Genomic DNA, 218,227 nt, shown 5'->3' on the forward strand with positions numbered 1-218,227 from the left:
CAATCTCTGAGTTTAAGGCAAAGCTGGTCTACACAATGAGTCCCAGGACAACATAGAACTTAGGGTTTCTTTCCTATATCCATTTTGTCTGTCATACTTTCTAACCTTGGGAGATGACCTGGGGACTGAATAAATGTCCATTCTAGGTTCCCTTCTTAGGATCAGGCCCACCTTATAGGTGAGGGCATTTTTTTTTTTTTTTTTAGTAAGTCAAGATGGCTGGAGTCTTGGTTCTAGACTGAAATAGGAGCTTGAGGATCTTCAGGTGAGGTGTACTGGGTTTTAGGGGAAACTATAGGCCTTGGCACTGTTGGCTACTCACAGGAACTTCTTGAAGGGCACCAGATAGTTTCAGGGACTCAGAGCCACACAGACACATGATGATAGTGACCAGGCAGAAGGCAGCTAAAGGATCTGACTAAAGCCTACAGAACAGCGTGTGTGCATATACGAGCACGTGTGTGCAAGTATGTGTAGGGGCGTGGCACCAGGAGGATATATTCTTTTTTTTAGGAGGATGCATTTTTATCCCTGAAACAAGCTCAATTACCCAAGAGAGCTGTGTGCCAGCCTGTAGCGCCCTCTAGTGCCATGCTGAGCATAGCTTTGTATGGTAATCTGGACGCCCTTTTCAAGTCCAGGGCTCTTGTTAGATCTAGGGAAAGCTAGCACCAAGGGGTTGGTCCACAGGGACAGGAGTGGTCCTGAGAGAGTCAGGGGCCAGGTCAGGCTGCTGCACCACCAGGGTTTCCTGGGCGGCCACTGCATAGGGAGGATATAGTATGTGTGGCTCTATGTCATCAAACACCTGCTGCTGTCTAGTCTTCTCTGGAGGACTCTGCTCCACTGCCTTGCCTTTTCAACATGGTTGGTAATGATGGTGGATGGTTTCTTGGCCTGCTTTGGCTAGTACCAGGAACAGGCTGGCTCCCAGGACACTCCTGTTTACTGCCACTGGCCTGTGGCTGGCTATTATTCTGGGTTGGGGTAGATCCTAGTGTTCAGAGGACCAGCAACAAGAATTATCTTCTGAGTAGGAGAGATGACTCAGTGATCTATTTAGAGTACTTGCTGCTTTTGGAGAGGACCTGGCTTTATTCCCAGCACCCACATAATGGTCACAACTATCCATAACTCCAGTTTTAGGGGCTATCACCTTCTGGACTGTGGGCACTGGACATACACATGTTACACATGCATACTTTCAGGCCAAACAGATAAAAAAGAGAATTATCTTCCCAAGAAGGGAAGAAACCAGTTGTGTGTCAAGTGTCCTGTTCTTTCAGTGAAACTCGGGCACACAAAGCTTTCCTCAAGAGTGACTTAGGGACAGGGCTTGAGTTTATTGTGTAAGTCTACCTCATCCGAACATTAGCTTTGTTCTCAATACAGCAAGTGGGCGTGCTGTGCTCTTTTTTTTTTTTTTTTTTTTAAGATTTATTTATTTATTATATGTAAGTACACTGTAGCTGTCTTCAGACGCACCAGAAGAGGGCATCAGATCTCATTACAAGTGGTTGTGAGCCACCATGTGGTTGCTGGGATTTGAACTTCGGACCTTCGGAAGAGCAGTCGGGTGCTCTTACCCACTGAGCCATCTCACCAGCCCCCGTGCTGTGCCCTTTAAATGGCTGTCCTTCCTCACCAACAAGCAGTTCCTACCCTTGCCCTGAGACTTGTACTTCTTGAGCCTGGGGACGAATGTGACCTCAATCAAGCATTCTAGAAGGCACCAAGAATGGCTCCAGGAGGCCACACACTACATTCTGGTGTCCTGGGCTGGGCAGCAGTCACTGATGAGCTCAGAAGGGGATACTGTGACTTTATCCTAACACCCAGACCCCCCTCCCAGCTAAGGTCCCAAAGCAAGTACCATGGCGGGACCTGGGGAATTGCTCCCACCAGGCACACTGTCCTCCTCAAGTCCCATGGCTGGATCCTGTCTCTGGACTGAATAGTAGATGTTGTGTGGGCATAGACCACATTTCCCTGGGATTCCTCAGCCAAGGTCCTAGCTCCTGTCCACCCCGCACAGCTCCTAAGGAAAGGTTCGGCCCTGAGGTGATGTTCTGTGGTTGTCTGAGCGCTGGCAGGCCAAGAGAGCCTGGTTAGGTGTGGGAACACCCAACCTGGACACACCACTGTACAGCAGACAAGTCATCAGTGGCACTTTATTCAGTCAGTTCTTACATCAAGGTGTTTAGAAAACATCATGCTGCCTGCTAGCCCCGCAGGGCCCTGGGTTAGCCTAGGGTCTAAGAAGTCCTTCCTTGTCAGCTTCTATAAAACAGGGCTGTAGCACAGGATGGGGGTACATGGGCTTCCTCAGATAGGTCCCACAGGTCATGAGCCTGGAACCAAGGCTTGAGCCCCCAAATGCGAGCTGGCACTCACCTAGGGGCTGAGGGGAGAGTCAAGACCCACTAAAATCCGAAAACACACCTGGTGACCACAGCACAATCATTAGAGCTCAAGGTGGTCTGAGTTTCCACTCAATGTCTTGAATAGATTGCTCAGGGCTCAGAAGTATCACTTTGCGCTGTTACATGAACATGGGAGATGTCTACACATGATCTAGCTGGAGGCACTGGGACCCCTGGAAGACAGAAGAGGGTATAGAACTTGCTCCCCTACCATGGTACTAGGAGGCGCAGCCTAAGACCATGAGAATGGCTTTTAAGAACTGTATGGTACCCTTCACATTTGAGATGTTAATAGGCCAAAAGGAGCCTGGAATTTAGGTGCCAGCTCTCCAGATCCTGGTGGGAAGGTGGTTCAGAGTGGAGAGAGGAAACGCCAGGCTCCTGGGTTGAACCCTTAATTTAACAGGTGCAGACATGTCAGCTCCTGAACGTACACCCTGGGCAAGTGCTGAGGTACAGGACAGAATGACAGTTGAAATACAGCCAGCTTTCAAATGCTCAGTCTGAGTACAGGTCTCAGTCCTGGATCCTCCATTTCTTTTTTTTAAGGGGGTGGTGGTGGTGGTAGTGGTTTGAGACAGGGTTTCTCTGTGTAGCCCTGCTTGTCCACCTGCCTTTGCCTTCCAAGTGCTGGGATTAAAGGCGCACACTGCTATCACTGCCTGGTGGATCTGCTATTTCTAACCCTGACCCAGGTCAGTTAAGCAAACAGATGTGAGGACAACTCCAAAAACCAAGGGAAGCATCCACTGGCAGACCTAGCACGTGTGTTTGCTAAGGTCCTGCAGTGAGGTGATGGCGTGACCTGCAAGGACAGAGTCCAGAGTGGAGGGTAGAGGTACAGTAGGGAATTCCTGAGGCAGCAGCAGACAGTACAGGCCACTGACAGTACCCAGTAATACACTAAAGGATGAAGACGATGGGCAGACACAGGACAGCTCCAGACTGCTGGTCATAGGAGATACCCTCTACTGTGGGGACACACCTGGCAACCATAATCTTGTCCTCGTAGGGACACCAGGATTCAGATTTAACCACGGAGCCACTAGGCTCCTTCTGCTGTTACTATGCACAGGTTTACATGCAAGAATCACCTTATTCCTGCTTAGCATAATGTTTCCTTTAACAGTTAAGAAAGAAGTTTCAAGAAACTGAGAATGTCCCATTCTGCTCACTGCTTCTCTGTACATGTTCCAGATCCTGTCTGGAGTCAAGGATTTTTTTTCCCCTGGACAGGGACTTGCTAAGTAGCCTAAGCTGAACTTAAGATCTTCCTCCCGTTGCGCTCCAAGGATGGGGTTACAATGTGAAGGTGGTGGTGAGGCCACAGGACACCCAGCCCTGGCCTGTCCATGGAGCCATTTCCAAATGAGAAAGGCAAAGAGCTCTAGACTGTCCACTTAGAGGGGTGCCAGTGAACTGTTGGCGGGCAGGGAACACCATTCTGAAAGCTTTGTGGCATCACAGTACAACTTCCTCACTTCTTGGTGGCTGGAGCACAGCCATGAACATTTGTGCTAAAGAAGCTGGAGCCTTGAGCCTACAACATACAGAGATTCCCTTGTGAAGCCCCATCTTGCACATTGCCCTGTGGGTTAGGACTTGAATTTTCTGTTACAAGCCACACAAAGCCTCAGGTATATTCAAGTTGCAGATGTCAGTTCTATCCCCAAGGCCTGCTCAGCAATGTGAATGCCCAACAGAAAAGATTTCATTTTCAAAGGCTTCTTCAATGTATGTCACCCACTATTTAGGAATTACTCATGAATTAGGCAGACGGTCATGTATGAAAAGTCAGTACTAGTCAGTTAAAGAATTATTAAGTGGTGACCAATGGTGAACTCAAGAGAGCGCTAGTCAACATGTCTCGGAATCCATACAGGATACAGACACTGCTGTCAGGGACCTGCAGTTATGACAACTGTGAAGGCGTGAGCAGACACATCTATGTACATGGGCAATCGGGAATCTCAATCCCTTGGACTGACGGCAGTGTCCTCAGAGCAGAGTGGCCTGCATCTGTGTTATCTAACTCCTAGCCCAAGGCCTATGAGGACACATAGCAGACACATGCTCTGGGCTCCACACAGGTGCTGAGGTCCAGCTGGTTCTCCCTCGCCTCTCACAGGCTGGAGGCTCGCTCAGATCCTGATCCAGGAAGGACACATACAGAGAAATGCCTTCCTACTGAGCCTGGCCAGAGCCATGTCTGAAGCTAGGGATCAGTGTAGGGCTATGATCCTATTGGCAGCTGTACCTTAACCCAAGGCTTAGGGCCGTTCAGTACCACACCAGAGCATGAGTCCACAGAGCCACCCTCTCCGGCTCCAGCCAGACTGAATCTTCGTGGAATGATGAAAATTAAAAATTGCTTCATTATGGAAGTTTCTGATTTATTCCAGACAAAATATTAGATTTGCCACTAAGAATCACCTCAAAGCAATCACTCTTGTGTGTCATGCCCCTGTGGCTGGCACGGCATGATGAAGGCAGACCTGTGGGCCAGAAGCTGGCAGCTCTAATTCTTCACTTCTGCGGCCTCTTTCTCAGCCTTCTCCTTGGCCTTCTCTTTCTCTTCTATCTTTTCTTCTTTCTCTAGTGTGGCCACAATTTCAGCTACCTGGGTGGTAGAGATCTGAACATCTTCTTTGTTCACCAAGTCGATTACCTACACACAGAGGAGGGAGACTTAGGAGGGGCTCCACCACCGCAGTCACCTGCTGTCCCTCAACAGCTCCGGGAGACTCCCCCTCTGAGCCATCCTCTAGGTTGGACACTTGCCATTTTACTGCATGCTATGGGTATCTGGTTCTTTCTGCTGCTCAGACCTCCAAGAGTTATAGACTTCACAGCGAGGGTGCGGCACCAGTTCCCATAGCACATGCATGTTTGATAGTGCCTGTTTTAAAATGGAACTAAAGGAAATTAACCTATAGTTCTGGCTATATAAAGAAAAATCACAAGCTGGCCAGGTGTACTGAGAACCAAGATGACAGTGGCAAACTTTTTTCCCTCAAGACCATAACATATAATTTCAGTAGGTTCATGACAGTTTGCAGGCTGGAGCCCAGGCTTCCCTTAGAGGCTGGATCTGGACTCAGGTCTTCTCGGCTGACATCCCTGGAGCTTAGCTACTATTCCTACTAACTCTACCTACTCAGTATCTTTCAGGCAGCCCCAAAGGGATCCTGGCAGAGGTGTTGACCCTGTTCCTCAGATCCAATAGGGATGCAAGGTCCCACAGTACATGTGGAAAGATTCCAAGGCGGCATGCAGGGGCATTTTCTTATCTCACCGGTATGTCTGGAACTTTAGTAACTTAATTCCAGCGTGATTTCAAATGAGAGCAAAGGGCTAAGACACTTGGGCTTGCAAACTTGACTTCCCAACAGTCTTCCTTTTGAAAGGATTTGTTGATTTTTACTATGTACATTGTTGTTTTGCCCCTTGGCGTGTCTGTGAAGGTGTCAGATCCTCTGCACCTATAGTTACAGACTGTTGTGAGCTGCTCTGTGGGGGTAGGAATTGAACCTTATTCCTTTGGAAGAGCAGCTAGTACCTGTAACCAATGACTAAGCCATTTCCCCAGGCCCTTCCTGATCGCCGTACAGCTCTGAATAAGCAGCCCCCCCACAAACCCCTGGGCCCTAGAACAGGAAAGCAGCCGGGCTGGCCTGGCGCAGCCGCACTGACTCACCTTGACAAGGTCATCGATGTTGATATTGCCGTCCTTATTATCATCCAGGGCTGAGGTCAAACTGATGAGCTTGTGCTCTGGAATGTGCTTGATTTGCTTCATGGCGCTGATGAGCTCAGTGATGCTGATGACACTCTCCCTGGGGAGTGCAATCTGCATGTGACATTGGCCAGGTACCTGCTCTCATGCCTTACCCACAGCTCTTTCCATAAGGTCTGACACTGGAGCCATGCATGAACTGGAAATATCAGCATGACTTCTCCCACAGTGAGATCCTAAGCCGCTTTCCCTTCAAGATGCAAGGCTAGCATGGGCGCTTACAGAAAGCATCCTTGGATGCTGGGGAGGTTGCTTAGTGGCTGTCAGTGTTCTACTATGTGAGGACCTGAGTTCAAATCCTCAGAACCCATGTAAAAACCTGGTAGTGATCACACATGTGTCTATTACCACAGTGCTATTGGGTGGGGGCAGGCATAGGAAGATCATGGGCTTGAAGGCTGACGGCCTCCATGTACACATAAGCATGTATACCAGCACACACACACACTTATAACATAGCACATATGCAAATACCACACTCACACACATGCTCATGCATACCACACACACACACACACACACACACACACACACACACACCTGAAAAAAGTTTTGAGGCTGGAGAAATGGCTCAATCGTAAAAAGCAATTATTGTACCTGCAGAGGCTTGAGTTCAGTTCCCAGAACCCATGTTGGGTGGCTCACAGTTGTCTATAATTCCAGCTCTAGGGGATCTGACACTTTCTTTTGGCCTCCATGGGCACCACACACATGTGCATCTCCCCACAGTGGGGAGCACCACGTCTTCCAGTCTGTCAGCAACCAATTCCAGGACTTAGAGTAGAAGCCACGCTGTAGCCATCTGCCTCACTGTGGAGTCTATGGTCAGGACACTGTTTGCTGGTGTCTGCTCAGGAAGGCAGACTGTCCACAATGGTGTTATACCAGGGTTAGAAAAGTGGGGAAGCAGCTGGGCAGTGGTGGCCAGCACTTGGGAGGCAGAGGCAAGCAGATTTCTGAATTCGAGGCCAGCCTGGTCTACAGAGTGAGTTCCAGGACAGCCAGGGCCACACAGAGAAAAGTGATGAATCAGGAGAAGGCCTGACAGTTTGAAGAACCAGGAACCAAGTTCAAAAAGCTCAAAAGGATGGGAATTCAGGGAAGAGGCAGGTCTGATCTACCTAGGTAAAACAAGCATGGAGATACAGAAACTGAGCTGTGAAGGGAGGAAAAATGAGAGCAGAGATCTCTTGTAATCCTGGCTGCCCCTGGCCCTAAGTGAGGTGGGCAGGTAGAGGTCAAGGAGATACACTTTGGGACTAGAGGCCCACTCACCCTGTTGGAGTGCTCTGGCTGGGGCCCAGCTTGCCATCCTGTTGAGTGGTCTCCAGCTGTGTGATCAGGCCATCGATCTGCCCGATCATCTGCTGCACTCGCTTTGACAGCCTCTTGCTCGCTGCAGATTCTTCTATGTACTTCTCCTCACCCGTCTTTGAAAGTTCCTTCTTGATCTCCTGTAAGTCCTAATTTAAAAAGTTTACCCCCCAAAAGAGGGAGGGCTCTACATTAATTTGAACTTAAACATTAAGTCGTTAATTTGAACTGGGACGGGGCTCAGTGGTACAAGGTACTATGCACCAGGTCCTGTGCTTGACCCCCAGCTCCACAAAACAGAAAGCAACCAAACAGAAGAATTAAATTCAGCCTCAGGAACTGCAGAGTCTTATTTCTCTCATGCAAACTTATTCTTTTTTGTTGTTGTTTGTTTGTTTGTTTTTCGAGACAGGGTTTCTCTGTGTAGCCCTGGCTGTCCTGGAACTCACTTTGTAGATCAGGCTGGCCTCCAACTCAGAAATCCGCCTGCCTCTGCCTCCCGAGTGCTGGGATTAAAGGAGTGTGCCACCACTGCCCGGCACAAACTTATTCTTATTAATTTATTTTTGTAAGTTCAAACTTTTAAAATCTATTCTGAATTTCAACTTCCTTTGTAGTTAGCAATGAATAAATACAAAGGCTCAAGGATGCCTAAGCACTGCCTTCTTTATATGGGTCAGAGGTCACAGGGCTAAAAGCAGGGTGAGGAGCAGAGGGAATAAGGCACTGCCTTGTCTGGTGAAAAATGTGGTTTCTGGTGGACAAGTCACATAACCAGAGGAGACTACCACAGGGAAGAGGAGAGATAGAAATTGATTTTTACCAACAATCTCTAAATCATTACTTTTCAAGTAGAGTGGGGATAATGGTATTGTTACCTCAGAGTAGAAAACAGTGAATGTTGGGGCTGAGGATGTAGTTAGTGGAATAGCACTTATCTAGCATTATGAAAGAAAGAAAAGGAGGGAGGCAAAGAAGGAAGGGAGGGACAACCACTAGATTAAAAAAGAAGTAACATGGAGAGCTCTGAATGAAAGCATGATTTCAAGCATTAAGTGACTAAGTGACTAAGTGTTCCCATGACCCCTGGTTTCTGACCGCTATCTCTATCTACTTACACCCTGTTCCGTGTAGGCCAGGGCAGCTGATTAGGCTGGTTACCTACAATGGTGCATATCCACCCACCTCACTGTAGTCCTGGACGTCCTCTTTGAGCAGCTCCAGCTCCTCCTTCTCCTTGGTCAGGGACTTCTTCTGCTCCTGCAGCTTGGAGCAGGCGTCACTGAGGATGTCAATCTCCTCCTTGGTAATCTCTTCACCCTGGAGAGAAACGAGGACGTGGATAAACCTAAGTCCAGGGAACAATAGCTTCCGCTCTTCTCTAAATGCTGAAAGCCTTTCTGTTCATACCACACAGGCAAGCGCTTGAGGACAGCCCTGAGCTATGCTGGCTATTCCCAAATGCTTCTTTATATTCCCCAGGATTCCATTCCCAGGCGAGATTGGCCTGCCTTTTGCTCTCTCGGACAGCCTTTGTTTTCTAGAACGTTACAGGAGACGGATTACCAGCTCTGCTACTTTTTATCAAATCACCTATTTTGATGTCTAATCTGGACAGCAACACCATAATGGCCTTCCCCTTCTTAGTGGCTTCTAGTAACTAGAATGACAGCTGCTATGAATGTCTGTGAATAGGTGTAGAGCAGCTGATGCTAGGGTAGAAGTTTGCTACTTTAGAGAACCATTAAAGTGGTTTCCAAAGTGACCCAGGCCCTCCACATCCTCACCAACCCTGGATGAAGGGCCTTTAATGCTCAGGAGGCACAGAAAAGCAGATTATCTGAGTCTGAAGCCAGCCTGATCTACAGAGCAAGTTCCAGGACAACCAGAGCTCCACAAAGACACCCTGTTTTTTTTGTTTGTTTGTTTGTTTGTTTGTTTGTTTGTTTGTTTTTTCCCCTGAGATAGGGTTTCTCTGTATATCCCTGGCTGTCCTGGAACTCACTGTGTAAACCAGGCTGGCCTAGAACTCAGAAATCCGCCTGCCTCTGCCTCCCAAGTGCTGGGATTAAAGGCGTGCGCCACCAGTGCCCAGCTGCTATCTTACATTTTTAAAAGATTGTTTATGAGTATGTACATAGGTGTATTTTGCCTATATGTATATCTATGTACCACATGTCTGCCTTGTTCCTGAGGAGGCTAGAGAAGGGGGCATTGGTTCCCCTGGACTGGAGTTACAGACAGTTGTGAGCTGCCTGAATCAAATCTGGGTCATATGGAAAAACAGGCAGTGCTCCTCGTGCCCTGGTCATGCAGCTCACCTTCAGACCTTCCAGTACAGGTGCCGTATCCGTCAGGACCTCTGAGGGCAGGATCACATCATCCACTGGAGGCTGAGGCTCAGGCCCTGGCCTCCCAGGGAGAGTGGCTTCCGCTACTTCTGGCTGGATGTCCTTCTGAAATGCAAGCAGTACCACACTGTCACCTTGGTCACCTGGCTTTGGTTCCACACTCAGCATGTCGCCCTGACAGGTCACACTTGGAATACTCTGCAGTGATCGGGAGAATGACTGATCACTATCCAGCAGCAGTAATTTCCTCCACCCACGATGAGCCAGCCACCTGAGGCCACCTCAACAGATTCAGTCTGAGCCTGTTGCTCCACCTCAGGGACTGAGTCTAGGTGAAGCGATGCACATGAATAACCTAGGCTTGAACTCCAAGCTCCAGTGACATTACAGCTTCCTGCAGCTTCTGAGACCACAGAAGCCAAGAGTGAACACAGTCATGGGGAGTCAGCAACTGGCAGGAAAACAACCCTGAGGTGGGTCCCTTGGTGATTCCTGCTTGGTTGCTAAGTTCGCCCCTCCTATGCCAATGGTGACCAGAGAGTTAGAAGTCACATCATGTCTTCTACTGCACTGTCCCTGAGAGCTATGACTCTACAGCTAAGCACTCCTGTGCCCTTGAACCACTCTGACCCCGGCAGAGAAAGACGGTATAGGTCTGAGAGCCACATACATAGCTACAAGACAGGCTCTAAGGAATTTGGCTGGGACAGCTTTGGCTCCCACAGAGTGTCTGTCTGTCAGTGCAGGCTGCTTACCACAGCCTCAGAGGCTCTCTTTAGTTCTTCCAGGTGTTCTTGCTGGATGGCGGCCTCTTCCTGCAGTGTGGCCTCCAGCTTCGCCTTGTTGTCTACCTTTTCGCCCTCCACCTCGGCCACTTTCACCTGGGCCTCCTTTGCCTTCAGAGGAAAGGAGAAAGAAGGTAACTGTACTGAGCCTGAGGTGCCAGATCTGAAGTTCCCTTACCTCTCTCTGAGCAATGTTACCACCCAGACTTCATACAGAACAAGAGTACACAATGGCATGCTACCGCCCGCGTTTAGAGGTTTTAAGGCTTCGAAGGGTAAGGTTCCCCACCCATAGGGGACTGTATGAGTTAAAGCATAAGAGAAAAATAAAATATAATGCATCAGTTCAGATACGCCACCTTGGAACTGCTATGCCTGAGATTGTACTAGATAGGAGGCTGGGCAAGGAGACAAACCAGGGCGCTGATGAAGAGGCTGATGAAGCTGATGATCCAAGGGCTCCTGGATGAGCTCCCACAGCTGTGGAGGTGAGGGGCTCATCCCAAGCCCACAGAGATAAGGAGTCAAAAGGGTCTTCTGACAATACATACCACAATTTCTGGAAGGGTCTGCAAGGTGGACTTCAGCTGGTCAGCAGGTGAGAGGGTGTCTGGGAGGTACATGGCCCGGGACAGTATGAGCAATGATGTGGGGATCTCGTGATGCAGGTGCAAGTCCAGCCACTGGAAGGAAAGCGCAGTTACTGGGCATGCTGTCCTTGCCTGACCCACAGCCCCAGCACCTCTCCTGCAAGGTGATGGATGCCCACCTGTTTCCTTCTGTGGCTCTGTTTAGTTGAGAGATACAAAGTCTGGGTGCCACAAGCAAACATGACTGGAGCAAATCGGTTCAATAAGTCACTAAAAGGCATTTCCCAAAGATGGTATTTCAAAAATATCTTCCAAGGGCTGGAAAGAGCACTTGCTGCTTCTGCAGAGGACCTGCGTTCAGTTCCTAACATTCCCATGGCCACTCACAACTCTTTCTAACTCCAGTTATGGGGGACCTAACACCCTCTTCTGGTCTCCATAGGCACTTGCATGCATGAGGTATGCATTCAAATACCCATACATAAAATAAACATTAAAAATATACCCAATATATATAAAGTATACACATGCATGCCCGTCAGTAAACTGAATAACTGATCATCAGCTCCAGGTACCTTGAGAATGGTTAGTGTGCTTTGAGCTTAAACACAGGCTGGTACACTGACTGGCCCAGGGATGGTGGTGTTTACCTGTAATCCCTGCCCTAGCTGAGGCAGGAGGATCACACAATCTATGGCAACCTAGGCACTTAAAAAATAAAAACAGGCCTAGAGTATGATACACACATTCATTATATGGTACCTATTACTATTTGTAACTTATTCGTTTACTTTACATCTATTTATTTGGAAGGGGGTGGCAGCACATGCCACAGAGACACATGAGCTGAGTCAGGGAGAGACGTCTGGGAGTCGCTCTTCCCTTCTATTACATGGGTTCTGGGATGGAGCTCAGGCTGTCAAACGTGGAGCACCTTTACTCCTGGAGCTATCTTAGTGGCCCAGGTGTTTAGACAGAAATAAAAATAACTTTAGAAATGCTGAAGCAGGAGGATACCCAGACATCTGAGGCCGGCCTGGGGCATATAGTATGAGACCTTTCCTAGAAAAATGTTCCCACTTTCTTTTTTGAGTTTTGGAGGGCAGGCTTACACCTTTGATCTCAGCACTTGAGAAGGAAGGGGCAGAGGTGAGTGAATCTATGTGAATTCAAGACCAGTTTAGTCCATACAGCAAGTTTTAGGACAGCCACGGCTACAGAGTAAGACCTGGTTTCATACAACAAAGAAACAAAATTTTTAGAGGGCAGAGGCTGTAGCTCAATGGCAAAGTGTTGCCCTAGCATATGTGTAGCCTTTGGCTGAACCTCCAACACTATGTAAAAACAAGCTGAAGGCTGATGAGATCGTCTAGCAAGTAGAGCCATCCCACCCCCAACCCCACGACACGGCAGGGTTTCTCTGTGTAGCTCTGGCTGCCCTGGAACTCACTATGTAGACCAGACTGGCTTTTAATTGAGAGACCAGCCTGCTTCTGCCTCCTAAGTGCTGGGATTAAAGGCAAAACCACACCTGGCTTGATACATTTGTTTGTTTGCAGACTATAACTTGAGATTGACGTCTAGATCCCAAAGGTGGAATGAGAGAACAGATTTCTGCAGTTGTCCTCTGACTTCCACATGAGAACAGAAAATGAGTTCACACTTATGTGCAGGTCTACATGAGCTCATGCCTATCAGGGTGCTTCACTGACACCAAGACAATCTCTCAAGTGGACAGAAAAGGCTGTTATGTTTTGTTCACACACAGGGCACTAGATGAGAAACAGCTCAGCTGTTAAGAGCACTTGTTCTGGTAGAGGACCTAGGTTCTGTTCCCTGCACCCACGTGGATGGTTACCATTGTCTATAACTCTGGTTCCAGGGGACCCAACACCTTCTCTTAACTTCCAAGGGTATGAGAACGCATGTGATGCATAATCATAGATGCAGGCAAAACAGTCATACACATAAGAATAATAAATAGTGCAAGAAGATCCACCTAACCCTCGAGAGACTTGAGGCCCCACGGAGTGGGAAGGTCTGGTGAGGGTAGGGGTGGGAGGATGGGGACATCCTCTTGGGCCGGGGAGCAGTTGGGGGATGAAGTCTGGACTATAAAAAAGGATTAAAGAGTGAATGAATGAATAAATAAATAAATCCAAGTCTGAGAATAAAGTAACTTTGAACCTTTGATATATATATATATATATATATATATATATATATGTGTGTGTGTGTGTATGTATATATATATATGTGTATGTATGTATATATATATATGTATGTATGTATATATATATATATATATATATATATATATATATATATATAAAAGGAGCCAAGTATGATGACACTTCTTTAATCCTAGCACTCAGGAGGCAGAGGCAGGCGGATCTTTGAGTTCGAGGCCAGCCTAATCTACAGATGGGAGTTCCAGGACAGCTAAGTCTACACAGAGAAACCTCATCTTGAAAACCAAAATAAGAAGAAATACTAAGGATGTGTGAAAAGGCTGAACAGCAGCAGCGTGAAGGCAGAAGCAAAGATGACCACAACCTTGGATTCCCAATTCACCAATAAGCACAGCCTTGGTGTGTGGCGAGAATCCATATGGTGAAGAAGCCTTTGGAAGACAAATGGTAAGAAAGGTCTGCAGAAATATGTTAAGTGGAGGGTGGGTACAGTACACAGGACAGTGGGTACCCACTCATCTTACACATGTGGACAGAACACGGGACAGTTGGGTATCTGATTTAGGAGGAAGACCAGGCTCATGGGTCATATCAATTAAGCCTTCTGATGTGAAGGATGACGGGCTGTAAATGCTACCTACTGCCACAGACATGCAAGGGGCTGCTGCATGAGGAACCTCAAGCTGAGGTCGAGTGCAGTGTCACATACCAAGCACCCACTCAGAGAAGGCCAGGCACAGGGGAGCTGAGAAGGTGCATGCAATGTGGCCTGAAACTTGATTTTTAGTTGTAGAAGGTCTTACATTTCTGATTGTTGCTGGTCGGTAAAGGTGCACCCCTTTAATTCCAGCACTCAGGAAGAAGAGCCAGGTGGACCCCTGAGGTCAAGCCCAGCCTGGTGTACAGAGCAAAGAGCAAGTTCCAGGACAGCCAGGACTACAAAGAGAAACCTTGTCTCAAAAACAAAAACAAAAGAAAAAACCAAAACAGAACAAAATCTTGTTTTCTTGCTTTTGATTACTTTGCCTTCACATCTGGAGTGCCAGGATTACAGATGTGTACAACCATGCTAATATGGCACTAGAGATCCAACCCAGGGCCTGTGCATGTTAAGCAGGTAGTATCTCAACTCACCTATTTCTTTCACTGTTTGTTTGTTCTGCAACACAGTCTTACTCTAAAGCTTAGGCCAGCCTCAAACTCTGATCCTTCTGTCTTAAAATGTGCCACACATTCAGGCTTCTGTGTGTGTGTACACTCTCTACACTGAGCAAGGATGGAATTCTGGGCATTTGTGCCAGATATGCATTTACTTGGGTCATACCCCAACTTCAGAGGCTTTTCTAGTTTGAAGACCACCCCAACCCACACCAAGCCAAAACAACAACAACAACAACAACAACAACAACAACAACAACAACAAGCAAGCAAGCCTGTGCTGGTCTGGAGCAAAGGTAGATGATTCCCAATAGAAGAAGAAGCTATGCACCTGCCCCAGCCAGCCATGGAGGCCACATACCTGTTTCAGCTGGCCCTTCAGACGGTCTTCTGTGACACCGAGAGCTCTCATGCCCCGTGCTCGACATGCTGCCTGCAATTCTTTTACAGTCAGACTGTCCACCCCTTCCTCAGAAATCAGCTGGAAGAGAAAGTAAGCCAATTATTGCTTTGCAAGATCATTCCAGATCTATGACACTGATGTTAACACAACTGGGGGAAAACTATTAAATTAGAAACCATTTTCCTGGGGCTGGAGAGATGGCTCATCAGTTAAGAGCACTTGTTGCTCTTGCAGAGGCCCTGGATTTGGTTCTCAGCACCCCACGGTAGCTCACAACCATCTGTAACTACAGTTCCAGGTCTGATGCCTCTTCTGACCTCCATGGGCACCAGGCACTAGTGTGGTGAACATGTAGGCAAAACACTCATATACATACAATTTTAAAAATGAAGGAGGAGAAGGTGGCAGAGGAGGAGGAAGAGGAGAAGCAGCAGCAGCCATTTTTCTGATATGTTTTGTTGAGGTATTAGGCTGAGGTATAGCTCAGTGCCTTGAGACTTAAGGGTCTATCCCTGGCACCCCTCCCCCCTCCAAAAAAAAAAAAAAAAAAGACAAAATAGTGCCACCAGAGCAGGTTCTGAGTCTCAAGTGACTTGAGACATCCAGAAAAGAAAAGGGCCCTGAAAACACACCGTGACTAGACTTAACCCCAGGCTGTCAGACATGCCACCTCTATGTATGCACCTCCTAGAGAAGATGCCAGGGGAGACCTGCTTCCTCCCGTGCTAGAACTCTGTCCTGCCAGCAGAACCAGCCCAGCACTGCCTGCTCAGGACCTGCCACAGAATGCTCAGTGTAGTGACAATCCAGGAATTTTGGTTTCTTTAAGAAAACACAGAAATATTATAAGAATGTTTTTATTTTAATCCCAGGTGTGGGGTATATGGCTGCTTCAGTTTGTCCACAGCAGCTGACTCTGACTTGCCTTGTGCTAGAGCAGGGGAGTGATTTTGCCAGCTGCAGATAGTTTCTGCAATTGTGTGACATTTGGAATTCTGAGGACTTTTCAGAGAGTATATAAATGTTAGGGCCCCAAGAGGTGCAGGGATGTTTGTTAGTCATGGTTTGTTAAGTAGTGGTGTGCAAAGGAGAAACAACAAGAAGAAACTAGATATTCTTCTCTTTTTTTTTTAATAGTACAGAATAGAGTTTATTCAGGGCATAGGGAGGGGAGTTAAGAGCATAGTAGAGAAAGGCAGAGAGAGAGGGGGAGAGAGGGGGGGAGAGAGAGAGAGAGAAGGAAGAAGAGGAGGAGGGAGAGAGAGGAAGAAGAGGAGGAGGAGGAAGAGAAGGAGATGAGAAGTAGAGACAGGCCATGAGGATGTGGAGAGGGGGGAAGGGACAAGAGGACAGAGAGGGGGCAGGAAAGCAGAGCAAGAACAAGAGAGGAGCAAGAGAGAGTAAGAGAGAAATTGGATATTCTGATGGTGAAGATCAAACTAGTCCCAAGGAACTTGATGCCCCTAATCAGCAGAAAGTAGTCTAATCATATCATTCTCTTTCCAATCTCTGACTTTGTACTCAGAGATCTCTTTCCTTTCCTTGCTACCCCTTTTTCTCTCCCACCTAGTGTTAAGAGGTTGAAAGGGTGGAAGAAAAGGGGTGGAGAAGGGTGGAAGAAAGAAGAACCGGCTAAGTAGCAAGAGATGGTTGCAGTTCACTGCCCACAATGTTGAGCGAGAGAGGCCTGATGCCCTGACGACACCTTGGCCTCATACTCAGAGGTGTTGTTCTGTCTCTGGTTACACAGGTCATTGTGACTCTGATTTGAAACACAGGAGACCTAGAGACCCAGAGGAAGCAATAGGCTGAGAGAGAAGCGAGGTACACACTGGGGTGCTACCTTGTGCTTGTCAACTCCTCAGCCTGCCACACCTATAATTGTAAATCTGTGCTATTGACTGCACCACTGCTCCATTTTTGAACTAAATTTTCTAAGATATTCAGACACATCCATACATAGGCAGGACAGAGCCATATTCCCCTGAATGAGGATCCCTTAGCTGCCTTTTGTATACACTGAGACTTGTTAAAGAATGTCACACATGTGGAAACACACAGAAATCACATAGTAAGAGCTCTGGAGTTCCCAAGGACACATCTGGCTGCTGTGGTCATCTAAGGTGGCTCTTGACGGATGGGCAACCCCCCCAGGCTGGGTGGATCATCCTGCTCACCTGTTTTCCCAGTAAGACGGGGGGGAGGGGCATTTCCAGTTTATTTACTATGCAATAGCTTTCTTGCCTGTTTCCCTCTGGCCTCTACAGCACTGTGTGGGAATATAGTGCACACTTATTACAGTTTACATAGTGGAGCAATTGCGCAGACGCTCAACTTCCTTTGCCTTCTCCCATTCCTGATCTGGTCATTTCATCTATCTCTTTTCTCTTCTCTTAGAGAACCACGTCACAAGTGCAGCACACCTCCCGCTTACTAGAAAGTAGTAATGAAGGCTTGTAGTGGGTTGGTCTGATGATGCTTGTTTTCAAATGTTAAATACTGGCTCTCAACAGCTGCTTGACCTCAATGGTGACAAGCAGATCCTCACAGGACACTATGTAAACCTTGCAGGGAAAGCAGCAAGTGACAAGGGACATAATGGCTGGAAAGTAAGTTAGAATAGCTCCTGCCCAATCTAGGCTATGGCTTGTATCTTTTTTACGGGATAGATAGAATGGTTAATTTACAAAGGCTGGTCACACTCACTCAAAGTTCCTCTATCTGTCTCTTTCCGATGCTCCAAAGTCTCATCTTGTACTGTATAATCATTTTGTGTGGAAAACTCCTTTGGCATTTGTATGTGTGTACAGTGTTGTACGTACATGTGTACATTTGCTTGTACTGTGTTTCTTTGGGGACCCGAGTCTCATCAGTTAGCTAGGCTGCCTGGCCAATAAGCTTCAGGGAGCCACTTGTCTCTACCTGCACCAGTGCTGGGCTTACAGGCACACACCACTGTGCCAAACTTTTTGCATGAATTCTGGGGATCCGATGCAGGTCTTCGTGCCTGTATGGCAGGTACTTTACCAACTAAGCAGTCTCCCTTGTCTCTGGCCATTCTTTAAGGAATCTGTGACAATTCTTGTGCTCTTTTACTTGGGAATGTCTTGGTTGTTCCTTATTCCTTTTTTTAATGTTTTATTGTTTTGTCTGAGACAGGGTTTCTCTGTGTAGCCCTGGCTGTCCTGGAACTCACTCTGTAGATCAGGCTGGCCTTAAACTCAAGAGATCTACCTGCCTCTGCCTCCCGAGTGCTGGGATTAAAGGCGTGCACCACCACAGCCCAGCATTGGCTGGAGACAGAAGCCAGTAGGGAAAAGTTACCCAGCTTCTCCAGGCTCCTTGGTTTCTTCGAGGAAACCACTGTTCCTGTGTTCTCGTCCTCCAGGGACACAGCTTTCTCGCTGCTCTGCACACTGTGTGGTGTTTGTTAGTCTGGCTTGGAGAATCTTAGCAAGAATTTCTTCAGATGTATCCAGTTGAAGGTTCATTCCCCTCTTTTTTTATCTTTTTCTTTTCTCCATTCATTTTCTCTCTCCTTCTCTTTCTTTTGAGACAGGGTTTCTGTGTAGTTCTGTCTGTATTTTTTTGTTTGTTTGTTTGTTTTGGTTTTTCGAGACAGGATTTCTCTGTATAGCCCTGGCTGTCCTGGAACTCACTTTGTAGACCAGGCTGGCCTCAAACTCAGAAATCCACCTGCCTCTGCCTCCTGAGTGCTGGGATTAAAGGCGTGCGCCACCATGCCCGACTAGTTCTGTCTGTCTTGGAACTCACTTTGCAGACTAGGCTGGTCTCCAACTTAAGAGTTCCGACTGCCTCTGCCTCCTGAGCATTGTGATAAACAAAGGCGTGCATCACCACTGCCCAGCTTACTCTGACTCTTACTGTCACAAATGCATTTGTGACATTATGAATTATAAATGAATTTGGGGAGCTTGGGGTCATTACTTCTTCCAGGTTCTTTGGTCCTGGCCACCCGTTTCTCCATTCCTTTGGATCCTTTTAACATAAACATTGGACACTGTGCTGCGAACAGACTGTGGTGCTACTCAGTGTTCACTGGCTTCTACCTGCCACTGTCAGAGGCAGCTCCTGTCCACTGTCCCACCCTCTTACTGCTGCTGCACCTACTGCCAGGCCTCTGGTGTGGCTTGAGCAGATGTTCACTTAGTTCAGTTGTAAAGTGTGTTTAAACATCCATATAACGGCTGCTTCAAGGTTTCTATCAGAAGCTTGGGCAGTGATGTGCTGTGGTTATAGAAATCTGAGTTTAATGTTGGCTTGAACAGCAAAGCTAGACTACTACCTTAAAACAAAGAACAAAATCTCTCTAGTTTCCCTACCTATCTCTCAGTACTGGCCTCTCTCTGCTCATTGCCTTTCTCAACCTATGGACCTCCTCCTGGTTCTAGGTTTGACAAGTGGTTTTTCTTCCTTTTTAACTTTAAAACATATTTATTTTATGTGTATGAGTGTTTTGCCTGCATATGTATGTATACTACATGTGTGCCTGGTGCCTAAAGAGGTCAGAAGAGGGTACTGAAAATCTGGAGATTTTCACATGACTTTAATCCCGGCAGGCAGAGGCAGGTGAATTGCTATGTTTGAGGCCAATCTGGTCTACAGAGCAAATTCTAGGACAGCCAGGACTACACAGAGAAAGCCTGTCTCAAAAAACCAAAAAAGGAAAACAAACAAAAAAAGAAAGAAAGGAAGGAAAGAAGGAAAGAAGGAAGGAAGGAAGGAAGCAAGCAAGCAAGCAAAGCTAAGCTCCTGACACGGGAGCTACATATGCTTGTGACCCACCATGTGACTGCTGGGAACCAAACACACATTCATTGTAAAGACAGCATGTGACTTACTGGTAGAATCATCTCTCTGCCCTTTCAGGTGAATTTTCAATCAAGTCTAGACACATGGATACACAGCAGAAGAATCTGGATGGAATTCTATTTTTAGCCTCACTGGCTTCCTCTGACACTGCTGGGTTGGGGTACCACTTTTACAGATGCTGGGGTGGGGTGGGTACCACTTCTTTTACAGATGCTATAGATACGATTTTGCAGCTAACAGACATAGTCGCTCTGGTACCTGGTTTCCTCAACCAAATACAAACCTTGACCTCTCTGTTTCACATCCTACAGTCAAAACCATCCCCTGGCTGCTTCTCCACAGGGAACAAAGGCACAGCACCAGTTAGTTTCTTGTGCTCTCTATCCCACTCCTCATTGAGGTTCCTTGTGGTCCAGCTGCTATATATCAAAGGTGTCTCTCCACACTGCTCCTTGGTGTGTTAAGGGATGAATTTTAAGACAAGTGAGGACACAGACTCCTCACTTTGCATTGGCTGACTCCCTAAGGTAAACACTCGTCCAGCAGGACTACAGGGTTGTCTGTACTCCCTGCCCCACTTCTGCTGACACCCTGGCTGCCAGGGCATAAAGTCCTCATTATTGTTACTGTTTCCCACACAGTTCCCAGTGACACCATAGGACCCCTGCTGCTCCCACCTGACACTTGTCCCTTACTACCTGCTGAGGACAGAAGTCAGCTCTTTGTCAGCTCCCTGACACCTTCCCAGAGTAAGGCCATCCTGGCAAGGGTGGAGGTAGCTAACCCTTGGGCTTGCTCACTCAGTGAGTTCTTCCTGAAAGAAGAATCTTGGCCATTACACTCAGTTCCTGTATTTCAGAAAAATAAAATAAGCAAGCAAGCAAAACCAAGAAGGTCAGCAAAGACAAAGACCCCAGATGCCCCAACCTATGACACTGAATGTGAACTATGATTAATATGTTAGGGAAAGAAAAATAGGGCCAGGTGTGATAATACATCTTTAATATTGGCACCTGAGAGGGAGAGGCAGGTAGATCTCTGTGAATTAAAGGCCAGCGTGGTCTACATAGTGAGTTTTGAGGTCAGCCTGGTATACAGAGAGAGTTCCAATACAGCCAGGGCTAAGTAAAGAGCCTTTGCCTGCCTTAAGATAGATAGACAGAGAGACAGATGGGGAGGGAGATATATGAGATGCCCATGCCTGTGTGCATACACACAGACACACTAAATAAATAAATGTTTAAAAAATTGTTTTAAAAGAGTTAAATGCAGCCGGGTATGGTGGAGCATGCCTTTAATCCCAGCACTTGGGAGGCAGAGGCAGGCGAGTTTCTGAGTTCGAGGCCAGCCTGGTCTACAGAGTGAGTTCCAGGACAGCCAGGGCTACACAGAAAAACTTGTCTCGAAAAAAAAAAAAAAAAAACAAAAAAACAAAAAAAAAAAAAAACCAAACAAACAAAAAAAGATTTAAACAAAACAAAACAAAAAAAACAAAAAAAAAAAAAAAGATTTAAATGCTAATCTTGACTACCTAGTGAACTGGCGGTTAGCCTGGGTTACAGAGACTCCTCAAAGCACGCTGGCTTGGAAGTCAGTCATGGTGTAATTATGGGTTTGACTGCTGTACTGAGCAAGATGGAGGAACAATCAAGGATGAGTCCTGACATCTTCCTTGGGCTTCCAGATGCATGTGAACCCACTCAAACATTCACCTTTCCCAGACACATGCAAACAAACATACACATTAATACTATACACACGCATGAAAAATGGAAGACGAAAAAAATGTAAAAAAGAAAAGTGAGTGGGGCTGGAGAGGCATCTCAGCAGGCCTGAGTTCCATCACCCCAGTTCCCAAGACACGCCCCCCTCCGATCTCTGGGGGCACCAGGCACACACATGGTACACATAGACATATGCAGACAAAATATTTACACATATAAAATACAACTTAAAAAAAAAGGAAACCCTTTCTCCTCGTTGGGCGTCTGAAGGCAAGATGGGTCACCAGCAGCTCTACTGGAGTCACCCACGGAAGTTCGGCCAGGGTTCCCGCTCTTGCCGTGTCTGCTCCAACCGCCATGGTCTGATCCGCAAATACAGGCTGAACATGTGCCGCCAGTGCTTCCGGCAGTACGCGAAGGACATAGGCTTCATTAAGTTGGACTAAGCAACCTTGAATGGATTCGACTGACTACTACCAAGTGGAACCGATCATGCTAGTATTTGTACACAAAGAATAAAAATGTGAAGAACTTTAAAAAAAAAAAAAAAAAAAAGGAAACGAGGGCTGAGGATATGTTGGGAGCCGCCCCCACATTCGCCGTCACAAGATGGCGCTGACATCCTGTGTTCTAAGTGGTAAACAAATAATCTGCGCATGTGCCAAGGGTATTTTACGACTACTTGTACTCTGCCTTTCCCGTGAACGTCAGCTCGGCCATGGGCTGCAGCCAATCAGGGAGTGATGCGTCCTAGGCGAAATATAACGCTCCTAAAAAAGGGGACGGGTTTTCCGCCATTCTCTCTCGCTGGCATCTCTCTGGCTCTGCGCGCCCTGCGCTCTCTCGCTGCCTAAAGATGTAAACAATAGAGCGCGCTCTGCGCTTTGGCGCGCCGGAGCTCTGGCTCCTAAAGATTATAGAAGGGGCTTTCGCTTTTGGGGCTGGGGGTTTTGCGCTCCTAGCTCCTGAAGATGTAAGCAATAAAGTTTTGCCGCAGAAGATTCTGGTCTGTTGTGTTCTTCCTGGCCGGGCGTGAGAACGCTATTAAGAAGGATAAAACTCAGGAGTCTGGGTGCTTACATAGCAGGGGAGGCTATGGATTCTCCCAAGGGGGGAAACAAACAAAACAAACAGAACAAAACTGAGGTCTGATGGTTTATGCTTGTAATCCGAGCAATCAAGAGTGTAGGGCAGGAGGATTGCCAAAAATGTGAGGCTAGCCTGGGTCATTTAGTGAGTTTTAGGCTAGCCTGAGCTATGTAAGAAAAAGGAATGACAAGAAAATGTAAAAGAAAAATGAGGGGGGCTGGTGAGATGGCTCAGTGTGTAAGAGCACCCGGCTGCTCTTCCGAAGGTCCAGAGTTCAAATCCCAGCAACCACATGGTGGCTCACAACCATCTATAACAAGATCTGACGCCCTCTTCTGGAGTGTCTGAAGACAGCTACAGTGTACTTACATATAATAAATAAATAAATCTTAAAAAAAAAAAAAGAAAAAAGAAAAATGAGAAGACTGAGCATTGTAGACTGAAAAGGTAACCAAGACACATGGGCAAGACACAAAGACAGTGTCAACCTCACAGTGGCCAGAACAGTGCCCTACAATAGGGGAGGCTTCTGGCCCACCTCACCTTATCATCAGCCTTTATGGACCTCAGGCGCATGGTGAGCTGGAAACGCAGGAAGTTGTTGGTGCCAATGGACTGAAGCTCCAGCAGCTTGCACAGTGCTACCAGCTGAGGCCTCGTGAGGTTATCCAGGGTCAGTTCATCCTCAAACAGTTTGGAAAAACGCATGATTTCCTCATTGCTGGGTCTCTCCCCTGTCTCCCGGATCTGCAGAAGTAATCCCAAGTATTACTCAGCATGCATTCTCCTGTCCCCACAGCTAACCTCTGGTCCCAGCTGGACGGAAGCAAGAGCGAGCAGACGCAGCTCTAGACCACCTACTGCTCTCCGAGCTCTCCCAGGAGCTGTCAGCCTCAGGCAGCTAAGCCTGGGCTGCACCATTATACAGAGGATCAGTACCCGCAGCACCATCCAGGCTGCAGTCTCCCAGGAGCCTGGGCGTGCCAGCTGTGGGACCAGCTCTGCTGTTTTCTTTCCATCAGGGCTGTGGGGCAGTGACCCAAGATCTCATGCCACAACCCCATTTCTCAGTGGCAGGAAGAGGCCACCTTTGTATATACCTATAGCTCCCGTGAGAGGGAATGAGCACAGGGAGTAGGCAGTTAGCTTAAGTTCTGTTCTAGGGGCTTGAGTCTGCTAAGGAGGAGGAGGAAAAGGAGGAAGAGGAGGAGGAAGAAAAGAAAAAAAAGAGGAGAAGGAGGAAGAGGAGGAGGGAAAGGAAGAGGAAGGAGGGAGGAGCAGCAGTAGCAGTTGTGGTGGTGGTGGCAGCGGCGGTAGCAGCGGCAGAAGGAAGGAAGAGGGAAGAAAAGACTCATAGTGCTTGACATTTGAATCATCATGTGACACGGGGAGTACTGCACCTTCTGGAAAAATGCAGAGAAATCTTTGGTGGCATTCCCTTTGGCTGCCTTGTTCTTCAGGGCCATTTCCTCTATGGTGTCCTGGAGAAACTTGGCCAGCTCCAGCTTCACCCTCAGCTCCTTCTTCAGCCTTTCCTCCTGTGAGAGCAAAGTGAAGGTTATACTCTAGTCCTACTCGGACCCTCTGCACGCCACCACTACCTGTCTCTACCATACAAAGTAGGTTCAAAGCCTGCTCAGACTGCTGCTCACTGCAAGAAAAGTCTCCCACATGCCATACCCTTCAAGGAACAAAATCTAAGTAAGATATACTCAAATATTTCTCAAATGGTTCATGTGAATCCCTAGCCCTACCTCAATAGCAGAAGTTGGTAAACTTGTTCCATCAGGGGCCATACAGTGAGGCTTTGGGACCTCTGGGGTCATTTGGTCTGATCAATCACTCGACTCAGCTGGTGCTTCATAAAAGAACCAGTGACACATATGAAACAGTGTGTGGAGGTCTGGATAGAATTTTAGACTCATTTTCTATTTGGTGTGTGTATGTGTATGTTGACTTACATGAGTGTGGACACTGGGTGTGATCAGAGGATACCTTGGTCCTTACCATCTACCTGTTTGAGACAGGGTTTCTTCTTTGTTGCTTGTGACTAGCTGGCACCCCATCTTTTGGGAACTGTCCTGTCTCTACCTTACATTTTGTCATAGGAGCACTGAGGTTAGCGGTGCACTACCCTGCTTGGTTTCTACATGGCTGCAGAGATTTAAGTTTAAGACCTTGTGCTTTCCTGCAAGTATCTCTTTACTTGCTTTGCTATGTCCCCAGTCCTCAGACTAGACTCATTCAAGTGTACTCAAAGTCCCTGTGCCCTTCCTTACCTTGATAGACTGGGTCTCAAATGTAGAGGGCAGCATGTTGGGGAAGAGCTTCACAACTACAGGCAGCAGGAATTCCATGAAGGGCACCACCACGAACACCAGGAAGGGCACTAGACGGAAGAGGTCCGCACAAATCCGGAGAAACTGCAAAGATGTGGGTTCATGAGCAGTGACAGAGCAGGCAGAGGTATTTCTCCCACCCTCACTACAAACTGAGCAACATGGTGAGGTGACTCGAGAGCTCTTGGCAGATACTTCAGAAACCTATTTCTCTCTTAGAATCCAAACTGCATGCCAATGGCCTTCAATAAAAGGGATAGGTACTAACTTACAGGTCACCAGATACACAGAGCATGAAATAAACAAAACAGGCTCAAAAGAAGACAATTTAGATAAGATAACAATCTTCGAAAGATGTCTTGGACCACCCCCTACAAGTAGGGGGCCTGTGAAGTCCTTCAAATGAGTTTATAATTTTCCATAGTGGAGTCTATTACAGGCCATGGTCTAGACAATTTCTTAGATGCTCTAACATCTTAGAAAGTACTCGCTTATTTTTAATGGTTCCAATCTCTATGTATAATTTTATTTTGATTTATTTATGTGTATGAATGTTTTGCTTGTAGGTAGGTAGGTAGGTAGGTAGGCACAGCATGTGTGGCCTGGTTCACAGAGAGGTCAAAAGAGGGTGTCTAAGAGGAGTTAGAGATGGTTGTGAGATTGAATACAGGTCCTCTGCAAGATCATCAAGTGTTCTAAACCACTGAGACATCTCTCCAGCCCCATGGTCTCAGTCATCCTTAGTTGCAACTTTTTACTGGGTTTTCTGGCCCAAGTGCAAGTTTTTCAAGTTTTTTGCTCTTGAACCTCATTATAAATCTGGTAAAAACATCTAGGAATAAACTATTCCACATCCTGACTATGTTTTTCTTGAAATTTCCACTGCAAAAATTAGTCTATAAACTTTAAACTCAAGCTCCCACAGTTTGAAGACACAGATGAAATCTAGACAAGTTCTTTGCCAGAATAGAACATGAATGGCCTCTAGCCCAATTCTCAATCAAGTCCTGTTTCCAACTGAAAATTAATGTTGGTGGCATGCATGTGTGTGCCATGGCCCACAATTGACATTAGGTGTCATTCGTTCATTATTGCTCTCCATCTAATGTTTGAAGAGACCATCTCTGAACCTGGAGCTTGATGTTTCAGCTGTGCTGGCTAACCAGTGGTCCCAAATCCTGCCTGTCTCCACAACCCCAGAGTTTATAGATATGTGCCACCAAGTCCAGCTTTAATGCAGGTGCCAGGAATCTGAACTCCGCCTCATGCTTTACAGCAAATACTTTAGCCCCTGACTAACTACATGATCTTTACTGGCCATATTTCTGTCAGAATTTTGGTCTTCTGAGCTCCTGACAGAATCACTCACTAAGCTCTGTACAAATTATTCCTTATACCATCCCAAAGGCTTAAGAACTGCAGGGTCAGGGTTAATGATGCATGCCCCTGTTTCTGGTATCAACATTCTGTATTAACACATTTTCTTATAACTGACTAAAACACCTGAGAGAACAATTCAGCCAAAGGAAGAATTTATCTTTGCTCATGGTCTCAGAAGTTTCCACCCATCATGGTACCCATGTATTGGCAGAGCAAAGAAGCTCACATCAGGGTAGCCAGGAGGCAACAACAAGGAAGCAGAGAAAGACAGAGTCACAAGGGCAGTGACTCCAGTGATTTATCTCATTTCCTCCACCTAGGGTTAGAGTGCATTAGATTACAGCCCTGACAATCTAATCATTTCTCAATGACTTGACTTTTGTGGGCTCTTGCACACATGTGGTATATATAATACACATAAAAAACATGCATTGTTTCCTTTTTTCTATGATTTATTTTTACTTTATGTACATTGGTGTTTTGACTGTACATTGGTCTGTGTGAGGTGTCAGATCCCCTGAAAATGGAGTTCCTTACAATTGTGAGCTGTCATGTGCTTCTGGAAATTGAACCTGGGTCCTTTGGTAGAGCAGCCAGTGCTCTTAACTGCTGAGCTATCTCGCCAGCCCCAAAAAACATATATTTTAATTAAAAGAATAAAATTTCGCTGGACAGTGGTGGCGCACACCTTTAATCCCAGAACTTGGGAGGCAGAGGCAGGCTGATTTCTGAGTTCGAGGCCAGCCTGGTCTACAGAGTGAGTTCCAGGACAGCAAGGGCTACACAGAGAAACCCTGTCTCGAAAAAAAAAAAAAAAAAAAAACACAAATGAAGGAGAAGAATAAATTTGGGTTGGGGAGCCAGGCATAATGATGGTATGGCATTTGGGAGGGACAAACAAGAGGACTTTGAATTCAAAACCAGCCTGGGTTACACAGTGGGAGTAACGGTGCAGCCTTTTGTCCTGGCTTGAGAGACAGAGACGGGTGGATCCAGATGGATCACTATGAGGTCAAGGCCATTCTGGCCTATATATCAAGTTCCAGGACAGCATTGGCTACATAGTAAAACCCCGTCTAAGGGGATAAAAAGGTAAACAGGGGGAGCAAGATGGCTTACTGATTATGAATACTTGCTGCTCTTGCAGAGGACGCAGGTTCAATTCCCAGCATCCACATGGCAACTTACAACTATCTGTACTTCCAGTCTTAAGAGATCTGATGTCCTCCTCTGGGCTCTGAGGATACAGGCATGCACATACACACATACATACAGGCAAAGCACTCATACACATAAAACAAAAAGAAGTTTTCTAAACACACACACATATTTGATATTGTTAAAAAATGTGACCCTAGTACATCAGTGTCTAGATGGACTTCAATGCAAAAGCAAATCAAGAAGCTAGCTTTCTTTTTTCTTTCTCGGTGTGTGCCAGGAAAGAGCCCAAGGCCTCTTGTATATACATTAAACACGTGCTTTACCACTAACATACTCAGCCCACTGAGCTAGCTCTTTACTGGCGTGCAAAGTGCCGGTGGACAAGTGACATAGAGCTGTAAGGACTGAGAAACCAGAGCCATGTACATACATATATATGATCACACAGCTATTGATGTGTGTGTGTGTATATGGGAAAATGTTCGTGTGAGTGCAGGCTTCTAGAGAGGCCAGCAGTAGGTACAGGGATCCCCAAGGTAGAAGTTACAGGTGGTTGAGAGACAACTGCCTGATACCAGTGCTGGGAGCTGAACTTAGGTTCTCTGCAAGAACAAATCCTCTTCCCTGTAAGTCATTTCTCCAGCTTCAAATAGGGAGTAGGATAGGGGCACCATCCAAATTTTCATACCCAGAAGAGTAGAGGTCTCATACCCTTGTAGGAGCGCTGGTATGTCTTAAGCTCCCACGGGGATGGCTTACCATGCTCATGAGAACTTGGTGACAGCATCTCCCCTACTTCAAAAACACACACAACACAGATACAATAAATGCCCACGTGTGTTATGGCATCAACCACTTCTAGTTTCCTTCTTTTTTCATTTGTTTGTTTATTTTTTGTTTATTGCATCTCACTATGTAGCCCTTCATGGCCTGGAACTCATTATGTAGACCAGGCTGGCCTTGAAGTCACAGAGAGCCTCCTGTCCCTGCCTCCCAACTACTGAGATTAAAGTTGTGTGCACTACCACACCTGGACTACCACTTCCAATCTATGCAGGTTCAGCAGGCATCTGCAAGTGCTGACCAGGCTATAATAAATACACAAGCATGGGCCCACTGCCCATGAAGGGGCCTCAGCCTGCCCAATGCAAAGGTATCACCAGGTGAGAGAGCAGGTTTCTGAACAGCACAAAAGCACACCAGGATCTAACACGGGGCAGCTGGGCTGAGAAAGTAAGGTCAGGCCAAGGCTGGACCACATGGTCAGACTGCCGCTCAGAGGTTGCCTTTGTCTGGGAAGAGGACCGCCAGTATACATCTTACTTCTTTAAAAGGACAGCTGTTCCTGGGGTGCAGTTGGTGGCCCCTCTGCCCACAATGCATGGCAAGAAGGGTAGGAAGTATGAACCACTTGGACCTGGGCTCTGTTTGAGAGTCTGGGTGACTCCTAAGCACCCTGGAAGAACACAGGTTCTGAGGGCGGCCACAGCTTGAGCCTGAGCACCTGCAAAGGTTGTCCATTCTGCTGAGTTGACAGCAGCAGAGGCTTCCCAGAGACATACAAGAGTGGGTTGGGGAGGACCAGCGCTTGTTCTGAACGTGCGTTCTGACTGCACACAGAAAACCAGCAGGAGCACAGTGAGCAGTGAGCGTGGCGGGGAGTGGGGGTGGGGCGGGGGCAGAAGCCCAGGCTGGGTGGGCATAGGTACTGTAAGGACATCAGCTGTAGATGGGCTTTCTGTGTCCTACAAGGGGAGGCAATGCTACCTGGGCCAGATGCCTTGTGATGTTCTACCCTAGGGATAAAGAGTCGCCTGCCTGAGTGGCATACAAATGCTAAATAAGCCCCCAAAGGGCCTGGGATTCAGGACACAGCTAGTGTTCCTCACAAAGTAGTGGCACCCACAGGGTACAAGTTAAGGTCGTGGACCAGGAAAAGAATATCAGTGGGAAAGCTGGAAAACTGAATCAAGTCTGGATATTAGCCAAGTAGAAAGCTAAGCCATGACCATTATGAAACATGAGGGGACTGAGGTGGAGGGTCCAAGCACAGCACTGTCACTTGCTAAGAGTTCTCTATGGATCTAAAGTTATCTTGTTGGAGTGATGTATTTTTACACTGTGTAAAGATGTGTCTCTGTCCTTCCTTGCCTGCCTAAGGCACCTTCTGAATGATTAAAATAAAAACTCTACCTACAGTAGAAGGCAGAATAGTAAGGTGGGACTTCCAGACAGAGGGAAGAATACTGAGAAGGAGCCAGGTGCGGGAGATTCAGCCAGCCAGACACGGAGGAAGAAGCAGGCCAGGAAGGAAGGAGGCAGTTAACTAGCCATGTGGCAGGACTTAAATTAGTATAAAGGGGATAATTGAGTTATGAACAGGTGGGTAACAATGCCTAGCTATAAGGTCAAAAGCTTATAAATAGTCTCCGTGGGAACTGAGGTAGGCATAAAGGTCCACGGTTACATTTGAAAGTAAAAGATTTATTTAAAAATCAAACTAAAGCCCACAAAATAAGTTAGGGAAATCCCCAAGAGCTAGAAACAAAGAGCAGACACAGACCCCCACCTAGGCGTGATCCTACACAGCCCCACGGGTCTCCCAGCACCCAGAGAGAAACGTACAGCACGGAGAAGATGGCTTACCACCGACTTCACCCAGGGTTCCCAGAGTTAAGATTCCTTTGAAAGTAGTACAGAATCACTAAGCAGGGCTGAGATGTAGCACAGTAGGTAGAGTGGTTGCCTGGTGACTGAGAATGGCCCTATAGGCTCAGATATTTGAATGCTTAGTCGCCAGAGGGTGGCACTACTTTCTCAAGATTAGGAGGTGTGCCCTCGTTATAGGAAGTGTGTCACTGGGCTTCGAGGTTCCAAAAGCCAAAGCCAGGCCCAGTCTGTCTGTCTGTCTGTCTGTCTGTCTCTCTCTCTCTCTCTCTCTCTCTCTTTCTATCTTCTTGCAGTCTGTGGATCTGGACATAGAGTCTGCATACCACTGTGCACCCCGCCATGATGATAATGGACTAAGCCTCTGAAACTGTAAGCCAGCCCCAACTGAATGTTTCCTTTTATAAAAGCTGTCTCTTTACAGCAGCAGAATACCAACTAAGACACATGAGTTCAATCCACCCTGGCACTGTATAAGCCAAGCATGGTGGCACAGGTGTATAATCACTTGGAAGGTGGAAGCAAGATCAGAAGTTTAAGGTCAACATAAGCTACATAGTGAGTTTGAGGCTCCCTGAGTTACAGGAGACCATGTCTTAAAAAAAAAAGAAAAAGAAAAAGACAAACAAAAACCATACGGAATCACATACATGCACACAAGTCACTCACCATGGGCAAAGTCCACAATAAAGAATGAACCCATCTCCCACGAATATTAGAAAATAGAAATTCTCATTTTAGGAGTGAAAGATATTCAGAAATGTTAAATACTTAAAAGGAAGAACTAAAAACTAAAAAACAAAACAAAACAAAAAGGACAAAGATCCTACCAAGAAAAAAAAACTGATGGTAACAAGCCAACACACACACACACACACACACACACACCACACACACACACACAGCACTTCTAGAAGTAAAATCCCATGCACACAACAGCCCAGTTGTCGGCTAGGACACTATTTCAGCTGACAGCAGACAGAAAGCAATAGCACTGGGTTACCTAGGTAACCTGAGATCCTTGAGTTCTAGGCTCCTAGGTGGCCAGGACACAGGCACAGCCACCACGTATTTGGTTTAAGACTCCCCTACCCCGACCCCTACTTTTTTAGGATTTATTTTTATTTTCTGTGTATAAATGTTTTACCTGAATGTATGTAAGGGTACTACATGTGTGCCTGGTTTGCAAGGCCCAAAGAAGGTATGGGATTCCCTGAAACTGGTATCACACAGTATAGTTGTAAGCCACTATCTAAGTGCTGGGAATTGAATACAGGTCCTCTGAAAAAACAGCAAGTGTTTTTAATGACTGAGCCATATCTCTAGTCTCAGGAAGGGTCTTTTCATAGCTAAAGGACAGAAGGAATTACATACCAGACCCACAGAGCCAAAGAAATAACTTTAAGAAACTTCTGCAGAGGGACACAGTGTCTCCGAAAAGAAACTAGAGGCAGAAACAGAGACGCCAAAGCTGCAGGAAATCACCAACGGAGGAGACAGTGTGTCAGCACTGGCATGACAACTCACTTGTAGCATGAGCTAGGCTTATGTTTCTATAAACTTCCACTGACGTTTTATCCAGAGGAGTAGAGCATAACCTGCAGCAGATCAAAGGAGCAGGGTGTGTCCCATACCTGCCTGCGCTCCCGGCGGGTCAGCGTATGGCCATTGAGGATGCGCCAGAGCATCCGGGCAGCGATCTTGGTGTCGATCCAGAGCAGGCGGAAGCCATGGTAGTAGTGCCTCAGCTCATCCAGTACCTTCTGCCCGAGGGATTTCCTCACCACCACCTGCGCGGGCGGGCTGTACACGGGGCCGCCCTCCTCCAGCTTCTTATTCTTGTCTTTTAAGGACTTAAGGGACTTCTCTATCACAGAGTCCTCTCCTAGCGGAGATGATGAGTGCCAGCCGCGCACAGGAAGGTACTGAGGTCCCGTAACCACCAGCCTTGCAGAGGCAGGTGTCCATGTTGTTCTTGCTGCGGTGCCCTGGCACTCAGGCCTCTGAGTCCAACAGCTGAGGGGCTCACCTTTGAAGCAGAGGTACACAGGGTGGGCTGGAGTACAGCAACGAGACAGAACACTCCTTGAAAAGGAAAAAAACACAAAAGCAGCAATGAGAAATTTCCACCTATCTGACCACTCAGCACCAAACATCAACCTATACTTCATGGTGGATCGAAGTATGTAAGTACCTGCTTTCTTGGAGGGAGCCTTTGGGAGGGCTTCATGTGAAGCTAGGACCTGAGCCTCATTGGCCTAACTCATAAGTCCCCCAAGACACACATCAGTAGTGTGACATGTACACACAGCAGAGCTTGACCAGACTCTACCTAACCCCTGGCACGGGACGTAGGGTTTGAGGATATGGGGTACAGAGTCAAGAGTCTGTTCAGTTTGGATATTCTCTCTCAACAAGTGACTCTTGGTTGACAGAAGGCACTAGAGTAAAAGGGAAATCCCAAAGAAGAGTCCAGGGCCCATCCCTTACCTGTCTCTAGCATGACGCCCCACCTCTGTCCACTTCTCCCTTAGTATACTCTTTGAGGAACGTACCTATCCAACACCTGCCACAGAGGGATGAGAGGCACATATGTCATCAGGCCTACACCTCTTCACCAGAATGAAGGCTACATAATGGCCCTAAAAAAGGTGAGGCCACAGCCAGAAGCTGTTAGCTAAGAACCTTAGACTTCTCTGTCCACACTGGATCAGGCTCACAGGGCTGCCTGGAACCCAAGTAGTGCCCACTCACAGCGTGATGACAAATAAGACCAACTGCAGAGGAGATAGTGCCTAGCTAGCCCGGAGCTGAGAGTTATACCGCAAGGCCTTTTCCAGAGCCCACACGGAGCCACGGTCAGCACTGAGCTTACCATTTGACATAAACAACCGATCTGTACAGTCCTCCTCAAGGTCTGAAATGTACATTAGCAACCTCTCCCTACCAGTGATTAACAGTTCCATCTCTAGGCGGCCACAAACTCCAAATTTACTCTAGAGATCTGTGGTGGGTTCCCACAACCCCCTTTCTCTGCCTCTAGCACTTGGCTAGATTCCCGTGTGAGGACTGGAGCTCTGAAGTAGATTGTCCATAGTAGGCTTAAAAGCTGCAGCTCTGGGCTGTGAAATGGTTCAGTGAATAAATATGACTGCTGCCAAGCCTGACGACCTGAGTTAGACCCCTGGGACCCACAGGTAAGAGAAAACCAATTCCTGTAAGTAAACGTCCTCTATTTCTATCCTGGTGCCATGACATGCACCTCTGCTACACACAATAAACACCCTGGGCTACAGAGCAATTCAGTGAGCCAGTATTGACTTAGTAAAATCCATGTCTCAAGCAACAACACCACATACACACACACACACACACACACACACACACACAAAATGTTGGCCCACTTGCTATAACTGCAATAATGTCATAACTCAGGAGCTTCCTCTGTAATCTCATATTAAAATACACCTACCACAAAGGGAGCCAAAAGTGGTGGCCCTGTCAAGGCAATGGGAAGCATGGTATGACTTTCCAGAGCTACAGTCCCCTCATAGGCAGGCTCATGTAAGATCAGTGATATGCATGGCCTCAGCTCAGTGTGTGGTGTCCAGTGAAAGCTGGCAAAGAGCACCATCAGCCCACAAAGAATCCAAGCATGGGACTCACTGGGGTCCAAAGCTCCAGCTGCAAGCTCAGCTCTGGTGCCATCATTGGTTACAGCACTCCCCAAACCCCAACTTTGTACTCTGTCACAGACCATAAGCCCACACTGATCTTACAGCAAGCAGAGAAGAGTGGTACAGACATGTCTGTGGACGAGTGAAGACAACAAGAAAGTGTCTGTGAGCATGTAAGCCAGTCCTCTTAATCTGTCTCCCTGGGGTCCTGTAAAGTGCTGTCAATCTCTTTCCAATTCCCACCCGCTCCATAGCTCCACACCTCTGCATTTCCCTGGCTCTGCAATCTTGAGGCTGTGAAGAGACCCCTGAATCAACTCTTTCCTGAACCACAGTGTTACATCACTCAGGGTGAGGCCACATGGAACAAGACAGAGTCCAATCAGCTCCAGAGTGCCACGCAGCTACTTACCAACAGAGAGATGCAGGCCCTACTTCCTACCTTACCTTGCTTGGCCTCACCTCCAAATACAGGGGAAGACAGCTCTGCACATGGGACAAGTACATCATCAGACTTAAACATCAATTTCCCATCCTCAGTGAGGAAGAGTGTGGCTTCCACAGAAGGCTTGATGTCTGCAGGTGTACGGACCAACAAGCCAAGGCAAAGACACATACATATACAAAGATGAAGCAGGCAACACAGCACTCTGGGTAACGGCTGGGTCAAGATCTTGCTCTTAAAGTCAGAGTTTGTTGTTGTTGTTGTTGAAGGGTGAGTCCATCCTTCCATCTCGTGGCTCTCAGGTGTCAAACTCAGGTCAACAGGCTTGGGATCAGGCCTGCACCACTGAGCCACCATCACTGTCGCCTCAGACAGGCTCCTAACTATTGTTATTAACGCGTAATGTTTTGCCATTTCAAACAGTAGCAAGTCACAGGATAAGGTTTTTTTGTTTGTCTGGCAGTCCTAAGAACAGAACCCAGGCCTCCCACGTGCTAGGGCAAGTGCTAAACACTAAGCTCCACCCCAGGCCAAAGGATATAATAATATTCTTACACTTTCTACTGATCCAGAACTAATGTTGGTGCTGCTGGTGTTCAACTAGCACTAGTGCAGGGGCTGGACCACGGGCCCAGCTTCCATTGTCCCTCTCCAACTTCCTCTGGTTTTTACCTTTCTCATTTTAAAATCACCTGCCAAATGGAGTGAAACAGCACCAATCAAACGCAATATTTCAACAAGAAATAGACTGCTGGAGCTGGCAAGATGGCTTAGTGGGTAAGGATGGTTGTCATCGAGTCTCATGCTTAGTTCAATCCCCCAGAGGTCCACACAGTAGAGGAGAGAACTGACTTCTACAGTTTGTCCTTGATCTCCACATATGCACCATAGCATAGGTTCACCCATATACATGTTCCTGCCCCCCAAAATAAGTAAATAAGTAAGTAAGTAAGTAAATGTTAAGAAAAGAGAGAGAGACATACACATTGACACTGGGCAGGGTGGTTGACCACTAACACAAAGCACCCATCCACATATATTACAAAGCTGGGAATCTTAGCAAGGGTGATAGTTTATATAAGGGTCCTGAGCCTTTGTCCTGCCCAGCTTCAATGTCCAGCCTTTGTGTAGGATCAGGAAGACTAAGGAGTATTTACAAAGGATGAGCTTGTATGATCCTTACGCTATCAGCTACATATTCTCAGCTATCTGGCAGGCAAGAACAGGAATAGGGCACACGGACTGACATACATATACACACTTGCATACACACACACACACACATACACACACACACAGACACACATACACGGGTGGTGTGGAAGGGGAGGACACGGATACCTCTTCTGCTGTCAAGTGTTTCTAACTCTAATAAACATTATACAAACGTCAGAGGTATGCCCACAGGCCATTCCCACAAGAACAACTTCCTTGAGCCACTCCAGAGCCTCTAAACACAGGCTACCCCTAGAAAGGCACAAAGCAAGCTAGCAGCCACATGAGAGGCCTAGACAGAAAGGACACCAACCAGGATAAGCCACTCTGTTCTTCAGGAAGTGATGTTAAGAGTCAAGTCATCCTCAGCACAAAGGAAGAACAACAGAGTAGTAATTTTAACAGAGTAAATTTCCAAAATCAAGACCTGATTCCAGAAGTGCAGACAAGTCTACTTAGAGACTTGGTTATACCACATCAGACTACACTTGCTTCCTGGCTGAGGAACTAGATGACACATAAAAAACAGTAAAGTGCCTGGTTCCAGCTCATGACATGAGACTCTGAGCTTAGACGTCATTATATGCTGGGCTTATGCTCTGCAGGGATGCCCTTAGCATGGTATAATTTCCCAGAGCAAATTTTGCCACTGTGAGCACTAAATGTAGAGTAGGCTAGATGGCTCAGCAGACACAGGCACTTGCTAGCTAGCCAGCCTAATGACTTAATTCACCCCTGAGATCTGCATGGCAGAAGGAAAGATCCATTACACCAAGTTGTCCTCTGGCCTCCACGCCTACATTATAATGTATACACACACACACACACACACACACACACACACACACACACACACACATACACTGAAGAACCAAATACTGGAAGCTGGCAAGAAGGCTCAAGGTAAAGGTGATTGCTACTAAACCTGGAGACCATAGTTCAATCCCCGGGACCTATAAGGTGGAAGAAAAGAATCAACTCCCAAAAGTTGTTCTTTGACTGGAAATACACATGATGGTACATGCACACTCATACACATAGATACTCTGTATGTATATAAATATAAACATGTAGACAGACAGACAGCCAGCATGGTGGTGCACTCCTTTAATTGTAGCACACAGGAGGCAGAGGAGGGTGAATCTCTAAATTTGAGGCCAGCCTGGTTTACATAGTGAGTTCTAAGATAGCCTGGGCTACAAAGAAGAGACCTGTCTCAAAAACAAAACAAATAAATAAACAAACAAACAAACAAACAAACACACACAATGAATTGATACCAATGTGTACCTTCCCATTACAAGTCACCTCCAGGACTCAAGATTTCTTTCTTTTTAAAAAACAACAAGGGTTTTTAAAAAAACCCTTCTGAGGGTTCTGTGAGTTAGACTCAGGAATCCTTTTAAGATTTATTTATGTGCAATATTTTGCTTGCATGTTTATGTATCATGTGCATGTTAGGTGGCCACAGAAGACAAGGGAGGGCACTGGACCCTATGAAATGAAGTTGGTTGTGTGGGAATGGAACCTGGGCTCTCTGTAAGAATAGCAATATTCATAGCCAATGAACCATCTCTGTAACTCCAAGATTCAAGAATTCCTGCACGGGTTAGAGAGGTGGCTCAGTCGGTGAAGCGCTTGCCTGAGAAGCTGGGTTTGGATCCTCGGCACCGGTGTCAAAGCTGGGTACAGTGGTGTGCACCTGCAATCCCACTCCAGGGGAGAGAGGGACAAGGCAGACCACTAGTGCTCACTGGCCGGCCGGCCTAGCACAGTCAGTAAACTCCACATCCACTGAGAGCATGGTCAAGGAAGACAGTCCATGGTACCTTCCTTCCACCTTAGACCATGGCCAAGGTCATCCATAACTTTTTGGAGAAGGCACCGTTGATGGTGGCCGCTGCCGTGACTGACTCGAAGCCTTGACTGGCCACATTTTGGCACTACGCCGAGGTTGAGCTGGTTCCCAGCAACCCCTGGTGAAATCCCTACAGCTATTCAGAGCGTGAAAAAAATACCTCAAAGTGCTAAAACTGGTAACTTCAAACACCTTACAGTTAAGGAAGCTGTGCTGAATGGTTTGGTGGCCACTGAGGTATGGATGTAGTTTTATCTCAGAGAGACCACAAGCAAACGTGGCATTGTTGGCTATGATGTCTGGAGACCAATCTTTAATTTCTGATTTGAGTTCTTACTTGAATGCACTTGGATCATGTGTAACAGGACTACTATCTGAATAAAATACTAGCTGTTGGAAAAAAAAAGACAGTCCATGTTATCCTGTGCCTTCCACATGCACATACTAGCACCCACATACAAGTGCTTACTCAAGTGCATTACAATATGCATACACACAAAGATTTCTTACACTGCGTAGCTAAAATGAAAGATTCTGCTGCTCATCCATAAGTGCTGCTTTAAAATATGTAAGCTGCTCAACAGAACTTCATAGTTATTAGCTTTTAAAGCAAAGGTCCAAAATAGTTAAAAGAAAAAAGTTAAAGCTGGGCATGGTGGGACTGGGAGGCAGAGTGGAGTTTGGGATTAGCCTGGATCACATCATGAGATGTCTCACACCAAACAAGGCCTGGGATGGAGAACACCCGCCTGGCAGGACAAGGACCTGGTTTTGATTCCCAGCACAGAAAAGAATTTTTTTAAATGAATAAAGCACAGTTCTTTACATTCTAATATGAATCTTAAAAATCTTAAATGCCAAAAAGGTACTTGACAGGTGTAACATATATTCTTTTTTGTTTTGTTTTGGAGACAGGGTTTCTCTGTATAGCCCTGGCTGTCCTGGAACTCACTTTGTAGACCAGGCTGGCCTTGAACTCAGAAATCTGCCTTGCCTCTGCCTCCCAAGTGCTGGGATTAAAGGCATGCACCACCACCGCCCGGCGTAGCATATATTCTTAATGAGAACACTTTAAAGTAAGAATGAGCAGCTGGGTAGATAAAGAAAGCCCATGACGAGGTCTGCTAAGATGGCCTGAGGTGGCTGTGCTGTATGCCTGGCTGAAGCTGGCCTGAGGCAGAGCTTCCTGCTGAAGCAGGCCCTGAAATTACAGAGTCACAGGCACTGGGACTGGTACTGCTGGTGCCAACAAGATTGCAGCCATAACCTGAACTTGTGCTACCAAGTGAGCTGAGCAGCAAGCAAACACAGTGATGTGAAGTGGCCGAACTAAACTATTACCATAGACTGGCAGGAGCAAGAGCTTGGCAGGACGGTGGAAAAGGAGAGTGAGGGCAGACCACACCTGGGAGCTGCCTTAGAGGCCAAGGTCGGGACCTAACAAATGATGCTTTTTCCGAAAGAGAAGGGAAAAGGATTTTTTGGGGGGAAAAGGGGTAGTGGGGGGAAACAGGATCTGACTAATAGGTCTGGCTGGCCTAGAACTCATAAAGATCTGCCTGCTTCTGCTGGAACTAAAGACATGTGCTACCAGCCTGACTACCATCACTATTCTAACCAAAAATCTTGGAGATGAGGAAATAGGATCAAGGGCCAACCTTCTGTTTAAAACAAAACAAAACAAAAAACAAAATGAAACGTTACTCTTGGGGCTGAGGATGTGCTTGTAGGTAGAGTGCACATCTAACAAGCCCAGGGTCTTAGGTCCTAGTCCCAACTCCACAAAACAAAACAGAAAGCTGCCAATCTCCAGTGGTTTGGTAGGTTTCATGACATTTCCATTTCTTTCAGACTGGAAGCATGGTCTGGCAAATGGTGCACTTCAGGGCTAGCCGTACAAATTGCCTGCAACAAGGGATAATAACACTAGGCCACTTCAGTCATAAACCACAGGACCTGCAACCCACACCTCTGCGGACTTATGCAGGGAAACTGAGTCCACAGAGCACCCACAGATCTGCATTTGGTGTTGGCACTTTGTAAAACTAGACTCTGAAAACAAAACAAACCAACCCAACCAACCAGACCATGTAGACAACAAAAAATCCACCAAAAACAAAACCCAGAGACTCCATACCAAATCCAATTCAACTTCTCCCAAACCCCAAAGCCTCACCAGCTCACCAGGAAGAGCCAAGGAAGCGAAGCTAGGTGTGGTGGTGCATGTCTTTAATCCCAGCATTCAGGAGGCAGAAGCTAAGGCAAATGCAGGCAGATCTCTGTGAGTTCAAGGCCAGCCTTTATGTATATGAATACACTGTAGCTGTCTTCAGACATACTAGAAGAGAGCATTGGATCCCATTACAAATGATTGTGGTTGCTGGGAATTGAACTCAGGACCTCTGAAAGAGCAGTCAGTGCTCTTAACCACTGAGCCACCTCTCCAACCCCCTGACTTGTCTTTAAATTAAGGAAGTAAATCTGTATCAAGAAGCAGCACTACTTATGATGCAGAGCCAAGTAATTACTTACAGCTCTAAGTGAACACAAAACCTCCAGAGACCACAAACTGGAGAGACAGGGAAGTGCACAGAAAGTAACACTGGTTTCCTGTTCTCCAGAGACAGGGACCAGGATATGGAAGCAGGAGGAGATGAACATACTTCAGTAATCTGAGCGGATAGCAAAGGGTATCTCCTGACCCTACCCTTTTGGTTAAGACTGAGGTAGAGGGCCGAGGTAGAGACTCAGGGTGCAGGACACAGTCCAAGAAGCACAGCAACTCTAGTGGAAGTCCAAGACTACATACAACAGGGAGTGTGGGAGCCATTTTTCTTCAAGAAGCTCCATGACACTGGCCTTGCAATGCCACCAAAGCTTCATTTGAGATGCTGTCACCATCTCCTGTGGGCTAAATACACCATACTTATTATGCATCAAGAGTGGGGAAAGGAGTATGCTGTGAACATCCCTGAGGCAGGTACCCTTGAAAGAGCATAGTATTCAAGGGAAGGTCTGCCTGGTCACGGACAGAGTCTCAACAATCGTGATGCTGCCACAAACAGCTGAAAAGGATTAGGCAAGAGGCTATGGAAAGTCAATAAAGACGATAGGTACGTGAGCATGGGAGATTAGTCACTGTGAATAGACAAAACTATAGTGATGATGACTACACCAAACCCAGCTACATATGTGACGATGTCAGGCAGGATGTGTTGAAGTACACCTGTAAACCCAGTAACTGGAAGGCTAAGCAGGAGGGTTGTCAAAAATTCAAGGCCAGTCTAAGCTACAGATTCTATATATGGTGACTCTGTTTCACAAAACAAAACAAAACAAAAAAACAAAAAAAACCAATAAGACAAATAAAATAAAATAAAAATAAATAAATAAAAAACCAAAAGTATACCAACATGCCAGTAACTGCTACTGGCGTTATAAGTACTAACTCTCCTAAAACTGGCCAACATTATATGGTTATAACCATCAAAATAAATAGATGGGGATTTAAAAGAAACAAAACCAAGAAATAAGGAGGAAGAAGCTGTCAGTTCCCTGACAAAGTCCAGGTGCACAGCCTGCAGCCTCCAGCACACATGGACAGTGACATATTCAGTCATGGGGTACACAGCCTGCAGCCTCCAGCACACATGGACAGTGACATATTCAGTCATGGGCTTACTTACTCACGGCTCGTCAACCCCAGGGTCCTGGTACAGCTGAGACAAGCTCGATCCCTCAGACTACCTACAACAAAAACAAAGAAAAGGTAAGCAAACAGGTGTCAAACAGGCATCTCTGAAGATTTGAATGGAACCCCAATGGGAGGTTTTTGGGAGACTGTTGTGAATGACGGTGGGCTTCAGAGCATGGCGGGACAGAGCATTTAATCGCCCCAGTTTGGGAAATGGGTCTCAGGCTGAGCCACAGGGAGGAGCACTACAGGGGAGCACTGAGGAAGGTGGGCTCTCCCAACGCGGGGCCCTTTCCAGCTACAGTTGCTGGCAGGCAGGGGGAAGGGCACACTGACTCCTAACAAACAGTCCTACAGACCAAACCTCAATTCCAAAGGACAAGAACTGAGAACTAGCAAGTGCTAAGAAGCCTTTACAGGGCAAGCAAGATGGCTCAGTAGATAAAAGCACTTGCCACCAAGACCACAGAGTTCATGATCAGGGCCCACATGGTAGGGGAAATAACTCCCAACAAGTTGTCTTCTGACCTCCACAAGCTTGCCATGGCATATCCAGGCAGGCAGGCAGGCAGGCAGGCAGGCAGGCAGGCAGGCAGACACACACACACACACACACACACACACACACACACACACACACTAAATATAACTAAAGCAAAACTTTAAAAGAGGCCATGCCTGGAAAACACTAGGAATGAAATATACTCTCAGTGCTTTCCCTAATCCACTCTAATTCTCCTAAGACATGAAGTTGAGAGTCTATTCACAACATTGCTATGTGAGGCAGGAAGGAAGCAGAGCACAGGCTTCCAGCACAGTGGGGACCAGAGGTCCCATTCTCAAAGGGGCCACATGGCCTGTGTTGATTTCAGGCAATAGCAGGGGCCAACAAGGCAGTAGGTAACACGCTGCCCCAATCCTCCATGCAATGGGAGTAGCACTAAAGACGTTCATTTACCATTTTATGTCAGGAGGGAACTCTTCTGGCTCTATGGAAAAAAGGTCACATTTAGGGTCTGGTAGCACTGGGGCTAAACTCTGGTTGTTCCCTCACCACCATAAGCAATTGATATTGACTACATGGGTTTTTTTGTTTGTTTGTTTTTTGTTTTAAATATAAAATCATCTGTTTTTAAATTTTACTTCACATTTATTTATTGCATATATACTCGTTCAGAGGTCAGAGGACAGCTCTCAAGATTTGGTTCTCTCCTTCCACCACATGGGTCCTAGGATTTTTCAGGTCAAAAAAACAAGAACCCAGCCTCTAGCTGGCCCTCAGCTACATTCTTACAAGAATAAGCATCAACTGTTACATTTAAAGTACACAAACCTTTCCAGATTCTTCTTAATTCAAAGAGGCCTACAATTTCCTCTCTGCCCCTTCCAATCCTAGTTTTATAGGATTTGGCTCAGAATCATCCCCACAGCACACAGAAGACAGCCTGGGTAGATCTTATTCTGATGTTTCTGTCCTACCAGCTCCCTTCCTGGGTCCCCACCCCCACCCTCCCAACCAAATCTGAAGGCTGTTCCTGCTCCACTATTGATGCCATCCAGGGTGATAGGCTCACAGGTATTCCACTATAGCTGCTCAGACTGCCTGCAGTTCTGCTCTCTGCTCAGCAGTTAAAAGTACTTGCTGCTCTTGCAGAGGACTTGGGTTCAGTTCCCAATGCTCATACTGGCTGGTTCCTATTTGCCTGTACTCCAATACCTCCATGGGCACCTGCACACATAGAGAACACGTTCCCACATAAACACACAAGAATGCCTACATTTTTAAAATCTAAAATAAAATAATAAATTTGAAGGGTTAAAATACTCTTGGTTTTGATAATTTGCTAGAACAATTCACAGGACCCAGCAAAGTCAGTTTATCACAAAGGACACAAGTGAGTAGTCAGAGGAGACATGGGATATGACCAGGAGAGACCTGAACAAGGCAGGTTCTTTTTGCAGTATTCTTTCCTCGGGCCCACTGACCACTCTCTACTCCCCGCCTCTCTGGAGGCCCCACTTCTCTTCTCAGGCAGGTAGAAAGAGCTCCTTATGAGTAACAAACCCATTGATATCTATCACTCCCAAAGCTTTAGGAGTGTCAGACCCAGGGAGAAAGACTAAACGTCTTTGCCTAATTTTCTGATTTACTCCTGGCTTCCAGGAGACCTTTACTTCTTCCCAAGCAATGTCCTTCCCCTGGCATTCATGCAAAGCCTCCAGGTCGAGTGCACCTCGCAGCTGTCAAAAGCTGCAGGAACTTGTCTCACTCCAAGCCAGTCCTCTTTTGCCTACCTGAGCCTTGACTAGTCCTAACAGGTTTACAATATGGCATGGTAGCCTCTAGACTGGATGCTCTCCCACACACCCCAGGATCATTCAATCCCGCTTCCACATACCAAGTGTCTTCCTCTCACCAAGAACAGCACAGAAAGGGGAAAGGAAAGGATCTTCAGGGTGGACACTTGGCAAGCACACTTCCGCTGGGGAACCAGGTCAACTCAACATCAACAAGAGTAGCTGTGGGGCCTTGGCTTCATGAGATGAGCAAGGCACACTTAAAACCTCTCCAGGAACCCATCAGCAGAACACCAAAAGAGAAATCTTACAACACACCTGACCTAAGCACTCCTCAAAACTGTCAAGGTCATGGAAAGCAAACATAACCTGAGAAACGGTTACAACTTGAAGAGCCAAAAGGACAAATGTAATGTGGTGCCATGGAAAAATATAACGAGAAAATCAGAATAAAGTATGTCACACAAAAGTGAAGAAGAAGGTAAGTACTCAAGAATAAAGAACACTTTGATACAAAGTTGGCCTCAATTTATCCTCTAAGACTAAAAAGTCAGGATGTCCATCCTGTGCCTGTTGGCTCTGGGCACATCATTACAGGGAGAGCAGGGGCTTGCTACCCAGTAATGCTCTATTGTTCCACATCTAACCAGCTGACAGGAGTCTAACCACTGTCAGGGAAGCAGCATTTTTGTTCCAAGGGAACTGGGTTAACTAAAGAAAACATTCTTGTGCCTGGAATAATAACACACACACACAATATCAACTAATTTGAAAGCCATAAACATGCCAGAGAAATAAGAAAAGGCAGAAGTACATTATGGTATCCTGAACAAGTCAACAGGTAGACAGCGCTTATAGCAGAGACAGCTTGAAAAACCACACCAAACCCAGGGACACTCTGCTCTTTCCACGCATCCTAACTGGTTTTGCTGTTTGTTTTTAAGACTGGATCTTGTGCCCTGCCTGGCCTGAAATTTTAAATGGTCTGGAGTTCAGAGATTCACATGCCTCTGTTTCCAGGGTGCTGGGGGTAAAGGTGTGTGCCCCCATGCCTGGCTCCACACCATACCCGACTCTCCAATACTGTTAAGGTGACAAGAACTGTACTTCTACCAAGAAACCATAAGGTCTTGGGTCCCACTCTCACAGGCTGTTTCAACCTTACAAATAGGACACATATAAGTTTCCTTGGAAAGCACGGTCATCAGCCACCCCACCCCAGGGAGTGGCCCACTAAGCTGGCATCAACCACAACCCAATCTCCTTGTCCCAGAGTTCTGGCTTCCAAGCCTGAACTGGCCAAAGGGCAGGACAGGGCTCGATTCATCTTCGAGGGGAGCGGCAGGGAAGCCACGGCCCTAAGGAACTTTCTCAGCGCCTCGGTCGGCAGCAGTGACCTGCGGCGACCTGGGCAACTAAGGTCACAGGAAGCTGTCCAGCACAAGCGGCTCAGAGCGGCCCGGTGCTTGTCATTGCCGCGCTGCCTCGGGGCACGGAAGGGGGCGTCCCGCGCTGGCTCCCGGTCGCCCACAACAGGTCGTTTGCGCAGCACCAGCTTACCCCGCGGGGAGGCGGCCCGAGGTGGCGCGAGGCGGGCAGGCCCCCGGCCCCGGCAGCTCCTGAGCAAGATGGACGCCATGCGCCCGCCGCGGCGGCGTTCTATAGCTGCCTCAGCTTCCTCGGCGGATCTTGGCCGTCCCGGCGCCTGGGCCCAGCCCGCGCGGACGGTTGACGGCAGAGGTTGGCTCCGGCAGCAAGCGCTCAGCTCAAGGACCCGGCATCCGCAGCGGCCATGTCCCGGCACAAACGTCCGTAGGCGCGGGGCGGAACAGGCCTGGCCGGCACGGCTCCCATTGGCCCTGCGGCACCCGCCCTGGCCAGGTGAGGGGCGAGCCCGCCCAACAGACTACAAGGCCCAGCGTGCATCCGGGAGGCTTGCCTCTCCCGACTACAAGTCCCAGCGTGCGCCGAGTCTTGGGTTTTCTTGATGAGCTCAGATCTATCTGGAGTTCCTCTTGCATCTTAGCAGTGCCTAGCTTCTGATTTGGGGCTGCGGGCACAGAGGCGGCAAAAGAACTGGCATCTATTTTCATAACTACTAAGCCCTATATTATACTAGCCCATAGCAGATGGCTCATGGGACTTTAAGGAAGGGTGGTGGGTAGGGAACATAACTCTGCGAGGCTGTTAATTGGTCCCACCTCCTTGCTTCGCGTCAGGACGAGCAACCTTAGTAGTGGGCTGCACTCCTGGCAGGTCCCCTCTATGGTAGCTCACAGCCACCCCTGCCCACTCCAAAATAGACCTGGCAGCATCCTCTTCTTTAAAGGGTGGTGGCTGGAATGGCAGGCTTCAGGATTGTGGAAACCCAGGACTATACACACTCTGGTGCTCCAGAGCAGCCACCCTCTCCACAGATCTGTATCCCGACCCAGGGACACCAGACCGTTCCTGGAGACTTCCCTCACTGCTTTCCACCTCCTGCCTTTGTGGAATGCCTTTTCCGTTCCTTCTACGTTCCTGTGGGAGTGAACTCAGAATAGTAGGTGAAGATCTTCAGTATGAGGTTAATGCATTTTTTTTTTTTCTGATGAACAGGTGCTCAAGTCCTAATTCCAGCTGGCTCCCAGCGAGGACGCTTCACTAGTATCCCAGCACAGCCCATTGGGAAGAAGTAACCTATCTGGTCATTTTCTGAATCAGAACCTAAAAGCTGGGCCAGTGTAGGCCAGAATCCCTATCTCAGGACTCAGGTGGCAGAGAATCTCCTAAGACGTTTGGAACCTCTCTTGTGCACACGGTAATGTACATTGTGGGCATCAGATACAGAATTAAGTCAAGTGTAGGGATTCCCTGAAAGGGCTGATGACCTAAACCAAAGAACTGAAGTTTCTTAGCCAAGCTGAGAAACTTCCACCAATAAGAACACTTGCCTGACCAAAGAGGAGGAGGAGGAGGAAAGCAAAGCCAAGCCAAAGTAGTAATGACAACTGAGGAATACCGAATGGCTGAGAAGCACCTAAAGAAATGTTCAACATCCTTAATCATCAGGGAAATGCAAATCAAAACAACCCTGAGATTCCACCTTACACCAGTCAGAATGGATAAGATCAAAACCTCAGGTGACAGCAGATGCTGGTGAGGGTGTGGAGAAAGAGGAACACTCCTCCATTGCTGGTGGAATTGCAAGTTTGTACAACCACTCTGGAAATCAGTTTGGCAGTTCCTCAGAAAATTGGACATAGTACTACCTGAGGACCCAGCTATACCACTCCTGGTCATATACCCAGAAGATGATCCAACATGCAATAAGGACACATGCTCCACTATGTTCATAGCAGCCTTATTTATAATAGCCAGGAGCTGGAAAGAACCCAGATGTTCTCAACAGAGGAATGGATACAGAAAATGTGGTACATTTACACAATGGAGTACTACTCAGCTATTAAAAACAATGAATTCACCGGGCACTGGTGGTGCACGCCTTTAATCCCATCATTTGGGAGGCAGAGGCAGGCAGATTTCTGAGTTCCAGGTCAACCAGGGCTACACAGAGAAACCGCCTCAAAAAAACAAAAAAACAAAAACAAAAAACCAACCAACCAACCAAACAAACAAACAAAAACTCCAAAACAATGAATTCGTGAAATTCTTAGGCAAATGGATAGAACTAGAAAATATCATCCTGAGTGAGGTAACCAAATTGAAAAAGAACACACATGATATGCAGTTGCTGATAAGTGGATATTAGCCCAAAAGCTCCAAATAACCAGGATATAATTCACAGATCACATGAAGCTCAATAAGAAGGAAGACCAAAGTATGGGTGTTTCAGTCCTTCTTAGAAGGAGAACAAAATACTCATAGGAGCAAATATGGAGATGAAAGTGTTGAGCAGAGACTGAAGGAAAGGCCACCCAGAAACTGTCTCACCTGGGGATTCATCCCATACACAGTTACCAAATCCAAACACTATTGTGGATGCCAAGAAGTGCATGCTGAAAGGAGCCTGATATGGCTGTTTCCTGAGAGACCCTGCCAGAGCCTTACAAATACAGAGGCAGATGTTCACAGCCAACCATTGGATGGAGCACAGGGTCCCCAATAGAGGAGTTAGAGAAGGGACTGAAGGAGTTGAAGGGGTTTGCAAGGAAGAACAACAATATCAACCAACCAGACCCCCACCCCAGAACTCCCAGGGACTAAGCCATCAACAGAGGAGTACACATGGCTCTAGCTGAATATGTAGCAGAGGATGGCCTTGTCATGCATCAATGGGAGGAGAGGTCCTTGGTCCTAGGAAGGCTTTATAGATGCCCCAGTATAGGGGAATGAAAGACAGGGAGGTGGAGGCGGATGGGTGGGTAGAGGAACACCCTCATAGAAGCAGGAGGAGGGAGGATAGGATAGGGGGTTTCCAGGAGGGAGGTGTACTGGCTAGTTTTGTGTCAACTTGACACAGCTGGAGTTATCACAGAGAAAGGAGCTTCAGTTGAGGAAATGCCTCCATAAGATCCAACTAACTGTAAGGCATTTTCTCAATTAGTGGTCAAGGGGGAAAGGCCCCTTGTGGGTGGGACCATCTCTGGGCTGGTAGTCTTGGGTTGTATAAGAGAGCAGGCTGAGCAAGCCAGAGGAAGCAAGCCAGTAAAGAACATCCCTCCATGGCCTCTGCATCAGCTCTTGATTTCTGACCTGCTTGAGTTCCAGACCTGACTTCCTTGGTGATGAACAGCAGTATGGAAGTGTAAGCTGAATAAACCCTTTCCTCCCCAACTTGTTTCTTGGTCATGATGTTTGTGCAGGAATAGAAACCCTGATTAAGACAAATTGGTACCAGCATGGTGGGGTATTCCTGTGACAACCTGACCATGTTTTGGGGAGGACTGTGGAAGGACTTTGGAACTTTGGGCTTGAAGATCCATTCGTTGTTAAGAGCTCTGTCAGATATTGTGTAGGAGCTTGGAAGATAATGGTGAAAACAGTGCAGAAGATGGAGGTCTGGCTTGTGAAATTTCAGAGGGAAAATTAAAGAGACTTTTCAGGGCCATTGCTGTTTTGATTGTGAAGATTCTGTAGTTCTGGTTAGCTGGGGCTGAAGAATCAGCTGTGATTAACAAGATACCAGAACTACAAAAGCAAAAACTTTGCATTACTGGGACTATTGATGCTGGTTAGCTGGAGCTAAGAAATTAGCGGTGATTAAGAAGAGACCAGCATCATTGAGGTGATATCTTCTGGGAAGTGGTTTTTTGAGAGCACAGAGGCTGTGTTCCAGAGATAGCCAAGGTTGTACCTTGTGCTGTGGCTGGACTTGGTAATGTGTAAGAGTCACCCAGGTTTGAAGGCATGAAGGGGTCACGCAGAGCACCTGAGGTTTGGCACTGTGAGAGGCCATGGAAGGCCATTGGTGAAGGTGCAGCCTCAGTTGCAATTGACGGCCCAGGACTGAAGGGGTCATGCAGTGTTTTGGAGATGCCAGTACCCTGAGATGACCACCAAGAGCAGCAGCAGCAGTGGAATACAGGCATCTGGAGCCTAGAGGACGACACGTGTGCTACAAAGAGCATGGCTGGAGAAGTGACCCAAGCCCTTGGAGGGGCCCAGAAGATCGTGAGTTGGATCCCAGACATTGGATGGTTGGAGATTGATTTTTGCTTTTGATTGTGACTGTGCCCTGATATTTTCCTTCTTGAAGGAAGAAACTATTTTAGTGGAGCCCACAGTTAAGAAACTTTTAATTGTAAATAGTTTGGATTTTAAAAGAGATGGGTATTTTAAAGAGATTGAAATTTTAAGAATATGTAAAGACTGTGGGACATTTAAAGTTATTTAGACCTTGGGGATGAATAAGAATGTAAGGGTTGAGGCTTACTAGTGATGTGTTTGTGTGTCAAGTTGACAAGGGGTCAATTGTACTGGCTAGTTTTGTGTCAACTTGACACAGCTGGAGTTATCACAGAGAAAGGAGCTTCAGTTGAGGAAATGCCTCCATGAGATCCAACTGTAAGGCATTTTCTCAATTAGTGATCAAGGGGGAAAGGCCCCTTGTGGGTGGGACCATCTTCTGGGCTGGTAGTCTTGGGTTGTATAAGAGAGCAGACTGAACAAGCCAGAGGAAGCAAGCCAGTAAAGAACATCCCTCCATGGCCTCTGCATCAGCTCTTGATTTCTGACCTGCTTGAGTTCCAGACCTGACTTCCTTGGTGATGAACAGCAGTATGGAAGTGTAAGCTGAATAAACCCTTTCCTCCCCAACTTGTTTCTTGGTCATGATGTTTGTGCAGGAATAGAAACCCTGACTAAGACAGGAGGGAAGCCAGGAAACGGGATAACATTTGAAATGTAAATAAAGAAAATATCCAATAAAAAAAGTAGTAATGAGAACAGGTTGGGGTGAACTTCCTTACATTGTATTATCGTGTGTGTCTGTATTTTCAATTGTTGATTCTGTACCAGCAGAGAGCTAAGTGCTGGTAGGATTCTGGTATTGTAATTTCTTTTCTATGGCCCATCACTGGGTTTACTTTTGTAAATGTTTGCTCTTCCTTACCTGGCTATAGGCAATCTAAGAGATGTATTAGGTATTGTCTCACTGCGGACTGGTTGTAATAAAGATCTGATGGCCAGTAGCTGGGACAGGAAGTATGAGAATGGGACTTCTGGGCACAGAGAGTGATGCAAGGGAGGATGAGGCAGAGTATAAAGTGGGCACAGAGGCAGATAGAGATGGACTATAACAGAGGAGGGAGGGAATGAACTAGCCATGTGGTCTGTTACAGGTTAGAATAGTCAGATTAAGTTTAAATGGTAACTGGAAGACTGCCCTAGCAAAAGGCCTAAGCTTTAAAATATATTAGTGCCAAGGACCAGCCTCAGCTTGGAGAGGGGTTCTGGGAAAGGTATGTCTGGGAGCAGTGAAACAAATGACTCGAAGTTAAATTGTTGGGAATTGGTTCTAATGCTTTGTCTTATTTTGGCTCCCAAAAAACTATGCTTCCAGACCTGAGGGTCCTGCCCCCCAGCTGGCTTTGATTGATAATAAAGAATTGCCATACAGCCATTGCCTGGGCAGGGAGAAAGGGGCCAGATTTTTAGATATTGTAGGCAAGAGACCTAGAGAGAGGGAAGTGGAAGAAGAGCCATGACAGAGAAGCAGAAAGATGATCTGGGAAAGTGGCCCAAGGGGCCACTCCCCATTGAGTCTGGGTTAGCAGAGATGAAATGTTGATTTAGCAGGTTGACTAAGGAAAGTTGGAGTGGATAATGTATGTTAGCCACCAAGAGATTTAGAAATGCCCAGTCATTGAGCTATTCAAGACATAAAAATTAGCTGGTGTGTGTGTGTGTGTGTGTGTGTGTGTGTGTGTGTGTGTGTGTGTCAGTGAATCCAGAGAGCTCTTGGCAGGTGCAGTGCGCACTTGTGACCCACCTGGAGTCAAAGTGGTTTAATTAATTCACTGCTACATTAAATCGGGGTTGAAGCTGGTGACCTATGCTCTGCTTGAGACAGCGTTCCAGCCTGCTTTCTATCTGTTCTGCTTTCTCTCTCTCTCTCTCTCTCTCTCTCTCTCTCTCTCTCTCTCTCTCTCTCTCTCACACACACACACACACACACACACACACATCTGCTTTCTCTTTATGTTCTGCTCAAGACTGTTCTCCAACCAGTTCTCAGGATAGCTCATCTCTTGCAGATCTAGAGCTCAGGTCTTTTTTTTTTATTTTACATATCAATCCAGGTATTTACTTCAGGTTTGCTTTTGATTATCCTATGAATCAGCATCCTGTGACTCCCCAACGAAGTGTAAATTTAAGGGTTCTTTGGAAAGTCAGTTGGAAGGTGTTTCCTGGGACAAACACATGTAGGAGTGTTTTCCTGAAGTAGACACAGATGAAAGCCTAAGGCAGACTCGTTAAGGAACTTTTTTGCTGAAGCAGACACAGGAGAGAGGATGTTCTGCTAAAGCAAGCACGTGAAAGGACACGTGATGAAGGATTCTTCACTAATGACACACATATATTGGTCCTCCTTACATTGTGTAGTTGAGCTGCATTTGTCGGGACTCCATAGAGAGAAATGCACCAAAAAACTTCTGGTGGTGTACAGCAGTTTCTTGCCACAGAATCAGACTGATTGACACAGTGATGTCAGCTGAGACAGATGCACTTGCTAAAGCAAGACACATGGAGGACACGTGATATTTGGAGAGTATAAAAATGACTCAACATACAGTGTGTGTGTGTGGGGGGGGTTGGCTTACTTATAGAGCTAGCTGTGCAATGCTTGTGGGTCTCATTTCTTCCTCGATCTTCACTTCTCTGAGAGAGGCACAGCTGAGAACTTCTCCTGGTGTTCCTGCTGGTCCCTCCTGCTGACTCGTGGGGAGGCTGAGCCCTGGCTGTCTCTGCTAGGCAGTGCCACTGCTGTTGATTTGTGTTTGCTATTCAGACTTTACTGAACTGAAATCATGGTGTATCCGTGAAGTGTTTGCGAGTGGATGGAGCTGATGCTGCTGTCCCGTGAACTGCTGATTTCCTGACAACACAGATGGGACTTGCTCTAAAGAACCTTTCTAAACAGGTCCACTTCCCCCTGTATCCTCTCCACTACCTCTGGTGGGTGGTAGACCAAGGAAAGGCCAAGAAACTGCAGCACACCACCAGAAGTTTTTTGATGCATTTCTCTCTATGGAGTCCCCACAAATGGAGCTCAACTATGCAGTGTAAGATGGACCAATACATGCGTGCCATTAGTGAAGAATCCTTCATCATATGTCCTTTCATGTGCTTGCTTTAGCTGACATCCTCTCTCCTGTGTCTGCTTCAGTGAAAAGTTCCTTAACAAGTCTGCCTCAGTCTTTTACACTCGTGTCCAGTTCAGCTAAACACTCCTTCATGTGTTTGTCCCAGCAAAACACCATCCAACACAACTTTCCAAAGAACCCTTAAGTTTCTATTTCAGACGTGGACCGTTTGGATTCAAAGGTGGCTTGTATTTTAGTTACTTTGCCTTCTATTCAGTCTCCCATAGGCCTTTTATGCAGAAAGTAGATTGTCTTTCAGAATGGATATTTTCAGCACACAGAATTAAAAAAAAATTAAAGTCCTATGTAGTTTCCAAATTGATTCTGAAAGGAAAAATGACACTTATTAGCAGGGATAGACCTAGCAGAAATCATGGTATCTTTTACTAGTGCTGAAATTGCTTCATTATGGCAGAAAATGAAAACTGGCAAAGAGTTTGCAGTCATTTTTTGGAGAGATTAACAACAAATATCCCAAAAGTAAGAGACCTAAGTTTATAAAAAGAACTAATTTGTATTCTCCCTCATATAGTAAAAGGAATACCACTTTCTAGAGTCTCTACATTCTAAACGGATGCAAATGAAACAGGAAAGTCAGGTTATAAATCAGGAAAAATAAGTAAAGTGGCTCAGTTCCCTTATGATTCAGTTAAAAAATTAGAGCTATATGCCATTCTTATGGTATTATTAGATTTTCCTTAATCTCTTAATATAGTTACTGGCTTTCAATATGCAGAATGAGTTATTGTAGGCAAAAATTTTTTGCAGCCTACTTTTAATAAGCGTTCAACCTCTCCTTTAGCCTACCACTCAGCAGACTGAGTGTAAGAGAAAATTTATTAGAATATGGGGGAGGTGGACCTGTTCAGCAATAGTTCTTTGGGGGCCAGGTTGATCTCCTTTTGCAGGATTTCAGTCCCATAGCAAACACCACATATGACTCAAGAGCTGCAGACCAGTCCTCTAGGCAGGAAGATAGCACACACGACCTGGCAGTTGCAATTCAATCCTGAAGGAACTGTAGGCTGAACAGGCCTGAGTTGAGGCCGCAGAAGCAGCAAACTGCTGCCAGAACCTCACAAACAGTTCTTGGGCAAACTTCTTTCAATGGCAGTGTTACCAGAAGTTGAGCTCAATGACACTATGTAAGGCAAACTAATACATGTGTGTCATTAGTGAAGAATAGCGGGCCGGAGCAAACCAAACCAGTGCTCGGTGCTCATCTCCCACTGTCTGCGGGGTCATATTTGCACTCTTTCATCACAGGTCCTTCCATGTGTTTGCTATATCAAAGCATCCTTTCAGCTGTGTCTGCTTTAGACAGACTAACTAGCTTTCATAACTAACATAACTAACTTTCCAAAGAAACTAGAAATTTCCACTTCAGCTTGTTTTACATATTAAAACCACTGAATTTATTCCAGATGATTCAGAATTATCTTCACTATTTATTCAACAACAAGTAATCAGAAATAGAAATCACTCATTGTATATAACACATTGGTCCTCTAGGCCCTGTAGCACAAGATAATGATGAAATTAATCAGTTATTTGTAACTTTAATTTTTTCAAATCCTATTTTTAATGATGGTTCTTAAACACTTTAACCTTCCTTGTAACCTACCATCCACCAGAGGTAGCAGAAAAGAAAGGACATGGTGGCGGGGTAGGGGGCAGTGGACCTGTTACAAAGGGTCATTGGAGCAACTCCCATCTGTGTTGTCTGGAAATCAGCAGTTCAGTTCACAACTTAGCAGTGGCAACTCCATTCACTCACAAATACTTCACAGATACACCAGCAGTCCAGTTTGGAAGAGTCACGTTAGCAACAGTGGTGACACAACCTAGCAGAGACAGCCAAGCCTCAGCCTTGGCTCAAGTCAGCAGCAGGAACCAGCAGAAACACACCAGGAGTTCTCAGCTATGCAGCTCTCAGGGAAGTGAAGATCAATGACGATCAAGGAGACCCACAGGCATTGCACAGCTAGTTCTATAAGGAAGCCTAGCTCAGCCACCATCACTGTCTGTTGAGTCCTATTTATACCCTCCAAACATCACGTTTCCTCCATGGGTCTTGCCTCAGCACAGCTCTTGGCTCAGGCATCAGTCCAAGTCTGTAGAAAGGGCAAGAAACTGCAGCACACCACCAGAAGGTTCTTGGTGTATTTCTCTCTATTGGCATCCTGACAAATGCAGCTCAACTACACAATGTAGGACAGACCAATACATACGTGTCATTAGCAAAGAATCTTTCATCACCTGTCCTTTCACATGCTTGCTTTTTGCAGAACATCTTTTTTCCTGTGTCTGCTTCAGCAAAATGTTCCTTCACAACTCTGCCTTAGCCTTTCACACCTGTACCTACTTAATGAAACATTCCTTTGAGTGTTTGCCCCAGCAAAACCCCATCCAACCGACCTTCCCAAGAACCCTTAAGTTTCCACTTCAGCTTGAACAAAAAATGCGCTAGAAGCCTCAGGATTTTATATATAAAAAAACTATGTTAACAGAAAAGGTTTAAAGAAAGATTTTTATATCAATTGGCAACAAGCTAAGTAAATTATAAGAAAATGCCCTATTTGTTCTTTTATAACCAAACTCTAATAGATGGAGAAAGTATCCCAAAAGTACACAAAGAAATTTGGCAAATGGATGTGTTTCATTTTTACAGACTTTAGAAAATTCAAGTATGTGCGTAGGGGAGGTGCTGATTCCCTAATTGGTTCTTGATTGTGTCAGTAAAGAAGGCCTGGAGGCAGTTGCTGGATGGAAGGGACAGGTCGGACTTCTGGGTCCCAGGAGAGAAAAAGAGAGACATAGGGAAAGAGCAGGGACTTTTCAGCCAGGCTTTGGAAGGAGAAACATAGTACAACCAAGTAAGATCTTGGGGAAGTTAGAACTGGCTGCCTCCACCACTGGCAGAGGCTGGCTGACATAAACTAGCTGATAAGTTTAGGGCAGGAGATTCTGTTCCTAGCAATTGTGCTACCTGGCAAGTTCTAAAGTAATAAAGCTGTCTAAGTGTTTTTTGTTTTTGGTTTTTTTGTTTGTTTGTTTGTTTTGTTTTTTCAAGACAGGATTTCTCTGTGTAGCCATGGCTGTCCTGGAACTCACTTTGTAGACCAGGCTGGCCTCGAACTCAGAAATCCACCTGCCTCTGCCTCCCAAGTGCTGGGATTAAAGGCGTGAGCCACCACGCCCGGCTTTCTGTCTAAGTGTTTTTCATCTGCAGAGCAAAGGTGGGCAGAGAAAGCGAGAAGCTGGGGTGGTAGCTGGTGGCTTGACAAAGCTACGAGAGTTTGTGGGGTGGTTGCGACTGATCCTGGGCTAAGAAGTATGGAGCAAAGGGAACCAGGAGAGGTTAGAGCGCTGACCTAGCTCCCAGAAAAGGCAATAGCGTGTTTTTAAAAATTACACACAACATATGTGCACGATATTATAGACACATTCAGGATTTCAACAGGCCACTGCTTTAAGTTCTTAAAAGGCTAATTCTGTAATTACACATTTATTAGCAGTTATAGCTATTATGGGAATACCTGTAAAAATTAAGTCTGACAATGCTTCAGCATGTGCCTCTAATAAAATAAAACAGTTTTTTGCATATTTCCTAATAAAGCATCTTACAGATATATGGCACAATCCTACAGGACAAGCAGTTATAGGGTGATCTAATCATACTTCAAAAGAGATGCCTAATAAACAGAAAGGACTGACAAAGATGCCCACAGGTAGATTACATAATATTTGATCAACTTGAAAATTTTTAGATGCTAATGAGCAAAAACCAACAGCTGCTGGGGACATTGGATTGTGGGAAAAAACTGCTGAAGTAAACCATCCTATTTATTTTAAGGATATCTTAGCTTTAGGATGGAAGGAAGGAAGGAAGGAAGGAAGGAAGGAAGGAAGGAAGGAAATGTGTTGCATTGGGGGAGAAGTATAGATCTTGTTTTAACAGGAAATAAAAAGTTATGGATTCATTCAAAATTGATGAAGATCAGATTTTACTGGGGAGATCTCCTGAAACTCTTGGCTACAGAAATGAAGAAAGACACTAAGAGAACAAAACAGGTAACACAAACGCCGGTCCTTCTACATGGGAACAGCTCTGACACTGGTTGAGACATGTCTGTATAGCCAATAAATCTTTGTACAGAATCCTCAGGAATTATTACATGGCATCCTTCTATATCACATGCATGGAATTTATATTATAGTTATCTATACAGTCCAAATGGATGTATAAACATCAACACCTTTCAACTGCACAAAGAACAGAGAATTATTTTTAGCTGAATTGTTCACGCTGCACATTTCATACATGTGTTAATGCAAAAATATATATCACTTTGAAGGTTTATATGATTACAGACCAAAAGAACCAGACACCAAAGAAGACAAGATAGGTAGCCCAGATGATCCAGCCGCACAGACTACAACAATGGCTGTTTCCTCAAGAATCTGAATCTAGAACAACTTCAAAATGACGAGCTAAGATGGTCCAAACTCCCAGACTGTTCCAGCTAGGACTCCAGTTACTCCCTGTACTTTCCCATCACAGCTACTGGACAGCTGTGGGAAGCCACATGTGCTGTTGCAGGGTGGCGCTGGCTACTGCTGGCCACCACGCATACATAGGCAGTAAAGTTTTTTTGCCAAGATAAGGTTTTGAGAACTAACCAAAATTAACCAATCAGATGAGAGACAAGTTAACCAATCAGATGAGAGACAAGTTAACCAATCAGATAAGAGACAAGTTAACCAATCAGATGTAGGCATGCAAATGAGGTGGTAAGCATAACCCAAGCACAACCAATCCGGGTGTGAGACATGCCTCTCCTAGGCCTATATAAGCAGCACCATTTCTGGGCTTGGGGTCTCTTCGCCTCTGCAATCAAGCTCTCCCAATAAACATGTGCAGAAGGATCCTGTTGCAGCGTCGTTCTTGCTGGCGAGTCAGGCGCCCGCAAGAGACAGCAAATGTTACAGCTAGCTTTCCTAAGATGTGTCCAAAATCTCAACTTTCTTAGGGACCCCAAAAGAGAATGTTGCCCCTAGACAGCAGGAAGCAAATTCAAATGTTGGGTGGGTGGCTTTGGTTTTTGGGTGGGCTGAATGTTTGTCATTGTTTAAAGGAAACTGGTTGGGTTACCAGTTGTTAATGGTCTTGGTCAGGGAGGAAACAAACCAAAGGGGGCTGGATTCAGAGATTTCTTTCTTTTTCTTTCCTCTATTCTTTTTTCTCTCCTATCTAATGTTATGTGAAAAGTGGGGTAAAGTGATAAGAGAAAAAAAGGGGATATAAGAATAATAGGATAAAAGGGTGGCTTACTGAATCTATTTTTAAACTAAAAAAATCAACAAGCCAAATATTTCTACATTGATATGGCATTTTGTATGTTGATATACATTTAAAATTATTTTTGTTACAACACTGTGTGTGTTTCAACTCTTGTTCAAGGTGTTGTACCTATGCAAATCATTTTAAAATGTAATATGAGCTGGGCGTGGTGGGGCACACCTTTAATCCCAGCACTCGGGAGACAGAGGCAGGCAGGAATTCAAGGCCAGACCGGTTTACAGAGTGAGTTCCAGGACAGCCAGGGCTACACAGAAAAACCCTGTCTCAAACAAACAAACAAACAAACAAACAAACAAACAAAAAGCAATGTGAAGTTCTAGTCCTTGAAGGTGACTATTATAAACTGTTTAGGGTAAGTTAAAAATGCATGTTGGTAGTGAGTCAATCAAACTTATGGTCCTGTTAGGTAATAGTTTAGTTAATTACAAAACAAGTAGTTTTTAGCCTTCTGTAGATGTTGTCAGATTTAAGCAGATAATGAAGAGCTAGAAACAAGCAATCTTTGCTTATTCAGCTATACATAGATAGATGGTCTTTTAAAACTTCAGAGATCTACAGAATATGGCATTTAAAGATGTTTTATTTATAAAAGGCTTTTTTGACAGTGAGACATGTCAGCTCCTGTCAGCACCTCTGTTCCACTTCAAAGAAGATGATGATCTGCGAAGAACCTTCATATGGAGTTTGTGTCTATGTGTCAGGCTAGCACTGACCAAGAAACTGCTTTGCCTCAATTAATGACAGCATGCTGTCAAAACTGGACATGCAGGGCATGGAAGAAGTCAACTGCCAAGCTTTACAAGGACAAGGTAGGCAAATCCTTCATAATTCCTGCTTCACAGAAAAGTTTGTTAGATATTCTGGCCCAGAAGGCTGAAGATGATGCTCCACTGTTGCAGAGAAAACTTTGAGGACTATTCAGGCAGGCAGCTGTTTCAATCATTTCAATAGTTTTGGAAGCTGCCTGCTCTGCAGTTCCTATTTTCTCAGGTATATTTATTTCTTTTCAGGTCTGATGATGTTGAAGACAAGATAGTTAAAGTCTAGCTATTAATTAATTTTAATTTAATTTAATTAATAAAAATTAAGCTTAAGTTGTGTCTGAGGGTTTTACTGCTGTGACGAGACACCATGACTAATGCAAATCTTATAAGCCCAATATTTAATTGGGGCTGGCTTATAGATTCAGAGGTTCAGTCTATTATTATCAAAGTGAGAGCATGGCAATGCCCAGGCAGATGTTGCAGGAGGAGCTGAGAGTTCAACATCTTGTTCCAAAGACAATCAGGAGAAGAATGTCTTCTATGTGACCAGGAGGAGGATCTCATTGCCCACTCCCACAGTGACACACCTCTAACAAGGCCACACCTCCAAATATTGCCACTCCCTGGGCCAAGCATATTCAAACCACCACATTCAACTCTCTGGGCACTATAGGCTTGTTCAAAAAGTCTATGGGAGGCATACCTAGCCATAGCATAATAAAAAGTACATTTATTCCCACTTCCAAAGTCCCCATAGTCTATAGCAGTCTCAACAATGTTAAAAGTCCAAAGTGCAAAGTCTCTTCTGAGATTCATCCAATCACTTAACTGTAATCCCCAAAGCAAAACAAGAAACCAGCTGGGCAAACTCTAAACTCTGTATCTCCATGTCTGATGTCAAAGCAGTCTTCAGGTCTCCAACTCCTTTTTTGTCTTTGTTGAGTGCAACAAACTTTTCTCCTGGGCTTGTTCCACTCCCTGTTAGCAGCTTTCTTCGACAGGTATCCCGTGGCTCTGGCATCTTTAACATCTTGGGGTCTCTAAGTCAACCTCAACTTAAGGTTTTTTATTCTATACATGATCTTCTGAGCTTCTCTTAACGGCCTGAGTCACAGAGCTTGGCCCTCTGTAGCACTCTAGGCTCCAGTTGACTCCACTCCACTGGTGCTGCTGTTCTTAGTGTTCATCACATGATACTAGCATCTCTAATTCACTGGAGTCTTCTACTGCAACTAGTCTATTGCATCACCAATAGACTCTCATAGACTCTCTTCATGATGCCAAACTTCAACTTCTTTACATGAAGTCCTGGGCCATCAACTGCAACTGAGGCTGCACCTTCATCAAAGGCCTTCACTGGCCTCTCATAGTGCCAAGCCTCAGCTGCTTTCCATGATCCCTTCATACCTTCAAAATCAGTACCAGTTGGGTGATTCTTGCACATTACCGAGTCCTGCTGCAGCACAAGGTACAACCTTGACTATCTCTGGAACACAGCTTCTTTGTGATCCCAGAAAACACTTTCCAGAAGATTTCACTTGAGGATACAGGTCTTTTCATTACCACTTATTTCTTAGCTCCAACTTACTGGCATCAATTGTCCCAGTAGTCCCTTCTATTATGGACTCTAAGGCCAGAGCCATATGGCCAAAGCTGCAGATGCTTGCTGGGGCTGAAACATAATCCCCCTTATTCTATTGCCTGCTTTCTGTTTTCCAACTCCTCCACTGCCTAAGCTTGGCTGTTATGGAACTTACTCTGTAGATTGACCTTAAACTCAGATCTGCATGGTTCTGTCTCCTAAGTTGTGGGATTAAAGGAATGTACCACCATCCCTGGATTTAAGCTTTTCTTTACCTAGAATTTTCTGTTACAGACTGACCTTGAACTCAGAAACATACTTGGATTTGTCTCCTAGGATTAAATGTTGTGTACCTGTGTACTACCATGCCTGGGCCTAAGTTTTTCATGGCCACTATTCCTCAAGATCTAGATCAAAGGCTTGTGTCTTCCAGACTCAGGATAAAGATTATGATCATTTTTGGATTGTAGTTAATTCCAGATTAAAAATCCAAACTATTTCTTGTTTAACTGCAAACACAATAAGTTTAGCTGGGTGGGATCTTGCCCTGAGATCACTACTTCCTTAATCTCTTTATCTCCTTGAACAGAGATTCAGCCCCATCTTTGTGCCCCCTTATTACTTGAACCATACATTTTGTAGTTTTTCTTTTTAAGCTTGCTATGCTTGATAAGAATGCTCTTCATGAGAGCAAACCAAGGGGCAAAGTCTATGCTGCACTTTTCTGAGACTTACTTTGTCAATGCAATTAATCTGATTCTCTTCACCTTAGACTTAGCCTCATGCAGACTCTTCAGAAAAGGGCAAAAAGCAACTACATCTTCACGAAAATATCAAAAAAAAAAAAATCTCTAGGCCTCATACTAAAATTCTTTTCCACTGAAACCGGTAGAGCCAGGCTTCCACAGTTCAAATCACTGTCAGCAACAAAGTATTCCATATTCCTACTAGGATAACCCATTAAACCCTAACTTAAAGCATTCTACTGCTTCCTAAATTCAAAGTCCCCAAATCCACATTCCTCCAAACAAAAACATGGTCAGGCCTATCAAAACAATACCCCACTCCTGGTACCAACTTCCGTCTTAGGGTTTTACTGATATGAACAGATATCATGATCAAGGTAACTCTTATAAGGACAACATTTAATTGGTGTGGCTTACAGGTTCAGGTGGGAGTGTAGCAGTGCCCAGGTCAGCATGGCACAGGAGGAGCTGAGAGTTCAATATTTTGTTCTGAAGGCAAACAAGAGAAGATTGTCTCCATGTGGTTAGGAGGAGGGTCTCATTGTTTATAGTGACACACTTCCTCTGACAAGGCCACACCTACTCCAACAAGGTCACACCTCCTAGTGCCACTCCCTGGGTCAAGTATAGTCAAACCACAAAATTGTTTAAAAAAATGTTCTTTGCTTTAAGGCCTAAAAAGATATTTTTTAGGTTGTTAAATGCAAGTTATAATAGAAAGTGATTTAAGTACAGAGCTGTGAACGCACCAAGTTAGGATAGATTTCAGTATTTTCTCCAAGGTTGCCCAATACAAATGGATTGGACATTGTGAATGTAATTTTATGTGATAGGTTTTATAATTGTTATTATATGTATTATTAATGTAAGAGAAAGAGCCTTTATTGAACTAAAAGAGGGAATGTTGTGGGATGGCTTTGTGCACTGTGTATTCAGATGCTGATTACTGTGTCTAGGGATCTGGTTGCAGTCTGGATGTTGGCATTGTCTTTATTATTGGAACATCTTCTGTTTTAATGTTGTGTAAAAATTAATTTCCATCACCTCTGATTGAGTAATAAAGAGCTTATCAGCCAATAGGTTGGCAGGAGAGGAGGAGTGGGACTTCTGATCAGTGAGAGGGTCTCTGGTAGGGACCAGAAAGAGAGAGAATTCACCAGATGAGTTACCATGAACAGGTTACCAAGGGAGTCACCATGAGGACACTAATGGAACAGGAACAGCCAGGACAAAAGTAAGTTGGAAATTAGTGAGACACATGGCTGTAGATTTAGACAGGTTAGAATAGGGTTAGAATAGATGAGAACCCTACTGAGCTATAGTACAAGAAGCTTTTAAAATAAATATACCAGGTCTCCATGTCTTTATTTGGGAGCTAGACTGGACATAGAAAAGCCAGAATCAGTTCTCTTTCCTGTCTTGCAAGACGGTAGGTGAAAAGGCAGAGAAGCCTGATACAAAAGAGAAGGAAACTGTAGCCAAGAAGTCTGACGTTACTGCTGCTGCCTCTGGTCCCCCAGCTGCTGGTGCCCAGATCACTAGCATAGCCAAAAAGAGTAACCCTAAGGATAAAAAGTCCAGGAAGGGCTGGGCAGCAATGGCACATGCCTTTAATCCCAACACTTGGGAGGCAGAGGCAGGTGGATTTCTGAGTTCGAGGCCAGCCTGGTCTACAAAGTGAGTTCCAGGACAGCCAGGGCTACACAGAGAAACCCTATCTCAAAAAACAAACAAACAAAAGGTTTTGAAAAAAACCTACGCCTACAGCCTACTACAGTGATTTAAAAGATAGCCCTTGAATAACAAGATAAAGATTTGCTTTAACCCTTCCTACATTTAGCCATGAAAATCCAACTAAAAAATTGAAAGGTTCTTGCCACATGGAATGTTAAACATCCCCACCTTGTGTCAGTATTTTGTATAACTGTCATTAGAAACAATTCATACACAGTTTTCTGAATCTATAACTTATCATTATATGGATGATATCTTGCTGGCTGATTCTGATACAGATACTTAGGAAAAAGATGGAGTAAAGAGAATTTTGGCTTGTTGAGGATTACAAATTGCTTTTGAAAAAATACAAAGAGGAGATTCTATTAATTATCTAGGATATAGTTTAGGTTCACACACACAAAAAATCCAGTCACAGTCACAAAAGGTACAGATCAAAAAAGATCAATTACAAACTCTTAATGATTTTCAAAAATTCTTGGTAGATACTAATTGACTACAGTCCATAATTGGGTTAACTACTCAAGAGTTAAGTAATTTATTTCAAACTTTACAAGGTGATTTGGAATTAAATAGTCCAAGAAAATTATCAGCTGAAACTGAAAAATTGCCTCTGGTAGGAAAGAGATTACAGAATGTACATGTGGATAGCTTGAACCCTAAGCTTGATTGTATTATGATTATTTTGCATTCTACTCATTCTCTCACAGGAATTTTTATGCATAGAGAAGATTATATCTTAGAATGGATATTTTAGCACACAAACAGTAAAAAATTAAATGCTTATATAGAAAAGGTTTCTGAGGTAGAAACTCCTGGTTTCTTTGGGAAGTCAATTAGGTCAAATGATGTTTTGCTGGGTACACAGGTGGAAGGTATGTTTTGCTAAGGCAGACATGTAAAAGGATGCATGATGAGTATAAGGAGTAGAGATGACTCCACAGACAGTGGGAGCTCGAGCACTGGCTCACTTTGCTGTACCTTGTAATTCTTCACTGATGACATGAATATATTGGTTCACTTTATGTTTGGCCTTGCTGAGCTTCACTTATGGTGACGTCATAGAGAGATACTTGTCACTGAACTTCTTTTGAGGTTCCCATGGCTTCTTGCAGCTTCTGTGGAGGACTCGGGCTGGTTGGTGAGCCTCAATGTTTCTTCTGGATTGAATTGCTCTTGCTGATTCATATGTGGTGCCTGCTGAATGACTGGGACTGCAGCTGCTGGTTCATATGTGGTTTCTGCTAAGTGAACTGGTCTGTAGCTGCTGATTTGTGTTTGGTGTTTGCTAGTGGACTGGACTGAAAACACACAGAATTGGAATCACCTCCAAGAGCTATTTCTGAACAGGTCCAGTTCTCCCATATCCTGATAACCTTTCTCTCCCACTGCCTCTGGCGGAGCCAGAGAGGAGACTGAATGCCTATTAAAGTAGGTTGAGAAAATTTATACCTACAGGTTTCTGATTTAATTATGAAAGGAAGAATAAGACACTGTCAGTTTGCACGAATAGTTCCAACAAAGATTTTATTGCTTTTTACTTATGTTGGAAATGATCTTTTTGTACAGTGTTTCAAGATGTGTTTCTCTCCATCCTTGCCTGCCTGAGGCATCATCTATTTGGTTAAAATAGTAAGCCTATGGCCTATAGCAATAGGCAGAATAGTAAGGTGGAAGTTTGGCAAAGAGAGAGGAACTCTGGGAAAAAGAGGAGTACCTGAAATTTGTCACCCAGACTCGGAGGAAGTCAGAAATATGAAACTGTGATGAGGTAACAAACCAGCCATTTTGCAGAACTTAAATTAGTATAATGGTGTAATTGAGTTATGAGCAAGTGGTAGGCAATCCTACCATAATGCCAAAAGCACTGTAAATAAATATAAGCCTTGGTGTCATTATTCTGAAACTGGGGTGGGCATAGAAAGGCCCACATGTTGACATCCAAAAGACAGCTCAGAATTCTAGTCAGACAAAAGATTCAGGTATTAGAAAATGTACCAGGTGGAAGGTGGTTTTCCAGTGAACGAGCAGCAGAAAAGGAGCAGAAGACAGAGAAGACCTCTAGAGGCCTAATGCTTGGCTTCTTTAAGAAACCCCTGGTGAGAGAAAAGTTAGCTATTCTATTGGAGTCTCAGGGAAAAGTAGTAACAGCTTCTCCCAAGTGCTGCGTAGCTCCAGAGAAGGGTTGGAGCATGTGCTTGAGAGATCTAGATGGCCAGGGTACCACTAGCCAGGCCCCATGGATGCACGAGAGTACTTAAACTGCAAGCTCGGGGTGGGAGTGGGGTGCATAAGGTGCAGCAGTTGGCCAAAGCTGACTGCACTTTGAGGGAGACTGTGCCTCTGCCCAAATCTGGGACAGCAGAGCGGCTGAAGTCAATTTGTGCCACTCCAGCAAGAAGGGCTAGACAGAGCCAAGTGGGCAAAACCAGAGCCAGTGCTGTGTGCTAGCTGAGCCACAAAAATCCCTGCATATGTACAGAAGGCAGCATTTTGGAGAAGCTTGTCAGGGTAGAAGGCCTGCCAGGAAAAGTATACAAAGAAACCAAAACCAAAACCAACAAACAAGCAGTAAGCACATGGCAATAAGCACAAGGCAGGAACAGAAGTCAGATCACAGATGAACCTCTGATCAAGTGTAGTAACTGGCAAGCCCCAAAACTGAGAGTTTAAGCGTAGATATAGAGATAAATATCAAGTTTGGAAGTGGTAAGAGAAGTAAAATAAAGTCTCCAATGAAAGGAGTGAGAAAGAGAAATAAGTCTCAAAAGGATGTGGGAAAAAGAGAAACAAAACAAAGCCTCCAAAGGAAGGAGAAAGAAAAATAAGTAAAAATGTTCCATAAATGTGCATAATAAAGTAGTCTCCATATAAAGGAGAAGCTTAGAAATAGTAAAAAAGAGAATATTTTCCATGTTAAAAAAAAAAAAAAGGGAAACACTGGCTCAGCAGTTAAGAGCACTGACTGCTCTTTCAGAGGTCTTGAGTTCAATTCTCAGCAACCACATGGTGGCTCACAACCATCCGTAATGGGACTGATGCCCTCTTCTGGCATGTAGATATGCATGCAGATAAAGCACTCATATACATAAAATAAATAAATAAATCTTGTTTTGTTTAAAAAAGGGAAACACTGTATAAAATGGCACTAGAACCCTATATAATTTTTGTATGATTATCAGCATACAAATAATTATATTTTTAGTAATGATTGCAATTTTATATATCCTTTTTATGAGAGATCATAATAAAACAGACCTAGGGAAGGAAAATACTAAACAATTAAATGCTAGATTGGAAGCAATAAAAAAATGTGTGGTCTAGGGATTGATCCACAAACCACACAAACACTGATTTCAGTCAGTCAGACAAGGATGGTTTATTCAACACACACCTTAATATTCATCAATCAGGACCATATCTCAGAATGTGGGGGCTGAGGCATAGTATTTAACATCTTTTTTTGTCAGCTTATAAAGGAAAAAAAAAACCCACAAAACCCACAATGAACTCATGTAGGTCCAGGAAATGCTGTCTGGTGGTCAGCTCTGACTCAAGATATTTTAGACATAACAGTTCATATTGACCCTTAACTTGATGGGTCCTATGGAAAGCTTTGTGGAGTTCCTTAATATTAACAAATCGCAGCATATGCAGAACATAATGGGGATGTGGTTAGCATGACACTGCTCTGAGTCAAGTTATTTTTCTGTCAATGACTGGTAGGCATATTCCAGCAACAATATGAAACAGCTGGCAGACATGGAACAAAATGGCTACAGCTATGCTATGTGTGTGCATGTGTGTGTGTGTCCGTCCACAACAGAAAAAAGATTGGAAAATTCTCTGATTCAGAATAAAGTATCTCCAGAGAAATCCAGTCTAAAGCCTACAGTGTCACCTTATGATGAGATTGCAGATTGGCAGCCTATTAAATTCCTAGTTAAAGAAACTTATGCTGAGTTAAGAATACAGATTCTGTTTAAGGATGCCACCTCAGAACAATGTCACACAATAAGTTATATGTTTTATTATATAGAGTTTGGAAAATTACAATATGTACTTATGTTGATACATCATACTATGGATACATACCCAAAATTCCAATGGGCTTCTGCCTTGAGTTCTAAAAAGGTTGATTCTGAGATTTCACATTTATTATAGGTGTTGGTAGCTATCTTGGAGATGCCTTTGCAGATTAAAGCTAATGATACTCCAATTTATATATCTATTAAAATACAAGTTTTTAGACAGAATGGCATAAAACCTGTTACAGATACATCTTACAATCTTATAGGTCAAACAATTGCAAAAAGACCAAATTACACATTGGAAGAGTTGTTCATTGAACAGGAGAGGGATATGGGATCTCCCAAAGATAGAGTAAATAATGCTTTAATTGACTTTGAATTTTTAAAAATGTCAGAGACAGGTAGCACAGCTGCTAAAAAGAAACAGTGGATTTTAGAAAGACCTGCTGAATTAGATGAACAAAAAAAAAATGGGATACCTTCAGAATGGAAGGCATGAAATGTGTTGTGTTGAGGGAAAGGTTTTGTCTTTGTTTCAACAGAAGATTAAAAGCTATGGATTTCTTCAAAATTGATAAAGATCAGATTTGATCGGGGAGGGGGTTACCTCTTGACAATCCTGGCTGTTGACATGAAGAAAGAAACCAAGAACAGCAACAGGACAGGTAACATGAATGCTGACCCCTGTTCATGGGAATAGCTCTGAAGCTGGCTGAGACATGAGAATATCTCTACATAGCCAACAGATCTTGTTGGCTACAGAGTCCTCAGGACTTATCATGCCATCATTTCATATAGCATGGGACCTGACTTATAAAGAAAGATGCCTTCCATGTCCAAACAAAGAGCAGAGAATCATCTTTAGCTGAATTGTGCACACCACACGTTCCATACATATGTTAATGCAAAAATGTATCTTGTAACCAGATGGGATTTTCTATGCCTGCCCTTCCTCCTGAATAATGACATGGAGATCTCTGCTAGGCTTGGTCCCAACTAGCTTGTAATTCAATTATCCAATCTATAATAATCTAGGTTCTGCCACATGGTTGGTTACCTCTCATCAGTTTCATCTGTCTGATTTCCTCCATGTCTCAGAGGTGAATCTCTGACTTCTTCCCAGAGTCCTCTCTGTCTGGAAGTCCTGCCTTACTATTCTGCCTTTTGTTATAGGCCATAAGATTTTTTTTTAAACCAACCAGAAGTGCCTTAGGCAGGCGAGGAAGAAACATATTTTCATACAGTGTATTTTCATCCTCTGGGGGCTGGAGATGGCTCAGTGGTTAAATGCTCTGACTGCTCTTCCAGAAAACTTGTGTTCAATTTCCAGCACCCACACAGCAGCTCACAACTGTCTGTAGCTCCAAGATCTGATACCTCACATAATACAGAATAAGATCAGGCAAAACTCCAATGCATATAAAATAAGACACAATTAAGTTAAATTAAAAAATCCTGACATCTCCCCCTCTTAGTCCAATAAAGGTTCTTTCTTCAATATCAACAAACTATACATAATAAAAAACAATTATGAAAACTACCAAGTAAGAATTACATTCACAGCTGGGCAGTGGTGGCGCATGCCTTTAATCCCAACACTTGGGAGGCAGAGGCAGGAGGATTTCTGAGTTCGAGGCCAGCCTGGTCTACAGAGTGAGTCAATGTACAGTTCATATATATTTGGCAATTCTAAGGTTGCCAAATATAACTTCTTAGACCTTAATTTATTTTTCTTAAACTATAAACAACTTAAGCTTAATTGTGAGACTCTAGCAGTCTGATGGTGGAGAGCAAGGGGCTAGGAAAATTCATTTTTCACTAATAGAAATGGCCTTCCTTGTAGGTGATCTTTGCTACTTTGTGGGTTCTTCCTTTTCCACCTTTTATCTCCCTATTTTCAACCCTTATTCCTAGATAGGAGAAAAAGGATAGAGGGGAGAAACCACTGAATCTAATTTCTTTCTTTTTGTTTCTTCTTTGAGCACAACTATTAACAAATGACAACCAACCTGCCTAAACAACACCCCACCCCCTGCCTCGCTTCTTGGGTCCCTAGCATTTATATACCCTCTGAAAAGTTTTCAGGATTACAAACATCATACAATCACAAAAACTATCTGCAGCTGGCAATACCACACCTCTGCCAGAGCATGAGGCAAATCATTGTCAGCTGCTGAGGATAGTCTGTAGCAACCCCATACCTTACTACTAAAACAAAAAACACTTTCTTATATTTCTGTGTTTAAAAAAAAAAAAAAGCCCAAATTCCCAAACTGCCACTTTACTCTGTCATCAGAAGTGCTGGGATTACTGGAGTAGGATACCAAAACTACAAAAGGGGAAACAATCAAACAAACAAAAACAAAAAAATCCTCTTTAACCTTTGTAACTTTGGGCTTTTCCACCTGGCCTCTTTTGTTTCTAGAAATACCAACTCTTGAGACTTAAGTATATTAATGAATAAATGCTTAGGGCATGAGTTTGGGCCTGTTCTCTGACTAGCTCATAACATGATTATCCCACTTATTCTAGTGTATGTCCTGCCATGTGGATGGTTACCTGGTCCTAAGTTTCATGCATCAGTCTTCCTCTGTGTCCAGGCAAGTCACCTAGCTCCTGACTCAAACCCAGAATTCCTCTCTTTCTCAGCCAGATGTCCCACCTTCTACCCTTGACTCAGCTCATTGGCCAATCAGCATTTTATTGACAGATGAATGCTTTTACACACTGCACAATAGATTACCTCTATAAACTTTTTTTTTTCTTTTCGAGACAGGGTTTCTCTGTGTAGCCCTGGCTGTCCTAGAACTCACTGTGTAGACCAGGCTGGCCTCGAACACAGAAATCCACCTGTCTCTGCCTTCCAAGTGCTGGGATTAAAGGCGTGCGCCACCACTGCCCGGCTCTACAAAATTAAAAAAAAAAGATTTATTTATTTATTATTATATATGTAAGTACATTGTAGCTGTCTTCAGACACACCAGAACAAGGCATCAGATCTCATTAAAGATGGTCGTGAGCCACCATGTGGTTGCTGGGATTTGAACTCAGGACCTCCGGAAGAGTAGTCAGTGGTCTTAACCACTGAGCCATCTCTCCAGCCCTAAAACTTTTTTGATTCTGTTTTGTAGAGCTTTCTTTCCTCCTCTCAATACTTCCCAAAAGCTATAACCTTCCAGTGCTTATATTGGTGGACAAACTGGGCAGGATATCCCAACAACATAGAAAGAAGGGTATTTAGGGAGGGGTATAGCTGGAGAGGGCTTGGAGATCACATTGGAGGACTTTGCAGGGTTAGGGGCTGCCATCCCTATAAATGGTATGAAACAGGTAGAGGTGGATTTGCCTAACGGCATTTGACAGGAAATGTGGGTAGAGGCACAGTGAAATAGAGGGCATATGCACATCTAGAAGAAAGATTAGCTGGGGAAAATATTAATTTTGGTTTTTGAGATGGTCTCAGGTAGCTAATTGAGGCAGTCCTTCCTGATCTTCCTGTCTTAGCCTCCTGGGTATTGGGATCTTGGGCATGTATTATCCACATGTGGTAAACAACTTTAAAATGTCCTTAACCTCTATATGCATACCATGTCACTCACGTATGCTGCTTATGTTCACATGCAAGCAGTGTGTACATACACACACTCACACATACTAAACAAACAAATGTAGCCAGGCTTGGCAGCACTCAGGAGGCAAAAATGCAGGCAAGTCTCTCTGTGAGTTCAAAGCTAACCTGGCCTACTTAGAGAGTTCTAGGACAGCTACAAAGTGAGACATTTTTTCCCCCAAGGCAAGGTTTCTCTGTGTAGTCCTGGCTGTCCTGGAACTTCCTCTGTAGACGAGAGAGGAAAGGGCTTATTGGGTTTATACTTCAACATTATAGTCCATCACTGAAGGAAGTCAGGATAGGAACTCAAACAGGGCAGGTACCTGGAGGCAGGAGCTGATCCAGAGGTCATTGAGGGATCCTGCTTACTGGCTTTCTCTCTATGCTTGCTCAGTCGGCTTTCCTATAGAACCCAGGACCATCAGCCTAGGGATGGTACCACCCACAATCAGCTAAGCCCTCCCCCATCAACCACTAAGAAAATACAGATGGGAGGGGGGAGGGGGTTTTCTTTCTTTCTTCTTCTTCTTCTTCTTCTTCTTCTTCTTCTTCTTCTTCTTCTTCTTCTTCTTCTTCTTCTTCTTCTTCTTCTTCTTCTTCTTCTTTTTCCGTTTTTTTTTCCAAGACAGGGTTTCTCTGTGTAGCCCTGGCTGTCCTGGAACTCACTTTGTAGACCAGGCTGGCCTCAAACTCAGAAATCCGCCTGCCTCTGCCTCCCGAGTGCTGGGATTAAAAGTGTGCCCCACCACTGCCTGGCTGGGAGGGGGGTTCTTTTTAATTTTTAAAATTTTATATAATATTTATGAGTGCTCTATCTACATGTACACTTGCTTGCCAAAAGAGGATATCAGAAGTCATTATAGATGGTTGTGAGCCACCATGTGGTTGCTGGGAATTGAACTCAGCTCCACTGAAAGAGCAGACAGTGCTCTTAACCACTGAGTCATCTCTCTAGCCCACGTTTTTTTTTTGTTTGTTTGTTTGTTTGTTTGTTTATTTTTTGTGGTTTTTTTTTTTTGACAAGATTTCTTGGTATAGCCCTGGCTGTCCTGGAACTCACTTTGTAGACCAGGCTGGCCTTGAACTCTGAGATCCTCCTGCTTCTGCCCCTGGAGCACTGGGATTAAGATGTGCACCTAACAAAGCCACTGACATGAAACCTAACAAGTTGAATTTGATTCCTGTGACCCACATGGTGGAATGAGAGCAGTGACTCCACAAGTTGTTCTCTGGCCTCCATAATGCATTATGGAATGTGCATACAAAGACAGACACACATTAAAAAAAAAAAAAGCAACAAGATGTCTTAGTCAGGGTTTCTATTCCTGCAGAAAACAAGAAGCAAACTGAGGAAGAAAGGATTTATTCAGCTTACACTCAAGCAAGCCAGTAAGTAACATCCTTCCATGGCCTCTGCATCAGCTCCTGCTTCCTGACCTGCTTGAGTTCCAGTCCTAACTTCCTTTGGTGATGAACAGCAGTGTGGAAGTGTAAGCTGAATAAACCCTTTCCTCCTCAACTTGCTTCTTGGTCATGATGTTTGTGCAGGAATAGAAACCCTGACTAAGACAAATTGGTACCAGCACAGTGGGGTATTCCTGTGACAACCTGACCATGTTTTGGGGAGGACTGTGGAAGGACTTTGGAACTTTGGGCCAGAAGATCCATTCAGTGTTAAGAGCTCTGTGGAATGTTGTGTAGGAGCTTGGAAGATAATGTTGAGAACAGTGCAAAGGATGGAGGCCTGGCTTGTGAAATTTCAGAGGGAAGATTAAGTACTCTTATCAGGGATGTTGCTATTTTGATTGAGAATATTCTGTGGTTTTGGTTAGCTGGGGCTGAAGAATCAGCTGTGATTAACAAGATACCAGAACTACTAAAGTAAAACCTTTGCATTACTGGGACTATTGATGCTGATTAGCGGGAACTAAGAAATTAGTGGTGATTAAGAAGAGACCAGCATCATTGAGGCGAAATCTTCTGGGAAGTGTTTTTTGAGAGCACAAAAAGCTGTGTTCCAGAGATAGCCAAGGTTGTACCTCGTGCTGCAGCAGAACTTGGTAATGTGTAAGAGTCACCCAGGTGGTACTGGTTTTGAAGGCATGAAGGGGCCATGAAGATCAGCTGAGGCTCGGCACTGTGAGAGCCCAGCGAAGGCCATTGGTGAAGGTGCAGTCTCAGTTGCAATTGGTGCAGGCTCAGGATTGAAGGGATCATGCAAAGGAATTGAGGCTTGGCACCATGAAGAGAGCCTATGAGAGGCTATTGGTGAAGCCTAGTTGCAGTGTTTTGGAAATGCCAGTACCATGAGATCACCACCAAGAACAGCAGCAGCAGTGGAGTACAGATAGCTGGAGCCTAGAAGACAAGGTATCTGCTACAAAGGGCATGGCTGGAGAAGTGACCCAAGCCCATGGAGGAGCCCAGAAGATCGTGAGTGGATCCCAGACTTTGGACAGTTAAGAGTTTGATTTTGCTTTTGATTGGGACTGTGCCCTGCTATCTTTCCCTCTTGAAGGAAGAAAGTATTTCAGTGGAGCCCACAGTTAAGAGACATTGAATTGTAAAAAGACTTTGAATTTTAAAAGAGATTAGAGATTTTAAAGGGATTAAATTTTTAATGTGTAAAAATTTGTAGAGACTGTGGGACTTTAAAAGTTATTTAAAACTTGGGAATGAATAAGTAAGTAAGAGTTGAGACATAATAGTGATATGTTGGTGTGTCAAGTTGACAAGGGGTCAATTGTACTGGCTGTTTTGTGTGTCAACTTGACACAGAGAAAGGAGTCTCCCTTGAGGAAATGCCTTCCTCTTTGAGATCCAGCTGTTAGGATCTCAATTAGTGATCAAGGGTGGGTGGTGCCTTCCCTGGGCTGGTAGAGCCCGGTTCTAATAAGAAAGCAAGCTGAGTTAGCCAGTTAGCAAGCCAGTAAGTAACATCCCTCCATGGCCTCTGTATCAGTTCCTGCTTCCTGACCTGCTTGAGTTCCAGTCCTGACTTCCTTTGGTGATGAACAGCAATAAATGGAAGTGTAAGCTTAATAAACCCTTTCCTCCCCAACTTGCTTCTTGGTCATGATGTTTTGTGCAGGAAAAAAACCTTGACTAAAACACAAGACTTCAGAATGTTTACCTATTAAAAATATCTTATATATATGCATGTTTTGATCATGCATATGTGTGTACCACTTGCATACTTTGTGCCCACAGAACTAGTAGAGGGCATTAGATCCCCTGGAAACAGAGTTCAGAATGGTTGTGCGTGGCCATGGGGTGCTGGGAACCAAACCCAGTTCTCTGTGAGAGCAGCAAGTATTCTTAATCACTAAGTCACCTCTATAGCCTTAATTTATGTATTCCCGAGACAGGTTCTTATGTGGCCAAGGCAGCCCTCAAACTTACAAGCTTTCTGCTTCAGCTCCTCGGGTGTAGTGATTCCAGGCTTGCAGCTGCAGTGTCTAGCTAGCTTCAGGCCTGGTTTTACTGCTTTGTATTGTTTTCTTATTAAGACCTTATTTCCTCTTTCTTTTGTATGCTTAAGGATTTGGTTATGTTCTTGTTTTGTGAAGGACACAGACAACTCTGAGTCGTTTTCTTGCTCTGAGAAGTGCTGATTTCCACCCTTAGCAGGCAGCTCAGTTGCCACAGTGGAGTGCCTTAAAAAAAAAAAAAAAAAAAAGTTGGGTTGATACGCTCTGTCAGATCATCTCTGTGGAAAGTCTAAGACATTTCATAAGCCTAACTTTCTGAGAGTCGTCTACAAACTGTCTCTCTTGTGGATCTTGTCAGAACTCATTTTTGATCTGTGCTGGGTATTTCAGGTAGGCTCAAGGATACTTGCCTCTAGGTATGCACATCCACAATGGGAGAGCTGCCATGTTTAGCCAGTACGATTTTTTTTTTTTTAAATGATAAGGCTAGATCTCAGGTTTCAACCTTTATTTCTTTTAGATTCCTAGCTACACTCTACATAGCCTTGGCTGACCTGGAATCATTCTATATTCCAGGATAGCCTCAACGTCATGACTACCTCTGTCTAGTACGAGGATTAAGGGCATGTGCCACCTCACCGGATTACTCCTTTTTTCTTTTAAGGTTTTTCTTTTTCTTTTTAAAGATTTATTTTTATATACATGAGTGCTCTATCTGCACATACTCCTGCATGCCAGAAGAGGGCATCAGTCAACATTACAGATGGTTGTGAGCCACCATATGGTTGTTGGGAATTGAACTTGGGACCTCTGGAAGAGCAACCAGTACTTTTAACCACTGAGCCATCTCTCTAGCCACCTCTTAAGGTTTTTCAAACAAGGTTTCTCTGTCTAACAGCTGTGGCTGTCCTGGAATTCTCTTGAACTTACGAGTTCCACATGTCTCTGCCTCCTGAGTGCTAGAACTAAAAGGTGTCCACCAACCTGCCAGGCTTACTACTCAGATTGTGACCAAGGAAACTGCAAGTCATATAGTTGTTTACTGTAGTGTCAAGACAGTAAGTTCTGGGGTAATGTGATATATAGCAATGGGCAACTAAGACTATGTGAATCTAAACAGTATTTTGCTCCAAGAAGCTATACCATTACTTGGGAAATGATTTTGGTTTCAGCCAAATTTAAGGACATTAATGATGCTTGAGCAAAGTCTTTCTAGCTTGTTAGGATTTCAATATGTGCAACCCATTTCTCAGCTGAGGACAGGGGTAGCTTCAGTTCCTCTCTGCACTGTCCCTTTCTTTCTGTGCCCTCTGTGGATTCCAGCTGCCCTTTAGCTTAGCAATGTTCCCCTCACCATCTTTTTTTTCTTTTCCTGGTGGTACTGGGGATTAAATCTAGGCCTTCATGTATAAAAGACAAGCACCTTACCACTGTGCACAACTGCAGCCCAATTCAGAAATGTCTCAGTTGCTTTCAGTGCTGAGAATCAGTGTTGGGGATCTTTCCACTCAAGGCCTCACTCATGCTAGGCAAGCTCTCTCTTGTTGAGCTATATTCTGCAGTGGAAACTTAAGGGTTCTTTGGAAAGTTGTGTTGGATGGTGTATTGCTGGGGCAAACATGGAGTGTTTTCCTGAAGTGCACACAGGTGAAAGCTGAAAGACTAAGACAGGCTTATGAAGGAATGTTTAGCTGAAGCAGACACAGGAGAAAGGATGTTCTGCTAAAGCAAGCATGTGAAAGGATACGTGATGGAATCTTTGCCAACAACAGGCATGTATTGGTCTGCCTTACATTACATAGTTGAGCTGCATTTGTCAGGACTCCAAGGAGAAACTTACCAAAAAAAACTTCTAGTGGTGTGCTGTGGCTTGCTGCAGTTTCTTGCCCCTTCTTTGGACTCAGGTTGATTGGCAGTGATGTTAGCTCAGACAGACGCATGTACTGAGGCAAGACACGTGGAAGACACATGATGTTTGGAATATGACTTGATGGACTGTGACGGAGGCTGAGCTAGGATGGCTTATAGAGCTAGCTGTGCAATGCTGTGGCTCTTGAGTCTTTGTTGATCTTCGCTTCTCTGAGAGAGGCACAGCTGAGAACTTCTGGTGTTCCTTCTGCTGACTAGAGCCGAAGGTGAGGCCTGTCTCTGTAAGGTAGTGCCACTGCTGTTGCAAACCTGACTCTACTGAACTGGACTGCTGCTGTATCAATGAAGTGTTTGTGAGTGGACTGAGCTGCCGCTGTTGACCTGTGAACTGAACTGCCAATTTCCAGACAACACAGATGGGAGTTGTTTCAAAGAACCTTCCTAAGCAGGTCCACTTCCTCTTTATCCTTTCTTTCCCACTACCTCTGGTGAATCATCTTTAAAAATAGATTTAAAAAATTAAGTTACAATTTTCTTAGCCCTTGCCTTCATGAGAGAGCACAGCTCCCTGAATGGACTTGGTCTTTCTGCTCCAAGTGGCTGGGAAAGTAAGGCTCACTCATAGAGTTAGTTCCTTGTTCTGGGCATGGCAGCTACATGGTTCCCACCTAAAAGCGTGCCACCGCTGGTCTAGGACAGGCTTCTGTGACAGCCAGCATCAAAGAACTGGTCAGAGGCTGACCAGGAATTATTGATTCTCCTTCCTCTATCTCCCAAGGTCTAGGATATAGGCAGATGCCAACACACCCAGCTCTTAAAACCCATAAGGGTACAAAGATAAGTGATGCTAAAACAGATACACTCTGAGTCAAGTTTGGTATTTAGTAAACAGTAACAGGCCAAATCTATCTAATTTTTTTCTGGGTGCTGGAGATGAAATCCAGGGCTTTACATGTGAGGCCAATGTTTACCCCTGAGATGCACCAGCCCTGGTCTTTGGGTTTTGAGAAAGGTACTCTAGAGGTACAGTGTGTTGTCATTAATAAAAAAACAGGTGAAGGAACTCTATTACCTACAAAACTTTTCAGTAAATCTAAAATTAAAAAAGCTCCTGTGGGGGCTGTCCCTGACTCTGTTGCCCGCCTATGCATCCCATTCCCTAACTAGGCCATCTTTTTTGGCCTCAGTGGGTAAGGATGTGCCTAGTTCTGCAGTGAGTTGATGTGCTGAGGTGGGGTGGGGTGATACCTAGGGGCACCTCCCATTCTCAGAGGTGAAGGGGAGGAAGCAGGGGCAGGAGCTATATGAGAGGGGACTGGGAGGGGAAGAGGGGCTTACATTGGTATATAAATTGAATAAATAAATTAATGGAAAACATGGATGCTCCTGGGCCAGCAAGATGGCACAGTGGATACAGTGTCTGCTGCTAAGACTGATGACCTAAATTCTGTCTAGGGAACTCACGGTTTACAGAGAACTGACTTCTACAAGATGTCCTTTGACCACCATATGAATTCTGTGACGCGTGTGCACACTCTTACACATGCTAAATAAATATAATTTTTATATTATTATTATTATTTTGAGGCAGGTCTCTCTCTCTATTCCTGGCTGTCCTGGAACTCAGTATGTAGACCATACTGGCCTTGAGCTCATGAAGATTCTCCATCTTTATTGTTGTTTTGAGATAATGTTTCTCTATGTAGCCTTGGCTGTCCTATAACCCAGTCACTCTGTAGACTATGAACTCACAGTGAACTGTCTACCTTTGTCTCCTGAGGGCTGGGATTAACATACCACCACTGCCTGGCTACTTTGATTATTTTCAGTTATGTTTATGTGTGTCTCTGTACCTTGAAGGCAGAGGTGTTAGGTTCTCCAGTAAGTTTCAGACAGTCGTGAGCTGCCTGACGTGGGTGTTGGGAACTGAACTTAGGTCCTCAGCAAGAGTAGTATGTGACTTAGCCACTGTGCCATCTCTCCATCCCCATAAACACATTTAAGAGAGAAGAGCTGGGTGGTGGTGATGCTTAGTCTTTAACCCCAGCACTTGAGGAACTGAGGCACGTGGATCTCTGCATTCCAGTCTAACCTGGTCTACTGAGTACGTTCCAGACCAGCCAAGGCTTCATAGTGAGACCCTGTCTTAAAAGACAAACCAAGGGCCAAGAGAGATCAATGGATAAAGGTACCTGAGCACCAGAGTTCCCGGGACCCAAATAGAAGGGATGATTGCCTCCTTCTACTTGTCCTCTGACCTCCTCCTCATGCTCGCCATAGTGTACATGCACACACACGCACACTCGCACTGAATATAATGTAATAAAATATAAAACACAACAAAAATGAAACTAACCAAACAAGAGCAACACAGGAATCTGCCCTGGATGGGGTAGGGGAGGGGCAGGCTGGGTGATCTGAATCACTATCCACAGGCCAGCCATCTCAATTTTTGGACTCAATGTTTGAAGCTACTCATTAGTCTGGAAAAATGTGGCTCACAGCACATAGATTAGGAGGGGCTTAGTTATCTTCCTTCTGCTAGTATGGATTTTAACTCCCTGTCATTTTCTTTCTTTCTTTCTTTCTTTCTTTCTTTCTTTCTTTCTTTCTTTCTTTCTTTCTTTTCTTTTGGTTTTTCGAGACAGGGTTTCTCTGTGTAGCCCTGGCTGTCCTGGAACTCACTCTGTAGACCAGGCTGGCCTGGAACTCAAAAATCTGCCTGCCTCTGCCTCAAGAAGTGCAAGCTGGGCGCGGTGGTGCACACCTTTGATCCCAGCACTTGGGAGGCTGAGGCGGCGAATTTCTGAGTTTGAGGCCAGCCTGGTCTACAAAGTGGGTTCCAGGACAGCCAGGGCTACACAGAGAAACCCTGTCTCAAACAAACAAACAAACAAACAAAAACAAACAAACAAACAAACAAAAAAAGAAGTGCTATTTTAGCATTGAACTCCATTTCTTTTTTTTTTAAATTAATTTATTTATTTTATGTAAGTACACTGTAGCTGTCTTCAGACACCCCAGAAGAGGGCATCAGATCTCATTACAGATAGTTGTGAGCCACCATGTGGTTGCTGGGATTTGAACTCAAGACCTCTAGAAGAGCAGTCACCAGCCCTGAACTCCATTTCTTAAGCAAAACAGACTGAGTGGGCAGTGCTGGTCCCAGGCCCTGCTCTGATTTGATCCTTGAGCTTGTGGCAATTCTGTGGACAGAGCAGGGGAGCTAGGCCCAGGCTCCCTTCTTTGAAGTAATCCAACACTGCAAAATCAAACAGTGAGTGGGCCGCGGGGAATGCCCACACACAGTTTGACCTGAAAGAACTGTTCTTCACTCTCTCAAAGGGTGTGGCCAGGTGATGGGTGGAGCAGACCATAAATGGTAATGCCTGAAATCGGTGGAACCCCTGTGGTGGGACCTGTGTAGGAGACTGATTCATTAGCACGGCTAGAGCTGTTCCCTTAAGGTCCCCACTTATCCTTAAGTTGTTCTTGTGGCTTGGTGGGTGTCCTCACATCTCATAGGCCTTTCTCCATTATTCCTTAACCAAACTGAAGGAGTTTGCTGCTTGGCCTGTCTGTGCCCTACACTGTTCAGGCCACGTGCTTGAGAAAAGTGAGCATACTTTGTGTGTCTGGGATGGCACATACCAGACCCTTCTTCTAGTAAGAACAGGCAGGCAAGAGTTAGAGCTTGCGGGGTGTGGCCCTTATCTGTCACCCTTTCCTCTGGGGCCTAGAGAAACAATACTGATTATGGCCACAACTCTACAGAGTCCCAACATCCTGACTAACCATGGGTTTGAATTGTGTAATTGTGTTCCTTCAAAGGTATTTTCAATAATTAACCAGGGAACCTGTCATTGTGACCTTACTTGGAAATTAAGGCCCTGGCAGATGTAGGCTACTGTAGTCATCAGAAGAAAAATCAGAATCAGGGATAGACAGACTAGAAAAGGCCGCATGAAAACACAAGCAGAGGTCATGATGTTCACAGGAGCTGCAGATTGTAGGTAACCACCAGGTAGCTGGGAAGCAGCAGGAAAGCCCCACCCAGGTTCTGGAGCTCCATCCTTACAATTGTAAACCACTAACTTTCAGTTGTGCAGTCTAAGAAACCAACAATGAGGAAACCAGCTGTCTAAATCCAAAGGTAAAACTACCTGAAGATGAACACCTAGAGCGGGGATCCAGCTAAGACTAGAAGGGTATCACAGAAGACTTTGGGGACAGGCCTGCTGGGCTTATCTGTGATCTCAGCCCTGGAATGTGTGAGCGCTAGAGGCCAGCCTAGGCTACATAGTGAGACTGTCTTCAAACAAAACAAGTGAGCAAATGAAAAGGAAGGAGGACTGCACAGGACTGGAGTTTGATTTCCAGCACCCACATGATGGTCCTCAACCATCTTAACTCTATTTCTACACAACCTCTTCTGACTTCTGCAGGTACCAGGCATGCACATGGCACAATTACATACAGGCAGGCAAAGCAGTCATATGTGTAAAATTAAAAAATAAAAATAAACAGCGAGAGAGATGGCTGAGTGGTTAAGATTGTATATAGCTCTTACAGAAGACCTCAGTTGAGTTCTCCGCACCCACAACAGGTGGCTGAGAGCAGCCCATGACTCCAGCTTTAGATGCCAGAACCTCCGGCCTCCTCTGGCACCTGCACTCTTATATAGATACCCATACGCGTACACATAAAATATTTTTTTTTCCTCAAGACAGAATTTTTCTATGTTGACAGCCTTGGGTCTCCTGGAACAAGCACTGAAGACCAGGCCGGCCTTAAACTCACAGAAACTTGCTTGTCCCTGCTTCCCAAATGTTGGGGTTGAAGGCATGTACCGCTATAACCTATTAAGAATAAAATAAATCTTTTTTTAAAAATTAGAACAAAAAGTAGTCTCTCACCTAAGAGCTGGAAGAAGGTGTAGTTTTTCTGAACGATACCCAGTGTTGGATGTTGGCTGTCTCAAGAGCTCTGATGGGTTATCACCCTAGGGAGTGTCCTTGGTGAAAGATGGGGTCTATAGCTGTTCTGGGCTGGTGGTTTGTACCTGGAAGTAACAACTGGACCCCAGTGACAGATACCTTAGGCCTCTGAGTCAGGGCTTGTGAGAAGAGGGTTCTTAACCACATCTTTGTCCTGTGTAGTTTTTATCTGATAGGGACCCTAGGTAAATAGAAAAGCCTTGCAGTGCTGCCCAAGAATCCAAGATCATTCCTAGGGAATTCCAGTGGCCTTTGCCTGGGTGGGACCTCAGCTGGAGGCCTGGGGAAGTCACTCTTGGGTTTGGAAAGCAGAATGACCGGTTCTGGGGAGTTTGGGAGTAGGAGGTCCTTCGTGGTTCTGCCTTGGTTCCGGGCCTTTCCCCAAGCCCCTCTTTGGAGACCGGGGCCACCTAGGGCATGGGAGGAGGGGCAGCCCAAGCTGCATTTCCACTTGGAAGCCCTCTTTATTTGGCCTGGGACAGAGAAAGACTGGGGTCAGAGTGCACACATCTCCATGGAAACAGCAATGAGCCTGGCCCCTAGGGGACCCTAGGCATAGTAGGGGGTCTCAGGTTTTTTTTTTTTTTTTTTTTTTTTTTTTTTTTTTTTTTTTTTTTTTTTTTGACGAAGGGGCCTGGGCCTATCTTTGGCAGCAGCTTTTACAAAGTTCCATGAGGCCTGGAGAAGCAGGCAGACAAGTGGACACATGGAGCAGCAGAAGAGCAGACTGAGCTTTTTCAGGACTCCAGGCTCCAGGCAGGAAAATACAGCTCGAATGTGGAGTCTTTAGAGAAGGGACAAGCCTTGGAGAGACCAAAGAGAAGTTAGCTGTGCTGTTGCTGTTCCACTCAGGGTCCACCTGGGATTTGAGTCCCGCCAAATTCTCTCCAAGAGAGTATCTCCTCTGATAGTCTCAGAACTCCGAGACTGCCAGAGCATCTAAACAGTGACCTATAGACTGAAAATCTTGACTTGGATGGTCTGGGAGCCTGCTGTGAGAAGTATGCAAACCTTAGTGGATGAATTGCTTTCTCCTCAGGATTCTACCTATGGAGTCCCATCCAGGCCCCTTTTCTGCCTGGGAGTACTAGAACATAATAGTCAGGAGCCCCTGGGTGAGGTTGTGTACGGAAGTGGGCTTATGAAAGCTCAGAGAGAACAGGAAGAGAACAGCGCCAAATACCATCCAGGAAAATTCAAATACACGCTCCTTACAGAACTGCAGGGTTTTCTGGAAAACAGATCTGGCATTAAGTAAGCTACATGGTATCTCACACATGCTGCAGGGATCTGAAAGGTGCTGGGGAGGGAATAAGGCAGTGGGCCTAGTGAGACAGAGAGGAGACTTATTCCCGACTGTGAGAGGAGTTTGTTCCAGGAGCACGTGGTAAGCACTGGCTAAGCATCTCAGTGTAACACACATCCTGCCTGACTCACCATAGTGTGTGGATGGAAAGTATTCTGGAGCCAGTGTGCCTTCGGCTGGCCCGATAGTATCAAGCAGTTGAGTCTGCTCCAGCTCATCTCTGCAATCCTGCCCCCAGGCCTTTCCTGGACTTAAGAGTCTCAGGGTTTCAGGCCTTCATGGACAATGCCTGGGCTTGAAGGTTTTTTTTTTTTTTTTTTCTCACCCCTTTCGATCCAAAGCACTAGACTAGGAACATTCCGAGGAATAGGGGTAGAGGTCTGTGGGCTGTGAAAAGCTAAGTGTCCTTAGTAATACAGCAAAGGGATGGGGCTGAGTCCTAGGTCAGCACCCAGAGTTGGAGTCTGGACACCACTGAACCTGACAACAGTAAGCAGTGGCAGGCACAGCGCTGACAGCAGGGAGCAGTGGGCAACAAGCAGTCAGTGGTCCGAAAGGGAGCCTGCCTCAGTCCTATGCTCCGATGCTTCTGGGGGCTGTCCTCAGGGGGCTGAGAACACTCTGTGGCTGGCTTAATCTAGAAAACTCCAGGAGATAAAGCCCAGATTTCTGGCCTCCTGAAAGGTTAGAGACTTAACTCATAAAGAGCAACTGGGACCTCCCAGGACCACCGCCCTTCTCCCGTCTCTAATCACACTTCTCCGACTCTGCGCCACGCGCACGCGCTTTCGCAAAGCACGCAAGCTACCCCCGACTCGCTGGGGCTGCGTTCTGATCCGCCCGCCGTAGCAGCTAGCGCATCTCCGGAGACTCTGCCTCCCGATGCCTTCCCAGGACACCAAGCGGTTCATCTTTGACAAGTGATTCTCCTGGGCTGTTGACAGCCCGCCCGACCGGGCGTCTCAGAACCTGGAGCGCCCAGCGAACGCTACCAGTGACGCGCGCCCCGCCCGCAGACGACTCCAAGCCGCCGTGTCCAGCTGTCCACGCAGGGAGGCGAGCAGGCTCCGGCGCGCCACGAGCTGCTCCCGCCAGCCGCTGGAGCTCGAGGCCGGGACGCTGGGCGGGGCCGCGGCCTCCCGCGCTCTTCTTCTGCCCGAGGCCGTGTGCCCGCGTCCGCGCCCACGCCGGGCTCCGGGGCCGCGCGCGGCGATTGGGCGGCGGGCGTGACGTCACCGCGCCGTGGCTCGCCGTGGTTGCGGAGCTGGCCGCCGCCCGCGCGCCGCTCGAGCAGCGGGAGCGGGAGCGGGAGGCGAGCGGAGCGGGCGCGCGCCGAGCTCCCCAACACCCGCGCTCGGGATCGCTGCCTACCACGCGCGCCCTGTCGCCCGCCGCCTGCCGCTCTCCGCGCGCGGCCCCGGCGCGGATTTGAAAAGCCCGGTCCGCGGGCGACTTGAGGCGGCAGCCAATCAGCAAAGCGCACTTTTCCCGCGGCTTCTGGGGGCGGCGGCGGCCCCGGCGGCTGCGGCGGCGGGCGGGAGGCGCGGGGGCGGGGTCGGCGCCGCGCGCGGAGAGCCTCGGCCTGGCCGCGCTGCGCCCGCCGCTGCCGCCGCCGCCGCCCCCTCCTGCCTCCCTGCCCTCCGCGGCCTCGCGTCCGCTGTCGCCGCCGCTGCCGTCGCCGGACAGCCGCTGCCGGACAGCAGCCGGAGGATGCGTTGCAGCGTAGGTCACTGGGGCCGCCGGCCAACCGCCGCGGGAACTAACCGCTGGCTGGGGAAGGGAGGCCGGGCCGGGAGGCCGGGAGATCGAGGCCCGAGGGCTGAGGGGGAGGCTTGAGGGGCTGAGGGCCGGGCGCCGGGGACAGGCCGGAGGAGGACGCGCGGCCTGAGGCGAGGGTGGAGGATCGGAAGGCTGGGAAAACGGGGCCTGAAGCGCCGGTCGGACGCGCACGGCCAGCGACGGCTAACGGGGCGGCGGGCGCGCGGCCATGTTGGGCCCGCTGGCCGGGGCTGCACCTGTGCCCGGCCGGCGGGCGGCCGCCTTTGTTCCCGCGGCGCCCGGCGGGCCGAGCAAGTCTTTGTGCGGCGCAGGGCGCGGGGCCGGGTGGCACGGTGGGAGGGGCGGCCGGGTGGACCGAGGGGCGCTTTTTGTGTGCGGAAGCGTCCGGCGTTGACACTTGGGACGCCGGCCGTTGGTCAGCGCGGCGCCGCGGTCGCCGGCCCTTGCCGGGCCTCGCAGGTGGAGACGAGGCAGGCTGGACCCGCGGACCCGCCCGGGGCTGTGGCCGCGCCTCACAGGGCGCGCTCCCTCGCCTGGGATGCAGCTCTCAGCCTAGAAGGCGCAGGGCGCGGCGAGCCGGACCGTGACGACCAAGCGGCTGGCTACTGCCTTGGTTTTAAATCTCGGCATTTAAAAGATGTTCGGTTTGAGTTTCGGTGAGAAGAAAATGGATGAGGTTGTTGCATAGGACCCGTCGCAACATTGAGCTTTTCTTCCTTCTCAGCTCAGGACGTGGTTTGACATTGACGACGAAACGGTATGAAATCGGATGGTCTGACGGGAATCATTTTCAGGTAGATAATTGGAGGGGTGTGTATTTTATAACGGACCCTGTAAAGAGACCAGCGGGAGTTCAGAATTAGGTTAGAGAAGTTCCTAAGTACTGCCAGTTTAATTCAAGACTTTGAAGGCCTTGACTTTTAAAGACATTGACTTAATTCTAAGATCGTGTGTGGATGTTAATTCTATTTTATGTATTTGAAATAAGATATCACTATAGAAAGTTAGGAAACATCTCACTTAGGAAGCTGAGACTTTTAACTGGCATATTTTCCATGTTTTAAGTTCTGGTACTTAAGTCGATGTAATACACACACACACACACACACACACACACAAATACAGAAAGTAGCATGGAGAGAGCAGGTTCTGTAAACACAGCTCTTTCTGTGTGTTCTCCCATTCCCCAGCACCCTGAGTTCAAATCATAACTGTTGGCTAGAGATGGAGAGGATTCACACTTTGTACATTCGCTTACTTTGAGTCATTTCCTTTTCTTTCCTTCCATTTTCTTCTCTGCCCAGCAGCCTTCATTTTTGGTTTGATGGCTCAAAGTGTGTGGACTTAATATTTGCTTGCCAATTTCTGTAAGCTTTTGTGAATGACTCTTACATATTCAGAACAAAAATCCTCCTCTTTTGGCCTCTGATTCTAAGAGTCAGCATATAGTGAATTTTTAAAAAAGTAATGGACAATTCTCATGTGTTCACAGATGTGATATATTCATTGTAATGTTATAAACTGGCATAACTCGAAGTTTGTAGGGACAAAGAGAAAAACAGTAAGACTACAAGTGAGAGTACTAGGTTATTTTTGTGCAACCACGCTATACAGGGCTGTTAAGCCACTGCCTGCAGAAATGTGAGGAACCAAAAGAAGACTTAAGTCAGAACTGCAGAGTGAGTCAGGCATTAGAGACCCTGTGGGTTCCTTAAGGAAGGAGTCTAGCTTTTCATCTATTCAGACATCCTTCCAAGAAGTACTCAGGCTTTAAAAAGGTTTACTCACACGGCAGAATGGGAACTAATTAGTTACTTCCTTTTTTTACAGTTTTGACAATTCAGTGTAAAACATGAATGTAGATGGAATTAGACTAAGATGTGCTGGTGAAAAGATAGGAAATGCTAGTTAAAGTGTCCAATATGAGCTGTAGGGATTGAGTTTCCTTACCAAGTAATAGCACGTGTAAAAAAAATTGTGCTAAAATGAGCCGATGAATATAATTTGAATTTATTATGCTTTTTAATTCTTTCAAATAACTTTTTTGAGTGAGTGCTTTAATTAATGATAATTGAAAACAGATTTTTTTTTTGAAACAGGGTCTTGGTAAGTTACTATGGCTGCCTAGAACTTACTGCATAGACTAGGATGGCCTTGAACTTTGAACAGTCCTCATAGTACTGAAATTTGAAGCATGAAGGGCTATGCCCAGGTATTGTGTGTATCTATTAAAGACTGAGCCCTGGACCTTGAGCATTAGGCAGGTTCTCAACTACTGAGCTACATCTTTAGTCTGATGAAGTCTTTATGTTTACATATTCCAATATTGTGTTTTATTTTCTGGCAAATTGCTCAAAGACTATAGAATACATACAATTTTATATAAGTATTTTAGTCTCCTGGCTGCACTCTTTTTCAGTATAATCAGAGTATCTCTCTCCCCAAATTTGTGGTGATCTGTCTTCACTCCAGAAGGAGTTGTTGTTGGGTCTGGGCCACTGATTATTCTACATCGCAAGCATACAGCTTTGTAATGGCTTTTTTCACCTTTTGGGTAAATTCTTGAACATGGTACTCTGTTAGTTTTGGGCACCCTGGTTTCTGCTTTTTACTTTTTCACATCAGAAGTTCAGTTAAATACTATTAAGTGGACATAGTTTAGGATAAGCAACCCATTTGCTCTTAGCATATGACCTGTTAGCCTCTCTTTAAGCCATGTTGGAAGAGAAAAGTTCCAGGAAGCTGAATATGAAAGAGAGTTGAGCTGAGGTCCCTCTTTAATCTTAGCTTGAGCTTTATTCTAGAAACCAAGCCCTGTGGTTCCTGCCTGTTTTGGAAGGCTCTTGTAGGCATGATTTTACTCAATCTTATGGCTTTCCTTTCTCTGATCTCTCCTAGCTGTGATAAACAAATGTATGTGGTAGCTGAGGGGTCAGTTTGCTAGTTTTTGCTGATGCTAAATGGAGATAGTTTTTGAAACATTGCAAGTATTCAAGTGCAACAAATAAGGAGGAGCAAGAGTCTATTGTTTCTCGTTTATTTCTCTGTATCACTAGGCTAGGCAAAATGAATTTAAGGTATAAAAGCAAAAGGAATCACTTAGGCACTAGATTACTCCCATGTTTACAAACTATCAGTATGGTTTATTAGTTTCTCTAAGAATGGTTATTTATACTGAACATTGTGGGAGAAAAAGATTTTGATGTTAGACCCAGGAGATCTAACACCCTCTTTTGGTCTCACTTTCATTCTCATTCTTTCTCTCTCTCTTTCTTTTCTTTTCTTTTCTTTTCTTTTCTTTTCTTTTCTTTTCTTTTCTTTCTCTCTCTCTCTCTCTCTCTCTCTCTCTCCCTTCCTTCCTTCCTTCCTTCCTCCCTCCCTCCCTCCCTCCCTCCCTCCCTCTCTCTCTCACACACACACATACACCTCATTTAAATAAAGTAATGAATTAATCTTAAATTTTTTAAAATTAGGATTTATGTGTGTGTGTGTGTGTGTGTGTGCGCGCGCGCGCGCATGCATGCCAGTGCCCAGTGAGGCCAGGAAAGAGCATCTGACCCTCTGGAGCTGGAGTTAGAGGTGATTATGAACCTCTCAACATGGGTTTTGGGAATCAAACTCAGGTCTACTTGAAGAGCAGCAGGCCCTCTTAACCACTATGTAATTTCTTTGGTTCCCCCATCTGTCTTTTATTTATTTGTCTGTCTGTGTGCACGAGGTCAGTAAACAGTTTTCACGACTTCTTTCACTCTGGGGTCTAGGGTTTGAATTTAGGGCACCAGGATTGCACTTTTACTTGCTTAGGCGTCTTGTCAGCCCATCTTACCTTCTTTTGTCCATGCTTCCTCTTGAGCCTTTGAGTGGTTAATTTTTATTACTCTTTCCCAGCTTATACATGCTCTGCCGTGTGTTCATGGACTCACTCTTCCTTCAGTGACGTCTTAACTTGAGCCTCATACGGGAAGCCTCTATTTTGGAAGCAACCTGTTTTGGAAGGCTCTTGTAGATAAGATTTCAGTATTTGTGACTTCCTTCATCTTTTCCTGGTCTCTATTACTATTTTAGCTATACCTCTTGCTTGCTCTAAACACTAGTCCCACTGTGCCTTAGACCACTGGAATACTGTTTGTTCTGTCTGTAGTATTCTCCAAGTGTCTGTGTGACTTGATTTTTACCTCTCAGAGATTTTTACCCATTTTACTAGTTTAAAATATTCCCTTGATCCTGTGTATGGTGTGGCTTATTCCTTTAATCCCAGCACTCAGGAGGCAGGAGTAGGATCTCTTGAGTTCCTGACCAGTCAGGCCTATTTAGTGAGTTCTAGATCAGCCAGGCCTATATGGTGAGCCCCTGTCTCAAAAAACAAACACACTTGTCTGGCATTTCATTCAGTCTTAGCATTTTCTCCATAGCTCAATGTGTTTTGCTTGTCCTTCCTGTCTCCATTGATATCTGTGTAGGTGGGGATTTGGTCTTTTAGTTTTCATCCTCAGTAACTAAAATGATATCTGAAGACTGGCAGATATGCACTGGTGATTTGAATGAACCATCATTCAGTGCTCATATGATGATGATAAAGTGATGTTGATGAAGGAGTTTGTGTGAACATACTTGAGAAAGAGGAGAGCCAAGGACTGGTGGGAGAGGTCAGTGAGGAAGCCTGCAGATCAGGACTAGGATAGAGTAGTAGATATGATAAGAGGTGGGGATAGGAAGAAAGGACAGATGCCAGAGGAAGAGCTGATGTGTATTTTTTCAAGACAAGGTTTCTCTGTGTAGCCCTGGCTGTCCTGGAACTCACTTTGTAGACCAGGCTGGCCTCCAACTCAGAAATCCGCCTGCCTCTGTCTCCCGAGTGCTGGGATTAAAGGCGTGCGCCACCACGCTCAGCTTTTTTTTTTTTAAAGTTACATTTACTTATTTGTGTGTGTGCATGTATGTGCTCATGCCTAGACTCATGCCATGGTGTGCATGTGGATGTTAGAGGACAGTTAGCAGGAATTCTCAGGAGTTCTCTTTGTCCGCTGTGTGGGCTGTTTGAATCAGACTCAGGTTGTCAGGTGGCAAGCATCATTACCTGCTGAGCTGTCATTTGGACCCCTGATGTGGTTTTTACAGGCTGGAAAGATAAAGAGGAGAGGGGCACAGATATGGTAATTACAGTATGAAAATTGGTTAATACTGGCCCCATTTTTACCTTGTAAACCAGAGGGAAGAAGGGCCTATTTTGTGACCTACCTTTGTTCTCTCTGAAAGGAAGCTTTGATGTCTTTGTTTTGCAAAGTACCCTCTATCTATCCTGGTGTTCCTTGCTACTCAGTAGAATCTCTAGGTCTAGAGGATTCCCTGTCTTCCTGTTCTGTCCTCTAGTCAATCTTTTGTTGTCCCAAGATTATATTATTATGCTGCCCACCTCATTTAAGATAATCCTGGTTTATTTCTGGAGTTTCAGTGTGGTTTAAAATTTTTTTTATTGTTTATTTGTTTTGTTAGATTTTATTTTATGTGTATGGGTGTTTCGTGTGCATGTTTGTGAGTGCATTATGTGTGTGCCCAGAGGGCATTGTGAGATCTCTGGGACTGGAGTTAGATTGTGAGCCCCATTTTGGTGCTTGAAACTGAACCTAGATCTCTGGAAGACCAGCAAGTTTCTAACTGCCGAGCCATCTCTTCAGTCCCCTGTGGTGGTTTTTGATGGTTCAGCTCTTGTCTCTGGGAAGCTTGCTTTCACTGGTGTTGCATATCTGGAACAAAAGCCCAGATATACCAACTGTACTTGTGCCAGATTTGTCATGGTATTGTGTAGGGCCTCCAGCACATTGCCCAGGTTTTCATATCGTCCTCGTTGGCTTTTCAAAGGGAGGATCCTGACTGGTGGTACCTTGGTATCTTTACTACCTAGGTGTAGAAGGGACTCAGTTAACAAATGGAGTCAGATTTGCGGTATTATTTGATACTTTCCTAAGAATGTCTATTTCACAGGATTGTGTGGGTTTAGATTTTATTTTTCAATTAGAAATAGGTTTGTATTGCTTCCTTTTTAAAGATTAGAGGTTAGTGTTGGTGTAGAGTTTTGCTCTATACAGCTTAGAAAGGGGTGTGTGTGTGTGTGTGTGTATGTATGTATGACATGTGGCTTGTGGTTGGTATGTAGGGATAAGTGTACAACTTTCAGTAGTCAGTCAGTTCTCCTACCATGTGGATCTTGGTCCTTCTACACAATTTTTGAGTTGCAAATTATTGTTATTTTTTCTTTTTTCTGTTTGAAACAGTTTATCTGTGTAGTCCTGGAGCTTTTGTCTGTAGGCCCGGCTGACCTGGAACTCAGGGATCCACCTGTTCCTGTCTCTGTGCTGTACTCCCACCTCCATGCTTTTTATTTTTTTTATTTTTTGGATTTACTTTAGTATTTTATGTTTGTGAGTGTATTGGTTGCATGTATATAGATACATCAGGGGAGTGACTGGTGCCAAGGATGTCAGAAGAGGACACTGGATAGATAGATGCCCTGGGATGGAGTTTAACATAGGTGTGAACTACATTTGGATTCTGGAATAGAATCCAAGTCCTTTGCAAGACCTCTTGACCACTGAGCCCCTCCCTCTCCAGCCCCTGTAAGTCTTCTTTATTTCATCTTAACATCACAGCAGGAAATTTCAAAGATATTAGTTAAGTAATTTGCCCTAAGTCACTATGCTTTAGGTGAAAATGATTGGGCTTTTGAAGGGCCTGGAAAATTATTGTTTTGCTGCTCAGGAAAAAATTTTAGCCTATCTGTAAGTGGGTAGAAGGGGCAAAGGCCATTACAGTTTTGTACTTACGACTCTCATTTCCTATTTATTTATTTATTTATTTATTTATTTATAGTTTTTGAAATAGTCTTGCTGTGTAACCCTGGGTGGTTTGGAACTTGGTGTGTTATAACAGGCTGACTTTCAAATTGTGATTGACTGATCTAGCTCAGGTTCCCAGGTGCTAGAATTGTAGGCATGTACCACCATAGCCAACTCTCCTGCCATTCATTTCTTATTTATTTTAATAATAATAATTTGTGTGTGCATATGAGAGCAGGTATTCTTTTTTTTTTTTTTTTTTTTTTTTTTTTTCAGTTTTTTTTCGAGACAGGGTTTCTCTGTATAGCCCTGGCTGTCCTGGAACTCACTCTGGAGACCAGGCTGGCCTCGAACTCAGAAATTCGCTTGCCTCTGCCTCCCGAGTGCTGGGATTAAAGGCGTGCGCCACCACTGCCCAGCCCTGTGCCACTTTTTTGTTGTTTTGTTTTGTTTTTCCAGGCAAGGCTTTTTTTTTTTTTTTTTAAGCTCTGCCTGTGCTTGCCTCTGTTTCCTGAGTTCTGTGATTAAAGGCAGCTGTGCTGTGCCACTTATTAATGTTGTGCCAGGAAGTGTTCATGAACCACCAAGACCACCAAGGAGCCGTTTCTGATGTAATAGCATTAGGGTCTCTTTATTTTATTGTAAGCTCAGTCTTGGGCTCTCCTCCAACCCAACCCTGATACAGCAGGAGGCGAAGGGAAGGCAGATCAGCCTCGAACCTCAGCAGGACAAGTTTTTATAGGAAAATAAAAGCCAGGGAGAGGGTGTCCAGTCTGGCAAGCATCTAATAGAATGAATGACTATAAGCCAGCAGGTAAGTGCTCTGAAGCAAGACTGTATACAATCACAAATGGTCTGAAAGTACATCTGAAACAATCAGACTAATCTTTGATTAACTGTTGTTAGGAAGTAGCTAGGCAGTAACTCTGGCCAAGGACAAGCTGTGGGGTACATGGTATATGGGTACATGGCATATGGGTGCATGGTTGCACCATGGTTCTGCTGCAGGTCAGGTTTTCGGGCTTTTTTTCTTTAAGATGGAGGCCAGTCCCAAGATGGAGTAGGTTTGGCCTATAATTAACATATATCTTACATAAAACAAACAATAATAATATTCATATTTATTATTATTATTAGACCTTCCAGTTCTCTTGCATTCATTTCTCAAGTGCTAGGATTAGAGGTGTATATACCACCATATCCAGTTTATGTGGTCCTAGGGATTGAGCCCCAGGCTTCCTGTATGCTGTGTAAACACTCTACTACCAATTGGCGCTATCTCCCCAGCATTCTAATACTTCTTTATTGAAGAAATGACTGAGATTAGCCCTGTGACAGTAACAAGCTGGAATCCTATCCTTTATCCCATGAAGTTTAGGGACCTACCTGTGAGCAGGAGAAAAAAAAGGACAAAAGATTTTGTTTTTGAAAACCTGTGGCTGGGCGGTGGTGGCGCACGCCTTTAATCCCAGCACTTGGGAGACAGAGGCAGGCAGATTTCTGAGTTTGAGGACAGCCTGGTCTACAAAGTGAGTTCCAGGACAGCCAGGGCTACACAGAGAAACCCTGTCTCGAAAAACCAAAAAAAAAAAAAAAAAAAAAAAGAAAAGAAAAAAAAAATAAAACCTGTGGGATAATCTTGGAAGAAAAAAAAAATCAACCTCAAATTTGATGAAATATCCATGTCTAACAGCTGATAAAACTACTGAGGAGAGAGGAATGTCTTCAGTTATGTCAGGACTGCCAATGGCAGAAGTAAGGACAGAAACCTCAAGACTAACAACTGTTTTCTTCTTCTCTAGGGAAAGACAGGAGAGGACTGTAGATGACAAGAGGTTGAAATTACACTAACAGAGTGTAGGGCTTATTTGCATCTGTGTCTGGTTAACAAAAGACATGACTAAATACCAGACATTAGAGTACTGAGTGCTAAGGATGTAGCTCAGTAATCGAGCTTTAGAGCCCCTGGGTTCAGACTCTAGCCTTATCATTCCAAATAAAAAGAATTTGGAATAATGTCTATATTTGTTAGAAAAAAAGTTTAAAAAAATTCTCTGATAGAGTTGTTATAAGCGACACAAGAATTTTTATTTTTTTATTTTTTTTAAAGATTTATTTATTATATGTAAGTACACTGTAGCTGTCTTCAGACACCCCAGAAGAGGACATCAGATCTCATTATAGGTGGTTGTGAGCCACCATGTGGTTGCTGGGATTTGAACCCCGGACCTTCGGAAGAGCAGTCAGTGCTCTTAACCTCTGAACCATCTCTCCAGCCTAGAATTTTTATTTTTTAAACTTTTGTACAAACATTTACTAACAATGATTTGTGGTTTGGGATTTATTTTACACTCTTGACAGGAGAGAGGATGAGTGTGTGGTTAGATAAGAACTGGCTTAGTGGATGATAGTGTGAGTATGTGGTTCTGCCCGAGCTATTTTATGTTTTCAGAATTCTCAGAACAAAAACTGTAACACTTGAAGGAAAGATCTAGGTATATTACTAGGGATGGCATCAGGAAAAATTTCCTTATGGATTGATTTGGAGCAGAAATAGAAGGGGTTTTGGGTGTCAGCTCAATACAGGATAAGAATACATATTCTGGAGGTCATATCATAGGAGCAGAAAAGTCTAGTATAATTAGAATAGAAAATGAAACTGGGCAGATGTATGGGATGTTGGAGAGGATTTTCATCCGGAGGCAATGAAAGGTTAGGTTCTAGAAATGTCCTAAGGGAGTTAGGTGATATGTGTATCATACATGTATGTGCTTTGGAAAGCCTATTCTTTAGAGGGTTATGGACGGAGGTGATGGGATGAATGTTTTGTTTTTTGGTTGTTTGAGACAGGGTCTTGGTTATGTAACCCTGGCTATTCTGGAACTTGATATCTAGACCAGGCTGGCCTTGAACTCAAACAGATATCTTCCTGTTTCTGTCTCCTTAGTGCTGGGATACAGTGTTTAGTGCTGCCATGCTGGGTGGGAAGAGTATAATAATAGCTCATAGTTACTGTGTTTGTTTAGGTTAGACATTTTTTTTTCTGCTTTGTGTGTCTAATATGTTTGAACATCTCATCTCTTTGAAACTTGATGTGGCTGTGTGATTTGCTTTGGTTATTGAAAAGTGGCACATTGGGGGCTGGAGAGATAGTTTAGCTGTTAAGAACACTGGCTGCTCTTCCAGAGGACCTAAGTTCAATTCCTAGCTTCCACAAACTCACAAATGTCTGTTAACTCCAGTCTCAGAGGATCTGATGTCCTCTGCTGGCCTCCATGGGCATTGCATGAATGTGGTACACAAACACGCAGGCAAAATACCCACACACATAAAATTAAATAATAAAAAGGGGAAAGTAGTATATCCTTTATATGTGTGTGTGTATATTTATGTTTTTTTGAGTGCATGTGGTTGCCTGTGTGGAACCCATTGTAGGAGAGAGCTCTCTTCCTTTGACCATGTGCAGCCTGGGTTTGAGCTTAGGTCAGCAGACTTGGTGGGGAGCATCTTTGCCTTGCCAGCCCAGCATAGCACTTCAAAATATAAGTTTTATTTTATTTTCTTTTTAATATTTGATCAGATCAGGCAAATCACAGTCTTCTCTGTGTGTGTTTTGTATGTATTTGTGTATGAATGGATAACAGGTTGACATCAGTTGTCTTTCTTGATTATTCATTACATTAATTGGAAACATTTTTAGTATTCATTTATTCTCTGTCTGTGGGTGCTTGCCTACATGTTTGCCTGTGCACCACACCCTTGCAGTGCTCATGGAGGCTAGAAGAGGGCATTGGACCCCTTAGAGTTGGAGTTAACAGGTAGTATGTGGGTGCTGGAAACCAATCCTGGCTTCTCTGTGGGAACAAAGTGTCCTTAACTACTGAAGCATCTTTCCAGTCCCTCTGCCTCTTTTTGAGACAGGGTGTCTTTGTACACTCGTCCTGGAACTCTCTGTGAAGACTTCCAATTCTGCCTTCCAGGGTCTGTACCACTTATACCTGCCTGTACTTTATTTTTTGAGAATTTCTTACTGTTCTGGCTAGACTGGCTGGCCCGTGAGCCCCAAGGGTTCTCCCCAGTATTGGGATTACTGGCATACATCATCCATCACACTTATCTTTTTAAGAGATTTTGGGGATCTTAGGTGATCATGCTTGCAAAGCAAGCACTTTACCAAATGAACTATTTTACCTGCCTATTTGAGTGAAAGTTTAAAAAAATGATGTTTATTTTATCATTTCTTATTTCTCATTTTCTTTTCTCCCTCCCTCCCTCCCTCCCTTCCTCCCTCTCTCTCTCTCTCTCTCTCTCTCTCTCTCTCTCTCTCTCTCTCTCTCTCTTTCTTTCTTTCTTTCTTTCTTTCTTTCTTTCTTTCTTTCTTTCTTTCTTTCTTGACAGTGTTTTTCTGTGTAGCCCTGGCTGCCTTGAAAATCTCTGCAGACTTGGCCTTGAACTCACAGAGATCTGCCTGCCTCCTAAGTGCTGATGCTAACAGTAAAGACATGTGCCATCACTGCCTGACTAAAATCTCTTTTTAACATTTCATTCATTCATTCATTCATTCACTCACTCACTCACTCACTCACTCATTATTTCTATATGTATGCGTTTATGTGCACCACATGTATGCAATGCACAGCAGAGGCCAGGAGTGGGCATTGGATTCCCCTGGGACTAGAGATAGGGGTAATTGTGAGCTGCCGTGTGGGTGCTGTGAATGGAATCCCAGTTCTCTGGAAGAGCAGCCAGGCGCTCTTAACTGCTGAGGCTCCTACCCACCCCCATTTTCCTGTTTTCTAATCAGGAGAAAAATGAGTGTAGACTGCTGGGCGGTGGTGGCGCATGCCTTTAATCCCAGCACTCGGGAGGCAGAGGCAGGTGGATTTCTTGGTTTGAGGCTAGCCTAGTCTACAAAGTGAGTTCCAGGACAGCCAGGGTTATACAGAGAAACCCTGTCTTGAAAAAACAAAACAAAACAAAACAAAACAAAACAAAAAAATGAGTGTGGACCATGAACAAGAAAGAAGTCCTTCAGTGAGAGCCATGTAACAAATGTTTGGGTCTGCTGTTGTACCATAATCTGAACTTGTGGTTCTCAAAAAGTATCAATCTACTCAAGAACTGGTTAGAAATGCAGACTCCTCAGTTTCATCCTAAATTGTCACTGAGACATGAACTCTGGAGCGTGGTCCAGCCTCTGTGGTCTAGCAAGCTATAGTTCTGATACCTAGGAGTTTTTGATAAGCTTGGTAGGAGATTGCAATGTTAGACCTGGTAAAAGATATTGATTAGCTGGCATTGTGACTATTATATGGAGAAATGAGGTTTAAGTAGGAAAGTAATTTTATTTTATTTTTTGTTCTCTTGAGACTGGGTGTTGGTTTATAGCTGTCGGGGAATTCATTCTGTAGATCAGGCTGGCCTCAAACTCAGAGATCCACTTGCTTTCCAAAATGTTGGGATTAAAGGCATGCGCCACAATGCCCAGTTCATATTTTTGTTTTTGTTTTTAAATATGTGTATGAATGTTTTTGTCTGCATGTATGTCTGTGTATTATATTCATTCCTGGTGCCCATGGAGGTAGTAGTGAGCCTTCATGTGGGTGCTGGGAATTGAACCTGGGTCCTTTTTAAGAACAAGTGCTTTTAACCGTGGAACCAACTTTCTAGCCCTTAAGTATGAAACATTTTAGAGTAAAACTGTTAAGGTATGTTTTTTAGGTTAATGAAATAAGGAAGCAATCTCAGTAGTGACTCTGAAGTTTTTTTCTGTCTTTTTCTTGATAGAGTCAAATGGATGGAGGTATCTTTCACTAACTAGGTTAAAGTATTATGTTATTAAACATTTACATTGACTAGTTTAGAGCTTGTGAAACCAGCTGAGAAATAACAATTTGCTGGATTCTTTTGCTTAAATACCATTTTCTTAAGCTCACATGAGACCTTCATTTAAACGTACGCTTTGGGTTAGAGTGATGACTCAGTGATTAAGAGTGTTTTCTCCACAGTCTTGAGGGCTGGAGTTTGGATCCTAACATCTACATGAGCATTTCCTGCAATGCCTGCACCTCTTTTGCTGAGGTGCGTAGAGATAGGAGAATTGCTGGAGCTTGTTGGCTTCTAGCTTCGTTTAGTCATGAGCCTAGGGTTTGAGAAGAGACTCTACTTCAGAATAGACAGAGAGTTATGAGAGAGTACTGAAGCCCTCTTTTGGTCTCTATAAGTATGCATAGGTGTGTGTGTGTATCAGCACATGAAAGTGACCATACATTCCAATACATATATGTGGACTCAGTACACACATATTAATAAAAGTAAATCTTAAGAAAATAAAATTGTGGGGCTTGAGAGGTGGCAAGTACTTATGCCCTTGGTAAGAACCTGGTTTTGGTTTCTAGCACACATACAGTAGTTCACAGCTGTCTGTAACTAGATCTGGGGGGTCCGACTCTCTTGGCTCCTGCTTGCATCAGGCATATATGTGTTTCATGCACACATATGAGGCAAACACTCAAATCTTTAAAAAATTATATGGTTAAGCCAGGTGGTACTGGCATACGCCTTTAATCCTAGTACTCTGGAGGCAGAGGCTGTTGGATCTCTGAGTTTGAGGCCAGCCTGGTCTATAGAGTGAATTCTAGGACAGCCAGGGCTACACAGAGAAACCTTGTCTCAAAACCCAAACTAAACCAAACCAAAAAAATTATGTGGCTGAAGAGATGGCTTAGTGCTTAAGAGCATTAGCTTCTCTTTTAGAGAATTGTGACATGACCTCACAATTGTCTGTGACTAGTTCCAGGGGATCTGATACTCTTTTTGGCCTCTGTGAGCATCAGGCCTTCAGGTGGTGCACAGATACTCATGCAGGCAAAACACCCATACACATAAAAATGAATCAAATTGTATTCTTTTGCTCTCTTTATTCTTTTAAGCTGTTGCCCCCACCCCCCCACTATTGCAGTAATGACTTTATTTGTTTTTTTTTCTTGCCTTTTCGGCTGTGAGGTAGGATACTTGCCTTGTGTTCACACTTGTATCCCTAGAACTGAATTATATGTAGAGGTATGCAGTACATGTGGGCTGAAGGAAAAAGTGACATAGCCTCTGCCTAGATCACAAAAGAAACTTGCCTGGTGGCAAAGAGGAATATGGCCAACTTAGAACCTTAGCGTTTTGTTTGAATATGACTTTGATACTGCTGAGTACTGTCTGGTGTCTAACCAGAGGATCCTTGGGGGCATTCCTCCTCTGTCTGCTTCTTGTTGCTCATTTGTTCCTGTTCATTCACACAGTAGCCTGAGATAAGTGTCAGCTGTCATGAGAGTGAGAAGCTTGTCTAATACCTGGCAGCTTACTGTAAAAATCTAAGAGAAATGTATTTCAGCAGAAGCAGCAGCACTACCAAAAGTAAGAGCTCATAGGACGAGTGAAGTGGAAGTTCCTGGACATGTCATGTGATACAGACTCATGAGGTGTTTTGAGTACTCTTATTAAAAGTAGGTTTTGGAAAATCTAAGCCTACAAATGAGACTAAGAAAGGTGCATGTAGGGAAATTCCCTTCCCTTTCCCTTTCCCTTTCCCTTTCCTTCCCTTCCCTTCCCTTCCCTTCCCTTCCCTTCCCTTCCCTTCCCTTCCCTTCCCTTCCCTTCCCTTCATTTTCTTCCTTTGGTTGTTTTGTTTTTTGTGAGACAGTCTCAAGTACTCTGGTCTGCTGGCCTTGAAACTGGGATCCTTTTGTCTCTAACCTCGAAAGTTCTGAGATTGTATGTATATGATAACCACACTTGTTTTCCTAGCCTTGGCTGTTCTATAATTCAATAAGTAGTCCAGGCTGGCCTCAAACTCACAGAGATCCCCTGCCTTTGTCTCCTAAGTGCTAGGATCATAGGAGTGAGCCACCATGCCCAACTTAAAACTTATTTGAAATAAATACTACTGCTTTTTGTTTAGTATCTAGCTTTTGAGTCTAACCCCCAATCTGTTTCTCCATTACCATTGTGCTGTTGATGTCTCAGGGATCTCTATATGTTCTTTCAAGGATCTCTCTGAGTTAGTGGGCTAACTCATAGTGAAGAAGCAGAAGCAGGTGTCTACTGGAGATCAATCCAGGGCCCAGCTCTGGGTTTTTGGACCATATTTATTGTTTGTGCAGGTAATAGAAGCTGGGCCTTATGCATGCTAGACAAGTTCTCTACCACTGAGCTATACCTCCCAGACCCATTACTATTTTTTTAAATAATTAAAAAAATCGAGATTATAATTACATCATTCCTCCTTTCCTCCCAACAAACCCCTTCCCTATATACATCCTTTTCATATTCATAGCCTCATTTTCTTTAATTGTTGTTATGGGTGTGTAAGGTGTGTATATGCCACAGCAAGCATATGGAAATCAGAGGACAGATCAGGTTTTGGTCCTCACCTTCTCTCTTATTTGAGACAGTCTCTTGTTTGCTGCTGTGTACAGCAGCAAGGTGGCTTGCAAGCTTCTGGAGATCCTTTTAGCTCTGCCTTCCCTCAGTGTAGGAGTGCTTTGATTACAAATGTGTGCTACTGCATTTATGTTTTCTTGAGTTCTAGGAATCTGAACTCAGGTTCTTTTCCCTCTCTCCTTCTCTTTGTCTATCCTACCCCCCCTCCCCCAGATAGGTTTCTCTGTGTAGTTCTGGTTGTCCTGGAACTTGCTCTCAGGCTGGCTTCGAGATCCATCCATCTGCTTCTGGCTCCTGAGTGTGGGGAATTGAAGGTGTACACCACCACGGCGTGGCTGAACTTAGGTTCTTAGACCTGTACTGCAAGCACTTTTCTCACTTTACTCTCTGAGCTGTCTGTCACCTCATGCTCAGCCAAAGGAGCCTCCGAGACTTATCTGGAGGTAGAAATGTAGAACCAGGGACAAGGTCTTACTCAAAAAACTTTTGTTTCTAATGAGCCTTCAAGACGCAATTCATAATTTTCACAAGTTTATCAAGTTAGAATAATGACAGAGACCCTCTCTAAAATAGTAAGTAATGATTGTAAGCATGAGTTTTCCCACCTGAACCCCAGTTCCAGAATCATACTTAGAAGCTTATTAATGAATTAATGCTTATGGCCATTTGCTAGGCTTGCTCCCTGACTAGCTTGTAACTTATTTAACCTGTTTAAATGATTCTATGTCTGCCACATGGCTGGTTACCCCTCCTCAGTTTCATACGTCCATCTCAACAGAGTTCCCGTGGTGACTCTTCCTGAGCTTGACTGTTTCCTAGAGTTCTTATCTCTCTACTAGAACACCTGCCTTCTATTTCCTGCCTTTTGCTAACTTGCCATCAGCTTTTTATTGACATGTGATGCTTGTGCATAGTACACAAGAGTTTCTCTCTAAAAATGACTCAAAAATTTTCTGCTGTTCTTCAGCTAGGTAAGTGGTGGCACATGCCTGTAATCTCAACACTTGTGAGATGAAGATAGGATTAAATAAAAATACCAAGTCCTTTTCCCTGCACTGGAGGTTTTGAGTGAGCTGCTGGCTTCTCCAGCTTGGTTCTGTGATAACTTTGTCTTCCATGAGTATTGCTTGCTCTCATAGATTGCTTGCTGTTAAATTCTTGGTATTTAGTTTCAGCTTTTCTTCTCTTCAATCTTCAGTGATCCTGGGGCCAGTTCCTCAGAGCTGCCCTAATCCTGGTACTCCTTTTAATTGTTAGTTCTTCAGCATAGTAATGATGAGCACAGGACAGAACAAACTTGAATTGTGAAGAACTTTTTGAGTTCTTTTCATAATTTCATTTTGGGTGTATGTGTGTATGACACACTCTCTGTATGTAACTGTGGGTACTAGCATCAACTTATCATTGAAGAAAATGATACACCTACCTTCCCCAACAACCATTAACTTAGAGTGGTCCCTTAGGAGAGGAGGGTCCTCATGAGCTTCTCCAACACCCATGATGAAATGTCGAAGGGCCTACCCAGTCTTGTTTAGGCCTTGTTCAGGTAACCACAGCTGCTATGAGTTCATGAATGCTATGCACTCAGACAGTCAGTAGAGAGTCTTTTGTGGCCAGCCCCCTGTGCCCCCAAGGCTTATCCATGTACTTCAGTCCTTTTAAAATTTTGTTTTTGTTATTTTAAATTATATGTATGTCTGTACCTGGAGGTGTTAGAGTCTTTGGTAAGTGGTGAGCTGGCTAATGTGGGTGCTGGCAACTGAACTCAGACCCTCTGCAAAACTACTATGTTTTCTTACTGAGCCAACTCCAGAGCTGTAGCCCTCCCATTATTTTTGTTATTGTTCATTTGTTTTGTTTTTTCTGGTTTGGTTTTTCAAGACAGTCTCTGTGCAGCTTTTGCTGTCCTGGAACTTGCTCTGTAAGACCAGACTGGCCTTGAACTCTGAGATCCGTCTGCTTCAGCCTCCCAAGTGCTGGGTCCCCTCTTCAGGTATGTAGAATTTCCTTTAACTCTGCACTTGGCAGGAAGAAGCATAATTCCTGTGAGTTTGAGCCAACCAGGTCTACATAATCAATTCTGAGACAATCAGGTACTACATAAGAGACATTTCCATAAAAGACAGTACATGCCCCACAAAGCCAAACAATGTCAGATTTCTGGGAACTGGAGTTAATGACGGTTGTGAATATCCATGTGGATCTTGGAAATTGAAACCTGGTCCTCTTTTGAAAGAGTAGTAAGTAGCCTAACCCCACTGATCCATCTCTTTAGCTCCACATCTCATTTCAATAACCCTTTTTCAGTGTTTTTATTTACGTGTATGAGTATTTTTCTGCATGTGTGCCTGGTGCCCACTGAGGCCAGAAGAGGCTGGTGGATCCCCTGGAACTGGAGTTCCAGGTGGTTGTGAGCCATCATAGTGCTTGGACTTGGACCCAGGTATAAGGGTGAAGGTCCTATTGGAGGATCAGAGACATGGCTCAACAGTTAGCAGAGGACGTGAGTTTGGTTTCTCACACCACCATTTGGGTCCCTATACACTCCTGTAATTAACTCAAGCTTCAGGGAATCCATTGCTCTTTTCTGGACTCTGCAGGCACCTGCATTCACATATGTACAGACCCACCCCCACATGCATATGTAATTAAAAATAAACGTAAATCTTAAAATATAAAAAGTGTTGTAGAATTACCAGCTTTCCTCACTTTTGCAGATTGATTTTTTTCCTTCTGGGTTTATAATCTTGTTAAAGTACCTTCTAGCATTTTGTGAAAGGGCCGTGTGTAAAGCTTCCTTCGGCTGCACATTTGGTATATTCCTTTCATCTTTCTTGGGCATAGTATTTTAGCTGGGCATAAAGTTCTAATAAAGAAGTTATTTTTTTTTCCACATGTTAGAGGACAATTTTTGTGGATTCTCTCTTCCACCTCTATGTGGGTTCCAGGGATTGACTATAGGTAGATAGGCCCGTTTTGTTGTTGATTGTTAATCACTTTTATCTGCAGAGTTTTACAATCTCCAGCAATTCATTTTTCTCCTTTCAAAATTGGTCTTAGAGATTTGTGGAACATAGGGTCTTAGACATGCTAGGTAAGAGTTCTTTCACTGAACTTTCAGTAATAATTTAGTAATTCCATCCTAACTTATTCTTTTGGGTTGCTAGTAATAAAGATTTTCTTATTTTTCATGCTCTGAAGTTTCAGTGTTGATCTGGAGTCCTGTTTAATTTTCTCTGAGCATAGGAAGCTCTTAACCTGAATGCCAACTTTCCTTTGTTGGCCATCCCTTTGAAAATTGCCTTTCTCCCATTCCTTCTTGGCTTCCTAACAAAAATTCTCTTTAAGATTTAAGCTCCTTGAAAGCAGTCTTCCTTTGTTTACTTCCCATAGAGATGTATGTATAAAATTTGCCATTTTGACTATTTAATGTGTACATATTGGCCTGGGGGTGTAGCTCAGTGGTAGAACATTATTTACCTAGTATATATGGAGTCCTGGTTTCAATTCCTGGCAGTGTAAAAAAACAAAACAACCAAATTTTAAAAAGCTAGGTGGGATTTCTGACTTCAGAGTCAGCTTGGCCTACATAGTTAGTTAAAGGCCAGGGCTAAGTAGGAAGCTCCTGTTGGGAGCGGGGAGGGATTGTGGGAATAAGCATATTTATATTGTTTTACTTTTAATGAATTATTTCTGTCAGAATCTCATTGTGTAGACCAGGCTGACATTGAAGTTACATAAATCTGCCTGTTTCCTCCTCCTAAGTGCCAGGATCAGGATTAAAGGCCTGTACTATTATTACTACCCCTTGTTGTCAACTTGAACTTTAGAAAAAAAATTTATTGTCCCTGTTTCTGTATTTTCGATGTAGCTATAGGTCTATGTCAAGGTCAGAGGACAAGTTGTAGAGTGCTATTACTGGCTGGGCTATTTCTCCAGCCTACCTGGCTTCCTTTAAAGCATTTCTTACATGTCTGCTGGTAACAACTTTTAGTTTGTATTTCTCAATGTATTTGGCTGTTATTCTTGGAGGATATTTTTTCTATATGAAAAGTTGAGTTTGTTTTTCTTTCAATACACTGAATCTGGTCTTTGTTTCTTTTCTTTTTCTTTTGTCTTTTTTTTTAAATTAAAAAATAAAATTGCCAGGTGGTGCTGGTACATGCTTTTAATCCCAGCAGAGCCCTGCCAGGATTAATCAGGAGCAAGCAAGCCCTTTGAGTTTTAGTTCAACCTGGTCTACAGAGAGAGAATTTCAGGGTAGTCAGGGCTACACAGAGAAACCCTGTCTCAAGACAAAACAAATAAAAATTATGTTTTGTTTGCATGTGCTTGCCTGGTACCTAAGAAGCTTAGTGGAGATGTTAGGTACTCTGGAACTGGAGTAAGAAGATTGTGAGCCTCCATGTGGGTGCTGGCAATTGAACCCTGGGTCCTCTGGAAGAACAGTCAGTCAGTGCACTTGCATTTAACCTCTGAACCATCTCTTCAGCTCCAGGCATTGGTTTCTGCTAAGTCACAATCTGTATTACTTTTCTGTATTTAAATGGATACTTTAAAGTTTTGTTGCTGTAGATTGAATCTAGAACCTTGTACATGTTAGACAAATACCCTACTAGTGAGCTATATCCGCCAACCTTTGATTTATCTATTTATTATTTTTTTAAAAGATATTTTACATTTACTATGTGTTTGGGTTGGTGCATGTGAATGCAGGTTCCCCTAGAGGCTAGAGATATCAGATCTTCCCAAATCAGATCTTTCTGGAGCTGTAATTATAAATTGTGAACTGCTCAGTGTGTGTGTTAGGAACTGAGTTTTGGGTCCTCTGGAAGAACAGCACACATTTTTTTTTTTAATTTTGAAAAAGATTTGTTTTACTTTCTGTGTATGTGTGTTTTGCCTCCGTGTATGTTTTGTAGCACATGTGTGCCTGTTTTAACAGAGGTTAGAAGAGAGCGTGTAGGATCCCTAGGAACTGGATTTCCAGGTGGTTGTGAACCAGTGTGTGGGTGCTGGGAATTGAACCTGGGTCCTCTGGAAGAGTAGCTAGTGCTCTTAACAGCTGAGCTGTCTCTGGCCCCCAATAATATTCATACCTACTGAGCCATCTCTCCAGCCTAAGCTCTTATTGTTTAAAAGGCACTCTCTGTGTAACTTAGGATGGCCTTGAACTTAATGTAGTCTGGACTTGAGTCTGATAAGTGACATTTATTTACTTATGTGTTTATTTTTAGATTTTTGGTATGAGTTCCTTGTATTTTTGTCATGCTTGGGATTTGCTAAACTGACTGTTAGTTTGTTTCACTAAATTGGGAAATCCCCTCCCCCCAAGTTTTTTTTTTTTTTTCCTTCTTCATCCTCTCTTTACGTTCTGGGTGGGAATACAGACTTCATTTTGTTCCTCAGCATGGTGAAACTATATTCTCACCTCAAAATTTTCCCCTGTTTTAAAAGTTGGAATATTTTAAATCTAGTTTCAATTTTTTTGACTCTTCTCAAATGTGCCTTAAATTTGTTTTTGAGAGAGGGTCTCTCTTTGTAGTTCAGACAGACCTTGAATCTCCATCGACTGGGGAGATTGCTCAGTGGTTAATGGTGAGCATTGTTTGTCTAGAGTACCGGAGTTTGTTTGAGTTCCAGGGGATATGACACCTTCTGACCTCTGCAAATACACAACACACACACAGACATATACATGAGTAATATAATAAAATATTATAAAAAAATGAGAATATCTGTAGACCAGGCTGGCCTTGAACTCAGAGAGATCATCCTGCCTCTGACTCCTAAATGCTGAGACTAAAGGCATGCACCGCCACAGCTGGCTTCTGGTGTGCCATTAAGACAGTCTCTTAAGGGGTTGGAGAGATTGCTCAGTGGTTAAGGACTTGCTCCTCTTGCAGAGTACCTTGGTTGCGATTTAACATTCACAACGATCGTTAATTTCAATTCTGTGAGATCCAGTGCCCTTTTCTGATCTTCATGGGTGCTGGACACTCCTACATGCGCACGCGTGCGCGCGCACACCCCCCCCCACACACACACAGGTGCACATAAATCATATATTTAAAAAAGACTACCCATTGACATTTTTACTTTTAGACAGCATTTCTTAGTTATAGATTTCCTACTCCCTTTCATTTCCCCTAATACTTGGGATCGAACCAGGGCTGGTGTATATATGCCATCAGCCTACTACTGAACACATCCCTAACTCACTGTACTTTTTTTCTTTGAGTTAGACTGTCACTAAGTTATCTGGGAGTGTTTTGAATTTACTCTGGCCCAGAAAGGCCCCAGACAGGTGACTTCCTACCTTAATTTGGTATGGCAACATATAGACTTTTTAATAATAACTGCTTCTCTGTCATAATTTTTAATTATTTTAATTTTTAAAAATGTGTATGGGTATTTTGCCTGTGTATTTATACACCACAAGTGTGCCTAGTGTCTGTGGAGGCCAGATGGGGGAGTGTTAGACTCTTACAACTTGAGTTGCAGGTGGTTGTGAGCCACCGTTTAGTTGCAGGGAACTGAAACTGGGTCCTCTGCAAAACACGGTAAGTGTTCTTAGCACTGAGCCGCCACTTTAGCCCACAGGTTAAACTCTTAAGTCAGGCATCCTGCCATGTTGGTTGGTGGTGATATACCTGTCCCGACTACTTTCCCTTTTACAAATGATTCCTTGTCTTTTCAGCTGTATTATTTTGTGATATTAAAATTACTTTGTACAGACTAAATTATTGTATAAAACATTGTAAATTGTCTCAAAAGACAACACTGAATAAAACTCAACATCTTCAGAACTAGAGATACTGACATACCTATACTAGGTATAAAATGTAATATGTTGCCTTTTTTCTTCCTTTTATTTATTTTTTATTTTTATTTATTTTTTAATGCTGTAGTGTTCTAAGAACCAAAGGATCTAGGCTGGATGGAATTTAGCATCAGAAAAAGTCCTCTTTCTGTTCAGAAAGTTGTAAAGTGCATGAAGATGAAGCAGACACCAGAAATCCTTGGCAGTGCAAATGGAAAGACTCAGAACTGTGAAGTGAATCATGAATGTTCTGTATTCCTCAGCAAAGCTCAACTTTCTAACAGCCTACAGGAGGGGGTCATGCAGAAATTTAATGGCCATGATGCGCTCCCCTTTCTTCCAGCAGAGAAGTTGAAAGATCTTACTTCTTGTGTTTTTAATGGAGAACCTGGTGCTCATGATACTAAATTGTGTTTTGAGGCCCAGGAAGTAAAAGGAATTGGGACACCACCCAATACTACACCTATCAAAAATGGCTCTCCAGAAATTAAACTGAAAATCACCAAAACATACATGAATGGGAAACCTCTCTTTGAATCTTCAATTTGTGGTGACGGTGCTGCTGATGTGTCTCAGTCAGAAGAAAACGAACAAAAATCTGATAATAAGACTAGGAGGAACAGGAAGAGGAGCATAAAATATGACTCTTTACTGGAGCAGGGCCTTGTGGAAGCAGCTTTAGTGTCCAAGATCTCAAGTCCTGCAGATAAAAAGGTATTTGTGAAGGATTCTGTTGGATTATATGACAATTAATGGTGTGCATGAGACCTATGTAGAATACATAAATGTTTGACAGTAGGTGGAAGGGATGGGAAACAACCCTGATGGTGGCAGTTGCCGTCTTGCCTTGGTCCTGTGCAGGTGATACTGATTAAGGCTTGGCTCCTGGTTGGTTGTTGGGCTTCCAAATATCTGGACATTAAGTACCACAGCCACAAGTTGTGCCACTTGAGAAGGCTAGTGAGGTTAACCATTCAGGATTAAAGTGGCTAAGAAGGCTTTGATCCCAGCACTCAAGAGACAGAGGTAGGCAGACCTCTGAGTACAAAGCCAGTCAGGGTTGCCAATAAGACTGTCTAAAAACAACAAGAATAATAATTTCTGAATGTAGGTCTGTCAGTTTTCATGACCTTATTAGGTCTACTGTTTTTATGGGTTCCATCTCTCAGGTATTTTTAGGCTAACTGCTCAGTGGAGATATATTAATTTCACAACTACAATATTAAAGTAAACTAATATTACTAACTAAGTCTGTGCCATCTAGTGAATAATGGAACAGAGCTATGCTATGGAGAAGCACTGCTGTCATGCTTTCTACATGTGCCACTGTCTACTCAGTGGTCTTTTTAGCCTCCTGGACAGTCAGACTATGTCACACACCTTCCTGTTTTGGGGTTTTAGTGTAAGCCTAGCGCTTTGTATATAAGCAGGCATGTGCTGATTCATTCATCAAAGGCTGAGAAAGAAAAGCCCTCACTTTAGGTTATCATTCTGTTAGATAGTTTATGTCATCAGTGTCATAAAAGTGACATGCAGGATGATCCTTACATTTTAGTGAGTATAGATCATGTAAAACAGCTAAGTGACCTTGCTCTTGCTGGAAGGAAATAGGGCGCCAGGCAGACCCCTGCTGGCTCATTCTGAGTACTAGGTGTTGTGATCTTTAGCTGCAGCTGGAGGTTTACTGAGAAAACTCAAGACAGGTAAGTTGAAATTCAAAGGATTGTTGGCATTGTGAAAGTTGGAGTATTTGGTTTAATATTGTAGTTGTGAGATTTTGTTTAGAATTACTACAAAGAACAGTTGGAATTTCCTTGAAATCCTTAAAACCATGAAGTACTTTTAGGGTTTAAAAGTAGTGGTTTTGAGGAGCTATTTCATTCTTGCTAATGGAATTCCAAAGGTAAATCTTTGTTTTTCCTTTTTTGATGGGGAGTGGGATATGGTTTCACTATGTGGCCCTGACTTGGAACTCATAGATATCTGCCTGTCTCTGCTTCATAAATGCTAGGATTTGGGATTAAAAGTTTGCACCACCATAGCTGCCCAAAGGTAAATATTTTAAAAGACCAGCATAATCACCTGGGCTGATTTAGAGGTTTGTGGGCATGTCTGTAGATGTAGTGAACCTTAATGCTTTCAGAGTTTTTTGGAGAAGCCTGATCATGATTATCACAGACTGGACTTCTTCCTCATTAGTGTAGCGGTAGAGATACCCAATCTAGTGGTAGTCCCGCTGTAGATCTGTTCACTCTAGGAGCACAGTATGTATGTATTTGGTAGTGTAGAGGCAGGTCCACCGCTACAATACCATTTGCCACTTGATTTGATTAAAATTGCTCTCTACTGAACACAGTGAAGGAATACTGAAATGCTGTGCAGCCATTTGAGCTAACATCTCTTGAAAGTATAATATGAATCTTAGTAGTCAACACTGCTGTGCTTACAAATCTGTGGCACCCAGTGAGATTTGTGGGTAATTATGCAACAAGAGGAGGAATTGCCCTAAGAGAGGATGTTCAATTTGTCCATGTTTCAGAGATGGAGAAACTGAGCTTAAGAGAGCTTTGAGCACTTACAGCACATGCTCACGCATAGGTGCAAACACTTGTTTCTACACTAATGGTAGGGCTAGGGCCTCTGCTTATGCATAGGAGGTCAATATGTTGACTGAGGTGTATGTTCTCAAAGACTATCAGATAATGTATGTGGCCAGGGTAGGGGGCAAAATGTTTTGAGGGTTCTGTGAATAAAGCACCAACTTAGTAATATTGAGAACTTGTTATTTGTCAGGACTTATGATAATGCTTTAGGTGAGAATGAGAGAAGCAATTGTGAGAAGCGATTGATATTGAAGGTGAAATCTAAAATACGAAAGGGAAACATTCTCTGAAGATCAGGCCCTTAAACATGAAGACAAGTGCTCTTCCAGTGAATTATACCCCAGTCCTCTCCTACGTTTTGAACCCTTAGACTTTTTATTTTAAATTTCTGATTAATACTTGTTCTTTTATAGATAGAAGATTGAATTTAAGGGTAATTACTGAATGTTAATATTTATCTTTTGTTGTTCACTTATAGATTCCAGTTAAGAAGGAGTCCTGTCCAAATACTGGCAGAGACAGAGACCTCTTGTTAAAATACAACGTTGGTGATTTGGTGTGGTCCAAAGTGTCAGGTTACCCTTGGTGGCCTTGCATGGTTTCTGCTGACCCACTCCTTCACAATCATACCAAACTTAAAGGTACTAAATTTGGACTCTTTTTTTCAATCTTCCTCTTCTGCACCAAACCTTTCTAATTTGTTTGTTTCTTTCCCATGCTTTGCTAAGTGGTCTTACTAGCTACTTTTACAGCTTTGCTTAAGGTGTGTGATTGGTTCAGATATGACATATCCATTTCCGAAATACAGGGTTTATCTGATTGGGCTGGTACTAACAGGTGAATAACTTTTAAGAATAGTTTTTTAGATTTATTTATGTTTTATGTGTGTTTTTCCTGCATGCATGTACATCAACCACATGCATACCTAGTGCCTGTGGAGGTCAGAAGAGGTGGAATTGTATCCTTTTAAACTGGAATTACATATGGTTGTAAGCTACCATGTGGGTACTAAGAACTGAACCTGGGTCCTCTGTAAGAACAAGTGCTCTAAACCACTGAGCCATCTCTCTAGCTGGGGAAACACTCTTTACCTTGTATTTGCCTCAAGTTTTATGACAAAAATTATTACTTAAATATTAACTTTGAATTATAAAAAATCTCCATTTATTTCATTAGGCTTGGGAAGCAGGGAGAAAACTAGAAAATGATAATCTGATTTAGAAAACTTGAATAAATTGGCTCATGAAACAGCTAAAGAACATTTAAAATGTATTATTGATACAAAGCAAATAGTTAAAAATAAGAGAGAATTTAATAAGTATGTAAATTATATAAGAACAACCTACAGAAAGTGATTTGGGAGGAAAAGTAACAAAGGACCATGTGTGTGTGTGTGTGTATGTATGTGTGTGTGTGTGTGTATGTGTGTATATGTATGTGTGTGTGTATGTGTGTGTGTATGTATGTGTGTGTGTATGTATGTGTGTGTGTGTGTATGTGTGTGTGTGTATGTATGTGTGTGTGTGTGTGTATGTATGTATGTGTATGTGTGTGTGTATGTGTGTGTGTATGTATGTGTGTGTATATGTGTGTATGTGTGTGTGTATGTATGTGTGTATGTGTGTATGTGTGTGTGTGTATTATTGAGACTTGTAGTTCAGGTTGGCCTTATAAAACTCATGATCCTTCTGCTTCAGCCCTTAGTGCTGGGATGTATGCTACTATGCTTGGCTTTGGAAAGTTATTTTAAAGTTTGAATTTGATTTGAAGAAGGTAAGGTGTGTTACATAGAGTTAGGCTGGACAAGTTTATGCTCTTGACATGTGTACCCCTCAGAAATGTGGACAATCACGGCTATGATGGTCCAGGGTTGGTATTCTGGCCCAGAACTGCTGCTGACCACTCAGTCTTGTATGGTCCTTTGTTCTGTACTGAAGCATGTGACTCCTGGTCTTTGGCCATAGTTTTGAAGTCTGACAGGAGTGTGCCTGCTCCCATTTGGTTCTGGGTCATTGTATTGCTACCTACATGCCACACATAGGTTTGTTGGCTGGCTGTGTGCAGGTAGTTGGAGGGATTGACAGGGCCCTATGTGGTAGCAAGTTTGGACTGGAAGGGATGTGGATAAGGAGAACCTGGGTGCCATGCCTGTCTTGCCTTGGCCTCTGACCTAAGGGTGTAGTGTTTTGCTGTGTAATGAGATATACTTAATAGTCTGTGGGGCTGGTAGCTGGAGAGGAACCTGTGGTTTGGTTTTGTCTTTGACTCCTTGTAGGACTTTTGATATTCTAATTTTTCCACAGTGAGGGGAGTCCTTCCCAAGGGACGCTGGGAACCCTGGGATGTACTTGAAGGTTTTAGATCAGAAATGTATATTCTTTTGAGGGAGAATGAACATCATAAAGCCTTGGAGCAGCCATGTGTGGGCTTGTTTTGAGCTGACGACACTTCTTTTTCAAAATAGTGACTCTTTTGACTTTTGCATCATTTGAATAGTATAGTATCTGGAATCTTTAGTCTATTTATATACAATTGTGTTAAAATTTCTTACCATGGGATGGCAATATGGTTCAGTGGGTAAAAAGGTACTTGCTATCAATCCTGATGACCTGAGTTTGATGTTTGGTTCTTAAATGGTGGCTGGAAAAAACTGCATAGTGTGAAGTGCACATGCATGCACATAAGCATACACACACAGAATAAATAAACAAATAAATGTAAAAATTTTATGTATTTTTCTCTACTGAAATACTGTATCTGCCATCTTTTACTTGTATTTTTTTCCAGCTGCCACTTTACCTAGTTTGGGGCTTTGGTGTCCTTAAGCATGCTGATGCCTATCTTTTGTCTCTGGAGCTCTGTGGTCTTTTGTCCATGTGACTTTCTTTGTGCCTTATTCTTGTTTCTATACATAACTGGCATTGCTTGCATTTAATGTTTTTCTTCTTTCCCAGACTTAGCTCTGAGGTAGTCTTGTGAGATCTCAACTCTGTATGTAAATGACTACTGTAAACTCAGTAGGCTCCACAGAATCTAGAGCAAACCTCTGGGCAAACCTCTCTCTAGCTCAAAGGGCCAGGAGAATCTCAAACTCAATAGATTTCTCCTGCCTCTGCCTTCCAAGTACATAGACTGCCACCACCCAGCTACTTTTATTATCTTTAATATATGTGTATGCCTCTGTGTGTGTGTGTGTGTGTGTGTGTGTGTGTGTGTGTGTGTTTGTGTGTGTGCGCGCGCGCGTGCGTGCGCGTGCTTGTCTGTCTGTCTGTCTATGTGCACATAAGTGTAATATCCTAGGAGGCCAGAGGCTTGAGATCCCCTTATGGGTAATTGTAAGCACCATGTGGGTCCTGGGAATTGAAATCATGTTCCCTGGAAGAACAGCAAGCACTCTTAACTGCTGAGTGATCTTGTCACCTTCCAAATAAAATTATTATTATTATTTTAACCCCCCTCCCACCAAATAAAATTCTTATAGGTTAAATATCCTCATAAAAGAGAAAAGAAACCTGGGCATGTGGTGGTGCCTCCAGCAGAGACAGGCAGATCTCTGTGAGTTTGAGGCCAGCCTGGTCTTGGTTTACATTAGGGAGTTCTAGGACAGCCAGGGCTATATAGAGACTATCTCAAGAAGAAAAGAAAAGAAAGGAGAAGAAAGAAAGAAAATTGTTATTTTGACAATTTAAAAAGATTTACTCATGAATTTTATGTCTGAGTGCTCTGTCTTCATGCATATCAGAAGAGGGGTTCAGATCCCATTATAGATTCTTGTGAGCTACTGTGTAGTTGCTGGACCTCTGGAAGAGCACTCAGGTGTTCTTAAATGTTGAGCTTTTTCTCTAGACTTCTGCTGACAAATTTTTAAGTAGGAAAGAACTTCAGAAATATTATATTCAAGCCAAGTGTGGTGATTTATGCCTGTAATCTTGGTACTGAGGAGGTGTTATATAAAAACGGATTGCAAGTTGAGTTCAGCCTAAGCTACATAGTAAGCTCCTGTCTAAAAGAAAGAGTACTTGGGCAGGGTAAAGAGGCAGGGACAGATCTCTGAGTTGAGACCAGCCTGGTCTGCATAGCAAGTTTCAGGCTGGTTGAGACTACATAGTGAGACCTTGTTTCAAGAAAAATAGGAGCTCAAGAGATGGCTCAGCAGTTAAGAGCACTTGTTCTTCTAGAGGTCCTCAGTTCAGTTCCTGGCATCTACATGGCTAACTATATATAACTGTATATAACTATACAGTCTTAACTGTAGTTTCTAGGGATCTGATGCCTTCTGGTGTGTATATATGTAGACAAAGCACCCAAACACATAAAATTTATAAATAAATCTTAAAAAAGAAACGTTATTTTATAAACTTTGGGCCAAGCTATAGTAATCTGTTTTGTCAACAGATGTATCAGGATTATCTTTTCTGTCATTAACTTTTTATTTTTTGAGACAAGGTTTTACTATAGCCCTGACTGGTTTGGATCTCTCCTGGTCTGGATTTCTCCCTGTTGACCAGACTGACCTCAGACTTGCAGAGGTCCACCTGAATTTGCCTCCTGAATACTGAGATTAAAGTTGTTTATCACACTTGATAGGCATTAAGTTTTTTCTTCCTTTAGACAAAAACCAAAAAACAAACTTTTATGTATATGTATGTGCATGTGAGTGTAGTTTCCCATGGAAATCAGGTCCCCCTGAATTGGAGTTACAGGGGGTTATAAGTCACAGTATATATAAGTGCTGGGGATAGAACTTGGGCCCTCTGGAAGAACAGCAAGTCCTCTTAGCTGTTGAGCCATCTCTCCACCCTGACAGTAACTATTTTAAAACATTTAAATCAATATTAATTCAGATACTTTAATTTTAGCCCTTGGAAGACAGAGATAGGCAGATCTCTTGGTTTGAGTCCAGCTTAGTCTACAGAGTTACAAGGCAGCTAAGGCTACATAAAGAAACCCTGTTTTGAAAAAACAAACAACAAAAAAAATATTAATTTTATATACTATAAAAGATTTTCAGGGCTGAGGAGATGGCACTCTCCAGCAATTAAAGGCACTGACTGCTCTTCCAGAGGTCCTGAGTTCAAATCCCAGAAACCACATGGTGGCTCACGACCATCTGTAATGAGAGATGATGCCCTCTTCTAGTGTGTCTGAAGAGAGTGACTGTACTCATATATACAAAATAGACAAATAAATCTTCAAAAAATAGTTTTCTTCATTATGATACATACCTATGCTAATTTTCATTACTAAAATTAAAGTGTTGGCAAACCCAAACTGTGTGATAGTCCTTTTGTTCTTTTAAAAAGTTTATTAGCGGGCTGGTGAGATGGCTCAGTGGGTAAGAGCACCCGACTGCTCTTCCGAAGGTCTGGAGTTCAAATCCCAGCAACCACATAGTGGCTCACAACCATCTGTAACAAGATCTGACTCCCTCTTTTGGAGTGTCTGAAGACAGCTACAGTGTACTTACATATAATAAATAAATAAATCTTTTTAAAAGAAAGTTTATTAGCTTAAAAGTAACTATTACACACAATGGGCTTCATTATGACATTTTTATATATAAGTATATATTTTGATGATATTCACTCCCTATTACTCTATTTTGTCTCCATCTTACCCCTTCTTCCCATCTGGTCCTCCTGATTTAATGTCTTTTGTTTTTTGAGGAAAGCAAGACCAATTAATTAAATTAGCATTGCTTATAAGAGGATAGGTTATAAGAAGCAGACACCGATGATCTCTGAGTTCATAAAGGGTTATTTATAGGAGCATAGATCTTTTTGGTAAGATTTATTTTGTCTTTATGTGTTTGAGTGTTTTATCTTCATGGCTATATATGTATGCATGCCTGGTGCCTGCAGAGGCCAGAAGAGAGCTTCAGATCTTCTGGAACTAGCGTTACAGGCAGTTGTGAGCCGCCATGTGTGGGTGCTGGAAGCTAAACCCAGGTCCTCTGCAAGGGGGCCAGTGGTTTCAGCCATCTCCCTGGCTCTCCTTTGTGGAGGATGTCAGCATTCTCTGCAGGTGGCCCATGTTGCTTCAACGTATTGCTTCCTCTCTGTATAGACTTGAGGCTCTGAGCAATATCTTCACAGCAGGGGTTCAGATGAGGTGACAGTTGGGTGCAGCTGCCTCCTAACCCTGACATATCGCACTCCCAGGAAGTGGTGTCAGAGCTCTGGGCTGTCTTAGAGAGTGTAGACATTTTAACAGTAGCTATATCACTGTTCTTGAATCTTGAGGTATTTTCAAGCTTTCATATTTCTAAACAAATTAAATTGTACTGAGTGATAAATATTTGCCTAATATGTTTAAGACTCTGGATTTGATCCCTAGCACCGTAAAACACACACGTGCATGTATGTATATGTGTATGTATATGTTTGTGTATATATGTATCAACAAAAAAACCGAAAAGGTACTTGAATGTGATGGCATACTCCTTTAATTCCAGAACTGGGAGGCAGAGACAAATGAATCTCTATGAGTTCAAGGCCAGTCAGTTCTACATAGTTTGACCTTGTTTCAAAACAAAACATAACACCATCAACAAGAGATTAAAAAGTAGTCTTAAAAAATCTAATGAAAAATCGACAGTGAAAAGTTAATTCCTGCCTTCCCTCTCTCCAACTGAGAGGTAATTGCTTTTAAGTCTAAGTATTTTTGTCTAGTTTCATTTGCTGTTGTTTTACTTACTACTTAAGATATTTTCTGTAGACTTTGTGTATGTATATAATATATATATGTGCAGTTATAGGTATGTTTTGTGTCAGTACCTGATTTATTAAGATACAGATTTCTGTTTGTTTTTGAGACAATGTGTCTCATGTAGCTCTGGCTGACAGAACTCGCTGTATAAACCAGATTTGGTATCAAACTAACAGAGAACAGCCTGTCTCTGCCTCCCTAAGAGCAGCACCAGGCTTGCCTGAGTAAATTCTTTTCTCTGTTCGTCTCTGCAAAGTCTGTTGTCTGGGTATGGGACCTCTTAGAGTGATGCTACAGGTTTCTTCAGGAGTAAATACTGCTCATATTAATATTTTTTCTAGATTTCTTATCTTAAACCTTTTTTTAAAGATTTATTTTTATTTATGTGTGTATGTCTGTACAAGTATGTGCTATGTGTGCGTGCTCTAGATTTCCAACTGGAGTTACAGGCACTGGTCAGTTAACGGATGAGGGTGCTGATCAGTGAACTTAATCCTTTTTAAGAACAAGAAGTGCTCTCAACCACTGAGCCATTTCCTAGCCATTACTACACCTTTAGAAAAAGTTATTGTTATTTTGTATGAGTGTTTGCCTGTGCATATGTATGTGCATTGTATGGGTATTGTGTGTGTATCTAGTGATAAAGAAGGCCAAAAGAAGGCACTCCATCCCTTGAATCTAGAGTTACGGACAGTGTCAGTTACTATGTGGGTTCTGTGGACTGATCAGATGAGTCCTCTGCAAGAACAGCGAGCACCGAGCCATCTCTCTGGCCTTACATTTCATTCATTCATTCATTCATTCATTCATTCATTCATTCATTCATTCATTATATGTGTGTGTGCATATACATACATTTATTTATTTTTATTTATTTATTTTGTATGTATGAATGTCTGAATGTGTTTAGGTGCACTGTGTGTGCAATACCTCTGGAGGCCAGAAGAGGGCATTGGATCCCCTGAAACTGGAGTTACAGGTGGTTGTGAGCTGCCATGTGAGTGATGGGAACTGAATCCAGACATATGTACAGGCAGAATAACTATATACATTATATAGTAAAAATAAAACTTAGCAGGGCATGGTGGCATACTCCCTTAATCCTAGTATTCTCAAAGCAAAGGTAGGTGGATCTCTGAGTTTAAGCTAGCCTGGTTTACAAAGCAGGTTCCAGAACAGTCAGGGCGACACACACAAACCCTGTCTCAAAATAAAATAAAAATATTAAAATAACTAAAAATAAGAAAACATTAATACCTCTCTTTTTCCTAGCAAACAGGATATTTCTCTGTTCAGTGTCTTTACTTTGCACTTTTAAGTTTATTACCCTGAGAGCCTGTCTAGAACACTATTTTTTGATTGATTTTTGTGGGAAGCTTCCTGGTCTTGGGTCCTGGGTCCTTGTGTTAGCTTTATATGTGAGCATAGTATTCAGAGCTACTATAGCCACAAACATAAAACTTTTGGTACCTTACCACCTTTGCTTTAGAGGATAGGACTCACCATCAGTCACTTTACTGGCGGCATCTTTAAAGATGCAATGAAGAGGTTTTTCTTTTTGGTGTTCTAGCTATCCAGGAAGTTTTATTTCCTTTAGGATAAAGGCTAAAGGTCTCTTTTCCTCTTGTTATTGAAATCTGACCTTTTGACTGGCTTACCTGTTTCTATCTCTACTTCACTCTCAGCAAAATCTGAAGTTTTAGGGGTTAGTAGTCTCTTTACTCATTCCTCTGGCTACATTGAGAGATGTTGCTTCTTCCTGCAGCTACGAGTGACAGTAAGGAATATCTGAGGGGTTTGTTGTGGTCTTAGGGACGCTTTGAGGTTGAATGCTCTTATTTAAGTACTGTGCCCATGGTAGCCAGAAGAGGGCATCAGATCCCCTGGAAGTGGTTGGCCAAGTCAATAATGGGATGGGTTACTGAGTCCAGCCCAGTACTGCTCTTTCACTGCTGCTCTTGGCATTGGTGGAAGTGCCCTTCTGCTGAAGTCTTGTCTTGTCTAAAATCTCTAAGAAGATACTGAATGAGGGAAGAGGAAGTGTCTTTTATTTAGTGTCTTTATCCCCCAGTCTCCTTTGTACTGTCTCTGTATCTCTGATTAGTGGATTTTCTTCTTGTGCATGGAGTGTATTGAGGATAAAAAGGTAGAAATCATGTTGAGATTAATAAGCACAAACAACACCAAGTGAAATAATTTCAAAGCAGTAGTAGATTTGCCCAGTTTCATCCCAAGTTCTAATTCTAATGTTCATGTTTTTTATTTTCAAAATTAGGTCAGAAAAAAAGTGCACGCCAGTATCATGTACAGTTCTTTGGTGATGCCCCAGAAAGAGCTTGGATATTTGAGAAGAGCCTTGTTGCTTTTGAAGGAGAAGAACAATTTGAAAAATTATGCCAAGAAAGTGCCAAGCAGGCACCCACGAAAGCTGAGAAAATCAAGGTGATAGATGCTCCTTTAGTGTGACCTTATAGTTGCTTTAAGTGATTTCTTATGTTGGTCATTTGCCTTTTTTTTTTTTTTTTTTTTTTTTGAGATAGAGTCTTATGTAGTCCTGGCTGGCCTTGAATGCATTAAGATCCACCTGCCTCTGCCTCTCTAGCCCTGGAATTAAAAATGTGAGCCAACATGCCCAGCCTACATTTGTCATTTATTTTTACTCAAGTATGTGATTTTCCTTTTACTCATTTGATGACTCACAGGAATAATTTATTTTCTGATTTTATTTCCTTTTAGACATAGAAACGATTAGTTAAAGCTATTAGAGTTGATTGCTAGTTTAAAGAAACAATAGTTGTCAGCTGAGTTATATCTAAATTTTAATTGGTTTTTTATAGACTTTCCTTATAATGTGAAAGTGTTTTTAATTGAGTCATCTTTTATATTATGCAATAAAATTTATAATTTATTTTTTTCCAGTTGTTGAAACCTATTTCGGGGAGATTGAGAGCCCAGTGGGAAATGGGCATTGTCCAAGCTGAGGAAGCTGCCAGCATGTCAATAGAGGAGCGGAAAGCCAAATTTACCTTCCTTTATGTGGGGGACCAATTGCACCTCAACCCTCAAGTAGCTAAGGAGGCTGGCATTGTTACAGAACCTTTGGGAGAAATGGTGGACTCTTCAGGGGCCAGTGAAGAGGCTGCTGTAGACCCTGGGTCTGTGAGAGAAGAGGATATTCCCACGAAGAGAAGGCGAAGAACCAAAAGGTCTAGTTCTGCTGAGAACCAAGAAGGTGATCCTGGCACAGACAAGAGTACACCTCCAAAGATGGCAGAGGCTGAACCTAAGCGAGGAGTAGGCTCTCCTGCTGGGAGGAAAAAGTCCACAGGCTCTGCTCCTCGGAGCAGGAAGGGAGACTCAGCAGCCCAGTTTTTAGTCTTTTGTCAAAAACACAGAGATGAGGTAAGTATTGTGATGGGTTCTGAGTCCTTTGTCATGCCACAGGATTTCCAAATTTGATGAATGTCCCTCTGCAGAATCCTCTTTCTTAGTATACTGGTTGAGCACAGTCTAGTTTTTAGATGTAACAGTTACTGTTGGAACACAGCCATTTGCAGCTTGGTTGCCACCATGTTCCTTCAAAGTGGATAAAAAGTTGCAACTGTAGGAAGTGGGAACTGAGTTTCACTGGGCCTCCCTTTGCTGGAAGCTGGACCTAGTCCTTGGTATTCAGCTCTGGGTGAGCATTTTCTCTTAAACTGTTTTGAAGTGTTGACATGGCTCACTTATAAAGACTGTAATAGTGTTAGCACTGAGTATGTTGAAAATTTATTTCTATAATATTTAAGAGTATAATGATATATAAGTGAGTAAAGTATTTAAGTACTTTTATTTTTTATTATAAAATATATCACTGGTGCCTGTGTCTCATTTCCTTTGTAAGGAACCAAGGCTCTTTATAGTGTGGGTCATGAAGCCATCTTTATTGTAATCTTTCTTTTAATTAATTTCATGGAATTTTTTTTTTGTTCAGAATTCCAAATACATATTAAAGTCACCAGTAATTAGTAGTATCTGGGGGCTAGAAAGATGGCTTAGTAGTTAAGAGTACTTACTTCTTTTGTAGAGGCCCTGGATTCATACCCCAGCACCCACATGGTGGCTCACAACTAATAACTCCAGTTCCTGGGGATCCAGTATCCTCTTTTGGTACCAAGCACATATGTGCTATAATACATGTATGCAGGCAAACACTCATACAAATAAAAATAAATATATATTTAAAAAATAAAGAGAAAATTGGATGGTAGCGGTACATACCCTTAATCCTAGCATTTGGGAGGCAGAGGCTCATGGGTCTTTTGAGTTCAAGGCGAGCCTAGTCTACAGAGCGGGTTCCAGGATAGTCAGGACTATACATCTAGTCTGGAAACCTAATTTAAAATTAATTCAAAAATAAAAGAAAAAATATCTCTTGTCTAAATATTATCCATAGGTATTTAACCTCCCCTCTCCAAAACCATAGAGAGGGAGGAGAAAGAGATAGATACCATCTGGACTAGTGAGATGGCTTGGTGTGTTAAGGCATTTTCACCAACTGATGAACCTAGTTTGATCCCTGGGATACACTTGGTAAAAGGAGAGAACTGTTGGGGGTCTGGAAATCTCCACACAAACCATATGCACACCTATCTTAGTTAAGCAAGACTAGTTTATTAAACACATACCATAATACTGGACATTCAAGATCACAAGAAAGGAAAACCTAATTGTGGCACCAGCTAGTCCTCAGTGAAGGATTTTTATAGGAAAAACCAGGTTCAGAAGTTCAAAGGCAAGCAGTGAAGTGGTACAGCAGTTTTGTCTAACTAGACAGAGTATTATCAGCCAGCCTGTAAACTGAGTGGTCCTGACCAAGGTAAGAAGGGTGGTGGACAGGTGCTGAACAAGGAAACTTCAGAACATTGAGATAACAGGGACAAGTGATTCGGCCATAACTTTTTGACTTATTAACATTCTTTAGTGTCAGCTCTGGATGGTTACTTCTGGGAAGCAGAGTCTGAGAACCTGAACTTAATTTCGCCTTATGAGCAAAATGGAGACTGAATACAAAATGGCTACTGCTATGTTAAAAGGAGCAAGTCTCAACAGGACCTATCTTCTCCAAGTTGTCCTTTGACCTCTACACATGCAAATACACAAAATACCTAATTTAAAATTAATTTAAAAATAAAAAAAATATCTCTTGTCTAAATATTATCCATAGACATTTAACCAGCCTCTGTTTTGTGTCAGACAGCATGGCCTGGTGCAGGATCATGAGGAATTTAAGGAGTTGATTAACTGAATGGTTATGGATATTGTAAGAAAACCATGGAGCATGTTATTTTTGTCCCTACAGGGTAGCTTAGAAGTCTTCCCAGAGAAAATATTGGAGTAGTATCTTAAAAAAAAAAATCTGTAAACCATGTTAAGTGTGGTAATGCATAGCTGTACTATCAGCAATATTTGGAGACTGATACAGGATGATTGAGTTTGAGGATATCCTGGGCTACATAGACCACTTCCCTCTCAAAAAAAAAAAAAAAAAAAAAAAAAAAAAAAAAAAAAAAAAGGACAAAATGGAACTAATAGCATCTTCCTTGGGAATGGAAGGTTTATTAAGTGTTAGAAAATCTGTTGAGGCTAGAAAGGTAGATCAGTGGTTAAGAAACCATACTATTCATGCAGAGGGTTAGAGTTTGATTTTTTTCCACCCATGTCAATTGGCTCACAAATGTTTGCAGTTCTACTTCCCAGGGACCAATATACCTGGACTCTATGGGCACACACAGAATAGTTTTGTTTTGTTTTTTAATTTAGACACAGGTTCTCACTGTGTACCTCTGCCTGGTCTAGAACTCACAAAGATCTCCTTGCTTCTGCTTCCAGAATTTTGTGATTAAAGATGTGTAGCATTACCATGCCCTGTAATTATGGGTGGTTTTCAAAGGTCAGTCAAAAACTGAATGTGGTGGCACACACCTTTAGTCCTAGCACTTGGCCAGCAGAGTCAGGCAGCTAGCCTGTGCTACATAGTGAGGCTTGTATTTAAAAATTAAACAGAGAGCCGGGCGTGGTGGCGCACGCCTTTAATCCCAGCACTTGGGAGGCAGAGACAGGCAGATTTCTGAGTTCGAGGCCAGCCTGGTCTACAAAGTGAGTTCCAGGACAGCCAGGGCTATGCAGAGAAATCCTGTCTCAAAAAACCAAAACCAAACAAACAAACAAAAGACAGACAGAACTACACAGAAACCCTGTCTCAAGAACCCGGTTCTTCTCAGAAAGAGAAGGAGAGAGAAAATGAATGGAGAAAAAAAGATAAAAAAAGAGGGGAATGAACCTTCAACTGGATACATCTGAAGAAATTCCTGCTATGACTCTCCAAGCCAGACTAACAAACACCACACAGTGTGCAGAGCAGCGAGAAGGCTGTGTCCCTGTAGGACGAGCGAGAAGGCTGTGTCCCTGTAGGACGAGAACACAGGGACAGTGGTTTCCTCGAAGAAACCGAGGAGCCTGGAGAAGCTGGATAACTTTTCTCTACTGGCTTCTGTCTCCAGCCAATGCTGGGCTGTGGTGGTGCATGCCTTTAATCCCAGCACTCAGGAGGCAGAGGCAGGCAGATCTCTTGAGTTTAAGGCCAGCCTGATCTACAGAGTGAGTTCCAGGACAGCCAGGGCTACACAGAGAAACCCTGTCTCAAACAAACAAACAAACAAACAAACAAACAAACAAACAAACATTAAACAGAGGCTCTAGAGATGGCTCAGTGATTAAGAGCACTAGCTGCTCTTCCAGAGCTCTAACTATGAAAGTGAGGATACAGGAATGGAAGCACAGCAAGTGCAAGGACAGATATTTAAAGATTGAATTTATGACTCATTATTATATAGTCATCAGGTGAGCAACAGTGATCTTGGAGTTAGCTACTTGAGGCTTGAGAAAATGAGAAAGGTAGCAATTCTTGTACAAAGCTGGTGGGGAATAAATACTTTATCATACTTGTTTTAGAGAGGAGTTTGGCAGTTCCTGATGTGCTTTGTTTCTTTTCTATAATTTCATGCCTAAATATTTACAATTTCACCCTTGCATCACACCAAAGGAGATCACAATATTCAACACTAAAAATTGTCAGTTACAGTTGTAAATGTTCTTGTAGTGTATAATATGCCAAAGTAAATTTATTAGATTTTGAAGAAGAAAGCAAGCTGTAGAATGCTACGTAGACCCTGTTGCTTCTGTAAAGTCTGAGGAATATAGTATATCCCTATTTACTTGTCCCTCAGTATCTCATCTGTGTTTATCCAAAAAGAAAGTGTGTGCCTCTGCCCACTTAAGGAAACATGGCTAACTATTGAATTTGATGTGTTACAAAGTACTCGGTAGTCTGTGGTCAGTTACCATGGCAGACCTTCTGTGGGAAGGGTAGCATAGCAGATAAGCTCTCAATGGATACCACAATAATTTGACAGCTTAGCTGAAACAGATTTGATGAGGACTTATGTGTTGGTCAGAGCTGTGACAAATAGGAACTCTAGCTAGTTTTATTCCAACAGGTTCTAGCTAGGCTTTTTTTTTTTTTTTTTTTTTTTTTGCATCTAGGTGCTTGAGAATCAAGATTAATGCTTAAAGACTTCCTCTACTCTTCTTTTATGTTTCTGGGACCCAGATTCATTTCAGTTAACCCTTATAGTGCTAAGCATTATAACTGAAAGCCTAGATTGGCACCATGGTGACAACAATGTAGATAGACCAAGGTGAAGATGTGCAGTTAGAGTTTACTTACATAGTTCTTAATTCCACTCCACTCTAGACTTAGGCAGGATCTAAACTCCATTGGATTTACCTCCTGGGAATTTTGCCATCTGCAGTTAAAGTTGGGGGTTATCGATTAATCATTACTGTGTACCTGAACTACTTAGAAGACTTGTGAAAATGTATATTCCTTGCTGGGAGGATGGGGTGGGGCATTCTGAGCATACTCTGAAGGTATTGATCCTGTATAACTAGAGAATCTGTTGCCTGTGTAGATTTGTGCTGCCTTAGACAAAAATTGGGCCTTGCTTGTTGGTAGATTATTGTGTGTATCTCTTGTTCGTTGTAGACTTATCTGTCCAAAACGTGGATTGAAAGATGAAGTTAGGCTATTGTAGTTGGTGAAGATGACAAACCAAGATCTCACTCCATGCTCCTAGGAACATTTTTGTACAGCTTGCCTGACTGTTAATTTTTTCAAGAATGCCTATAGAATTGTGACTTAACAAATGATTTAGTGATTTTATGAAAATGTTTTCTCCTCATCATTTATCAGTTATTTTCACTTAGAAAGTTTTAGTGACTCACTGTACCCTTTATTTATTTATTTATTTATTTATTTATTTATTTATTTATTTATTTATTTATTTATTTATTTCCGAGACAGGGTTTCTCTGTGTAGCCCTGGCTGTCTTGGAATTCACTCTATAGACCAGGCTGGCCTCGAACTCAAGAAATTCACCAGCCTCTGCCTCCCAAGTGCTGGGGTTAAAGGCGTGCGCCACCACTGCCCGGCTGTATTAGTTATTTGTTAGTTTTCGTTAAGCCAGATTTTCTGGGACATAATTGTGGGAATAAAAATTCTACATAAGCAAGTCTAAAGAACTATATTTGATTTTATGTAACTCCCAATGAATTTTGTGAGAGTAGAGTTCTTATTGCCCTCCTTTCTTTGTTCATAGGTTGTAGCTGAACATCCAGATGCCTCAGGGGAAGAGATTGAAGAATTGCTTGGGTCCCAGTGGAGCATGCTCAATGAAAAGCAGAAAGCACGATATAATACAAAGTTTTCCCTAATGATCTCTGCCCAGTCTGAAGAAGACTCTGGTAAGCATACATCTATATATTCTGCTTGGTGTAATGTATAGAGTATAGCCACATTTGGAGTGTTCAAATCCATGCCTGTGTTGTCGTTTCCCTCCCTTATCACCCATGCAGGTGTGTTTTGGATAGTCTACAAGACCTTCATTTTACTGTTTATACAGAGTAGGGATTCTGGCTGTAGTACTTGTAGGGGTAATGTAGGAAAGAAGGGAAGGTAGGTACTTCTAGCAATCCAGTCTTAGTCACATGGGTCAGGCCCAGTAAGAGCAGTTAGTTTCTGGTCTGTTTGCTTGAGTACTTGTAAGTGAGATGACTGGTTGACCTTCACTTGGCTATCTCATTTCTAGACTTTCAGTTTGAAAACTTTAAGACATATTATATCAAATACCAGTTTGGGCAATTGCAAGGTGAGGAAGAACCGAAGAAAATGTCTGTCAGGTTTGTTGTGTGTAAGCACTTGGACACATAAGTTATAAAAAACAAGACAAAAAACCCAAAACAAAATATTCCTGTTAATGAAAAAATAAAGTATAATATATTTAAAAGTTAAGTAAAAGTACAGAAACAGTTTTGAGTTTTGGAGATGCTAGATATGAAAGCCAAGGTGTCCTAGGTAGTCCTAGAATAGCTGCCAAGTATGATATTGTGACTACATACATATATTAGTTGCCGCTCTGCCCCTCATGGAATGTACTCATCTTGATTTGGGACTTGCTAGGCATCTTGATTATTTTCTCCTATGACAAAGCACCATGACCAAAGTAATTAATGGAAGAAAGAGTTTATTGGGGACTTAACATTTTAGAGGATGAGTCCATGATCACCATGGAGGTAATCATGACAGATGGCAGATAGACACGGTGCTAGAGCAGTAACTATGATCTATAAGCTTGTGGCAGAGAGACCTAATGGAGTGGGAATGGTGTGGGCTTTTGAAACCTCAAAGCCTACCCCCCAGTAATATACCTCCTTCATCAATACCACACCTCCTAATCAGTCCCAACGGTTCCACCTACTGGGGAACAATAGCAGTCACATTCAAATATGTAAGCCTGTGTGGATCATTCTCATTTAAACACTAGAGTTCCATATCAGCTCATTATATTGATTCTGAATAGGATTGCCCATTTTCCTTTTGCTCATATTTGTTTAGATGCTATAATTTAAAATGGCAAGAATGTTTAGAGTTTGTGAATTTTTAAAAAAATGCATATTCACCTCATGGTGTGCTAATATTAAGTCTTAAGTAATATTTCTTTTCTGTATAGATAGTGTACTTAAAAGGGGCAGGCATTTCTGAAGCCAGGGTTAGCTTATCCTAAACAATAAGTGTATTTGGAGTTGTTGTAGTCAGTAGATATGTAATGATGGTTTTCTACTCATACTGTGTCAAGTGAGTGCCGATCCTAAATGTCCTTGAACCATGACTTCCTAGTCACCGACAGCTGTTGTGCTGCTTCAGTGTTAGGGAACTCAGATTTCTGGAGGAAGGACTGTGTCTCATCCCAGATAAAGTAGTCAATGCTCTGGGTATTTATGGAAAAGAGTGACAGTCACCTCCCAGTGGACCTAGAGCCGGTCAATACCTGTGGCCCAGTGTTAGAGCTGTGAGTGCAGACCAACTGCGGTGTCTCTGGTGGGTATGCCACATGGCACTTGTTACTCCAGTGGTGGTTGAGTGAGTTAGTTCCTGGTGTCCTCAGCTTTGTAGACAGACCTCTTTCTTACTAGACTTTGAAGCTAGTCAACAGCCGTGTGGTCAGGATTAAAGCCTAGTAAAAATTTTCAGAGGCCTTGTTCATACTAGCCTAGAGCTAACTATGACTGCTTGATTCCTTCAGTAGTAACCTGAGTCCCAGACCTGAGGAGCATCCTTGAGCAGTTGTCAGCACCCAAGGCATGGGCCTCCTCCTGAGGCTTTCTGGATATGTCAGTGCTGTGTTTCTAAATAGGAGTTTGAGAATGACGGTGGTCTTAAGTTTTCTAAATAGTGAGACCTGGTGGTAAACACTTATAATTTCAGCTACTCAGGAGACTGAGGCAGGAGGATTTAAGGCATTTCTAGCCAATGTAGTGAGTTTTTTCTATTTCAAAATAAAAGTAAGGAGATGGCTGGGGATAGAATTTAAACTCTGGGGTTTATCCTCAGTACTACACACACACACACACACACACACAGAATTTTGATAAATAGAATCCTAATAAACAGTTGTGCAAATGAAAATAAAGAATTTGTATTCAAAATAAACATTGATATATTCAAAATAGTTGGTTCTAGAATTTATTTTTTTGCCTTCCGTTATATCTTTCTAAGTCAGTAATATTTGAATACTTTATTGTATATTAGTGATATTTCTAGGGATACCTAAAATAAGGTACCATCAAACATGCATAACAGGAATGGCTTAATTTTCAGGTGCAGATAAAACTTTGCTACTTAAAAATTTGTTATTTAAGCCTGGTGGTGGTAGCACCACACCCTTCATTCCTACCACTTGGGAAGCAGAGGCAGGCAGATCTCTGGGTAGGAAGCCACCTAGTCTCTGTGGTGAGTTCCAGGACAGCCAGGATACACAGGAAAACAACAAATTAAAAAAAATAAATCAACAAATTTATTTCAACAAATAAAAACAAGCAAAAATAGTTATTTAAGAGAATGCATAGTAGCAAGTTATAGCTCTTATGTTTATTTTTTATTTAAAAATTTTTCATAGCCGGAAGTGGTGGCGCACGCCTTTAATCCCAGCACTTGGGAGGCAGAGGCAGGCGGATTTCTGAGTTTGAGGCCAGCCTGGTCTACAGAGTGAGTTCCAGGACAGCCAGGGCTACACAGAGAAACCCTGTCTCGAAAAACCAAAAAAAAAAAAAAAAAAAAATTTTTTTTAGATATGTTTTTATGTGTTTGAGTGTTTTGCCTGAATGTGTGTATATTCACACAGAGGCTAGAAGAAGGTGTTGGGTTTCCTGAAATAATTACAGATGATTGTCAGCCACTTAGTGGATTCTGGGAATAAAACCCAGGTCCACTGGAAGAAAAAGTGCTCTCTATACCACTGAACCATCTTTCTAACTCCAAAGTTGTAGTTTTTTAAAAGTTTACTTAAATCCTATTTGTCTTTGCATGTTCATAAATAAATACTTATTTTCCTATACCCTGAGACAGTGTCTTGCTGTATAGACAAAGCTGGTATTGAGCTCAGACTAAGACTTCCTGTGTGCTGGTATTACAGTCTCCAACTGTAATGGATTTGTAAAAAAGACTGGGATGTACTTAAATTTAATTCTATAGCACATTAAAAATACAGCAAATACCAAGATAATAATCTTTAGGTAAAATATTTGTGGGTCTCTAGTTCTTTTTTGCAAAGAGATTAGATTTGTAAGGATAGGCCTTTGGGCATGAGTCTGGTTTCCATGCTGAATGCTAGAGCAGCATGTGGACTCTTTGCTGTGCATTTACCTTGCTCTCATTCTTCATTCCAAGGAAATGGGAATGGGAAAAAAAGAAGCCACACAAAGAGAGCAGATGACCCTGCAGAGGATGTGGATGTTGAAGACGCGCCCAGGAAAAGACTTAGAGCAGATAAGCACAGTCTTCGGAAGGTAATGTTCTGGGCTTCTTTGGCCTGTGAGCGTGTATTCTATATAATTCTTGAGACCCTGACAAGATAATAGGCAGTGGAGTTTTCTGGGCTCTTGCCAGTGTGGTATTTAGTAGTAAGGCTTGCCCTTTTTCTACATTGAAAAGGCCACTGAAGAAAGGACATGTTCATTGGAGCTATTGATATAAATTCATTCAATAAAACAGCATCCAAATGCTTTGAGTAGTATTTTTTAAAAAAAGATTTATTTCTTTATTATATCTAAGTACACTGTAGCTGTCTTCAGACACACCAGAAGAGGGCATCAGATCCCATTACAGGTGGTTGTGAGCCACCATGTGGTTGCTGGGAATTGAACTCAGAACCTCCGGAAGAGCAGTCAGTGTTCTTAACCACTGAGCCATCTCTCCAGCCCCTTTGAGTAGTATTTTAGGTAATGATTTTTTTTTATGTGTTAAAAAATGACTCTTAAATGTTCTTGATTGCTCAAGTAGCGTGAGCTTGACCTTCAGTTTGATTGTTAGTACCTGGCAGTACATTTTGTCTGTAGGATTATCAGTGTGTAAATGAGGTATATGAAAACCCACTAAAGATACTTTTCACTGCAAAAAGAAGAAAAAGAATCTGTGACAGACACTGGAAATGGATTATATGAATTTATTTCCTTTGTTAGTAATTCGTGATCTTATTTATTCACTGGAAACCCCTTGTGGGCAGCACTGAGGCAAAAAGGAAACTACAGAATGGATTAAAAGGGAGCCCAGGGCTTTGAGCATCAGTTTCACAAGGACAACAGGCCTAGTATCTGAAGGAAAGTGAAAGTGACCAAAATCTGTGTGTGCAAAGCAACAGTGCATTACTCTGTCTGCCACATGAGGCTCACATGGAGAGAGAGTGACCTGTCAGCATCACTTGTTTCAACTGTCTGAAATAGATCTAGTTAACTTTTTGGTAAATTGAGTTTAATTAGGCTTTGTGCTATATATTTGAATTTATATTTTTCAGAAGTTGTGGCACAGTAGTTATATATTTTTATGATTTTGAGTAAAGCTTGATAACTTTCACTGATCAAATTGCCTTTATTCTTTTTTTTTCTAATTTTGAAGAATAGAAAATCTCACATTGCTGAAGTATAAACTTTATTATTTATCTAATTATTTTTTAATCTATCTACCTATAACTACATCCTTTATCTTTAAGGTTCTATTTATAGTGTTTTATACCATTTTTCTGGTGCATAAAGTGTTAGTTGGACTCGTTTGCCATCACACAGGCTATGTAGTGGTGAAATATTACTGTGAGTTAATAGTTTAAAAGTACCAAGATGTATATACTTAAGCCCTTTAAGAATGTATAATCAGAACATTTTAAATACTATATTCATATTAAATAGTAATACTTCTTTTTATATTAGCTAAACAGATTAGAAAATAACACATGTTTAAAAAGTAGTGGTGTCTGCTCTTAATCCTAGTTCTTGGAATGCAGAGGCAGACAGATCTAGTTCCAGGCCAGCCAGGGCTATATACATAGCGAGACCCTTTAAAAAAGTAGTGTTGTCTCTCTGGTCTGGTCTTTATTAATCTAAGTCATATTGTATACAATTCCTGATATGTATTGATTATATTTAGTGAGCCAGCAGCATTCAGAAAGCTATAAACAGAATTTTTGTGAGTACTCTCAATGGACTTTCATTTTACCTGCTCTGGCTAAATAGGTGTCAGTGAATGAGATCTGCGGTCTGGTACTGTGTGAGGTCCCTGTCTCTTGGAGTGGCATTGTAACCATTAGGCAGCCATTAGGAACCATGTTCCTGTGCTGTTGAAGCATGGTTCTTGTTTGTTTTGTTTTTGTTGTTATTGTTTGAAATAGGACCTCATGTAGTCTAGGCTTGTTGAGAATTTTCTCTGTAGCCTAGATTGGCCTTTTAATTCCTAGTCCTTCTGCCTGTGCCATCATGAGCACATGGATAGTAGGCTTGTGCCACCATACCTTGCTGAAGGCATTTTGAACTATATTTTTCTTTCGTTTTTGTTTTTACTGGCTGGCTGGCTTGCTGACTGGCTTGTGCCACCGTACCTTTTGAACTAGATTTTCCTTTCATTTTTGTTTTTACTGCCTGTCCATCCATCTGTCCATTCATCCATCAATTTACTTACTTGAAACGGTCTTACAATATAGCCTTGGCTGTCTTGGAACTTGCTATATATACACTAGTCTGGCCTCAAACTCACAGGGACCCACCTGCCTTGGTTTTCCCAGTGCTAGAATTAAAGGCATGTGCCACCACGCCTGGATTGAAGTATATTTTTCAAAATCCCAGGACAAAATATTTATGATATTAAACCTTTATTTTTGTGAGACAACTATGTGGCCCAAGCTGGCCTCAAATTGACAGATCCTTACCACTATGCCCAGAGTTTCCATCCATCCATTCATCCATCCATCCACTTATTTAATGAAATTGAATCTAAGGTTATAATAGACATTTTCTACAACTAGCTAGCCCCCTTTTTATTTTGAATATATTTTTAATGATTTTAAAAATATTTTACTTATGTATATATGTGTATATCTGTGTACGTTTAAGAAAAGAATTAGTTTAGGGTATTTTTAAAAAAATCATTATGGGCAACTCTGGTCCTGTTGAGTGTGAGGAGTACTTTTCCAAAGGAAGAATTTTCTATTGTGTAAATTTTCAGCAGCCTGTGTTTATTCACATTAGGAGATTTTTTTTTTCCTTTGATTTCTTTCTCTTTGTCCCCCAACCCCCCCCTCCCGCCGCCCTTTAAATAGCAGAGAGAGACAATCACCGACAAAACGGCCAGAACAAGCTCTTACAAGGCTATAGAGGCAGCCTCCTCACTCAAGAGCCAGGCAGGTAATGTGGTCAGGCTCCTTCCTGGCTCCTCTGGGTGCCTGGGTGGGTGAGCAGGGAGGCCTGATCCTGCTCTTGGGGACTCTCTAGTGTGGGCACCTGAGAGGGACAAGGAAAATGAAAGCAGGGGTGGGCAGGGGGGATCCAGGGGTAACTCGGGAGAGTCAACAATTAAGCTAATACCAAAAGTAAGTGAGAAAGAAGATCTTGTGGAATTGAAAAATAACTGATTTAACAAGTAGACTATAAGAATTCAATCATTCAAGTTACTTTTCTACTGATTTTCACTTGACTTTTTTATTTTTCAGTTTGAATTTTATTAGAAGAGAAATTTTAACCACATATTCTCAGATTTCTTTATGAGATGAGTTGTTACCATAAATTCTGTCACTCTGATTTAGGCTCTAGATGGTTCATACTTAACTAGCCAATAGTAAAAGTCACAACTATTTGTTACTATTTCATATGATAAAGAAATCAGCTTAAAGGATTTTCCGTGAAAAACAGCTTAGCTAAGCAGTAAAAAGGAAAAAAATGCAACCTTTTGACCTGTGTGTGAGTGATTCTCTAGAGATACTTGTCTGATATGTTAGCATAGAAACACCATCTCCAATATAGGATGAGCCATGATGGCTAGAGACTGTTTTCTTTATGCTGCACAACATGATCAAGTTTTTAAAAATCAGCTATTTTTAAAAGCATTTGTAACATTTGTGAATGATTGGAAATTTGAGCATATGAGTGCTATTTTAAAATATGAAATTAGTAATGTTTTACTTAATTTTTTTAGAAGTATACTCTAGGCTTTTTATGCATGAAATTATAGTGTTTGTGTCAAATAATCCTGTAGTGGGTCGGGGATCCGGTGTGCAGGAAACTGCATTGGCCTGGGTTGTTGGTTTTGGGGCGGGCAGGTAGGATGGGGATGTGGGATTCGTTCTATAGTTTGCCTTTTTTTTAAAGTCAGTTTTCCATGATAAAAAGTTAGTGACAGCTAAAGGATCTTTAGGACTTTACTTGCTTGAGGGAGTTATTCAAAACAGTAAGGAGGTGGGAAGTTTAAGATTTTAAACTTTATAAAATAAACTTACTTTACAGCAACGAAAAATTTGTCTGATGCTTGCAAACCACTGAAGAAGCGAAATCGGGCTTCTGCAACAGCGTCTTCAGCACTTGGGTTTAACAAAAGTTCATCTCCTTCTGCATCCTTAACTGAGCATGAGGTAAAATAATGATGATTGTGATACGGTGGCGTTCATGGGAAGGCCATTATTTACTCAAGTGGCAATGTGAGTGATAATCCTGCTTTAAAGAATTACGTTGTTCTCCACAGGCATAGGTGAGGTTCAGGTATTCTTAGCCATCTAAAAAGTGTTCTTAGCCATCTAAAATTCACAGAATTGACAAAATGGTGCACTATTTTAGACTGAGCACTTTGAATATGAGTACATACATGCACATGGTGAATGTGTAGGTGCACATGCATACATCTGGTTGCAGAGTAATCGTTGTTGCAGTCTGTTTTAAACTGGTATGTTCTGTAAACCTAACTCTGTTTTCTCACATGAAAGGAAATTCACACTGGCTCTACCAGGACATGCTATCTTGGCCACACTGACATGCTACTGTGCACCCACCCTGGTGGAATGGAGGGGCTCATAGCCTGTGGGAAAACCAAAGGTTTCTTGGTCCTCATGCGTTGCGTGTTTCTGGTTCTTTGTTCTGGCATGTCTCAGATGTGAGTGTGGAAGCAAGTTAGAACTGTCACTGTACTTAGAATTCCTGTGTTTCTGGTCTTACAAAACACATGATAGCAGAGAAGTAGGTGGTATTATAATAGGCTGCTGCTGCCGTTACTGTGGAGTGTAGCATGTAGATGTCATTACCAAATCTAAAGTCTGCAGATACCAAAAACAAGGAACAGCCACAAATTCAGGAATCATCATTTATTTATTTATTTAATGCAGAGGTAGTTTTAATTTCTTGATTGTAGTGACTACTTTTATAGATCTTACTTTCCATTTTTAATTTTTTTGTTATTTTGATCTCTGTAATTCTGTTTTTTTTCTCGGTGTAGACTTGAGATTTATTTTTACAGTATTTGTAAGGAGTTGATAACCTTGGTCTTCATTAACAGGATAGTGAGATGGGAACTAGACAGGACCCTTTCTGTTTTTGGATCAAAAGCAGCATTTCTCGTCTGGCCTTTGTTATGGTCCTTAGTAGGGTTGGGTGTATCCTTGCTGTCCTTTTTATTGGTGGTGGGCTGAGCCTTCCATTGCATGGTTAGGGACCTGGGTGGCCCAAGGAACACCCTTAAGAACTCTGTTGCTCACGACTCTAAAATATGTAAATTTAGACTGTTTAGTAGGATCTCAGTCACACAGACTAGCTCAGTCATAATCTCAAGTGTTCATACTCATGGGACTGGGACTTGCTCATAGTTGTTATGTGTAGAAAACTAAGGACTTCTTATATTTGCACTCATTTACTTCATTGCTGAGCTTCTGTCTAAAATGTTACTGAAAAAGGCTAGTTTTATATAAATTATTTTTCATTTTTCTTCTCTTACCCGTATTTACACTAGCATTTAAAAAAAATTAAAGATGGTCTACAGTTTAAATTAACCATATTAAAAATGAAAGGGTTTCTACTTCAGAAACCCTTTCATTTAGGCATTAAAGTTGGACTTTTCATTTATGATTTTTTTTTTTTTAAAGTGCTGGGGTTGGAACCCAGGGATTTGTGAGTCCAGGCAAATGTCCTATTACTGAGTTACATTCAAGCCCTATAAAAATTTTGCAAACAAGTTTTTCTTGCTTTGTATTTTGATCTGTTTATCCAGTTGCTATTTTACATACGCTGTTGTCGGACATGGGAGAGAGAAAACTATTGAGTTACTGAATTTGTTTCCCTATTATTCCTCCTCATCAGTATTGGGTACTGAGGGGAAGGCAGTGAGGGGAGCAGAGAGCAGCAGCTGGTGCTGCTTAGCAGTCCACACTTGGAAAGACTAAGGTGGAGCAGTTAGTGACAGGGCTCATTTGCAACACCAGATTTAAGTACATTCTTACGTAGGAATTGCATTGAGTTCAAATCCGTTCTTACATTTTGAAGGGGATACATAAATCTCACAGTATACTTTATGATCCTTAAATAAAGTGATTTAACTTTCTAGGCCTTCTCTATTAGGTTACTTGTGTGGTTTATGTAAATATTCCTTGATCGCTTATTTTATAGAGTTGCACTGTTAATTTAAAAACTTTCGGTAAATAAGTAGATTTATCTAGTATGCATTAGCACTACTAAACCCCACAGTGAGTTTACAAGTGTATAGTGCTAAGTGTCTGTTAACACATGAGCTGTGGAGACTGTTGAGTCTGGTTCGGATGTGAAAATTACTGTTTGGGGATCAGACTTCCTCCGCACTTTGGGACACTTATGTTTTGCATGTTTATATTTTTTTCCCCTTCAACACACTTAATTGAAAGAAAGAGGATTATGCAGGGTTGGTATTCAAGACATTTTAGGACATGTTGTAGTTTAAGTTCTTGAAAATGTATATGATAAATTTATATTGGAATAATTACTAATTACATGATATTACATCACCCCAATGAAGAGATTAAAATTGCACACTTGCATGACAAAGGCCTGTGAAGGAATTGATGTGATTAAAGTGTTTTGTAACTTCATTTTTTGTTCCCTTAGTAGAGCAAATTCTTATTTTTTTCGCCTTCACTGGTAACAGCTTTTATGGGAGCCCACATCAGTCAAGTTGGACTTGAACTCAGCCGCCCTGTACTGCACTTAGAATGATGTAATACCCCAAGATGTCTGCTGCAGGTGGTGCATCATCGTATACACTAAGTGACATTTCTATCACAATCATTTTATGGAAGATGTGTGATAATCTGTTTTTACTGGTATTAATAAACACATACAATGAAGAAAACAGATAACAAATTTTAAGACCAAGGTAAGATACTCAATCAAGGCCATTTAATCAATCACATTCATCTCATAATAGAAACACATTCGTATTCTAATGATCAATCTAAAGTTCCCGTTGAGGAGGAGGCCCTTCAATTGAGACTGTCCAGAGCTGTGACAATGCACCATATTGAAGGGGTTATCCTGTTAATGCTCATTTTTTCCTCTAATTCATAACTTACTGAATTTTTATGGAAAATGTCAGCATCTGTTCTATCAGTAAGAAAGAGCAGGCAGGACACATTAAAGGTTCTGTGTCAGCTATTTTCATTGCCAATGAAATGTATTCAGTATTGTAGATACTAAACCAGTTTTCCCACATGAAAGGCAGGAAGAGTTTTGATTCTGTCCTTTTTTACTTGACAGTTTTACTATGACACTAGACTCAGTAGATTTTTAGGGAAAAATATGATTAATAGTATCATGGTGAACCATTTATTTAACTGTTGATCTAGTCACCAATACCTAGAAGACACCATAATCAGTTTATTTACAACAACCACATCATCAGTTGCTTTTGTCGAACATCAGCATCATGTTTTAAATGTTGTGGTCCTGGATGCCCAGCTGGGCTACCCAGGTGCCAGCATGTTTGCATGGGAGGAAAGGCTCCACTTGCCCTTAACTCAAGAAGCAGAGCTTGTGCTATGCACGGGGTGTCTGAGCGGTGCCCAGGCCGTTCCACACAGACACCTCAGTGTTGGACCTGTGATGAAAGTTTCTGAGAAATACTTTTGTTCCAAACCATTAAGTAATGTACGCATGTTAAACACGTAGAGTGCCTGGCACTGGCAAGGACTCAGTGGTCCACTATTGTGACAGTAATGGTTATTACAATAAAAATAATAAAATCACCATCATTCTATTTTTAACCAAAAGTATACATTTTACTTTGGCATGAAAAATGATCCCCTTGACTGCATCATGCATGTGCGGAAAAAATAAATCCAGAAGTAGCAGAACCCTAGCTCTGTTTGTGTGACATAGTAGGGTATTAGACTATGAGGTTGTGGTCTGGTAAGTCACTCAGCTGGCTCTGTTCAAATGCATTGAGAGACATGACCTCAGAATACCTAGTGTGAACATTCTAAGTTGTACTGTTCTTAACAGACATGAAAGATCTCAGGTAAATAAAAAAAATTTTAAATATAGATCACAAAATTAAAAAGTATGTGAAGAAATATGATGGTGTAGAAATGTCCTGGGTTTAAGAAGTGATTTCTCAAAAGTAAAGATACTATCCCAGAGGGTCGTGGGCAGAAATGAAGGGATTTCATTTGAACTTAGAGCATGATGAATTTGAGTGGGTGCACAGGAAGCAGCTAGCGGATAGGAAGGCACTCTGCTCTGTGATGGCAAGTGAAGACTTGAGAACTTAGGGTGATGACCACCGAACAGCACAGCTAGTGCCTACTGAGTTCAGAGAGTGCAAGGGGACGAAGGTGGGGATCCTGAAATGTTCTTCAACTGGGGAAGACAGAGCTCACCTTCAGGCAGGAGCAGGGGCCTCAGCATTCTGCAGTGAGTGTAGAGTGAAAGTCCTCCATGTAGTATTTTCCTGCCCCAGACCAGTCTTATAGTAAATAAGCAGAGTTCTGTGTCAGCTCATGGCTGATCTCTCCTCAAAGAGGTGAGTAGAAAAGAGATTCTTGTTTAAAAGAGTCTAGCAAGAAGCAGTAGCTTGTCTGCTAAGAGTACAAAAATTATATGACAAATTTATTATGCTACAAATTTAACATGGAATTCCTTCATTTTCTATAAAAATGTCAAAAAAAAGCAATGCTACCTCCAGCCTTAGGTCTTTTGAACTGCCCACTGTTGAGATGAGTTTTTCTTTTGCCATACAAAGTTATTATCATATGATTCTATTTGGCTTCCTTCAAACTATTGTTTGTATACTATATTTGCTTGGCAAGGGGAGGTAGCTTTCTGTATAAGACTCTGATTCTAAAGAGATGAAGACTTGTGTGAATGTACAAAGGTTTGCATTGTAGCTGTTAGAACAGCACAGCAGGGAGTACACGAACTGATAGAGACCTGTGCTCAGCAGCCAGGTTCTTCAGGTGCTTCTTAATCAGCCCCTCTGCTCCAGATGGACCTTTCCCTCCATGTAGCTTTTCCTCAGAGTCGATGAGAAGTGAATGTTGTCTTTGGTCACAATGCCTTTAAGTGTAGTTGTAGCTCAGAACTTTTTTTTTAGTATTCATATCTATTTACATCTGTGTTTCCCAACAGAAGACAACTTCAGTATTTTTAAGAGGATATCCTGAAAACCAACACGAAAGCTAATCATGACAAGGAAGTAAAACATAGGATCTGAGAGGAGAGGGTCCTTGCTCCATGCATGAGGACATCCATCCCACCCACTGCCTCTGAAGAGCTGTAGAGCAACCTGCTTTTGGCATGGGTGGATGGATTTTTAAGTTGGTTTCCCAGTCAAGTTATATTTAATTAAGGGACTAGTTGAGATAGTTCATGCAAAAGCACCAGAAAACTTAAAACAGGGTTCTCTGGGGCTGGAAGCCAGATTAGGGACAGGGCCTTTTCATTAATGAGAGAACATGTCACAAGGAAAGCAAGAGATAAAAACCAACAAAACCTAACCTGGTGACCACATGTCTGTGACTCCATGTACTCATCCCAAGGTTGTATCTGGAGCCTGTGGGCTGGCTAGATGATATAGGTGACTGGCACCTATTAAGAGTATATAACATAAATACCATAAAAAGGAGGAAATAAAGATAAGTAAACATCTCATTTCTCAAAAAAAAAAAATGATGCCTGTGTTTATGTACAATTTAAATGATTACAGAGTGCTCCTGCCCAAGGATCTCATAGCCTGGAGTGAGGGTCAGAACTGATTTGTTCTGTCTATGTTTCAGCACTGGTGTGTGTTCTCTATAAGCTCCTGGCCCACTTGGCTTCACTTGAGCAGAATGACTTGACTGAGTGGTTCTTTGTTGGCCTCAGTTGCTTTATGTGGGCATGAGATGTCCCGTGAGGTCATAGCTCCTTCTTTAGGAACTGCCTGTCCATGAGATGTCCCGTGAGGTCATAGCTCCCTCTTTAGGGACTGTCTGTCCAGTGACAGATTAGCCATAGAGTCATGACACTTAGTAAGTTTGCTTCCTTTCTCTGTCATTTGATCCTAAGGTAACATATGTCTCACATGTATTCAGACATACAGGATGCTAATCCACCTTGCATCCTGCTGTCCAGGTGGACTTCTGTTAGGGACCCAAGGGCCCTTTGGTGTGTAGTGTACAGCACCTTATTTTAGCATCAATAAATCCATTATCCAGTTTTTGAAAAATCAACTCCAAGGACTGGGTTTATCTTTCAGTTGACAAAAATCCAAGTTGTCTTTTGCTAGAATAAAGCAGAAGGGCTTTCCTAACATGCTTTAGAGCTTTTATTGCTTCTTACTGATACTGACTTAGAAAGCTTTCTGGGTTTTGTATTTGTTTTAAGAAACATTGGTTCCTATGTATTTTAGCATTTTTGGTGATTTCAATTGACTTTGTTTCTTTTAGGTACTGTTTTTATTGTTTTACTTAGAATATTAGGATTTTTTTTCACTAATTTTTCTGCCAGTGAAGGAAAATGGTCATCCTTAGTACACAGAAAAGTATGTTTTCACTTTTCCTTGTTCGGGAATGATAAGGGCAATGCTTTTTGAGGTTTAACTAACAAGGATTTACTTCCAGTAACCTGACATATCTCATCTTGTCAGAGCCCTATGTGCTATATCCACATTTATATATATTTTTTCTAGCCTATGTAGTTGTTCAGCTTTTAACAAATAACTCTGGCAGTATTTTAAACATGCTAGCATTTCAGGGGTATTCTACTTAAAAACAAAACAAAACTGGGATCAGATGGCATCCTAGTTTTGGTACCGGGGCATTGCCAGTCACCTGAGCTAAGGAAGCAGGCAGGCTGGTGGTTCTTCTGTTCTCAAGCCTTTCAGGTGAGGACACATGGCCTGGTGATGCAGCTGGCTGGACCAGGCTCCCCCACAGCCTACTCCCAAGGGCTGGCTGCTTCTGAGGACACAACTGGGACATGGTTGAGTCAGTAGACTATTTAGAGACTCATGTAACTTGGGGTATGGGCATGCCTTTATGGGAGCAGCCACTCTCTGACTAAGTGGCCACTGCTCTCACTTAGACTTTGCTGTCCTCTATGCTAACTATGTAGAAGCTGGCTTTAGATTAAATGACTATGAAGCACAATGACATTCTGTGGACTAAAAGTTTTTTTGTATTTTGATTTTTTTCCCCCCTTTTTCATGTCCTCAGTAACTCATACCTGGCTTTGAATTAGGAGTGGCTAGGAGGGTTCTAGTCTGTGCAAACATTAATAAAAATTATTTTGAATTTTAGGATTTTAAAATGGTTGAATTAATTTAAAATTGTCTTAATTCTACTCTTAATACTTCACTGTGATGTTAACTTGGAAGACCTGCTGAAGATTAGTCTTTTAATTTTAGACCATTATATCTGCTGAGCACAGGATTCTTATCATTTGTAAATCTAAAACCGTCTGTGAACGCATTTCTATGCTTCTTCCTTTATGAAAGCATAACTTAAAACATGAAAATAATGTTGGTTATAGAAATATTTACTGTTCAAGGTCTGTAATTGTATTTTAAAATGATGTAGTATTCAACTTGTGAAGGGATTTGTTTTGTCAAAAAAAAAAAAAAATTAAAACTCAATGTGTATCAGCCCACAGAAGGGCAGGGGTCTGCTTTGTGGCCACAGTAGGGTAAACCCCAGTTGCATTTATCGAGCCTTTCTGATGGCCACATAGCTCCTGGCAGTGGGTTGGAAGATTTCTACTGGGTCACATGATGTCTGGTAATGCCATCTTGAACTCCCTGTAATAGTTGGAGACTGCACTTCCTGTCCCTAAAGGAATGTGCGTCTATGGCAGGTAGGCAACTCGGTCCTATCACATACCAAGTAGTGAGTGGAGAAAGTATTTTCAGATTCAAGAAAACTTTGGAAAGTCAGGAACTAAGCTGCTTGGAAATCAGTGCCACAAGCATGACCTTGGTGGACACAGGAAGCCACAGGAAAATTCTTGACAGTCTGTGTCCCATCAGTCACTGCATTTTTCTTTTTCCAAATACATCCTGTTGGATACTGAATAGATCATAGATATTGTAGACTGAGATCTGGGACTGTGTTGGGACCATTCAGGTGATATGTCACTTCCACAAATGGCATCTCCAAGTAAGCTGTCACCTGGTACACATGGAGGTGGAGCCTGCAGCTGGAGTGAGGCGCACACTTGACTCTACTTGCAGGTGGTTTGCTGAGCAGAGAGCTGAGGGACCCTCTTGACTGGGTAGGGGTCTTGTCCATTTGTGGGGGAGGATGTGGTGAAGGTGGACCTTCTACAATCTGTCATGAACTGTGATATTGTAAGGTCTATATTCTGTATGTGGATAACAGACCCAATCAGGAAACGAGCCTTATGTGTGTCGTTAACATTTATATTTTCATTCAAAATATGTATTCAGTGTTTATTTCCTTAAACAGACTTTGTTAATTTAGGAAATATCTCCAAGTGGAAACGTGCTAACTTTCTGTAAATCTTAAATAAAAGGTGCTGTTCCTTCCTCTGACCCAGGACTGGTTTGTGTTTTCTGTCTTTCTTTCCATTCCTTCTCTTTTATAGTTTCAAAATTTGTTTTATCTACACTAAGGGAAGAAGTGGGTTGGTGGACAGAACATGGGCTCTCTCATGGATGATGTGCTAAACACCCTTTGGGACTCAGGTCCTCCATTAGTCAAATGGGTCATCCTTGTGTGGCTATGGGAGCTGCTCTCTGAGCCAGGGCAAGATTTGTGGCCATTGATTCCTAAGGCCCTGGGCTTCCCTGGTACTTACTCCTGTCTCATCTCAGAAGTGCTCAGACCCCCACCTGTGACCCTCATATCTGATGGACGTATTAAATTTGGAGTTTGAACTCAGAGCATTTCGCGTTGCCTCTTTCTGGATGTTGATGTTAAAGAAGTGGGAGGTGAGCTGATGGGAGAGGGATTGGTAGTGGGCCCTGTAGTTCCAACTAGCGAGCCCTCCTGGTGACAGACCTTATGATGTGACATTAATCTAGTGTTCCTCATGCTATTCCCATCTTCCTGCAAAAGGTGAGAAAATACATTGAAAGGCCTGTTTTTAATTCCTTCATTACATTCTTGTTGCTATCTGTGTCTAGTGAGACCAGAATTGGACCACACAAAGGCTGCCCCTTGCTCCAGTGGCCCCTGAGAGCCACAGGAGTCCTTGGCAATTTATGCCACTTTAACATTGAGTTCAAATCAGAAAAAAAAAAATGCATGTTTTTTTCTCTCATTGCTCCCAATAATGTCAATGAGATAAGGGGGAGGCCCCTCAGTAAGGCTGTAGATCAATGGGCCGGAGGCCCTGGTGAGTTCATTTTTGTTTTTTAATGTGGCCTAATTACACTGTCTAGCTTTGTGTTCACTGGCAAATAGCAAGCCTGTAACATAATTACTTGTGATTTTTTTTTTTTAGGTAAACATGAAACATAGTTAATAGGTTTTTTGCTTTGTTTTATCTCCAAGATCCAATTTTCAACACTTTTTAAGATAAAGAAAAAAAAATTAAGTACTTCCATTGGATAGATGAAAGGGTTTTCTATTTTACACATCTGATCATTAGTTGGTAGTACTTGTCAAGCGAGCACGGGATGATTTGTGCAGCACGGGTGAGATTGTAGTTGAATCCTAATTTCTGTTTAGTGGAGGGGAACCAGGAAAATGGGTGCATTTCTTCCAAATCTTTTCCTTAGGTTCAAGTGTTAAAGAAGGCAGAAATTATTTCTTGCCTTTCTGTGGGGCAGAGCAGATGAGTTGGGTGGGATGTTAGATTTTGAGAAGAGAGACAAGGCAATCAGGCTGCAGTGTGTGTCAGTGACTTTCCTGACTCTTGAATCAGTTCCAGGGAGCAACATGCTTCTGGGGGGACACAGTGTCCTCAGTAGAGTGAGAAACAGCTACTGTGAGGGTTTTTTTTTTTTTTCCAACTTCACATTTTTTTTTAATTCATGCGGTATTTGGGTCTGAACACATTGGGTAACTAAGAAAGGACAAGAATATTCCAGAAATCAGTTGACTTAGAAGAGAGATAATTGGATTTTCATAAGTTGCTTCATTTAAAGGACTATGTCTTATATACATATGTATATTAAATACTGAGTAGAATAAAGTCCACTTCTGAAGTTCTCTATGCAGCATTTTACAAGTTTTATTAATTCCAAAGCCAGTGATGGTGTATATCACTGGGTGATAGGGCAAGAAGTGGGCCGTGTCCAAAGGATGTGGCCACCTGTTTTCTGTGGCTAGTGAACTGTTGTCCACCTCCTTCATCTCCAGGTCTCAGACAGCCCAGGAGATGAACCATCAGAGTCTCCATATGAAAGTGCAGATGAAACACAGACTGAAGCATCCGTCTCATCTAAAAAATCTGAAAGAGGAATGGCTGCCAAAAAGGAGTACGTGTGTCAGGTGAGGGGTAGACAGTGTCTGATGTATTGGTGAGGGTGTCTCATGAAGTCCTAGGACAGCAGAGTGAGTTTTCAGCATCTTCCTCTTTGCCCCATTACTACTCACGGATACCTCTTTGGAAGGGTTAGACTGTCAGCAGAATTCTGGTATTAAGTTGCCTAAGTTAACATTCATTCTTAGGTGGGTGGGATGTGTTTCGTGTGTGTGTGTGTGTGTGTGTGTGTGTGTGTGTGTGTGTGTTTAAAATAGTACTAGGAAGTATGTGCTATAAGAAGTAAAGTGCTAGAGTCATATGGTGCCTTTTCTGTCTGCTTCATTGGGATTGGGTAGGCCAGTCATGGGTCTGGATGTAACTAGATCCATTCCTACAGAGGTAAGGCCTGGGTCAGTGTCCTACCTGTGCTGGATTATAGGTTGGAGATCTTAAGGAAGCTACTCACTTTTCTGTGCCTTAGTCTGTCACCATTGTGAGGTATGGTCAGTGTCAGTATCCATGTGGGGCTGCTGATTGGTCCATAGTTGGAAATGCTTGAAAGTCAGCTCTGTTGTCTCCATCTGTGGAAGGTGGCGTTTATGATGAAAATATGCCATGGGTCTTAGGTTTTTGTTTTGTTTTTGACATTCACATCTAAGCTGAAAACCTGAATATATCTTTCTGTGTTTTGGGCTTTTGTTTCCTTAGCCCTTGCTGAGGGACTAACACTGTGTAACTTAACCTAGTCTTTGGTTGGGATCCTGCTAGGTATTTCACTCTTTGGTTATGTTCATTTGCATGCCAAAGATGGAATCAAATTGTCCCCTATAGTGCAGAGAGTCCCGAAAGGACTCTTTGACTGTTCATGCTGCCCTTTGTTTCCCACAGCTGTGTGAGAAGACAGGCAGTCTCTTACTGTGTGAGGGCCCCTGTTGTGGAGCATTCCACCTAGCCTGCCTTGGACTTTCCCGAAGACCGGAAGGAAGATTCACCTGCACCGAATGTGCCTCAGGTAAGTCCCAGCTTCTGAGGCTGGGGGTTTATGTGTGGTTGTCAGTGCTGCTTGTCCCAGTCTTCTGTGCTTTCTCTAGTGGCAAATCCCACACATACTGGCTCAAAGGTGTATGTTGCTGCTCTTTCACTGTACTGTATTAACTTGAATGACAGTATCCATGGGCAAAGTAGTTCAGGATACAGTGACTACTAGAATGAGGAAATAAAAGGCTATGTACTTTTCCAAACCCTTTTGTGGGGCTACTGAGCCTTGCTCTATAGTTGTTGGGCATTGCACCTCCAAACAATTGTGCTAACTAGTAGACAGTTACAGAACACTAAATTTGTAGAATTCTAAGTTCTTTACAAAGACTCCATGTAATTCAGCTTATTTTCAGCAAGAAGTTAACCGAGGGGTTTATTACCACTCTAAGTGCCTCAGGAATCCTCATAAAGTCTAGGATCACAGTGAGAAGAAGACTGGTTGCACGGTGGCCCCTGCTCCCTCCTGACTAGTCCCAAGAAGGGTCAGGCTGTCTAGGCAGCCTGGCAGCTGTAGCAAACTTCAGATTCTAGTCTTCCTCCAGCCACAGCAAGTCTTGGCTGCGTTGGCGAGTGGGCCAGGAAGGAGAAAGTGAAGCTGGAGATTATATGACAGTGAACTCTGATGACTGGGGTTTTCCTGAAGAAGGCTTAGACTAGTCATCAAGGTTGGAAACAGCTAGAAGCTTTAGCAACACAGGCTGCTCCAAAGTAGCTGCCTTGTGCTAGTTGCTCAGAACTGCAATTTAATTCTCTGTACCTTTCTCTTTTCTTTGACCACTTGTTAGGGATTCACTCATGCTTCGTATGTAAAGAAAGCAAGATGGAGGTGAAACGTTGTGTGGTAAATCAGTGTGGAAAGTTTTACCATGAAGCCTGTGTAAAAAAATACCCTCTCACTGTGTTTGAGAGCCGAGGCTTCCGCTGTCCTCTCCATAGCTGTATGAGCTGCCATGCCTCCAACCCTTCAAATCCACGGCCATCAAAAGGTACAGATAGATTTGCTCTTACAACGTGGGTGTGGGTATACTGGCAATGTAAGCAGGCTCATGGATGCCCAACAAGTGTCATCAGAGGTTATGAACTGTAGCGGTCTCTAATACCTCCCATATTTCTGCTGACTCATCATAAGATGATTTAAGTGTTGTTGTTTTTTTTTTCCTGTAACTTAAGACCTGTTTCTATTCCATTCTTCCCATATCTGTTAGCACACCCAAATGTTTGATTTCCAACAAAGCATGCTACCTGAACTATCTCTGGATTCTGTTTGCTCATTTTTAAAGGCACTTCAAATATAAGGGAAACCTTTATTTGTAATACAAGAGGTAGAACCCTAGGCCTCACATACAGGCAAGTGCTTCACCACTGAGCTTCATCCTCAGTTGGGAAATATTTTAAAGTTAAGTTATACACGTGAAAGATGAGGGTGGTTGTGTGGGATTGGAGAAGGTAGTCTTGTCCTTGTCACAGGGCTTCTCTGCCAAGATACATTTAGCAATAAATATATTAGGGAAAAAATGCTGTCAATATCTAGTAGGTAGGGTACCCAGAAGAGGCTCTCACAAATCCCAAATGACAGCAGCACTAGGTTAAGAAATGCTGGTTGACCATGCTTTAGAATGTGATATTTAAATGGTGTCTGCTTTTTTCAAACTTTGCCTTCATGCAAGGTATTGTTATTAAATAGGTCCAGAGTCTTCCATCTTACATTTTCTAATTTTCTGAGGCGTTGTGATGTTGGTCATGGAGTCAAGAGTATTTGTGGTCCTCAGGGTATTATTTCTTTTAGGTAAAATGATGCGATGTGTCCGATGCCCCGTTGCCTATCATGGAGGGGATGCCTGTCTGGCAGCAGGATGTTCGGTGATTGCTTCTAACAGCATAATCTGCACAGGCCACTTCACTGCCCGGAAGGGGAAGCGGCACCATACCCATGTCAATGTGAGCTGGTGCTTTGTGTGCTCCAAAGGTAAGGATGGGTTCTGCTCTGTGTGCTGTTCTACACGTAGCTGAAGGTATAACCTCAGTCCTCTGAAGTAAAAGAGTCACATAGACTTCAGGAAGATGACTTTGGTAAAGTGATGCCATTGAGTGTTGACTCACGGTTGATATACTGACACTTGTGCTTCTGTTGGGTTTGTGGCAGTTACAGGCTGAGGGACAGGGCCTAGCCAGGCAGTGGTGGTGCATGCCTTTGATCCCTGTACTCAGCAGCCCAGGCAGAGGCAGGCAGATGCACAGGAAAACCCTGCCTGGAAAAAACAAGGAAAAAAAAGGCCTAATTTGAGCTGGAGAGACAAGCTCAGGCTGGCCTGTTCTCTCTTTTAGGGGGAAGCCTTCTGTGCTGTGAGGCCTGCCCAGCAGCCTTTCACCCCGATTGTCTAAACATCGAGATGCCCGATGGTAGCTGGTTCTGCAACGATTGCCGGGCTGGAAAGAAGCTCCACTTTCAAGACATCATCTGGGTCAAACTTGGTAACTACAGGTATGCAGTACAAGCCTTCTTGTTCAAATGTGTTTGTTCTACTTTATAGTAATAAGTATTGAAAATTTTGTCACTCTGAAGAATATGTGAATCCTGTTTTTAATATTTATAATAGATGGTGGCCGGCAGAAGTTTGCCATCCCAAAAATGTTCCCCCAAATATTCAGAAAATGAAGCACGAGATTGGAGAATTCCCTGTATTTTTCTTTGGGTCTAAAGATTATTACTGGACGCATCAGGCACGAGTGTTCCCATACATGGAGGGGGACCGGGGCAGCCGCTACCAGGGGGTCAGAGGGATCGGAAGAGTCTTCAAGAACGGTACGGAGATTTCCCAATGGAGCATAGATGGCACTCTCTTATGGCTTGTTAATCCTAACTTCTGTTCTTTTGAAATTTGCTATTTTAAAAAATTCTTGGACTAAATATTTTATCTCTACCTTTATACTAGAAAAAAAGAAGGTTTGTAGGCTGACGTATTTATTTAAGTATACTTAAGCTTTTAACTTTTACAGTATTAGCTTGTAGTTAATTTTATTAAATGGCATAATAATTATTTATTTTTGTTTTGAGACAAGGTTTCTTTGTGTACTCCTTGCTACCCTAGAACTCATTTTGTAGACCAGGCTGGCCTTGAACTCGCAGAGATCCACTTGCCTCTGCCTCCTGAGTACTGGGATTAAAGGCGTGCGCCACCACTGCCTGGCATAAAAGCTCTTACACGTGTTCGCGACCGGCCAGGAAGAACGCAGCAAACCGGAATCTTCTGCGGCAAAGCTTTATTGCTTACATCTTCAGGAGCCAGAGCGCAAGAGCGCAAGAGTGCAAGCGCTTTATTGCTTACATCTTTAGGAGCAAGAGAGCAAGAGCTTTATTGCTTACATCTTTAGGAGCCAGAGCGCAAGAGAGAGAGCAAGAGAGAGAATGGCGAAACCCCGTCCCTTTTAAAGGAGAATTATTCTCTGCCTTTGGACGTATTACTCCCTGATTGGCTGCAGCCCATCGGCCGAGTTGTCGTCACGGGGAAGGCAGAGCACATGGGGTGGAGAACTACCCTTGGCACATGCGCAGATTATTTGTTTACCACTTAAAACACAGGATGTCAGAGCCATCTTGTAACGGCGAATGTGAGGGCGGCTTCCTACAAAAAGCTTTTTAGAAGATACTATCTTTAGCACTAATTACAGACATTTTCCATAGCCAGCCTTTGTGTGGCATCTCTGGAGATGATTTCCCATGGTTAGACCTCAGCTGCTAATTCATTCCAATTCAGAAGACATAGTGGGACCTTGGGTGCCTTACACAGTGTCAGGGTAGGCAGATTGACAGGTACGCTGTGTCTGATTCTACAGTCTGTGAGACAAGAGTATAGAAAGTATGGTTAAGCCAGATTATGGCTTGGGCAGGAAGGAATCAGGAGATTAGAGGCGTGACATTGCACAGGAAGAGTCAGCATTTTCTCTAGGTGCAGACTGAGTGTGAATCGTATGAAAAGCTTAGAGTGCGCCCATGAGTCATGCAGGGAGAACTAAAGTTATGTCACTGCTGATGGGATTTGCCATGTTAGATAAAGATTTGTGTCTTGAGAGCTGTTGGTTCCTTGCTTGCAGCTGAGAGTTTATCAGGCATCAAACAGCAGTAACCTGTTCTCTTTCCCTGATACCTCAACATTTGGGAGCTTCATGGAGTCTTAGTAATAATGGATAGCTATAGAAAGACTCTTGAAAATCATCGGGAAGGAGAGATCTGGTAGAGACAGAGACAACCCAGTGAGTTTAATACGGTTTCAAATGGTGAGAGTGGGATTCCAGGCTTCTGACTCCTGATAATGGCCTGCTATTGGGCCCACTAATGACAGATCAGCAGCTGTCAGCTTAGCCCATCCAATGACCAGGCCTCAAATTGACATTGACATTCTGTGAGCTTTGGGTGTTGATGTAATCTTTGCTGATCTGAACTAGAGCTTCTTGTCAAAGCGTTGCTGATCTGAACTAGAGCTTCTTGTCAAAGCGTGTTCGCTTTCAAAGAGAATGGAAGTTCACTTTTTTTCTTAGTACACTCTGTCCCAAGCACCAGCACTGCTGCCTTGTCCTTAGAGCTCAATACAGAGAACGGGTAGTGCCTGACAGAGCCAAAGCCGGAGCCCTGGTGCATAGTCACTAGGTACCTCACTTGCCTTTCCCAGTGTCTCATAGCCTATAGCTTACTAGAGACCAACAACAGTACTTAGCAATGACTGGACCACAAAAGATAGACGCAGTTATTTACTGAAATATGTGTCTTATATTCTGTTGACTTTTTAGCATTGCAAGAAGCTGAAGCTCGTTTTAATGAAGTCAAACTTCAGCGGGAAGCCCGAGAAACACAGGAGAGTGAGAGAAAGCCTCCACCATACAAGCATATCAAGGTGCCTGTCAGGAATGAGAGGGAGAGTGTGTGTGTGTGTGTGTGTGTGTGTGTGTGTGTGTGTGTGTGTGTGTTTTCTCAACAGAGCAGTGAACGTGGCATTTGGGCTGCTGACTTTTTATATCCAGGTTGTAGCTATTAGAAGGTCTGTCAGAAACTAAGTCTTTGAGTGCAATGATGGTTAGTAGGATGCATGTCTCCAAGTGGGTCCTTGAGGGGCAGTATGAGTGTGCAGCGTCCAGGGCTCTCTGTTTACAAAGTAGAGCCATGACATCTTGCTTTTCCCCTACAGGTGAATAAACCTTATGGTAAAGTCCAGATCTACACAGCTGACATTTCTGAAATCCCGAAGTGCAACTGTAAGCCCACAGATGAGAACCCCTGTGGCTCTGATTCAGAGTGTCTGAACAGGATGCTAATGTTTGAGTGCCACCCGCAGGTGTGTCCTGCAGGGGAATACTGCCAGAACCAGTGTTTCACTAAGCGCCAGTACCCTGAGACCAAGATCATCAAGACAGATGGCAAAGGGTGGGGCCTGGTTGCCAAAAGGGACATCAGAAAAGTATGTAATGTGTCGTCTTCTTCTTGTAGTGTGTAGTGATTCTTAATTGTGTGTGTACTAGACTGTATGTGGATGTGCATGTGCTGTGGCGCGTGTGTGTGTGTGTGTGTGTGTGTGTGTGTGTGTGTGTGTGTGTGTGTGTGTGTATGATGAGAGGACAGTGTTTGGGAGTCAGTTTTCTCCTTCCAGTTGGGTCCCAGGGATTGAACTCAGGTCCATCCTCAGGCTTGGTGGCAAGGTCTTTACCTACTGGATCATCCCACTAGCCCTCCCTTCCCCCCACAAGAATTAATGGCCCACTGCTTATTGTGTGTGTGGGGGGGTTGTTTTGCATTTATATAAAATATTTTAAAATAGTATTCAGATTGAATTATTATAGTTAAAAGTTGTAAGCCAAGTATGATGGTACATACCTGGTATGTGGCAAAGACTGGCAAATGTTTCTTGAGTTCAAGGCCAGTATAGTCTACGTCATGAGTTCCAGGCCAGGCAGGGCTACACAGTGGAGACACCCCACCCCCCAAAAAGAAAAAAAAAAACAACAAAAGTTTTAAAACATTACATAGCTGCTATCAGAGTTAATACTAATAAACTTCCTTGAAGCATGTCTTTGGTCAAAATTATAGTGCTTTCCTCTTAGGAAAAAAGAGACTGTGAAATGCTTTTCTTTAGACTGGCAGTTAGATGCTCAGGCATTCCTGCAGGAGCTAAGGAGGCATTACTATTTGACATTTTCTCAGCATAATCCAGTATGAATTAGATAAATGAAAAATTCATTGGCAAGACTGGAAAGATGTCTCAGTGTCTAAGAGTAAGTACTTGTTGTTCCTTTAGAAGGACCTGAGTTCTGTTCCCAGCACCAACATGGTGACTCACAGTCATTTATAACTCTAGTTCCAGGGAATCTACTGTCCTCTTCTGGCCTCTAAGGTACCAAGCACATGAGGTGTACAGACATATATTCAGGCAAAACACCTTTATACATAAAAATAAGTAAACTCCTTGGTGAGAGAGACTTACTAACTTCTGCTAACCCTGTTTCTGCTATCAGATTCATTTGCAATATATCCCCATCATAGAGACACAAGTGGAATTGTTGTTTACCTTGTCACAGACTGGCCCTGAAGTGCTTTTTCATGACCTAGGGACCAGTAGTTTCAAACTCAAGGTCCATGACCAGAGTAGGTTCAGCATGGATAATGCATAAGCTGTGTTACTAGTGTCAGCCGTGTATTTTTTTAAATGACTGCGTAGATGTACCCTTCTCTAGCCTTCTTTGGTTGCTTCATGTAGTCTTGCTGTAGAACCTGCCTGTCAAGTTCTTTATAACCTCTTTCCTTTTGGGGGAATCCGTGTGTAATAATTATTTACATGGATCATATATGTGCCTAAGAGGAAGACATTGAAGAAAGCAATATGAAATGTTGCTACTCTGAGAATAAATACCATGATATGCTTGCCACTGGCAATCTTTATTTATAAGCTACCTATGAGATCACTTAACGCGTTACCCTAGACTGATTGAGTGTAATGGTGTCCTGTATCCTGATTCTGAGAATGGTCAGTATGTACTCAGTCATTATATTCTTCTGGTTTCCAGGGAGAATTTGTTAATGAGTATGTTGGTGAGCTGATTGATGAAGAGGAGTGTATGGCAAGAATCAAATATGCACATGAGAATGACATCACTCACTTCTACATGCTCACCATAGACAAGGTAATGGTCCTGGGAAGCCTGTGTTTGCTGTTCATTCCTGAAGTCTTGAACATGGACTGGGAGAAAAATGGGGCTCTGTTTCAAAGACAAGACTAATAATAATTAATATCTTGAAAACAAGATAGAAAATGGCTATTGAGCAGGCATTTTGAATAGAGCATAGCAAACAGATTCTGCTCTCTGGGGATAAAGGGCCCCTGTAGAAATAGGAATGGCTCCAAGAACATCAGCCAATGATCCCATTTGGAAACTTGACCATTCTTAAACTCCATTCGCTGTAGACTGTGGTGTTTGGACCGTTTAGTGAGGTCAGTGTCAGAGAGACAAGAGGGTTTAAAAAAAAAAAAAAGACTTAGGGGATACTGAAGCCAAGTACAGTGCATGCCTATCTACAATCCCAGCCTTTGGGACAGTAAGGCAGCAGGATCTTGAGATGGAGGTCACTCGTCTCAAAAAACTGAGGGGTAGAGGGGAAGGAGGGAAAATGAGTGAGCGAGCCTGTGCACAGGGGTGGAACAAGATGTTAGCAGCTAGCCCTGAAGGGTGGTGGTGGTGGTGGTGGTGGTGGTGAGGGTGGTGGTGGTGAGGGTGGTGTGTGTGTGTGTGTGTGTGTGTGTGTGTGTGTGTGTGTACATACATTGTAAAACAGGAGATAGTGAATATGGCAAAATACTAACTTATACAGGTAATGTGCATTGTGCTTTCTCATTTTCCTGTGGCTTTATTTCTGTTTTTGTTTTTTGTTTTGTTCTGTGTTTTGAATTAAAATAATTGTTTACAAAAGGTGTAGAGCCTAGAGCTCTAGAGCTGAGTAGCATGTCCTCTTTCAGGCTCTGCCATGATACAAGATTAAAAAGATAAACTGATTAGGTTCATGGAAGGCCTTCTGTAGGAGGTCATTCTAGTTTGTTGGGAAAGCTAGCAAGCTAGGATTCTGGAGGCCAAAAAACAGAAAGCAAGAGTCAGCACTGTGAGGGAGAGTGCTTGACTGACTGCTCCAGGGATGCTCCTGCACCCTGTGTGGGGATAGCTCAGCTCCCCTGCTCAGCTCCGCCTTCCCTCATTTTATAGCTGTGCATTCAAAACTAAGACTTTCACAATCGTGCCTGCCCTGGAGAAGGCTCAGGCTTAGAAAAGCCACCGACATCACCCACTTAAGAAGAAGAAGAAGCAGCTTAGAACAACATTTGAAAGAAAAGAACAAAACTCAGTGAGACCAGAGGAGGTAGAAGAATCTGATTGCCAGACTTTCTGTATTGTTAGATTCAAATGTCGTTTTCAGTCAAAAATCCTAAGTCCTACAAAGAACAGAAAAGAATGTTCCATTCAGAGCAATAATTAAACCAATTTTAACTTTTTTAAAAGAAAGATTTATTTATTTTATGTATATGAGTGCTCTATCTGCATGTACACCTGTGTGCCAGAAGAGGGCATCACATGAGCCACCATGTTGGTTGTTGAAAATTGAACTTAAGACCTCTGGAAGAGCAGTCAGTGTTCTTAAACAGTCCCTAAGTTTAGCTCTTAAAAAGACCTCTTAGATCTCTAGACAAAAAAAGAAACAACTTTTAAAGTATTTAAACTTTTTAAGTATTGGAGAATCAAACTCTTAAATCCTACAAATTCTACGATCTACCACTGAACTACACCCCGATCCCTGATTTGAACTAGCTTTATAGCCCAAGCTGGCCTTGAACTTGGAATCCTCCTGCCTCAGTCCAACTAGTGTGGAAATTACAGACACAGGCTACTATGCCTGGTCTAAAACCATAATTTGAAAGATGATTAAAGCACTCAAAGGGCTGGGCATGATAACCCATGCCTATTATAGTCTGAGCATTTGAGAAGAAGGTGTTCTCTCTGGAGTAGGTAAATAGCAAAGAGTTAAAAGGGTGCCCCTATAAATATATTCTATTAGTTATACACATAAAAATGGTTAAGATGTGGCTGGGCATATGGCTTAGTGGTAGAGTCTCCAGCCACCCACACCCACCCACACATCCATACATCCCCACTCACCCACCCACAGAGAGAGAGAGAGAGAGAGAGAGAGAGAGAGAGAGAGAGAGAGAGAGAGAGAATGAATGAATGAATGAATGAATAAATATCCCAGTAAGCTTTCATTTAAAAAAGCTGAGCATGGTAGCGTATTCTTACAATCCCAATGCAAGGAAGATAGAGACAGAAGGATCCTTAGGTTGCTAACCAACCTAGTATAATTGGTGCCAACCTAGTATAATTGGTGAACCACAGACTCCAGTGAAAGAGGCTATCTCAAAAAGCAGTAGTGATTGTGTAGAAACAAGATGGCTCATTGGTTAAAGGTGCTTTGCTGAAAGCCTGAAGACCTGAGTTTAATTCCAAGGACCCATGTGGTGGAAGAGTATCAACTCAGTAAAGTTGCCCTCTAGCCTCCATACCAGTACCATGGCACACACGCATGCTCACATGAACACACAAACAAGGAAATAAATAGATAGTAAAGAGAAAAACAAGACAGCCTTTGAGAAATAGCACCCAGGCTTGAACTGGCCTCTGAATGCATGTACACACATGTATACAAACCTTGATAGTTTTCTGAAGGACCTAAGTTCAGTTCATATGACCCATATCAGGCCCAACTGCTTGTAACTCCAGCATCAGATCTGACACCCTCTTCTGGCCTCTCTAAGTAACCACACTCATGTGACACCTATAGTCACAGAGACATACCAACACATAATAAGTCTTTTTAAAGAAAAATTCAGTTGGAGAGCTCTCAAGTAAGCTACCCTGGATTACATGGCACAATATCAAAAACCAGACTTACCTCATAGACAAGGTGGGAGCAGAGAACAGACCTCTAAGCAGTTGTCCCAGACATCACATACGTGTCTGTAGTCACATACTTGCATGCACTTTTTGAAACATGTATTTACTTTGTGTGTGTTTGTGCATTCTGTGGCATACTTGTAGAAGTCAGAGACAACTTTCAGAAGTCAGTTTACTTCTTCCAGGGTGTGTGGTCTGGGGTTCAAGCTCCCCCCAGCTATGGGGCTTGATGGCCGGAGCCATTTCACCAGCTGATAAGTATACAAATACAGCTAAGGTGTGATTTAGCAAGCTAGATTGTTCATCTGTCATCTCAAACTCACAGAGAACTGGCTAGGGTGTTAGCTTAGTATAGTAAGATGCTGGTCCCTGAGCTTCATGCTGATAATGTTTCTACTTTTATTCTCCTGGAGTGAATTCTGAGTTCTGGGCTGAAGTGATCTCCTTCCTTAGCATCTGAAGTACCTAGGACTATAGGCATGTCCACCAAGTTTCTCTTTCTATTCTCGTATCAACTGATGGGTGCAAACCTTGGAGGTTTCTTAAAGGACCCAAGTGTTTACTGCCAAGAGAAACCCCTAAGGTTAGCACCCATCAGGCGGCACAGGCAGTCTTCCCAAGCGTGTGCCACTCACAGTGCTCTGGGGTCCACAGGTGCAGCTAGGAATACTGTTGGCACAGATTCATCCCTACTCAGACATGGCTGACCTCATAACTAACCACTGTAGAGCAGAGAAACTACTGAGCTATGTATATGCTCTACAGGTTTTAGGGGAGAAGGTATATCTGTATACCCACCTGCCCATCTCCTGGTCTGGGCTGTGATTGGTGGTTCTTTTTTCTCTGTTGTACTTGGATTTCAGTGAGTTAGTTCCCAGTGCCTCTGTGTACTCACATTTGTGATTCTGCCCATTGCCATTTCAGAACTGTCAGCCTGTGCCTCTCCCTCTCGTGTCAGCACAGCATCAGCATCATGGACACAGCCCATTGTTCTAGCTGGTGGGAACTTGAGCTTGTTATGCTTGTGCCCGCCTTGCTCTTTAGGAGTTGATACCGCTTGCCTATTTGTAATGCAGTTTGCTGTTCCCTGGCAGTGCTGGTTTCCTACAGACTCTTGCTATCCTTCCCAGGTCTGTGACACTAGTATTTCTCCTAGCTTATTTGTTGCTGGGGGTGATGCTATAGGTACCAGCCCACTGTCCTCACCAGTGCTCACTTGGGTTCTCTTTGTGTTCTGGTTCTGAGCAAGAGATTCTGGACTGGTTGAACAACTCACACCACAAAGAATCCCTTTAAGATAAAATGTCATTGACTTTTTTCCTACAGGACCGCATAATTGATGCTGGCCCCAAAGGGAATTATTCACGATTCATGAACCATAGCTGCCAGCCCAATTGTGAGACCCTGAAGTGGACAGTGAATGGGGACACACGGGTTGGCCTGTTTGCTGTGTGTGACATTCCTGCAGGTACATCACTGGGGTCCTACAAGTGTCTAGTGCCATATGGATAGGCAGAGGCAACAGCTGGTATTTGCTGTGGCTGAGTTTGAAAATGTCTAGGATAAGAATTTGGAAGTTTTGTTTTGGATATCTGTTTTATGAAGCAAATTGATGAATCTCTGAGTTATGCCACTGTGTGCCTGAAAGGGGGGGGGGCACATTTTTTTGAAACTTAACTCTCAACTTTAGTATCCATTGCCTCAGGAGGACGTGGGCAGGGGGTTGGGGGGACTCTAACAAAGCATTGTGTCTCCTTTAGGTACAGAGCTGACTTTCAACTATAACCTTGATTGTTTGGGCAATGAAAAGACAGTCTGTCGGTGTGGAGCCTCCAACTGTAGTGGGTTCCTTGGAGACAGACCAAAGGTAAGGGCGTGACAGCTTCTTTCTGTGAAGCTGGTGCCATTGTGGCATCTGAGAAGACTGCTTTCTAGTAAGCAGCACCTCTTCCCAGTAGACTGTTGCTGTGACAAGGGCAGGATCCCTGCAGTGTGTGGGTTGGGATCAGTGAGGCCCTCTGTCACTGTAGGCTACTTGTTAAGAGTTCCTCACTGATACTTTCTGTGAGAATTATCCTAATGAAGCACCAACAGATGTGTGGCTTAAATATCAAGAACGTAGACTCAGTCTTGAACACAGGTAAGGTGAAATCAGAGTTATTGACAGGACCATGTTTGCTCAAAAGTTTCAAGAGTCTGTAAGGCCTCCTTCCCGCTCCTGTTGATGACTGGTGTTTCTTAGGTTGTGCAAGCCTTATCCTGGTGTTGCATTGCTTCACTTGAGGCTCCATGTGGTTGGTGTCTATCTTGACCATTGCCTCCACTGCCTTGCTACCTTTTTGTTGTTTGCATTGCTGTATGTAGGTCCCAGAGCCCATGCCTGCTAGGCAAGTGCTCTCCGGAGTTACAGCTTTTGGACACCAGTCCCTTTCAAGTTGATTGCAAGCCATGCTTACTTGATGTGCCAGTGTTGATTTTTATTGTATTTTTAAAATTTCTTTATTTTTTATATATGATGAGGACACTGTCACTGTCTTCAGACACACCAGAAGAGGGCATCGGATCCTATTACACATGGTGGTGAGCCACCATGTGGTTGCTAGGATTTGAATTCAGTCAGTGCTCTTAGCCACTGAGCCATCTCTTTAGCTCTTGTAACTTCATTCACAATGACTTCTAAAATTACGTTTCCAAGGTCCTTGGGAGAATATGAATTTTGGGGTACCCCTTACATGCAAAAGGCCAAGGCTATCATGGGCATCTCTACCCTGAGCTGTAGAATGAGCTCATCCTCTAGATATATTCTGAAGGACAGCTGCTTTGACACTGGGTTGCCCTTATCTGTGCTGCTTATAATTGAATTCTTAGCTAAGAGAAGTTCCTAACAGGTCAGTACTCTGACGTCTTTGTTAGCAGATCCCATGCATGACATTATTGAGCCTGTATATTGTGTCTTCTGTCTTAGCAGGAGTTGCTTAAGGTGTAGTGGATCATCCCCTTGGCCATGACCTTCTTCTCTGTGTAGGGAGTATACCCTTTTGTGGTGCTAGAAATGGAACCTACAGCCTTGAGCTACATTTCTAGCTCAGGCACCCTTATGTTGGAACACCCTAGGGATCTGTAATGTCCCTCTGGACCTTGCTTTTTGGGCATCTGTGTAGTTTGTCTTTTTATTACTGCTTCAGTTTGAATTTTATGAGAACTATGCTTAATTCTTAATTCTAGACATCAGCATCCCTTTCATCAGAGGAAAAGGGTAAAAAGGCCAAGAAGAAAACCAGAAGGCGCAGAGCCAAGGGTGAAGGAAAACGGCAGTCAGAGGATGAGTGCTTCCGCTGTGGTGATGGTGGGCAGCTGGTGCTGTGTGACCGCAAGTTCTGTACCAAGGCCTACCACCTATCCTGCCTCGGTTTGGGCAAGCGGCCCTTTGGTAGGTGTCCAGCACCCAGCCAGTTTCTGATGACTTACAGAGGGCTTGCCTGCTGTTCTTACTAGGACTTTCTTTACTGACTGGACCTTCCTTACCAGGTTGCAAATTCATGGGAAGGTCAGGTGGTAAATGTCTCCAGGCCAGGGGACCTGCTGAAGTCTAGGATGGGGTCAGGCAGTAGCTTTCTAAGCCCAGTGTAGAGTGGTCATTTCATTAGCACCAAGATCCAAAGTGGTATGCACCAGGCAGGACGATATTGGAAAAGACAGGTTCCACTGCAGCAGCCTCACTAAGACTAGTCTCAGTGACTGGAGGACCTGGTTGTTAGGCACCTCACCTAACTCCCTCTCAAGGACTTACAGGCACTGTCTGTCCCTAGAGATGACATTAGAGTTAGCAGGAATTGCTATTTAAGATGGAGCCACACAGATTTGGCTCTCTGGAAGACAATAGAATAGGCTTTGTGTCTTACTACCTCTACATCATACTCAAGAGATCATAGCATCGGGATGAAATACAAAGATTTCACTCAAAGACCAGAAATGGCTTTACATATCTGTAGTGGATTTGACAGCTATCCTTAATTCTAACAAAGAGCTTGAGAGATTTATATCTAAGCAGAAAACTGGTTCCTTATAGTAGGCAAAGCACAAGCCAGGCATAATGGCTTACAACTTTAATCTGACCACTTGGGAAGCAGAGGCTGGTGGATTTCTGAGTTCAAGACCAGCCTGCTCTAGGATATTCAGAGGTACACAAAGGAACCCTGTCTCAATTTTTAAAATGGGGAGGGGGCAGGTCAGGGCCACTGCCATCAGTAGACACCTGCTAGTGTTAGTGTGCTGTGTCTGGTGTGATGCTGCAGTTGGCAGGATGTATGCTGTAGTCCGCAGCACTTAGTACCTGCCTGGCCTTTGAGCACCAATTACAAGCTTCTCTCTGGCAACGGAAATGAAAAGCAGGCTCTTGTGTTAATTTGTATTTATTTGACTAGCCAAATAAAAAAGTGATTTTAAGTTAGGTATGCTGATATGTCCCAGTTGGCCCACCAACTCAAGGCTGAAGCAGGAGGATGGCTAGTTATAAAGATCCCGGTCACCTTGAGGAACATATTGAGATGGGTATCTCTTGTAAGAAAAATAAGACTATGGATGGATATCAGCTCAATGCTACAGCACATGCTTGTGGCCCTGGGTTCAGTCCCTAGTACCCCTCAAAAAACATTCTTCTCCACCCTGAATATACTGAAACTTTGAATCTGTTACTTCCATTTGCTGATAGTGTGCTTTATTGCAGGGAAGTGGGAATGTCCTTGGCATCACTGTGATGTATGTGGCAAACCTTCTACCTCATTTTGCCACCTCTGCCCCAACTCATTCTGTAAGGAACACCAAGATGGGACTGCTTTCCGTTCCACCCAGGATGGGCAGTCCTACTGCTGTGAGCATGACTTGAGGGCAGACTCTTCAAGTAGCACCAAGACTGAGAAACCCTTTCCAGAATCACTGAAGTCAAAAGGAAAGAGGAAGAAAAGGCGGTGCTGGCGAAGGGTCACAGATGGCAAATAGCGCTTGGTCAGATCCTGGGGTGGTGTGGGGCAGCCAGCCCTGCAGACAGTGGGAAGGCAAGCACGGCACCCACCCCAAGGACCCAGCTCCTAGCGCTGTGTATAGGCCTGCTTGGGTGGGAGGCAGCTCCTCCCACCACTGAGCCATCCTCAGCAGCTGCGCTGCGTCTGCACTGATGCCTGTCAGCTGCAGGCAGGCTTGGTGGGCCAGGATAAACAAGCCTTACTACACAGCGCCACCTCTACACTTGAATCTGAGACCCAGCGTCAAGGTGCCCTCCCATTTCTATTTTAGATTAAAGTTATGATTGAAGATTAACTGGCATGTGAAATGCTTTTATCTTACCTGAAACAAAGAATTTTCTAAAGGTCACCATTAGCTCTGTCCTGATGGTGCAGGCTTCTATTCACATACTGCCCACCTACTCAGGGCAGACTGGGCCTCCAGCCCTGGGCTCCTTCCGATCAGGATTGGTAATTCTTCTGTTTGAAATAGCCTATGTTCTTTGTATTAATGTGAATTTTTCCTCAAAGTGCTTTGTTTCCACTTTGAGTGGTTGTGGTGTTGTAAGATTCCTCTCGTGGCTTCCCTGTTTGTGGACATGACCAGTGACAGCAGTGTGGCCTGTGGAGCAGAGCAGCTGCCTTTGTTTTGCCTGTTTTTCTCTAATGTCTTCTGAAAACCTTGTACATTTTCGTCACTTGGTATGTTTCTGACATTTATTCCCAACATACTTTTGCTAAAACACATTACCAGCTAAACTGTATCTGAGTTGTCGGGCAGATATAAACTATTGAGCACAGAGGGAGGTAACCACAGTATCTGGGGTGGGGGTGGGGGGGTGGCACAAGGCAGCCTGAAACCTAGGCTAATGCTTTCTGTTTGGTGCATTTGTTTTTGGAGCCTAAAGCTGGTTGCCCGTTCTCTCTCCACCTGGTTTCATGGTGGTCAAGACTGATGGTATCTGTTTCCCTGTGAGATTTAAGTGATTTATTTTAAAGGTCCAGCTCAAGGACTACTAGACTGTCTGTCCTTTGGCTTGCTTCTGCCTTCCCAGGCCTTGGAGAGCTTGGGACACCAAGAAAGGAAACCTCATGCTTTCTTTCTATTGGGAGGGAAGGTGCACACAATGCATCAACAATGGATGGCTTTGGAAAAACCACAAAGTTAAACTAGCCATTAAGTCCCCAAGGTTTGCTACTCACTGCTGTCCTGCTGCTCTCTAGCCTTGTAGAACTGCAGTCTCCATTTGAACCAGGACTGAGTACTCTTAGTGGTCAGCATCAGTCATGACACCCGAAAGCCGAGCATGTCGTGAGCACTGATCAGAGACCACTCCTTTGGCACTTCTATAGTAGTCCCCCAAAAGTTGAAGCAGCTTTGCAGGCAGCCTGTTGCTTCCATAGGCACAGGCCTAGTTACCTCTGGAGACGCCTATTTGACTGGACAAGGTCAGGAACACTTTTCAGTTTAGAATTTAATCTGGCTCAAATTGCTCTATAAAAATACTAGACTAGTTCATAAAGTTCTGTTACTTATGGTCCCAATTTGAAAGGCTGATGTAGTGATAGGCCACATAGCCTCCTCACATGCACATGGCCCCCAGGCTCCATGGTGGGCCCATCTTGTCCCAAACCATCCTTTCCTACCAGCTGAGTAGCTTCTGCGGAAGAGAACAGCAGCAGAGCTGATTCTGCAGTACACTTTGGGAACAAATTAACTTTAAAAAAAAAACTTAAGTAAAATCTTGGGATTTTTGGTTCCAAATTATTTTATAGTCTTTCTGAAGGAAATGATTGTGGACATGTTAAGACAGTTTCCCCTTTCTAAAAGTATTAATGAATAATAACACTAACTCTAAAAACCAACCGAAGACCTATTTACAAATCTGGGGTGATTGGCCTTTCCAACAGGCCTAGGGCTGTGACTCTGGGTGTGATAGGTGTCCTGAATCTGACAGAGATGTTTCTTTCTGAATATCAACTCCAGTTTCTTCTTCCTTAATGTGACATAAACAAATGAAAACTGCCCATCTTCCATACTACTCAGGAGCCTTGGCATCCCAAACCAGGCAGGAGCTGCTCCCTAGTCAGCACACACCCGTGTGTATGCTTCTGCAGAGTGGCAGCAGCCCAGGATCCACAGCCAGTGTCCACAGTAGCACTGGCCTAGGAGAATGTGGAACCACAGCACTTCAGACCTAGGCACCTGTAGGGCAGTGCATCTGGCACGAGTGAGGAGGACCCAGGTGCCAGTTCCTAAGGAACAGCCTGGCACTAGTATGTAAGGACTCCTTGGGTCTCAGGCAGGCACACTCAGGTTGGCTTTTCTGAGGACTTCCAAGTGATACCTGATGATGTGTGACCTCCAGAGCTACCTAATTTTCAAGAGTTAAAGGAAAAAAATGTTTTAAAGTTAATGCAAACACCTGTCAGTTGCCAAATAACTTCAGCTGATAACTGTTAGAATAAAATGCTGTGTCCATGTGTATCATGGTGTCACTGTATCCTGTTGAGATGTGAAATGCCCTATCAGAAATTAAATAAGTTTAAATGTGCCAATTGGTGTCTAAACTTCATACAATATAAAGTCAGGTTCCTTTTAGGAATGCTGGGTGCTGTCACTAGGTCTGATAGTGAAGGCTTAAAAACTTGAAGTTTGGGGGGAGGGGGGAGTTAATACTGAAATATAGATGAGAATTACCAGTTGGGGAAGAATAGCATTTAAAGTGGAAAATCGTGTTTGGAAAACTGTAATGAGTATTTTTTTATTAAAAAACTTTAAAGGCCTTTTTCTTACACTTATTTAATATGTAACTGTGTCTGACTCCACAACTTCCTGGGTGCCCACAGTTGCTCTACCCATTTACCAACCTTTATTTTCAGGTAGCCTTACCTCCAACCCTGCCTCTCCTCTCCCAGGTTCTGACAGCTGTATATGCAGGGGTTTGGTCTCAGAGCAGGGAGTCAAGCTCGCCTGAAACACAGCTCTGTGGGCTTTCTTTAGAAAAACTAAACTTTAATACTCAGGTCATTTTACAATGAAAATAAGAACCCAGACACAGGTTTGAAATGTTTACAACTGTACAAAAGACATACAAATCCCTGGTAAATAGTGGCATCAAGGCTGGTCATAGCCCCCCTCACACCCTAGACTTTCCAGCTGTCACCTTTGGTCCCCTCAACCTCATGAGGGAGGGCATGCACAAGGAGAGAGAAAGAAAGCCCTCTCAGCCAGTACTTTTTTTTTTTTTTTAAAGAAGAAATAAAAAAGGTAAAAGTCGAACAGGCACTAAAATTTTGAAGTAACTTTTGGTTTGCATTCAAAACATAATATTGAATAAAAAAAAGTATCTTAATCACACAGAAAACTAACTCATTAGAATATAAAAAATAAGCCTAAACTCTCCAGAGAAATGGCTGGGCCCAGGAGCCTGTGGATCACAGGTGCTGGGTGGAGCACATCCTTCGGTATCTGCTCAGGTCACTCAGCACAACCAGCAAACCTTGTCCTCTGGTCTGATGAGGGTCAGCAGCAGAGATGGCACTTAGGACACATTGGTCATAGGCTTGTACTTCTTGAAGCGTGTCCACTGGCCTGTGGCGTAGTTCATCTCGAACACTGTGTCCACTAGCATGGTGGTACTGCCCTGGCCGTCTGCCTTGGGCAGATCCTCTGTGTGTTCACTGAGCTTGATCTGGATCACATCCCCCTGCTCCGGGCATGGGTTCTCTGTAGGGAGCAGGGACTGCTGGGCAGGTGCCTAGGGCCAAGCAACCCATCCCCCAACCCATGAGGGGCACCTCCCAAGCTTAGCATTAGCACAGACCGTACCTCGAGAGCCAGCCATGAAGCCCAGGATGAGGGCCTTCTCCGGCCGAGTGACCTTGTTTGCCGTCTTGAACATCTCCTGGGCAGCAAACATCTGTTCTCTCTGTGAAAAGATGATGTGGGTGCCTCTACCATTGGCCTGAACAAATGACTAACCCAAGCTTATGTCTGCCCCTGAAAGAATCATTCCTCTACAGAATAATACCCCTTGGCTGCAAACAGGCAAAGCTATGCTATCCATCTAATGGCCTTGGGCCCTGCCAGGGTACTTACAGTGAGGGACAGGTTCTTTTTAGGTTGCTGCTGAACAGGGGCTGGAGCCTGGGTCTGAGGGGCCACCATGGCCACTGGAGGTGTCTGAGCAGTAGGAGTGACAGCTGGGGGAGTAGTAGGTGTCAGAGGTGAGGTAGGTGCTGCAGGTGCTGGTGTAGCTGGGCTCAGGCCACTGTTATACATAGGTGCCCTTTGTTTAAACTGTGTTGGCAGTGTGGGACTTGGAGCGCTGGGTTCCTCAGGTGGCCGGCTGGCTTCCCGAGAGGGTGGAGCTGTAGGCAAAGCAGGTTTATTAAGAGTTGTCCAGGAAAGGGAGTCTTCACTAATCTACTTGGTCCCCAGGCTCCCTGCCCCAGGCACCATTTTCTGGAGAGGCAATAGGCTCAGCTCCACTTCTCCTGCCCCGACAACTACCCCATATCCACCTACTCTTGTCTTGTTCCATCACTGCTGCCCAGAAGCCCTTACTGACCTTCGTAGTCAGGGACATGAGCCCTGTGCACTACTATCCAGCAAGGCAGAGCCCATGTCCTCAGGCATTTCTAGACTTGTAGTTTAAGTTGTCTAAGGCTCTGGTTAGGTCCTGGTGTATGATGTTACCCATATATACCCTGATACTGGTTACAGGACGATGGGAAGCTGCTCCCCAAGCCTAGCACACTCTGCCTCAGCAAGGCTGCTGACCCTTACATGTCCTGAGGAAAACTGAACCCCCAACCTACAGAGCTGAGCCCAGTGGAGCCAACACCCTGAACAAATGACTAACCCAAGCTTATGTCTGCCCCTGAAAGAATCATTCCTCTACAGAATGCCTCATCTGGGAAGAGAAAATCCTTGGCTTCCCCTCCTAGCACCCCCACCCCCAAAGAACAGGGTGCCCAAAGTGGCAATCTTGGCAGCTACTTGTTCATTCAAATCAGGACTTCTGGCTTATTTCTTGGCCAGGAGATCCTTCTGTTGCCTGGGATCAGAAGACAATGGGACGGGTGCTTTGGTGCTGAGCAGTACCTGTGAGCTTCCCAGGTTGGTATACCAGGCTCCATCCAGGGGTCAAAAGTAACCCTGTAAGCCCAGGGCAAGTCCTTATGTGGGCTGAGGGAAAACGGATTCCGCATACTGCTGGGTACTCACCTGGGGGAGTCTCAGAGCTGGGGATGTAAGATGAGGCAGGTACCACACTGGGTGTAGAGGGCAGGTAACTTGTGGAGGGCAGTGTTGGCTCACTGTTCAGAGACCCAAGTTTCTGGAAGACAGAGACAATGGTTCCTCCAGGCAGAGGTAAGGGTTTCAGTACACCTTCCAGGGAGTAGCCTGGACAGCCTCATTCAGTCATTGCCCATCAACAGAGCAAGATGGCAAGTACTTCTATCCCCAGGGCCGGGATAGTGGCTTCTCTAACCATAAGCCCCTGATTTTAGTGATGCTGGACTTCAGACTTAAGCCACAGCCACCACCCTATGTTCCCAAACTGACATCTAGGGAAAATAGTTAAGCAATGCAAAGGGTACCGCAAAGAAAATGGGCTCAGAGATCATACCAAGAACGGCCACACTGCCTACGCACACACAACCTACGCACCTGGCTCTAACTACTCATTTCCACAGACCAACCCTGGGAAAGAGCTACTCTGGCTCAAACACCCTTCCCACATGCATGCCATGCCTGGTCTGCAGAGCACCTGGGCCTCAAGCAGGAACCATACCCACTGGACAGTGAGGAGCTTGAGGTAACAGTGGTATGGAGACACCACAGGCAGTAATCCTAGAATGAGGCAGGTATTTGTTCCAAACACGCAACCGATGCCCAAGTCAGGCTCTGGCTCCTTCAGCTACTAGCATACATACACGTTCATACATGCATACATATCTGCACACATGTACACACATACAGAACATATCTCAGTGGCTACCTGTGTGGATACCAGGCCAGCAGCATAGTCAGGGGTAGCGTTTTCAACAACCGTCTCTTCCTTGGTGGGCTTTTCTACCACTTCTGTGTCTGCCAATAAAGGAAGAGAAAAGGCTGGTTAGTGGCTCTGACCCAGCTCCAGTTCAAGTCACAAGTATTCTCTGTGAAGGCCAAATGCAAAATAGCACTATGCACTTAGGTCTCAGGGCAAGGAAATGATATTATAACCTGTAATCCTAGTAGTTGGAAAGCTACAAGCCCGAGGCCAGACTGGACCACAGTGTACAGACCTTGTCTCAAAAAGCCACATGCCCCCACTCTATACTGGCAGAAGCAACTACAGCACATTAGGCTGCACTGCCCCCGTCCTCCCTCCAAACCTTCAATGATCCACACACCTAAAGTCTTCCTCCTCCTCTTTGCCTCTCGTCCAGCACCAACTGTATTCAGCTCAGAAATATCCAGCAGCTGCCAAAATAAATACATGCCGCACTTTATTATAGAGCAAAGAATCAATGCTTAGCCTTGGCAGGATCATGAAAAGGGATGTCTCACCTTCACACCCCTTTCTTTCTGCAGTGGCGTCCTCGAAGGTGGTATTGGAGTCCGGTTCCCAGAAGGACTGAAGACGCTGGGTGTGGTGGGACTTCGGAAGGGGGCTTGCTTCGGAATGCCTTTGAGAGGGGCTACAGAAATGACACTAATATCAGTGATAATGTCTCTGGAGGGCCCCAGCAGCCTCTTGAGCAAGGCTGCCTCTGGGAAACCCCACAGAAAGTTAGTCTTCTACCACATTGTGGACTTTGCACATTTCATCCTGTGCTAAAAAGAACTCAAGGGGATGGAGCAATGGCTCTGTGGTTAAGAGCACTGGCTGTTCTTACAGAGGACCCAGGTTCAATTTCCAGCACCCACCGTTAGCTCCAGTCCCAGGGGATCTGATGCCCTCTTCTGTCATCCAGGAGTGCTGCACACACGTACACAGATATATATCCAGACAAAACAGCCATACACATACAATAAAATAATTCAAAAAACAAAAAAAAAAAAAAACCACTCAGGCTCTTTGTCAGCATCACTATGGTGAAGAACCATGAGTTCAGAACCTACAAGCCTAATGACATCCCTGAAGGTTGGGAAGACCCAGGCTTGACGCTCTAAAGGTGCACGACTCATCCTTTCTGAGTACGCTAGATAATAGATGCTAACAGCTCTCTAAGACAAATGAGACCTCCAGACTTTGCAGGACAAGAACTATCCAGATTTCAAGCTGCCCAGTAATAACACCCCAAACTAACATTTTTGCTAGGAAGAAAGCCAAAGATCTTGAACTAGGTGACCTTACAGTACCAAGCCTCTCAGAACAGTGACATTCCTTTTCTTTCTGTCCCTCAGGAGGGCCACCCAATGTCCTCAGAGGCAAAGAAAGCAAGGTGGAGCCTACACTACAGCAACAGGCCATACCAAAGGAAGAACCATGCCCTGTAGTAATAATGGGAGAATGGTCGGTCAGCCATACCAAGGCTTTGCACTAGTTATGTGCCAGCTTTGGAGTTTTGGGAACTTGGTATTCCAAGATGCAAGATGAACCAAGTGGGAGGACCAGGCAAGGCTTTCCCTTCATTCTAAAGCTATCTTGCCCACTGGGCCCTGAACATTGTTCTAGAGGAGTCCTCTCTTGTACCTGACACAAGTGCTAAGTGCACATAAACACAGGCACATGCAGAGCCAGACTACTGTGTGGCCCTCTAACTTGGAAACTTGCCCTGGGCACATGGCACCTGCCATAACTGTGACACTCAAGAGGGTAGCCACCGATAACAGAGGGGCTAAAGCAAATGTTGCCTTCTAGAAGCTCTGGCAACTACAAAGTAGCAAAAATTTCCCACTTAATTCTTAGCTTAATGTTAAATTATATAGGCAATGATATTATAAATATATAATGTACTATAAAAACAAATACCAGCTGCTTCAGCACACACAGCCTCCTTCCTTTCCCCAGGATAATGCACAGGGCCTTGCTTGTCCTCGCACAACTTCTCACGATAGAGCCGTGGGCCTCCCCTCTCAGGACTAATGTCCAAGTGCATTTTCTGGTGAGGAAAAATCCTACCTTTCAAGGCAAACCCTCCCGCCTGGCAGCAACGGCAGCACCACCCCCTGAGAGCACAGGAGCCTTACTTGTAGTGTCCATCTTTCGAAGCAGCCCCCGGCCCTTAGCGTGGAATGGGACCCCAGCACTTCTCTTCAGCTGCTGGGCTGTCTCGGTAGCTGTGAGAATAAAAGCCACAAGATCAGGGTCACTTAGAGCACAGGGCCTCTCAGCATATAAAGCAACTATAACAAGAAAGACTTTAAAAATACTCAAGGTAACTCCTTTATATAACCCAGCAGGAATGCACCCAGAAATGCTGAAGTTTATAGCTGATAATTCCTTCAAAAAACAAACAAGCCCCAAATAAAACACAAAAAGAAAGGAAGGACTGTTTCCTGGTATTTGTTTTTATAATACATTATATATTTATAATGTCATTGCCTATATAATTTAACATTAAGCTAAGAATTAAGTGGGAAATTTTTGCTACTTTGTAGTTGCCAGAGCTTCTATGTGGTCTATTTTTCTTCAATCATTGTTCCCAAGGCAGCAAAGTGGACAGAATGGAGACAGGAGAAATGAGCTACAGCTTTTGGGAGGGCGGGGGCGGGGGTGGTGGGAAGACTAGTTTTCTTGACAAGAGAAGAGGAAGGGGACAATTGCTCATGCATCTGGGTTGCCACATCTCATAGCGGTGCTAGGTGCTTCTGAGGCCATACTGAACGGCAATAGTTAAAGAGCACCTTAATCTCTACTACAGCTCCAAAGGGACGGCACTGTGGCTATAGTCCATTCTACAGAGGCCTCCCCTTTGTTCTGGGAACCAAAGTTGTCTTGGGACAGTGTATTAGTCAGGGTTCTCTAGAGTCACAGAACTTATGGATAATCTCTAAATAGTAAAGGAATTTATTGATGACTTACAGTCGGCAGCCGAATTCCCAACAATTGTTCAGTCGCAGCTGTGAATGGAAGTCCAAGGATCTAGCAGTTACTCAGTCTCACGCAGCAAGCAGGCAAAGGAGCAAGAGCAAGAGCTAGACTCCCTTCTTCCAATGTCCTTATATTGTCTCCAGCAGAAGGTGTAGCCCAGATTAAAGGTGTGTTCCACCACACCTTTAATCCCAGATGAAAGGCGTAGCCCAGATTAAAGGTGTGTTCCTTAAACTCGGAGATTCAATCTTCTGGAATCCATAGCCAATATGGCTCAAGATCTTCAAACCAAGATCCAGATAAGGATCTCCAAGCCTCCAGATAAGGGTCACTGGTGAGCCTTCCAATTCCGGATTGCAGTTCATTCCAAATATTGTCAAGTTGACAACCAGGAATAGCCACTACAATCCACCCCTTGTCAACTTGACACAAATAATATCTCATGTTCACATGAAACAATAACAAGGTTGTAAATACGCCTAACATGATATAACTATCCCTCGTACAATCGCAAACGCATTAGTAAATTTACAATGGGCATTCATATTACTTTATAATCCTCGTTTCTGCAACTGGTTACGTGGCCTTAATTGGTATTTATAACTACCTTCCTCTACTACCCATTCTGTATTTCCTTCTCCTTCAGCCAGCACCTCAGCAGGTCTTGGCTCTTTTCCTGGAGGATTGACCCATACCTTCATTCCTGATGGATCTGCGTTCTTTGTCATCCTGCTTGGATTAGGCTGTTGTAGTTTCCCATTGACTTTAATCACAGGACATGGTAGTACTAAGAGGCGCCCTAAGGGATCTCCTACACTCCAGACATAATCTTGCTTACCACCATTGTGAAGAGGTAATCCAATTTCTCCATGGTAATCTGGATCTATCACCCCTCCTAACACTGTTATTCCTTTTTTAGCCTGTTGGTTTAAGGGCATTAGAAGCCCAAAATGACCAGGGGGAAGTCTGAGCTTCCAGTTCAATGGAATGTTTGTTGTAGCTCCTGGTAGGAGGACTCCCCTCTCTGGAGCCAAAACTTCTAGGCCAGCAGAACCTAGAGTTATGGGGACAGGAAGCAAAAATTTTCCTAGAGGGTCACTAGGAGTGATAGTAAGTGGAACTATTCCGTTTTCCACCCCTTGATTCCTGGACCCATGAATCCTGGCTATGGGTGAAACTGTACCATATATCGAGCGCTGATTCAAAGCATATACTGCCTTCTGAAGAACTCTGCCCCAACCTTCCAAGCTGTTACCACCTAATTGGCACTGTAACTGCGTCTTCAAAAGGCCATTCCATCTTTCTATCAGACCAGCTGCTTCAGGATGATGGGGAATGTGGTAAGACCAGTGAATTCCATGATCGTGAGCCCACTGTCGTACTTCTCTGGCTGTGAAATGAGTTCCTTGGTCAGAAGCAATACTGTGTGGAATACCATGACGATAGATGAGGCATTCTGTCAGTCCCTGAATGGTGGTTTTAGCAGAGGCTTTACGTGCAGGAAAGGCAAATCCATAACCAGAATAAGTATCTATTCCAGTAAGAACAAAACGCTGTCCTTTCCACGAAGGAAGTGGTCCAATGTAGTCAACCTGCCACCAGGTTGCTGGCTGGTCACCTCGAGGAATGGTGCCATATCTGGGGCTCAGTGTTGGTTTCTGCTGTTGGCAGATCTGGCAATCAGCAGCAGCTGTAGCCAGGTCAGCCTTGGTGAGTGGAAGCCCATGTTGCTGAGCCCAAGCATAACCTCCATCTCGACCACCATGGCCACTTTGTTCATGTGCCCATTGAGCAATGACAGGGATGGCTGGGGAGAGAGGCTGATTGTCCACAGAACGGGTCATCTTATCCACTTGATTATTGAACTCCTCCTCAGCTGAAGTCACCTTTTGGTGAGCATTTACATGGGACACAAATATCTTCACATCCTTTGCCCATTTGGAGAGATCTATCCACATACTTCTTCCCCAGATGTCTTTCTCACCAATTTTCCAATTGTGATCTTTCCAAGTCCCTGACCATCCAGCCAATCCATTGGCTACAGCCCATGAATCAGTGAATAATAGTACATCTGGCCACTTCTTCTTGCAAACAAACTGTAATACCATGTGTACTGCCCGAAGTTCTGCCCACTGTGAAGATTTCCCTTCACCTGTGTCTTTCAAGGTTGTCCCAGAAAGGGGTTGTAATGCTGCAGCTGTCCACTTCTGGGTGGTGCCTGCATAACGTGCAGAGCCATCAGTAAACCAGGCTCTAGTCTTCTCCTCTTCGGTCAGTTGATCATAGGGAACACCCCATGAGGCTATAGGCGCATGCTTGGCAGCAGATGGCATTGTAACAGGAGTAGAAACCATAGGCATTTGAGCAACTTCTTCATGTAACTTGCTTGTGCCTTCAGGACCTGCTCTGGCCCGATCACGTATATACCACTTCCATTTGATAATAGACTGCTGCTGTGCGCGTCCCACTTTATGACTTGCAGGGTCTGATAGTACCCAGCTCATGATGGGTAGTTCAGGTCGCATAGTAACTTGGTGTCCTATTGTCAAACGTTCAGTTTCCACTAAGGCCCAATAGCAGGCCAAGAGCTGTTTTTCAAAGGGAGAATAGTTGTCTGCAGATGATGGTAGAGCTTTGCTCCAAAATCCCAAAGGTCTTTTCTGTGATTCACCTACAGGGGCCTGCCAGAGGCTCCAAACAGCATCTCTATCAGCCACAGACACCTCAAGTACCATTGGGTCTGCTGGGTCATATGGTCCAAGTGGTAGAGCAGCCTGCACAGCAGCCTGGACCTGTTGAAGGGCCTTCTCCTGTTCCAGGCCCCACACAAAGCTAGCAGCTTTCCGAGTCACTTGGTAAATAGGCCTAAGTAACACACCCAAGTGAGGGATGTGTTGTCTCCAAAATCCAAATAGACCCACTGTAGTGGCTATTCCTGGTTGTCAACTTGACAATATTTGGAATGAACTACAATCCGGAATTGGAAGGCTCACCAGTGACCCTTATCTGGAGGCTTGGAGATCCTTATCTGGATCTTGGTTTGAAGATCTTGAGCCATAGTGGCTATGGATTCCAGAAGATTGAATCTCCGAGTTAAGGAACACACCTTTAATCTGGGCTATGCCTTTCATCTGGGATTAAAGGTGTGGTGGAACACACCTTTAATCTGGGCTACACCTTTTGCTGGAGACAATATAAGGACATTGGAAGAAGGGAGTCTAGCTCTTGCTCTTGCTCCTGCTCCTTCGCCTGCTTGCTGCGTGAGACTGAGTAACTGCTAGATCCTTGGACTTCCATTCACAGCTGCGACTGAACAATTGTTGGGAATTGGGCTGCCGACTGTAAGTCATCAATAAATTCCTTTACTAACTAGAGACTATCCGTAAGTTCTGTGACTCTAGAGAACCCTGACTAATACAGAAGCTGGTACCAGGAGTGGTTCTAGAGTAACAGAAGTACAAGGATGAATCTTTTAAAATTCTGGAATTGGCTTGTTGATCCACCAGCACTTTCAACTATTGAAACCTCTCCAGATTCTCTCCCTCCTGGGAGCTCAGAGAATTTTGAAGACCCATGGTTGAAACTATATTCCGAACTTAAAGAAGCTAATGCCCTTGATTTTCTTAATGAATTAGGTGATTCAGTGCACAAAGCTTTCTACAAGATGGGGAAATTGGATTACCTCTTCACAATGGTGGTAAGCAAGATTATGTCTGGAGTGCAGGAGATCCCTTAGGGCGTCTCTTAGTACTACCATGTCCTGTGATTAAAGTCAATGGGAAACTACAACAGCCTAATCCAAGCAGGATGACAAAGGACGCAGACCCATCAGGAATGAAGGTATGGGTCAATCCTCCAGGAAAAGAGTCAAGACCTGCTGAGGTGCTGGCTGAAGGTGAAGGAAATACAGAATGGGTAGTAGAGGAAGGTAGTTATAAATACCAATTAAGGCCACGTAACCAGTTGCAGAAACGAGGATTATAAAGTAATATGAATGCCCATTGTAAATTTACTAATGCGTTTGTGATTGTACGAGGGATAGTTATATCATGTTAGGCGTATTTACAACCTTGTTATTGTTTCATGTGAACATGAGATATTATTTGTGTCAAGTTGACAAGGGGTGGATTGTAGTGGCTATTCCTGGTTGTCAACTTGACAATATTTGGAATGAACTACAATCCGGAATTGGAAGGCTCACCAGTGACCCTTATCTGGAGGCTTGGAGATCCTTATCTGGATCTTGGTTTGAAGATCTTGAGCCATAGTGGCTATGGATTCCAGAAGATTGAATCTCCGAGTTAAGGAACACACCTTTAATCTGGGCTATGCCTTTCATCTGGGATTAAAGGTGTGGTGGAACACACCTTTAATCTGGGCTACACCTTTTGCTGGAGACAATATAAGGACATTGGAAGAAGGGAGTCTAGCTCTTGCTCTTGCTCCTGCTCCTTCGCCTGCTTGCTGCGTGAGACTGAGTAACTGCTAGATCCTTGGACTTCCATTCACAGCTGCGACTGAACAATTGTTGGGAATTGGGCTGCCGACTGTAAGTCATCAATAAATTCCTTTACTAACTAGAGACTATCCGTAAGTTCTGTGACTCTAGAGAACCCTGACTAATACACCCACTAAACGTTGTGCTTCTTTCTTGGTTGTAGGAGGGGCCAGGTGCAATAACTTATCTTTCACCTTAGAAGGAATATCTCTGCATGCTCCACACCACTGGACTCCTAAGAATTTCACTGAGGTAGATGGTCCTTGAATTTTGGTTGGATTTATTTCCCATCCTCTGATACGCATATGTGTTACCAATGAGTCCAAAGTAGTTGCTACTTCCTGCTCACTTGGTCCAATCAGCATAATGTCATCAATATAGTGCACCAATGTGATATTTTGTGGAAGATCCAAACGATCAAGATCCCTTCTAACTAAATTATGACACAGGGCAGGAGAGTTAATATATCCTTGAGGCAAAACTGTGAAGGTATACTGTTGGCCTTGCCAACTGAAAGCAAATTGCTTCTGGTGGTCCTTATGGACAGGTACTGAGAAGAAGGCATTTGCCAGATCAATAGCCGCATACCAGGTGCCAGGAGATGTGTTGATTTGCTCAAGTAACGAAACTACGTCTGGTACAGCAGCTACAATTGGAGTTACCACCTGATTTAGTTTTCGATAATCAACTGTCATTCTCCATGATCCATCTGTTTTCTGCACTGGCCAGATAGGAGAGTTAAACGGAGATGTGGTGGGAACCACCACCCCTGCATCTTTCAAGTCCTTGATAGTGGCAGTAATTTCTGCAATGCCTCCAGGAATACGATACTGTTTTTGATTCACTATTTTCTTTGGCAGAGGCAACTCTAAAGGCTTCCATTTGGCCTTTCCAACCATAATAGCCCTCACTCTACAGTTCAGGGAACCAATATGAGAATTCTGCCAATTTCTGAGTATATCTATCCCAATTATACATTCTGGAACTGGGGAAATCACCACAGGATGTGTCCGGGGACCTACTGGACCTACTGTGAGTCGGACATCAGTCAAAACTCCATTAATCACCTGCCCTCCATAAGCCCCTACTTTAACTGGAGGGCCACAATGTTTCTTGGGATCCCCTGGGATCAGTGTCAACTCAGAACCAGTATCCAGCAGACCCCGAAAAGTCTGATTATTTCCTTTTCCCCAGTGTACAGTTACCCTTGTAAAAGGCCGTAGGTCCCTCTGGGGAAGAACTGGAGAAAGGGTAACAGCAAAACCTTTGAGTGTCTTATCAAGATCCTTCCTCAGCGGAACCTGGCCACCCCTTCATTCAAGGGGTTCTGGATCTGCAAACTGTCTCAAGTCTGGAAATTGATTCACTGGCCGAGATTGCTGTTTACCACGATCTAATGTAGCCTTTCTTTCATTTGGCTGTTTACCACGATCTAATGTAGCCTTTCTTTCATTTGTTTGAGAATTTTTCTGCTTATACAGATCAAACAAATATGCAGTAGGCTTCCTATGTATTTCATTCCTGGAAACACCATGATTGGTTAGCCAGTACCAAAGGTCCAACCGAGTCATGCCATTATAAATTTCACCTCTCCTGTGCTGACCATTACTGGGTATGTTATTATAAACATTCTTTTGTCTACGCTGTCCATTATAATAACTAGAATCACCTTGTCTCGGGCGATTCAATGCTGCCACCTGGCCCTTGTTACCTCGGAATCCAACTAAACCCAGTGAATTTAATTCATCTAATTGAGCAGAAGCATCTCCAATGCTAAGATCTGGCACAAGGAAAAGGGAAAGAACAAAACCCTTCAAATGTGCTGGTGCCCCTCTCACCAATTTGCGTCTTATAGAGCTGGTGAAAGGCATATCTTCTGGACCTTCCCATTGTGGACAATTATGCTTTACACAATATATCCACTCTAGCATTGCAATTTCCCTAAGTCTTAAAATCCCTTCATCAACACTAAGCCATGGAATATCAGGCATCTCCAAGTCATTTCTAGTAGGCCATCTTTTGATAAACACCTCAGCCAACCATTCAAACAAACTTTTGACACCTTTTTTAACTATGCGAGCTTCCGTATTAAACCTAGAATCTCTACTCAGAGGACCCATGTCAATAAACTCAGCCTGCTCTAGTTTTATGTTCCTTCCACCCTTATCCCACACCCTTAAAATCCATTCCCACACATATTCACCAGGTTTCTGCTTGAATGAATTAGCCAACTCATTAAGCTCCTTAGTAGTGTAGCGAATTTCCTCATGGACTATACTTTCTACCTCCCCTCTAGGAGCCTGTTTTGCTTTGAGTCTGGTTACAGGTCTAGAAGAAACTATTGGTGGGCCGTGAGCAGACTCTGCAAAATTAATTTCCTCATGTGGGGAAGGCATTATTTCAAGAGGTGGGGCTGAGGGTACTACTTCCTCAGGTGGGGCAAACCCTTGAGAATCTGAGGATTCAAAATTCTCAGCTTCAACATGGTCTTCCCACACATCCCCGTCCCATGTTGTAGGATCCCATTCTTTGCCAATTAGAGCCCTTACTTTAACTGTCGACACACTCTGAGGCTGAGACTTGAATTTTCTCTGTAGTTCAGCCAACCTTACAATGAGAGTTTCTGTTTGATTTTCTGCAACTTGAGCTCTATTGCTACAAGAGAGAAGATTCTCCTCAAGGACACACTTAGCAACTTTTAGATCGTTTACTTGTGTCTGGAGCCTTTCGATTTTATCACACAACTCCTTCCTTTCATTCATCATTTTTTCCACAGATACTAAGAGCAGCCAGCCAGTAAAATCATTTTTCGATTTTTTCCCCATCTTGTAGAAAGCTTTGTGCACTGAATCACCTAATTCATTAAGAAAATCAAGGGCATTAGCTTCTTTAAGTTCGGAATATAGTTTCAACCATGGGTCTTCAAAATTCTCTGAGCTCCCAGGAGGGAGAGAATCTGGAGAGGTTTCAATATTTGAAAGTGCTGGTGGATCAACAAGCCAATTCCAGTATTTTAAAAGATTCATCCTTGTACTTCTGTTACTCTAGAACCACTCCTGGTACCAACTTCTGTATTAGTCAGGGTTCTCTAGAGTCACAGAACTTATGGATAATCTCTAAATAGTAAAGGAATTTATTGATGACTTACAGTCGGCAGCCGAATTCCCAACAATTGTTCAGTCGCAGCTGTGAATGGAAGTCCAAGGATCTAGCAGTTACTCAGTCTCACGCAGCAAGCAGGCAAAGGAGCAAGAGCAAGAGCTAGACTCCCTTCTTCCAATGTCCTTATATTGTCTCCAGCAGAAGGTGTAGCCCAGATTAAAGGTGTGTTCCACCACACCTTTAATCCCAGATGAAAGGCGTAGCCCAGATTAAAGGTGTGTTCCTTAAACTCGGAGATTCAATCTTCTGGAATCCATAGCCAATATGGCTCAAGATCTTCAAACCAAGATCCAGATAAGGATCTCCAAGCCTCCAGATAAGGGTCACTGGTGAGCCTTCCAATTCCGGATTGCAGTTCATTCCAAATATTGTCAAGTTGACAACCAGGAATAGCCACTACAGACAGAAAACCTGAAGCCAACACATGTTGGCTGGGTTGCCCCTGACTTGACTGTCTAGTCAAGTCACATCATAGACTCTCAAGCTCCTGCTCAACTCTGCCCGATTCCGTCAGGGACTCTGTGGCAATGGAAGAATAATACTACAGCTAGTATTGCAGGTTTTCTCTTCCTGTGTCCCTTAATAGAAAACACTAAATTTCCCTCGAAACTGTGTGCACTGGCTTTCTAAAGTGACAACCTAATCCAAGAAAACACCACCGAGGGTAGTGATGGGCATTTGAGTCAGCAGCAAGGGAGACCCTTCCTCAGCAGAGTGAACGCCAACTATGTTAAAGAGCTCAATATTAAAATGAAATGATTGACGTGGTAATAAAATTGAATACCAAACAATAAAAACCATCATGTGTTGTAAGCTCATTTTGTTAAATAAGCCTTCCCCTGTTCACGGAGGAGCTTGACACCAGCTCAAATATGGCAAAAGCTTCCTGTGTCAGGACATTCCCACAAATGTGGCTCCAGAGTCGACTGTCATTGCCACCTGTGTGCCCCTGGGAACCAGGGACCTGAGGTGTTGCTATATTACAGGTCCCTACAGCTGTCTTTACAGCAGGCTCAGGTCATGGAGTTACACATAAATATGAGAAGGAGACAAGAGATTTTCCTAAACTTGCTTACGGTCCTGGAGGGCAGGATTAGCCCGAGTCCATCAGCAGCACTGAGGACTTCCTGACAGCTGGGCTGGAGACCTTCCAGAGCAGTTCAGTGGGCCTGAGCTCCACAGACCTCCAGACAGCACAGACCCTAGACTTGTTCTGCTGCAAGGCTCTTCCTGCAAACAGGGCATTTGCTGGCCTGTGATCCCAGCACTCAGGAAGCTGAGGCAGGAGGAGGGAGAAGTCATGTCACCCGAGGCTTCACAGCGAGACTGTTTTTCAAAAAACAAAACAATAAACCACCACCACAACAAAGAGCTATTTACAAATACTAGTGATGTTAATTGCATAGCCAAAATAGTTTATGGAAATCTATGTTTTTAATTTTTTAAAATTTTTTCATTTGTTGGTTTTTTGTTTATATTTGTGATGATTTGTATATTCTTGGACCAGGGAGTGGCACCATCTGGAGGTGCGGCCTTATTGGAATAGGTGTGACCTGGTTGGAATGGGTGTGTCACTGTGGGTGTGGGCATAAGATCCTCACCCTAGTTGCCTGGAAGTCAGTCTTCCACTAGCAGCCTTTGCATGAAGACAGAACTCTCAGCTCTGCCTGCACCATGCCTGCCTGGTTACTGCCATGCTCCCACCTTGATGATAATGGACTGAACCTCTGAACCTGTAAGCCAGCCCCAATTAAATGTTGTTTTTATAAGACTTGCCTTGGTCATGGTGTCTGTTCACAGCAGTAAAACCGTAACTAAGACAGAAGCTGGTACCAGGAGTGGGGTATTGCTGTGATAGGCCTGACCTTGCTTTTATTTGAAAGAATGTGGATTTTGGGACTTTGGATTTGGAAAGCAGTGGAATGCTTTAAATGGGGCTTAATGGGTCATCCTAGTAGGAATATGGAAGACTTTGTTGCTGGGAGTAATTTGAACTGTGTTGACCTGGCCCAAGAGATTTCAAAGGAGAAGAATTTCAGAATGTGGCATAAAGACTGTTTTTGTGGTATTTTGGTGAAGAATGTGGCTACTTTTTGCCCTTGTCTGAAAAGTCTGCCTGAGGTTAAGGTGAAGAGACCCAGATTAATTGCACTGACAAAGGAAGTTTCAAAAAAGCTCAGCAGAGACTTTGTTCTCTGGTTAAGTCTTATGAAGAGAAGTTTGAACAAGCATAGCAAGCTTAGAAAGGAAAAATATAAAATATATGGTTCGAGTATTAAAGGGGTACCTGGAAGTGAAATGGAGCAAAATCCTGTGTTCTAGGAGTTAACAGAGTGGGACCTTGGGGCAAGATCCTACCCAGCTAAATTTAGAACCAGGCATGGTGGTACACACCTTTAATCCCAGGAGACAGGCATGCTGATCTCTGCGTTCAAGGCCAATCTACAGAGCAAGACCCAGGATAGCCAAGCTTAGGCAGTGAAGGATTTGGAAAACAGAAAGCCAGTGACAATGTAATAGTATAAGTGGGTCATGTTCTAATTCCTGCAAGCAGCAGAACTTGGCAGCTTCTGGCTCTAGAGTTAAGAATGGAAGGAACTACTGGGACAATTGATGCTGGTTAGCTGGAGCTAAGAAATTAGCAGTGATTATGAAGAGACCAGCATCACTGAGGTGAACTCTTCTGGGAAGTGTTTTCTGGGAGCACAAAGAAGCTGTGTTCCAGAGATAGCCAAGGTTGTACCTCGTGCTGCAGCTGGACTTGGTAATGTGTAAGAATTACCCAGGTGGTACTGGTTTTGAAGGCATGAAGGTATCATGAAGAACAGCTGAAGCTTGGCACTGTGAGAGGTCATGGAAGGCCATTGGAGAAGGTATAGCCTCAGCTGTAGTTGATGGCCCAGGACTGAAGGGGTCATGCAAAGGATTTGAGGCTTGGCACCATGAAGAGAGCCTATTAGAGGCTATTGGTGAAGCCTAGTTGGAGTGGAACACCCCAGTATATTGGAGATGTCAGTACCATGGGATGATCACCAAGAACAGCAGCTGTAGTGGAGTGGATCAACCTGAGCATAGAGTGCTACAGAGGACAGAGATGGAGAAGTGATGCCAGCCCTTAGGAGGAGCCCAAAAGATCAAGTGGAATCCTAGACACTGAAACAAGAAGCTGTAACATTGAAATTGCCTTGGAGACTCAAAGATGTTACAGATGCCAGAGCCATGGTATACATGCTGAGGAAAGCTGCTAACAGGGAGTGGAACCAGCCCAGGAGAAAGCAGTTTGTTGCAGTCAACAAAGATGAAAAAGGAATGGAGATCTGAAGACTGCTTTGACATCCATCAACCATGGTGCTGCAGAGTTTGGAGTTTGCCCAGCTGGTTTCCTGCCTTGCTTTGGGGATTACAGTTAATTAGTTGGATGAATCTCAGAAGAGACCTTGAACTTTGGACTTTTAATATTGAGGCTGCTATAGACTATGAGAACTTTGAAAGTTAGACTAAATGCATTTTGCATTATGCTATGTTTAAGTATAGCCCCCACAGACTCATGTTTTTAAACAAATCTATAAGGGCCAGGGAGTGGAATGTGATGGTTTGTATATTCTTGGACCAGGGAGTGGCACCATCTGGAGGTGTGGCCTTGTTGGAATAGGTGTGTGTCACTGTGGGTATGGGCTTAAGACTCTCACCCTAGTTGCCTGGAAGTCAGTCTTCCACTAGCAGCCTTTGGATGAAGGCGTAGAATTCTCATCTCTGCCTGGGCCATGCCTGCCTGGAGACTGCCATGCTTGCCTGGATGCTGCCATGCTCCCACCTTGATGATAATGGACTGAAACTCTGAACCTATAAGCCAGCCCCAATTAAATGTTGTTTTTATAAGACTTGCCTTGGTCATGGTATCTGTTCACAGCAGTAAAACCCTAACTAAGACAATACTGTTTTGCCAAAACAAGGTCTACATTGCCTAGGCTGGTCTAAAGTCAGTTTGTATTCACGTGATCTTTCTTTCTCAGCATCTCAAAAAGTCGTGAACTAGGTACCCAGTGCACCCATGCTTTTAATGTTATTTGGCTAAAGAACACTTTCCCTGCCCTGTCTCCAGCCTTCCACACAAACTTTCATAAGGCGTGATTTGGGAAAGCATTTAATAAAACCATCTAATATGATAGAGACCAGGTCAGGATACAAACAGCGGCCTCACACCAACATCCCATTGTGAGGGACCCACACCTGCTTGACTGGCACAGATTCTATTTTGTGAGATTACAGGCACTGTGTTTGAAACTCTGAGGTCTCTAATGCATGTTTCTAAACATCAGTGGTTAACACAGAAATGTCTGTCTTTTTGAAAAGACAAGCCAGTCTCTTTTAAAGTAAAAATATTTGAAAACTATAGAGAGAATATCTTGTGTATTATATGGAAGCCTCTCTTGTCAATAAAAAAAAAACTATGGGCTACAGAAAACATGTAGAATGGAAGTTGGGACATCCGGTAGGCAGAAAGAATTCTCAGAGAGAGCCAGGCATATGGAGGAAGACAGAGACCATGGGAGAAGCTGAGCAGAGGTAACCGCCATGTGGTAGGACTTAGATTATAATAAATGGGAAATTAAATTATGAGCTAGTCAGAGAACAAGCCAAAGCTAATGGCCAAGGTGTTTGTAAATATATTTTGAGATATTTTGAGTCTCACAGTTGTTATTCTGGGAGCTTGGGGCTGGGAGGAAAGCATGCATTTAACATATGGTGCTGAACATGGTGGGCATGGAATCCAAATCTTTTGATTTTATATTTAGTTATTAGATGGAGTCCAGGGTAAACCGAGGAGAACAAGTGGCCATGTTGTGCTACAGAGCACTTGACTGAGGCCCTTGAGCCTGCAGTTTCTCTTGGACCAACAGCTAAGCTACCCTTTGTTCTTACTTGGCTTACACTGTTTTATCTCATTTAATAGTTAATAGTTCTTCAACTGTGTCTTTCCTGGCATACTCTTAAGAACTGGAATGGTTCCATTCATTTTGGTTTATTGAGACAGGGTTTCTCTGTGTAGCCCTGGCTGTCCTGGCACTCACTCTGTAGACCAGGCTGGCCTGGAACTCAGAAATCTGCCTGCCTCTGCCTCCCGAGTGCTGGGATTAAAGGCATGCGTCACCACTACCCGGCTATAAAATTTTTTAAAAAATTTATAAATCTAAGGAAAAGGCTAAGATATCAGAGATTAAAAAAATAGGGAGAGAAAATTAAGGCAGACTTCGAGAAAGAAGAGGCTGATGAAAACTTAGTTGCTGATTGGAGACTACAGAAAAGAGATTCTTTGAATCAAAATAGGGACTCTTCGGAGGAATCTAATATAAAATTTACAATAACATCAAGAGGCAGTTCCAAATGTGAAAAATCTACAAAGGCTTAAAGAATTAAAACAGCAGCCCATGATACCATAATATATTGAGTTAAGAATTCAGATTCTGGAGGCAGAGGCAGGCAGATTTCTGAGTTCGAGGCCAGCCTGGTCTACAAAGTGAGTTCCAGGACAGCCAGGGCTATACAGAGAAACCCTGTCTCGGGGAAAAAAAAAAAAAAAACCCAAAAAAGAATTCAGATTCTACTTATTGATGCTACCTCTGAAAAATGTTATACAATAAATTGTATAGAAGTTGGAGAATTAAGCTAAGTGTATGTGTTGCTACATCACTGTTGATTCAAGTTAGGACAGTTATAGAAATATAAGCTGAGACTAATAATAACCCACTATTTGTCTCTAGTAAAATGCAACAGTTTTTTGCATATTATATGAAGCAAGATGTGGACATATCACACAGTCCTACAGGACAGGCAGCTGGACAGAGATGTAATCCTGCTTTGAAGGAAAGGCCTTTACAGATGAAAGCTGATGGCGCCTTGGCCATTACTGGAATCTAACAATTATTTTAGACATTATGTCATGAAATCTGTTACAGAAATAATTTACAATCCTACAGATCAAGCAAATTATGGAGCAATCTAACAAAAATTTCAGGGAAGATGTTCATAGAAGGATAAAAAAAAAAAATCTAGGGATAACGTACTGGATTTCAGAAAGGACTCCTGAATGAGACCAGCTTATAGAAGTCCTAATTTCAGAATGGAACAAAGGAAATATGTTGTACTGGGGAGATGCTTGCCTTTATTCCAATAGGAAAAGAAAAGCTTTGTCTTCCATCCAAATTGTTGGAAATCGGAGTTGACAGGGAGGAGGCCTGAAGATCTGCTTGCAGACAGAAAGACCAACAATGCAGATAATGTATGCGCTGACCCCTTGGCAGCGGAAGACCTCTGAGACTGACTGAGACATGAATAATCTTGTTGGCTAGAGTCCTCACAACCATATTTGCATGCCACTCTTTCATATGACATGGATGAAAATTAATATTACAGTTTGGTGACATAGTCCAAACTAACTTATAAAGAAAGATGTCTTTTACCTGCTCAAAGAACAAAGAATCATCTTTGACTCATCTGTATTCACTGAACATTCTATACATATGTCACTGTTGAAATGTGTATTATTTGTGCGCGTTTCTATGTTTGTAGACCGAAGAGTCAGATACCAAGAAGACAAGACAAACAGCATAGATGACCCCCAGGCTGCTTGCTTCCAGGACAGCTTCAAAGAAAGCAGCTGACCCCAATCCATCTAGCATCACAGAGTGTTCCCATCAGCAGGTAAGCCCCGAACTTCTCAGTATACAGAAGATAACTGGACAGCAAATGCTACAGCTAGCTGTCTTAAGACTGACCATTATTCCAATTTGAGCATTGGGGGGCTGGGAGGGGAGGAAAGAGGGAAGGCTCAAAAGGAAAGTGAAACCCTAAATCATCAGGAAATGGTTTTAAGAGAACTGTTTTAAGAGTCCCAGTTCCCAAGAGGTGGGCTAGATGGCTTTTGATCATTCAGTAGACGATGGCTGTTGCCACTGTATAAGGGGGTTGGTTACAATATGTTAATGGTTCTGGTCAGGGAAGAAACAAAACAGAGATACTGGATTCAGGGATTTCTTTTTCTCTCTCTTTCTTTCCAATATCCTTTCTCTCCTGTGTAGTGTTAGGAGGAAAAGGGGGAAGAAGGAATGGAAAGAGAAAGGGGGAATATAGGATTAATGGATGGATTATTGAATCTACTTTTAGGTCAAAGAACATTAATAAGCCAAAAATCTTACACTGGTATTCATCTTTGTATATTGATACATATTAAGGTTATATTTGTTTACATTGGTATAGATCTTTGTATATTGATACAGATTTAGATTATATTTTGCTACAACACACTAAGGTACTGTACCCACGCAATTCATTATAAAATGCAAAGTTAAGTTCTAGTCCTTAAAAGCTGCTATAAGACTGTTTAAAATAATTAGAAATACAAGTTAATAGTCAATCAAACATATGGTCTTGTAGGAACTTCTTTATTTATTTACAAAATTAAGCTTTATTTAGAGGTAGATGTTCTCAATGTTAATCAGACAGTAAATAGAAACAATTCAGATATACTATAGACAGATGGTCTTTAAATATAGCATTTAAAGATGCTTTATTAATTTAATCCTTCTTTGATAATAAGACAGGTCAGCTCCTGGCATCACCCCTACTGGGCTTCAAAGAAGATGCTGAGCATTAGAGTTTGCTTCAAAAGTGGTAAGCTAGCCAGTGGGCAAGGAGCTACCCTTGCTTCATGCTGACAGAATGCTGCTGTCCAAACTGCACAAATGGGATGCAGGGAAGTTGCCTGCTGAGGTTTGCCAAGACAAGATGAGCAGTCCTTTTCTATTTCCTGTTTCACAAAAAGGCCTGTCAGGTATTCTGGGCTACAAAGCTACAGATGACGCTCCTATGACTCAGAGAAATTTGGGAGGCTGTCCAGACAGCCAACTGTCTCTGTCACTGTCATAGTCTAGGAGCTGCTTGCCTACACTTCCTGCACACTCAGGTAATATTTATTCCTTCTCAGGTCTCTGATGGGGTTGAAGACTAAATAGATGTTTTAAAGTCTATGCAAGTTATGGTAAGAATGATTTAAGTACAGAACTCTAAACTCACCAGGATAGGATAGATGGTAGAGTACTTTATCCAAAGTTGCCAGATACATATGGACTAGACATTATAAATATAATTCTTACCTGATAATTTTTCATATTTGTTATTATTGTATATAGTCTACTGATGGAAAATAAAAGTCTTTTATCGGACTACAGGGGAACTTATAGAGAATATGTTGTATAGTGTATGGATACATCAACTTGTCAATAAAAACTCTGGCTTATAGGAAAGGGAGAATAGAAGGTGAGACATCTGGTAAGCAGAAAGGATTCTGGGAGAGAGCCAGGTGCATGGAAATTTGCCTGGGAACATGGGGGAGGACAGACGCATGGGGTCTGAGAGGAGGTAGGCATCCATGTGGCAGAACTTAGGTTAAAATAAATGGAATATTAAAGTATGAGCTAGTAAGAGAATGAGCCACAGCTTATGGCCAAGGTATCTGTAAATATATTTTGAGTCTCAGAGTCCTTATTCCAGGGGTTTGGGGCCTGAAGGGAAAACCCCACAGAGAAAAGAGCAGGGTTGCTGTGACCCAGGCACTCACATTTCTGCAGCAGTTCTGCCCGCAGCGTGGCACTCTTAGGTTTCCGCTTTAGCTGAAAATGCTTGACTGGTGGGGTGAGGGGCCCAGCAAGGGTGGTCAGGGCATTCTTGTTCAGGTACTGGCACTCCAGTGGTAGCATGGCAGATGCCTCGCACTCACTCACTGTGGAGAGTCAGAGGGTTAGAGAAATAGTTCTTACAACCCCATAGCTCACATGTAGACAACTCCATGAAGGCTTTCATTATTTATCACTGTGACAGCTTCTTGCTTTGGTTTCAAGCCCCTATCGTCCCCACCATTCCAGTTCCACCGTCTCTAGAACCCAAGATCATCCAGGTGCATCAGGACCAAAGAATAGGCCTGTCGCCCTAGAGGAAACCTCAGATTTTCCAGGGGCTTTTTAAAAACAAGAAATGCCTAGAAAAGAAGACAGGGTTCCTCAATTATGTCAGCCATAAGCCACTGGACTCCAGTGGAGGTCCAGGAACCACAAGCATCAGCATACAGCAGCATGGAGAACAGCCTCCTGCATCCTAACTACAAGGCAGATTCAACACCAAGAGGAACAAGTGTGTGGCTATCTTATCTTCCCCTTTGACTGCAGAGCCCTGGCGGTCTCTCCTGACTTCCTCAGAGGAAGTTTTCTAAAGCCACTCCCGTGTGCTTCCTGATTCGATGTGCTCACCAAGAGGCTGGAGCCTGAAAAACTCCAAAGAGCTATCCCAGTCAGTCATCTAACTAGGGGAAGCAGAATCATGAGAAGCAAGCTGCTTCACCCTCCTGCTGTCAAGTGAACCAGCCACCACGGTAGGGATGTGACATGTGCAGACCAATGCTCTGAGTCTGCAACTAAAATCAACAAAACCCCCAAACCTCCTAGGGCCTCACAAGCAGGCCTGTAGGAGTGTGTGACCTCGAGCCTCCAACTCCATCTTTCTGAGGCATAGGTCTTCATTCTCCATCAAGGGAGAGAGCGTCAGAGGCACAGATATTCCTACTCTCACCTCTCTAAAACCACAGTTTTCATCTCATAGTCTAGAAACTGATTTGTTGGTATTTTTTAATGAGTATCTACTAAAGGACAGAGAATGTTTTTTAGGCTCAGGAAACATAACCTGTAGGGTTTTCACCCTCAAGGAACTTTTGGGGAGAGAGAGCAATGGTCAAGTAAATCATGATGAGTCAGAGCTGCAGACACAGCACATGCAGTGGGGACAGGGTTGTGGCAAGTCAGACCGAAGCAGTCATGTGTATAAGGAGCCATGGCATACTACATCAAGGGTATAATAATGACAACATAATTTCTAAAACTAGAGCACCTTCTTGCCACTGCAAAATAAAGTTGGCTACTTACCTTTTTCTCTAAGTTCTCCTAAGATGTCTTGAACATTGGGGTTCTGTTCCTCAAGGTCCAGATTCAAGGAGCCCGTGTCAGGGAAGGACTTCAGAATGTCAGCAACCATGAGGACCCAGGGGTCTGAGTCCAGCGTGGCCAGCTGGATGATATCCATCAGAGCCGCCTTCATCTGCCAAGAAAGAAGACACCAAGTACATGTCAGCAGCCCCACTTGGCCTTCGGAACAGTGACAGCTTAAAATGTCCCCTGCCGTGACTGTAGGCTGGGATGGCTTTTCAGACTGTGCCTATGCTTCCTAACTCTCTCTGGTGGGCAGATATAACAAAACATAAGATTCAAGGAAACAGGGCTGCCATGCCTATACTTACGGAATATGTGCCTTTAATGGGCATTCTTTTGGCAGGCAGAATTGGGCTCAGGTTCAGTAACATGGAGCACCAAGGCAAGTGGGTAACCCATCATTTCTTTGGTGCAAAGGAGGGACAGGGACAAGAGCTTATACCATGAGCAACTGCCACTGCTAGTAATAGATAGATGCTTGAAGTTACAGTGTGCATAGGAGAAACCTTAGAAAGCTGGGCACATGGAATGATGCATGCAGCTTATGAGCTATGGACACCTACCAGAGAGTTAGAGGGGGCCAGGAAGTCTTAGGAAGTCTTTGCTGCAGCCTGTGTGGGAGCCTGTGGCTGAAGACAAGAGGGATTTGACCTCTACCACCTACAGGTAAGAGTGCTACCTAACCTGTGCTGCTTTGTCACATTAGCTGTGGTGGTTTGAATAAGAATGGCCATGTGTGGGAAGGATTAGGAGGAGTGATCTTACAGGTGTGTGTGTGGGGAGGGCAAGTTCTCCTACGAAGTGGAGAGAGGTGTGAAGCAGAAGTTTAGCATAGCCATTGTATATGGCTAATACAATGGCTTTGAAGTAGCCTTTTGTAAATAGTCAGTGATTGTTTTCTGAGGCTGAAGGGGTGGCTCTTCTGAAGGATTCAAAGAGCCTTTGCATAACTTAAAGGTATCCGAAGGCAGAGAATTACTCAGGTATTGATTCCTTCACAACACCTCCTAGATCAGATAAGAAGTGTTGGTATAGGAAATTGACTTGCTAAATTGCCTTTTGTGTAACAATAAAGAGGTTCAGCAAAGCTGATTTCTATTCAGTCCTGAAGGAAGCCTAAATTAACACAATACACACAGAGAAAGGCATTACTAGGGGTGGGCTTTGAGGTTTCAAATGCCATGTGCCTCACTATCCCTGTAATTTGTGGCTCTGATGTGAGCGCTCAACTACATCTCCAGCACCCTCCTGCTGCCTGCCTGCCACTACCCTCCAAGTCATGATGAGCATGGACACTAACCTTTTAAAACTGTAAACAAGCCCTAAATTAAATGCCCTCCTTCATAAGTTACCTGTGTGGAGATACTATGATTAAGACAGTAGCCCTGGAAAAGCAACTTACCAAGAGGGAAAACAGGAAATATTTTCTAAAAGAATGGCTCTTAAAATATCAGGTTAAAATCTAAAAGAGGCAGTCAGGAACTCCCCACAACCAGTGGCACAGTATCCCTCTGGTCTGGGCCAGTGGCCTGAACAGACCTTGGGCACAAACTCTGAAGCCAGTCCCACAACACCCAGAGAAATATCCACTCCCAGGTACTCTAACACACCCAGGATCATAGGATGAGAGGTGAGGAGGACACAACATCTGCCCCAACACTGGAAGTAACTGGGACCAGCAGAATCTGGGCACCCAAGAACTCCATCCAATCAGTGGCACAGGTTCCTTCGGGCCTGGGCTGGTGCACAGAGCAGACCTTAGGTGCAAATTCCTCAGCCAGTCCCACAACACCCAGAGGAAGATCCACTCCCAGGCGCTCTGACATGCCCAGTATCATAGGATCAGAGGTACCCTGAGCAGACCTTGGGTGCTATTTCTGCAACCCATCCCACAACACCGAGAAAAAGCTCCATTCCCAGGTGCTCTAATACACCCAGGTCCACAGGATCCCAGAGGCAGCTTGATTCCCAGGAGCTCTGACACACCCAGGACTCAGGATCATAAGATCCCAGAATCATAGGATTACAGAGACAGCTTGACTCTGAGGAGTTCTGACACAACCAGGATCACAGGAAAGACAGGCTCCAGTCAGATATATCGAGGACCGGTAGCACTAGAGATAATCAGATGGTGGGAGGCAAGCATAAGAACATAAGCAATAGAAACCAAGGTTACTTGGCATCATCAGAACCCAATTCTCCCACCATAGCAAGTCCTGGATACACCATCACACCTGAAAAGCAAGATTCAGATCTAAAATCACTTCTCATAATGGTGATAGAGGACTTTAAGAAGGACATAAGTAACTCCCTGAAAGAAATACAGGAGAACACAGGTAAACAGCTAGTCCTTAAAGAGGAAACACAAAAATCCTTTAAAGAATTAGAAGAAAACACACTCAAACAGGTGTAGGATATGAACAAAACCATCCAGGATCTAAATAGAAACAATAAAGAAATCACAAAGGGAGAGAACCCTGGAGTTAGAAAACCTAGGAAAGAGATCAGGAGTCATAGGTGCAAGCATCACTAACAGAATACAAGAGATAGAAGAGAGAATCTCAGGTGCAGAAGTTACCATAGAAAGCATTGACACAACAGTCAAAGAAAATACAAAAAGCAAAAAGCTCCTAACCCAAAACATCCAGGAAATCCAGGACACAATGAGAAGACCAAACCTAAGGATAATAGGTATAGAAGAGAGTGAAGATTCCCAACTCAAAGGGCCAGTAAATATCTTCAACAAAATTATAGAAGAAAACTTCCCTAATCTAAAGAGATGCCCATGAACATACAAGAAGTCTACAGAACTCCAAATAGATTGGACCAGAAAAGAAATTCCTCCTGTCACATAATAATCAAAACACCAAATGCACTAAACAAAGACAGAATATCAAAAGCAGTAAAGGAAAAAGGTCATGAAACATACAAAGGCAGACCTATCAAAATTACACCAGACTTCTCACCAGAGACTATGAAAGCTAGAAGATCCTGGGCAGATGTCATACAGACCCTAAGAGAACACAAATGCCAGCCCAGGTTACTATACTCAACAAAACTCTCAATTACAATAGACAGAGAAACCAAGATATTCTATGACAAAACCAAATTTACACAATATCTTTCCATAAATCCAGCCCTACAAAGGATAAAAGACAGAAAACACCAACACAAGGAGGGAAACTACACCCTAGAAAAAGCAAGAAAGTAAACTTTCAACAAACCCAAAAGATAGCCACACAAACATAATTCCATCTCTAACAACAAAAATAACAGGAAGTAACAATCACTTTTCCTTAATATCTCTTAATATCAATGGACTAGATTCCCCAATAAAATGACATAGATTAGGGCTGGAGAAATGGCTCAGCAGTTAAGAGCATGGACTGCTCTTCCAGAGGTCCTGAGTTCAATTCCCAGCAACCACATGGTGGCTCACAACCATCTGTAGTAGGGTCTGGTGTCCTCTTCTGGTTTGTTTGAAGAAAGCAATGGTGGTGTACTCATATGTATAAAATAAATAAATAAACCTTAAAAAAAAAGACATAGACTAACAGACTGGACACATAAACAGGACACAGCATTTTGCTCCATACAGAAAATACACCTCAGTGACAAAGACAGACACAGAGTAAAAGGTTAGAAAACAATTTTCCTCAGAGTAAAAGATTGGAAAACAATTTTCCAAGCAAATGGTCCCAAGAAACAAGCTGGAGTAGCCATTCTAATATTGAATAAAATCAATTCTCAACCAAAAGTTTCAAAAAAAGATAAGGAAGGACACTTCATACAAAGAAAAAAATCTACCAAGATGAACTCTCAATTCTGAGCATCTATGCTCCAAATGCAAGGGCACCCACATTCATAAAAGAAACTTTACTAAAGCTCAAAGCACACATTGTACCCCACACAATAACAGTAGGAGACTTCAACACCCCACTCTCAGCAATGGACAGATCATGGAAACAGAAACTAAACAGAGACACAGTAAAACTAACAGAAATTATGAACCAAATGGATCTAACAGATATTTATAGAACATTTCATCCTAAAGCAAAAGAATATTTCTTCTCAGTACCTCATGGTACGCATGCTTTTATTTGACACTATTGCCTAGATAATGCAGTACAATTAGACAAGAGGTCATGCATGCTATAAAAATGATTTAAGTACACAGGTTACACAGAGACTATGCCACTGTACAACAGGCTTCTGAATATCCTGGGCTCAAAACTAATCCCCCATAGTTACTGAGGAATGGCTATACTGTAATGGCAGCACAGGTTAACACAGCCATTTGCACACTGAATAAAAATATAAACAAAAACCTACCTTTGGCCATACTCTCACTGTGCTTACCACAGGCACTGATTGAATGGGTGATAACCAAGCCCCTTACCCTGTGGGCACCACCTTGAAAGGTACATGTAAGACAAGCATCCTATCCTGCATCTAGCTGCAGTCAAGGCCATGGCACCCATCCAACAAATCCAGGAGGAGGGAATAGTGTGTGCCTTATGTAAACCTGACAGAACCTCAATCAAGGAAATGCCTCCATAAGATCCAGCTCTAAGGCATTTTTGTAGGGAAGACCTGCATCTGCACATATTGTATCAAATGGCTATGTAGGTGTGCCCCAGAGCTAAGTGCTGGCAAGATATTTGGTATTGCCATTTCTATGGTCCATTACCTGCTTTCTAGATGAAAACGCATACTTATGTATTACCTGACCAAAAGATGATTCTCTAGAATTATCATGTTAAATATCAAGCTGCCATCACGAAGGCCAAGTAGCCCTCAATCCCAAAAGGCAATACAGAAAGATGGATTAGGCATTGTCCTGCTGCTGATCGGCACTAAGTAAGTAAGGAGTGAGGCTTTTGCAGAGTAAAGAACTGGAGGCTGGAGCTGGTACAGAAAAAATGTTACCTGTTAAAAAAAATGGACACCACTACAGCAGAGGGTACCTGGGCCCCATACAGTTTCATTTAGTTATCATCATGGAGCTAATTATAATATGGTCAGTAATGATCTTCTACACCCTAAGAAGGATCAGAATAAAGAAGGGAAGAGAAATTCCTTATCCTCCTCAGAATTCACAGGATTAGACTTAGATAGGGAGAGGATTGAAGGCCTAGTAGATACTGGAGCAGATAAAACAATAACTTCACCACTAGGGAGGCAGAGGCAGGCAGATTTCTGAGTTCAAGGCCAGCCAGATCTACAAAGTGAGTTCCAGAACAGCCAGGGCTATAAAGAGAAACCCTGTCTCGAAAAACCAAAAAAACAAACAAACAAAACCAAAACCAAAACAACAACAACAACAAAACCAAAAAAACCCCCAATAACTTCACAAGATTCTTAAACTCTAACCTGGTCACTCTGAAAGATATCTATATATCTCCTAGGGATTGGGACACTGTCTCAGATAAAACCAACTCTAAAATGGACTAAATGTATAGGTTCAAAAAACCAGATAAGAATTAAGACTATGTGTAGCAGATATTGCCATGAATTTATAGGAAAGAGATAACAGTGGGAAACACAGATTTACACTCCTTCAACTTCAGAGACAAGCTGTAAAATGGGAGATGCTCCCGATGAAGGCACTGAAAATTGATACAAAAAAGTTATAGACTATCCAGGCTGTCCACTGGCAGGCCACAGCAGGTGTTGGCTCTCCAAATTTATAAGAAAGCCACTGCTGATAAGAGTACCAGCCAGGCAGTGGTGGCACAGGCCTTTAATCCCAGCACTTGGGAGGCAGAGGCAGGTGGATTTCTAAGTTCAAGGCCAGCCTAGTCTACAGAGTGAGTTCCAGGATAGCCAGGGCTAGACAGAGTATCAATTGCCCTACCATTAAAATGGGTAACAAGCCTATTTGAGCAGAGCAGCGATCCTTAAATAAGGAAAAGCTACAGGCCCTAAGTCCAAGAGCAGCTGGAGGCTCAACATATGGAAGAGTCCACCAGCCCTTAGAATTCTCCTATATTTATCAATAAAAAGAAATCTTAAAAACAGAGGCTGTTATCTGACCTAAGAACTATCAATAAGGTAATTCAGCCTAGGGTTCTTTACAATGGGATTCTCCTTAACTTCTTAGTTACCTAAAGCATGGCCTTAGTAGGTGATCAATTTAAAAGATTGCTTTCTCTCAATATCCCCGCGATAGGAAATAGAACAACTGCTGTCACTGTGCTCACATTTAACAGTAAGAAGCCTATATAAAGGTACCAATGCAAAGTTTTGCCACGAGGAATGTTAAACAGCTCCACCGTGTGTGAGCATTTTGTACAACAGTTGTTAAAAATGATTCACAAACAAGTTTCCTCAATCTATAATTTATCATTGTATAAATGATATCTTGTTGGCTAATTCCATTATACACACCTTAGGGAAAAAAATGTTTGTTGAAGTAAAAACAATTTTCCTTTGCTGGGGATTATAAATTGCTCCTGAAAAAAATACAAAGAGGAGATTCTATCAATTATCTAGAATACAAGAAAATTTAACCACAGAAAGTACAGATCCAAAGAAATCAGTTACAAACTCTTATTAATGGTTTTCAAAAAATGCTGGGAGATATTAATTGGGTATGGCCCACTATGGGGTTAACTACTCAAAGGTTCAGTAATTTATTTCAAACTTAGAAGCTAATTTGGACTTAAATAGTTCAAGGAAATTATTAGCTGAGGCCGAGAGAGAATTGGCTTATGGTAGAAAAGAGACTACAGGATGCATATGTGGATCACATGGGTCCCAAGCTTGATTGTATTCTTCTCATTCCCCCACAAGAATTCTTCTGCAGAAAGACAATACTATTTTAGAATGGGTATGTTTAGCACATAAACAGAGTAAAACATTAAAAACCTATTGTGGTGGTTTGTATATGGTTGGCCCATGGAAGTGGCACAATTAGATATGAGCTTGTTAGGGTAGGTGTGGCCTTGCTGGAGGAAGTCCATCACTGTGTGGGTGGGTTTTGAGGGCTTATGCTCAAGCTCTACCCAGTGTGGAAGAGAGCCTCCTTTTGCCTGGCTTCAGATCAAGATGTACAACTCTCAGCTCCTCCAGCACTATGACTGTCTGCCTGCTGCTATGCTTCCTGCCATTATGACAATGGACTGAACCTCTGAAACTGTAAGCCACTTAAATATTGTCCTTTATATGAGTTGCCTTGCTCATGATGTCTCTTGACAGCAAAGCCCTAAGAGACCTATATAAAAAAGGTTTCTGATTTAATTGTGAAAAGTAAGGCTTTGTCAATTATCAGGAACAGACCCAGCAGAGATTATAGTGCCTTATACTAATGCTGAAATTTCCTCATTTAATCAGTGAAGATTGCAAAGAGCCTGCTCTAATTTCTGGGGAGAAATTAACAACAATACCCTTCAAAACAAATGACTTCAGTTTATAAAAAGAACTAGTTGTATTCTACAGGTCAAGCAATTGTTAAAAGATCTAATGGCACTTTAAAAAGATGCTCATAAGCAGGAGAATCTGAGATCTCCCAGAGATAAGAGTACACAATGCTTTATTAACTTTAGTTATTAAGACATCCGTGAGGCAGGCAGCACAGCTGCTAAACACACTGGATTTTAGAAAGGACTGCTGAATATGTTCACCTCAGAATGGAAATCAAGAAATGTGTTGCACTGGGGAAGAGGCTACATCTTTATTTCCACAGGAGACAAAATGTTGTGGATTTTGGGAAAATGGGAAAATCTTGGCTGCTGACACAGAAGGTACAAGTAAGAGGCACAGAGAAAAAAACAAAGCAGACAATATAAATGCTGATCTTCCTAAGTAGGAACAGCTCAGAGACCGAGGAGACATGGATGTATCTATTAGCCATGACTTTGTATTACATGCCATCAATTTATAACACCCTATTATAGTTTGGTTAGTGTCTTACTGCTGTGAGCAGACACCGTGACCAAGGCAACTCTTATAAAGACAACATTTAATTGGGGCTGGCTTACAGTTCAGAGGTTCAGTTCATTATCATCAAGGCTGGAGCAGGAGAAGCTGAGGGATCTTCATCTTGTTCAGGAGACAAACAGGAGAAGATGGCTTCCAGACAGCTAAGATGAGAATCTTAAAGCCCACGCCTACAGTGACACATCTACTCCAACAGGGCCACACTTCTTGATAGTGCCACTCCCTGGGCCAAACACATACAAATCATCCAGGAGCCCAAACTGACTTACAGATGCCTTTCACCTGCTCAGGCCCAGAGCAGAGAATCATTACCTGATCTGTGCACACCACACATTCCATACATGTGTTAATATAAAAACGTACATACAATGTTACTTTTATAAGCTATGTGCTTTCAGAGCAAAATCACCAGGCACCAGTGAAGTTAAAGTAGCCCAACATGATTCGTCCGAGGATGCTGAGACAGATGCTGAAATGCTGAGACATGTAACTGTTCCAGCATCCTGCCAGGTTCTAGTGTTTCTTCAACTTTCGTATTCAGGACAACTTCAAAGTGGCCAGCCCTGGATAGTACAGCCTAACACACTGCTTCAGCCCTGAACTTTTCCAGCGGCAGATGATCCTTACAGAACCTGAACAGCAAATGCAACAGTCCACTCTTCAGGTCTTGGCCAGCATTCCAATTTCCTTTGGGTTGCCCCCAGCCAGTAAGAAGCAATCTAAAGAACACAACCTTCATTCCTAGGTGGTTATTGGTTGTTCAGTGGTTTATGGGGGTGAAAGGGAAAGAAGAGTAGATTATTGTATCTCCTATTAAACTAAAAAGGCATTAATAAAGCCGGGTGTGGTGGCGCACGCCTTTAATCCCAGCACTCGGGAGGCAGAGGCGGGCGGCTTTCTGAGTTCGAGGCCAGCCTGGTCTACAAAGTGAGTTCCAGGACAGCCAGGGCTATACAGAGAAACCCTGTCTCGAAAAACAAACAAACAAACAAACAAACAAAAAAACAAAAAGGCATCAATAAATCAAATATTTTAGATTTTTTTAGCTACCACATACTGTATATAAGATTCAACTCTTGTTGTTTAGGATTTATGTGCATATAACTTCAGCATGCAACTCATTTAAAAATGCAAAATTCTAATCTTAAAAAGTACTGTTATAAACTGTTAAGGATCATTTAAAAAATAGTAACCTATAAATAATCAAATTCTTTGATGCATTCAGAACCATACTTGTAGTCATGTTAGGTACGAGTGTAGTTAATTTCAGGTATAAGCCTTATGAAGCTTCCTGTTACATTTCAAAACAATCAACTAGAAACAAGTAAAGTTTGTTTATTTAGATATACTTTAGGTAGACAGATGATCCTCCAATGCTTAAGAAATCTGCAGAATATGTCATTTTAGATGCTTTAATAAAAAAGGCTTTTTGTGACAGTGAGACAGATCAGCTCCTGGCAGTGCCCCTAATCTCCTCCTCTGAAGATGATGGGCACAGAAGAAACTCCACTGGGAGCTTACTTCAAACGTGACAAAGCTAACCATTGACTATTTGCTGACAACACGCTGTCCAAATGATGGACAAGTACAACACATGGGAGTTGATTGTCCCACTTTGCCTAGACAAGGTGGACAGTCCCTCTAAGTTCCTGCTTCACAGGAAAGTCTGTCAAGTCTTCTGAGACTGGTGGCCCAAAGATGGGTACCCCACTGACCAAAGAGGAGCCTTGTGACTGTCCAGGTAGCCAGTAAGGCTCTGTCATCTTATAGACCATTGGCTGCTTGGTCTGCACTCCTGGTTACTCAGGTGAAACCCTGATGTATTTGAAGATGAGATTAGTGAAAGATTTATCAGTGAACAGCAGAAACCAAGGCTTAAGTTCCCTTCAGGTATAAAAATCAGGCCTCAGGTTATACTGTCCTAGTACATCCTTGTCTTACAGTTTTCCTTGTTACTAGATTCAGAAAGAGAAACTCACAAAAGAGGTGTAAAGTTTATGAAAGTTGAAAGACATAAAAGCTTAAGTTGTGAAGGCTCTAAGAAAATGTTTGGGTCTAAGAAGGTGTTTTAAGGTTCATAAATGCAAGTTAGAAAGGTTGGAGGATGTGAAAACTTAAATTGTGATTTAAAAACAATTATTTAAGGGGCTGGAGAGATGGCTTGGCTCAGCATTAAGTGCACTGGCTGCTCTTCCAAAGGTCCTGAGTTCAATTCCCAGCAATCACATGGTGACTCACAACCATTTATAATGGGATCTGATGCCCTCTTCTGGTCCGTCTGAAAATAGCTACAGTGTACTCATACACAAAATAAAGAATCTTTGAAAAAAAAATACACTTCAGGTTTCTTTCCCTTGCTCATTTGAGACAAACCCTCTACAGAACTTTAGACTCAAGATAGGACAAATGGACTGGACACTGTGAATATAATTCTAACAGTAATAGTTTGCACAATTGTCCTTACTGTATATAGTTACTGATGTTGGAGAGAAAGGCATTCCTTGGACTAAAAGGGGAAGATGTTGGGATAACCCACACATACTGTATCAAGTGGTCATGTAGGTTGTCTCTGCATTCTCACTTGTTCATTGCTGTGCCACTGGTGCCAGCCTAACAGCATATATAAATGTTTGCTGCTTCCTCACCTGCCCAAAAAAGCAAGCTGTCTTGGGGGAAGTTACATAATCCTTATATGTCAAAAGGAACACCCAGAGATGGACAGATGTTGTCCTGCTGCTGATTGGTTCAGACCAAATGTGACGTTTTGCATAATAAAGAGCTGGCAGCTAGAGCTGGGAATGAACAACCAGGCAGAGAGGAAGTGGGACAGCAGCAGAATGGAAGTAGGGCAGAGAAGTAGAACAGGAGAGCCACACAGAGAGACACCGTGGCAGGGGAGTCAGTTGAATTAGATGGGCTAGCTAAGGGACTGCCCCAGCAAACTGGCCAATCACAGTATACTACACAGATATCTGTGTCTTTATTATTGAACCCCAAGTTGGACCCCCCCAAGCCTCACAATAAAAAATAAAGTGAAACAATTTACATAAACTCTTTTTTAAAAAAGGCCTAAGGACAAAATGTAGCAAATTCTGAGAACTCCACCTGCTGTTCAGTGACAAGGTAACTGTAACAACTACAGCATTCCTAAGAATAGGAACCCAAAATATACAAAGCAGCAGTTGAGAAGGAAGAACAGGTGAATCCAGGATGTCAAGGTAGGGAGGGTCAACAGTACAAGTCCATAGTGAATACAGTACGGTTAAAAAAACAAAAAAAACAAAACCCAAAAAGCCAAATGAACCCCGATTACACAGAAAGAACGGTTACCGTCTGCTCTTAGCCCAGATCCTAGTCACCTAAAGGATTTCTATATACCATTAGCAAAAAAAAAAAAAAAAAAAAAAAAAAAAAAAAAGACATGTATGAATCTAGGATAATCATAGAACTTAATGGTTCTAAATAACTCCCCAAACCTCTAGGTTCCAAGATTTTATACTATTAAGAGTAGGCATAATGTTATTGTGCTCTATTAAACATTATCTATGTATAATTCAAATGCTGATTTCTGTGCTCCTGTATCTGGTTGCAATCCTTATTCTAAGTATCTCCTTCCTCTGTATCTTATTTTCTGATTTGTCAATAAAAGCTGATTAGCCAGTGACTGAGTAGGAGAGAGAAGGAAGGGAAGGGAGAAAAGAGAGAGGAAGTGGAGAGTCCAGGAGACTTAATGAGAAAAAACCTGGAGCCCAGAGAACCAGATCAGTACTAAAATGCAAGTACTCAGGGATTTTGGCTGGGAGGTAGCCAGATTAGTTTAGAAGATTATAATAAGTAATACTGCTCAGTTGTTGTGCCCTCAGAACTTGCTAAATAAATGGGAGCTAGCTGGGTTAAGAGGAAAACTGCAACAAAGACTAAAAAGCAATTAACAATGAAGACTATTTTATTAACACCATGAGTTAAGGACATGGCTAAGTTAGATACAGTGCTTCCGGAAGTCCGCAGACCTAAGTTCAGATTGCCATAGTCACATAAAAAGTCTTGCTCAGTGGGTACATACAGTACTAGAGATGGAGACAGGGGCAGCCCAGGGCTATGCTGGCTGGCCGGTCTAGCCAAAAGGTTAGCTCCAGATTCACTGAGAAACTGTCTCATAATAAAAGATGCAGAACCACAGAGGTAGACACCTAAGCTGCAACTCTGGCCTCACACATAAATGAACATGTAAACACGAAAATGATACACATACACTAAGACACAGACTGACAGACAGAAGTGCCAGGGGCTGCAAAAAAAGCTGAAGCCATTCCTGAAGATTAAGTGAAGGGTTTGCCCTGTGTGTCACACATCAAAACACACTAAAGGGACAGTAAGTAGCTTGGCTGGTTATCAGCAAGACACACAAATGACTCAAAAAAAAAAAAAAAAAAAAAAAAGAAGGCAGGAGCAGCAGGGCGGAAAAGCTAACCATTTGCAGGTGGTGCTGGACCATCACAGCCACCTGTAAAACTGAACTCAGCTTCACACTGAGAAACAGACAGACAGACAGACAGACACATGGAGACCACAGGCACCTCACCTCAAAAATGGAGTACTTCCTGAACAAGGCCATTCAGAAAGCTAAGCCATAGCTGGGAACTAGGACAGTGGTGAGCACCAATTAAAGAGTATTCCTCCAAAGCAACAAGTCAGGAAAAGAAAAGACAATCCGGGTCAAAATGGGTAACTCACACACAAAAAGAAAGCTAAGCAGCAGAACAAGCAAATAGTACAAAGTTCAACCAAACAATCCTACTAATATCTAAATACCTGACCTACTTGTTTTAGTGAGTATAATTCAATAAAACCATTTTGAAAGGCCACCTGGTATAATCCTACTGTCACCTCCAATGTTACTTCTAGAGTTCACATGAACATGTATTGTATCAGTCACAACAGAACAAACATGAAACAGAAAAACACAAACACACACACACACACACACAAAATGAATGAGAAAAACCAGCCACAACCTAATCGTCCATTTGCTGTCTGCTTGAAGAATGGAACCCCATAATTCGGAGTAAATCAAACTGTCTGCAACAACTTGGATGAATCTGTCCAGGTGTTTACCAACAGAAGACACACCCACACCACACGGAAAATGAATATAACGTGGAAACCTGTTGCCGTATTAAATTCAAATGAGGCAAACCCCAAATACTCGTGTGTGCTAGGAATGCACACACGATTGATAACCCTGCCAAAATAAAACCAAAAAAAAAAAAAAAAAGCCTCCTGCAGGAAAGAGGAATGGAGGTGCTTTGGAGGGACCAGCCTTGTTTTCATGTGTGGAGATAACAGGAGTCATTTAGCTAGCTCTCAGTATTTTTTAAACCGAATAAATATGCAGTTTTGTGTATATGGTATAGTGCAGCAATAAAAATTAATGATATAAAAATAATACAATAACTGGAAATGTTTAAAAACTAAGGTAACTCGGTGTTTTTAGCTGCTATCAGATGTAGTGGCCCAGACCTCCAGAGATTGAGACTGGAGGATACCAAGTATGAGATCAACCTGGGCTACACAGTGAAACTATACATATATTATTTGCGTATGTATTTGCAAAGCATAGTATAAGTTAGAGAGATGCAATGTGGAACAAGAGTACACTGAAAAGAAGCCACAGAATAGCCGGGCGTGGTGGCGCACGCCTTTAATCCCAGGAGGCAGAGGCAGGCGGATTTCTGAGTTCAAGGCCAGCCTGGTCTACAATGTGAGTTCCAGGACAGCCAGAGCTATACAGAGAAACCCTGTCTCAAAAAACAAAAACAAAACAAAACGCCACAGAATAGAGATGAACGCAAGCCGACTGATATTTGGTAAGGCAAAAGCAACAAAATTAAGGTCAGCAGTCACATGGAAAGTTGCACTAACAGCCCCGAACCAAGAGTAGCTTCGGAGCTGAAGCATCCAGCACTGCGGAAGGGGCGGGCCTGGCTGTTGTGGCCATGGCCCCACGACCCCCGAACGCGACAGCGCCCAGCGGCTGGAAGTACTAAGGTGTAGGGGCTAACGGCGCCAAAACGGAGCTGCGCGCGGCCGGCGGGAGAAGGGCAAGGTGCGGCGCCGGAGCCGGCGGGAGGCAGGAGCGGTGCTCCGGCCGGAGAGAGGCTGGCCCGCGTCCTCACCTCGTCCACGGTGCGGCGCGGGAGATGCAGCGTCCCGAGCAGTAGCTTGAGCTTCACGGCCGAGGAGAGGCGGTGGAAGCAGAGGCGGATGTTATCGATGACCGCGGCGGTGAGCAGGGACGCGATGCTGGGTGGCGCCCACAGCTCGTCCGTGGCGCCCAGCTTGTTGTGCAGCCACAGGCCGGTGTCACTCTCCCTCATGGAAGCCATCTTGGCGGCGGCAGCGCGCGTCGGCCGGCATCTTACGCGGACGCCTACGTGTCCCCGGCGAGGACCCCCAACATGGCGGCACCCGTTGGCGCGGGGCGGGGTCTCGAGTGCAACTGCAAATGGCCCCGCCTTCTGGAGGCTTCGAGCCGAGGCGCAAGAACAGGGAGTGGGCGGTGAGTCTCCGCGAAAAGAACTCTGGGTTTCCGTAACGCATGATGGCGGCACCTACTAGGGCGCCGGGCAATGCCGTAGCCATTTGAGTCGCATCCGTGTGTCGTCGAGATGTTCCGCTCAGAGTACCGCAGTGAGGCGCAACAGTTTGGTTTCCCGGTGTGCGGCTCATTGGAAGGAGTCCGGAGAGCGCGCTGGGCTCGTTCTCCACAGACAGTCTTGAATGGCCCTTGCCCGTCCTGCATACAGTGCTGCCTCAGGTCCGCATACAGGTCCGTTCCGTGTCGGGGATGTCACTAGGCCATTTCCCATGGTTATGTGGTCGCGATGGCTGTGGTTAATCATCAGGGCAATTGCAAAGTAGTTCAGAGTACGGTCTTTCAAAGGCTGATCCTCCACAGCTGCTGAGAAGCCTAAATTCACCCTGTAGTGTCTCTCTTTATCAGAACTTGACAGTGTAGTTCTGTCCATCCTTCGAACTCACTCTGTAGACCAAGCTGGCCTCAAATTCCGAGATCCACTTACCTCTGCCTCCCAAGTACTGGGATTAAAGCCCTAGGCCACTCACAAGGCAGTGTCAGCAAAAGTGGCAGTAGGGCACGACTCTGGTCACAGATATTTAGGAGATTGAAAAGGATCGGTTGGGCCGAGGAGGTAGAGGCCATCCTGTGCAAAATAGTGAAACGAATCTCTTAAAACACTAAGTATCCTGGGAGTGGTGGTTCATGTCTGTAATTCCTGGAATTTGAGCTCAGATAGGAGGGTTTGAGTCCATTTTGAGCCACAGAATGAAAATATATAACTAAATGTAAATTGTTTTCTCCTAATTGAAATATTTCATGAAGAGGGGAGAGCAGCTCTTAAGACTTAGCATGGTAATTAAATGTACAAGCCTGAGGAAACTTGGAAAGGCATAAGACTCACTAGGCCACTTCCCATGGTTATATTAACAACTATTGACAGAAGAGACTGTGGAATTGCCTGATTCAAGGGACTGGGAGCCTCAGGTATCCAGCATTTGGTGACAGCTGTAGTGGAGTGGTCTTTCCTGACACTTTAAGTTACTCAGACTTGCCTGGTGGTGGTGGCACACACCTTTAATCCCAGCACTTGGGATGAAGAGGTAGGTGGATTTCTGAGTTCGAGGCCAGCCGGGTCTACAGAGTGAATTCCAGGACATCCAGGGCTACACAGAGAAACCCTGTCTTGGAAAAAAAAAATGTTGCTCATCCTTGAAGTAGGTTTTTGCTACTTTGTGGGTTCTTTTTCCCACCCTTCATCCTCCCATCCATTTCACCCTCTATCATTAGATAGAGAAGGAAGGATAGAGGAGGAGGAGAGAGAGAGAGATCCCTGAATCTAGTTTCTTCTTTGAGCACCGCTACTAACAAACCACAATCCCCTCCCCCTGCTCCCAATGGCTAACAATCACCAACTCCACTTATCAGGGCTCTAGCATTTATATACCCTCTGAAAAATTCCCAGAATTTCAAATGCCACACAAACACAGAAACTATCTGCAGCTGGCAAAACCATGGCTCTGCTAATCAGTCAGCTGCTACAAAGCAGCCCCATATCCCCACACTTAATATTAAGACAAAAACATAATATTTCTGTGTTTTTTAAAGAAAGCAAAATATCAGAATTCTGAAAATTGCCACTACACATAATTGCCAGGTGTGGTGGTACACATCTTTAATCCTAGCACTCAGGAGGCAGAGTCAGTAAGGTTTGAGGCAAGACAGGTCTACAGAAAAAGTCCCAGGACAGCCAAGGCTACATGAAGGAAGCCTGTCTACAAAAATGAAGTGGAAACTTGAGGGTTCTTTGGAAATTCAGTTATGCTGGATGGTGTTTTGCTGGGGTATACATCTGAAGGAGTGTTTTCCTGAAGTGGACACGGGTGAAAGATTAAGGCAGACTCATGAAGGAACATTTGGCTGAAGCAGACACTGGAGAAAGGGTGTTCTGCTAAGGCAAGCATGTGAAAGGACACGTGATGAGGATTCTTTGATAACAAAATCCATGTGTTGATCTGCATTTGTTGGATTCCATAGACAGAAATGCACCAAAAAAATGTCAAGTGATATGCTGCAGTTTCTTGCTGCTTCAGTGGACTTGGGCTGATTGGCAGAGTGATGTCAGCTGAGACAGATGAATATGCTAAGGCAAGGCATATGCCAGCCACGTGATGTTTGGAGGATATAAATAGGCCTGGACCGACAGTTATAGGGCATGGTGGGGGGTGGAGCTTGGCTTATAAAGCTGGCTGTTTTGTGGTCTCGTGTCTTCAGTGATCTTCACTTCCCTATGAGAGGCACAGCCAAGTACTTCTGGTTTCCCTTGGGGTCCCTCCTGCCTGGCTGCTTCCACTAGGTAGGTAGTGCCACCACTGCTGATTCATGTTTGCTATCCTAACTACCAAACTGGACTGCTGGTATATCTGAAGTGCTTCCGAGTGGATGGAGCTGCCACTGCGGACCTGTGAACTGAACTGCCAATTTCCAGACAACACAGATGGGAGTTGCTTCAAAGAATCTTTCTAAATAGGTCCAAGTCCTCAGAAACCTTTCTTTCCCACTACCTCTGGTGGGTGGTAGGCTAAAAGGGAGGTTAAAGCGTCTAAGAACCATCATTAAAAATAGGCTTTGAATCATTAAAGTTATGGGTAGTCCCCAAGTGGCTTAGGCATTATGGGTAACTCTGCTTCAAATGTAGAGAAAACTGCAGATTATAAGCAGTTAACAATGTGCTTAAGGAGATTGGCAAAATGGCAGCTACTGCTGCTGGATGGTATCCTGCCTTGCTCCCAAAAGAGATTTTTTGGCTTTGTTTTGTATACTGTTTTGGTAAAGTTTAATGGGAAACCTGACAATTCTCTTCTGATAGAGAAGATTGTAGACTTGACTATACATTTAGAGAGTTTTCAGATAGAGGTAGAAGAGCTTGGGGAAAGGGGGCCCACTGGGAGGTGAAAAAGTTCAGGCTTGGAGAATGAGACCAGGAATGTATTGCACAATGAAAGCAAAGTAGGCTGGACGGTAAACTGCCTTGCTTCTAGGGGCCGGAAAGGCAGGAAATGGCTCAGGTACAACACGTTAATGTGCAGCTAAGTGCACCACCAGAGACTTTGCTACTCAGTCACCTTCAGCCTTCCCAGTCTATGCAGCATATGCCTGCTAACAGAGGTGGACAGGCTTATAATGAATTGACCTGGAGACCCATACAAATTCTATTTTTAAAGCATTTTAAAGAGGCCATGGCCAGGCGTGGTGGCACATGCCTTTAATCCCAGCACTTGGGAGGCAGAGGCAGGCGGATTTCTGAGTTCGAGGCCAGCCTGGTCTACAGAGTGAGTTCCAGTACAGCCAAGCAAGGCTACACAGAGAAAACCTGTCTCAAAAACAAAACAAAACAAAACAAAAAGAGAGAGAGAGAGGGGGGCCATGGTATTGTATGACTTACATTCTTCCTTTGTCAAAGAAATGCTAAATGACTGGGCTATACAGCATAGCGTTATCCCACAAGATTGAAAGGGATTGGTGTCAGCTGTTGTAGAAGCTGGTCAACAATTACAATGGTTGTCATGGTGGAGGCACGAAGCCACAAAGCTAGCACAACATAATCTAGCAAGGGGAATACATGTTACTAAAGGCCAGCTGCACCGCGTGCCTTCCAGTTTGCACCAGTGCCTGGAGCAGAGCTTCTGCTCTGGATCCAAACCCACACAATCACACTACAGTTACAGATCAACTCCCCAGGTATTCTGACACATCCAGGATCACAGGTGAGACCCCAATACCCAACGTACCAGGACCCCTGCGGCTGGAGGATGTAGACACCCCAACCAGCCAGAGACCCCTGTGCCTTCTGGTTTGCACCAGTGCCTAGAGCAGAGCCTCTGCTCTGGATCCAGACGCACGCAGCCAACATCTCAGTTGCAGCTTGACTACCCAGGTATTCTGACACATCCAGGATTATAGGAAGGACATGCTCCAGTCAGAGACATTGAGGCCAGTCAACACCAGAGATAGCCAGGTAAGTGCAAGAACATAAGCAACAGAAACCAATGTGACTTAGCAATATCAGAACCCAATTCTCCCACCACAGCAAGCCCTGGATATTCTAACACACCTTTAAGGCAAGATTCAGATCTAAATTCTAAATTCTCTCCTAGAGGACTTTAAGGAGGACATAAATAACACCCTTAAAGAAATGCAGGAGAAAACAAGTAAACAAATAGAAGACCTTAACTAGGAAACACATAAATCCTTTAAAGAAATACAAGAGAACACAAACAATTGAAGGAAGTGAACACAACCATCCAGAATCTAAAAAAAATTGAAATAGAACATTAAAGAAAATACAAAGGGAGACATCCCTGGAGATGGAAAACGAGGAAGTAGGAGTCACAGATGCAGGCATCACCAACAGAATACAAGAGATAGAAGAGAGAATCTCTGGTGTACAGGATACCATAAAAGACATCAACACAACAGTCAAAGAAAATACAAAAGAAAGTTCCTAACTCAAAACATTCAAGAAATCCAGGACACAAAAGACCAAACCTAAGAATAATAGGTATTGAAGATTCCCAACTCAAAGGGCCAGAAAACATCTTCAACAAAATTATAGACGAAAACTTCCCCCTAAACTAAAGAACGAGATGCCCATAAATATACAAGGAGCCTACAGAACACCAAACAGATGGGACCAGGAAAGAAATTCCTCCTGTCACATAATAATTAAAATTCCAAGTGCACAGAACAAAGGAAGAATATTGAAAGCGGTTAGGGAAAGGGGTCAAGTTACATATAAAGGGAGACCTATCAGAATCACACCAGCCTTCTCAACAGAGACTCTAAATGCCAGAAGATCTTGGGCAAATGTCATATAGACCCTAAGAGAACAAAAATGTCAGCCCAGGCTACTATACCCAGCAAAACTCTCAATTGCCAAGGTATTCCAAGATAAAACCAAATTTAAATATCTTTCCACAATTCCAGCCTACAGAGGATAATAGAAAGAAAAGTCCAACACAAGGAGGGAAACTACACCCAAGAAAAAGCAAGAAATTAATCTTGTCACAACAAAAAAAGAGAAACACACAAACATAATTCTACCTGTAACAACAAAAATAACAGGAAGCAACAATCATTGGTCCCTAATATTTCTCAACATCAGTGAATTCAATTTTCCAATAAAAAGGACATAGACTAACAGACTGGATACGTAAGCAGGATCCTACATTTTGCTGCATACAGGAAACACACCTCAGGGACAAACACAGACACTACCTCAAAGTGAAAGGAAGGAAAAAAATTCAAAGCAAATGGTTCCAAGAAACAAGCTGGAGTAGCCATTCTAATATCCAATAAAATAGACTTTCAACCAAAAGTTATCAAAAAAGTTGGGGAAGGACACTACATACCCATCAAAGAAAAAATCCACCAAGATGAATGAACTCTCAATTCTGAACATCTATGCCCCAAATGCAAGGGCACCTGTTGCAGGAAATATTTTAAAATTAACCTGCCAACTCTCTGAGGGGCCAGACCACATTTCCATGCTCCTGCTGCCAGCAGCAACTGTTTCCAGCTAGCCCCCACAGCATCTGGCTCGCTTGTCCTGGGAGCCACTAGTTCCCTCTCTGCTATAATCCCCTGTAATCGGTGGTACCACATTCTAGTAACCAAGTTGAACCACCAACTTCGTAGTTAGAAATCACAATACCCAGTAACCTGGTAGACTTAAAACTCTTAAAGCTTATAGTTAACTAATCAGATTTATGTATCAACAAACTCACAATTTACAAGATGCCAATACAATAATTTCAAAGCCAATTGATAATGATAAAAGCTTTATCCTAATTAATCTAACCTTGTAATATTACCACATTGGCCTCCATTCTCCTCTCCTCCCCTCTCTGAGAAGCTCTTTGTCCCTGCCACTCTTAGCGCCACCTCCCTTTTCCCTGTCCAATCATAGGCCTCCTCTGCACTAATGTAATTGTGGAAATTGTACAGGGAAAATCCTGCAACAGGCATCCACATTTGTAAAAGAAACATTACAGAAGCTCAAAGAACAAATTGGACCTCACCCAATAATAGTAGGAGATTTCAACACCCTACCACCACCCATGGACAGATAATGGAAAGAGAAAATGAACAGAGACACAGTGAAACTAAAAAGTTATGGACAAAATGGATTTAATATATATCTGTAGAACATTTCACCATAAAATGAGAGAATATATACTTCTTTTCAGCACCTCATGGTACCTTCTGAAAAATCGACCATATAATCAAACACAAAACAAACATCAACAGATACAAGAACATTGAATTAATCCCATATATTCTATCGGACCACCATGGACTAAGGCTGGTCTTAAATACCAACAAAAAAAATAGAAAGCCCACATACACATGGAAGCTGAATAACTATCTATTCAATGATAACTTGGTTAGCTAAGAAAAAAAGAAATTAAAGACTTTTTAGAATTTAATGAAAATGAATGCACAACATATCCAAACTTATTGGACACAATGAAAGCAGTTCTAAGAGGAAAACTCATAGCTTTCAGTGCCTCCATAAAGAAACTGGAGAGAGCTTACACTAGCAGCTTAACAGTACATCTAAAAGCTCTAGAACAAAAAGAAGCAAATCCATCCAAGAGGAGTTGACAGTAGGAAATAATCAAACTCAGGGCTGAAATCAACCAAGTAGAAACAAAGAGAACTATACAAAGAATCAACAAAACTAGGAGCTGGCCCTTTGAGAAAAATCAACAAGACAGACAAACCCTTAGCCAGACTAACCAGAGAGCACAGAGACAGTATCCAAATTAACAAAATCAGAAATGAAAAGGGAGAAATAACAAGAGAAACTGAGGAAATTCAAAAAATTAATCAGTTCCTACTACAAAAGTCTATATTCAATAAAACTGGAAAATCTAGATGAAATGGATGATTTTCTAGAGAGATACCAGGTACCAAAGTTAAATCAGGATCAGATAAACCATCTAAGCAGTTCCATAACCTCCAAGGAAGCAGTCATTAGAAGTCTCCCAACCAAAAACAGCCCAGAAACAGATAGTTTTAGTGCAGAATTCTATCAGACCTTCCAAGAAGACCTAATACCAATACTTCTCAAACTATTCCATAAAATAGAAACAGAAGAAACACTACCCACTACTTTTCTATGACGCCACAGTTACACTGATACCTAAATCACAAGAGGACCCAACAAAGAAAGAGAACTTCAGACCAATTTCCCTTATGAATATTGATGCAAAAATACTCAATAAAAGTCTTGCAAACCGAATTCAAGAACACATCAAAACGGTCATTCATCATGATCAAGTAGGCTTCATCCCAGGAATGCAGGGATGGTTCAATATATGGAAATCCATCAATGTCATCCACTATATAAACAAACTCAAAGATAAAAACCACATGATCATCTCATCGGATGCTGAAAAAGCCTCCAACAAAATACAACACCCATTCATGTTAAAAGTATTGGCGAGATCAGGAATTCAAGGTTCATAGCTAAATATATTAAAAGCAATGTACAGCAAACAAATAGCCACTATCAAACTAAATGAAGAGAAACTCAATGCAATCCCATTAAAATCTGGGACAAGACAAAGCTGCCCACTCTCTCCCTACATTAAAATCTGGGACAAGGGGCTGGCAAGATGGCTCAGTGGTTAAGAACACCGACTGCTCTTCTGAAGGTCCTGAGTTCAAATCCCAGCAACCACATAGTGGCTCACAACCACCCATAATGAGATCTGCCGCCCTCTTCTGGTGTGTCTGAAGTCAGCTACAGTGTACTTACATATAATAAATAAATAAATAAATAAATAAATAAATAAATAAATAAATAAATCTTTTTTAAAAATCTGGGACAAGTCAAGTCTGTCCACTCTCTCCCTACCTATTCACTATAGTACTTAGGAATTCTAGCCGGAGCAAGTAGACAACAAAAGGAGATCAAAGGGATACAAATTGGGAAGGAGGAATTCAAGATACCACTATTTGAAGATGATATGATAGTATACTTAAGTGACCCCAAAAATTCTACCAGGGAGCTCCCACAGCTGATAAGCAACTCCAGCAAAGTGGCTGGATTAACTCTAACAATAATCAGTAGCCCTCCTCTACTCAGAGAATAAACAGGTTGAGAAAGAAATTAGGGAAACAACATCCTTCACAATAGTCACAGACAATATAAAATATCTTGGTGTGACTCTAACCAAGCAAGTGAGAGGTCTATATGACAAGAACTTCAAGTCTCTGAAGAAAGAAATCAAAGAAGATCTCAGAAGATGGAAGGATCTCCCATGCTCATGGATTGGCAGGATTAATATAGTAAAAATGACCATCTTACTGAAAGCAATCTACAGGTTCAATGCAATCCCCATCAAAATTCCAACTCAATTCTTCATAACGTTATAAAGAGCAATTCTCAAATTCATTTGGAAAAACCAAAAAACCCATGATAGTAAAAACTATTCTCAACAATAAAAGAACTTCTGGGGAAATCACCATCCCTGACCTCAAGCTATACTAGGGAGCAATAGTGATAAAAACTGCATGTTATTGGAACAGAGACAGGCAGATAGATCAATGGAATAGAATTGAAGACCCAGAAATGAACCCACACACCTATGGTCACTTGATCTTTTACTGAGAAGCTAAAACAATCTAATAGGGAAAAACAGCATTTTCAACAAATGGATCTGATTCAACTGGTGGTCTGCATGTAGAAGAATGCAAATTGATTCATTCTTTTCTCCTTGTACAAAGCTTAAGTCCAAGTGGATCTAGGACCTCCACATAAAACCAGATACACTGAATCTAGTATAAGAGAAAATGGGGAAAAGCTTTGACTACTTGGGCATAGGGGGAAACTTCCTGAACAGAACACCAATGGCTTATGCTTTAAGATCAACAATCGACAAATGGGACCTCATAAAATTGAAAAGCTTCTGTAAGGCAAAGGATACTATCAGTAGGACAAAATAGCAACCCACAGATTGGGAAAAGATCTTTATGAACCCTATATCTGATAGAGGGCTAATATCCAAAATATGCAAAAAACTCAAGAAGTTAGACTCCAGAGAACGAAATAACCCTATTAAAAAGCGGAGTACAGAGCTAAACAGAAGAAAGAAAGAAAATAAATGTGATTTTTGGGTATATGCCCAGTAATGGTATAGCTGGGTCTTCAGGTAGAACTATTTTCAATTTTCTCAGAAACTAACAGATTGATTTCCAAAGTGGTTTTACCAGCTTGCAGTTCCATCAGCAATGGAGGAGTGTTCCTCTTTCTCCACATCCTCACCAGCATCTGCTGTCACCTGCATTTTTGATTTTAGCCATTCTGATTGGTTTGAGGTGGAATCTCACTCAGGGTCGTTTTGATTTGCATCTCCCTGAAGACTAAGGATGCTGAACATTTCTTTAAGTGCTTCTCAGCTATTTGAGATTCCCCAGTTGAAAATTTCCTCTCCTTCTCCTCCTCTCCTCTCCTCTCCTCTCCTCTCCTCTCCTCTCCTCTCCTCTCCTCTCCTCTCCTCTCCTCTCCTCTCCTCTCCTCTCCTCTCCTCTCCTCTCCCCTCCCCTCCCCTCCCCTCCCCTCCCCTCCCCTCCTTTCCCCTCGTCTTCCTCTCCCCTCCTCTCCCCTCTCCCCTCCTTTCCCCTCGTCTTCCTCTCCCCTCCCCTCCCCTCTCCCCTCTCCTCTCCCCTCCCCTCCCCTCCCCTCCCCCTTTTTCTTTCTCTTCTCTTCTCTTCTCTTCTCTTCTCTTCTCTTCTCTTCTCTTCTCTTCTCTCCTCTCCTCTCCTCTCCTCTCCTCTCCTCTCCTCTCCTCTCCTCTCCTCTCCCCTCCCCTCCCCTCCCCTCCCCTCCCCTCTCCTCTTCTTTCTCTCCTCTCCTCCCCTCCCCTCCCCTCTCCTCTCCTCTTCTATTCTTTCTCTCCTCTCCTCCCCTCCCCTCCCCTCCCCTCCCCTCTCCTCTTCTCTTCTTTCTCTCCTCTCCTCTCCTCCCCTCCCCTCCCCTCCCCTGCCCTGCCCTGCCCAGTTGAGGTGGTTTAGATATGCTTGGCCCAGGGAGTAGAGCTATTAGGAGGTGTGGCATTGTTGAAGGAGGTGTGTCACTGTGGGGTGGGCTTTGAGACCCTCCTCATAGCTGCCTGGAAGCCAGTCTTTGTTGTGGGTTCCTCTAGTACTGTTTGTATTCTGTTTTGTTTTGTTTTATTTTGTTTTGTTTTTTGAGACAGGGTTTCTCTATGTAGCCTTTGCTGTCCTAGAACTCACTCTGTAGACCAGGCTGTCCTGGAACTCAGAAATCCTCCTGCCTCTGCCTCCCAAGTGCTGGGATTAAAGGCATGCGCCACCACTGCCTGGCTCTGTTTGTATTAAGTTATTTCTGCTTCCTCAAAAGGGGCTGCTCCAACAAGGAGTGGATCACACACTCAGGTGATTTCATGTAATCCTTCTCCCCATTTTAACTGGTCAAATAAAGGCTAGAGGCTGTGATTAGGCAGTGGAAGGATGTCCTGTGCTACCGCCTCGCCAGCAAGAATGTGCATGGAACACCAGGATTCTTCTGCAGCAAATCTTTATTGCATATTGATGAGGTAGACCCCGAGCCCTAGAAAGGCGCTGCTTATATACCTACCCCCTAGCGTGGTGTGTCCATGCCTGACTGGTCGCTTACCCACGATCTCATTGACACGCCCCGGGGTGGGCTCTGACTTGGCGCGAACACTCTTGTACATGCACACACAGCTTGTTCACTGACAAAGGCTGAGCTGGCACAGCGGAATCTGGTGCCATCTTGTGGCGGCGAATGTTATCGCGGCTCTCCACATCTCCCCCTTTTTGTTTTATTAAAACAAGGCTGGTCTAGGCCTCTGCAGTTACACCCATCTGCTGTGGCTCCTGTTTTAGGTCGTTCCTCTAATGTCACAGTCTTACCCATCATAGGGTAACCCTATTGCCACCGGGCCCTGTGTCTTAGGTTGGTCTGTGCATGAGGAAAGTTGCCCGTCTCTGGATACCACAGTGCTGTGTGACAATAACTGCTAGATGGCCTAGGGTGAACTCTACAAGCGAGGCCAGCCAGGTTTTTTTTTTTTAAAGGATAGTTTTCTTTTTTTTTTAAGATTTATTTATTTATTATATGTAAGTACATTGTAGCTGTCTTCAGACACTCCAGAAAAGGGAATCAAATCTCGTTACGGATGGTTGTGAGCCACCATGTGGTTGCTGGGACTTGAACTCTGGACCTTCGGAAGAGCAGTTGGGTGCTCTTACCCACTGAGCCATCTCACCAGCCCGCCAGCCAGGTTTTAAGGAAAAATTTTAGCGGAGAAATCATGATCACCCTGTTGCGTGCAATGAAGAAACCTCAGTGATGTGCAAGGGCTGATAATGATCATTGAGTCTCTCTCATCCCAGTGCAATGGATCCGCAGATCTGTGGGGTGCAAGAGCAGAGAACTCAGATGCCAATTAAGTCTTAAGCATGGATAGCCAAATTTCAGGGGAGGCCCCTTGTTCAATGGCCACAAGTGCTTGAGTGATCACGACCTTGTCACGTTTCTGTTGAGATCTGAGCTTGCAGACCAACCAAAGCATGAACACTAGGCCACAACATAAGGCTGCGCCAAACAAAACAACTCCCACCCACTCTTTAAAATAAGAAAAGGCTGAAGAAATCCAGGAGGAGAGTCCCTCTGTTAGCGACAGGTCCACTTGAATTGATAGCCAACACTGCTGCCCTCAAGGACTCGAGAGTCTCGTCAAATCCTTCTGACCAATTTCCTGCAAGATACAATGACAATCACCTAGACAAATTTGCTGCTTGGGTAAAAATTTCATACTGCACACTGGTAATGCAAAGCACCCCCAATTTTCTTTCACATCCCAATTGGGCCATTTGAAAGAGAATATCCAATCTTTCCTCTACAAGATCGAGGCGTTGGTTAGCAACCATTAATCCGCCCTTCAAGCCCTTCAACTGGGCACTAGCAGAGGTATGAAGATTAACAGCATCTGCCACTGTGGATGACAATTGACTTAGGGCTGTGCCTGTTTGGACTGTGGTTGCCATGGCAACCCCAGCAGCTGTTGCAGCAACCACACTAATGGAGATTGCCACCACAATGGCTGTAATCTCTCTTCTGCCGGACAAGACTCATGATTGGGAACTTCTCTGGATCTGCCTCAACAGGCACAGGGACAAAGGTTGGTAAATGTACCACTAAGGCTAAGAAATTAGTTCCATTCCAGCATTGTGTCAAAAAACAAGTGACATTTGTACAATTTAACCATTCTGTATTATTTTGAAATTCAGCCAATATAAAGAAAAATGGAGGATTGACACAGACTTCTACTGGAGAAGTAGTCATATTTCTGATAACTCTATTAGATGTCACATTATCCAAATGAGTAGAGATACTGGAAAGTGTGGCAGAAACATTCAATATCTCATGAAAGGTTCCAGTCAGCAGTGCAAAGGCTGACAAACTGGTACTAGCACCTGCCTCATTACTTAAAATCCATTGGTAATATGGCCAAATATTTTCTTTCCTTGTAGCATCTCCTTTATCATACATTACAGCATAATCTAATGGTGGTGACAAAACAAAACCCTTTGCTAATTCTTTCCGAGGAAAAACATTTGATTGACAAGGTGAAAAAACTATAGGAAATTCGAGGTCTGGATGGCACTAAGGCATGCTGCGTATAGCAGTAGCATTGCCAACAGGCAATCGTGATCTTTTGGGAATAGTCACATTTCCCTTTATCATAATAGTGGTGATGTTTATAGGTGAAGTTACATTATTTCCAACATCACCTGATCCTGATTGTGCTCCTTGAGCAATTTGCGTTAAAGCATTAAATAACACTCCAGAGCTCACTTTATTTTGGATAATGGGATCTGCCCAATTAGAGATAATCTTTTTCTTTAAAAATATACAGGGTGTAAAAGGTTTATCCACATTATGCACAAAGCATAGTGTATAATTTAAATGAAAACTAGTACTCTTATATACCCGTGGCTCTTGAGGAGTTTATCGTGCACAAGGCACATCCAAAAAACATTCCTTTGCAAAAAACAAAGGCTAGGTAGAAGAATTGGAATGTACTGGTAAAGGTACTGGCCATGATCTTGCTATGGCCCACAAGGGTATACTTATCCCGGTCTCAATCATCAGGAGTAAGAAGATCATCTTGGGGTTCATCTTGCTCTTTCACGGTCCTTGTCAGTCGCGTCAGGACCCAAAGTGGATTTTCTTCACCCTGTGGAAAAACACAAATAGCTCCCCAGGATCTGATTAAGATAGGACCCGGGCCATACCATTTATTATCAAGGACATTTTTCCATTTGACCATTTCATTGGGCGATTGAGGCCATTGTCCGTGCCTTTCAGCTGGTGATCTCCCAGCATCATCCAATTTTAAGAAATTAAGAGTAAATATTGTAAGGGATAGAGCCATCTTTGGTATCATAGCCTCTATTCCCCCTCTTTGTTTTTGCAAATATTGTTTCAAAGTACGATGAGCTCTTTCAGTGATGTCTTGGCCCTGTGGATTATAGGGCAATCCAGTAATATGTTTCACTTGCATTTGTTTGCAAAATTGACTAAATTTAGAAGAGGTATATGCAGGACCATTATCTGTCTTTAGCACTAGGGGCTTGCCCCATGCAGCCCAAGCCTCTAAGCAGTGGGATATGACATGAACTGCTTTTTTCCCCTGTCAAGGGAGAGGCATATAGGACATCAGAGCTGGTATCGATGGATACATGTACATACTGTAATTTACCAAAAGCTGGGATATGCGTCACATCCATCTGCCAAACATCTAGGGGGTCACATTCTGTGAGGATTAATGCCCATGGAAGGTGCATTAATAAATTCTACACATTTACCACACTGTAGGACAATATCTTGAGCTTCTGTTTGTGTGAGCTTAAACTTCTGTCGCAGTTTAGAATCATGAACATGATAAAGTTGATGAAAAATTTTAGCACCTTCTATAGAACTTTGTGATAGGAAAACCATATCTCTGGTGGCTGAATCAGCAATTGCATTTCCCTTAACCATAGGTTTAGGTAAAGATGTATGTGTTCTAATATGTTGAATATAAAAGGGATGCTCACGCATCAAAATACAATCTTGTATTTTCATCAAAATTTTAGATACTGAACTAGACTGCTTAAAATTTCTGGCAGTCTCTAATACTAATACAGCATTAACTACATAAACAGAATCAGAGATAATATTTATGGGCATAAGGAACCTTTTAAAAACTTTCCACCAATTGAGGGGCTCCTGGTGTAAATTGCAACCTCACAGCTTTTCCATTAATCACATAACTTCCAATTCCTGTTTTGGATCCATCTGTATAAATATCAGTAGCTCTCTTTATAGGGGTATTAGCGGTCACCTTTGGAAAGATCACTGGATGCAATAGCATAAAATGTAATAAAGGATGTTTAGGATAATGATTATTAATTAAACCAGAATAAGCACATCTAAGAATGGCCCATTCATCTATAGTAGCACACAATATTTGCATTTGTGCAGCAGTATATGGGCTCATTTATACAATTCAACTGTGCCTTTTGGATAGCTGTTTCTACCTTCCTAAGAGTTTCAGAAGCCTCAGGTGTTAGTTGTCTCAATGAGGTAATATGTGATTCTTCTAAAATTTGAAATAAAGGTTTTAATTCTGAAGTAGGGATCCTTTAATAAGGTCTAATCCAATTTATATCTCTTAATAATTTTTGAAAATCATTCAATGTCTTTAAATGATCTTTTCTTATACTAATGTTTTGTGGGGAAACACATCGTGAAGTAATAGTGGCTCCTAAAAAATGATGAACATTAGACTGCTGTACTTTTTCTGGTGCAATAATCAAGCCATTTTTTTTTTAAGTTTCATTAAGCAAGCCATAAGCTTGCTGTATACTTTCTTCTTTAGGTCCACAAATTACAGTATCATTCATATAGTGACATACCTTTAAAGAGGAGAAACCATCTCTAACTGGCTGCAAAGCCTTTCCCACATATAACTGACATATTGCAGGGCCACCCACCATTCCCTGGGGCAATACCCACCATTGATACCCTTCATCAGGCTCCGTATGATTAATAGAAGGCAAGGTAAATGCAAATCTAGGTTCATCTTTCCCACTTAATGGAATGGAAAAGAAACAATCCTCAATATCCACCACTATAATTCTCCAATCCTTAGGTAGAGCTGAGAGTAGGGGGAGTCCTCTTTGTACAGGACCCATAACTTGCATTTGTGCATTAATGGCTCTTAGGTCATGTAACAATCTCCATTTACCTGACTTCTTTTTTACAACAAAAATAGAGGTATTCCAGGGTGATTGCGTGGGTTCCACATGTCCCAGGTCTAATTGTTCTTGTACTAATTCTTTAGCTGCTTTTAACTTCTCAGAGGGTAAAGGTCACTGAGGCACGCCACGGAATGGGCAAAGGCTCCTCAGTGGCCCCTAGAAAAAACTCAGCCCTTTTCTATCTGCTTTTTCTGTGGCTTTAACTGGAGAAACTCTACCTTGTAAATTGTTTCTAAGACCTAGTCCAGGTATATATCCCATTCCTTTTATCATTTCCTTGCTTTTCTGAGAGTAATCATTAGTCAGTATAAAGTTGAAAAAGCCCTGTCCTTCCTTCTTATGCAAGCTAGGAAGAACCAACAATTGAGCAATGCGATCTCTAGGAGAAATGGCCACAATACCTCGGGGTGCAGAACACATAATTTTAACTTGTCCCTCATAATCTGAGTCTATAACTCTGGGATGTATTACCAATCCTTTCAAAGCAGAAGAGGACCTACCCAACTACTAGTAGGCCCACTGTATCCTTTGGTAAGGGACCTCTAAAATCTGAGGGAATAGGTTGGCACCCCATTTGTGGTGTAAGAATTACTCTGGAGTTGGCACAGATGTCCAATCCTGCTGAACCTAGAGTGGCTCTCCTTGGTCTTTGGGTGGCCTCATGGACACTGTGGTCTGAAGTGCCCCATACATTTGGGTTTTTTGGCTGTTGCACTTTGAACTGAGGTATTGGCCTTCCTGTTACAACTCTGGTTGATCTGCATTCATTTACCCAATGTCTTCTTTTCCCACATTTTGAGCAAATACCTGGTAATTTCTTTTTTAAACCTATTCTTTCCATCCTTTGTACACTGCTTATGCACATGACCTGTTTTCTTGTGTTTGTTCATGTTGTTTAGAATGACTCCAACCCTGAGTTCCCAATTTTAAGCTAACTTTCTGTTACAAGCAAAAGGCTGCCTGCCCCTTTAAAAGCTCCATTTGCAATCGGCCCTCAGCAGGGCTTTTTCAGCTGTACCTGACTCCCAGCCACAGTGCTTATATCACTTTCTGCTGTGTAAATTGAGACTGCCTTTTAAACAAGTTAAAGGATGGACAGCCAGCAGATAAAGTTTTAACCAATTATATTTTTCAACATGAAACACAGAACAACAATCATTCAAACAACAAAACAAAAACAAACATGAATTGACAGACATATGGACAATTTGGTGCACCAAAAACAGATAATAGACAGACAGGGAATATAACTTGGTGTCTCAAAGGGACCCAGATATCCTAACCAGAGCTAAGAATATCTCCATAGGAGCCAGAGAGGAAGCAGGACGTCTCCCGTTTTCCTTCTGTCCCTAGGAGAGCTCTGAAATAGCTTATTTTCTTTTTTCTTTCTTTTTTTAAAAATCTTTCTCCTTAACTTTTCCCAACTAGGTAGTGTCAGTGACCCAGTGGGGGCAAACCAAGGAGCGAGTCTATTTAAGAACCCTCTCACTGTACTTTCATCTGGATGGTACCTCTCCTTCTCATAGCGAGCTGCCTCCTCCTCTAATTCTTCCTCTTCTGAGGGACTGAGCCCAGTATCTGAATCTGAGCTATCGAGTCCCAGAGCCTCAAGTTCTTTTACTGGATACTCTTCTTTTTTGGGGGCCTCTTTTTCCTCTCTTCTCTCTTCTCTCCCTGGGCGTCCTTTCCCCATTCTCTCACTTTCTCGGATCCAAGGTCCTTTTTTTTTTTTTTTTTTTTTTTTTTTTTTTTTTTTTTTTTAGGTATACCCTTTTTTCTTTGAGCTCTTAATCTTTTACCCCGCTCTGTTTCTGCTGTGATGTCCTTAACCTCCTCCAGCACTCCCTGTCCTGCCTTTACCGCTGGGCGGCACTTCTCATCTTCCAAGCATGATTTAATAAGTTTCCAAAGCGGCATAGTTCCTGCTTTCAGTTTCCCATTCTGTTGCTCTCTAGCCAAATCTCCCCTCAACTTCTCCCATGAATCGAGGGTTAATGATCTAGAGCATGCATACCAAGGTGCTATGCGATCTATCTCCTTAACAAAGGATTCCAAGGTTTTCACGGAGACTTTAATTTCACGCTGCTTTAAGATAGACTGCAGTGCTGTGATCACTGAATGTGAGGTTCCCATACTGCTCCTTTATCTACAGGAGAGGCTTAAATATAGGAGAGACACCTCAGCTTATGTACGTCCATCTGACTGTACCTAGAGGCGGTCGAAAATCAGCACCACCCCCAGTGAGTGCAAAATGAAACCAAAAGGAGAACAAAGGCTTCCACCGCACCTTCCAATTGAGGAGAGAGATGAGAGAAATCAAGGCCAAACATTCCTCTCAGAGCTTACCTTCGTCCTGCAGTTCTGAATCCTTCCCCGAGAGCGGGGGGGGGGGGGGGGGCGGGGGGGGTGTCGTCCCCTCGGCGCCAGTGATGATGATACGTTTTTTCCGGGTTTTCGGCGCCAAATGTCCTGCACTACCACCTCGCCAGCAAGAACGCGCACGGAACACCAGGATTCTTCTGCAGCAAATCTTTATTGCATATTGATGAGGTAGACCCCGAGCCCTAGAAAGGCGCTGCTTATATACCCCCTAGCGTGGCATGTCCATGCCTGACTGGTCGCTTACCCACGGTCTCATTGACACACCCCGGGGTGGGCTCTGACTTGGCGTGAACACTCTTGCACATGTGCACACAGCTTGTTCACTGACAAAGGCCAAGCTGGCACAGCGGAATCTGGTGCCATCTTGTGGCGGCGAATGTTATCGCAGCTCTCCACAGAAGGAAAAGGTGGGGCTGGAGGTTTTAGAGAGAGGGGGAAGAGTGAAGAACAAAAGAGGAAGGACAGAGGAGGAAGAGGTAGGTGGAAGGACATGTCCTGGAGAAGCCACAAATAGCAAGGAGTCTCATAGCTGGGGAATAGATTAGCACAGTGATAGATCTGCCCAATCTAGACATACAACTTATAAAAATAATTACTGAGTTGTGTGTTTTTGATATGGGCTTATTGGGGTAAGAAATTACCACAACAAGTCTTCTGTTTGCCTTCGGGACAAAATGTAGAACTTTCAGCTCCTCCAGCCCCACTTTTGCCCGGACATTGCTGTGCTCCTGCCTTGATGATAATGGACTGAACCTCTGAACCTGTAAGCCAGCCCCAATTAAATGTTGTCCTTTATAAGAGTTGCTTTGGTTACAGGGTCTCTTCACAGCAATGGAAACCCTAACTATGACACCAGCCATAGGTATAGCCCTTTATTAACCAGTCAGAGATTATTGGGGAGCAATCTTTACCATACATTGATTAATACAGTGCTCCACCATCAGGCTATAGACTGGGCAGGGGCACAGAACTCAGTTTCTGAATACACATTCCACAAAACGAACCCCCACAATCAGTGCTAAACCTGCCATCCTGAGTCCAGTCTCCAGAACCTACGTGGCAGAAAGGGAAGAGCTGATCTCACTGTTGTCCTCTGAGCTGCCACTGCAGGCAATGGAGTGTGCCTGCTCTTCTCCCTCCACATACATGAACACATTTTGTTTTGTTTTGCTTTTGTTTTAAGTCAGGGTTTCTCTGTGTAGCTCTGGCTGTCCTGGAAGCTCTGTAGACCAGGCTGGCTTCAAACTTGGAGATCCACCTGCTTCTGCCTCCTGAGTACTAGGATTAATTTGTGTGCCACTTTAGCCCCACATGAATTAAAAATTAGAATATATAGTATTCACTGTGCAATTCATGAGTAGCAGCAATCTGTAAGATGTTGCAGTGCCACTGTGCTGCCTGGAATGGCTTGGATTAAAGACTCTGATCATATTGTAAGCCAAGTAGACTGCAAAGGGACCACAGCTGGCAGACACTGCTAGTGACTTGAGTAGGCCATAACCTCATTGAGAAAGATTAGTGTGGGACATTACCCACCACTCAGGCATCTGCTTCCAAGTTATTTACCTAGGAAA

At 43.5% G+C, this 218,227-nt stretch overlaps 4 protein-coding genes, 1 non-coding gene and 2 pseudogenes across 17 annotated transcripts; 3 read left to right on the forward strand and 4 right to left on the reverse strand.

The window, feature by feature from the left end:
- Positions 1-2,151: 2,151 nt before the first annotated feature.
- Positions 2,152-45,196, reverse strand: Letm1 (leucine zipper-EF-hand containing transmembrane protein 1). 2 transcript variants are annotated; one of them, NM_019694.2, is made up of 14 exons: positions 44,953-45,196; positions 41,087-41,147; positions 31,840-32,290; positions 24,938-25,081; positions 24,059-24,196; positions 23,202-23,405; positions 14,971-15,090; positions 11,221-11,352; positions 10,640-10,780; positions 9,855-9,989; positions 8,719-8,853; positions 7,495-7,682; positions 6,121-6,259; positions 2,152-5,091 (listed from the first exon to the last, which is right to left on the reverse strand). In NM_019694.2, the coding sequence occupies exons 1-14, from the start codon at positions 45,029-45,031 to the stop codon at positions 4,942-4,944; spliced, it is 2,217 nt and encodes a 738-aa protein (NP_062668.1). In that variant the 5' UTR covers positions 45,032-45,196; the 3' UTR covers positions 2,152-4,941. The 2 variants fall into 2 exon arrangements, with proteins under 2 accessions (NP_062668.1, XP_006504097.1); XM_006504034.4 differs by lacking the exons at positions 41,087-41,147; positions 44,953-45,196 and adding an exon at positions 32,696-33,025 and having other exon boundaries at positions 2,154-5,091.
- Gm10059 (predicted pseudogene 10059) lies at positions 21,814-22,124 on the forward strand (annotated as a pseudogene).
- Positions 37,326-37,724, forward strand: Gm30708 (annotated as a pseudogene).
- A 37,958-nt stretch (positions 45,197-83,154) lies between the features above and the next one.
- Positions 83,155-160,445, forward strand: Nsd2 (nuclear receptor binding SET domain protein 2). 11 transcript variants are annotated; one of them, XM_006503660.4, is made up of 23 exons: positions 83,171-83,356; positions 84,138-84,207; positions 105,591-106,216; positions 108,584-108,746; positions 117,089-117,255; positions 117,733-118,215; positions 123,513-123,657; positions 127,139-127,257; positions 130,056-130,137; positions 131,233-131,357; positions 141,537-141,668; positions 142,531-142,654; positions 143,466-143,666; positions 144,467-144,646; positions 145,006-145,162; positions 145,278-145,483; positions 147,466-147,569; positions 147,861-148,130; positions 149,731-149,847; positions 153,985-154,126; positions 154,419-154,525; positions 155,884-156,088; positions 157,385-160,217. In XM_006503660.4, the coding sequence occupies exons 3-23, from the start codon at positions 105,620-105,622 to the stop codon at positions 157,654-157,656; spliced, it is 4,098 nt and encodes a 1,365-aa protein (XP_006503723.1). In that variant the 5' UTR covers positions 83,171-83,356; positions 84,138-84,207; positions 105,591-105,619; the 3' UTR covers positions 157,657-160,217. The 11 variants fall into 11 exon arrangements, with proteins under 11 accessions (XP_006503722.1, XP_006503724.1, XP_006503723.1 ...); XM_006503658.4 differs by having other exon boundaries at positions 83,185-83,356; positions 130,053-130,137; XM_006503659.4 differs by lacking the exon at positions 84,138-84,207 and having other exon boundaries at positions 83,155-83,356; positions 130,053-130,137.
- Gm52782 (predicted gene, 52782) lies at positions 83,343-88,505 on the reverse strand. Its single transcript, XM_030254959.1, has 2 exons — positions 88,491-88,505; positions 83,343-83,965 (listed from the first exon to the last, which is right to left on the reverse strand). The coding sequence occupies exons 1-2, from the start codon at positions 88,503-88,505 to the stop codon at positions 83,597-83,599; spliced, it is 384 nt and encodes a 127-aa protein (XP_030110819.1). The 3' UTR covers positions 83,343-83,596.
- Positions 160,395-198,780, reverse strand: Nelfa (negative elongation factor complex member A, Whsc2). Of its 2 annotated transcripts, XM_030254497.1 has the most exons (12): positions 198,505-198,780; positions 190,778-190,842; positions 184,325-184,496; positions 182,971-183,132; positions 165,850-165,939; positions 164,224-164,354; positions 164,067-164,136; positions 163,670-163,758; positions 162,892-163,003; positions 161,761-162,032; positions 161,491-161,590; positions 160,444-161,388 (listed from the first exon to the last, which is right to left on the reverse strand). In XM_030254497.1, exons 3-12 carry the CDS (start codon positions 184,494-184,496, stop codon positions 161,204-161,206), a joined length of 1,383 nt encoding a protein of 460 aa, XP_030110357.1. In that variant the 5' UTR covers positions 190,778-190,842; positions 198,505-198,780; the 3' UTR covers positions 160,444-161,203. The 2 variants fall into 2 exon arrangements, with proteins under 2 accessions (NP_036044.1, XP_030110357.1); NM_011914.3 differs by lacking the exon at positions 190,778-190,842 and having other exon boundaries at positions 160,395-161,388; positions 198,505-198,750.
- On the reverse strand, positions 161,389-161,450 carry Mir7024 (microRNA 7024). The gene has a single exon (NR_105991.1). It is a non-coding gene; the product is annotated as a microRNA 7024 (primary transcript).
- Positions 198,781-218,227: the final 19,447 nt, after the last annotated feature.

The sequence above is a fragment of the Mus musculus genome, chromosome 5 (assembly GCF_000001635.26).
Source record: "Mus musculus strain C57BL/6J chromosome 5, GRCm38.p6 C57BL/6J".
In the NCBI taxonomy this organism is placed as follows: Eukaryota; Metazoa; Chordata; class Mammalia; order Rodentia; family Muridae; genus Mus; species Mus musculus.

Excerpts from the sequence above, each read along its gene's own strand:
- Nelfa (NM_011914.3), bottom strand. The coding sequence starts at position 198,714 with ATGGCTTCCATGAGGGAGAGTGACACCGGCCTGTGGCTGCACAACAAG. Across the intron at positions 163,759-164,066 it reads GAGGAGGAGGAAGACTTTAG|ACACAGAAGTGGTAGAAAAG; the intron begins GTGTGTGGATCA and ends CTTTATTGGCAG. Across the intron at positions 162,033-162,891 it reads CAGCTCTGAGACTCCCCCAG|CTCCACCCTCTCGGGAAGCC; the intron begins GTGAGTACCCAG and ends CTTTGCCTACAG.
- Nsd2 (XM_006503659.4), top strand. The coding sequence starts at position 105,620 with ATGGAATTTAGCATCAGAAAAAGTCCTCTTTCTGTTCAGAAAGTTGTA. Across the intron at positions 131,358-141,536 it reads CATCCTTAACTGAGCATGAG|GTCTCAGACAGCCCAGGAGA; the intron begins GTAAAATAATGA and ends CTTCATCTCCAG. Across the intron at positions 147,570-147,860 it reads CACCATACAAGCATATCAAG|GTGAATAAACCTTATGGTAA; the intron begins GTGCCTGTCAGG and ends TTTCCCCTACAG.
- Letm1 (NM_019694.2), bottom strand. The coding sequence starts at position 45,031 with ATGGCGTCCATCTTGCTCAGGAGCTGCCGGGGCCGGGGGCCTGCCCGC. Across the intron at positions 41,148-44,952 it reads TCGGGCCGCCTCCCCGCGGG|GTAGTCTGAGGGATCGAGCT; the intron begins GTAAGCTGGTGC and ends TTTTTGTTGTAG. Across the intron at positions 7,683-8,718 it reads ACGTCCAGGACTACAGTGAG|GACTTACAGGAGATCAAGAA; the intron begins GTGGGTGGATAT and ends TTTTTAAATTAG.